The sequence below is a fragment of the Pelophylax lessonae genome (assembly GCF_965119305.1).
Source record: "Pelophylax lessonae genome assembly, chromosome: 10".
NCBI classification, from domain to species: domain Eukaryota; kingdom Metazoa; phylum Chordata; class Amphibia; order Anura; family Ranidae; genus Pelophylax; species Pelophylax lessonae.
The window spans coordinates 158806826-159095183 of record NC_138777.1 but is presented as its reverse complement, the minus strand read 5'-3'; the positions used below and the strand labels follow the sequence as shown (position 1 = coordinate 159095183).

At 44.5% G+C, this 288358-nt stretch overlaps 1 protein-coding gene and 1 pseudogene across 2 annotated transcripts; both read right to left on the bottom strand.

The window, feature by feature from the left end:
* Positions 1-106831: 106831 nt before the first annotated feature.
* Positions 106832-208165, bottom strand: LOC309565780 (transmembrane protein 272-like). The gene is made up of 7 exons (XM_082270771.1): positions 207970-208165; positions 185726-185764; positions 146812-146850; positions 113575-113634; positions 113297-113473; positions 108626-108780; positions 106832-106950 (listed from the first exon to the last, which is right to left on the bottom strand). The coding sequence occupies exons 2-7, from the start codon at positions 185751-185753 to the stop codon at positions 106882-106884; spliced, it is 528 nt and encodes a 175-aa protein (XP_082126897.1). The 5' UTR covers positions 185754-185764; positions 207970-208165; the 3' UTR covers positions 106832-106881.
* Positions 141915-143585, bottom strand: LOC309565536 (annotated as a pseudogene). Its single transcript has one exon. The product of its transcript is annotated as an uncharacterized misc_RNA (transcript).
* Positions 208166-288358: the final 80193 nt, after the last annotated feature.

Here is a 288358-nt window from a genome sequence, read left to right as displayed (position 1 = left end):
GGCCACTCACTGCGGCTCTATGGGGGCGCGAGATCCTCCCTCCCTGTGACACGTACGCCCCTACTGAAAGCTGGAATGTGTGTGTGGAGTGTGGGAGGCGGGCAAGGACCAGGTGAGTGACGGAGGCGGCAGGACTCGCAAACGAGATGACCGGAGCACTATAGACATGTCTCGGTCTTAGATCGGGTTTTTTTTATGCGGAGGGGCGGCATTTTTGCCGCCCCCCCGCAAAGTGCCGCCCTAGGCCTAGTCGGCCTAGGCCAAAATACAGCAGTGCATCCAATGCGTTCAATTGTGTCGCTAGCTGTGATTGGTCAATTTGATCACATGGTACAGACAGGGCTAATTACAGTCCATCTGTACCATGTGATTAGATTTGACCAATCACAGATAAAAAAAAGACTGAATTAATCAGTTTCATTCAGTAAAATGCTTGCTTATAGCAATGTAATGTACTGCTATAGGCGAACATAATGTGTAAAAAAAAAAAAAATAATCCCGATCACTTTCCTAGAGCAGTACAATGTAACTATGGTAACATTATATTGCACTGGTCACAGTGTAATAAAAAACAAAATTGCAAAAAAAATAAAAATAAAAGCAAAAGCATGTTAACATTTTTTTGCGTACTGTCCCCAGGCAGTGTCCCTGATCACTGCCACACCAGTTTTATGATGACGCTGTAATGCACTGGTGAAAGTATGTAAAAAAAATATATATATATAGTGAAAATTTTTTTTTTTTAATTTCTTCATTTTCCAAAAAATTATTACAAAAAATGACAACTTCAAAAAACCTGCCATGCCTCCTACTAAATACCTTGTAGTGTCTACTTTCCAAAAAGGGGCTATTTGGGGGTTTTTTGTACGTCCTGGCATTTTAGGCCTCAAGAGATGAGGCCTAAAATGATAGGCCGCCAGTACATCAGGATTGATCAATTTTCAGATATACTGTATACCATCGTTTCTGGATTCTATAACTTTTATACAGAGTAAATAATATACACTGATTTGGGTTATTTTCAACAAAGAAATGTTGCAGAATACATTTTGGGTTACATTTATGAAGAACACTTATTCATTTGCAAAATTTTATAACAGAAACACATTTTATTTTTCAAAAATTTCAGTCTTTTTATCATTTACTTAGCAAGAAATAAAAAAAAAAAAACAAGTGGTGATTAAATACCACCCAAAGAAAGCTCTATTTTGGTGAACAAAATGATAAAAATGTCAGTGCTGCAGTTGTCATTTAGGCCTTATGTACACTGCTGGACGTTTAGGAGCAGTTGGGCGTTTTTATCAGCAGCCCCTAAACCCTCCTCTATGTTATCTTATCAGTCCATGTACACTGGGCCGTTTACAGTCATTTAGAGGCAGTTGAGTTCAGTGTCTTTTTTTGGAAAGCAATTATTTGCGTTCAGGATGTTCAGAACGTGTGTTTACTGGCGTTTCAAATGCCAAACGCGACCAAACGCGACCAAACGGGTTTAGCGCCTGCGTTTTTACTGTTTAAAAGGGGAATGATTTTTTGACCTCTAAAAATGGATCTGAGCGCAAACGCCTGCTAAATGCTGCTAAACGCGCCATGCAAACGCGACACAACGGACGTTTTAAACGTTGTTTACATAGCTGTTAAATTCCAGCGTTCAAAGGAGTTTTGCAAACGTCCCGTGTACATTTAGCCTTAAAGTGCAACAGCGCTGAAAATTTGCCTGGTCAAGAAGGCCAGTATATGTGCCCAGTAATAAAGTTAGCCCTTTAAATACTACTGACCTATGGCATACATTGCTGGCAATCGGGGTTTTACACACTGTTGGCTTATCTTGACTCCCCCCGATAAGCTGTCGGCTATGAGGTAGACATTATTCAGTACATTGCTCCTCCTCCAGGCAAAAGCATACTATGTTTGCTGGGCTCCACTATCCAACCTATGGGCCCAAGGCTAGGACTGATATGACAGGCGTTTCCAAGTAGAGGGGAGGGAGACAAGTGAATGCCTATTCAAGGATTTTGGCACTTCTGGTTTCTGCTGTCAGTTTTTATTGTGCACACCAGTAGCTTCAGTGGAGAACAGAGGAGACAACAAGGGTCTTGTAGACCCCTGATGTCTCATTAAAGAGACCCTCCTGAGAACTCAAACCCCCCCAAACAGGTTTTGAGTCCATCCTGACCCAACATACAGTACATGCATGTATGTATTTAATCACTTGGCGCCCAGTGCACGCAAATATGTGGCCTCTCAGCAGCTGGGCCCCGGCGCCGAGTGGCCGCATATTTACAGTGCTGTGTGGAGAGCGTGCACCTTTTGTACTCCCAGGACAGTGACCTGCGGCTCAGTGAAAGAAACAGCGATTGGGACTTTTCTGATCACATGACTGCCAAGCATGGCTTGTGTCTATGGGAGTGTTTGACCATTCTTTCAGAAGTTAATTTGCTAGGTCAGACACTGATGTTGGATGAAAAGGCCATGTCTTTATGGACCTTGCTGTGTGCACTGGTCCAAATCATTAGGTGGAGGAGGGATTTATGGTGTGGGGTTGTTATTCAGGGGTTGGGCTTGGCCCCTTTGTTCTAGTGAAGGAACACCTAAGGCCTCAGCATACTAAGACATTTTTGACAATTTCATGCTCTCAACTTTGTGGGAACAGTTTGGGGATGGCCCCTTCCTGTTCCAACATGACTGCGCTCCAGTGCACAAAGCAATGTCCATAAAGATGTGAGTTTGGGATGGAGGAACTTGACTGGCCTGCACAGAGTCCTGATCTCAACCTGATAGAACACCTTTGGGTTGAATTAGAGTGCAGAATGTGAGCCGGGCCTTTTTTCAAACATCAGTGCTTGACCTCATAAATGCGCTGCTGGAAGAATGGTCAAACATTCCCATAGACACACTCCTAAACCTTGTGGACGGCCTTCTCAGACGAGTTGAAGCTGTTATAGCTGCAAAGGGTGGGCCAACTCCATATTGAACCCTACGAACTACAACTGGGATGTCGTTAAAGTTCATGTGCGTGTAAAAGCAGGTGTCACAATACTTTTGGCAATATAGTGTATATATACAGTATCTCACAAAATGAGTACACCCCTCACATTTTTGTAAATATTTTATTATAACTTTTCATGTGACAACACTGAAGAAATTACACTTTGCTACAATGTAAAGTAGTGAGTGTACAGCTTGTATAACAGTGTAAATTTGCTGTCCCCTCAAAATAACTCAACACACAGCCATTAATGTCTAAACCACTGGCAACAAAAGTGAGTACACCCCTAAGTGGAAATGTCCAAATTTGGCCCAAAGTGCTGGCAACAAAAGCAGAGCATGATCCCCTCCCTTCGGAGACGGGGCCGCAAGGCAGTATTCCAACATGATAACGACCTAAAACACACCTCCAAGATGACCACTGCCATGCTAAAGAAGCTGAGGGTAAAGGTGATGGACTGGCCAAGCATGTTACCAGACCTAAACCCTATTGAGCATCTGTGGGGCATCATAAAACAGAAAGTGCAGGAGCGCAAGGTCTCTGACATCCACCAGCTCCGTAATGTCATCATGGAGGAGTGGAAGAGGGCTCCAGTGGCAACCTGTGAAGCTCTGGTGAACTCCATGCCCAAGAGGGTTAAGGCAGTGCTGGAAAATAATGGTGGCCACACAAAATATTGACACTTTGGGCCAAATTTGGACATTTCCACTTAGGGGTGTACTCACTTTTGTTGCCAGTGGTTTAGACATTAATGGCTGTGTGTTGAGTTTTTTTGAGGGGACAACAAAATTACACTGTTATACAAGCTGTACACTCACTACTTTACATTGTAGCAAAGTGTCATTTCCTCAGTGTTGTCACATGAAAAGATGTAATGAAATATTTACAAAAATGTGAGGGATGTACTCACTTTTGTGAGATACTGTGTATATATACATATATACTTATAGAGTACAATATAATTGGATACTAACATTTATAGGTAAAGTTGATCCAGGGAATATCCAAATGTCTTTTCAGGGATCAGGTAGGAGGATCCCCTGCTGGGGCAAGCTGGACCATGCTTTATTGGGGTTTTTTTTGCCTTCCTCTGGATCAACTGTGGGGGATAGGATTGTATATATATATATATATATATATATATATATATATATATATATATACATTTTGTTTCTTCTATTGGTTGAACTAGGTGGATTTTTTTTTTTTCCAGACAGACTCACTAGGTAATTATGGGGTAGATTTACTAGAACTGGTGCAGCTGTGCATGGTAGCCAATCAGCTTCTAACTTCAGCTTGTTTAGTTAATGTTTGGCAATAAGACCTGGAATCTGGTTGGTTTCTGTGAAGAGATGCACCAGATTTTGCACTCTCCAGTTTTAGTAAATAAACCCCTGTGTAACTATGTAAGACATTTTCAGAAATAATGCTACTTTATCTGTATTACATGGCATAGCTATAGCCCGGCTTTAAAAGTTTTGTTAAGAAAAAAACAGGAAAAATTCAAGTCATGCTCTTTAGTATCAGCCCTGGAACAGTATCAATACTGAAAAATGCCACTTTGATTTTGGAGATAAATAATATAGGCTTGCAATGCATGTTTAGCCAAGAGATGATTCAGAAGCTGACTAACTTTGCTTGTAAAATAAAAAGACTTGATGAACAAGTTCACGCACAGTAGGTTGGTTTATTAGTGGTATTAGAAGTCAGAAACTTTATTGGGAACTCCCACAGGAAGAGCTGCTGTACTTGTAAACACCGGTATGATTAGTCAAAGATACTGACATGTGATATCTTAGAGGAACAGAAATAAAAGAGTAAATGTTGAACATGTTCACTATCTGCCATTGTTTAGATTTACAAATAAGGGGGTTTCCATATAGTATGGTAAAGGATATTCATTAAAGGAGAAGTATGAAAACATAAAAGGGGGTCAGTGATAAAGAAAAGAAATGGGCAGCTTGCAAAAGATAAATATACAGTACTCAAACAAAGCAACAAAGAAAATAGTGCAGTGCCTCCAAATATAGAATATTACAAACTTAAAGCATGTGCTATCAACACAGCAGTCATAAGGAGCAAAAAGCATCCACAATATTAAAAAATGATAATAAAAAATAAATCAGCGTGAATAAAGTCCAATGCAAAAGAGGCCAAAATATGTGATAAATATCACCGCAAAGAAAGTGTTTTCAACCAGCTAAAGAAAATCCTCTTCACCATGCACCAGCTCCATTCTCCCAATGGGGAAACCCTGTAGTACCACTTCTCGCCACTGGGGACAGTCAGAAGGTTTGCTTAACCTCCCTGGCGGTATGATTATGTCAGGAATTATGTACCAAAAGCGGTACAATTTTTTGCATGGAAATTTGGCGTTATGTATTATAGGCCTACAATTCTTAGTAATTACTGACTTAAACCTGACCAAAACAAGACTCTAGTAGACATCCCAGAGGTGATAAATTTGAAACACAAACGCATGAATTATAATCTAATCAATAATATAATTTTATTATAATAAAATTATATTATTGATTAGATTATAATTCATGCGTTATATATTATATATATATATATATATATATATATATATATATATATATATATATATATATATATTATATATATGTGTGTGTATATATATATATGTATATATATACAGTGGGTACGGAAAGTATTCAGACCCCCTTAAATTTTTCACTCTTTGTTATATTGCAGCCATTTGCTAAAATCATTTAGGTTCATTCTTCTTCCTCATGAATGTACACATAGCACCCCATACTGACAGAAAAACACAGAATTGTTGACATTGTTGCAGATTTATTAAAAAAGAAAAACTGAAATATCACATGGTCCTAAGTATTCAGACCCTTTGCTCAGTATTTAGTAGAAGCCCCCTTTTGATCTAATACAGCCAGGAGTCTTTTTGGGAAAGATGCAACAAGTCTTTCACACCTGGATTTGGGGATCCTCTGCCATTCCTCCTTGCAGATCCTCTCCAGTTCTGTCAGGTTGGATGGTAAACGTTGGTGGACAGCCATTTTTAGGTCTCTCCAGAGATGCTCAATTGGGTTTAAGTCAGGGCTCTGGCTGGGCCATTCAAGAACAGTCACGGAGTTGTTGTGAAGCCACTCCTTCGTTATTTTAGCTGTGTGCTTAGGGTCATTGTCTTGTTGGAAGGTAAACCTTCGGCCCAGTCTGAGGTCCAGAGCACTCTGGAGAAGGTTTTTGTCCAGGATATCCCTGTACTTGGCCGCATTCATCTTGCCCTCGATTGCAACCAGTCGTCCTGTCCCTGCAGCTGAAAAACACCCCCACAGCATGATGCTGCCACCACCATGCTTCACTGTTGGGACTGTATTGGACTGGTGATGAGCAATGCCTGGTTTTCTCCACACATACCGCTTAGAATTAAGGCCAAAAAGTTCTATTTTGGTCTCATCAGACCAGAGAATCTTATTTCTCACCATCTTGGAGTCCTTCAGGTGTTTTTTAGCAAACTCCATGCGGGCTTTCATGTGTCTTACACTGAGGAGAGGCTTCCGTCGGGCCACTCTGCCATAAAACCCCGAATGGTGGAGGGCTGCAGTGATGGTTGACTTTCTACAATAGGAAAGCCACACACCTGTCTATATAAGACCTTCCAGATCACAATGCATGTCAGAGCAAATGAGAATCATGAGGTCAAAGGAACTGCCTGAAGAGCTCAGAGACAGAATTGTGGCAAGGCACAGATCTGGCCAAGGTTACAAAAAGATTTCTGCTGCACTTAAGGTTCCTAAGAGCACAGTGGCCTCCATAATCCTCAAATGGAAGACGTTTGGGACGACCAGAACCCTTCCTAGAGCTGGCCGTCCGGCCAAACTGAGCTATCGGGGGAGAAGAGCCTTGGTGAGAGAGGTAAAGAAGAACCCAAAGATCACTGTGGCTGAGCTCCAGAGATGCAGTCGGGAGATGGGCAGCCATTTAGAAATTGGATAAAAATGGTTTAGCACTGGGAAAAGAGAAAATTGTATTAAATACTTACCATAATTTTCCTTTCACGATACCAAACCATGGCAGCATACTAGTGATAGAGCTCCGCCATTTGACCACTCCCTCAGGACCAATGAATAGCATTAAAAAAAGTGCAGTTAGCCGCCCACCCATTGTTTGTAACAAGCCACATACCAAATCACACAAGGGGGGGGGGGGGGCATGAGATGCTGCCATGGTTTGGTGTCAGGAAAGAAAAATTACGGTAAGTATTTGAGTACAGTGTTTGATAAAATTTCCTGACGCCAACATGGCAGCATGGTGATAAATAACTAGCTGCCAGGGTGAGTTCTGCTTGTCAAATCAATTTTTTTTAAGGATGAAACAGAAGACTGCATAGTCTTTCCTCTAAAGTCCACTGTTGACAAGGCACCCGGGTCTACTCTGTAATGCTTGAAAAATGATATTGGGACGACCATGATACCTTTCCACAAATGGATTCCATAGATGCTTTCAAACAGGCGGCCCATGAGGCTGCAACTGCTCTGACAAATTGTGCAGCCTTCGCTGACAGAGGCTCACAACCCCTTGCCCTATATGCACAACCATGCCTGCTAGATTACAGGCAATAGCCTCTTATTCTTGATGATTTCTAGCTAAAACGATGAAAGATGTATTATATAATCTGAAAGGAGCAATTGTGGACAGAAACGTCTTTAAAGTTCTGAATGAAAACATCCCATTCATGTGACTTTCCTGTGTGATCATCTGGAAAGTTAGGTAATGCTCAGATGTCTGTTAATTTGAGGGCCGTCGTCGTCTACCTTTGGTACAAAATGACCTACAGGACACAACTCTACTCTTTCTGGAAAGAAAACAATATGTTTTTCTGGAGCTCCAAGATCTTCCATCTCGGACATCCTTCTGCCTGAAGATGCTGCCTCTGATACTGCTTTGTAGGTAATGTCCCAAACTGGACGCTGCTCTGTTGGGGCAAATGGTTGAACTGACAGGAATTCCAGAACACTGATAGGTCTTACTTGGGAAAGACTCTTCTTCTTGGTGGCTGAATCCTCATGACTGCCTTCAAAAATTGTGCAACTAAAGGATCTTGGGCCCCTTTTTTATTGCGATACAACCGACACTTGCTACCTCAATGAGTATGGGTTAAGGCCCATGTCTAAATCAACTTAGAGTCAGGAACAGCTGTCACCAGAGGCACAGTAGGATCAAAGTCTTGCCCTGCTGAGAAAAATGTTGAATTGTTCCCAAGTTTGGCATAGATGTTGTTAGTAGAGTGTCTTCTAGAACACAACAAAGTAGAGACCACTGTAGAGCAGCTCTGGAGCAACCTAGATTCTCCAGCCTCCCCTTTCAGCCAGTATGCTTGAAGCCCAAGTCTGCATATGCCAGTTGGTGCCAGTTAATGCAGTATTAGCCCCTAGTATTGTTGCCAGTTTACGCAGTAATAACCCCTAGTATTGGTGTCAGTTTACGTAGTAATAGCCCCTAGTATTGTTGCCAGTTTACGCAGTAATAACCCTTAGTATTGGTGCCAGTTCACGCAGTAATAGCCCCTAGTATTGGTGCCAGTTTACGCAGTAACAATCCCTAGTATTGGTGCTAGTTTCGCAGTAATAGCCCCTAGTATTGGTGCCAGTTTACACAGTAATATCCCCTAGTATTGGTGCCAGTTTACGCAGTACTAACCCCTATTATTGGTGCCAGTTTACGCAGTAATAGTCCCTAGTATTAGTGCCAGTTGAAGGATTAACAAAGCCTAGTATTGGTGCCATTTTACGCAGTAAAAAAAGCTAAGTATCAGTGCCAGTTTATGCAGTACTAACCCCTATTATTGGTGCCAGTTTACCCAGTAATTTTCTCTAGTATTGGTGCCAGTTTATGCAGTAATAGTCCCTAGTACTGGTGTCAGTTTACGCAGTAATAGCCCCTAGTATTGGTGCCAGGTTATGCAGTAATAGCCCTTAGTATTGGTGCTAGTTTACACAGTAATAGCCCCTAGTATTGGTGCCAGTTTACGCAGTAATAGCTCCTAGTATTGGTGCCAGTTTACGCAGTAATGTCCCCTAGTATTGGTGCCAGTTTACACAGTAATAAAGCCTAGTATTGGTGCCAGTTTACGCAGTAATAAAGCCTAGTATTGGTGCCAGTATATGCAGTAATAAAGCCTAGTATTGGTGCCATGCTCTCAGCATGGAGGAGGTAAGGAAAAATAGTGAGACCTGCCAACCAGTGATGAAAGTGTTAAGGCCAGCCATTACAGTGGCGGCAGTCCTAACACTTTTATCAACTTCGTGGGAGAACTTTATGATTTTATGATTTGATCCTAATGCGCTACAGTACAGCGCAACTCTCCATCCGGGACTCCTTCCCTCCGCCACACCATGGGAAAACTAAAGGGGAAGGTTGCTACAGCTCTCCATCTGGGACTAATGCCCCTACAGCAGGGATGCCCAACCTTTTGAGGAGAGAGGGCCACTTTAGAGACTTGTTAACCAGTCACGGGCCACAATGAGCGGAGCGGGCAGATGATAGGTCCACCACCAAATCACATAACATTTTTACATTATTTATGGAGGAATAAATAGCAGTGTCTTTCAGGTTAAGCTCTTCTAATTCTAATACTGTTCTATGTTACTGTCAAATTCCTTGAGAGATAGTTAAAAGATGAATTAATTTAATCAGTAGACCATCACAACCTTTAGCATTTAGCAGAGAATTCCAAGGCTGACCGTGTTTATGTTCTTTTTTTTTTTTTTCAGGTAAGGGTCTGAAATGTATGAGATTTCATTCATTTACTAGGACCATCTCAAAGGTCCTCAACATGGAATGTGCTAGTTACAGGTCTATAGCTTTCTGTAGAACAGTACTAAATGTTTAATAAAATCCAGGTTAATGCTTATCACAATTACATCCAGCACTGGGATAGTAGTAAGTTGGGGTTTTCAGAAATGCTCAGTGTTTACGGAATGCATTCATAAGATAAATGTGTATAGTACTTCAAAATATAACCAGCATGTCCATAAACTCCTGTCTGTTCAGTAAAGTCCACACTGATTCAAGCAATATTTATACAGTGGTCTTTGCGGAATAAAGCGTTTTATTCTACTATACACTGATCTTTGAAATCACTGCTTAGGACCAATACAGCTTCAAGAGCTGCTTGTGCCATCACTCTGCCAGTCAGCCATCCCTCTTGGAGATGCCGTCCTGGTAATGTAGACTATGCTTGTGTGATATCTGTGGTGCCAAAGATATACTGTTGTGGTACTGGCAGTGGCAATGCTGAGTATCTTGAACATTACCGGCAACGGTTACTTGTTCTGCCGCAGTTACTACAGCCAAAATTACTAGTGCTAGTGATTGCAGATTGCCAAGTACCCTGTTATCTGGTACTGTTCAACTGTGTTCTGAGCTTTGTGTGCTTTCAACATGATCATGGGGAGTATAAGTTTGTAATGGGGGAATGATATTGACATAGCCCCAAATTAACCCCTATGTCTCCAAATTAATATGGTCCAGAAACTGAATAAAGGCAATAAAGCATCTGGACCGGATGGCATACACCCACCAATGTGCCAGCCAATGTGGTGCCTATATTTAAAAAGTAAAAAATATTTAAAATAACAGACAGCATGGATTCATGAAAGACAGAAGTTGTTAAACAAATCTGATTTTTTTATGAGGAGGTAAACAAAATCTTGAACAGAAGGGTGGCTGTGAATGTGGTATACTTGGATTTTGCAAAAATGTTTGACACAGTTTCCCACACACAGCTAATGTGTAAGGTAAAGTCTACGGGCTTGGATCAGTTTGTAAAAAGATAAAAAACTGGCTAAAAGACAATATACAGAGAGTAGTGGTTATTGACTGTTACTTCTTATTGCAGGACACACTAGCATTATGCTTGCCCTCAAAGGGCCGGTTGTATCTGTAAGACTAGCGGCCAGAGCAACCCCCCCCCCCCTTACATCAGAGTCAAGAGCCCCACTACTATCAGAATTTAAGAGTCTCCCACCTTCCCTTTACATCACAGTGCACAGAGAAACTGGGAAACAGAAATTGCAGGGTCTGGAGGAGGACCATAGGAGGGCTGGAGTCAGAGCAGAGGAGGGGAAGATGAGAGGGTGCTGTGGCTGCACAGAGAGGCACAGGATCTGTGGGAGGACTTCTGTTGCCCACTGCTGAGATGGGGGGAGGCAGAGACAAGCCTCTCAGCAGCTGCACAGAGAAGTGCAGGATTTGGCAGAGTTATGTCCTTCTCTGTGCTGCAAACTGGTGAGAAAAGGTGGGGGCAGAGATGACAGCTGCAGAAGAGGTGTGAGGGCCACATCAAATGGCCCACGGGCCCTGTGCTTGACACATGTGGTCTAAAGTTATCAGTGGCGTACCCCAAGGTTCAGTGTTGGGACCCTTACTTTTCATATGTTTATAAATGATATAGAATCTGGGATTAAAAGTACCATTTCAGTCTTTGTAGATGACCCCAAGCTATGCAGGGGAAAAACGTCCTTAAAGGATGTCTCCAACTTTTAAGCTGACCTTAATGCACTTTTTAATTGGGTGACTGTGGCAACGAGGTTTCATTTGAAAACAAAATGTAAAGTTATGTATTTGGGGGCCAGAAATGTGCACGCATCATACATAATAGGTGGAGAACAACTTGGGAATCCATGGTGGAGAAGGATCTGGGTGTTCTGGTAGATTATAGGCTTAATAATAGCATGCAATGCCAAGCTGCAGTTTCCAAAACAAGCAAAATCCTTTCTTGTATTAAGCATCGGTTCACACTACTGCGGATGCGCTGATCGCATGTAATTCGGAGCGCACTGCTCCTTCATTACATGCGATCTCCTGTGCGGATGCAAATTCAGCCATACACTTTGTATGGCTGAAATTCGCACTGCACCCGCACAAAAGACGCACAGGACCCTTTTTTTCAGCCGCATCAGGATCAGATCGCACAGTGGTTCACACTTGTGCGATCCGATCCTGTGCGAACTGTCAGATCGCACTGCGATATGCGATCAAACTGGGGGTGTTGTTAACATTTAATTGACACCCCCTGCGTATCGCATATGGCAGTGTGAACTGCCTCTTGTGCGAATGCGATGCGGGAACAGGCTGCAAATTCGCAGCCTTCCCGCATCGCACAAGTGTGAACCGGCACTAAAAGAGATATGGAGATCAGAGTGAATGGCATTATTTTGCACCTGTACAAATCATTGGTTAACACCTCATCTAAAATATCCATTTCAGTTTTGGGCACCAGTTCACAAAAAGAATATTGGAGAAACTGGAGAAAGCGCAGAGAAGGGCAACCAAACAAATAAGAGGCATGAAAGGAGCTCAGCTACGAGGAAAGATTAGCTGAAATTACTTTGTTTCCTCTTGAGAAGAGGAGATTACGAGGGGACAGTGGCGGCCCGTGCATAGCGGGCGCCAGGGCGCCGCCCCCCTACCCCTGAAAAAAAGAAAAAAAAAAAAGAAAAAAAAAATGACAAATAAAGTTTTACAAAAAAAAAAATTGGGTTCGCTGGCCTTTGTAATGGAAGTGGTGGCTAGGGGGGGGGGGGGTTACGTCCCAGAAGAGGCGCCGATCGGCAGCCTTCTGGGGGCGTAACCCGATCGCAAGTCCTTGCGATTGGACACCCCCACTTTCGGATATCCTGGCTGTGATTGGTCCAGTCTCCAGCCTGGACCAATCATCATCCAGGACATCCGATCCCTGACGTCACAATGGCGTGAGTCAGTCACTCACCGTCACCGCTGCTCGGAGGACAAGGGAGAAGCCGCTCTCCTTCACGCCGCCGCCGCCGCAGAGAGGACGGACTGGATCGAGGAGGGAAGAACCCGCCGCCGCCGCCGCCAGGTAAGTGCATTAAATTGAAGGGAGCACGCACTCTGCACTCTGCATTGATTGGGGGACAATGCTGTGGGCACTCTGCATTTATTGGGGTACATTTCTGTGGCACTCTGCATTTATTGGGGTACAATGCTGTGGGCACTCTGCATTGATTGGGGGACAATGCTGTGGGCACTCTGCATTTATTGGGGGACAATGCTGTGGGCACTCTGCATTGATTGGGGGACAATGCTGTGGGCACTCTGCATTTATTGGGGGACAATGCTGTGGGCACTCTGCATTTATTGGGGGACAATGCTGTGGGCACTCTGCATTTATTGGGGTACAATGCTGTGGGCACTCTGCAATCATTGGGGTACAATTCTGTGGCACTCTGCAATCATTGGGGTACAATGCTGTGGGCACTCTGCATTTATTGGGGTACAATGCTGTGGCGCTCTGCAATCATTGGGGTACAATGCTGTGGGCACTCTGCATTTATTGGGGTACAATGCTGTGGGCACTCTGCAATCATTGGGGTACAATGCTGTGGCGCTCTGCAATCATTGGGGTACAATGCTGTGGCACTCTGCAATCATTGGGGTACAATTCTGTGGCACTCTGCAATCATTGGGGTACAATGCTGTGGGCACTCTGCATTTATTGGGGGACAATGCTGTGGGCACTCTGCATTTATTGGGGTACAATTCTGTGGGCACTCTGCATTTATTGGGGTACAATGCTGTGGCGCTCTGCATTTATTGGGATACAATGCTGTGGCACTCTGCAATCATTGGGGTACAATGCTGTGGGCACTCTGCATTTATTGGGGTACAATGCGGTGGCGCTCTGCAATCATTGGGGTACAATGCTGTGGCACTCTGCAATCATTGGGGTACAATTCTGTGGCACTCTGTAATCATTGGGGTACAATTCTGTGGCACTCTGCAATCATTGGGGTACAATGCTGTGGGCACTCTGCAATCATTGGGGTACAATGCTGTAGGCACTCTGCATTTATTGGGGTACAATGCTGTGGGCACTCTGCAATCATTGGGGTACAATTCTGTGGCACTCTGCAATCATTGGGGTACAATGCTGTGGCACTCTGCAATCATTGGGGGACAATGCTGTGGGCACTCTGCAATCATTGGGGACAATGCTGTGGGCACTCTGCATTTATTGGGGTACAATGCTGTGGCGCTCTGCAATCATTGGGGTACAATGCTGTGGCACTCTGCAATCATTGGGGTACAATTCTGTGGCACTCTGCAATCATTGGGGTACAATTCTGTGGCACTCTGCAATCATTGGGGTACAATTCTGTGGCGCTCTGCATTTATTGGGGTACAATGCTGAGGCGCTCTGTATTTATTGGGGTACAATGCTGTGGCGCTCTGCATTTATTGGGGTACAATGCTGTGGGCACTTTGCATTTATTGGGGTACAATGCTGCGTGCACTCTGCAATCATTGGGGTACAATGCTGTGGGCACTCTGCATTTATTGGGATACAATGCTGTGGGCACTCTGCAATCATTGGGGTACAATGCTGTGGCACTCTGCAATCATTGGGGTACAATTCTGTGGCACTCTGCAATCATTGGGGTACAATGCTGTGGCACTCTGCAATCATTGGGGTACAATTCTGTGGCACTCTGTAATCATTGGGGTACAATTCTGTGGCACTCTGCAATCATTGGGGTACAATGCTGTGGGCACTCTGCAATCATTGGGGTACAATGCTGTGGGCACGCTGCATTTATTGGGGTACAATGCTGTGGGCACTCTGCAATCATTGGGGACAATGCTGTGGCACTCTGCAGTGATTGGGGACAATGCTGTGGCGCTCTGAATTAAAAGGGGCATGCACGCTGAACTCTGCATTGTGGGGGCACAGCACAGTGTTCATTGCATTGAAGGGGGCACAGCACAGTGTTCATTGCATTGAAGGGGGCACAGCACAGTGTTCATTGCATTGAAGGGGGCACAGCACATGCAATCATTGGGGTACAATGCTGTGGCACTCTGCAATCATTGGGGTACAATTCTGTGGCACTCTGCAATCATTGGGGTACAATTCTGTGGCACTCTGCAATCATTGGGGTACAATTCTGTGGCGCTCTGCATTTATTGGGGTACAATGCTGAGGCGCTCTGTATTTATTGGGGTACAATGCTGTGGCGCTCTGCATTTATTGGGGTACAATGCTGTGGGCACTTTGCATTTATTGGGGTACAATGCTGCGTGCACTCTGCAATCATTGGGGTACAATGCTGTGGGCACTCTGCATTTATTGGGATACAATGCTGTGGGCACTCTGCAATCATTGGGGTACAATGCTGTGGCACTCTGCAATCATTGGGGTACAATTCTGTGGCACTCTGCAATCATTGGGGTACAATGCTGTGGCACTCTGCAATCATTGGGGTACAATTCTGTGGCACTCTGTAATCATTGGGGTACAATTCTGTGGCACTCTGCAATCATTGGGGTACAATGCTGTGGGCACTCTGCAATCATTGGGGTACAATGCTGTGGGCACGCTGCATTTATTGGGGTACAATGCTGTGGGCACTCTGCAATCATTGGGGACAATGCTGTGGCACTCTGCAGTGATTGGGGACAATGCTGTGGCGCTCTGAATTAAAAGGGGCATGCACGCTGAACTCTGCATTGTGGGGGCACAGCACAGTGTTCATTGCATTGAAGGGGGCACAGCACAGTGTTCATTGCATTGAAGGGGGCACAGCACAGTGTTCATTGCATTGAAGGGGGCACAGCACAGTGTTCATTGCATTGAAGGGGGCACAGCTTCAAAGTCACGCAATTTTTTTACTGCGTTTTTTGGCGCGAAGCAATACCTATTACATTTTTCTTTTTGCGCCCCCCCAAAAATTTTGAGCACCAGCCGCCACTGCGAGGGGATATGATCAACATGTAAAAATACATAGGTGGTCCATATAGTGAACTTGGTGTTGAGTTATTCACTTTTAAGTCATCACAGAAGACAAGGGGGCACTCTCTACATCTGGAGGAATAAAGATTTAACCTTCAAATATGGAGAAGCTTCTTCACAGAAGGAACTGTGGAAACGTGGAATAGACTCCATCAAGAGCTGGTTCTGGACAGCTCACTAGATTGTTTTAAGGCCTGGGTTTTGGAAGTGCTTCCTCTTTTTCCTCCATGAGCCTATAATAAGGGGAGGTCCTCCAATCCCCTTATTCATTTTGTTGCCTGTTTTAGGACTCTGTCCAGCTCCAGCGCATTCCTTTTGAGGACTGGTGACCCAAACTGGACAGAATACTCCAGATGTGGCCTAAACAGAGTTTTATAAAGTGGCAGCATTTTAGTTTTTATCTCTGGAGTATATCCCCTTTTTTATGCATGCTAATATTCTGCCAGCTTTGGTAGCTGCAGCTTGATACTGCATGCTATTGCTCAGCCTGGCTTCCACTAGGGCCCCCATATCTTTCTCCATCCTTGATTGCCACAGAGGTTCTCCCCCTAGTGAGTAGTTTGCGTTTATGTTTTTGGCATTACAAGAGTACAAGTAGATCTTTGCCTTACCATATTGTACCTACACATTTGACCACAATCAAGTGTTTTTGGCCAGCTTTGTTCTCACTGCAACATTACACTGCTTTGGTCAGCATCATGACAACCAGACCCTTTTTGGTCCAGAGTCGTAGATAGAGTTTATCTGCCGCCTACACTTGGGTGTTTTAAAGACAAGCTGGCGGTAGTGGTGAATCTGTGTAGCATTTGGCAGTTGGTTAAACACTGGCCATACTCTTAAATGCATTTGGCATCTGGGCTACCTTCCTGCAAGCCAGCCATTTGAAGCTGACCCCCACAAGAGATATGAACTGGTGAAATCACTGTGCAGTTTTATTTATTAGATTGGAAGCAAGCTTTTTGTCATATTAGGGTTTATTTACTAAAGCTGGAGAGTGCAAAATTAGTCACACTTATGCAGAGAAACCAATCCGCTTCTAACCTCAGCTTGTTTAATTAACCACTTAAGCCCCGGAGGATTGGTCTGCTCAAAGACCAGAGCCCTTTTTTCAACTTGGCACTGCGTGACTTAAACTGACAATTGGGCAGTCATGCAATGCTGTACCCAAACTAAATTTACGCCCTTTCTTTTGGTGGTATTTGATCACCTCTACGCTTTTTATTTTTTGTGACATTAATAAAAAAAGAGCGAACGTTTTGAGAAAAAAGGACATTTTCAACTTTGTCTTTTAAAAAATATCCAATATACTCAATTTGGCCAAAATGTACTTAGCTACATGTCTTTGACAAAAAAAATCTCAATGAGCGCATTTTTATTGGTTTGCGCAAAAGTTATAGCGTCTATAAACTATGGTGTAAATACTGGAATCTACGCAGCTTTAATTTCTGACTGCCTATCTCATTCCATGAAGTGCTAAAATGGCAGGGTAGTACAAACCCCCCCCCCCCCCCAAATTAACACTTTTTGGAAAGTAGACATCCTAAGGAATGTCCTGAGAGGCATGTTGAGCTCATTGAATATTTCATTTTTTTGTCACAGGTGTTTGAAAAATGACTAAAAAAAAAAAATGTTTTTTTTCACAAAGCTGTCATTGAAATGATATATTGCTCACACATGCTATGGGCATATGTGTGATTACACCCCAAATATATTCTGATGCTCGTGAAAAGTTTCTATTTTGATTTTTATACAAATCCATTTAACAGCATATAGTGAGCGTGAACATACTCTGCGGACACCGGATATGCTTCCTCATTTAATCATTTGCATATGTGATACGTCATTGACGACAGGATACAGGAATTAATGCGGTATGAGTACTTCCGGTGAACTATCTGACCTTTATAATAAGCATTTATTAAATTGCATATTTAACGGGCAATGTGAAGACTTTGACCATATAAGTCCATTGACAAGCGTTAATCGGAGACAACACGGTACCGGAGCGAATACACATAAGATGCTAGTCCGTGGGTCAGTGAACCTAGCTTGCGGGCACCGGAAGTACTTAACCAGTCAGACTTTTAAGGGTGGAAGTGATGACGCGGGCTCCACCTCCTATCTCAGTGGATGCCCAGTCGGGGGAAACGCGTCAGAGGGGAGGCGCCGCGTCATCACTAACAGACCGACACTGCGGTCCGCACTGCAGGCGGCCGCCGCTACCTTGCTTCACCTCTGAGAAAACGAATACTGTCTGCTAATGTGTAAGTGCATCTCCTTTGTTTAACCACTTAACGACCAGCCACGTAGATCTACGTCGGCTGACTTTGAGTGGTTATACCGGGATGATGCCTCTAGCTAGAGGCATCATCCCGGTACCGTTGTTTGAGCCGCTCCCCTCCCGCCCCCCCGGGTAACGATCGAGCGGCTCCCGAGCCGCATCGATCGTTACCGACGGAAAGCCGACCGTCGGCTTTGCTCGGGGCTCCCGTCCCACCGGGAGCCCCGAGCACCCAGCCGGTGCGTCCGCCGGCTGGATGGAGTCCCGATGAATGCCGGAAACGGCATCGATCGGGTTTCCGATGACGTAACCCGGAGGCGGCGTCCATGACGTCACATCCGGGTTACTGTGCTGCAAAAGGCGGCAGATTTGAAAAACGGCTGTATGCAAAAATGCCGTTTTCGGCGTTTTGCATACAGGGAAGTGTAGTGGAGGGGTCTAGGGTCTTTTAGACCCTCGATCCCTCCATAAAGTGTACCTGTCACACATATTGGTGTCACAAGGGATGTTTACATTGCTTGTGACAGCAATAAAAGTGATCAGATTTTTTTTTTTTTTAAAAACTGTAATAAAGTTAAAAAAAAAGAAATAGGAAAAAAAAAAAAAAAAAATTTAGCCGCCCCCGTCACCGTTAGCTCGTGCACAAAAAAAAACGTATACGCAAGTCGAGCCGCAAATGAAATCGCTGTTCAAACCACACATGTGAGGTATCGCCGCGATCGCCAGAGCGTGGGCAATAATTTAAAAAAAAGAGCTACACTCTAACTCTAAACTGGTAACCGTTAAATAAATTTAAAGCGTCGCAGATTGAGATCTCTATTGACCGTATTTTGTCGCCATCCCACGGGGGGGCGCAATTTTAAACCGTAACATGTTTGGTATCTATTTACTCGGCGTGACATCATCTTTCACAATATACAAAAAAATGGGCTAACTTTACTGTTTAGTATTTTTTAAATGCAGTAAAATGTGATTTTTCAAATTTTTTCCAAAAAAATGGCGTTTTAAAGACCGCTGCGCAAATACCGCGTGACAAAAATTTTTGCAATGACCGACATTTTATTCTCCAGAGTCTTTGCTAAAAAAATATATATAATGTTTGGGGGTTCTAAGTAGTTTAGGAAAAAATACTGGTTTTAACTTGTGAACAAAAAGTGTCCGAAATAGGGCTGGGGGTAAAGTGGTTAAATAAATTATTTGTCGATAATGCACCATGGCGGTCCCCTCTGTTTTGTCCCCATATTATTGAGGCCATAAGACATCTGAGGTCGCATCAGCCATCCATTGCACATTGAACCCAAGCAGGATAGGATTTCAGGATTACCTAAGGCTTATATCTGGGTCTCTTCTGGCTATAAGACACCTGAGGTCGCATCAGCCATCCATCTCACAGGGATTTCATGCAGGACAGGATTTCAGGATTGCTCAAGGCTTATCTCAAGGTTCCTGTGGTAAGAGTTTAGATACCCTCTGTGTGCTTAGTGCCAGTCTGAGTGATTTGGAATCTGCATGATCTTTGGAGCAGGGATATCCCTATACGCCCTTACATTTTCACTTTCTGGTAAGGAGTTAAGCTGGTGGTGGGACGCTGTACCTATTTATCACGTGGCTTGCACCGTCTCCAGTTATTGTGTGATTACAGCACGAATTTGGACTTACTTTTATATTGGGAGTGTTTTATCACCTCTTTTTTGGACACTTTTGTTTGATATACACTAGTGTATCACTGGACTCTATCTATTGATTTGCACCTGTTGATTATTATCTTTTGTGACAAATATGTTATGATTTGTTTTCATCATTATCACTGATCATTACTTTTACGTTTTATCATTCACACACTTTTGGGATAGCGCACCTGATTTACACCCCATATTCTGATGCTTCTCTTGAGTACAGGGATACCACATACTGAAGAAAGGAAAACGCTGCTCCAGGTGTGTGGTAATTGCCAGGAGATAGGATATCCAATAGAGTGCTGGCCTCAGCCCGCCTCTGTGGGAACACTTGTAGAAAAAGAAATAGCCGCACATCCAGGGATTCCAATAAGTTTCAAATACCTTTAATTCCAAAATGTTGCAAGTGATGATACCAAAGACACCAACATGAAGTCTCGTAGAGGCGTTTCACACATATATCTTGTGCTTAATCATTACGGTAATGATTAAGCACAAGGGATACCACATATGTAAGACTTTTTGGGAGCCTAGATGTATACGGGACCCCGAAAACCAATCCCCACCATCAGAATTTCAAAGGGCGTACATTTTTCATTGCATTTTCTCACTACCAATAACGGTTTAGGAGGCCCTGAAATGTCAAGATACCACAAACCCCCCCCCCCCCAAATGACCCCATTTTGGAAAGTAGACACCCCAAGCTGTTTGCTGAGAGGCATGTGAGTCCATGGAATAGTTTATATTTTGCCACAAGTTTTGGGAATATTACAGTTTTTTCTTAAATTTTTTTAACACAAAGTTGTCACTAAAAGATACATTTCTCACACATGACATGGGTATATGTGGAATGACACCCCAAAATACATTCTGCTGCTTCTCCTGAGTACAGGGATACCACATGTGTGAGACTTTTTGGGAGCCTAGCTGTGTACAGGACCCTGAAATCCAATCACCAATTTAAGGTTTTCTAATGGCGTAAATTGTGCATTTCCCCTCCGCACAGCCTGTCACAGTTTTGCAGGCCCTAAAATTCCAAGATAGCACAAAACCCCCCCAAATGACCCCATTTTGCAAAGTAGACACCCCAAGCTATTTGCCGAGAGGCATGTCGAGTCCATGGAATATTTTATATTTTGCCACAAGTTCCGGGAAATATATTATTCATTTTTTTGTTTTTTGTTTTTTACACAAAGTTGTCACACCATGCCATGGGTATATGTGTAGACGAGTACAGGACTCCGAAAATAAATCAACACTTTCAGGCTTTTCAAGGGCGTAAATTGTTGATTTCACTCCTGACTACCTTCCACAGTTTCGGAGGCCATGAAATGCCAAGACAGCACAACCCCCCCCCCCCCCCAAATGACCCCTTTTTGGAAAGTAGACACCCTAAGCTATTTGCAGAGAGGCATGTTGAGTGTTTTGCAGATCTTACTTTTTGTCACAAAGTTTTGGAAATTGAAAAAATTGAAAATTTGATTTTCCTGTTTTTCCTTCATTTTCCAAAAAAATGAGAGCTGCAAAATACTCACCATGCCTCTCAGCAAATAGTTTGGAGTGTCTACTTTGCAAAATGGGGTCATTTGGGGGGGGGGGGGTTATTCCATCTTGGCATTCCATGGCCTTCAAAAGTGTGATAGGTAGTAAGGAGTGAAATCAACAATGTACGCCCTTAGAAAGCCTGAAGGTGGGGATTGGCTTTCGGGGTCCTGTATGCGGCTAGACTGCCAAAAAGTCTCACATGGGGTATCCCTGTACTCAGGAGAAGCAGCAGAATGTATTTTGGGGTGTCATTCCACATATACCCATGGCATGTGTGAGCAATATATCATTTAGTGACAACTTTGTGTAAAAAAACAAAAAACAAACAAAAAAATTATTTTCCCGAAACTTTTGGCAAAATATAAACTATTCCATGGACTCACCATGCCTCTCAGCTAATAGCTCGGAGTGTCTACTTTGCAAAATGGGGTAATTTGGGGGGTTTTGTGCTATCTTGAATTTTCAGGGCCTCTGAAACTGTGACGGGTAGTGCGGAGTTAAAATACACAATTTACGCCATTAGAAAACCAGAAGGTGGGGATTGATTTTCGGGGTCCCGTACACAGCTAGGCTCCCAAAAAGTCTCACACATGTTCCCTGTACTCAGGAGAAGCAGCAGAATGTATTTTGGAGTGTCATTTTACATATACCCATGGCATGTGTGAGCAATATATCATTTAGTGACAAGTTTGTGTAAAAAAAACAAAAACAAAAAAAAACTAAGAAATAATAATTTTCCTGAAACTTGTGGCAAAATACAAACTATTCCATGGACTCACCATGCCTCTCAGCTAATAGCTTGGAGTGTCTACTTTGCAAAATGGGGTCATTTGGGGGGGTTTGTGCTATCTTGAAATTTCAGGGTCTCTGAAACTGTGACGGGTAGTGCAGAGTTTAATACACAATTTACGCCATTAGAAAACCTGAAATTGGTGATTGGTTTTCGGGGTCCCGTACACAGCTAGGCTCCCAAAAAGTCTCACACATGTGGTATCCCTGTACTCAGAAGAAGCAGCAGAATGTATTTTGGGGCGTGATTTCACATATACCCATGGCATGCGTGAGCAATATATCATTTAGTGACAACTTTGTGTAAAAAAAAAAAAGATTGTCACCTTCCCGAAACTCAGGGCAAAATATAAAATACTCCATGGACTCAATATGCCTCTGAGCAAAGAGCTTTGGGTGTCTACTTTTCAAAAAGGGGTCATTTGGGGGGTGTTTAAACTGTCCTGGCATTTTATGCTCAATCTTAGCCACACATCACCCACTCTTCTAACGACTTGAAAACCAAGCCTTTTCTGTGACTTTTGGTTTACATGAAAACATTTAGTTTTTTTACTAGAAAGTTACTTTGAACCCCCAAACATTATATATTTCCTTAAAGCAGAGGCCCTATAGAACAAAATGGTGGATGTTGCAAATTTTTTTGTCACACGGTATTTGCGCACAGATTTTCCAAATGCAATTTCTGCGAAAAAAAAATATTTTTTTTTTAATTTAATGCACAAATACACTATATAATTCCAAATTGTTTGGTAAAATTTAAAAGATGTTATGCCGAGTACATAGATACCAAACATGACATGCTTTAAAAATTGCACATGCCTGTGCAGCGGCAACAAACTACGTACATTTTTAAAAAGCCTTTAAAAGTCTTTACAGGTTACCACTTTAGACTTACAGAGGAGGTCTACTGCAAGAATTACTGCCCTAGACCTGGCGTTTGCGGCAATACCTCACATGCATGCTGCAATTGTGGTTTACATATGACAATAGACCAACGCTTGCATGCGCCTTTGCGCGCAAGCACGGGGGGACAGGGGGGGCTTGATTTTTTTTTTATTTATTTATTTTGCTTTTTTATGTAATTTTGACACCTTTCCTTTAATATTTTTTTAATCATTTTTATTGTTATCACAGTAAATTTAAATATCCCCTATGATAGCAATCTGTAGTGACAGGTACTCTTTCTTTTTTTAAAAAATTGGGGTCTTTTAGACTCTAGATCTCTCCTCTGACCTTAACGCCTCTGACCACACCAAAATTGGTGTGGTAAGATGCTTTCCCAATTTCCCAATGGCGCTGTTTATTTCTGGCGAAACAGAAGTCATGAATTGCTCGTAGCTTCCGGTATCTTGGGCCATAGAGATGATTGGAGCCATTCTCATCTCCAATCAGCTCTATGGTTAGATAATTGAACCACCAGCTGCACTCTCGGGTTAACCGGTGGGACAGGAGAGCCTGAGAAAAACCACGGAAGGCGGCAGGAGGGGGGGGGGAGTCCCCTCCCACTGCATGTAAAAGCAGTCTAGCGGCCAATTATCCGCTAGGATTGCTTTTACATGTAAGCCGACCGCTTACATTGTACATTGCTGGTCCTTGTTTGGCATGTAGTGTAGTTTTTTTTTTTAATGCAGCCTGTGGGCTGAACGAAAAAAAAGAGAACCTAACAGAAATCACCACAGAAATATTGTGTAGTATTACACATCATTAACCGCCCAACAGCCAAACCCACTGATTTAATGGTGGGTATACATGACAATATTCCACGTATACCTAAAGGTATTTTAACTGCAGTGGTGAAATCAGCCTACCACAGCTGCTGCCATCAGAGGTATCCATATATGCTGAGCGCAAACGCTGTTTGTGTCAGAATATATAAAATCAGTGTGGAAGCTGACGGGTACCTGCAAGAGAAACAGGTTAACAAAAGAATGAAAAACAAACAAAGTACAGTAAAAGTACAGTAGAAAGAATAGAAGAACATAAAAATAACTGACACGACAACTGTTTTTGTTTTTTTATTTCATTTTTTTTAACACATTTTTTGTGGACTGCAATTTTCCAGCTTGGGTCTCTCAAAATGTTGATAGCCATCGAACATCTTTCAAGACCCTGTGTTTGTGTGTCCTACACTGTGTCGTGCTGTACCCTACACTAATACTCTACTAGTGTGTGGTAGCGCTCAAAACATTCCCCGATGCAGAGACCAGGTTGGTCAGGACATCTGGGACAATAATAGCAGATGTCACACCTTATTCCGCGCCTGCGACAGACACGACATCTTCTTTGGGGGCATCTTTGGGTAGGGGTACTCGGGAGGACATGTGAAAAATGCCTCTCATGCAGCCGGCTCACTGCATCTGGAAGGGGAAGTTGGGCAGGAAGACCTCCTTGCTACAGGTAGGCTTCGATGATCACTTCCTGGAATTCTAGGAAGGATCCGGTTTGTCCTGACGCCCTGTATAGGACAAAGGCCTTCAGCATAGCCAATTGGAATAAATAAACAGACAATTTTTTGTACCAGCGCCTGGCTTTATGGGCAACTAAATAGGGTGCCAAAAGCTGGTCTTTAAGGTCCACCCCTCCCATATTAAGGTTGTAGTCGTGGACAGAGAGGGGTTTCTCCATAACGCCAGTTGCCGTAGGAATTTGGATCGTTGTTTCTGCATGAAGGGAGGACAGAACGAAAACATCCCGTGTATCCCTCCAGTTCACTGCAAGCAATTTGTCCATTTTCAAGCAGGCTCTCTCCCCCCAACTTTACAAGCCGTTGGGTCGTACGGTGCCACATGTGCCAATTTGTAATTCGCGCAGGTGACTAAATAGTGGCTTGCTTGTGTAAAAGTTGTCCACGTACAAGTGGTACCCCTTTCCGAATAAGGGTGACACCAAGTCCCAAACTATCTTGCCCCTGCTCCCTATGTAGTATTGGCAGTTGGGGGGCTCCACACAGCTATCTTTTCCCTCATAGACCCGGAAACTAACTGTATAGCCTGTGGCCCTGTTACACAGCTTGTACAGTTTGACCCGTATCTGGCACGCTTGCTGGGGAGGTACTGTTTCATAGCAAGGCGGCCAATAAATTTAATCAGGGACGCAGACAACTTGTTCGGGGGTAATCAAGGCTGCAAACTGCTGATTGAAGTGGTCTATGAGGGGCCGAATTTTGTGGAGCCGATTATATTCAGGGTCTTCCCGAGGACAACAGATTTCATTGTCGTTGAAATGCATAAATCGCAGAATTTGCTCGTATCTCGCCCTGGACATGGAGGCAGAGTACACGCGCATATGGTGAATTGGGCTAGTGGACCAATATAGCCGCAATTCACTCTTTTTGGTTATGCCCATGTTGAGGGAAAGGCCCAGAAAGATTTTATAATCGGGAACCGTTAAAGGTTTCCAGTCGAATGGTCTGGCAAGGGGCGAATTTGGGTTGGCGGCGATGAATTGTTGTGCATATAAAGTTGATTGATCCACAATAGATCTGAAAAGATCTAGAATAGCTCAAAAAAATTCAGGGGCGTAAAACCAATTGTCTCCACGTGGATTCCAGGTTGGGCAGTGAATGGGGGAAGTAATGGCGCTGTAGAATCAGTGGGTTGCCAATTGGGATATGCCAGCGCATCAGGGAGGGCCCTATGGGCTCTATGGGCCTGTCTTCAAATACGCGGTGGCTGCGGGCCACTACTCGTGTTAGCCCCCGCAACAGCTTCAACTGCACTTATGGGACTCGCCATGTCACCAAGTGATACTGCAGTGCTGGTTGTAGTAGGTCCAGGGTGTACTAGGCTGCTGGCGCTTGCCAGGCCACCAGAAGGATGAGCGGCACTAGTACCGACACTCTGCTCCATACGAGCACCCTGCGATTCCTGCATTTCAACAACTCCAGAATGGGGTCGGGTATGCCTGGGTCTAACAGTGACCCATCTGTCGCCGGAGCTACTTGTCAGGGAGCCGCTGCTGTCATCAGGTTCGTATACTGACCCTGATTCTGCCAGTGAGGCTTCCCCTTCGCTCTCATCTGACATGGTCAGTATACGGCAGGCCTCTTCACTACTGTACCAAAGTTTGGTCATTTTAGTTAACTAAATTTACCGGTACAGTAGTGAGACTCACAGCTAATAAAAGCACCTGGTTGTCAAGGACTATTTCAACCGATACCAAAAAACTGCAGGGATCAGACCTGACTCTGCTAACACACAGCGTTTTTGTGTGTTGTGTTTTTTTGTAAGTGACAGTAATCTATTGATTACTACACTTGCCTGGGTGGGGTGGGCTGGGCGGAGGGGTTAAACGCAGGTGCTGGCAGGAATCATTGCTGATCTTGCAAACACCGCGTTTTGGGAACCCTAAACTATGGGGACGCTAGTATAGTTCTGATCAGATCAGATATTGGTCTGTTCAAACACTATACTAGTAATGGAAGTGTGTGTGTGTGTGTGTGGTAATCAAGGGGTTATTTCTGGCTATGCGCCGGGGATCTGCACTATTTTAGGCTGACGCTAACACTAGCTAATGTTACCTGTGTCACTAATAATAGTGATCAGAAAAAAAACTGTACACTATAAAAGTGACACTGTGACAGGGCAATGAAGGGGTTAACTGGGGGTGATCAGGGGGGGATCAGGGGGTTAAATCTTTATTGGGTTGGGTGGCAGGGACCCTAAACCTCCTTGGGACAGAGACTAACTCGCTAGCGCTAACTCAAGTCACAATCACACTAATAGAAAATACAGTAAAACACTATATTACGTGTGTATTAGTGTGCAAAATGACAGGGGGGAAGGGGTTAACTGGATGTGATCAGGGGGGTATCAGGAGGGATCAGGAGGTTACATTTTTATGGGGGGGTGGCGGGTATCCTAAGAGTAAAAGGAAGGGCCGCAAACTCTACACCTGGTCACAAGTACCACTTATACGGGTATATAGAAAATGCTATATACTGTATACAGTGTGTGTTGTGACAGGGGGTGTAGGGGTGATCAGGGGGGGATAAGGGGATTAAATCTTTATGGGGGGGGGTGGCGGGGACCTTAAACCTACTTGGGACAGAAACTAACTCGCTAGCGCTAACTCAAGTCACAATCACACTAATAGAAAATACAGTAAAACACTATATTACTTGTTTATTAGTGTGCAATGTGACAGGGGGGAAGGGATTAACTGGGGGTGATCGGGGGGGATCAGGAGGGATCAGGGGGTTAAATCTTTATGGGGGGGTGGCAGGTATTTTAAGTGTAAAAGGAAGGGCCGCAAATGCTAAACCTGGTCACAAATCACACTTATACGGGTATATAGGAAAATGCTATATACAGTATACAGTGTGTGTTGTGACAGGGGGTGTAGGGGTTAACTGGGGGGGGTGAAATGTGCCTATCTAAGTGTGTGTATGTGTGCTTGGTGCAGTACTCACATTTAGATGTGCTCTCATTCTCATGCACCATGCCCGCAGCCCCGCATTCTCCTGTACCATGCCCACAGCCCCGCATTCTCCTGTACCATGCCCGCAGCCCCGCATTCTCCTGCACAATGCCCGCAGCCCCGCATTCTCATGCACCATGCCCACAGCCCCGCATTCTCCTGTACCATGCCAGCAGCCCTGCATTCTCCTATACCATGCCCGCAGCCCCGCATTCTCCTGTACCATGCCCACAGCCCCGCATTCTTCTGTACCATGCCCGAAGCCCTGCATTCTCCTGTACCATGCCCGCAGCCCTGCATTCTCCTGTACCATGCCCACAGCCCTGCATTCTCCTGTACCATGCCCACAGCCCCGCATTCTCCTGTACCATGCCCACAGCCCCGCATTCTCCTGTACCATGCCCGCAGCCCCGCATTCTCCTGTACCATGCCCGCAGCCCCGCATTCTCCTGTACCATGCCCACAGCCCTGCATTCTCCTGTACAATGCCTAGAGCCCTGCATTCTTCTGTATTATGCCCGCAGCACTGCATTCTCCTGTACCATGCCCACAGCACTGCATTCTCCTGTAACATGCCTGCAGCCCTGCAGGGCACTGGGGCACTATAGACAGTAGAAAGCCTGGTGCGCTCATCTGCTCAGTGTCTACTGTTCTCTCCTGCTCCTGCTGTCACTCCGTACACACTCACACCCCTCTGACTGCTTTCATAGTCCTATAGAATGTGAGGGCCTCTTGGAGGGCGTGAATTTTTTTTTTTGGGGGGGGGGGGCAGCATTTCATTCTCGGACCCAGGCAGCACAATGTCTTGGGCCAGCCCTGATTGTAACAATTATTTTAATAGATTATCACAGACACATTTTTTCATCCACTTCCTATACATATCCTCCATTATTTTTTTCTGGAACATCGCAGCAGTAGTAAACACTTATACGGGTATATAGGAAAATGCTATATACAGTATACAGTGTGTGTTGTGACAGGGGGTGTAGGGGTTAACTGGGGGGGGGGGTGATCGGGGGTGAAATGTGCCTATCTAAGTGTGTGTATGTGTGCTTGGTGCAGTACTTACAGTTAGATGTGCTCTCATTCTCATGCACCATGCCCACAGCCCCGCATTCTCCTGTACCATGCCCACAGCCCCGCATTCTCCTGTACCATGCCCGCAGCCCCGCAGCCCCGCATTCTCCTGCACAATGCCCGCAGCCCTGCATTCTCATGCACCATGCCACCAGCCCCGCATTCTCCTGTACCATGCCCGAAGCCCCGCATTCTCCTGTACCATGCCCGAAGCCCCGCATTCTCCTGTACCATGCCCGCAGCCCTGCATTGTCATGCACCATGCCACCAGCCCCGCATTCTCCTGTACCATGCCCGAAGCCCCGCATTCTCCTGTACCATGCCCGAAGCCCCGCATTCTCCTGTACCATGCCCGCAGCCCTGCATTCTCCTGTACCATGCCCACAGCCCCGCATTCTCCTGTACCATGCCCACAGCCCCGCATTCTCCTGTACCATGCCCGCAGCCCTGCATTCTCCTGTACCATGCCCGCAGCCCTGCATTCTCCTGTACCATGCCCGCAGCCCTGCATTCTCCTGTACCATGCCTACAGCCCTGCATTCTTCTGTATTATGCCCGCAGCACTGCATTCTCCTGTACCATGCCCGCAGCACTGCATTCTCCTGTACCATGCCCACAGCCCTGCAGGGCACTGTGGCACTATAGACAGTAGAAAGCCTGGTGCGCTCATCTGCCCAGTGTCTACTGTTCTCTCCTGCTCCTGCTGTCACTCCGTACACACTCACACCCCTCTGACTGCTTTCATAGTCCTGTGGGGGCCTCTTGGAGGGCGTGAATTTTTTTTTTTTTTGGGGGGGGGGGGGGAGCAGCATTTCATTCTCGGACCCAGGCAGCACCATGTCTTGGGCCAGCCCTGATTGTAACAATTATTTTAATAGATTATCACAGACACATTTTTTCATCCGCTTCCTATACATATCCTCCATTATTTTTTTCTGGAACATCGCAGCAGTAGTAAAGGAAATTCTTTTAAGAATAATATTATTTGATCCCTCCTTACTATGATTCAGCAAAGAAAACAATAGGTAAACCTTAACATTTTTTTTTGTAAAGCCAAGGGAGAAAATGTATGATTGTTGGTATCGCTTTGTCTCCCTCTGTTGGCAGATTTATAAATTTTTTTTTTAAAGGTGTTCCATGGTCACAGCATCCATATTTATTTTATAACATCAGCATTGTAATAGAAATACAGTAAATAGTTATTTTTGACAATCCAATAAAGGCTTATTAAAAAATATCCAATTCTTGAAACTCACAGTACTTGAAAATCTATATTAGGAAGCTGTGATGGCTCTGTATCTTAGCTTATCTCTAGCTTTCTGCCCTTGTGACTTTCCTGCATGTCGTGTGGGATGGGTAGAAGGGTTGATCATTGCAGTGTTAATTTTGGCAGCAAATTTCAATTTAGTTTTAGTCTTAGTCTTAGGACTAAAATGGCATTTTAGTTTTAGTCCCATTTTAGTCTTCTGCAAGTGTTTTAGTTTTAGTCATATTTAGTCGACTAAAACTCCAGTACATTTTAGTCGACTAAAACGTCCTACATTTTAGTCGACTAAAACGTCCTACATTTTAGTCGACTAAAACTAATTTTAGTCATCTATAATCGAATGGGTTTAGTTCAATTGTAATTTGTAATGCATTATCTAAGAATTTCTCTACAATTTCCAAACTCATTATATACTACTGCTGGTCCTGGAGTGAAAAATCGAATATGTTGTTATTATTTATGGTATTAAGCTTTGAGCATGCAGTCCAGTGGTAATTTTGGCAGCAAATTTCGATTTAGTTTTAGTTATAGTCTTTTGACTAAAATGCCATTTAAGTTTTAGTCCTATTTTAGTCATCTGAATGGTTTTAGTTTTAGTCGTATTTTAGTCGACTAAAATTGTGTTAATTTAGTCGACGAAAACGTTTTAGTCGGTTTTTGTCGACGAAATTAACACTGGATTATTGACAGAGGAGCACATCTTCTTTGCTCTTTTCCTTCACAATCATTATGCTGCTCTGCATGACATGGAGTGTCTCATGGGGCGGCTCTGATAACTGCAAAAAGAAGTTTCGTTTTTTTATGGGTAATCTTCAAATAATAAAAAGAGTAATCTTTTCTTTAGGTTTTTTTTTTTTTTTTTAAAGAATATTATTAACATTAGTGTAGCACCCTACAGGTAGGTGCTAGGTAAATGTATAGTGGGCCTTGTCTGCCTAACAGCAGGGCTGTGATTTATTAGTCAGGGTGTCATGGTTTCCAAGTGTGCCTGCTGAAGGGGTCTCCCCACTGGCTCCTGTGAGAGGCTTCTCATAGGGCGGTGGAGGAAACCCAATCAGGGGACACATCCAGGCTTGTAACTACCCCAGAAGGCAGATTGTGCTGCAAAGGATTCTGGGAGTGGGTATAAGTTTGGGGGTGGCACATGACACAATGCAGAGTCCCAGGAGGGAGAGAACGGCTGTCTCCCCTCCTGTCTGAGGAGGAGGATCTCAGGGTGCTGCCTGAAGATCCAGAGAGTGCTGAGCTAAGCTGAGGGGATTTGGTGTGCCTAGAACCTGCGGAGAGTCGGAGGGGTCAAGTCCCAAGAAAGTCTACACAGGTCGTGAGTACTGAGGATTGTCCCTGGGGGTCCGCCTGAAGTAAGAGGGGACCACTTTGGAAAAGGTTCGGGAATCCAGTGCCAGCTAGTGGGGAAAGGGGTACCTAGGTTGAGGAGCCTGAAGTGACAGAGGGGGTACATAGTCAGTGGACCCTGAAGAGCTTAAAGGGGAGTTCCGGCCTATTTTGCAACTTTAGTGATTCCTGGAGTGCTCGCTTTGCTGATCAACAATTGAGCATTTTCAATTTTTTTCGGGGGTCCCTTACCTTATTTTCAGGGCATTTTTGATTGTACTTCCTCCTTCTCCCCCTCTGTGGCCGCGGCCACCGACATCACTTCCGCATTTGCATTGCATCCTGGGAGCTGTTTGTCATCACTACCAGAAGGCTGGAATCAGGAAGAACTCCCAGAACACTCCCTGGAATCAGGAAGAAGGACACAGCAGATTACACTGCGGCTTCAAATGCCCACATCCAAGATGGCCACGCCCAGACATCGTTTTTAAAAGTAAGATTTTGACAAAAATCCAATACTGTACACCTTGTAAGTATGAGAATAGCGGTTCTGTAAAGGGCGATGGATTAGTATTATAGGGGTATTTTTACTTAAAAAAGGAATTTGAGGCCGGAACTCCGCTTTAAAGTGTAAAGGGGGCGCCTGTGGTTTGGGCCCTGAAGTGATAGTGCACAGTGTGAAGTGTGCTAGTTGAGAGTTGCAGCAGTAAAGGAACTTACAAGGAGTTTTCTCAGTGCAGTGCAGTGCTGGAGGGAGCCATTCAGTGACTCTGAGCTATTGTAGTGTTACAAATCAAGCAGTTCTACAGTCCTGGATCATCTGGACTAAAGTCGAGGATCCAGCACAGTTTCAGTAATCATACAGTGTTCAAGCGTCAGGAAGCGTTGGCTAGCTTCGGCTGGCGCCAAGACAGCGATAACAGGCATTTAGAAAAGTCCCACAATTGTATCTAGTTGAGCCTAAAGGAGTATCCCACTCATTCCCTTCTCCCATCCCCTTAAATACAATAAAACCACAAAACAAAGATGCCGGAGTTGTCAATGTCTCAGTGCTCACACCCAGGGCCGCAGCTCACAAGGGCTGGAGGGGTTACCGGTACCGATGGTAGACCTACATCAGGCCACAGGCCTGGAAAACCTGCTACATTAGGATTATTTTTCTTATACTGTATATGTCACATGCATGCCAGAGCACCAATTGGCTCTGGCCGGACCAAGGCAAAAAGGTTAAAACAGTGCAGTGGTATGTATGATGCGGCACATGCTGGAAATGTGCTCCACTCACAGATTTCTCTCATAGCACGGAAACGCAAACTAAAGATCACATGACCAACCACCTTAACTACTTGCCGACCAGGCCATAGCCAAATGACGGCTACAGAGCGGTTGGCTTATTCTGGGAGGGAGTACAATGACGCCCTCCCAGAATCGCACTTCCCACGTGCCCCCTGCTGCGTGAACATGGAAGTGTCTGTGCTTGCTGGGTCCAAGGGACCCCGGCCCATCACAGATCGTGGTAAAGGGCCAATGACAGCGGCCCTTTACCAGGTGATCGCTCCCTTCAATGACGGAGTGATCAGTTGTCAACAAACCAGTGCATGTGTGGTTCAGTTCTCTCCTCGCACGTTGTACACAGGGATTGGTACAGTGTGCGAGGAGAGGAGGGAGGCTGCAGCACCGCTAATCCCCTGCCTCCTCCATGCTTCAATCATACCTGAGTCATGCATTAATTATACCTCAGTCATGCCTCAATCATGCCCATCTATGCCACAATCATACCTCAGTCATGCCCATCCATGCCTCAATCATGCCAATCTGTGCCTCAATCATGCCCATCCATGCCTCAATCATGCCCATCCGTGCACTGAATCACTGAATTTCAAAAGAGCCAATTTCCCAAAACTGCGCTCTCTGCTAGAAAATATCAAATGGGATAGAACCCTGGGAACAAAGAACACGGAGGAAAAATGGGAGTGCTTCAAGAGCATACTTAACAAAGGGATTGACCAGTGCATTCCAAAGGGAAATAAATTTAAAAGAGCAAAACTAAACCCTGGGTGGCTAAACTCCAACATAAAAATGCATATTAATGCTAAAGGAAAGGCCTTAATACAAGACTGAGGGGTCATTGGAAGCATTCAAGCATTAGAAAGAGCGGAAGAGAGTAAAAAGAACCCCAAAAAATTCTTTAAGTATATAAACAGTAAGAAAGCGAGGCCAGAATACATTGGCCCCATAAAAGACGATAAGGGAGTTTTGGCCACAGAGGACAGGGAAAAGGCGGTAGTGTTAAATAATTTCTTCTCTTCAGTCTTCACAAAATAATTGGGGGGCTACACTAACCCAGCTTGTAAGGCCAAACTAAACAACACACCTCAGGAAATACCGCCATGGCTAACAGAAGATAGACTTAGAACTAAACTAGAGAAACTTAACATAAATAAAACACCGGGACCGGATGGCTTGCACCCGAGGGTTCTTAAGGAGCTCAGCCAGGTGATTGCCAGACTATTATTCTTGATCTTTAAGGATAGTTTACAGACGGGTATGGTGCCAGCTGATTGGAAAAAAGTGAATGTGGTACCAATATTTAAAAAGGGGCCGAGATATATCCTGCCTAACATCAGTAGTCTGCAAGATTTTAGAGGGGATGTTAAGGGACCACATACAAGACTTTAGTAATGAAAATGGTATTTTTAGTAGGGATGATCGAACTTCTGAAAAGTTTGGTTCGACCAGAACAAAGAAGAATTTCCCAAAAGTTCGGTTCGGATTCCCGAACCCCATTGAAATCAATGGGACCCGAACTTCGGTAATTAAAAAAACACAATTTTGAAGCCCTAAAACCTAATAAATGCCCCTAAAAAGTGCCTAGGGTTCTGGGTCATGCCCCAGGGACTATGAATCAGGCAACAAAGTTCTTAAAAATTGTAGTTTTTGATAGAGAGCCAATTATTGAAAAAAATAATTGAAAAAAAAAAAGAGATTTCTTTGGATTTAGTGTCTGGGGGGTCTAAAACGTGTACCTGTGAAGTTTCAGCTCTGTAGCATGTCCAGCACCAGAATTATAGCATGCCAAACCTTCAAAAATTACTTTTTTGCTTAACCGCGCCTTTCTTTTGCTCCTAATAAAGCAGATGTGTATGACGCCTTTTGTAGTGGACTTAAGGCTTACAACAAAACAGGCGTTAACTTGTCACTGAGGCTTTAAGTCCACTGCAAAAGGCTTTGCTACTCTGCGTCACACACATCTGCTTTATTTAGCGACAACTTTGGGTCGCATAGCAGTGTGCGTCTTGCGGTTGATTTTCACATCGCACAGTTGATAAAGCCTCAGTGACAACTATACATAAATTAAAATTCATCACAAAAAAAATTATTATTTTTCTTAGAATTTCAGTAGCGCAGGGATGGTGTTACCCTCCTTTCATAAAGTGCAAATAAATAAAGTGCATAAATTGCATAAATAATCCAAAACATCCAACTAAGCAAGAACAGAGTCCTTCAAAAGTCTTTGTTTATGTAGTGCCAGAGTAATACACAGTGCCTTTAATGCAGGGTCATTGGTGTCAGTTATAGGAACCACCGTACAATGTCACCACCACCAGCTCTGGCAGTACATAAACAAAGACTTTTTTTCTAACTCAAACAGCACAATCGCTGTATTTCTAACTACACTGACAATCTTTCTGTAAGCTGACTGCTCTTCTGCTGATCTGGAGCATTACAAGCAGTTGGCTATGCAGCGACGTTGTTTAACACAGCAGGAGAAACACAAATGCTTCCACTCTCTTCCAAAGCCTCTGTATTACAGTGCTAGAGGTTAGGCGGGGCTATGTTATATACTGGGGGGAGTATTCACTCCTGATTGTCCTCTGGTCCCCGTAGTCACTCCAATCACATTCCTAGCAGACTCCTGCCCCCTCATTGGCTTTTACTGACGTTTCTGGGCCAATCACGGCTTTTAAAGCCCACTTCCTGTCCCATTGCATTATGGGCGGTTCTGGTGACCGAATTCCGAACTTTTACCGCCAAAAATTCGGAATTCGGCCGAATTCGGTTCGATCATCCCTAATTATTAGTAGTAATCAGCATGGATTCCTGAAAAATCGTTCTTGCCAAACCAATCTATTAACCTTCTATGATGAAGTGAGCTGCCACCTAGATAAAGGTAAGCCTGTGGATGTGGTGTATCTGGACTTTGCAAAGGCCTTTGACACCGTTCCCCACAAACGCTTACTGTTCAAACTAAGGAAGGTAGGTATGGACCATAAGGTGAGTACCTGGATAGAGAACTGGCTCCAGGGGAGGTTGCAAAGGGTGGTGATTAATGGGGAGTACTCAGATTGGGCGGGTGTGGAAAGCGGGGTCCCCCAGGGTTCTGTCCTGGGGCCAATCCTGTTTAATTTATTCATAAATAATCTAGAGGAGGGGATATCGAGTAAAATCTCAGTATTTGCGGATGATACTAAACTAAGCATGCCAATATCTTCTGGGCAGGATGTGGAAACCTTACAAGCGGACCTGAACAAAATAATGGGGTGGGCAACTACATGGCAGATGAGGTTTAATGTTGAAAAATGTAAAGTAATGCACTTGGGTGCCAGAAACCAGAAAGCAAGCTACTCATTAGGGGGGGGGGACCTCTGGGTGAGTCTAGGATGGATAAGGACCTGGGGGTACTGGTAGACAACAGGCTTGGCAGTGGCATGCAATACCAAGCCGTTGCAAGCAAAGCTAACAGAATACTGGGATGTATAATAAAGGGGATTCACTCCAGAAATAAAGAGATTATTCTCCCACTCTACAAGACTCTGGTCCGGCCACATCTGGAGTATGCTGTCCAGTTCTGGGCACCGGTCCTCAGGAAGGATGTGCTGGAACTGGAGAAAGTCCAGAGAAGGGCAACAAAAATAATTAGGGGAATGGAGGACATCAGCTATGAGGAAAGACTACAAGCACTGAACCTATTCTCTCTGGAGAAGAGACGATTGAGGGGGGATATAATATCAATGTACAAATACTGTACTGGCAACCCTAGCATATGGAAAAACCTATTCAGAGAAAGGGAATACAATAAGACACGTGGCCACTCACTAAAACTAGAGGAAAGGCGGTTAAACCTTAAAATATGCAGGGGGTTCTTCACTGTAAAAGCAGTAAGGATGTGGAATTCTCTTCCGCAAGCAGTCGTATCAGCAGGGAGCATTGAAAGTTTCAAAAAAATATTAGATGGGCACCTTAACCACTTAAGCCCCGGAGGATTTGGCTGCTAAACGACCAGGGGGTATTTTGCGATTCGGCACTGCGTGACTTTAACGGACAATTGCGCGGTCGTGCGACGCTGTACCTAAACGAATTTGGCATCCTTTTTTTCCCACAAACAGAGCTTTCTTTTGGCGGTATTTGATCACCTGTGCGATTTTTTGATCACGCGCTATAAACAAAAAAAGAGCGTCAATTTTGCAAAAATAGCAATATTTTTCCCTTTTTTTTATATGAAATTCCCCCCAAAAAAATGTAAAAATCAAAATTTTTTAACATTTTCGGCCAATTTGTTTTATGCTACCTATGTTTGGTAAAAAAAATCGCAAAAAGCGTATTTTGATTGGTTTGCGCAAAAGTTATTGCGTTTACTGACTAAGGGAAAGATTTTTGTCATTTTTGTTGTTTTTTTTTTTAACGCGTAATGGCGGCGATCTGCGATTTTTTTTTTGCGGAACTGCGACATTGCGGCGGACAGATCGGACCCTTGACTGACATTTTTGACACTTTTGGGGTTACCAGTGACATTTCTACAGTAATCAGTGCTATATATATGCACTGTTACTGTAAAAATACACTGGTAGTGAAGGGGTTAACTTTATTTGAGAGGGAGGGGCTGTGTGTGTCCCTAGGGGCGTGATTCTTACTGTGATTGGCTGTGGCTTCAGCTGTATGCAGAGTGATCAACGGATCTACATAGTAGATCCATATGATCAGCTCTCATACAGAGGGGAGAATGACAGGCAGCTTGTTTACACAAGCTGCCTGACTTTCTCCCTCTCCCCCGCCGATCGCAGAGTGGCCGGCGGACATCGGGTCCGCCGGTCACACGCGCGGGGGGGTCCGTGACCACGCGGGAGCGGGAGCGCACCTCCGGTGGCGCGCGCTCGCTCCCTAGACCCTCACAAGCTAGTGACGTAGCCCTACGTCACTTTGCCTGTGAGGGGCTGACCGCCGACGTAGATCGGCGTGCGGCGGTCGGCAAGTGGTTAAAGACCACAACATACAGGGGTATACAATGTACGGTTAACTGCAAACACACACACACATCATAGGTTTAACTGGATGGACTGATGTCTTTTTTCAACCTCACTAACTATGTAACTATGTAACTATGTGCAACTTCCATACCTCATTTGTGCCCCCTTATGCCTCCTCTGTGCTCACCCATGCCACCTCAGTGCTCATCCATGGCTCATCCATGCCACATCCATGTTTATCCATGCCACATCAGTGCTCATCCGTTCCACATCCATACCACATCAGTGCTAATCCGTGCCACATCCATGCCACGTCAGAGCTCACCCCTGCAACATCAGTAATCATCCTTGCAAAGAAAGTGATCATCCATGCCACGCCCATGCCACATCAGTGCTCACCTGTGCCACATCCATGTCACATCAGTGCTCATTCGTGCCACAACCATGCCGCGTCAGTTCTCATCCGTGCAACATACATGCCACATTAGTGCTCATTCATGCCACATCCGTGCCAAATCTGTGCCACATCTGTGCTCACCATTGTCACATCAGTGCTCATCTGTGTCACATCCATGCCATGTCAGAGCTCATCCATGCCACATCAGTGATCATCCGTGCAACGTCAGTGCTCATCCATGCCACATCAGTAATTATCCGTGCCATATCTATGTCATATCAGTGCTCATTCGTGCTACATCCATGCCACGTCAGTGCTCATCCGTGCCACATCCATGCCCCATCCGTGCTCATCCGTGCCAAATCCATGCCACATCTGTGCTCATCTGTGCCACATCAGTGCTCATCTGTGCCACATCCATGCACGTCAGAGCTCATCCATGCCATGTTAGTAATCATCCATGCAATGTCAGTGATCATTCGTGCCACATCCATGCCACATCAGTGCTCATCCGTGCCACATCCATGCCACATCAGTGCTCATCCATGCCACATCTATGTCGCATCAGTGCTCATTCATGCCACATCCATGCCACGTCAGTGCTCATCCGTGCCACATTCATGCAACATCAGTGATCATCTGTGCAATGTCAGTGCTCATCCGTGCCACATCCATGCCACATCAGTGCTCATCCGTGCCATATCCATCTCACATCAGTGCTCATTCGTGCCACATCCATGCAACGTCAGTGCTCATCCGTGCCACATCCATGCCACGCCAGAACTAATGCATGCCACATCAGTGATCATCCGTGCCACATCAGTGATCATCCATGTCACACCCATGCCACATCAGTGCTCATCAGTGCCACGTCCATGCCACATAAGTGCTCATCCGTGCCACATCCATGCCACATCAGTGCTCATCCGTGCCACATCTATGTCGCATCATTGCTCATTCATGCCACATCCATGCCACGTCAGTGCTCATCCGTGCCACATTCATGCAACATCAGTGATCATCTGTGCAATGTCAGTGCTTATCCGTGCCACATCCATGCCACATCAGTGCTCATCCGTGCCATATCCATGTCACATCAGTGCTCATTCGTACCACATCCATGCCACGTCAGAGCTAATCCTTTTCCACATCAGTGATCATCCGTGCCACATCAATGATCATTCATGTCACACCCATGCCACATCAGTGCTCATCCGTGCAACATCCATGCCACATTAGTGCTCATCCATGCCACATCCGTGCCAAATCTGTGCAACATCCGTGCTCATCTGTGTCACATCAGTGCTCATCTGTGTCACATCCATGCCATGTCAGAGCTCATCCATGCCACATCAGTGATCATCCGTGCAACGTCAGTGCTCATCCATGCCACATCCATGCCACATCAGTAATCATCCGTGCCACATCCATGCCCCATCCATGCTCATCCGTGCCAAATCCATGCCACATCCATGCTCATCTGTGCCACATCCGTGCTCATCTGTGCCATGTCCATGCCACTTTAGAGCTCATCAATGCCACATCAGTGATCATCCATGCAATGTCAGTGATCATCCGTGCCACATCCATTCCACGTCGGTGCTCATCAGTGCCACATCCATGCCACATCAGTGCTCATCCGTGCCACATCCATGCCACATCAGTGCTCATCCGTACCACATCTATGTCACATCAGTGCTCATCCGTGCCACATCCATGCCACATCTGTGCTCATCCATGCCACATCTGTGCTCATCCATGACAAATCCATGCCACATCTGTGCTCATCTATGCCACATCCATGCCACATCAGTGCTCATTCGTGCCACATCAGTGCTTATCCATGCCACATCCATGCCACATCAGTGCTCATCCGTGCCACATCAGTGCTCATCTGTACCACATCAGTGCTCATCTGTACCACATCAGTGCTCATCTGTGCCACATCAGTGTAAAAGGGGATAACTGCGCTATCAATGTACTAACAAGCTGCAGCTTCAGGTGAGACAGCACCAAACACAGGTAATAAATGGGAAAAAGCCGCGCTAATGAGACCTGATAGGTGTAATACACCGCTCTCAATATTGAATGATGAAGATCTTTTAATGGCAACAGGTGCCAGATGTGCACCCAAAGCGATGATAAATGGACTAATATTTGCTAAATCATAAGCACTGCAGGATGAACTTATACATAAATGAATGTACCGCAATAATATTGAATTAATTCTTGGCCAGAAATCAAAAACATATAAAGTTCATATAAAGTTATCGTAAAGTCCCAGAAGTGAGTTCCAAGATCGGTGGAGTGGAAGAGAAATCCAATAAGGCTAATCACCACGGTGCTGCACACAAGTGACATGCAAATCTCCTTACCAGATAAATATGTAAATGAGCAACTAATAATGATTCCTCGCAGCGCCACTCAAAAGGATCACAGCAGCAACAAGCCTCCAGGATACAGCCAATAGGACGGTGATATCGATACTAGCCACAGGATGGAGCTGTTGTATAACTAGAACCATCCAAATTATTCTCACGCCCCTTTAAGAGCAGGAAAAAAAACTATAATCCAGTTTCCAATCCACATCAGTGCCACTATGGTGCTTATCAGTGCCCTTGAGTGCCTCAAAAAAGTGTAAAGGGTAGTCAGGAAACAAAGTTGCTCCCTGCATGTTGGGCCTCTGTATGCAGCCAGGCTGTGTAAAAGTCTCACACATGTGGTATTGCCATACTCAGGAGGAGTAGCAAAATGTATTTTAGGGTGTCATTTTTGCTATGTACATGCTATTTGTTAGAAATATTTTATAAATGGCCAACTTTGTGTAAAAAAATGCGTTTTCATTTTCTTTCCATATTTTCCAAAAACCTGTGGAAAAAAATGACATGTTCAAAAGACGCATTATGCCCCCTAGATTATGTGTTGGGGTGTTTGTTTTCCAAAATAGGGTCATTTTGTGGGTGTTTCCATTGTCCTGGTGCTCCAGGGCCTTCAAAAGTGTGATAGGTTGTCCGGAAATTATATGTGTAATTTTTGCTCGTAGAACACCTAGAGGTGCTTTTTGGCTTTTGGGCCTCTGTATGTGATCAGGCTGTGGAAAAGTCCCACACATGTGGTATCACCAAACTCAGGATGGGTAATATGGAGTGTGAAGTGCGCTGGATATGATTTAGGTAAAGCTGCAACCTGAAAATATGTGATGTGACAGTAGGGAAAAAAAGGTGCGCTAAACTCTGGTGGGTATTCCCTAGGGCAGGGGTCCTCAAACTACGGCCCTCCAGCTGTTGCGGAACTACACTTCCCATGATGCATTGTAAAACTCTGACATTCACAGCCATGACTAGGCATGATGGGAATTGTAGTTCCTGAACAACTGGAGGGCCATAGTTTGAAGACCCCTGCCCTAGGGGGATAAACCAAAATGTGGTGTGAAAACTGATAAATCAGTGGTGTTAAATCTCCAGTTACTGATTACAATAGTGGTTGACAAATCTCAGTGCAAAGGAAATGGACAACATAATATAAAATCATATAAAGCAGTGAGTCCAAATATCCAATGATTACAACCAATCAAACCCTGTGGTGGTGCAAAGAATAATTAAACGAATATTAAAATATTACAACACAGTGCACTCGTGAACATGAAGCATAAAGTGAAGTAGGTAAAGTCCATGCCAAACAAAAAGTTCATGTGGGATGCAAAAAGGTGAACTCCTTAGTGACAAATCCACAGCAATAAAAGTGCAAGTGATCCCGCCACCATATCCGGATTAGCTCCTTACCAGAAAGCAAAATGTAAGGGCGTATAAGTAACTCAGATCCAGATATAAGAATACCACGGTGGATCGCAGCTAAAGCCACACTCAAGAAGAGGATGTGCCTCTTACCAGATAACAATTGTAATGAGGCTATTCAAATGCTTTCCTGAAACCGAGTCGGTATCCTCTTTAGGGTCCCTAGATCTGGGTATGTCCCCTCTGGTGTGTCCAGTTGCCTCGCAATGTCCCCAAAAGTAAACACAGATCGTACAATAGTGTAGTACCTTCTATAACCGTTTATTGGTAAATTACAGGGTACACTTACTTTATGACGACTTGTACTGGGCACAGCATAAACATAGACAGCACGCCAGTGGACAGGTAGAGCCGTGGCCGCCTGCAGCGCGGTCCGCGGCGAAGAATGATGACGTTGCGGCGCTCCTTTCTGACGCGTTTCCTCCAAAAGCGGACGTCAACGGAGATAGGAGATTTTTGTTTGGATTGGACTTTAACTACTTCACTTTATGCTTCATGTTCACGAGTGCACTGTGTTGTAATATTTTAATATTCGTTTAATTATCTTCTTACAACAGGGATTGATTGGTTGTAATTAGAGTTGAGCGGACACCTGGATGTCCGTGTTCGGCGGGTTCGGCCGAACTTTAAAAAAAAGTCCGGGTCCGTGTCCCGGACTTTTGCCGAACTTTTCCCGGACACCGAACCCCATTTAAGTCAATGGGGACCCGAACTTTCAGGCACTAAAATGGCTGTAAAACACCAAAGGAAAGGGCTAGAGTGCCGCAAATGGCAGCAAAATGTATTTAAGAGCATGGCAAGTGCTCTGCAAACAAATGTGGATAGGGAAATAACTTAAAACAAAAAAAAACAGAAAAATAAAACAATGTTCTTCATCTCTGAAGGACGAGGCCCATATGGAGTAGGAGGGAGGTTGAGGTGGTGGTGGATGTGGCGGTGTCATAGGCGTGCGCACAGGGTGTGCCGGGTGTACCTGGGCACACCCTAATCACCCAGGGCACATTAGCATTATCGCTCTGTTTGCCAGTGAGGAGATGGGAAAGATCTCCCTCGGACCTGCTCTGCTCTATTTCACTTTGCCAGCAGGGAGAGTAATGTATCGGGGCCATGTACATGTAGGCAAACACATGCATGTGTATTTAAACTTTGGGGTGCACACCCTAATGCAATAGGCTGCGCACACCTATGGGCGGTGTAGGTGGAAGCGGCAGTGGAGGAGGACCAAGGCCGGATTAAGAGCATCATGGGCTTGGTGCTGAGGATTTTGAAGGGCCTTAAGGGCCGTGCCTTGGCATGCACCCAGAGGAGGAAGGGTGCAGCCATGCATGCCTAATTCAACATGGGATGGTGTCTCTGAAGCCCATAAACACATCCATGCATCGGCAACTGTCCCTCCTTGTCCGGCCTTCGTGCTGTGTGGGGAGGTTCTGAGGGAGCTGCCTGGGGAAGCGAGCATAGAAGCCAGACTTCTGTGTTTACAAGTGACAGAAGAGCAGTAACAGTGAATATGGCCAACCCGGGGCCTATATAAAAGGTAGGGGCCTGGAGCTGCAGCTCCAATAGCCCCTACGTTAATCTGGCCCTGAGGAGGAGGACGAGGTAGCCAACACTGCTTCTTTTCACAAATTTTAAATGAGGGTACACCCCAAAAGAGTGAGAAAGAGCAAAAATGGAACAATGGGTGGGTAAGGTCGGTATCCATCGCTATTCTGCACAAGATATGGAAAAGTCCCGTGGGATCCATGCCTGGTTCATTTTAATGAACGTGAGCTTGTCCACATTGTCTCTGGACAGGCGGCTGCGCTTGTCTGTTATAACGCCCCCAGCCGTGCTAAATACCCGTTCAGATAATACACTGGCTGCAGGGCACGCCAGCACCTCCAAGGCATAAAGGGCAAGCTCAGGCCATGTGCCCAATTTGGAGACCCAGAAGATGAAGGGGGCAGACCCGTCATTCACTACATGTAGGCGTGTGCACACATACTGCTCCACCATGTTGGTAAAATGCTGCCTCCTGCTAAGACGTTCCATCTGAGCTGCTGGTGCTGCTGTTTGTTGTGGCGTGCTGACAAAGCTTTTCCACATTTCGGCCATGCTAACCCTGCCTTCTGAGATGCTGGCGGTGCCCTGGTTGCGTTGGTGACCTCTTCCTCCTCCTCCTTCTCTGCCTTGTGCTTCCACTGTGGCCCCGCTGTCAGGTGGGAATGCCAGCAGCATCGCGTCTACCAGCGTGCGCTTGTACTCGCGCATCTTGCGATCGCGCTCCAGTGAGTGAATTAAGGACGGTACGTTGTCCTTGTAATGGGGATCAGCGTGGCCACCCAGTAATCAGCACAAGTTAGAATGTGGGCAACTCGGCGGTCGTTGTGGAGACACTGCAGCTTGTATGCCAGGCTGCCCAGAGGCAACGAAAGGCTGTCCTCTGTGGGAGGTGTATCGTCCGTGTCCTCTGTATCCCCCCAGCCACGCACCAGTGATGGCCATGAGCTGGCCTGGGTGCCACCCTGCTGTGAACATGGTTCCATCTCCTCCTCCAGCTCCTCCTCCTCATCCTCCAGAACTGTGCCCCTGCTGGACAATTGTGTCCCTGGCGTTTGCGTGTGCAGGAACCCACCCTCGGAGCCCCTTGCAAATGACTGCCCTGAAAGCCTTGGAAATGTTACCTCTTCATCCTCCTCCTCCTCCTCATCCTGTGCCACATCCTCTTCCATCATCGCCCGAATTGTTTTTTCAAGGAGGCATAGAAGTGGGATAGTTAAGCTGAGAACGGCGTCATCGGCACTGGCCATGTTGGTGGAGTACTCAAAACAGCGCAACAAGGCACACAGGTCTCGCATGGAGGCCCAGTTATTGGTGGTGAAGTGGTGCTGTTCTGCAGAGCGACTCACGCGTGCGTGCTGCAGCTGAAACTCCACTATGGCCTGCTGCTGCTCGCACAGTCTTTGCAGCATGTGCAAGGTGGAGTTCCACCTTGTGGGCACGTCACATATGAGGCGGTGAGCGGGAAGGCCGAAGTTACGCTGCAGCGCTGACAGGCGAGCAGCAGCAGGGTGAGAACGCCGAAAGTGCGCACAGACGGCCCGCACTTTCTGCTGCAGCTCTGACATATCGGGGTAGTTTTTAAGGAACCTCTGCACCACCAAATTCAGCACATGCGCCAGGCAAGGGATGTGCGTCAAACCGGCTAGGCCCAGAGCTGCTATAAGATTTTGCACGTTATCGCACACCACCAGGCCGGGCTTGAGGCTCGCTGGCAGCAACCACTCATTTGTCTGCTGTTCCATGCTCCTCCACAACTCCTGCGCGGTGTGTGGTTTGTCCCCCAAACAGGCAAGTTGTAAAACTGCCTGCTGTCGTTTACCCCTGGCCGTGCTGAAGTTGGTGGTGAAGGTGTTACGCTGTCCGGATGAGGAGGCGGTAGAGGATGAGGAAGCGGAGTAGGAGGAGTTAGGAACAGGAGGCAAACTGAAGCGCCCTGCAATCCTCGGTGGTGGAAGGACATGCGCCAAATTGCTATCCGCCTCAGGCCCATCCGCCACTGCATTTACCCAGTGTGCCGTTAGGGAGATATAACGCCCCTGACCCTGCTTACTGGTCCACGTATCGGTAGTTAGGTGGACCTTGGCACAGATGGCGTTGCGCAGTGCACACCTGATTTTTTCCCCCACTTGGTTGTGCAGGGAAGGGATGGCTTGCCTGGAAAAGTAGTGGCGGCTGGGCACGACGTACTGTGGGACAGCCACCGACATAAGGTTTTTAAAACTGTGCGTCTCCACCAGACGGAATGACAGCATTTCAAAGGCCAATAATTTTGAAATGCTGGCATTCAGGGCCAGGGATCGCGGGTGGGTAGGGGGGTAATTCCTCTTCCTCTCAAGTGTTTGGGAGATGGAAAGCTGAACACTTCCACGGGACATTGTGGAGATGGTTGGTGACCCAGGTGGTGGTGTTGCTGACAGATCCTCTGTTTGCGGGGTGGCAAGTGCCGGTATCACTACAGATGTGGCTGGAGCGGCCGAGACTGCAGCAGAAGAGGAAGCAGGATGAGCCAGAGACATTTCTTGGTTTTGAAGGTGTCTACTCCACTGCAGCTCGTGCTTTGCACTTAGATGCCTGATCATGCAGGTTGTGCTCAGGTTGAGAAGGTTTATGCCTCGCTTCAGGCTCTGATTGCACAGGGTGCAAACCACTCGTGTCCTGTCATCAGCACATTTTCTAAAGAACTTCCACGCTAGAGAACTCCTTTGGGCTGACTTTGGTGCGCTCGTTCCATTGCTGCGTTGGGCAGTAGCAGGCGTAGTGTCTAGGGCACGGCCGCTCCGCTTCTGCACACTGCTCCCTCTTCTGCTGTGCTGGTGGCTCTGTGCGACCACCGCCTCTTCCTCCAAACCACTCAGGTCACCTGCATGACGTTCATTCCATGTGGGGTCGAGGACCTCATCGTCCTCCACATCATCTTCCACCCAGTCTTCACCCCTGCCCTCCTTGTCGGTCTCCACAATGCTGAACGCCGCAGCAGTTGGCACCTGCGTTTCGTCATCATTGGAGACGTGCCGCGATGGTCCTTGCATGTACTCATCTTGAGAAATGAGTGGTTGGGCATCGCTGCACTCAATCTCTTCCACTTCTGGGGCAGGGCTAGGTGGATGGCCCTGGGAAACCCTGCTGACAGAGTCCTCAAAAAGAACAAGAGACTGCTGTATGGCTTGGGGCTCAGACTGCTTGCCTGATTTGCAAGGGGGTGAGGTGAAAGACGGTTGGACATCGGCTGCAGGTGCCAACTCTGACCTTTCTGCAGTAGACTGGGTGGGAGACAATGTGAAGGAACTGGAGGCACTGTCAGCAGCAAACCAATCTAATATCGCCTCTACGTGTTCTGGCCTCATCACTTCTAGAGGCGTATGATGCCCTACCAAATACTGATGCAGGTTCTGTCGCCTACTCACACTTGAGGAAGGTGTTTCACTTGTGCGTGTAGCTGGCACAGATCGACCACGTCCTCTCCTTGCAACAGGAGCTCTACCAGCAGCACCACGACCCAGGCCACGGCCCCTATTTGACGGTCTCCTCATATTTCTGTAATTTAAGATCTTGCCCTAGAAAGGTGTTTATTGAATAGCGGAACAAAACAACAACAGAATCGCACGGGTGTATCTCACAGTCAAATATGCAAACTATGCTGCAATTTAATGTTTTTTACCCCAAAAGGGTGTATATTGAATAGCGGAATAGGATAAAAAACGGTGTATCTCACACGTACAAACACAGACTAGGCCCGATTAAATTTTTTTGTACCCTAAAGGGAGGATGAGGAAGAGGAGTAGGAGGAGTTGGGAACAGGAGGCAAACTGAAGTGCCCTGCAATCCTTGGCGGGGGAAGGAGATGCGCCAAACAAATTTAAAAGGTGTATCTCACACGCACCGATACAGACTATGCCGTAATTTAATTTTTTACACTCCAAAAGGGTGTATATTGAATAGCGGAATAGGAAAAATTTTATAATACGGTGTATCTCACATGTACAAACACAGACTAGGCCCCGATTACAATTTTTTGTACCCTAAAGGCAGGATGAGGAAGAGGAGTAGGAGGAGTTGGGAACAGGAGGCAAACTGAAGCGCCCTGCAATCCTTGGCGGGGGAAGGAGATGCGCCAAACAATTTTAAAAGGTGTATCTCACACGTACCAATACAGACTATGCCGTAATTTAATTTTTTACACTCCAAAAGGGTGTATATTGAATAGCGGAATAGGAAAAATTTTATAATACGGTGTATCTCACACGTACAAACACAGACAAGGCCCCGATTACAATTTTTTGTACCCTAAAGGCAGGATGAGGAAGAGGAGTAGGAGGAGTTGGGAACAGGAGGCAAACTGAAGCGCCCTGCAATCCTCGGCGGTAGAAGGAGATGCACCAAACAAATTTAAAAAGGTGTATCTCACATGTACCGATACAGACTATCCCGCAATTTAATTTTTTACACACAAAGAGGGTGTATATTGAATAGCGGAATAGGACAAATTTTACAAAACGGTGTATCTCACACGTACAAACACAAACTAGGCCCCAATTACAATTTTTTGTACCCTAAAGGCAGGATGAGGAAGAGGAGTAGGAGGAGCAGGCAGGAGGCAGACTGAAGCACCCTCAATTCCTCGGCAGTATGAGATGCGCCCCAAAAATTGGAAAGGTGTATCTCACACGTACCAAAAAAGTGTATGTATATCACACGTACACAACCACACTAGGCCCCAATTACTTTTGTTTGTACCCCTAAAAGGCTGGATGAGGAGTAGGGGGAGTATGGAACAGGCAGCACCCTCAAATCTTCAGAAGTATGAGATGAACCCCAAAAACTTGGAAAGGTGGATCTCACACGTACCAACACAGACTATCCCCCAATTTAACTGATCCCCAAAGGTTTTTGATTAAATAGCGGAATAGAAAATATGATCCAAAAAAGTGTATGTATCTCACACGTACACAACCACACTAGGCCCCAATTACTATTGTTTGTACCTCTAAAAGGTTGAATGAGGAGTAGGAGGAGTATGGAACAGGCAGCACCCTCAAATCTTCAGAAGTATGAGATGAACTCCAAAAACTTGGAAAGGTGGATCTCACACGTACCAACACAGACTATCCCCCAATTTAACTGATCCCCAAAGGTTTTTGATTTAATAGCGGAATAGAAAATATGATCAAAAAAAGTGTATGTATCTCACACGTACACAACCACACTAGGCCCTAATTACTATTGTTTGTACCCCTAAAAGGATGGATGAGGAGTAGGGGGGGTATGGAACAGGCAGCACCCTCAAATCTTCAGAAGTATGAGATGAACCCCAAAAACTTGGAAAGGTGGATCTCACACGTACCAACACAGACTATCCCCCAATTTAACTGATCCCCAAAGGTTTTTGATTAAATAGCAGAATAGAAAATATGATCAAAAAAAGTGTATGTATCTCACACGTACACAACCACACTAGGCCCCAGTTACTATTGTTTGTACCCCTAAAAGAATGGATGAGGAGTAGGGGGAGTATGGAACAGGCAGCACCCTCAAATCTTCAGAAGTATGAGATGAACCCCAAAAACTTGGAAAGGTGGATCTCACACGTACCAACACAGACTATCCCCCAATTTAACTGATCCCCAAAGGTTTTTGATTAAATAGCGGAATAGAAAATATGATCAAAAAAAGTGTATGTATCTCACATGTACACAACCACACTAGGCCCCAATTACTATTGTTTGTACACCTAAAAGGATGGATGAGGAGTAGGAGGAGTATGGAACAGGCAGCACCCTCAAATCTTCAGAAGTATGAGATGAACCCCAAAAACTTGGAAAGGTGGATCTCACACGTACCAACACAGACTATCCCCCAATTTAACTGATCCCCAAAGGTTTTTGATTAAATAGCGGAATAGAAAATATGATCCAAAAAAGTGTATGTATATCACACGTACACAACCACACTAGGCCCCAATTACTTTTGTTTGTACCCCTAAAAGGCTGGATGAGGAGTAGGGGGAGTATGGAACAGGCAGCACCCTCAAATCTTCAGAAGTATGAGATGAACCCCAAAAACTTGGAAAGCTGGATCTCACACGTACCGACACAGACTATCACGCAATATAATTGTTTATACCCAAAGGTTTTGATGAAATAGCAGAATAGAAAATATGATCAAAAAAAAGTGTATGTATATCACACGTACACAACCACACTAGGCCCCAATTACTATTCTTTGTACCCCTAAAGGCAGGATGAGGAGTAGGAGGAGTATGGAACAGGCAGCACCCTCAAATCTTCAGAAGTATGAGATGAACCCCAAAAACTTGGAAAGGTGGATCTCACACGTACCAACACAGACTATCCCGCAATTTAATTGATCCCCAAAGGTTTTTATTGAATAGCGGAATAGGAAATATGATCAAAAAAAGTGTATGTATCTCACACGTACAGAAGCACACTAGGCCCCAATTACTATTGTTTGTACCCCTAAAGGCAGGATGAGGAGTAGGAGGAGTATGGAACAGGCAGCACCCTCAAATCTTCAGAAGTATGAGATGAACCCCAAAAACTTGGAAAGGTGGATCTCACACGTACCAACACAGACTATCCCGCAATTTAATTGATCCCCAAAGGTTTTTATTGAATAGCGGAATAGGAAATATGATCAAAAAAAGTGTATGTATCTCACACGTACAGAAGCACACTAGGCCCCAATTACTATTGTTTGTACCCCTAAAGGCAGGATGAGGAGTAGGAGGAGTATGGAACAGGCAGCACCCTCAAATCTTCAAAAGTATGAGATGAACCCCAAAAACTTGGAAAGGTGGATCTCACACGTACCAACACAGACTATCCCGCAATTTAATTGATCCCCAAAGGTTTTTATTGAATAGCGGAATAGGAAATATGATCAAAAAAAGCGTATGTATCTCACACGTACAGAAGCACACTAGGCCCCAATTACTATTGTTTGTACCTCTAAAAGGATGGATGAGGAGTAGGAGGAGTATGGAACAGGCAGCACCCTCAAATGTTCAGAAGTATGAGATGAACCCCAAAAACTTGGAAAGGTGGATCTCACACGTACCAACACAGACTATCCCCCAATTTAACTGATCCCCAAAGGTTTTTGATTAAATAGCGGAATAGAAAATATGATCCAAAAAAGTGTATGTATCTCACACGTACACAACCACACTAGGCCCCAATTACTATTGTTTGTACCCCTAAAAGGTTGAATGAGGAGTAGGAGGAGTATGGAACAGGCAGCACCCTCAAATCTTCAGAAGTATGAGATGAACTCCAAAAACTTGGAAAGGTGGATCTCACACGTACCAACACAGACTATCCCCCAATTTAACTGATCCCCAAAGGTTTTTGATTTAATAGCGGAATAGAAAATATGATCAAAAAAAGTGTATGTATCTCACACGTACACAACCACACTAGGCCCTAATTACTATTGTTTGTACCCCTAAAAGGATGGATGAGGAGTAGGGGGGGGTATGGAACAGGCAGCACCCTCAAATCTTCAGAAGTATGAGATGAACCCCAAAAACTTGGAAAGGTGGATCTCACACGTACCAACACAGACTATCCCCCAATTTAACTGATCCCCAAAGGTTTTTGATTAAATAGCAGAATAGAAAATATGATCAAAAAAAGTGTATGTATCTCACACGTACACAACCACACTAGGCCCCAGTTACTATTGTTTGTACCCCTAAAAGAATGGATGAGGAGTAGGGGGAGTATGGAACAGGCAGCACCCTCAAATCTTCAGAAGTATGAGATGAACCCCAAAAACTTGGAAAGGTGGATCTCACACGTACCAACACAGACTATCCCCCAATTTAACTGATCCCCAAAGGTTTTTGATTAAATAGCGGAATAGAAAATATGATCAAAAAAAGTGTATGTATCTCACACGTACACAACCACACTAGGCCCCAATTACTATTGTTTGTACCCCTAAAAGGATGGATGAGGAGTAGGAGGAGTATGGAACAGGCAGCACCCTCAAATCTTCAGAAGTATGAGATGAACCCCAAAAACTTGGAAAGGTGGATCTCACACGTACCAACACAGACTATCCCCCAATTTAACTGATCCCCAAAGGTTTTTGATTAAATAGCGGAATAGAAAATATGATCCAAAAAAGTGTATGTATATCACACGTACACAACCACACTAGGCCCCAATTACTTTTGTTTGTACCCCTAAAAGGCTGGATGAGGAGTAGGGGGAGTATGGAACAGGCAGCACCCTCAAATCTTCAGAAGTATGAGATGAACCCCAAAAACTTGGAAAGGTGGATCTCACACGTACCAACACAGACTATCCCGCAATTTAATTGATCCCCAAAGGTTTTTATTGAATAGCGGAATAGGAAATATGATCAAAAAAAGTGTATGTATCTCACACGTACAGAAGCACACTAGGCCCCAATTACTATTGTTTGTACCCCTAAAAGGATGGATGAGGAGTAGGAGGAGTATGGAACAGGCAGCACCCTCAAATGTTCAGAAGTATGAGATGAACCCCAAAAACTTGGAAAGGTGGATCTCACACGTACCAACACAGACTATCCCCCAATTTAACTGATCCCCAAAGGTTTTTGATTAAATAGCGGAATAGAAAATATGATCCAAAAAAGTGTATGTATATCACACGTACACAACCACACTAGGCCCCAATAACTATTGTTTGTACCCCTAAAAGGCTGGATGAGGAGTAGGGGGAGTATGGAACAGGCAGCACCCTCAAATCTTCAGAAGTATGAGATGAACCCCAAAAACTTGGAAAGCTGGATCTCACACGTACCAACACAGACTATCCCGCAGTTTAATTGATCCCCAAAGGTTTTTATTGAATAGCGGAATAGGAAATATGATCAAAAAAAGTGTATGTATCTCACACGTACAGAAGCACACTAGGCCCCAATTACTATTGTTTGTACCCCTAAAAGGATGGATGAGGAGTAGGAGGAGTATGGAACAGGCAGCACCCTTAAATGTTCAGAAGTATGAGATGAACCCCAAAAACTTGGAAAGGTGGATCTCACACGTACCAACACAGACTATCCCCCAATTTAACTGATCCCCAAAGGTTTTTGATTAAATAGCGGAATAGAAAATATGATCCAAAAAAGTGTATGTATCTCACACGTACACAACCACACTAGGCCCCAATTACTATTGTTTGTACCCCTAAAAGGTTGAATGAGGAGTAGGAGGAGTATGGAACAGGCAGCACCCTCAAATCTTCAGAAGTATGAGATGAACTCCAAAAACTTGGAAAGGTGGATCTCACACGTACCAACACAGACTATCCCCCAATTTAACTGATCCCCAAAGGTTTTTGATTTAATAGCGGAATAGAAAATATGATCAAAAAAAGTGTATGTATCTCACACGTACACAACCACACTAGGCCCTAATTACTATTGTTTGTACCCCTAAAAGGATGGATGAGGAGTAGGGGGGGTATGGAACAGGCAGCACCCTCAAATCTTCAGAAGTATGAGATGAACCCCAAAAACTTGGAAAGGTGGATCTCACACGTACCAACACAGACTATCCCCCAATTTAACTGATCCCCAAAGGTTTTTGATTAAATAGCAGAATAGAAAATATGATCAAAAAAAGTGTATGTATCTCACACGTACACAACCACACTAGGCCCCAGTTACTATTGTTTGTACCCCTAAAAGAATGGATGAGGAGTAGGGGGAGTATGGAACAGGCAGCACCCTCAAATCTTCAGAAGTATGAGATGAACCCCAAAAACTTGGAAAGGTGGATCTCACACGTACCAACACAGACTATCCCCCAATTTAACTGATCCCCAAAGGTTTTTGATTAAATAGCAGAATAGAAAATATGATCAAAAAAAGTGTATGTATCTCACACGTACACAACCACACTAGGCCCCAATTACTATTGTTTGTACCCCTAAAAGGATGGATGAGGAGTAGGAGGAGTATGGAACAGGCAGCACCCTCAAATCTTCAGAAGTATGAGATGAACCCCAAAAACTTGGAAAGGTGGATCTCACACGTACCAACACAGACTATCCCCCAATTTAACTGATCCCCAAAGGTTTTTGATTAAATAGCGGAATAGAAAATATGATCCAAAAAAGTGTATGTATATCACACGTACACAACCACACTAGGCCCCAATTACTTTTGTTTGTACCCCTAAAAGGCTGGATGAGGAGTAGGGGGAGTATGGAACAGGCAGCACCCTCAAATCTTCAGAAGTATGAGATGAACCCCAAAAACTTGGAAAGGTGGATCTCACACGTACCAACACAGACTATCCCGCAATTTAATTGATCCCCAAAGGTTTTTATTGAATAGCGGAATAGGAAATATGATCAAAAAAAGTGTATGTATCTCACACGTACAGAAGCACACTAGGCCCCAATTACTATTGTTTGTACCCCTAAAAGGATGGATGAGGAGTAGGAGGAGTATGGAACAGGCAGCACCCTCAAATGTTCAGAAGTATGAGATGAACCCCAAAAACTTGGAAAGGTGGATCTCACACGTACCAACACAGACTATCCCCCAATTTAACTGATCCCCAAAGGTTTTTGATTAAATAGCGGAATAGAAAATATGATCCAAAAAAGTGTATGTATATCACACGTACACAACCACACTAGGCCCCAATAACTATTGTTTGTACCCCTAAAAGGCTGGATGAGGAGTAGGGGGAGTATGGAACAGGCAGCACCCTCAAATCTTCAGAAGTATGAGATGAACCCCAAAAACTTGGAAAGCTGGATCTCACACGTACCAACACAGACTATCCCGCAGTTTAATTGATCCCCAAAGGTTTTTATTGAATAGCGGAATAGGAAATATGATCAAAAAAAGTGTATGTATCTCACACGTACAGAAGCACACTAGGCCCCAATTACTATTGTTTGTACCCCTAAAAGGATGGATGAGGAGTAGGAGGAGTATGGAACAGGCAGCACCCTTAAATGTTCAGAAGTATGAGATGAACCCCAAAAACTTGGAAAGGTGGATCTCACACGTACCAACACAGACTATCCCCCAATTTAACTGATCCCCAAAGGTTTTTGATTAAATAGCGGAATAGAAAATATGATCCAAAAAAGTGTATGTATATCACACGTACACAACCACACTAGGCCCCAATTACTATTGTTTGTACCCCTAAAAGGCTGGATGAGGAGTAGGGGGAGTATGGAACAGGCAGCACCCTCAAATCTTCAGAAGTATGAGATGAACCCCAAAAACTTGGAAAGGTGGATCTCACACGTACCAACACAGACTATCCCCCAATTTAACTGATCCCCAAAGGTTTTTGATTAAATAGCGGAATAGAAAATATGATCAAAAAAAGTGTATGTATATCACACGTACACAACCACACTAGGCCCCAATTACTATTGTTTGTACCCCTAAAAGGATGGATGAGGAGTAGGAGGAGTATGGAACAGGCAGCACCCTCAAATGTTCAGAAGTATGAGATGAACCCCAAAAACTTGGAAAGGTGGATCTCACACGTACCAGCACAGACTATCCCCCAATTTAACTGATCCCCAAAGGTTTTTGATTAAATAGCGGAATAGAAAATATGATCCAAAAAAGTGTATGTATATCACACGTACACAACCACACTAGGCCCCAATTACTATTGTTTGTACCCCTAAAAGGCTGGATGAGGAGTAGGGGGAGTATGGAACAGGCAGCACCCTCAAATCTTCAGAAGTATGAGATGAACCCCAAAAAAAACAAATATCATTCAGCTCTGCTGCAGGCCACAACTTAATTTTTTTTAACCCAAGGCTGTATATTGAATAGTGGAATAGAAAAAAAGTGTATGATTTTTGAAACCACTCAATATTAGCACATGTGAACTGAACACAGCAGTGTATGATCAGTCACTCAGCACAGCACAGCTGAAGGAAAAAGGCTGCACACAGTGCCTGATAGAAAAATACTTTTCTCCCTCCTCCTCAGTGGGCAAAAAAGATTGTGTGCACTGCACCCCAAAAAGATTGTGTTCACTGTTCCCCAAAAAGATTGCATTCACTGCACCCCAAAAAGATTGTGTTCACTGCACCCCAAAAAGATTGTGTTCACTGCAGCCCACACACAGCAAAATGGATGTGGATCACTGACACCTGCCTATCTCCTATCCCACACCACACAGCAATATCGATTGTAGTTTGTAGAACACACTTTCCCTAAAAATCAGCAGACTCTATCCCTAACAGGATTGATAAGATCGTAGATCGGGACTGCAAACCCCACCCCACACAGCAATATCGATTGTAGTTTGTAGAACACACTTTCCCTAAAAATCAGCAGACTCTATCCCTAACAGGATTGATAAGATCGTAGATCGGGACTGCATACCCCACCCCACACAGCAATATCGATTGTAGTTTGTAGAACACACTTTCCCTAAAAATCAGCAGACTCTATCCCTAACAGGATTGATAAGATCGTAGATCGGGACTGCAAACCCCACCCCACACAGCAATATCGATTGTAGTTTGTAGAACACACTTTCCCTAAAAATCAGCAGACTCTATCCCTAACAGGATTGATAAGATCATAGATCGGGTGACTGCAAACCCCACCCCACACAGCAATGTCGATTGTAGTTTGTAGAACACACTTTCCCTAAAAATCAGCAGACTCTATCCCTAACAGGATTGATAAGATCGTAGATCGGGACTGCAAACCCCACCCCACACAGCAATATCGATTGTAGTTTGTAGAACACACTTTCCCTAAAAATCAGCAGACTCTATCCCTAACAGGATTGATAAGATCGTAGATCGGGACTGCAAACCCCACCCCACACAGCAATATCAATTGTAGTTTGTAGAACACACTTTCCCTAAAAATCAGCAGACTCTATCCCTAACAGGATTGATAAGATCGTAGATCGGGACTGCAAACCCCACCCCACACAGCAATATCGATTGTAGTTTGTAGAACACACTTTCCCTAAAAATCAGCAGACTCTATCCCTAACAGGATTGATAAGATCATAGATCGGGTGACTGCAAACCCCACCCCACACAGCAATGTCGATTGTAGTTTGTAGAACACACTTTCCCTAAAAATCAGCAGACTCTCTCCCTAACAGGATTTATAAGATCATAGATCGGGTGACTGCAAACCCCACCCCACACAGCAATGTTGATTGTAGTTTGTAGAACGCACTGTCCCTAAAATCAGCAGACTCTCTCCCTAAAATGCCTACAACTCGCCCTGCCTAACACACTCCGACCTGTCCCTCAATTCTATCCGGACACAAATGTTTTTTTTTTCCTGTCTGTCCCTAATCAGCAGCCAGCACATTGATGTGTGCTCTCTCCCTGATCTAAACAGCAGAATGACGCCGCAGCGGCGCTGCCTCGAACTTATAAAGACTTGGTCACATGCTTCAGACGGCCAATCACAGCTACTGATACATTTGCAGGCATGGCTGGGATGGCTTAGGCACACCAGTTAAACGCTTGTTGATTGGCTGTTAAAAGCCCGCCATGAAAAGCGCGCCAAAGCATGCAAAACCCGGAAATAAAACGACCGAACACGGATTTTTACCCGAATATACAGTAAAGTGTTCGTGTCCGTGTTCGGGTAACAAAAATCCAATTATTCGGTACGAACACGAATAATACAGTCCGTGTTCGCTCAACCCTAGTTGTAATCATTGGATATTTGGACTCACTGCTTTATATGATTTTATATTATGTTGTCCATTTCCTTTGCACTGAGATTTGTCAACCACTATTGTAATCAATAACTGGAGATTTAACACCACTGATTCATCAGTTTTCACACCACATTTTGGTTTATCCCCCTAGGGAATACCCACCAGAGTTTAGCGCACCTTTTTTTCCCTACTGATACTCAGGGTGGGTAGCAGGATGTATTTTGGGGTTTAGTTGCAAGTATGCCTATACAGTGTGTGAGAAATAACTTGGTAACATGACAATTTTGTGAAACAAATAATCTTCATTTTGCAAGGAATTGTGGGGAAAAATTACAAAATCCAAAAACTCACCATGCCTCTTACTAAATACCATGGAATGTGTTCTTTCCAAAAATGGGTCATTTGAGGGGTATTTGTACTTTCCTGGCTTGTTAGTGTCTCAAGAAATAAGATAGGCCATCAGTACATCAGGTGTGATGAATTTTCAATGATTGATACCATAGCTTGTAGACTTTATAACCTTCACAAAGACCAAATACTATATACTTATTTTGGGTTATTTTTACCAAAGATATGTAGCAGTATAACTTTTGGCCATACTTTATGAAGAAAAAATACTAAATTTGCTAAATTTTAAATCTGAAACGAAGAAAAGTGCATTTTTTTACAAAATTGTTGGTATTTTTTCATTTATAGCGCAAAAAAATAAAAATCCTAATAATAATTAAACAAATTACAATGTTATATAGCAGAATGTGAAAAATATTGTTTTTTTTTTTTAGAATTGTCGCTCTTTTTTTGTTTTTAGCGCAAAAAATAAAAAATCGCACAGGTGATCAAATACCACCAACAGAAAGCTCTATTTGTGGAAAAAAAAAGGACATCAATTTTATTTTGGTACAGCATGGCACGGCCTCACAATTGTCTGTTAAAGCAACGCAGTGCCAAATCGCAAAAAATGGCCTGGTCATTAACGAGGAAAATCTTCTGGTCCAGAAGTAGTTAAGCAGTGGATGTGTATGGATAATTCATAAAAAAAAACTAAGGATATGGTTAATGTTATACCATTCCAGTATGGGGCATCTAGTCTCTCCCCCTGTTAATGGATAGCTGTGAATATTTTTCAGCAATGGCACTAATCACGATATTTGGAGCATGTGCTTATGTGGATTTAGCTCAGGGTCAGTGTGTTATTGGACAGAGTTTACTTCTTTAAATGGAATGGAATATTGATATTGCATGCAACATTCCTGATAGGGATGGTGATATATGGTATAGGCATAGGAAAAGCTGAAAGGATGTGTTAGAATAGGTTTGAAGATCCATATACACTAATCAGCCAAAACTTTATGACCACCCAAATAATATTGAGTAGGTCCCCCTTTTGTGGCATGGTCCCTACTAGACCTCTGAAGGTATGCTGTTGTATCTGGCACCAAGCCATCAGTAGCAGATCATTTAACTTCCGTAAGTTGTGAGATGGGGCCTCCATGGATCGGACTTGTTTTTTCAGCACATGCCAAAGATGCTCATTTGGATTGAGATCTGGAGAATTTGGAGGCCAATTCAACACCTCATACTCATAGTTGTGTTCCTCAAACAATTCTTGAACTATTTTTTCTGTGTGGCAGGGCACATTATTCTGCTGAAAGGGGCCCCTGCCATCAGGGAATACCACTTTCATGGAGGGGTGTACTTGGTCGGTAACAATGGTTTTGTAAGCAATAGGTGTCAAAGTTACATCCACATGAATGGAAGGCCCCAAGGTTCCCCAGCAGAACATTGCCCAAAGCATCAAACTGTCTTTGCTGGCTTGCATTTTTCCCCATACTGCATACTTGTGCATTCTCTTCCCCATGTAGTTTCCCATGTACACACTTGTATAAAGTACTCGAAACCCATACTTGAGTAAAAGTAAAAGTGCTAGATCAAAAAGTGACTTGAGTAGAAGTGGTAGTGCTCTATCAAAAAGTGACTTGAGTAGAATTACTAAAGTATTCAACATTTTTTGTACTTAAGTATTGCAAGTAGTTTTTTTTTTAAATTTTGCTACTCAAGTACTGAAAGTAAAAGTACCAGTAGTTTTTTTAAAAAAAATGCTACTCAAGTACTGAAAGTAAAAGTACAAGTACTGTGTTATGTAGTTATTAAAGAAAGAAGTCAAAAGTTTGAACATCATATTGTTTTTTATTATTTCAAATGATTAACCTAAAGGACAATCACAATTCCTTTGGCTGTAACTTTTTTTAAACATTTTTTTAAAGCATCCCTCCTTCTCTTCCCTGCATGTTTTTTTTTTCCCCACCGCTTATTGGTGCGCAAAATCAAATATAAACCAATGTGATATACAACAATATATTCCAATAATGAAAAAAAAGGAAGAGTGTATGAAATCAAAGTCAATAAAAAGTTCATATATATATATATAATGCCATAATGCCATATGTATGTGACAAAACAAGATAAATATATTTTCAAAGGTGCAGGAATCAAACAGGTGCTATTCCAAATAATAGGTGCAGACTCCCACCACCTTGTGGATTTCCCCCTTACCCGGCGGATGAACGTAAGTGCAAAATAATATCCACATAGACCAGTGGCGGCTGGTGAAGTTTTAAGATGGGGGGCGCAAGACCCCGCCCTTCCATTTTGACACCTCCCATTTCTCAGACGCCCCACCCCTTATAGACTCCACCCATTTTGTCCCCTGTATTTTGCTTGCGTGAACCAATTCTCCCAATATATCACATATTAAGGGGTCCATCAGTACTAGAATATCCCATAATAGGGAACAGGGGCCCTATTATGGGATACATGGACTGAGAGTGGCACAAACCCCACAGTACAAACCCCTCAAGCCCAAACAACTCAAGCACAAACCCCACAGTACAGGCCCCCTAGCATAAACCCCACAGTACAGGCCCTCTAGCATAAACCCCACATTACAGGCCCTCTAGCATAAACCCCACAGTACAGGCCCTCTAGCAAAAACCCCACAGTACAGGCCCTCTAGCAAAAACCCCACAGTACAGGCCCTCTAGCATAAACCCCACAGTACAGGCCCCTAGCACAAACCCACAGTACATGCCCCCTTCAATATAGTGACCAGAATAAATGCCCCCTTTCAATGTAGTGACCAGCATACATGTATACTGGTGGTCACTGGAGGCACGCACGCATAGCTCTGCATTGGGGTACATGTATACTGGCTGCACTGGAGGCACGCACGCATAGCTCTGCATTGGGGGACATGTATACTGGCTGCACTAGAGGCACGCACGCATAGCTCTGCATTGGGGGACATGTATACTGGCTGCACTGGAGGCACGCACGCATAGCTCTGCATTGGGGGCATGTATACTGGCTGCACTGGAGGCACGCACGCATCGCTCTGCATTGGGGTACATGTATACTGGCTGCACTGGAGGCACGCACGCATAGCTCTGCATTGGGGGACATGTATACTGGCTGCACTGGAGGCACACACACATAGCTCTGCATTGGGGGATATGTATACTGGTGGCCACTGGAGGCACACACGCATAGCTCTGCATTGGGGTACATGTATACTGGCTGCACTGGAGGCACGCACGCAAAGCTTTACATTGGGGTACATGTATACTGGTGGTCACTGGAGGCACGCATAGCTCTGCATTGGGGTACATGTATACTGGTGGTCACTGGAGGCACGCACGCATAGCTCTGCATTTGGGGTACATGTATACTGGTGGTCACTGGAGGCACGCACGCATAGCTCTGCATTGGGGGACATGTATACTGGCTGCACTGGAGGCACGCACGCATAGCTCTGCATTGGGGTACATGTATACTGGCTGCACTGGAGGCACGCACACATAGCTCTGCATTGGGGGACATGTATACTGGTGGTCACTGGAGGCACGCACGCATAGCTCTGCATTGGGGTACATGTATACTGGCTGAACTGGAGGCACACACTCATAGCTCTGCATTGGGGGACATGTATACTGGCTGCACTGGAGGCACGCACGCATAGCTCTGCATTGGGGTACATGTATACTGGCTGCACTGGAGGCACGCACGCATAGCTCTGTATTGGGGGCATGTATACTGGCTGCACTGGAGGCACGCACGCATAGCTCTGCATTGGGGGACATGTATACTGGCTGCACTGGAGGCACGAACGCATAGCTCTGCATTGGGGGACATGTATACTGGCTGCACTGGAGGCACGCACGCATAGCTCTGCATTGGGGTACATGTATACTGGCTGCACTGGAGGCACGCACGCATAGCTCTGCATTGGGGGCATGTATACTGGCTGCACTGGAGGCACGCACGCATAGCTCTGCATTGGGGGACATGTATACTGGCTGCACTGGAGGCACGCACGCATAGCTCTGCATTGGGGGACATGTATACTGGTGGTCACTGGAGGCACGCACACATAGCTCTGCATTGGGGGACATGTATACTGGTGGTCACTGGAGGCAGGCACACATAGCTCTGCATTGGGGGACATGTATACTGGTGGTCACTGGAGGCACGCACACATAGCTCTGCATTGGGGACATGTATACTGGTGGTCACTGGAGGCACGCACGCATAGCTCTGCATTGGGGGACATGTATACTGGCTGCACTGGAGGCACGCACGCATAGCTCTGCATTGGGGTACATGTATACTGGCTGCACTGGAGGCACGCACGCATAGCTCTGCATTGGGGGACATGTATACTGGTGGTCACTGGAGGCACGCACACATAGCTCTGCATTGGGGGACATGTATACTGGTGGTCACTGGAGGCACGCACGCATAGCTCTGCATTGGGGGACATGTATACTGGTGGTCGCTGGCTGCACTGGGGGCACGCACGCATAGCTCTGCATTGGGGACATGTATACTGGTGGTCACTGGCTGCACTGGAGGCACGCATGCATAGCTCTGCATTGGGGACATGTACGCTGGTGGTCACTGCATTGGAGGCACGCACGCATAGCTCTGCATTGGGGACATGTACACTGGTGGTCACTGCATTGGAGGCACGCACGCATAGCTCTGCATTGGGGACATGTATACTGGTCACTGCATTGGGGACACGTGCGTGCCTCCAGTGCAGCCAGTATACATGTACCCCAATGCAGAGCTATGCCTGCGTGCCTCCAGTGCAGCCAGTATACATGTACCCCAATGCAGAGCTATGCGTGCCTCCAGTGACCACCAGTATACATGTACCCCAATGTAAAGCTTTGCGTGCGTGCCTCCAGTGCAGCCAGTATACATGTACCCCAATGCAGAGCTATGCGTGTGTGCCTCCAGTGACCACCAGTATACATATCCCCCAATGCAGAGCTATGTGTGCGTGCCTCCAGTGCAGCCAGTATACATGTCCCCCAATGCAGAGCTATGCGTGCGTGCCTCCAGTGCAGCCAGTATACATGTACCCCAATGCAGAGCTATGCGTGCGTGCCTCCAGTGCAGCCAGTATACATGTCCCCCAATGCAGAGCTATGCGTGCGTGCCTCCAGTGACCACCAGTATACATGTACCCCAATGCAGAGCTATGCGTGCGTGCCTCCAGTGACCACCAGTATACATGTCCCCCAATGCAGAGCGATGCGTGCGTGCCTCCAGTGCAGCCAGTATACATGCCCCCAATGCAGAGCTAGGCGTGCGTGCCTCCAGTGCAGCCAGTATACATGTACCCCAATGCAGAGCTATGCGTGCGTGCCTCCAGTGCAGCCAGTATACATGTCCCCCAATGCAGAGCTATGCGTGCGTGCCTCCAGTGCAGCCAGTATACATGTACCCCAATGCAGAGCTATGCGTGCGTGCCTCCAGTGACCACCAGTATACATGTCCCCCAATGCAGAGCTATATGTGCGTGCCTCCAGTGCAGCCAGTATACATGTACCCCAATGCAGAGCTATGCGTGCGTGCCTCCAGTGCAGCCAGTATACATGTACCCCAATGCAGAGCTATGCGTGCGTGCCTCCAGTGACCACCAGAATACATGTACCCCAATGCAGAGCTATGCGTTCGTGCCTCCAGTGACCACCAGTATATATGTACCCCAATGCAGAGCTATGCGTGCGTGCCTCCAGTGACCACCAGTATACATGTACACCAATGCAGAGCTATGCGTGCGTGCCTCCAGTGCAGCCAGTATACATGTCCCCCAATGCAGAGCTATGCGTGCGTGCCTCCAGTGCAGCCAGTATACATGTCCCCCAATGCAGAGCTATGCGTGCGTGCCTCCAGTAACCACTAGTATACATGTACCCCAATGCAGAGCTATGCGTGCGTGCCTCCAGTGACCACCAGTATACATGTCCCCCAATGCAGAGCTATGCGTGCGTGCCTCCAGTGACCACCAGTATACATGTCCCCCAATGCAGAGCTATGCGTGCTTGCCTCCAGTGCAGCCAGTATACATGTCCCCCAATGCAGAGCTACGCGTGCGTGCCTCCAGTGGCCACCAGTATACATGTACCCCAATGCAGAGCTATGCGTGCGTGCCTCCAGTGACCACCAGTATACATGTCCCCCAATGCAGAGCTATGCGTGCGTGCCTCCAGTGCAGCCAGTATACATGTCCCCCAATGCAGAGCTATGCGTGCGTGCCTCCAGTGACCATCAGTATACATGTCCCCAATGCAGAGCTATGCGTGCCTCCAGTGGCCACCAGTATACATGTACCCCAATGCAGAGCTATGCGTGCGTGCCTCCAGTGCAGCCAGTATACATGTCCCCCAATGCAGAGCTATGCGTGCGTGCCTCCAGTGCAGCCAGTATACATGTCCCCAATGCAGAGCTATGTGTGCGTGCCTCCAGTGACCACCAGTATACATGTCCCCCAATGCAGAGCTATGTGTGCGTGCCTCCAGTGCAGCCAGTATACATGTCCCCCAATGCAGAGCTATGCGTGCGTGCCTCCAGTGACCACCAGTATACATGTCCCCCAATGCAGAGCTATGTGTGCGTGCCTCCAGTGCAGCCAGAATACATGTACCCCAATGCAAAGCTATGCGTGCGTGCCTCCAGTGCAGCCAGTATACATGTCCCCCAATGCAGAGCTATGCGTGCGTGCCTCCAGTGACCACCAGTATACATGTACCCCAATGCAGAGCTATGCGTGCGTGCCTCCAGTGACCACTAGTATACATGTACCCCAATGCAGAGCTATGTGTGCGTGCCTCCAGTGACCACCAGTATACATGTACCCCAATGCAGAGCTATGCGTGCGTGCCTCCAGTGCAGCCAGTATACATGTCCCCCAATGCAGAGCTATGTGTGCGTGCCTCCAGTGCAGCCAGTATACATGTACCCCAATGCAGAGCTATGCGTGCGTGCCTCCAGTGCAGCCAGTATACATGTCCCCCAATGCAGAGCTATGTGTGCGTGCCTCCAATGCAGCCAGTATACATGTCCCCCAATGCAGAGCTATGTGTGCGTGCCTCCAGTGCAGCCAGTATACATGTCCCCCAATGCAGAGCTATGCGTGCGTGCCTCCAGTGACCACTAGTATACATGTACCCCAATGCAGAGCTATGCGTGCGTGCCTCCAGTGACCACCAGTATACATGTCCCCCAATGCAGAGCTATGCGTGCGTGCCTCCAGTGCAGCCAGTATACATGTACCCCAATGCAGAGCTATGCGTGCGTGCCTCCAGTGCAGCCAGTATACATGTCCCCCAATGCAGAGCTATGCGTGCGTGCCTCCAGTGACCATCAGTATACATGTCCCCAATGCAGAGCTATGTGTGCGTGCCTCCAGTGACCACCAGTATACATGTCCCCCAATGCAGAGCTATGTGTGCGTGCCTCCAGTGACCACCAGTATACATGTCCCCCAATGCAGAGCTATGTGTGCGTGCCTCCAGTGACAACCAGTATACATGTCCCCCAATGCAGAGCTATGCGTGCGTGCCTCCAGTGCAGCCAGTATACATGTCCCCCAATGCAGAGCTATGCGTGCGTGCCTCCAGTGCAGCCAGTATACATGTACCCCAATGCAGAGCTATGCGTGTGTGCCTCCAGTGACCACCAGTATACATATCCCCCAATGCAGAGCTATGTGTGCGTGCCTCCAGTGCAGCCAGTATACATGTCCCCCAATGCAGAGCTATGCGTGCGTGCCTCCAGTGCAGCCAGATTACATGTCCCCCAATGCAGAGCTATGCGTGCGTGCATCCAGTGACCACCAGAATACATGTACCCCAATGCAGAGCTATGCGTTCGTGCCTCCAGTGACCACCAGTATACATGTACCCCAATGCAGAGCTATGCGTGCCTGCCTCCAGTGACCACCAGTATACATGTACCCTAATGCAGAGCTATGCGTGCGTGCCTCCAGTGCAGCCAGTATACATGTCCCCCAATGCAGAGCTATGCGTGCGTGCCTCCAGTGACCACCAGTATACATGTCCCCCAATGCAGAGCTATGCGTGCGTGCCTCCAGTGACCACCAGTATACATGTACCCCAATGCAGAGCTATGCGTGCGTGCCTCCAGTGACCACCAGTATACATGTCCCCCAATGCAGAGCTATGCGTGCGTGCCTCCAGTGACCACCAGTATACATGTACCCCAATGCAGAGCTATGCGTGCGTGCCTCCAATGACCACCAGTATACATGTCCCCCAATGCAGAGCTATGCGTGCGTGCCTAAAGTGCAGCCAGTATACATGCCCCCAATGCAGAGCTATGCGTGCGTGCCTCCAGTGCAGCCAGTATACATGTACCCCAATGCAGAGCTATGCGTGCGTGCCTCCAGTGCAGCCAGTATACATGTCCCCCAATGCAGAGCTATGCGTGCGTGCCTCCAGTGCAGCCAGTATACATGTACCCCAATGCAGAGCTATGCGTGCGTGCCTCCAGTGACCACCAGTATACATGTCCCCCAATGCAGAGCTATATGTGCGTGCCTCCAGTGCAGCCAGTATACATGTACCCCAATGCAGAGCTATGCGTGCGTGCCTCCAGTGACCACCAGAATACATGTACCCCAATGCAGAGCTATGCGTTCGTGCCTCCACTGACCACCAGTATACATGTACCCCAATGCAGAGCTATGCGTGCGTGCCTCCAGTGACCACCAGTATACATGTAAACCAATGCAGAGCTATGCGTGCGTGCCTCCAGTGCAGCCAGTATACATGTCCCCCAATGAAGAGCTATGCGTGCATGCCTCCAGTGCAGCCAGTATACATGTCCCCCAATGCAGAGCTATGCGTGCGTGCCTCCAGTAACCATCAGTATACATGTACCCCAATGCAGAGCTATGCGTGCGTGCCTCCAGTGACCACCAGTATACATGTCCCCCAATGCAGAGCTATGTGTGCGTGCCTCCAGTGCAGCCAGTATACATGTCCCCCAATGCAGAGCTATGCGTGCGTGCCTCCAGTGGCCACCAGTATACATGTACCCCAATGCAGAGCTATGCGTGCGTGCCTCCAGTGACCACCAGTATACATGTCCCCCAATGCAGAGCTATGCGTGCGTGCCTCCAGTGCAGCCAGTATACATGTCCCCCAATGCAGAGCTATGCGTGCATGCCTCCAGTGACCACCAGTATACATGTACCCCTATGCAGAGCTATGCGTGCGTGCCTCCAGTGACCACCAGTATACATGTACCCCAATGCAGAGCTATGCGTGCCTCCAGTGTCCACCAGTATACATGTACCCCAATGCAGAGCTATGCGTGCGTGCCTCCAGTGACCACCAGTATACATGTCCCCCAATGCAGAGCTATGTGTGCGTGCCTCCAGTGCAGCCAGTATACATGTCCCCCAATGCAGAGCTATGCGTGCGTGCCTCCAGTGACCACCAGTATACATGTACCCCAATGCAGAGCTATGCGTGCGTGCCTCCAGTGCAGCTAGTATACATGTCCCCCAATGCAGAGCTATGCGTGCGTGCCTCCAGTGAACACCAGTATACATGTCCCCCAATGCAGAGCTATGTGTGCGTGCCTCCAGTGCAGCCAGTATACATGTACCCCAATGCAGAGCTTTGCGTGCGTGCCTCCAGTGCAGCCAGTATACATGTCCCCCAATGCAGAGCTATGCGTGCATGCCTTCAGTGACCACCAGTATACATGTACCCCAATGCAGAGCTATGCGTGCGTGCCTCCAGTGACCACTAGTATACATGTACCCCAATGCAGAGCTATGCGTGTGTGCCTCCAGTGACCACCAGTATACATGTACCCCAATGCAGAGCTATGCGTGCGTGCCTCCAGTGCAGCCAGTATACATGTCCCCCAATGCAGAGCTATGTGTGCGTGCCTCCAGTGACCACCAGTATACATGTACCCCAATGCAGAGCTATGCGTGCGTGCCTCCAGTGCAGCCAGTATACATGTCCCCCAATGCAGAGCTATGTGTGCGTGCCTCCAGTGCAACCAGTATACATGTCCCCCAATGCAGAGCTATGTGTGCGTGCCTCCAGTGCAGCCAGTATACATGTCCCCCAATGCAGAGCTATGCGTGCGTGCCTCCAGTGCAGCCAGTATACATGTACCCCAATGCAGAGCTATGCGTGCGTGCCTCCAGTGCAGCCAGTATACATGTCCCCCAATGCAAAGCTATGCGTGCGTGCCTCCAGTGACCACCAGTATACATGTACCCCAATGCAGAGCTATGCATGCGTGCCTCCAGTGACCACCAGAATACATGTCCCCCAATGCAGAGCTATGCGTGCGTGCCTCCAGTGACCACCAGTATTCATGTCCCCCAATGCAGAGCTATGTGTGCGTGCCTCCAGTGCAGCCAGTATACATGTACCCCAATGCAGAGCTTTGCGTGCGTGCCTCCAGTGCAGCCAGTATACATGTACCCCAATGCAGAGCTATGCGTGCGTGCCTCCAGTTCAGCCAGTATACATGTCCCCCAATGCAGAGCTATGCGTGCGTGCCTCCAGTGACCACCAGTATACATGTACCCCAATGCAGAGCTATGCGTGCGTGCCTCCAGTGACCACCAGTATACATGTACCCCAATGCAGAGCTATGCGTGCGTGCCTCCAGTGCAGCCAGTATACATGTCCCCCAATGCAGAGCTATGCGTGCGTGCCTCCAGTGCAGCCAGTATACATGTCCCCCAATGCAGAGCTATGCGTGCGTGCCTCCAGTGACCACCAGTATACATGTCCCCCAATGCAGAGCTATGTGTGCGTGCCTCCAGTGCAGCCAGTATACATGTACCCCAATGCAGAGCTATGCGTGCGTGCCTCCAGTGCAGCCAGTATACATGTACCCCGATGCAGAGCTATGCGTGCGTGCCTCCAGTGCAGCCAGTATACATGTACCCCAATGCAGAGCTATGCGTGCGTGCCTCCAGTGCAGCCAGTATACATGTCCCCCAATGCAGAGCTATGCGTGCGTGCCTCCAGTGACCACAAGTATACATGTACCCCAATGCAGAGCTATGCGTGCGTGCCTCCAGTGACCACCAGTATACATGTACCCCAATGCAGAGCTATGCGTGCGTGCCTCCAGTGACCACCAGTATACATGCACCCCAATGCAGAGCTATGCGTGCGTGCCTCCAGTGACCACCAGTATACATGTACCCCAATGCAGAGCTATGCGTGCGAGCCTCCAGTGACCACCAGTATACATGTACCCCAATGCAGAGCTATGCATGCGTGCCTCCAGTGACCACCAGTATAAATGTACCCCAATGCAGAGCTATGCGTGCGTGCCTCCAGTGCAGCCAGTATACATGTACCCCAATGCAGAGCTATGCGTGCGTGCCCGACTGAGAGCAGTGCACTTACCTGTGAGTCACGGCGGCTTCTCCCTCTCTTCTTCTTCGTTCGGCGGCGGGAAGGAGAGGGGCGCTTCTCCCTCTCGGCCTCTTCTGCGGCGGGTGACAGGAGGCGGGAAGGTGACTGGCGCCGGCTTCTTCTCCAGACTGGACTCCTCTTCGGCGGCGGGAAGCTGACCGGGCGGTGACGGTGAGTGACTGATGCACGCACCGGCACCGCCCCCATTGTGACGTCAGCGGCGTCGCAATAGGATGTCCTGGATGATGATTGGTCCAGGCTGGAGACTGGACCAATCACAGCCAGGATATCAGGAAAGTGGGGGTGTCCAAGCGCAATGACTTGCGCCCAGGTTACGCCCCCAGAAGGCAGCCAATCGGCGCCTCTTCTGGGAAGTAAACCCCACCCCCCCATAGCCAACAGTGCCACCGCATAGGCCTGCGAACACAATTTTTTTTTTCACAACTTTATTTGTTCTTTTTGTAATTTTTTTTTCCTTTTTTATAGGGGCAGGGGGGCGGCGCCCTGGCGCCCCCTATGCACGGGCCGCCACTGAAATAGACTCTTCCAGTGAAACAAAACTGCAAAACCTGTGCTCTCAACTTCCAGTGAAAAAAGCAAAATCAGCCTCTTACCATAAAAAAGGTCTATGTATGCTTGTGACTCTCCTTGGTTGGGGAGGTTCTCTTTCCCCTTAACAGCAGATATGTAGACCATTTTATTTATACATTCAGTAGCATTTATTTTCCTATGCGCTGATTTACACATGGCATTATACACATTTTTTTGAACTCCATGAAACCTGCCATCTACTGTTCTGGCAGTGGTAATTTTTATAATTGTAACTAGTAACTATGCAGCCCAAAAAAAATAATAATGGAGTAGAAGTATTGACATCATCGAAAAAATGTAGTGAAGTAAAAGTGGAAGTAGGAAAAAAAAATTCTACTCCAGAAAAGTACAGATACCGCCTTTCGGTACTTAAGTACAGTAGTGAAGTAGTTCTACTTAGTTTCTATACATCTCTGCCCATGTAGTTGAAGCAGATGTACTCAGCCATTCACAAGATGTAAACAAATGATGATTTATTAGACCAGGCCACCTTCTTTCATTGGCACCTTCTTCCATGGTCCAGTTCAGATGCTTGTGTACCCATTGTAGGCCCTTTTGCCTGTGGTCAGCATGGGCACCCTGACCAGTCTGTGGCTATGCATCTCCATACACAACAAACTGTGATGCCAATTTTTTCTTCTTTCAACACATCAACTTCAAGCTACCTGCATCTGCTCACGATTGCCCTCCTCCCATTTAGGACTTCAATGGAACAAGAAGATGTAGGTAGGTAGGTAAAAACCTGCAAGGGAATGACACAGTTTACTATATTAAGGGGAGCTGCGAAAGGGGCAGAGGGGAGTTTTTTCTTTTTGCATTTATGAACTTTTTCCTTTACAGTGAATCTAGCTAATATTTCAATCTTTGGTAAAGAAACAGTTTCATAGTTATGTGTAAGAAAAATGTTAAGAATTTTTAATGTAGACACACTTTTTTATGGGTCCAAATAAAGATCTAAACATGCACACTTTTTTTCTAATACTTTGGATAGTTTTTGTTGTAGAATAAAAAATGTATTATTCATTTTTCCACTAGATAGCGCACATAAACAGCGTTTAACTGGGTTGCATCTATGCTGGGTTCCATCTAGTGGCTATCTTGATTTTTGCAGTTTCATATATAAATAATTTTCATTATTTATTGAATGTGTTACATTTTCATATAATGTAGATCTTTATTGTGTGTTTACCTTCTAAATATTTTTGATAAAGCATTTTTTTATTTACTAAATGCTCATTCACAGATATGCATTTGGATGAAAAATGCATTTAACACAACACATGGTATTTGTATTGTCAGTCATTTTTCCTAGCCCCCCTAAATGCACATAAGCAAAGGCCTATATAGTGCATCACAACATACAGATGTGAATTTTCTGTGAAATATAGTGAGCTACCAAAAATAGCAAACAACTTTTCATTTGCATGAACGCAAAAAAAAAGGGTGTTAGCACACACACAACGTGTGCACATTGTTTTTATACAATGATTTGCAGTCTGTGGAAGTTTGCATGGGATAACATGGTTCAACACATTCTTATAAGAAATGTGAGGTCATTAACATTTACGGGGGGCGTGGCTTGACACACACGAGGAATGGACGCTTAAGAGCGGAGCTCCGGAGTCCACGGGGTGAATCCACAGCCATCCAGCGATCCAGAGGAGAAAAATGGTCAGAATCACAAAAGCTGGGTCACAAGGTAAGCTGCCGAGAACCCCCGAACGCTAACTCGGGGAAATATATCCCAGACCTGTTTAAAAGTAAGTCAGCGGGGAGGAAGGCCTCGCTAGGCCCCAAGATGATGCCGACAGCAGACCATGAGGAGGAAGAGGAGTATGAAGAAATATCCAATGCAGCATCTGAGGAAACGGTAGGAAACTATCCCTTTAGAGACCACACACTTAGCTACTCAGATATGATGGAAATTGCTGCTGATATTAAAGAGGAAGTAAACCCTCCTCTGACACTTGTACCTATAGGTAAGCCTATGATAAATATCTCCTAAACATGCACCGTTTAGGAGATATTTACCTTACATGCAGCCAGTGACATCACTGGCGGATGCACTCTGAAGGGACGGCCGCTAGTGTCGTTTCTTCAGGGCCCCGTGCCGTGACTGTCGGCTCCTGCGCGCGTGCGCGGGAGTGACGTCACCGCGGCTCCGGCCAATCAGATGGCCGGATGCCGCGATCCCAGAAGACGGGCGACTGGACATGCATACTAGCTCATTATGTGTTTCTCTTACAGGTTCCAAAAAAAAATGATATGGATTTACAAACTCTTTAAAAGCTAATTTTCCCCCGCACTTACCGATATTAAGACAGAACTTTCTAGACTCACAGACCAGGTTACTGCTGGGGAAAGGGCTGACGGGCAGAGGGAAAAAGCCATCAAGAAACTCGAGGAGGTTACAAGTACACACGCTAAACATTTAATACTTGTAAATAGGCAGATGGAAGACTTAGACAACAGAGGCAGGCGAAAAAACATCAGGGTCAGAGGAGTACCAGAAACTGTTAATCCGGAGCGAATCAAAACAGCCCTCTTCTCCATCTTTAACAGTCTGCTTGATCGCTCCCTGAATCCCCCATTGAATTTGAGAGGGCACACAGGGCCTTGAGACTCAAGGCTCCTGACCCAGCCCCAGAGAGGGACATAGTCTGCTGTTTAACCAGCTTTAATCTTAAGGAAGAGATTTTACAGAAGGCAAGACAGAATGATCAGATTTTATTCAATGAACACACCATTCAATTGTTTCAAGACCTGTCTCCAATCACACTCAAAAACAGAAGAGCACTCAGACCCCTTCTTGAAAGCCTTAAGCTCAAAGGGATAACTTATCGTTGGGAATACCTGTTTGCTCTCCAAGCAACTTTCAATAGTAAAAACTTTTTTCTTCGGATGCCAGATGATCTCCCTGCCTTTTGTGAGAATCTCCACATTGAGATTATCGACCTCCCTGAATGGTATCAGGAGTTTAAAATTCCACTCTCAATCGCGGTCTCCCCTGACTTACATAAAACAACCCCAGCTAAATCTCTTTAGCAGAAAGGGAAGAAACAGAAACTCATGGAACTGGCTAGTTCCTCTCCTCTTCCACACAAAAGCCCTAGAAGAAGAGATTATGACTAATTACATGTTCAATGTTGTGGTCTCTGGTCCCAAAGACTGATCCCTAACTTAAGACTAAACTGACTATGGAGTCAATTACAGTGCAAATGACGGTTATCATCTGAAACATCTCATGGGCCCTGCACCACATTCTATGTGCCCCTGATCTTTCTAATTTTTCTACCTATTCTTTATTTTTTTACATGTGATATACCACACCTTCCCATTTTTGTCTTTTTTTTTTTTTTACTTTTTCAATTTTTATATTTCTCTCTCCAAACCAGCTGTGATGAAACAAGAAACCGTTATACTTTTTGCCCACTAGATGGCGATAGAACGGTATTTTTTGCTGATGTGCAACAAAGCCTACCTAATCTACATTCAATTCATGATCTCTCAAACGTCCATAGTCCTATATAGGAGACATCTTATAATTCTATTTCCTTCACACAAATATATTTACCAGAAACCACAAAGAAGCAATGATATTACACTTTCAATTATTTGCAGCATCAACTATATTTTTCTGTCTCTTTTGTTTTTTCTGAGAAAAAACAACCAAAAACACCAACTAGGGCAGACAGTCCTAAGGACAGTACTCTTGGAGCATGCTCAAACTGTCTGAGAACCGGAGAAGCTTCTTAGAGATCGCCAAAAATCGCAAGTATGCTCCACAGATAAGCCTACATCCTTATCTCTTCTCATTGAACATTTCAGAAGACCAGAGGTAATTCTGTTTGATGCTGAACTATAAGATGTATAAACTCTACCCCAAAAACCGATACTTAAAGGCATAATATTTTTTCTCATTTGTGAGATCTGCATTCTTCATTGATGTTCTATATACAGACCTGGATGCAATATTGGTCAAGAGAGACTCATATATTCGCTTATACTCCCTTTTTTTTTTTTTTTTATTATTTTAAGGATGGGTTGGAGGGAGGTATGGGAGGGATGACGGGACATGCCGGAGGGAATGCATAAGCCTCCCTCCTGGATCTCCAGCTATGGCTATCCTGATGTTTATGTATGCACTGCCATGGGCCAATGAACATCACCGGCATTGATGGAAACGTTTGACACTATGAGAAACTTAAATGTTTTGAGAATATACAGTGGGTACGGAAAGTATTCAGACCCCCTTAAATTTTTCACTCTTTGTTATATTGCAGCCATTTGCTAAAATCATTTAAGTTCATTCTTCTTCCTCATGAATGTACACATAGCACCCCATACTGACAGAAAAACACAGAATTGTTGACATTGTTGCAGATTTATTAAAAAAGAAAAACTGAAATATCACATGGTCCTAAGTATTCAGACCCTTTGCTGTGACACTCATATATTTAACTCAGGTGCTTTCCATTTCTTCTGATCATCCTTGAGATGGTTCTACACCTTCATTTGAGTCCAGCTGTGTTTGATTATACTGATTGGACTTGATTAGTAAAGCCACACACCTGTCTATATAAGACCTTCCAGATCACAATGCATGTCAGAGCAAATGAGAATCATGAGGTCAAAGGAACTGCCTGAAGAGCTCAGAGACAGAATTGTGGCAAGGCACAGATCTGGCCAAGGTTACAAAAAGATTTCTGCTGCACTTAAGGTTCCTAAGAGCACAGTGGCCTCCATAATCCTCAAATGGAAGACGTTTGGGACGACCAGAACCCTTCCTAGAGCTGGCCGTCCGGCCAAACTGAGCTATCGGGGGAGAAGAGCCTTGGTGAGAGAGGTAAAGAAGAACCCAAAGATCACTGTGGCTGAGCTCCAGAGATGCAGTCAGGAGATGGGAGAAAGTTGTAGAAAGTCAACCATCACTGCAGCCCTCCACCAGTCGGGGCTTTATGGCAGAGTGGCCCGACGGAAGCCTCTCCTCAGTGTAAGACACATGAAAGCCTGCATGGAGTTTGCTAAAAAAACACCTGAAGGACTCCAAGATGGTGAGAAATAAGATTCTCTGGTCTGATGAGACCAAAATAGAACTTTTTGGCCTTAATTCTAAGCGGTATGTGTGGAGAAAACCAGGCACTGCTCATCACATGTCCAATACAGTCCCAACAGTGAAGCATGGTGGTGGCAGCATCATGCTGTGGGGGTGTTTTTCAGCTGCAGGGACAGGACGACTGGTTGCAATCGAGGGAAAGATGAATGCGGCCAAGTACAGGGATATCCTGGACAAAAACCTTCTCCAGAGTGCTCTGGACCTCAGACTGGGCCGAAGGTTTACCTTCCCACAAGACAATGACCCTAAGCACACAGCTAAAATAACGAAGGAGTGTCTTCACAACAACTCCGTGACTGTTCTTGAATGGCCCAGCCAGAGCCCTGACTTAAACCCAATTGAGCATCTCTGGAGAGACCTAAAAATGGCTGTCCACCAACGTTTACCATCCAACCTGACAGAACTGGAGAGGATCTGCAAGGAGGAATGGCAGAGGATCCCCAAATCCAGGTGTGAAAGACTTGTTGCATCTTTCCCAAAAAGACTCCTGGCTGTATTAGATCAAAAGGGGGCTTCTACTAAATACTGAGCAAAGGGTCTGAATACTTAGGACCATGTGATATTTCAGTTTTTCTTTTTTAATAAATCTGCAACAATGTCAACAATTCTGTGTTTTTCTGTCAGTATGGGGTGCTATGTGTACATTCATGAGGAAGAAGAATGAACCTAAATGATTTTAGCAAATGGCTGCAATATAACAAAGAGTGAAAAATTTAAGGGGGTCTGAATACTTTCCGTACCCACTGTACATATGCTTTGGGACCTGGGGCCACGGTTATTTGGTTAGAGTTTGTTCATACAGCACACAGGGGGAAGACCACATTCAGGCCTTGGTACCTTGTGTGGTTTATGGATCATTAATCACCTACTACACAGTAATTTACCCACCCTACCACAAGGAGACATACGTGACCTTGAAGCACATATCAATGAAACTGAAATAAAACAAGCCATTAAAGACATGAATCCAGGCAAAAGCCCTGGACCTGATGGTTTTTCCTCTCAGTACTATAAAATGTTTGAATCAACACTTACCTCCCCTCTCATGAAAGCTCTGAACTATATCACAAAAAAACCCTTCATACCAAAAGACATGCTGATGGCTCACATAGCTGCTATACCTAAACCTGATAAGGATCACTTCCTATGCTCTAATTACCGACCAATATCCCTGCTCAACTTAGATTTAAAACTGCTTGCCAAGGTATTAGCCAATAGACTGAGAACACTCCTACACAAAATTGTGGGACGGGAACAAGTAGGATTTATGCCAAACAGGGAGGCAAGAGACAATATTATTAAAACATTGAACCTCATACAGGTGGTGACTCGGGACTCTGTGGAAGGCCTCCTGCTATCTACGGATGCAGAGAAGGCCTTTGACAGAGTGGCGTGGGATTACTTATTTGCAGCCTGTAGACATGTAGGTATGGGCAAAAAAATGATGGCATGGATTATGTCACTCTATTCACATCCTGGCGCTCAAATAAAAATGAATGGCCTTTTGTCAGATACGGTTGAGATTTGGGACGGTACAAGGCAGGGATGCCTATTGTCCCCACTGCTTTGTATCATTTCACTTGAGCCATTGATCAGAATGATTATTTTATTATTTTACATATCTCAACCCTTATATCTCGATCCCTATTTTGAATAAAAAATTCCAAGCATTCAGATATATTTAACATTTTTAAATTAATCATAGCAAGTCAGAAGCCCTGAACTTGACTCTTTCTAGAGACTTGGAGAATTTGGCTATCACAAATTGCCCATGCAAATGGGAAAGTAGTACATTGAAATGCTTGAGAATACATTTAACTGCCAATCTAAAATACCTTTATGATGCCAATTCTGCACCCACACTCAAAACAATAAGACTAGATTTGACAAAATGGAATTCCAAGCAGTTCTCCTGGTTTGGAAGAGCAGCCATACTTAAGATGACAATATTGCCAAGACTCTTATATCTTTTTTTAGCCCTTCCCATAGAGCTCCTCAGAAGATTTTTTTAATACGCTAATTTCAATACAAAGAGATTTTTATGGGCTAATAGAAAATCTAGAATTAAATTGTCCTATTTAGAACTACCCAAAGCTAAAGGCGGGATGGGTCTTCCCGACTATAAAAAATACTACATTGCGACACATGCTAATAGGGTATTAGATTGGCACTGTCATTAAGACTCGAAGGACTGGGTCAATCTAGAAAGAATAGTACACTTTGACCAGACCCACTTTTTGATTTGGTCCAACGCAAAAATCTTCCTGTGACAATTAAAAAACACCCACTTATATAGATACCACAATTAAACTCTTTCAGTCTGTAGCCGACACCTATGGTTTTTCTACCGATTTTAGTCCATTAACACCTTTATCCAACAACCCAGACTTCCCACCTGGCATGGATACTAAAATCTTACAACTTAAGGAAAATGATAGCTACAAACCACTACTACTATACACTATCATTGTATTGCAGAATCAAAAATCGAAGAGCTTCCCACTTTCTTGAAAGACCAGGCATCATTGAGACTGTCTACTTGGTCCTACCTGCAATTACATGATTTCATATACAGATACAAGCACAGAACCTCCTTCTCTAGAGTACCTACAGATTTTGAAAAACTTTGTCTTGCACAAAAACCTAATAGAAAAAAAACAATGAAAGGTACCGTAGACAAATATAAACAGATCTAGGAAGCTGATGTGGGAAATCAATTCACTGACAATAATTGGGAGAAGGTTTGTGTTTTTTACCACAAGTGCTCTATCAGCTCTAAACTACAGGAAAACTCATACAAAATCAGAACACAGTGGTAAATTACTCCTGTCAAACGGAAGATTTGGTCTAATACATACCCTTATACGTGTTGGAGATGTAATAGAAGCGTAGGTACTTTCCTACATATCTGGTGGGAATGCACAAATTTTGGACTAATGACACTAAATTAATTGGACAAATTACTGATACAAGAATGACTGTAGCTTCAGCCTCTTGCCTTCTACATTTAAATGATCTTTCTTACAAAATATATAAAAAAAAATCTCCAATCAGACATATGCTGAATGCAGCTAAAATTCTGATTGCAACAAACTGGAACTCAACACATGTCCCCTCCATACAAAATTGGCTTAAGAAGGTTAAAAATCTTTATGAAATGGAGGAGACCCTAGCCATCAAAAAAGAAAATGAAATCTCTTTTCATGAAATCTGCTATCCCTGGACTGTATTTTCTCTTTTTCCTGAATATGATACCTTTATGAATTCCTAAATCATTCCCAGACTATTACTATTGATGCTTTGATACTCTCCCCCCCCCCTGCTCTGTGATCCTCATCAGGGGGGGGGGGAGAAACCTGAGACTTAAATAAGTAAATTATATTAATTGAAACTGACCACCGGAAGCTTTAATGTACTTGCGGGTAGTCACCTCCCTATCCTATTTTACCTTTACCCTTCCCCCCCAATTTATTTTTTTGTCTCCTTACCGCCTCCTTTCAACCAACTTACTCTTTTCTTTCTTTCCTTTCTTGACTTTCCTGAAATTCTTTATCACCTTGAAGCTTTTTTTCTAGCAACCAAAGTGGATTTAATCTATAAGAGCAAACCTGCTCTGTGTTACAGTCCTTTGCCTTTTATAGATACCTCAACTAACATACAGGCTATACTTTTGTACGGCTCTCAGTCGTGCTTGTATTTTCATAGAACTCCATTATTTTCATGTTAAAACAGGATGTATACCTAGATTTACTGACCCAAATGGACTAGAAGACAATTTTTTTTTTCTTGTACCTTTAATGATTGACTGTTAGTAAATCTGCACGTATTCATGAATCACCTGTATACTTGATTATGTTTTTTTGCTACTTGCAATACTTTGTATTCATTAATGCTTATATACTATGTTTTGTTAATTTTTTTACATTCTCAATAAACTTTTATTGTGAAAAAAAAAAAAAACATTTAATAATGGGACAGGCAGACAACACAATACACATTATCTCAATACACAAACAATAGAGAGAGCCTGTATGACATTGAAGTACAATACTCATTAGTATCACTTGTAAATACAGACCCCATTTGAAGCAATCCAAACCAACAGTCTTTCACTTCCTGTGAGGGTTAATACCGTCACATATACGCTATATTGTTTTTCTTTTTTTGCTATTTTTTTCGCCACGAAAGTGGAGTTACCCTTTAATGTCAGTAACATGTTAGTTCTGTTCTGTGTCTTTGCTTTTCCATCAGATATGGTGTATTCTCCTGATGAACACTAGGCTTTTCTGTACCTCCAATGCCAAGGATTGTGTGCTGGCAGGGAGGAGCTTTGTTTGAGTATTTGCTACTGTAAGGATCCCGAGTTTGGGTGCACCCTAGGTTTGTCCTGTGGATGAATCTTCAGCTAGCCGGACAATCAATGAAAACCATACACAATAGCTTGGTTCTAATGACTGCGTTTATTTTCAGACATCGTTGAGAATATATAGCTTCAAACCACAAAATTATCCTATACAACCACAAAATTATCTTATCCCGCCCAAGACCTCCCATTAATTTAATATCCTCTGACACCCACCCCACATTTGATTAGCCAATTAACCAGATTATGAAGTCTCCCTGGATACATAAAAAGTCAAATATAGTTCAAAGATTATAAAAAAAAAAAATAGCATGTTAATGTGACATCAGTTCATACCACCTGTTACCACAAAAACTTTCCCTGTTCCTACTTCAGCATTGTCTGTACATTTTGCGGTTACGTAACTTCAGCAAAAACCATCTCAGCTTTTGCAAAACCATCTCTCATACTTAATAACATGTTTAGTAAATTCCTATTCACTTATCAATTGTTAACTATCCCAAAAAGAAACTTATTCAAGCTGTATTAATGCAAATATGTGTTTAAACTATGTATGTTATTGCATGTTATATGAATATATCAACAATCAATATTCTTTCATTATACAAACCATTTCTGATAATTTGGCATATCTTTAATTGCATATATTTCAGCAAATTCTTCTAGCATCCTGTCTTTGATGCTTATCTCTTTACCACAAGCTCATCCGTCTGAGACGAGCATGTGTGATATTGTAAAAAATATCTTAGGGAAGCTAATATCTGAAACTTGCTTTTAGTGCAAAACATACTCTTAAGATATAAAGGAGTACTCTAACATATAGTGACATATATTGAGATGTCATTGTGCTAAGATCAAAATGGCATCTCAAGATACACATTTTCCTCACAATCCCCTCTTTGATCATATGAAATTGTAAATTTCATAAGATCATTCCTGATACCAAGTGTCCTGTCTTAACATGGCCATCTTGAAGGCCTTCTCACCTTCCTTCTTGCCTGGCTTAGACACTTTTTTTGGTGACATTCTTGCCATGGTCTTTCTCACTCCCCAAATAGCAAACTTAATGATACAGTATATCATCATCAGAAACACTATAATCATCAAGATCACTATTCCTGCCTTCTTGAAGAATTCAAATATTCCGGAGAACATTCCTCCAAACCACCCGTCTATTGAATCAAATGGATTCCATGCACTGGGAAGGTTATGCAATTCTCCCTGAAGTCTCTCTCTCTCTCTAGTTGATGGCCATTAATAATGTCATAATAGTCTGGTACTTGAACATCCTTAGTCTCTTTGGTGAAGTTGTGAAAATATATACAACATATCTGTTTGTTTTGTGTTTGATCGCACAGACCTGTTACCGCCATCATAAGTCTTTCCTGTCGCTGCCTAATCACTTCCTTTTCCATCCTGATTTTCCTAATTTCTTCATTAATTAATCCTATATGCTTTGTTGTTGTGTTGATCCAATTTTCCATGATGTCGGCAAATGTATCAATCCTAATAAAACTCACCATTGGCATAAGTATTTGTTCTGGTATTTAGTGGATATCCATTCAGAAAACAAATTAAATTTTTTTGGATGTGTGTATCCCTGAATCAGAAATGGCCTATTGTCTGGTTTTGCCTGTCCAGTAAACACGTATGTCTCATTCATTAACTGCAATAATAACGGCTTTGCTATCATTGGGAATATATTTTCTCCTGAATGCATATGAGAACAAACCCAGCAATCTCCCTTTCCCTGTGATTGTTGTATACCATATTCATGCATCAGCAGAAAATGGTGGGGAATTCTATCCATGTCCTGAAAGCCTCGAGGATGCATATTCCCTAGAATAGATGGTAAGGGGTCTATGAACTCTTGTATTGCTAAGTTCAAATGTCTTGCTACTTGTTCTGTCTCCCTAAAGTTTGGTTTGGGTAGGATATCTTTCTTATTAGACTGAGGAATTAATTGTTTAAGCTCCTGTACCTTCCTTCTGGTAGCTGCATCAGTTGGGTTGGGTGTCAGACACAAGGAGATATTCTGGGGCAAGGCCCTAATGATCAATGATATGGCTGCTATTTTAAATGGCCCTCCTAGTTTCTGCTCATACCGTCCTATGACCTTATTTAACATTGTCTTCCCCAACCTATTTCCAGCTCTTGTACAACAAGCAACCTTTGCATTTCCAAAATTGGGTCTTTCAAAAATAGAAGGGGACCTCTTACGTCTACTAGCACGTGGGAGGTTGCGTGTTGCGTTAGTCAGTGTGCTTTCGGGACTACACAAATTATTACAACACCTATTATAACAAATATAATAACAATGATAATTCCTAGCCGCACTAGGGTATGTTTTCAAGTATTAGACCATCCAAAATGCTGATCCCAAGGGTTGTCAATGCCAGAATTCTTCTTTAGTTCCACAGAATGGCCAGAGTGACCTTCCCTTTGGGGCCAGTATTATCAGGAATGTAAGTACAGCATCCATCTACTTTATCAATATATACACAGGTACCACCTTTTCCTGCATGGATCATTATCCAGAGCCATTCTGTCCTGGAATGTCATCTGGAAAGGGGCTTCTAGTTGTTCTGCTATGCTCTTTAGGGCATTCCTTGTATAGTTAACAAATCTCTGCTAATTTTATTAGATATAATTTATCCAATCTACATTTTTATTTATGGTGTCAAGGGGAGAGGTAAAGGACTCAAAACCGTCTTTAACCTGATCTCTCGCCTTGAACTCATTAGGGACCTCTCTTGGGACCTCGATGGCATCTATATATATATATATATATATGTGGGTCAAAACTTCCTATGGGAGCCTCTCTCTTTTGTTTCCCTGTAGTTACAGTGTTCCCCTTAAGTAGATTTGCACTACCAATCGTCTCCCGTGTTCCAACCCACTGATCCCGAATAGTCACAATTGTCTCCTCAATATTTGTCTGTGACACATATAAATACAGTTCCTAGGCCTAATCTCCTACCATAAGGCACTATAAAAGTAGCTACTTGTGTGTTAGAGGAATTCTACTAGAATTGTGTCATGCCATTTGTTTGTGTGATGGCTATCTGGGAGGGTGTACTATGTAACAGGGCTCTTTTATTCCTTTTCTGAGGTGTCTTTGATACTTTGTCTGGGCTGGTGGCGTTAGGGGTCCCACAAATTCCTCCAAGGGGCCCCAGATCTGCTAGTTGATATATAGTTATAATCCAGGTTGGGATGAACACTAAAAATACTAGTGCCCCCAACAATATCCACAGCTTGCCAAAGTTTCTTGCTATGTGTACAGTCATTTTGCAACTTTTCAGAGACTATAACACCTGCTTCACTCGCTCTTCGAGGATTTTCAACACCTGTTTCACCTCCTTTATCTGTGTCTTTTATCTGTGTCTTGCTTCCACCTTGACCTTTTACTCGACTGGCATGGATCCGGGCTTGTTGGTTTTCCACAAGGACAGCGATTCTGGTCACTGCGACTACCTTTGTCTTTTGGTCCACAACGAAATCCAGCCTTGGTCCTGTGATGTGGCGGCAGCTTGATCACTACTTCATTTCCCTCCCTCAAGGGATGGGTTGTTATCTGTGAAGAGAAAGAGAAAGGTGCGAGCAACCTTTTCGTTCCACTTGATTCAGAGTTTCAATCACTTTTTTTTTCTTTTCTCAACTTCTCTGTACTTGTCCTATTCATCCTTCCCACTATACCTGAACTCTGTGGATGACAGGAAATGTGGAACTTCCAATCTATTTTCAGGATTTTAACTAGTTCCTGGCATCCTTTTTAATATGAAAGCTGGACCATTATTAGAACTAATTCAAAGCAGGCATCCCCATCCAGGAATAATCTCCCGATTGAGAATGTGTGCTACTGAGTGGGCATCTCCCTTTTGTGGTCCTAAAAGCTTCTACTCATCTGCTGAACATGTCCACTATTAACTCTTGTTTCTACCCTGTGTTGGGCTTATGTATGAAATCTATTTGTAGATGCTCATGTTTGGCCTTATGTGTTTGGTTGTATTGTTCCTAATAAAGGTGATGCACCTAGCAACATATGCTTGCACTAAACTGTCAGTAATACTTCATATGTTCTTTCCCACCCCCTGTGTCCTATTCCATAATACTAGGCAATAAACAGTGGGGTGCTAGCTGCGGGGATACAAACAAGAGCTCCCCTCTTTTAGAAAAAGGCTATTCCCATTTTTTTCTAAAACATCACCTAAGTCCTTAAAACCTGTTCTGTAGTATGCATTTGTAGCTCTAATAATGGGTGATCTTTTGGCCTGGAGCAGGAAATTATCTACAAAAACATCTTCTGCTCCTTCTATGGCTGCCTATATATCATGTTGTGGTGTAGCACACTTTTTAATATCAGTAGCCCATTTAAAACTGGGGCCTACCTAGGGCAAATAATGTAGCCATTCCTATTACCATCTCACAAGATGCTATGTGCTATGTTCAGAGTCACTTCAGGCATGCCTTTAGGCCTGGATTGCGACCATCTTTGGACAAAAACTATAGGGTAAAGTCTACCACCACTCCTGGGCAAGTACACCTGTCATGGTCTTACAATTGTCCCTTGCATAAACACAAAACATTTTTCCATGATTTGGGAGGCTCAGTGCAGGCGCTACAACCATAGCATTTTTCAAATACATAAACGTATTTAATATTTCATGTGACATTTCTGGACCTGTGGTTTGTCTCAAAATGTTATTATAGATAGGAGCAGTCCGGATCCATAACAATCAATGATCCTGGTTTGTGGGCGGGCAAGACCCACTGTGGGCTGGCAAGACCCACTTCTCATGTGACTGACTCTACTATCACCCTCTGTGAGAACAAAGCCAAGGTAATCAACACTTTCCTGACACCACTGTCATAATTCTTGTGACACTTTGTGTCCACATACATGTACATTTCTTCAATAAACTCACTCGCTCTGACTGGCCTCCACAGAGTGACTACATATGTCATATACATATTGTACCGGGACTGACCCATGAGCAGGTGTCCATCCCCTCTTGCATGGTCTGGAGAACTATAGAGCGGACAAGCAAACTGCTCACATAGCCCTAAGACATTTCTACACCAGGTCAGTTACCTGTACTGAAAAACAAGAAACAAAGATGGCTGTGTCTCCTCATCCAATATAATGCTTAAAAAAAAACACATTACTTAAACCAATCACTGTAAAGTGGGTAGTATCGGATGGTATGGCTGTCAGTAGAGATGGCATATCAGATACCACTTGCATGCTATGATCAGATAAAGAACTAAAAAACTTTTTTTTTTCTTTTGGCTTCGTGCCACTCTTCACAAAAATCTGACCAGAGGTTCCCCTCCTTTAATAGAGGATACCCCTAAAATATAATTCAAGAACTATAATAAGATAAAAAGTTAATCTGATTTGAAACTTTTGGCTCTGTGCCAACAGGGTCCAATGGTCACACTAATTGCGGTAACCCTTTCTGTCCAAAAATAAATTCCATAACTATAACAGGAATAAAGATATGACATTTGAACGCTTTCTTGGCAAGTAGCCAATTTTCAAAATTTTGCAGGAAGGCTCCCCTTCACATAGGGGACCATTTGCAAAATTCTATAAAAAATAACATCAAAATATCCTGCCGACAACGGCAATTTATGTTTTGCCTAATAAAATAGTGTTTTTATTCACTATTATTACTGTTCACAGAGGTTGCTATGCTTTATACACAATGTATACATGGCAAGACTCCAAAAAACTTCTATAAAAATAATTGTATATGTGTGGGAATGCTGAGACCGTTCATTTGCAGAAGTGACCCCCCCCCCCTCTTTTCCCCTCGTGTAAGGAAATGTACTCGTTTTAAATGTATCTGACACATAAACATTTTCTGCTCGTCTGACATTACGAAGAAAACTACACCTGCCTTTGAGAATGAAACCGTGGGGTGCAGGTGTGGTCAGGGGTATTTCTAAGGTAATATTATTATTATGGGGGGGCCTATGTTGAAAATGTCCTACTCTTTGATTTGCATCTTCTGATAACGCCCTTGGAAATGCGCCCTGACAGGCTGCTTTTCTTTAGACAGATCAAAAGAGCCAGTTGCATCGCTCTCTGTTATGGCTTTTTTAAAACCTTCCATATTTTCAGTAGCCCAGTCAGAAACTTGCTGTTTTACAATTAACATGTACTGTGACTTTAAATTAACGACAAATGTTTGAATTATAAGACTGTGCTACTCAGCAGTGACACTTAACTTCAGCCCAAAACTCCCAAACAGTCTCACCCGTCTTCTGTCTATAGGCAATCGCTGTGGTCTATATCTATGTGTTTAAAGACTTTCACTTTCACTTCTAATAGCTCTACGTAGCTTTTTTCCTATTCTATTGTACTAATACGGGGCATAAATAAACCAATTCTCCCCGCTTTTTCCATGTACTTTATCAGCCCAGTATGAAACCTTAGCATGTACTGGAACTTTAAAATTACTGATAAATGTCTGAATCATGAGGCTGTGCCACTCCTGGGTGACACTTAAGCCGGCCTCATAAGTCCAATCCATACATTTCTAAACCTTGTCCAAAACTCCAGGACAGTTTCACCTGACTTCTGCTTTCAAGCAATTGCTGTGGGTAATGAGTACTTACTCTTAAAAGCCCTAGTTAACTATTTATTATTCCTTTAATGCCTTTTCCCATTTCTTACAACATTGCATCACATACATTTCATCCCAGGCACCTGGGGGGGGGGATAATTGTATTTTGGGTGAAGCCCCACCATTTTTTATCCTCCGCCCAGTCCCCTTCATTGCGAGGACCTATAGCGCTGAGCTGCGTAATTCCTAATTGCGGACCGCGCTCATATATGTTCGCCCAAAATGGATCAGTAACTGTTATCCCACAGGTGCCTGATACAAAGAATAACGGTGTGGGTCTGGTCTCCGGCTCACCATCCGGATCCTTTCCCAAATCGTTACCCATAACTTTTTAAATGAAATCTAAAACAAGCTCTATATATTCTTTCAAACAATAGCACAATGCGGATAAAGAATAGCAGCAGTTATATAATTAGCGTTATGTTAGTGATAAGCTTGAGCAAGCACAATGACATAAATCCTTTGAAATACTCTTACAATACATCTAGAATTTTTTTGACAATGTGGGCACCACAATCTATGGGTTTGATAAGAAGTATTCACAAATACCACTATTTGTACCATTCAACCAATATTGCCCAAATCTGACTGTACAGTTATGTTTCGCAATTGATTCAATCCACAGACAATCCGAGTAAGTTGATAACAAACATATACTTTTCGATATATTAGTTTCACTTACTGTGCGTATATTCCTTTTTCCTTTATATATCTTATACCTTATTTAACCTTTTTCTTGTACTTCCTTGTACTTTACATAGATTCCCTGAGTGATCCTTTAACTCAATAAGCCCTGCCAACGCCAAACTAGACTAACTCTTCGTTTGGAAAATGCCCTACCAACGCCAAACGAGACTAATTCTCTATTTGAAAATACCCTGCCAACGCTCAAATGAGACTAATTCTCTATTTGAAAAATCCCTGCCAACGTATGACGCGTGTTACTATAAAAAACCGTCCCCTGCCAGCCATGCTGCGTGTTCTCCAGGAGTACGCCCCTCCTGAAAACCTACAGAACACAGTATACTATCTTGTGCCTGTCACAGCCATGCAAAAACTAAACTACCCTGCCATCAATAACCTGCCAACAATAACCTGCCAACAACTAATAATAGTACCGGGTTCTACTGTATCCAGGAAAGCAACATCTCAACCAGCATAAAAAAATGGGAGAAATATTACTTACCCGGATAGTCAGCACCCCATGACTTCTGGTACCATTCTGTAAGGATCCCGAGTTTGGGTGCACCCTAGGTTTGTCCTGTGGATGAATCTTCAGCTAGCCGGACAATCAATGAAAACCATACACAATAGGTTGGTTCTAATGACTGCGTTTATTTTCAGACATCGTTGAGAATATATAGCTTCAAACCACAAAATTATCATATACAACCACAAAATTATCTTACCCCGCCCAAGACCTCCCATTAATTTAATATCCTCTGACACCCACCCCACATTTGATTAGCCAATCAATTAACCAGATTATGAAGTCTCCCTGGATACATAAAAAGTCAAATATAGTTCAAAGATTATAAAAAAAAATAGCATTTTATTGTGACATCAGTTCATACCACCTGTTACCACAAAAACTTTCTCTGTTCCTACTTCAGCATTGTCTGTACATTTTGCGGTTACGTAACTTCAGCAAAAACCATCTCAGCTTTTGCAAAACCATCTCTCATACCTAATAATATGTTTAGTAAATTCCTATTCACTTATCAATTGTTAACTATACCAAAAAGAAACTTATTCAAGCTGTATTAATGCAAATATGTGTTTAAACTATGTATGTTATTGCATGTTATATGAATATATCAACAATAAATATTCTTTCATTATACAAACCATTTCTGATAATTTGGCATATCTTTAATTGCATATATTTCCGCAAATTATTCTAGCATCCTGTCTTTGATGCTTATCTCTTTACCACAAGCTCATCCGTCTGAGACGAGCATGTGTGATATTGTAAAAAATATCTTAGCGAAGCTAATATCTGAAACTTGCTTTTAGTGCAAAACATACTCTTAAGATATAAAGGAGTACTCTAACATATAGTGACATATTTATTGAGATGTCATTGTGCTAAGATCAAAATGCATCTCAAGATACACATTTTCCTCACACTTACCACTGGGATTTTTGCCCTATCCTCTTTGCAAAACTGCTCCAGCTCCTTCAAGTTGGATGGTTTGTGCTTGTGAACAGCAATCTTTAAGTCTGACCACAGATTTTCTATTGGATTGAGGTCTGGGCTTTGACTAGGCCATTCCAACACATTTACATGTTTTCCCTTAAACCACTCAAGTGTTGCTTTAGCAGTGTGTTTGGGGTCATTCTCCTGCTGGAATGTGAACCTCCGTCCTAGCCTCAAATCACGCACAGAGTGGTACAGGTTTTGCTCAAGAATATCCCTGTATTTAGCACCATCCATCTTTCCCTCAACTCTGACCAGTTTCCCAGTCCCGGCTGCTGAAAAACATCCCCACAGCATGATGCTGCCACCACAATCTTTCACTGTGGGGATGGTGTTCTTTGGGTGATGTGATGTGATGGGTTTGCGACAGACATAGCATTTTTTTTGATGGCCGAAAAGTTAAATTTTAGTCTCACCAGACCAGAGCACCTTCCTCCATACATTTTGGGAGTCTCCCACATGCCTTTTCGCAAACTCAAAACGTGCCATTTTGATAAAGAGGCCAAGGAAGCTATGGAGAGAGGGGATTTGGCTCAAAAGCTGGGATTCTGCGGAAAAGGATTCCAGATTTAACCCCTCCTGGAAATATTGCCAGGGCTCGGGATCAGAATGCCGCATATGAGAATATGATTCAGCGGGTAATAACCCCATTTTCTCCACCTGGGAGAGGCAACAGGAAGTCTCTTCCCCAGCTGTCCCGTATGCAAAGGTGGATACAGCAAAAGGTGGTGCTAGAATATGGGTATGATTACCCCTATGCTCCAAGAGAGGTAATGCTATTAATTGAAAAGTACAGAGACTTCTGGTGTGATGAGGTCATATGGGACTTTTTATTCATTCAAATCATATAGAGACTCACCAGAAATGGAACTAAAGGAAAGCTTCAATGCTGTTCTATCCATATTGACAGGGTGGAAGTCCGCTGCCCAGATGGATCAGGTCAGGCTTGGTCTGTGAGAGTAAAAGATGAGCAAGGTGCTTATGTCCCGGTTCCTCATCCCGACTACTACATTTAAAGGAAAAAAAAGTGTTGTTTTCAAAAAAAAATTTCAAATTGTGCATTCATGGCCGGCTGGCCATCACAACTGACCAAAAGGACTGTGGAAGAGAAAAAATGTTATGCTGAATCCTACAAGTTTCCTGTTGAGAATGTTTTAAGTTCATTTGCAGACCCCTTGGGCCATCGGGCCAGGGTCTTAAGGAGAATGTTTGCTATGCCAGATCCCTTGGGCCACTGGGCCAGGATCTATGTGTGGATTACAAATACTGTGTGAGAGACTTTCCACAGTTCAAGCAAGGAGAAGAAACAGATGACTAGTATAAGTTCAAGTGTGTATGCAGAAACTTTGGTGGGAGGTGCCCTGTGGGGACCCCTGTTGCTACTTCCCTGACTCTGCAGGCCATCCAGACTTCAGTGACTTGCCCTATTTCCTGACAGAAGTACTCTGAGAAAGCCAGGAGGCGCTGTGTCTTACTTCAAAGAAAGGACTCTGCATAGTTAGCCAGTGTTAGGGCACATACTTCTTACCCGGAAGGAGTGGACCCAGCGAGTCAAGACACTGGTCAGCAGAGGTAGTCAGGGAAGGGAATGAGAAGGTCGCCCTAAGTAGGAGGGTCTTCTCACTCAACCGTACAGTCAGTCTTGCATTTTATTAAATGTATGCAGTTGACTAACTTTTCTTTCCATTTCTATATAGGTGGGCTCATCAGAGATATAGTCATGAAGGGAGTGTAAATTGTGTTTGCTTGAAAACCCTCACCAAGTGAGTTTGTTTGGTGGGGGGGGGGGGGGGGGTGCATCATCTTCATGCACCTAAAACCGTCTGTATACTTTGTACACCAGAGAGTGTATATCTATATTTTTCCACAATAATTTATTTGTACATTCGTTCTTTCCCTTTTCCCCCTTTTCCAGGTTTGTGGGATACTCCTGAGTTTTTGGCTGCAGTTTTTGAGAGGAGGCGGCTGCCTCAGAGTCAATGGGGACATGACTCGGTTTGGTGTGGGGTGGATGTAGCACCCTACAACGTAGGAGCTAGGTAAAGTGTAGTAGGCCTTGTCTGTTTATCAGCAGGGCCATGATTTTTAGCTGGGCTGTCATGGTTCCCAGGTGTGGCTGTTGAGACTGGGGAGTCTCCCCACTGTGCTCAATGAGGGCTCTCATTGGGCAGTGGAGGAAACCCAGCCAATGGCTCACCCAGGCTAGTATCTACCCCAGAAAGGCAGATTCTGCCGCACAGCATTCTGGGAGGGGGTATAACTTTGAGGGGAGCACATGACGCAGTGTCTTTGGCGGGAAGAAGAGTCCCTGGAGGGAGAGTACGGCTGTCTTCCCTCCTGTCAAGAGGAATCGGGTGTCCCAGGCGGCTTGCCTAAGGGGACAAAGGGCTGAGCTGAGCAGCAGAGAGGATCGGGTGTGCTGAGGACCAGCTTAGCTGAGAGGGGTCGAGTTTCAGGAAAGCATTCTCAGCCATGAGTACTGCAAACTGCCCCTGGGGGTCTGCCTAGTGAGAGGGGACCACTCCGGAGAAGGTCAGAGGGATCCGGGAGCTAGCTAGCTGGTGAAGGAGCAAAGTAAAGGGAATGCCAGTGTTGACCCTGAAGAGTAAACGGGGTGCCAGTGAGTGGGCCCTGAAGTATTCAGTGTACAGTGGAAGTGTACAGTGTGCAGTGTACTGTGTTGAGATTTGCAGCAGCAGTAGTGTTAAAAAGCCTAACTCGGGTCAGGAAGGACTGGAGGGAGCAGTGTCAGAGACTTTTGAGCAAACCAGAGTGTCAGAAGTCCGTTTTCAATACAGTGCAGCAAGTCAGTGATTTCAAGCGCCAGCAAGCGTTGGTCGGCCATTCAGTGCTGAAAGGCATTTTTTCTCAAGTGTCCGAATTTGTACGTAGTTCTCTCATGCCCATATAAAATAAAAATAAAAAAACAAAGATGCCGGCCTGTTCTCTGACTCAAATCTCACACTTGGGCATTCAGCTTAAATGTGCTGTTGGTGTTACCGGTGACCATTGCAGACCCATATCAGGCCCGATGCCTGGAAATATTGCTACAAATATAAAAGTTTTCTTATGTTGTTTTTCCACCATTACCATTGCCAGCAGCTTTTTTATGTGTGGCACAGCTTATTGTGGTGTATCATAATTTTTATGCATATTGTCCAATGTCAGGCTGTATAAACTTGAATGCTTATTGGATTTAAAGTGGATGTAAAACTATTATTTAGGCTTGTACCTAGCAGGTAAGCCTATAAGGCTTACCTGTAGGTACTATCAGGGCCATAGATAAGGGGGGGGGGGGGTTTGGGGTGTTCAACCCCTCCCCCCCCAGAGCATCCTGCCAAAACTGAAAAGCGCCTCTGCCCTGCTGCCTCTCATGGTGCCAGCGCCATTACAACAGGCAGCATAGCAGTTGGTATGGTGAGTGGAGTGGATGCAGCAAGTCGGGACTGGTGTAAAATGAAAAGCATCTCTGCCCTGCTGCCTCTCATGGTGCCAGCGCCACTACAACAGGCAGCACAGCAGTCAGTATGGCGAGTGGAGTGGATGGAGCAGGTGGGTTGTAAGGCACACTGGCACAGGCACTCACGTCACTCTGTTACGGCCAGGCTGTGCTGGGTTCCCGGCTGACAGATCATAGGCACAGTAAGAGCGGGTGGCACCTGTAGTCCCACCCACTGGGACCGACTGCCTCTGCACTTTGTATTTCCCGCCTTGGACTTGTCTTCGGAGGAGCATGGAGTGGAGAACATGCACGGTAGCAGTGCTTCTGCTGAGAAGCTGAGCCTCCCTCTTTCCCTTTCAGCTTTCTGCCTGAGAGACTGACATCACATACCACTTACTGCTGCTGTGCTGCCATAGGGGTAAGTGAGACTGTGGCAACTGGCAACGTTTTTTCACTAAACACTGGGATAGTGGGTTACCATTTTCCACTGCTAGTTTGGTACTGACAGTCCAGCCTGGCTCTGTCAGCCATGTTGTGGTGCTGACTGCAGAGCTAGAGGGCTGAGGGTTTACTAGGCACAACTGTTTGCTAGCCTCAATGCCCTGGCCCTTTTTTGATTGTGTTATAAAGGCATTAATAAGCCTCGGTTCACACTAGGATGTGATGCAGAAAATGTGCAACGTGTGTCCTGCACAAGGATGCCTTTAACGCAGGGCAAAAGGGATAGCTGCCCTGGACTCAGCCCCAGTCCTTGTTGTGGTGGCGCAAAGCAGCTGCCCTTTGAGCCTTCACTGCCTGTAAAAAAGATGACAGCCAAATGCTAAGGGGGCAGAGTTGGACTTGAGCTGTCTGGCGGCAGGGCAGGCCTGGAAGGATGCATGCCTGGCTCTCTCTAACCTCATCTTAAATCCCTGGCTTGGTGCTCTGTCATCTCTCCCAAGTCCCAACCAACCACTGCCTTATATGTCCTCCTTATCAGCCTAACAAATGATCACTCCGCTCCCTAACAACCAGAGCTGTGATCAGTGGGAAGGAGAGGGAGGAACAGCTCCTCCCTCTTCTGTACAGCCCATGCTGAAAGTCTGGGACCTGTCCTCATTGTCCGTGTCACACAGTAAGTAAATGACGTGTGGTGTGGGGGCACTGACAACACCTTTTATGGTGATCAGGAAGGATCATTGTGAGTGTTCAGCAGACAATGTACAGGGATAGGAGATCAGACAGTACATGGATAAGTGCAGTCTCTGACCATCTCCTGTAGTATGTCTGCAGTCTCTGACCCTCTCTTTCAGTACGTCTGCAGTCTTTGACCATCTCCTGTAGTATGTCTGCAGTCTCTGACCATCTCCTGTAGTATGTCTGCAGTCTCTGACCATCTCCTGTAGTATGTCTGCAGTCTCTGACCATCTCCTGTAGTATGTCTTCATTCTCTGACCATCTCCTGTAGTATGTCTGCAGTCTTTGACCATCTCCTGTAGTATGTTTGGCACTAAATCAATGTTTTTCAAACTTTTTTCAGTCAAAGACCCCTTTAAAAATTATGGACAGTCTTGAGGCACCCCATTCTAAAATGTAAAAAATATTCTAATTGTTTTACATAATGCAGCAACATCCACACATAGGACACCTAACATTAGAGGTATTTTATTCTTCCAAAGCAAATACACTTTTGCAAATTGGTACGGACTAGTATTCCAGTGTTTCTCTTCTCCCTCAGTTTTTCTCTATCACTCAGCTAATGTTACCCCAATGCTAATGGAGAGTGGCAGGGGAGGGTCAAACAAGGATGCTATGCAGGCAACTGACATCCGCCTTATCAACTGATGATGCCATTGGTCGCTAGGACGCCGGCAGATAGAAGGTTGTAAGTTTGCACAATGAAAACCTGTGGCTTTGTGTAACTAAAAGGCAGGCTTTATCCATACGCCTGCCCCCCCCCCTTTCACCACTTGGTACCTGATGCTGAACCCCCCCCCCCAGGACAAAAAAATTATCTACAGCCCTGGGTACTATAAATATTTCCTAAACCTTCACGGTTTAGGAGATATTCACACTTCATGCAGCCAGTGATGTCACCAGCGCTTGCGCTCTGAAGGGACGGTATAACCGTGCCGTCCTTCAGAGCTCCGTGTGGCAGCCCCTGACTCTCATGCTCATGCGCGGGAGTGACATCATGGTGCAGCAAATCAGACGGCCAGAGGACGTGAACCTGGAAGGAAGACAGGGTGAAGATGGAAGCGTCTGTCAGAGCTTGCAGCGCAGCAGTGTAGGGTTTCATTCTAAGGTAAGTATTTCATAATGTGCTAGGATGCGATGTGCTGGTATTATTAAAATTAGATAGTTGGACCATTTCAGGTTGAAGAAGGATTTAAAATCAACTCCAAAACCTACTGCCAGTTTTTTGAAGACACTTTCTTTAAGCAGTGGTACAGGAAAAGTCTGCTTCTTTCAAGAAGACCATTATATTTATGCAGGACAATGCTCCATCTCCATTGCATGCATCAAATTACTCTGCTGTGTGGCTAGCCAGTAAAGGCCTTAACGATGAAATAAATAACATGGCCCCCTTCCTCTTCAGATCTAAACCTACTGAGAACTTGTGGGCCCTTCTTACAGTACACCTCTCTGAACAGTGTCTGGGAGGCTGTGGTTGCTGCTGCAAAAAAAGTTGATCGTCAACAGATTAAGAAACTGACAGACTCCATGAATGGAAGGCTAATGACTGTTATTGAAAAGAAGAAGGGTGGCTATATGGGTCAGAAATGTTTATTTGCAAATTTCGAGTTGTTGGTTTATTTTTCTCACTTTAATAGATACAAATAAACAAGTGAGATGGGAAAATTTCATTTTTCATTTAGTTGCATAATAATTCTGCACATTAATAGACTAATAGTTGCCCAATAATTTTGCACACATAGATATTCTCCTAGGAAAGCCATAACCTCACTTTCACTTTCTTAAATATTCAGGTTTGAGGTTTATTAACATTTTGAATTGATTGAGAGCACTGTAGTTCAATAAGGAACTTAATCTTTAAAAATACAACTTGACTAAAAATTGTGCACACAGTGTATAGGTGCTTAATGTGACAGGACTCGCCATCACTGGGAGTGAAAGACAGGTATTTAATGGACACTGAGAATATGGTTTGGATTGCTTCAAGTGGGACAGTAATGTTTGTCAGCCATGTATCTCGAGAAATATGTGAAAACTATTCCTGGTCTGTTTGATTCTGAACATGTTCATTGAAAGAGCTAATCACATTGGCCTCTGTTCCATGTTCTTCGGTGTCAGAGATGGACAGTCTGTCCACTGGCAGGCTCTTCCCATTGTCTGTGTATTGAGGTGTGATGTGGATTCCGTTAAGCCTGTCTGTCCCATTGTTAATGAACTCACATATTGTTTCTGTCCAGATGGATAGATAATAATTTCAGATTAATTCTATTTCTGTATACAATTTCATCTGCATATGATAATGTAATCAAGCAACCCCTGACATGCGTGTGGTAACCTGTTCAGGAGGGGGGATGTCCATGCTGTATATAAACTGTGTGAGTTGTTCAATAAAGGAGAAGGTTCCAGAACAAGCTAAGTTGTCAGCTAGCTTTGTATGGGGGTGGCTGGATTATCTGATATCTATGTTCAAGACTGAAGGAAGCTATATACTGACAGAAGTCCACAAGCACAGCGTCAGGGAAGAACTTTGGGCAGAACTGGCGGATACGCCAATGCCCAAGATGGCCGCACGAACACGCGCATGCGCCTGAGCAAAAGAAACGCGATGGCGCATTGGTGCACGCAATGGCACATTGGCATTTGCCGCGGTGCATCCTAATTAGCAGTATTCACTGGCCTATATAAACTCAGTTATAGCTATCACTCATTGCTGGATTATCTTCAGCCAGTACCTGATTTCCTTGTGCCTTGAACTTCAGCTTGATAACCCGTTACCGACCCGGCTATCCTTGACCTGCTCTGGCTTATCTCCTGGCTCTGAACCTGGCTTGCTTTATGGACTTTCTCCTGCCTGCTCCGGATTGACTTCTCGTGTTTGACCCTGGCTTGATCCCGACTACTCTACCTGCCTCTGTTCTTCATTAACCTCCCGTGTTTGACCCTCGGCCTGGCTACTGACCTTGATTGCATTAACCTGCCTGCACTTCTTGTGATACAGTGACTGTGACCATCTTATCCACTACGGATCAGATTCCTGAAGCAGCTACACCTACAGGCAACCCGTGCAGCTTTAGGCACAGTACCCTAGGTCACCATCTCCAGGGGTGCACTCAGCTGCAAGGGGAGCCCTCTCATCACCTCAGCCTCCAACCTGGTTCCTGACACACAGTGTGGGTCGCAGTTCCGTTACACTTAAGATTTACATTTTGTATCTGAAGATGTGTGTACACAACTCGCTTACAATGTTGGCAATTTATATCACCTGTCCTTAAAGTGATACTAAAGTCCCTTTTTTGTTTGTTTAAAAATAACAAACATGTTATACTTACCTGCTCTGTGCAGTGGTTTAGCACAGGGCAGCCCCTATCCTCCTTTTTTCTGGTCCCTCGCCGGGCTCCGGGCCCCCTCGCTCCTGCCGAGTGCTCCCACAGCAAGCAGCTTAGACACAGAGGTGTGGCTCGGCCCTGCCCCCTTTCTCTCATCATTGGCTCACTGACATTGATTGACAGGAGTGGCCAATGGCGGCCACTGCTGTGTCCCAGCCAATCAGGAGGGATATTCCTGGACTGCCATGTCTCTCGTGCAACACTGCTGGATTAAATGGGGCTAAGGTAAGCGTTAGGGGGGCTGAGGGGGGGGGGCTGGTGAACACTCAGCAATGGAAAACAGACCAATGTATTTACGGCTACCAAGCAAAGTCTAGGTTTTTCTGGGTTGCAGATAGTTCACACAGGAGAACGGTAATAAAATTTAGTATAAAGACACAATAGGATATCACAATAGCTTAACTTTGTTTTTAATAAACATAAAAGAACAATTCAATACAAATGGTTACACAGATTAATGTTTTTATTAAAACAATAAAAACATGCAAAGATTGCCTTGCTTTACAGTTTAGTCCTCTCACACCTGAACTCCAGGCAGATACAAAAACCGGCATTTTATCAAACGAAATATTCATATTAAAAAAACACATTAAATGCAATTAACATAGAGCAAATTGCTCCTTCATCATCTGTGACAGGTTAAGGTGGGTACTGGATCAATCAATGTTGCTTAAACTAGATGTCAACACAGCTATCAAAATCTGATATAAATCGAACATGTTAACAATTGAGCCTTCACCCGATCTAAAACAGCCTGGAGTTCTGGGACATTTGTAGTCTACTGCAACGTTATTTATACATCATTTCCTTCAAGACAGATAGGGCTATCATTTTATAGCAGATTTGGATACATGTATTTATATTTCCTAGATTTTAATTAGGAAAAAATGCATTTTTGTATTTTTCCAAATGTATCTTTTATGTAATGTTCAAAGCCCCAGATATTTACCCCAAAACGTAGCGGACAAAGTCTTCTGATTAAATAATAAGACAAATGTGATTTTTAGGTAACTCAGGATAATGGTAAAGCTAAAGCAAATATTTTCATCTTACTGGTAAGCTTTTTTCCCCCCCTTTTGATGTTACAATATAATGCATGCGTGCAAAAAAAAAAAAAATGAAAAGAGGTTTGTCGAATTGTTGATATAATATAAAGGATTAAATTGAGCTGGGTTTGTATTGACTCAAAAATAGTACAACAACAACGTTTTCCCATTTATGCAAATTGTTAAAATCCCAAATTACCTTTATGTTTGCTTTTGTGAGCATCTGACACTCAGAGTAAACATAAATGTTGTTCAGGTAATCCTAATGCATTTTACATGTAAAAAATGTACAAAAACTTTGAGCACAGCTCAAAGCATTACAAAGCTCCCCCTTACAGTCCAAAGCCAATATCGAGTATTGGCGTTCATACAAGCTAGCAGAAGCAAATCAGAAAACAGTAGATAGAAGCGCCATACACCAGAACACAGCTATTATAAAGAAAGGCGAAGATACAACTTCCGCCTAAGCTCCTGCCACCTACACCCCTATGACATGTCTTGTTCCACCCATGGGACTTAAATCATAGGGATCACTATGTAAAGAAATTCTTTATAGTGGTTGGGTTCCAGTGTGCAGGGCTTCCACCTGTATGTACAAAAATGTGTGTTTATCTTTTTTTCTTCAGTTGGATCAATTTAGGGAAGACCTGATTCAGCCCCACCCCCTGCAGCAACTGATAATTTCTTATAGTGATCTATAAGAAATTACAGATGCTTATCTATATATTAATGAGCTGATGCTCATTGCAGAAGCCTGCCCCATGCAATGACATGCAATGGCTCTTGAGCACACACATGCAGTAGTACAAGAATGTGGCTGTAAAGGTGATACAGGATATCATACAAAAGAAAAACCTGGCGCTGAAAACTAATTACCAAAGAAGAAAAAGTTAACATATGGCAAAAAATGTGTTAAAAACATAGTGAAAAAATAGAGTCGGGTGCAGCTGTCTCATAATCAATCCCAAATGATAGAAGCACTGAACAAAGAAGGAGTTTTAGCGCTCACCAACACAGAAAAATACACCAAGGCTAACATGTTGGAATACAATGTCACAGTTTAATGTGATAAAATGATCAAAAACCTGTCCACAGAAGCTCCGATGGGAAGATGGCAAAAAGAAATAACCCCATCCGCAGGTCACCATAAGAAACATGGACAATGGAATAATACCTGCAGGGGTGGCTGATGCTGATGTATCCAGGAAAGCAGATGGTGAGGGGCTGTCCGTGGTGTAGGTAAAGGATCATACCAGGGAGTGCATCACAGAGGAGAGGAGGAGGGTGCAGTCCACTGTGTCTGCTCGAGCTGGATGTGTTGACACCTCTGTGCGCACAAGAGGATCAGCCACACACACAGGGCTCGCCGGCTCCTCCAGCACTCCTGTGTCCTGAGCCGCGCCGACTGATGATGTCACCAGACCGGGGACACAGCAACAGATTGCAGATGGTATAAACAGAAAGGGTCCACACACGGAGTATCAGTGAGATAATGGGGGAAAGATTATTAACGCCAAACTTGAGATGACATGTTTCGAGGACTCGCCCCTTCCTCAGATCCAAAAATGGCATGCAGTAAGGGAAAATTTATAGGAATAGGGGGGTAAAAGGGGGAGGGGGAAACATCAATAACGCCGTAGACTGCACTCTCCTCTGTGATGCACTCCCTGGTGTGATCCTTCACCTACACCAAAGACAGTCCCTTACCATCGGCTTTCCTGGATACATCAGCAGTAGCATCAGCCACCCCTGCAGGTATTGTTCCATTGTCCATGTTTCTTATGGTGACCTGCGGATGGGGTTATTTCTTTTTGCCATCTTCCCATCTGAGCTTCTGTGGACAAGTTTTTAATCATTTTATCACATTAAACTGTGACATTGTATTCCAACATGTTTAGCCTTGGTGTATTTTTCTGTGTTGGGGAGCTCCTTCTTTGTTCGATACAGGATATCAGCAGTGTTGCAATGCAAAGAGGATGAAAAAAGTGAAAACAGCATTTCTTTTAGAAAATAAAACATGACAGAATACAGTACTTGAGCATACTAGCAAAAACTGAAGCCTTCTGGGTAAAATGTGCTTGAGTACACTAAGGGGTTGATTTACTAAAATTGGAGAGTGCAAAATCTGGTGCGTCTGTGCATGGTAGCCAATCAGCTTCTAACTTCAGCTTATTCAGTTAAGCTCTGACAATGAAACCTGGAAGCTGACGGAAGGTTTCTATGCAAAACTGCACCGGAATTTGCACTCTCCAGTTTTAGTAAATCAATCCCTAAATGTCACCCAGTGGCTGTAGAATGTGGCTGTAAAGGTGATACAGGATATCATACAAAAGAAAAACCTGGCGCTGAAAACTAATTACCAAAGAAGAAAAAGTTAACATATGGCAAAAAATGTGTTAAAAACATAGTGAAAAAATAGAGTCGGGTGCAGCTGTCTCATAATCAATCCCAAATGATAGAAGCACTGAACAAAGAAGGAGTTTTAGCGCTCACCAACACAGAAAATAAAACATGACAGAATACAGTACTTGAGCATACTAGCAAAAACTGAAGCCCTCTGGGTAAAATGTGCTTGAGTACACTAAGGGGTTGATTTACTAAAATTGGAGAGTGCAAAATCTGGTGCGTCTGTGCATGGTAGCCAATCAGCTTCTAACTTCAGCTTATTCAGTTAAGCTCTGACAATGAAACCTGGAAGCTGACGGAAGGTTTCTATGCAAAACTGCACCGGAATTTGCACTCTCCAGTTTTAGTAAATCAATCCCTAAATGTCACCCAGTTTATATATATAGTTTTACTTCATTGTAGTCTGAAGAGAGATCAAATACCCAACTGTGCTGCTGGGGGCACAACACTGGCCACACAAATTATAACTATTTTGCATAGTAAGAAAGTTTACACATATATATATCCATTTCAGCTGTGTATTTAGCTGTCTGCCTGGAATTCAGCTTGAGATAATGATTTATACAAAAAAATGAAAATAAAATGGGTAGTAACAATGTAATTTTCTAACAGTTACTAAAAATCATAGAACAGTTTGAAATAACCTGATGGTAAACATTCATAAGAGTTGTAGAAGGTTGTTGTGAATGCCATAATTCAGCATATTTAAAATAATTCCCTTGTCAATAAGATGTATGGATTACTCTTGGAAATAATGTAACACAATGTGCAAGTAATAATATGTCTCTAAAGCTGGCACGTGTAATGTCAGCTGGAGACCTCATTGTATCTGACCAAGGACAACAGTAGCTTTTGTGGTTTGTTAAGGCATGACCACCTGGTTCAACATATACCTTAGCCTCAATTTTGTCCAGGAAGGTAAAGGCAGAGATGAAGGTATATTGCAAGCCCAGACTGGTGCACGTGAACACCAGAAGAACAAAAGAATGAGCAAAAACCATCTACCTTAACACTTGAAGGTGTTTCTTTGGCCTGACAGAGACTATGCAGGGGACCATCTGTTCTAGAAAACCAAACTTATGCCCCCAGATACGGGGACACCACGGCAAGTACAGTACCCCCTAGTTGGGGGAAAAGACCACATATTCACTTGAAGAGACTGACGGATAAGGTCAGGGACTACTTGGTTCAAAAAGGCCATCTGGGTGCCTAAACCGGAGTCCAGGACCCCAGGAATAAGAGGCTGAAAAAGACAGAGTTAATGAAAGAAGGGAAGACTAAGTTAAGAGCGTATATCCTTAGCACGCTACAAACCCCCCCGATGGGGAAGAGGGAAATCCCTGACAGTTAAGGAAGAGTAGACTGACACAAAGGATGTAGATTTTTTTTATTGAGGATTTAGGCTGAGTAGCCTTGTGCACTGATGATCAAAAGCTATTATTGATAGATCACGACCCGGTCAAAGGCTGCAAGCATTAGGCCCGCTAAAGGGCTTTGACTACAAGGTTCCAAAACACTGACCCTCTTCAGAAAAGGTCTTCTGAGCATTCTACAATGGAGATGAAAAGGCACTAGGGTAGCCACAGGGTACATTGCACAGAGAATTAACTGATTAGCTGATCCCTCCAAAGGACACTAGGCACCTAGGTCTGTGTTCGGGTAGGAAAAATCAGAAAACATCACTTTATAGAAGAGGGATGCTGAGGGGTACCAGGTATCATGAGGGATTTAACAGTACCCACAAATGTACGCTTCTCCTGGAAAGGGGAGTGGGAAACTAGATGGAGTACTGCTTAAGTAGCTGACAATGACAAAGGATCCAAGAGCACTAGAAGCTTAGGAATATATGAGAAGTTGCACAGCTTAGCGCAGCAGCATTAGAAAGACAATAAGGGGCAAATAACAAAAGGCGGCAGAGGTATGCTCAGCACTCAAATGTTTAAGAAATAAACTACCAAATGACTAGCCTTGGTGTGCAAACAGCCCCCCACTTGTGGAAGCTGGCACATACCTTCATGCTGAATAATTGTTAGCTGATCCTTGGCTTTGAGCCCTGCAGGCTAAGTGAGAGTTAGGATTTGAAAACCTACAAGTTCCTGCTGCCAAGGCAGATGAAAAAGCAGATTGGAAGGGCAGACCTTCTGCATTGAGGCAGGATCACACTCTGGCCACCTGTGGTATTGTTAGTCTTGGAGTCAGGTAATCCATGGATACAGCATTATTGGGCAGGCAGATGCCTCTTCTTGGTATACAGAGAAATCTACCCCAGAATCAATAGAGAAGTATGGGCTGAGGTCACCTGTGGCAGTGGGACTGTGTTTTCTATGTCTTAGAGAAGGCATTTGTGCCTGCATGGCGGTATGCAACTAGACCCAAAGTGAGGGAAAGCCTCAGGCACTCACAATTGATGCTGATGAAGATTCTTTGGCAAGCAATGGTGACCAGGTAACTGTAGGTTGGAAGGGTAATAGATTGGAGATTGCCATGATACTTCAGGAACAGGAATAAAATGGTGCTTCCTTCAGGCTGAAAGGCAAAAAAGAGCATGGAGCACAAAAACACATTGCTCTGCCCAGAAGATGTGAGCACTAAACACTTACCACTATAAAACTGGAGGTGGCACAAACCTTAAAAAGGTGTCCAGCAGTGCAACAGTGAGGCAGCTCTCAGTCCCTTTGCCTGAAAGGCATTAGTCACAAAATGAGTCTTCACATACACTTTAGGCTGTGCCATTTGTATTGGAACTGGTAAGTATTAGACCTGGAAAGAGCACCTCGGCTAACTAACACAGAACTTTCTGGTCCTGTAAAGTTTCACAATGCATAGATAATTGCTTGAAGGTCACATTCCAGGCTAGCCTTGCACATCTAGAACAGGGGGGTCAGAAAATGCTGATCAAGATAGCAGATATATAGAGACCAGCTCAACAAATGGTGCCAGTGAGGAATCTTGGTTGAAGTAACTGAGAAAAGAATTCCACAACTAAAAAAATCTAGTAAAAAAACAGGCTCTCTTTCAGCAGAGCTGAACAAAAAGGCTATCGGCCTCCTAGGACACTAGCTGAGGCATGCTGGGTAGAGAAGGGGTTATACGGGGATGGCTTATAGTTTTAAAATTTGTCCCAGCTTCTTTCAGTGTAACCCAACTGTTTTGAATTCTCATGTCCGTCAATGGACAAGAAATAAATATATATTTTTAGCTAATTTAATGTGTTTATGTAATTGTTTAAAGCGTAACTCCACTTTTGTTGAGAAAAAAAAAACTTTCCCCTCTGGGTGATCTATGTACATTAAAAGACTTAAAACAATCTTTGTTACAGATTCCTACCTTTTGTTATTCTGAAGAAATCCCAGTTTGTTCCTTTGTGCCTCTGTGCTGAGTGGTCTAATGGGAGTGGTTTCGTAATTATCAATCTGCTGTGCAGCTGCAGAGCACTAATGAGGAAAGCTGCTGGGTCTGCATCCTTTTAGACCTGTTCCTATTGGGAGAATCCCACAAAAAGTTACATTTTCGTTCCAGGAGATGCCTGAAATCTGACTTATATCTTAGGCAGACTTCTGGGAAAATTGGTGAGCCAATCACACAAGCAGGAAATAATGTTTCTAGGAAGTGTTCAGTACCCATTCTGTGTACAGAACATCTCCAGGTAGCCGTATTGCATTGCATTTTCAGAAAATTACAGTGGCTGCAGATTGAAAAGGAACGGTCATTTTTAATAACAATCAATTACAATATGACATGTCACAACTGTACACGCTATATTAAGTTTTCTTTATTTGCTATTTTTTTCCCCACAAAAGTGGAGTTACCCTCTAACTTTTTCCAGGGGGAACTGCCTTTCCCTGCCTATAGGTAACGTTAAAGCACATTTTGTACAAGATATATTTTTTGTGTACACAGGCAGAGTATTATAGTAATCCATCAGACAATGCTTTCCTTGATTATTCTGAGACATCTACTATCTTAGTCAAGGCATTTAGGTTTCACGTTTCTCATGAGCAACTGTCACAGAAGAACTGCTGGCTGTATCTAGTAGTTTTGAAAATAATTGGGGTGAATAGACATGATAGCAGTATACTGAAAATCCAGTGTGGAATAGAAACAAAAATCTGAACACATAGACACAAATGGGAGCAAGACAGTAGCAAACAAAATGGTAGTACAAAGCACACAGTAACACACAGATATGACCAAGAACAACAGAAGGCATGTACATATAAACATCAAAAGAAGCCAAAGCCAATAGCCAGAAGCCAAAGAAGGATAAACAACCAGGCAGATCAGATGCCAAAGCCAATACAGGTTAGCCCAGGATATACAAGACAGAAGGGCCTATGGAAATCATTACAACAGAGGAGAAGGATATGGTTTCTGTATTGTACTCCAAGAAACAGATTTTACTGACAAGTCAAAAATCCTAATTTTTCGTTGTACAAGATAATGAATCTTTAGTCTTTAACCAAGGGATGTGTTAAGCATGGGTTCAAGCAGTCCAGCTAAATAGAAGGGGGGGGGGGGGGGAAGAGCAACACAGCAACCAATGCTGGTAGGCCCACATGACAAAGGGTCAAGAAGGACTTGACAGAACTAACAGCAGCCTGTAGCACCTTACACCGGAAACTGGAATCAGAAGATGCCTGAACATCTACCTGGCAAAATCTAATGTGACAGCCTTGCAATTCTGAGAAACCGATGCCTGATGCTGAAAAAGCCCATTAAGCAAAAACAGGTTTGGTAGAGTGCGCCTCACAAGGAAAGTGAGCAGCTCTATCCTTTAGACCAGTGGTCCTCAACTCCAGTCCTCAGGGCCCACTAACAGGCCAGATTTTAAGTTTTACCTTGGGGAGAAGCAGACTAGAGTACTGCAATCACTGAGCAGCAAATGATATCACCTGTGATTTATTTCAGTTATCTTGCAAACCTGGCCTGTTAGTGGGCCCTGAGGACCACTGCTTTAGACTATAGGCTTAAATGATGACTTGTCTAATTCACCTAGCAATGGTCGAACAATAATTAGGGGGCCCTCTGCGGGAACCTTCTGAAACAACACAGAGGGGAAATGAAAAGGAGCTTATAGCCAAGAGGCAGACTCCCAAAGCACATACTTTGTCAAGACAGTGGACAGAAATTTCTTTGGGATGTTTCAAAGCAGGACATAAGAAGTAGCATTTGTAGCCGTAAAGTGTTAAAAGTATTTTTTTTTTTAATTTAAATATCAAACATTTACCTGCTCTGTGCAATGGTTTTGGGCCACAATCCTCCTCTTCTTGGTTGGCCCCCATAGGAAGACACTCGCTACCTGCGTTATTAGACACAGACAGCACGGCTCAGCCCTGCCCCCCCCCCCCCCCCACTCCCTCATCACAGGACTTGTGTCCCGCTGCTGTCTAAGTCCCTGTGAGAAGAAGAGAGGGGAGAGAAGAATGTAGCCGGGACAGTGCTGGATCGCTGAAAGGCTCAGGTAAATGTTTAGAGAGAGATTTAGTTAGTGGGGTGTTTTTTGCCTTAATGCAGGGAATGCACTAAGGTAAAAGAGACACCCTAGCCTTCATAACCACTTTAAACTTGAGATCCCAGCTGATCCAATGAGAGAGAGAGAGAGAGAGAGAGAGAGAGAGAGAGAGAGAGAGAGAGAGAGAGAGAGAGATAGATAGATAGATAGATAGATAGATAGATAGATAGATAGATAGATAGATAGATAGATAGATAGATAGATAGATAGATAGATAGATAGATAGATAGATAGATAGATAGATAGATAGATAGATAGATAGAGAGAGCTAAAGAGATAGAGAGAGAATCTTTCTAATTTACTTCCTCCTAAGGCAGCATATTTGCAGCAAAAGCAAAGCCAGAAACCAACTCAGGTAGGATGACTGGACTGAAGGGGTTCACTTGTGACTCCTGCTATCTACAGCCTCTGAAAAGGACAGAGATTCTGCCCATGAAATCAGAAAGGCTATGTGGCCGAAGGGCCAGCAGAGTGCCCAAAGGATGGCAGGTAGTCAAACTTTGGGCATCTGTCTGAAAAGTGGGTACTGGGCCCTTAGTTAGAGACAATCACCCCTATCTGAAGCCATGTACTGAGTTAACCTAGCAAGGTCATCTGACCCCTTGCTCCTGCGCTTTTGATCAGCTATGTGCCATGCAAACTGTCCCCAGAGGGATGGTCATTAACTTTGCTACTATGGAGATGGAAGGATAAAGCCTTCTGTGCCAGATATTATAGGCTGCTGAACTCAGGAAATGTCCAAAGATGACTGTGCTGTACTGTGGTAGCCAGGGGTGTATGGTGTCAGCAGAGAGATACATACTAAGGGAAAGAAACTGGCCTGTGCTTCTGCAGTAAAGCCACTGAAGAGGAGGCCGCACAGACGCAGTAATGGTTCCCTCAACAAGACTTGTGCCAGACCACAGGAAAAATGGTGCTGTATTTACATGGATGGTGATTCAGCTCCATGTTACACTCAGTCTTGGCTGACTGAATAGCTAATAAAACTAGCACTTTTTAAGTTATAATAAATAACTAAGGTGTTCATCCAGCTGTCTTTTGTAGCCCACCATTATAAACTATCATAACCATTTAGGTATAGAAACTATAAAATCAACATACCCAGTTACATGTTTCAACAAGTGATATGCAAAAAGCCAACATGTCCATGTGGAGTTTTTTTCAGTTTAATAGTTTTTAAACATAATCTTCGAAAACTTGTAATACATATACATAGATATATTTTCAATGGATATATAGTACATATATTTAAAGAAAAAAAAAGCCATGTGTCCTTATTACATCTCTACTCTCAGTTACGTATATCAGATTTCTTTCATCTTTTGCTTTGAGTCAAAGAAATAAAAAAATATCTCCTAGATTAGTAGCTTCAAAGCCTTTATCATTTTAATATAATTCTTTTTATGTGCTCTCAAATCTTTATACACTATATACAATACAGTAAGTCAAGCTCTGTGGCACAGATTCATACATGTCTACTTTACACCAGTATACTGACTGTTCTGTTTTATAAGAGGATTTCCAGTAAGGAAAATTTCACATCAATTTTGTGTATATATATATATATATATATATTGATGGCTTTAAATCTGGCTTTAAATCCAGCTGACCAGTACATTTAGCTCTATGCTGTTGGCTATAGGTTAAATCCAAAGCCTGGGAAGTGCAAGTGGGAGAGACCCTCCCAATACATAGAATGACTCAAAGTGCAAAGCATTCACTAGGATTTTTTTTTGCATGAATAAATGGAGATCATGATCTGATCATGGGGGGAGAAGGAGGGCCCGACTGGAAGGATTCTAAAGAAGTGTTGCACCAAGCAGGCAACACAGAGAAGATCTCAGCACAGTGGGAACAAGTAACTATGTGGTTACATATTGTAATTGAAGGAAAGTTGCAGAGTTGCATTGGTTTACGTCAGCCCCTTCCTCCAGGTCCATAGGACTGTCGTTTCTTCTGTAAATCAATCCAAACACACGTCAGCATGGTGGCAATGAGCATGGATTACATAGGTTTTCCAGTGAAATCTCATTTGTTTACTGGCTTTCAGGGAGAGGGCAATAGCAATGGATACGTAGCAATTTAACTTTAGAAATGTATTGCTATATTTGACATGAGGGCAGTCAATGGACTCTTTATGTAGCAGAAGTACAACATGGTGAAAAAAATAATTTACTCTTTATTTATGATTTCTGTATTTACCTTCAATACAATGTCAGATTCTCAAAGAAACCTATTTCTTAACACTCTTTTTGACCCGGTGGATGAATATGCCACTGGCTTTTTAAAATAATTTCACTATTTAAAATTAATGTGTATAACTTAAAATGAAGGAAAAAAAAAAAAAAAAAACAATGTTCTTGTTGGTAACCTCCCTGCTTGTTTTACTTTAGAGCTTCTTCATCTTCTGGAGACTGGTTCCTGCCAGGAGTTTCTGTATCTGCACCTCCCACCTGAAAAGAGAGACTAGTTTAAATCTATACATTCATGCGGGAATATACTATATTACCAAAAGTATTGGGATGCCTGCCTTTACACGCACATGAACTTTAATGGCATCCTAGTCTTAGTCCGTACGGTTCAGTATTCAGTTGGTCCACCCTTTGCAACTATAACATCTTCAACTCTTCTGGGAAGGCTGTCCACAAGGTTTAGGAGTGTGTCTATTGGAATGTTTGACCATTCTTCCAGAAGAACATTTGTGAGTTCAGGCACTGATGTGGACAAGAAGGCCTGTCTCCACTCTAATTCATTCCAAAGGATTTCTATTGGGTTGAGGTCAGGACTCTGCGCAAGCCAGCCATGTTCCTCCATCCCAAAAATTACAAACATGTTATACTTACCTGCTCTGTTGCAGTGGATTTGCACAGAGCAGGCCGGATCCTCCTCTTCTCGGGTCCCTCTTCTGTGCTCCTGGCCCCTCCCCCCTGTTCAGTGCCCCCACAGCAAGCAGCTTGGTATGGGGGCACCCGAGCTGAGTCACAGCTCCCTGTGTCCATTCAGACATGGACCGTCAACATACCGCCCCTAATGGCTATATAATAAGCTGCACAGACCGGCATAATCGCCGGAGACGTCGTCGGAGGAGGACCGGAGGAAGAAGAAGAGCCGACAGCAAAAGAGCAGAAGACCGGAGAGGAGAAGACAAGACAAGAAGAGCGGACAGCAAAAGAGCAGAAGACCGGAGAGGAGAAGACAAGAAGCAAAAGAGCAGAAGACCGGAGAGGGAGAAGACAGGATGAAGATTTTTAATAAACTTTCCAAAACGTCTCCTGTCGTTATTTACACACACTGTCTTTTATGGGGTGAATGGGTAGGGGTACAGTGTACCCCATACCCATTCACATAGGGAGGGGGTCCGGGATCTGGGGGGGCCCCCTTGTTAAAGGGGGCTTTCAGATTCCGATGAGCCCCCTGCCCGCAGACCCCCACAACCACCGGCCAGGGTTGTGGGGATGAGGCCCTTGTCCTCATCAACATGGGGGCAAGGTGCTTTGAGGTGGGGGGTGCAGAGCCCCCCCTGCCCCAAAGCACTCACACCCCCCTATGTTGAGGGTGTGTGGCCTGGTATGATCCAGGGGGGGGTGGGGCCGCTCGCTCGCCCCCTCCCCTTTCCTGGCATGCCGGGCTGCATGTTCGGATAAGGGTTTGGTATGAATTTTGGGGGGGACCCCACGCCGTTTTTTCGGCGTGGGGCTACCCTCAAATTCCATACCAGACCCGAAGGGCCTGGTATGGAACCTGGGGGGGAACCCCACGCCGTTTTTTTCCCCATTTTGGCGTGGAGTTCCCCCTCAAGATTCTCACAGTGCAGGTCGCGCCGCAAGTCGGATCACCCTGATCCGACCTGCGGTGCGACTTCCATTCAAATCAATAGGCTCCCATAGGGAACCATTGATTTTGAATGGAGGCAGAAAAAACGCTACTAACAGCTACTGTGGCCAAACGTGCAATAACGCTAGTGGAAAAAGCTACTGAAAGCACGTTTTTACAGCTGCTGTTTCCCGGCGTCAAGTAAACAGCTTTGAAACACGTTTTTATGACGCCCTGTGTGCATGGAGCCTTATATTGGGCAGGTGCTGGGCATATGGTGATATATACAGTATGTTCACATAATAGCTTACTCACCAGGAGACCTGCACAACATGTACAGAGACAAATCACAGCAACAAGGAATGCCAAAAAGATATACTCAAAGATCAGGATTCCAAACGCAAATTTATATGCTAAATCATTGCAGCGTCTTGGATTGTCTTGATAGATTCGAAAAACCCAGACACTACCTAAAAGAAAAAAAAAGGGTGAAAAGATGCCAGTTTTCAAATCGAGAAATATAAGTGTGAAATATAATTCTTCAAATGCAGTAAGGCTCAGAAATGATGCACAGTCCACAAAACACTCCTAAGGCTCTTAAGATGTCTATAGGTGAAGATTGATTTGTGGCCAGATTGGGACACAGTCTATTATGTATGGTATCTGCTGACGTGGCTTTTCTCCTAATAAGCTAGCACCAGTGGCATTAGTAATGTTCCCCCAGTCCCTTCTCAACATAGACTAAACATAAATGTTTGCAAGATGTCTCTTACTGTCGTAATATGTCTAATTTAATACAAATTGACCTCTCAGGCAAAGGAAATCACAGTGGTGGAGGTACTGGCAGTAGATTACCCTCTGATAATAAAGGATCTTTATTTTAGCCAGGTGACTGTCATTTTCAAATCACAATCTTCTTACGTAATATAAATGGATACTAACATTTATAGGTAAAGTTAATCCAGGGAATATCCGACTGCTTTTTGGGGATCAGGAAGGATTTTTTTCCTCTGCTGGAGCAAATTGGATCATGCTTTGCTGGGTTTGGGATTGTATATAATTGCATAATTATTTATTTTTTTCTATGTTGGTTGAACTTGATAGACTTGTGTCTTTTTTCACCATACTAACTTTGTAACCATGTAAATGAACTCAACTGAAAATGACCCACATTTTTAAAATACAAATTTGTCATGGATTCGGGGGGAAAGGAAGGTACAGGAAAAATAGACATTGCATATGGTACTGCCATTCATTGGGCACCCTCAGAAATCAACCAGCATGCTAGTGAATTATCGCAAGGACCCCAAGTTTTCCAAACCAGACAAAGGTAGCAACTTGTGTACTTGGTCAGTACACTCTGTGCTAAAGCAGACTGGCAAACAGGCTTTTACCACACACTGCTCGCACTAGCTTCTAAAGGTTAGCTAAATCAGGCAATACCACTTATAGAGTTTTGTGCAAACATACACACTCACAATTTCTTACTACCAGCCAACACTAGAGGGAAACAGTACCAAAATCTACATTGCTAGCCACACACAGACAGATAAAAATCTAGCATATAATCTCTAATGGTTGTGAAGCAGCTAGGGGATTCCCAGATGCTACCTAAGCTATCCTGTGAGCTGGAATCTTTATGCAATCACTTTCTGCAGACATACACAGATTCCTGCTTGTCAATGAGACCTGTCCTTGTTTGTGGTATGTGAATGGACAAGGGTGCTTTGGGAGCCACCCCCTGAACAATGGCCATTAGCAGCAAATGAACAGTCAGAGGTCTCTTAAAAAGAAAAACTAACGCTGCAACTTGACCCTTTAGGGTAATAAGGCGAAGTGCTGATGCAGCCCAGAATGGAGAAAGGAGAGGATGTGTCCCAGGGATTATTTCTAGGGTGAAACTTCCATGCCTTGCGCCATGGGAAATAAGCCTTCCAACTGTGATGATAATAAACCTTCCAAGAGGGTGAGAATGTAGGTTGTGTGAAGGGGAACACACAGAGGAAGGAGTACCAGGGGAGAACCCAGCAGGTGAGGACTCCCCACTTTGCCCACTATGGGTGGGCATACCTCCTCCTGCATGGAGAAGGTCTTCAGGGATTGAGTGACACCACTGCAGATCTTGGACATATAGAGCACCTTGAGGTTAACTGCACCTCATTGCACTGTTTCAAGGTTGAGCAGCAACTGTCAGTTTGTGCCGAAGGCAACATTACACGCCTGCCCAGGATCTATAGAAAGTTGGAGCACAGACCTCTCTGTGTGAAGAACAGTGCACAGTCTTCCCAATCTTGCAGCTAGAAATCAGCGTTCTAAACCAGAGAGAAACCTTCTCCAAGTAGAAAGAGGCTGTCCGTCACCTAAGGACACGAACAAAAAACTGAGGATTGCTGCAAGTGGGAGAAGTTATAGGGGTTATCCTGGCAGTTTTTATTTGCCAGGTTCCTAACCGAAAGGTGATACAATATATCTTATGGTCTTGATTAATGGAAGCCCGTGTCCAGTATTGTATGCTTAAGGAATGTAATTGTTACAGCATATACAGTGCCTTGCGAAAGTATTCGGCCCCCTTGAACTTTGCGACCTTTTGCCACATTTCAGGCTTCAAACATAAAGATATAAAACTGTAATTTTTTGTGAAGAATCAACAACAAGTGGGACACAATCATGAAGTGGAAAGAAATTTATTGGATATTTCAAACTTTGTTAACAAATAAAAAAATGAAAAACTGGGCATGCAAAATTATTCAGCACCTTTACTTTCAGTGCAGCAAACTCTCTCCAGAAGTTCAGTGAGGATCTCTGAATGATCCAATGTTGACCTAAATGACTAATGATTATAAATAGAATCCACCTGTGTGTAATCAAGTCTCCGTATAAATGCACCTGCACTGTGATAGTCTCAGAGGTCCGTTTAAAGCGCAGAGAGCATCATGAAGAACAAGGAACACACCAGGCAGGTCCGAGATACTGTTGTGGAGAAGTTTAAAGCTGGATACAAAAATATTTCCCAAGCTTTAAACATCCCAAGGATCACTGTGCAAGCGATAATATTGAAATGGAAGGAGTATCAGACCACTGCAAATCTACAAAGACCTGGCCGTCCCTCTAAACTTTCAGCTCATACAAGGAGAAGACTGATCAGAGATGCAGCCAAGAGGCCCATGATCACTCTGGATGAACTGCAGAGATCTACAGCTGAGGTGGGAGACTCTGTCCATAGGACAACAATCAGTAGTATACTGCACAAATCTGGCCTTTATGGAAGAGTGGCAAGAAGAAAGCCATTTCTTAAAGATATCCATATAAAGTGTCATTTAAAGTTTGCCACAAGCCAACTGGGAGACACACCAATCATGTGGAAGAAGGTGCTCTGGTCAGATGAAACCAAAATCGAACTTTTTGGCAACAATGCAAAATGTTATGGTGTAAAAGCAACACAGCTCCTCACCCTGAACACACCATCCCCACTGTCAAATATGGTGGTGGCATCATGGTTTGGGCCTGCTTTTCTTCAGCAAGGACAGGGAAGAGGGTTAAAATTGATGGGAAGATGGATGGAGCCAAATACAGGACCATTCTGGAAGAAAACCTGATGGAGTCTGCAAAAGACCTGAGACTGGGACGGAGATTTGTCTTCCAACAAGACAATGATCCAAAACATAAAGCAAAATCTACAATGGAATGGTTCACAAATAAACATATCCAGGTGTTAGAATGGCCAAATCAAAGTCCAGACCTGAATCCAATTGAGAATCTGTGGAAAGAACTGAAAACTGCTGTTCACAAACTCTCTCCATCCAACCTCACTGAGCTTGAGCTGTTTTGCAAGGAGGAATTGACAAAAATTTCAGTCTCTCCATGCGCAAAACTGATAGAGACATACCCCAAGCGACTGACAGCTGTAATCGCAGCAAAAGGTGGCGCTACAATGTATTAACTTAAGGGGGCTGAATAATTTTGCACTCCCAATTTTTCAGTTTTTTATTTGTTAACAAAGTTTGAAATATCCAATTAATTTCGTTCCACTTCATGATTGTGTCCCACTTGTTGTTGATTCTTGACAAAAAATTACAGTTTTATATCTCTATGTTTGAAGCCTGAAATGTGGCAAAAAGTCGCAAAGTTCAAGTGGGCCGAATACTTTCGCAAGGCACTGTATATACAAAAAAATAACTACTAAAAGCCTATATTTCTCAAGAATTTATATTTTATCTTCACTTCAAATAGCCTGACTAAATCTTTTTGAGCTGACCCAACGGCAACTAATCAGAACTATCTTTCCTGAAGTCAGAGTACAACAAAAAAAGTTATTTTTGTTTGCTGCGGGTATTGTAGGTCCTTTCATCATTTCATTAAATATGTTTGTATTTAGGTACATAATATGTAAAGTATAAATAACTAACCTCATAAAAATTAGTTTGAGTGTTAAAAGAGAAGTTCGAGATCAAACATTTATACTCCTCTAGGTGGATGAAGCATTGATCAGATGCTGCATCTGTCCCTTGCCACCTTTACATCGAGAACTGAGCGATCAAAGACAGCTGATCGCTCAGTTTCCAGTCTTCAATGAGCTGGACAGTGCAGGGGGCCGGAGCGTCTGGCTCAGGCTCTCAGCATCTTGCTGAGAGGTCGAACCAGCTTGTAGTCCACGGCATCTGGGTGGATCCTGATATTAAATCTGGGATCTTTCCAGAGTCTGGAGTAGCTGAGTGATGTCAGCCGACAGTAGACTTTAGCTGAATACGGGTCACAGGAGTGCAGAATGAAGTACACTCCTATGATCCCCAGGAGCAATGGGGCCAAAAGAGCTTTGGCCCTATCTCTCCTTTACAAATGCCTCTAGTATCTGCATTTGCAGCTCCCATCCGCAGCTAGTATTTTGTAGTTACATCATGGATTATGTGTTTTTCCCTCTTTATGTTAAAGTTATTTCCTATTAAAATTATAGTGAGGATACATTTAATAAAATGCAACTACATGTACCTGCAATAAACCAGGCAAAAGAAAAGAGGCCCAGCACACTCTCTATAGTATACGCCACTTTTTCAGCAACCAACTTCAGCGGAATTAGGGCAAATGCTAGCAGATGAAAGATGCCAGCTACTATCAAGTAGATTGGGATTTTGGGTTCAACTGGACAGTTGTAAACATGCATGGACCCTGCAGATAAATGGAAACAACAATGTCAATTATTGCAATAATGGTAAAATGAAATTGACAAAGAATGTAATATATTTGAAATAGGTTTCTCTGTTTATTACCTATGATAATCATGGCAAGGCTGAGTGCTGTCCAGAGAAATAAAGTGAAGAGTTGTGAGGCTGAAAAAGATGATAAAATGCAAATGTTACTAAACAATAATAAAAAAAAAAAAAAAAAAATGTATAACAAATGAAAGAGAATATGAAGCAGAAGGTGAATAAAATATTAAATGTTCATGTATTTTATATATAGATAATGCGAGCACATATTTTGTGTTATTATACAAATGCTTACTTTAGAAGATGGTTTGCACTATAACACACACGTTTTTGTGCTCCCTCGTCTTCCTGTTTTGACAGCCTATTAATTTCAGTGGGTTGCCAAATGCATAAAAAGTAGTGCAGGAGCTACTTTTCAAATTGTGCCACACTAAATTGCATTGTATCATGTGGTATGGTGGCTGCAAATGCGCTGCATTTGCGAGATGTGTTTTGGGTGCCATTAAAAATTTCCAATGTGATGCCAGTTGGCTGTAGCCATTGATCAACAAACATTTTCCAGTGTGACCATTGGACAGAAATTGATCTAATGGTCAACTTGTGTCAAACAGGGAGGACCACACACATTGATTGAAATTCATCCAGTGCCTGCTGAACTGGACATATTTCAATCTGCCTATGGCCATGTTTCAGGCTCAAGTACACTGATGACAGTGGGTGGCTGCTCTCCCCCTCATAAATTTGGCTTACAGTAGTGTGCTAGATGAACGAAACTAAGAATTTTAACCAATGCAACAGCATCTACACATGGCCCATCGTTAGAGCCTATATATATATATATATATATATATCTCTATATATCTATATATATCTATATATATATATATATATATATATATAAATAAACATACACACTGGATTTTTGTCCTACCGTAAAATCCTTTTCTCTGAAGTTCATTGACAGATGCAGCCCCATATAATTCTTGACCATTGGGTTATGTTAGAACACTAGGCAGGAAAAAGCTTTACCGCGCCTACGGGGCAGTCCCTGCAGGCATGCACCCACACACTCTGCTATAGGCTTCAGTTTCGTAGGCAAGCAGTGTTTAGAGGAGAAACCAAAACCCGCTCAAGATAGAGGGGTGGGTGCTGCTTCTGTCAATGAACTTCAGAGAAAAGGATTTTACGGTAAGACAAAAACCCAGTTTTCTCTATCGTTCATTGACAGACGCAGCTTCTAATTCTGGACCATTGGGACGTCCCAAAGCAGTATTTGCATGAGGGGTGGGAAAGGAATGCAGATAAAGATTGTAATTCCCAACAAGGCTAAAACTTTAGCCACCCCGAGAATATAGAGCTCAACCAGGAACAATAGGAGCTCCCCTGGACAAACACCCTCAAAGAGACTAATGGCCTAATTCACTGTACCTCCGGCATTGATTTTGTTCTATTTTAACTCCATGGCGAATAGGCGAAGGTGCCAATGCAATTCACTTTACCTCCATCAGAAACATTATGAGCAATGTGAAATTCACTAAGATCAAATAACATTAGGGCGAGAGTTAAAAACAGTCCAGCTAAAAGCAGGACTGTTTTGATCAAAATTACAATATATGCCAGGAAAAAAATGAAAAATGCTTGGGAAAGATGTGTTCTATGATATTAAGATAAACTGCTTTTAAACTGTGTGAAAAAGTTAAGTATAAAAAAAGATTTTAAGAAAAGTGTAAAACTCAAAAATATCTCCCGGAGTCTATTGCTGCCAGATAGCCCATGTGCGCATGCTCCATACCAAAATATAGGCAAAAAATAATGTTTTTTGAAAATGTTAGCGGACGGTATAGTGAATAGCGTTCACGCGAATGCCTAATAGCGCGGTAAATTAGTGTTAATCAGGCGATAATGAGAGTAATGCACATATCTATGTATGTCTATACACACACACACACACACACATATATATATATATATTATTGGTGTGTGTGTGTGTGTGTGTGTGTGTGTGTGTGTGTGTGTGTGTGTGTGTGTGTGTGTGTGTGTATGTGTATGTATATATATATATATATATATATATATATATATATATATATATATATATATATATATATATATATATATATATATTGTGACAGGAAGTCAGGTAAATCTGTGAATGTAGTCACAGACAGGAGCTACACTTCCACCTGGGTTAGCTAAATCACCAATTACTATAGGGTGTCGGCTGCAGAGTTAGCCAGAACTGTCTAAGGAAGTTGAAAGGCCTTCAGCTGTTCGAAATGAGGAAGTTAAGGCCTCTATAATTTGTCCAAAGGAAGTCTATGGATTGCTGCTTCCTGTCGCCATGTGGGCTGGGAGAGGAGGACAGACAGACGTGTGCCTTCCGACGCCGTGTGGGCATGGGAGAAGGACTGCTGCCTCCTGTCGCCGTGTGGGCTGGGAGAGGAGGACAGACAGATGAGTGCCTCCCGACAAGCTGGTGAGCATGGGAGAAGACCCCCTGAAGTGATGTGCGCTAAGGAGGGTAAACAAGTGTGAAGACTACTCGAAGTAAGGTCTTGGATCGTCTCAAGGTGAGAAGAGAAACTATTTCTATGTGGAAAGAAATAAATGCACTGCTTGCTATGTGGAGAGACAAGCAAATGAACTGTGTTCAATGTGAAGAGTGTGAAGAGACAAAGGGACATGTTCCATATGAAGAGGAAAAGGGACATGTTAAATGAACCGTTTGCTGTGTGAAGAGATAAAACATGGACTATTGAGAGTCTGCTGTATGACCAGCCAAGTCTGCCCAACAGTAGGTTGGGGACAGACTTCATTAGATAGGTTCCAGTGTGTGAGAAGGTAGCCGCCCACAGTGGCAAGGATTTATTTTGTTTTATTTTATTTTGGCTGTTTTGAGTCTTGCAATTGTGTGAAGTAAATTGCATGAATAAAACAAAGTGTTGTTTGCAACCACTGCTCGGCTATCTCTCTGTGAAAACGCACCCCCAAAGGGGTCATCCACGCCTACCACCGAGCTAATCCCTCACATATGGTGGAGGTATGCATTGGGCAGAAGCAGAGATCCCTGCAAAGAAGTGCATATGTTTGATGAACTTTGTCTGGTGCATGAGATTGCACAATCTATGTGTGCAGGAGAGAAGATCCTGAAAGAGAAAAATGTGTTTTAAAGAGACAGTGGTCTCAAAAATTTTGATGAACTTTGTTGTGTCTGGTGCAAGGGACTGCACAAACTGTGTGCGCAGGAAAAGAGATCTTGCAAGAGAGAGAGAAAAACTACATGTGTTAAAGAGACAGTGGTCTGAAAATTTTTTGCTGGACTGTGAAAAATTTGTTTGTGCAGTTATTGAAGATGGGGCGATCAAAACGCCTGAAAAATGCAAAGATGGATGAAATGAGAGACCGGATTCTATGGATGGAGGGGATGCTACCGTCTGAACCAGCCCCATCCATGCCTGAAGAGAATCTGCTAAAGAGAAAGGTTGTTGTCCCTAGCAACACTGGGGCAAATGAAACTGCTATGGAGACGCAGTGTTCTCAGATGAAAAGTAAACCAAAAATGGGGGAGATGCTGAAACAGCGGAGCTTTGCAGCTCAACAAAAGGCTCACCAAGAGAGCATGGCAGGCTGGAAGCAGAGACGCTAGCAGCCAATGGAGGTCATCGGTTTGGAGGAAACCGAGTATGTGTGCAGGGCTGAGTTGGATGCCTTGCAACGGAAAATGGAAGAAAAGGAACGAGCCCTGGAGTTGCTTAGGATGGAGCATAGAAACGTGCAGGCTCAGGTGTTCCAGTGGGAAGAATCCACTGCTCTTCTTTTTTCCGAGTTGCACAAACGCAGAGAGACTATAATGGAGAAAGATACCATCCTTATGAAAAAGGAAATTGAAATTCAGACTTTGCAGAAGCAAAGTATGTGTGAAAGGTTGGAGTTGCGTAATCAGCTGGAAAAAAGTCTTCAGTGTTTGGAAGCTACAAAAATAGACCTGCAGGGGGCGCAGGAACAGAATGTCGCTCTGAAAACGACATTGTCTCTCAGCGACAACGAGAAAAGTGAAAGAGAGGCTAAATTACTGAGTACTGTGTATGAGCTCACTACTTTGAGCAATGTGGTAGATGAATTGCGTGCGGACTGTGAAAGTTGGAAAGGGGAAGCCCAACGTGTCCAGCAGCAGTTAAAGGAGAAAGAAGCCTGTGTGGCAGAATTACATTGTTATTCCCAGATGCTAGCCAGTGAGGTGAAAGCTCTTATACAGGGAAAAGGAGATTCTGAACACAAGAGAAAAAAAGTAGAGGCACAGCTGCAGGAATCGCAAGTCAAGGTGTCAGAAGGTGACCGATTGTGTGCTAAGCTGTCAGAGAAGGCAAACCGACTGCAGGTTGAGCTGGACAATGTTACAAATCAGCTTTCTCAAGTAGACAGCAAATCTAGAAAAATTGCCAAGGATTTTTCTATCTTGGAATCGCAGCTGCAAGACACGCAGGAACTCTTACAGGAAAAGAGGTGTCAAAGGCTGAGTTTTAGCACAAAGCTCGAACAAATGGAAGATGAGAAAAATGGCTTCCTGGAACAATTTAAAGAGGAGGAGGAAGCAAAGAAAAACCTATCAGAGCAAGTCGCAACATTGCAAGCTCAGATAGCGGTTATGAAAAAACGCATGGAAGAAAGCATTTGTTCATTAGAGAGTGTTGAAGTTGTGAAAAAGAAACTGCAGAAAGACCTTGAAGTTGCTAATCAACGCTATGAGAAAAAAACAGCTGCTTAGGACAAGCTTGAGAAGACCAAGACAAGACTTAAGCAGGAATTGGATGAACTGAGTGTGAATCTGGATCACCAGAATCAGATTGTGTCCAACCTGGAGAAGAAGCAAAAGAAGTTTGATCAGATGCTTGGTGAGGAGAAGACTGTGTCTGCACAATATGCAGTAGAACACGACCGTGCAAAAACGGAGGCGCGTGATAACGAGAGCAAAGCCCTGTTCTTGGCTCGCTCCTTGGAGGAAGCTCTAGAGTGTAAGGTTGAACTAGAAAGAGTTAACCAACAGCTGTGTACAGAAATGGAAGATTTGGTCAGCTCCAAGGATGATGTTGTGAAAATCGTTCAGGAGCTAGAAAAGTCTAAGCGAGCCTTAGAACAGCAAGTAGAAGAGATGAAGATTCTGTTGCAGGAACTGGAAGAGGAATTACAGGCAACAGAGGATCTGTCCCAAAGAGGGGATAGTGTGCCTGATGCAGTTTTTAAAAGGATCAGTGTTTTGGGGTCTGTCCTGAGTGAGCATCAGAAATGTGATGACATGTGGCTTGAATCACCCCTTTGGAATAAACCGTTCCTTCAAAAACTTCAAGCATTGGAAAATGTATCATTAGAACTTCAGCAAACAAAGGAGCTGGGTAAGAAATGTGATGATTTCTCAGTTCAGGCTGAAAACCTAGTGGAGAAAACTAAAGCGGAGAAAACTAAAGCAAGTGATATAAATCTGGGAGAAAAAAGCCAACGCCACCTAGTGGAGAAAACTAAGGCTGTTGGTGAAAACGTGAAGCTAATGAATAAGTGCCTTTCAGAGAATATTTCCAAAATGGAACTGGTGAAAGACAGGTGGCAGAAGTTTGATCGTGATCTTGAGATGCATTCCATGTGGAGTTCAGATAAAGAAAAGGAACTAGGTGACCTTGAGCGGTCAAATAGTTCAGCAGAAAGTGCATTGAAGAAACCTGTAAAAGAATGTGTTGCAGTTCCATGCTTCTTCACTGATGCAGAGAGGAGGTCTATAATGGATACCACCCAGATTGCTGGGTTCAACTGTGTTGTTGCCTTTGACCCATATGTTGGTGGAAGGAAAGTTGATGATGTCGCTGGAAAAATGAACAGGGGTCACTTTGAGGAAATGTGTGACAGCCTGTTGTGGCAAATGGAAGGCCCTCTGCACAGCATCTTAGAGCAAGCTAAGCTCAAGAAACAAAGAGTCAATGATTGTGTACAGCTGTATGGAGAGGCAACTCAAGTCACAGAGGGATGTCAAGAGTCCCTACTTGGAACAAAGCCAAGTGAAGCAGAGGTTCTCAAAGTGTTGTGGAAATCATTTGTTGATTGCAGAGAGAGGCGTCTTAAGAATGTTGAAGACTTTAAGACTAGCAAAATTGAGTTGCCTATGGATCACGGACCTCCATGGCGGATAGGACAAACTTGTATGCAAGAGAAACTTTAAAAGGAGCAAAATGATGCCAAAAATGCAGTTGAAGAATGTGTATATGAGATGAGAGACAAACTGTGTGACATTTATGAGAAATCTGTCAATGAAGATGACAGAAACAGTTTCATCCGTCAGCGTGAGGATAATAGAAGGCTTATCAGTGAGAGTCAGCAGTGCTTGACACATGCGTGCCTGGAAATCTGTGTCCCAACCCTAGGGTTGAAACAAGAGGGGGGGGGGGGTATGTGACAGGAAGTCAGGTAAATCTGTGAATGTAGTCACAGACAGGAGCTACACTTCCACCTGGGTTAGACAAATCACCAATTACTATAGGGTGTCGGCTGCAGAGGTAGCCAGAACTGTCTAAGGAAGTTGAAAGGCCTTCAGCTGTTCAGAATGAGGAAGTTAAGGCCTCAATAATTTGTCCAAAGGAAGTCTATGGATTGCTGCCTCCTGTCGCCATGTGGGCTGGGAGAGGAGGACAGACAGACGTGTGCCTCCCGACGCCGTGTGCGCATGGGAGAAGGACTGCTGCCTCCTGTCGCCGTGTGGGCTGGGAGAGGAGGCTGTTGGCTGTTTTGAGTCTTGCAATTGTGTGAAGTAAATTGCATGAATAAAACAAAGTGTTGTTTGCAACCACTGCTCGGCTATCTCTCTGTGAAAACGCACCCCCAAAGGAGTCAGCCACGCCTACCACCGAGCTAATCCCTCACAATATATATATATATATATATATATATATATATATATATATATATATGCAAAAAACAATATATTATTGTTACTTCCTATATCTAACCAGCCCAAAAATATATTAATTTCACACATATACAATGTTTTATTTTTGGGGGAGGAGTCATATTATTGTTGCTTGTCATATAGAACAACAGAGACAGTTGTAGGTAGTTCAGGGATTTAAACCCAAAAAAACACTGTTGCACGGCAGATTTGCTAACCATTATCCACCTGGTGCTTATGACATTTTTTAAAGCATTTGTGATGGGGTTAGACTTGGGTAGACTTCTTTCTTAAACAAACCAAAAATACTTAAAAATCAATATATAGTTGTTCAAGAAAGAGTTCTGGGTTCATCTGCCCATGCTCAAACAGTTTGCAAGTTTTCACATTTTTCTGTGTTTCGATATAGGAATATTTGTTGGTTGAGTGGGGAGACAGATTAGTGTTGTTTCCTATATTGAACCACATTAAACTCTTAAAAACTGCAAACTGTTTTAGCGTAGCTGAACCCAGAACTCTTTCTTGAAAAACTATATATATATATGTGTGTGTGTGTTTTATTTTTTTTGGCGTATATATATATATATATATATATATATATATATATATATACACACACACACAATATATAATAACAAAAAAATGGATTTTTGTAAGATCTTACCGTAAAATCCTTTTCTCTTAAGCTCATTGACAGACGTAGTCCTCGTTGATTCAACACACTCGGGTTATGCTGCCCTCTACAGGAGTAGGACTAGACAGGAAAGAAAACACTCTGGCCACACCTTAGGGGCAGTCCCAGAGGGTATATCCTCTCTCTCTCTGCTACAGCAAATCAGTTATGTCACAAAGCAGTGTTTAGAGAATTTAACCCAACCCAACTCAAAAACAGAGGGGCGGGTACTACGCCTGTCAATGAGCTTAAGAGAAAAGGATTTTCGGTAAGATCTTACAAAAATCCATTTTTCTCTGTCGCTCATTGACAGACGTAGTCCTCGTTGATTCAACACACTCGGGACGTCCCAAAGCAGTACCACAAATGAGGGGTGAGAAAATGGAAATTAAATCCAATCTAGAAGGCCCAACCGGTGCCAACTAGAAGTCTTCTATGCTCATCAATCAAAGATGAGACTCAACAGAAAATTCCAACAGAAAAAAACCCTTGAGGTAGACCACCGGTCTCCTCAAATTGCGGCCTGCAAAACCTTGCGGCCAAATGAGGCATCCGCCGATGCCATCACATCAATCTTATAAAATTTTGTAAAGGTATGTACCGACGACCAGGTGGCCGCCTTACATACCTGGACCACTGACGCCTGATGGTGGAAAGCCCAGGAAGTACTGAGCGCTCGAGTGGAGTGCGCCCTAACAGGGAACGGAGGACTCCGACCCTTAATAGAATAAGCCTGTACCACCGTCTGTCTAATCCATTTGGAGATAGTCGCGGCAGATGCAGGCAACCCCTTTCTGGGGCCATCCGTGATCACAAAAAGTGAATCCGTCTTACGGAACGATTCCGTAGCTTTCAGGTATACCCTGATTGCCCGAACCACATCCAAGGAATGCAACGCATGTTCCCGATGATGATTGGGCTGAGGACACAAGGAAGGTAGTATAATGTCTTCATTCAGATGAAAGTCTGAAACCACCTTTGGAAGAAAGGATGGCTTAGGATGAAGAACTACCTTATCCCTATGAATCACTAAGTATGGGGACTGGCATAACAATGCAGCCAGTTCTGACACCCTGCGTGCAGAAGTGATAGCCACTAAGAAGGCTACCTTCTGGGATAAAGTCAGCAAGGGAATCTCCCTGATGTTTTCAAAGGGAGGTTACTGCAGAACCGACAAAACCAAATTAAGATCCCAAGGCGGTAAGGGCGCGCGGACTAGTGGAGCCAGGTGCCGCACCCCCTGGATGAAATTCCGCACCAAGGATTTTGTAGCCAAAGGCTTCTGAAAGAAGATTGCTAATGCTGAAACCTGACCCTTGATGGTGCTCAAGGCTAGTTTCTGCTCAACCCCCTTTTGCAGAAAGGCCAATATTCGGGTCACCGAATAGGTACGTGGAGGAATTCCTAACGATTCGCACCACGCGATATAAGTCTTCCATGTGCGATAATAGACCTTGCTGGAAGTCGCTTTCCTTGCCTTAATTAGAGTAGGAATAACTGAAGCTGACAAACCTCTGTCCTTCAGTACCTGGGTCTCAATGGCCAGGCCATTAAAACCAGCGACTGTAAAGCACGATGGAAGATCGGTCCTTGAGACCGCAGACACTCTCTGAGAAGAAGTTCCCAAGGAACGTCCGCGACTAGCATGTCCAAGTCGGCCAGACCGGCTTGAAGAGGCCATCCTAGAATTTCCAGGACAACTGGCGCTGACTGAATCCGAACCAGGCTGCCCTAGAGCTATCTGGCCCCGGCCATCCGACAAAGTCTGATCGTTCTCTGTTCCCACACATTTATCAGACACCTGATTCCTATCAGGAGTGGTGATTTCTCCTGGTTGAACATTAGAGACCGAAGTCACCCGGCTAGAGGCTCCTTGGTCTATCTGTTCAACCGGATCCGATTCTTGTGGGGAACTGAGGCTAATCTTTGGAAAAGGTAAAGACAATGATCTGTTCAGGGAACGGTAACTACCGCTCCCTGTAGTACTTAGATGTTTGAAAGGAAGAATCGCACCGGTAGCAGTGGTCGATGCTCGATCTAATGCCCTGAATACCGGTGAAGACGTCCCCCCACCCTCAAGCCGGGTGGGGGCGCACCTTCAGGCTGTGTAATCCTTTGCTTCAGGTTTGGCTGAGTCGGTCTTTTGTCTGTCCGACCAGCCCTTCTTGAACCCTCCTGGAGGAGTCTTGCCCTTCCCGCTCGCTCCAGCTGAGCGAACGAACCCTTTATGGGCGGTAAAGAAAGGTCCCCCGCTTGTTACGAGGTCCTTTAGCTTTAGCAGCCTGTGGCAAAAAAGTGATTTTGCCCTCAGTGGCATCCTTAATGATCTCATCTAGGGTGGCCCCAAATAGGCGATTCCCCTGAAAGGGGAGATTCGTCAAGGTCTTTTTGGAACCTAGGTCCGCTGACCAGCATTTTAACCACAGCACACGTCTGAGGATTACCGCTGACATAGATGCATGCCCTAATAGGGGGGTAGCATCCAAGGCTGCAGATAAACTGTAGTCCTTGTATAATCTGTTCCATCAAATCAGATGTTGCCTGGGGGATATCTTTCCCCTTCAGGTCCTGGCGCACCAATCTCGCCCATTCCGTTAATGTCTGAGACACTAAACCAATGACAATAACTGGTCTAAAGGCTGACCCTATCAGGGAAAAGATAGTGCGGGACTCCGCTTCTACTTTCCGATCCACCGGATCCTTAAAGGAAGAAGCGTCCTCCACCGGAATAACCGTGGCTTTATTCAGTCTGGAAATAGGTGGATCCACCACTGGTGGTACCGTCCATTTCTTAATGAGGGATTCCTCAAACGGATAGTGTCTAGCAATGCGCTTGGAAATAGTAAAGGTACGCTTAGAATGCTCCCATTCTTCTTTAATTTTATTACCAAAACACTTGGGTACAGGAAAAACCTTCACCGTTTTGGTGGGTTTGTTAGTACCAAAGGGAATCTCTGTTTCAGTTGCCTCTGCCGGTAAAACCTCAAGTCTTAAGGTTTTCCCGAACCGCCACAACTAGTGCGTCCACCAATGCTTCTTCCTGAATTATGGCGGAAGCATGAACGTCCTCCTCACTGTCTGAGGGAACTTTACCTGAGACAACAGCCCCTGCAGAGGGACCTGCAGCTGCAATGACCATCTCAGAATCTGAATCTGAAGTATCAGATGATATAGGGGTAGGAGGGGGTCTCTTTCTTGACCCCCGTTCCTGACAGGCCGTCTCCACCCGAGCCACCAAAGACTCCAAAACTGCTGTAAATGCATCCATACTCTGTGCACCGGCGGGTCCCGCGGCCCCCTCGAGGGAAACAGGTGGGGGTACTTGTGTGGCAGGGTCCATGATAATTCCAGATGCTACCCGGAAAAAATCAATTTGCCAAAAAAAATAAAACCACTTTTTTCTTTTTTTTTTTTTTCAGACCCCCAGCGCCACAAAGCCCCTCAGTGTACCTGCTTAGGGACCCCTATAGAGCGAGAGAGAGAGATAGACCCCAGGGCTCACCACTTGATGCTCAGAGTTTCAACTGCAACTTGTTTCAGCACTGTCTAGAGCAGACAGGAAGTCTCTTGGCTGGCTTCCCGGATAGAAAGGAGGCGGCTCCGCCCCTCTGCACGCCTTCCGGCGCCTCCCCTAGCTCCACGAGGTGTTTGAGTCACCTCAAACATGGCCGCCCCCATGCTGGAGACACGAGGCTACGCCAAAATGGCGGCCTCGTGTGATCTACCAGACAATGGCGGCGGCCTGCACAGAATAGCGGCATGTCTGCAGAAGGATCTCGGCCTCACAACCCTTCACCCTCATGGTGGTCAGCGTGGTCGGCGGTACCGGACCCTGGCGGGCCGTATGCGGTCCGTGGCCGTCGGGAGGCATCTGTTTAGCTGGAGGAATGATCTGGAATGCAGTATACATATATAGACATCGCCCTGTGGCTTCTGACAGGTAGGATACTTTATACTATCACAGTAAAGTTCTAGTACTGCCACTGACTTCATCATTTTAACATCTTTGCAATTAGATTGTCAGCTCCCAAACCAAGCCTCCTGGCTTTTTGTTCACAAAAATCACACTCAAACAGGGGGATCTGTGACATGTTATAGGATAGAGGGAAGACCCATCCTTACCATTACAGCGAGGGGCCCGCGTTCACCACAAGACCCGTCACCATACCGGAACCAGGCGGGCGCCAACTCCTGACAGTACCCCTCTCCACCGAGGTGGGAGGGCTGTCGACCAGTACGGACGCCGTGACTCATGGTCTTAGGCGTTTCGGCGAGACGTTTAACTCGCAGGGTCAGTCCCCGTCCAGTGGGACTATGTCGCGGCCGACCCAGGGCGGAGCTATGGCCTGCACGCGCTCGTAGGCTGAACTGGGGTGACCACTGGATCTCAACATCCAGCCCGTCGCCCAGTTCAGCTTTCTTGCTTGAAGATCTCACAGGAACACTGGAGAAAAAAAGCTGTCTAAAAAATCTTTTCTAAGAAAAAAATCCTGCCAGGACCGAAGATCCCAGCAAGGTATCTAGGTCCTTACTCCTAACTAGACAGAAAAAAAAAACTGATTTTCTGTAGCAGAGAGAGAGAGGATATACCCTCTGGGACTGCCCCTAAGGTGTGGCCAGAGTGTTTTCTTTCCTGTCTAGTCCTACTCCTGTAGAGGGCAGCATAACCCGAGTGTGTTGAATCAACGAGGACTACGTCTGTCAATGAGCGACAGAGAAATAAAAAATTATAAAAAAAGAGATACCGTATATACTCGAGTATAAGCCGACTTTTTCAGCACATTTTTTGTGCTGAAAAAGCACCCCCTCGGCTTATACTCGAGTGAGCAAAAAAATGAAAGTGGAGAAATGCCAGGAACCTTTAGTAATGACCGGGAATAACTGTATCTGACCCCGACCCTCCCGCCCCGCATCCGCCGCCGTTAATATGATAATACTGTATGCTGGAATGACATGACCCGCCGCTTGACTCCTCTGTAGCAGAGGAGCGGAGGAGAAAGTCAACGGAGAGTCAGTGGATGAGCTGCGCCCGCACGTCACACCGTGGGAGGAGCCAGTGCTGGCAGCCGCTCTGCTTAAGAAGAAGTGAAGAAGCTGCCCGGGCCGGGAGCGGGAGGCACTGAAGGAACAGTTACCCACACCTGCCCCCATCTGCAGATCAGCAGCATCCAGCACCCCAAGGTTCCTCAATAATTATATTTAATAGTTTATTTTGCAGTATATATTTTTATTTATTTATTACCGATACTTATGGTTGACCTGGGTTGAGGGGGGAAAGGGGGGAGGCCTAATGTGCTGTAATGTACTTTGTAATGTGCTGTAATGTACTTTGTAATGTGCCAGTAGCTGCTGTATTTCCCACCCTAGGCTTATACTCGAGTCAATCATTTTTCCCATTTTTTTGTGGTAAAATTAGGGGCCTCGGCTTATATTCGGGTCGGCTTATACTCGAGTATATACGGTATATATATATATATATATATATATATATATATATATATATATATATATTATATATATATATATATACACACAGATATATATATGTATATATATATATATATATATATATATATATATATATATATGTGAGTATATATATCTTTTTTTTTTTAAGAAAGAAGTCTACCCAAATCACAGATGCTTAAAAGAAAAAAGTGGTTATCAAATCTGCCGTGCAACAGTGTATTTGGGTGTTCCAATCCCTGAACTACCTATAACTGTCTCTGTTGTTCTATATGACAAGCAACAATAATATTGCCCCCCCCCCCAAAAAAAATAACAAATTGTATATGTGTGAAAATAAAATATTTGTTGGTTGAGTGGGGAGACATATTAGTGTTGCTTCCTATATAGAACCACATTAAACTCTGAAAAATAGCAAAGTGTTTGAGCTGCAAAATCAGAGAATTTGGAAATTGATTGAGCATATGCAGTGGAACCCCAGAACTCAAAATTAAACAACCCCAAACAACCCCAAAAATAAATATATATATATATATATATATATATATATATATATATATATATACCGAAAATATAATTTTTATATATACAGTATATATATATAATATATATATATTTTTTTAAGAGTTCTGGTTTCAGCTGCTCATGCTCAAACCATTTGCTATTTTGCACAGTTTTCTGTTCCAAAAATACTACATCAACTCTACCCACATAAGAAATGCTTTCAATATGAGCACAAAGTGGCTTGGTGCTTTTGCATTAGGAACCAACAGACACAATTAATTACTTTTCTGGGCGTTTCCTTTACTGGGTGGGTGTAGTTTAACCAATGTTATATAAAGGCATGGTCTAGAGCAGATCATTTGCCCTCTGAAAGGGCCACATGTCTTTCTGTCCGAATTGGCTTTTGATTTTGGGGGTGGGGGGTTTGCTAGCATGCTAACAAGGACCCATATTGCAGTAAGTGTATTTTGTTGGATGAATACTTTTCACGCTCTAAAGGTTTTGTATAGTTTTTGCAAAGTGTGTTCTGCACTCTATACATGTGTTTTCTTTTCATGCCTCTGTGTAGCTGTATGTTCTAGTGATTTGATAGTGGCTTAAATGGAAAGGTAGGTTACTGCAAACACTAACCCTAAAAGTATGTTGGGTATGTTTCATGCTTAATACTAAGGTGCCTACAACTTATTTTGCTTGACTGTTGGATATTGTAAGCTCTATATCTATATGTTGTATCTTTGCACTGTAATTTGAATAAAGAATACTTGATTTGGGGATTTGGGGGTTTGGGGTGGGGGGGATTTCACCTGCCTGCTTGAGTGATTACTGATGTTTTATACATGTTCAATAAAGCTTATTCATTTGTACACAGCTCCTGTTTTTTTGGTTTCTTTTCTTCATATTTGTCTGGATATAATTCAGATATATTTTGTGTCTTTTGAATGTAATCCATTTCTTGTATTTTTGGCGTGTGTGCTATGCCAGTACAGTATGAACATGTGTATGGCTCCCTCCCTATACTCCTCCAGTGAAGTGTGTATGGTTCCCTCCCTATACTCCAGTGAAGTGTGTATGGGGGTGTTGTGGGGGTGTGTGTGTGTGGGGGTGTGTGTGTGTGTGTGATCAGTGCGTGAACCAATTTGTCCTGAATCAAGGAAGTCCATGGTTCCGGAAAGAAGCAAAGACGTCCCCCCCCCACCCCAGAAACGGGTGAGGGCGTCCCTTCATGCAAACAAGGATTTGTCTGCAGATCCGGATCAGCTTGTTCTCGGCTGAACTGACCATGTCTTCTTGGAACCCCCAGAAGACCTGAATGGCTTAGCTCCTTTCTCCTGTGACCCAGAGGTATGAAAAGGGCCGCCTATGAGCAGTAAATGAAGGCCCCCGTCTATTACGCGGTGCCTTGCCCTTGGTGGATTGGGGAAGAAGAGTACTCTTTCCACCCATAAGGTCTTTGATCAACTCATCCAGGGAGGATCCAAACAACCCGTCCCAAGTAAAGGGAAAGTCAGAAAGAACCTTTTTAGAAGCCTGGTCTGCAGACCAGCTCTTTAGCCACACCATGCGTCTAATAGCAACCCCCACTGCAGACACTCTGGCTACCAGTGGAGCCGCATCACATATATACAGAATGGCGTGGACCATTTGGTCCGTTAGCTCTATCAGGTCTGATGAGAGCTGCTTGTTTCCAAGCCACCTTTCAGCAACTTCGCCCATTCCGTTATGGTCTATGACTGGTTTCAGTATTGAGCCAGCTATCACATGCAATTGCGGGACAGAGACTCAAAACGTCTATCCACGGGGTCTATAAATACCAGGGACTCCTCCACCAGAACCACAGTAGACTTGTTTAGTCTGGAAACCGGATGATCCACCTTTGGTGATACAGTTCATCTAGCAGATACCACGTCCGCGAAGGGGTAGCGCATTTTAAAACGCTTAGGCATCACTAAAATTTGTTTGATACGCCCCCACTGTTCATTGACAATGTGGTCAAAAAGTTCCAGACAAGGAAAAACCTTGCCCGACTTCTTCAACTTCAGTCACAGACAGTGGATGAAGAGCTCCCTCACCTGAGGATGGAGGCTCAAGCATCGACACCTTTCATCTATGATGTATCTGCTAGGTGCTCAACTTTAAATTTCCCCAAATTTTCAGAGGCATGGCACGTTGGGAATTAGAGTGTGGGCAGGTAGACACAGAGGGGTAGGGGCAGGAGGAAGAGGAGTGGACGGTGCCCTCTCTCCTCTCTTGTTCATGCAAGGGGTCTTTGCTAGATTTGGGCAGTGTCAGAGAGAGTGTAACCGACACTTGGCTTAGACAACTACAGCCAGCCCTCTAGATGGTGATTAGGGTGTGTGCAAGCAGTTGTGGTACTCCGATACTTGGGGAGCCATAGTCTGGTCTGAATAATGTGTCCAGCAAAGGTGTGTGTGCAGCCTATTGCTTCCAAAAAACTCAAAAACACACACACATATACATATATACACACACACACACACACACACACACACACACACACACACACACATACACACACACATACACACACATACACACACATACAGTAGCTCACAAAAGTGAGTACACCCCACACATTTTTAAATATTTTATTATATCTTTTCAAATGACAACACTGAAGAAATTACACTTGGCTACAATTTAAAGTAGTAAGTGTACAGCTTGTATAACAGTGTACATTTGCTGTCCCCTCAAATTAACTCAACACACAGCAATTATTGTCTAAACTGCTGGCAACAAAAGTGAGTACACCCCTAAGGTAAAATGTCCAAATGGGGCCCAAAGTGTCAATATTTTGTGTGGCCACCATTATTTTCCAGCACTACCTTAACACTCTTGGGCATGGAGTTCACCAGAGCTTCACGGGTTGCCACTGGAGTCCTCTTCCGCTCCTCCATGACATCACAGAGCTGGTGGATGTTAGAGACCTTGCGCTCCTCCACCTTTCTTTTGAGGATGCCCCAATAGGATAGGGTTTTGAGGATAGGGTTTAGGTCTGGAAACCTGCTTAGCCAGTCCACCACCTTTACCCTCAGCTTCTTTAGCAAGGCAGTGGATGTCTTGGAGGTGTGTTTGGGGTCGTTATGTTAGAATACTGCCCTGCGGCCCAGTTACCGAAGGGAGGGGACCATGCTCTGCTTCATTATGTCACAGTAAATGTTGGTATTCATGGTTCACTCAATGAACTGTAGCTCCCTAGTGCCGACAGCACTCATGCAGCCCCAGACCATGACACTCCGACCAACATTATTGACTGTAGGTAAGACACACTTGTCTTTGTACTTTTTACCTGGTTGCTGCGACACACACGCTTGACACCATCTGAACCAAATAAGTTTATCTTGGTCTAATCAGACCACAGGATATGGTTCCAGTAATCCATGTCCTTAGTCTGCTTGTCTTCAGCAAACTGTTTGCGGCTTTCTTGTGCATCATCTTTAGAAGAGGCTTTCTTCTGGGACGACAGCCATGCAGACCAATTTGATGCAGTGTGCAGCGTATGGTCTAAACACTGACAGGCTGACCCCCCACCCCATCAACCTCTGCAGCAATGCTGGCAGCACGCATACATCTATTTCCCAAAGACAACCTCTGGATATGACGCTGAGCACGTGCACTCAACTTCTTTGGTCAACCATGGCGAGGCCTGTTCTGAGTGGAACCTGTCCTGTTAAACCGCTGTATGGTCTTGGCCACCATGCTGCAGCTCAGTTTCAGGGTCTTGACAATCTTCTTATAGCCTGTGCTATCGTTATGTACAGCAACAATTCTTTTTTTAGATCCTAAGAGAGTTCTTTGCCATGAGGTGCCATGTTGAACTTCCAGTGATCAGTATGAGAGAGTGAGAACGATAACACCAAATTTAACACACCTGCTCCCCCATTCACACCTGAGACTTTGTAACACTAACAAGTCACATGACACCGGGGGGGGGGGGGGGGGTTATGGCTAATTGGGCCCAATTTGGACATTTTCACTTAGGGATGTACTCACTTTTGTTGCCACCGGTTTAGACATTAATGGCTGTGTGTTGAGGCATTTTAAGGGGACAGAAAATTTACACTGGTATGCAAGCTGTGCACCCACTACTTTACATTGTAGCAAAGTGTCATCTCTTCAGTGTTGTCACATAAAGAGATATAATAAAATATATTCAAAAATTTGAGGGGTGTACTCATTTTTGTGAGATTCTGTACATTAAATATTAAAAGCCAAGAACAAACATCCTCATTTAAAACCCTAACCTTCCCCTGTGAATAAGTACCGGAGATAATTAAAAGTAGAATCATTAGTATCAATATGTAATCTTAAATGTACTGTTGCAGATAGCCACTTGAAGGAAAAAGAAGGGTACCCCCTGAAATAATAGCTGCACAGTGCTCCATAAAAAATTTAGTCAACAGTCACAAACTTCACACAGTGCAGAACCACACATATCAATGCTGTAGGAGATCTGATTAAATGCATAATAATGTATAAATGTTTAATACATCGTAAGAAGGTAATTATTTGCTGTTATGCTATTTAAAGGTTTACAACTTCTTATAAATCATGTGCCCACATTAGATATATGACAGAAGGATTGTGCCCCCAAAGTTCATACTGTATGTACAAGTTTAGTAGGTATACCCCCTTAAGTGTATTATGCAATGCTTGTGGTCAGCCGAGGCATTTAAAGGAGAAGTAGGGCCAAAGTTCTGCATGCCTGTGACCCAGACTGAACCGACAGCACACTAAAGTCTGCTCTCAGCTGACGTCACTCAGCTGGTCCAGACTCTGGGAGGATCTTGACTTTAATGTCAGGATCCACCCAGATGCCTGACCAGCAGCTGACTGAGAGCATGAGTCATTTGCTTCTGCCCCCCTCCACAGCCGGGCACTCCAGTAAGCATTGGAGGGGCGGAGTAGAGAGGCGGTGACTGGCAGTCACCAGCTCTCTGCTCACTGAAGACCAAGAATTGAGTGATTAGCAATCATGCAATCACTCAGTTCTCAGTCTTAGAGGCGTGGGGGACAAATGCAGCCTCTGATTGATGCTGCATCCACGTAGGTGAGTATGTAGGTTTGTATTTTTCAAACCCCTTAATTCTCTTTTAAAGCGGTAATAAAACCAAAATGCAATATATTGCAACTTACCAACCATTAGATGTGGTGTCTAAATCAGTTTTCTTTTTTTAGGCTTTTTCCCCCTCTGTTTTTGGTGTTTTAGCCAGTAACACATCTCTTGTTTTAGCAAGACACAATGCTGGATGAAGCAGCACAGAGGGCAACTTTGGACAGCAGCATTGACAGTCTGGGGGTAGGGGAGTGTTAGATGCACTAGCAGGTTTAGATACAGTAACAAATTAAAGCCAAACTCCTGCTAATACTTTAAAAGCAATTACAGCAAAAGTAAAAGCTGATCATTGTAAGCACCCCTGTGGTAAATGGGTTATCTTAACCCTCTAACTGCTACATCTGCAAGACAGTTTATTCTTTTGAAAAACAACAGACTTACTGGCTGGATCACCAAATGAAAATAACAGAAAGAAAACCAATGCAGCCATTACATCCAAGAATTGGTAAGTTGCAATATAATATATGTTTGCTTTTGGGTATCTTACAATTTTAATGTCCAACATGACCTATTCCTAAACGAGTATTGATCTACTAGAATAGCAGCCATATTCCAGTAAAGCCGGATATCTGCCAAGTGTGCCTTAATAATGTGCACATCCTAATGCTGACACAAGAATGTAGTAATCTAGTCTAGACAGGAATAAGCTTCACAGCATTATTAAATGTGCAAAAGCTCATTCTGTATTCTACTCTAAAGTCATGAGCAATTCCGCTTATAAATGTTGTATACAGAGTCTATGTATATTTATCACTTAGTCCATCTAGTAATCTTAGAAGCATCAATGTATGTCAGGTATAAATGTATCTGTAGCAGGCTCCTACATCATCCAAATCTGAGGCCATTGTGATAGGCAAAACTTCTTCACTTGCTAAAGCTTGCCTGCCCTTTCCTGCCTTCTGTGAACTTCCTACTAGACAGTGAGGGGAGCCATCATGGGCCTGCTGAAATTGTAGGGGGCAGGGCCTAAAGTGGTTATAAACGCAAAATGTTTTTTTACCTTAACCTCTTCACGATGGCTATACACATATATGTGGCCTCTCCACGTATGGGCCTTAACGCAGAGAGGTCGCATATATGCGTACCAAAATGTAAACCATGCTTGAGCGCGCACCCGGCACTAAGGGGTTAATGCAGTCTCTGCATTCCAATACCTGCCCCCCTCCTCCGCTTTAAAACGTACCTGAATCCTTGCTCAATCCAACGCTGTGCTCATCCTCAGTGGCGCTGCTCTCTCTTCCTGGTCTCACAGGGGACTCTTGAGAACCGCCGGCTCCCAGGATTGTCAAACAAATCCTGTGAGGGAGGAATAGGGGGTGTGGGCAAGCAGTGCTGTGTGTGTCTATGGACACATTCAGCCTGGCTCAGGAGCTCGGTAATGTACCCACATGGGTGCCCATTTAGCACATAGCTTGCTGAGGGGACACCCAGAGGAAGAAGGAGAGGTGAGCATTGGCAGGGAATTCCAGAAGAGAAGGAAAAGGGCTGCTCTATGCAATATGGCCGCAAAAAGTAAATAACATCTTTTTTTTTGTGTATGCACTTCATGCCTACAGCATTTTGCCCCTCCACCCCAAAATTAAAGTGTCTCTTTAACAAATGTTGACTTCACCTGTATACATGTATAATTACAAAGTATACATAAAATGAAGCTTTTAAACATTAAGCGCCCATTCAGACTGGCGCGACACAACTTGCTGGGGCGACCTGTGCACCGCGACCTCGGCGCGACTTGCAGGGACTTCATATAATTTAGGTCAATGCAAGTCGCCTCCAGGTCGCCCCAAAGTAGTACAGGGCCCTTTTTCTAAGTCGGAGCGACTTGTGTCGCTCCTATTAGAACGGGTCCTGTACTATTCAATGGCGAGCGACCGACCGCGACTTGTCAGGCGACCAAGTCGCCTGACAAGTCGCGCTAGTGTGAATGGACCCTAACACATAATAGTACAATTATTTACCTCAAAGTACAAAAGAAAAACAAACTCAGAACAGACTATACGGTCCCCTCGTATGCTTCCCTACACTCCCCACCACTGTTTGACTGCCAGGGGCAAGCAGAAATACCTGGTACTTCCAGGTATGGAGAAGGATGTGACTACCTCGCCTTCCTCCCATGTGACAGTCCTGAGCTCTTCCTCTCTGCAGTCCCAATGATAAAACAAAGTAGCAGGGTAGTGAAAGGGGTAGTGAAAGTGGGGCCACCATTAAAGTAAATCTATTGCTCAGCCCACATGGGCAAAGCACAAGTTCCTTTTCAACAAGATGCTAACCAATTTTTTGTAGAGTTTTTTTTTTTTTTATAGAGTGGTAAAGATTGACAGCCATTTATAACTCCGACATACAGAAAGGCTTCTTAACAGAAAGAGCTGTGAAAATGTTGACTAGACTCCTTTAACAACTAGTTCTGGCCAGCTCAGTAGACAGATCTGGATGCATTCCTAAATACACAAAACTAAAGTGGATATTGACATTTATGGGTAATAACACCAGGGGTAATTGATCCAGGGAATATCCAACTGCCTCTTGGGGTATGAGGAAGGAATTTTTCCCCTCATGGAGCAAATTGGATCATGTTTTTTGGGGCTTTTTTCCTTCCTTTGGAACAACTATGGATAGTGTATATAGAGGGTTTTCTAAGTGTTTCTTTTTCATAAGACCTCATCTTGAACACGCAGTTCACTTTTGTACATCAGTTCAGAAAAAGGATATTAGAGGGAGGACCAGAGAAAGTGAAGAGAAGGGCAACCAAACTGATGAAAGGCAATGAAAAGCTGAACTGAATTTATCCTCTCTTGAGAAGAGGAAAGTAACGGGGGATATGATCACCATATATAAATATATAAGTGGTTTAGATAGTGAACTTGGTGTTGAGTTATTTACTTTCAGGCCAATACATAGGACAAGGGGCACTCTTGTCTGTATACAAACAGGAGAGGTCAGTGCTCTAAGCATGGGCTTGATGTCAGTTGATCATGCTGGTGCATGTGCAAGGGTTTAAACGACGGTTCCTTTAGTCCTGGTCGCTGCTTCCCTCTCCAGGTATTTGTTCTGGACTTGTCCTTGTGTGTTTCTGATATTTCTTCTAGTCTTTTTTATTCAGCATTCATTTATTGCTTTGCCATCTTCCTCTACGGAGCAGGCACATCAGTGAAAAGTATAAGTAAGACCCCAAAGGATTTGTGGCCAACTATAGCGCTTGCTTGGAATAAAACAGGACTGGATAATGACTAGTCAATACCCAGGGTTGGAATATTGGTGGGCTTTAAATAAAGTGCTGGGTAGGGTGCTATCAAATAATCCAATAATGATAAACCATTAATTTCTAAAATTTAAGGTAAATATCACAAAAATGGACGACGGATAAGCAGTAATAATATTAATGGTGAGGAAGGTGCTAAAAGTGAGTGCAAAACCAATCAAATAAATAAATAAATAATATCACTCAAGCCGATATTCACCGCTCTCCACTCACGGGCACCATTTTGGCTGGCGAAATTTTGTTTTTTTGTACTGTATACCTACTTACCCTATTAAAAACAATTTTTAATGGTATTACATTATCTGGAGCTTTTTTTACCCTGCATACCCTGACCAGATCCTGCGGATCAAGGCTATCCAGGAGGGGGATTCTGGATCATCGCGGTACTACAAAGCCCAGCAGTGTCCTCTCTGGCCCTGGTGGCCATAAAGTGATTATAGGTCTTAATACCGTATGGTATATAGGACCCACAGCATCTGGTGAGTGTATTCTCCTATTATCCCCCACGGTGACACCACAAGTACCAGCATTTGGATCATTGGAGGATTCGACACAGAGCACCTGCACTTTTCCTTTATTAGCACTCAAGATATACTTGCATTTTCACCTATGAACTTATATATGGACTTTTTTTACCTGCACATTTGCACTTGAGGCACCCTTTTGATGTAATTTATTGAATATATTATGTACTGTGATATTATTTATTTATTTGACATATTTATTTGATTGGTTTTGCACTCCCTTTTCGCACCTTCCTCACCATTAATATTATTACTGCTTATCCGTCATCCATTTTTGTGATATTTACCTTAAATTTTAGAAATTAATGGTTTATCATTATTGGATTATTTGATAGCACCCAGCACTTTATTTAAAGCCCACCAATATTCCAACCCTGGGTATTGACTAGTCATTATCCAGTCCTGTTTTATTCCAAGCAAGCGCTATAGTTGGCCGCAAATCTTTTGGGGTCTTACTTATACTACATTCTATTCCCTGTAGAAGCTGCACTTTACGTATATTTATTTAATTTAAAACCCACTTGTTGGGACACCCCTAGGCGCGAGGGATATACACGCAATTTTTTGTAGTATATAATCTTCCACATCAGTGAAAAGATGAGCTTTTGCAAAGATGGAAAACAGCAACAAATTGGTAAGCTTTTCTTCTCTCAGCATGGTCCTCTTGTCTCAGTTTTCTCCAAGTGACATACCTTCCATATCTGACCGTTAAAAACCAAGATCATCTTGTCATCTAGACTAAAATCTCTGTTTCATCATAATAGTGCAGATTCCAGACTAGGTTTCTATTATCCCTTTTACAGAAGACCTGTATAAGGTGGTTTCTATATCTGTCACTAGGAAACTCAGATTTTCGGTGGCAAACTGGAAAAGCTGAGGAACCTGCAAGATTGCTTTTTTTAATGTAGCATTTTTACATGGGGGAGGGTGTCTACAGGGTGACAGCACTGTAGGGATTTCAGTGCAGAACAAACAGCAGTTCAGGAAAAAATAGACCATCATAGTGTATTCCTGTTTCCCACCGATATTTATTTAAATAACACTGCACAACAGTAAAAGGGCTAATTCCCTCTTAAGAAAACAACTCCTTGTTCACTTACAAGATGGCAGCTCGCATACTTATGGTTCTGTGGCTTAAAGTCATCGCTCTGGCCATATGCGTTAGGTCACCACTCAGCCACATTTTATTCACTGCATTGTTTACATTGTCCTAGCAATGATTGTATGCAATTGTGGTCGCCATTTTCTTGTAGCCTGAGACATTACTAGTGCCAGGGCTGGTTTATTGAGGCCATTTTAATATTTCGGACTTTAGAACTTTACCAGCACATCATGTGAGCTACCTATATTGATGCACAGCAGTATTAACCCTTCAATTTCATCCTAATAGAGATATTGATTATACTAAATATGTGTTATTAAATTATTCAATACCCTCCCATCTTAACATACCTTATGCTTCTCCCCTACATAATAAAAATAAACATATACATGATTCTTTAATACCTATAAAATCTAAATTAAAGACATTAAAAATAACAAAAATTGTATAAAAATATGATCAATAAGTAATAACAAAAATACTGTAAGTGACACCTATGGGTCAAAGTTTCGCAAAATAAGACAACCTAAAAATCAACTCTTTAAAAATCTTCAACAATTAATATTAAAATCAATGTTTAACCATTTAGGTACCAGAGTCTGCAGGTGATAAATCCATTCCTTCTGACTAAGGGGCATGACTTTATTATTCCCCCGCCAATGTTTATTTTTTTAATTCCCCAACATTTTAATCCTGCTGGGTCCTTATGATAGAATGCAAAATGCTTATAAAAAAAATTGTTTCCTAAAACCCATAGAAATGTGGTACACGTGTTCCTGTACCCTCTTGGCTAGAGCTCTTTTAGTGGGGCCAACATATTGCAACTTGCACAGACATTCCATCCAGTACACTACCCCTTCCATTCAGGAAGTGGGGGAATCAGCCTTTTTACTGCAGTGCACATTTTAATCTGAGTATGATTCTATTATTTTAAAAAATATTTGTGGGAAACAGTAATACACTACGATGGTCTATTTTTTATGAACTTTGGAGCAATACGGGGCACGAGGAAGGATATGGGTTGACTTCTGGTGGAGAACCTGTGCTGGAGAGTAATCGTGGCTATACCAACCCTGGTTAAAAGGGGAAAAGTGCATTCGGACATAAAATACTTTTGAGTTAAATACAAGAGGTGAGAGTATATATGCATGTCAGTGAAGGGGATTGCACAGTATTAGGTGGAATATGCACATGAGTGTATAAGAGGATCATACAACAAATCGATTGGTTAATTAATGAACAATCATAAATGAGGACATTAACACTGAAAATTGCACAGAAGCTTTAAGGACTCACTGTATTCGTATCATTTTTTTCACATTATGGTTGAGTCATTTTAATATTTTGTCACACTGATGTCAGTTGCTATTGGAGGAATCTTGTACAGGAAACAATACTGTGCTGCAATAGTATAATATTACATCTTGTTATTTATACGTGGGAACACAAATGACGCTAGCAGGAGAGTGTTTTAAAATATTAGGTTGGCACATAATTCCTCTGGAGTTTTCCTATTTTAGGCCCACACATGAATGCCATTGCCATTTTAAGGATCTCTGGCCAGACTCAGTAGAGCAGGGGTGTAGCGGAGAAGTAGTTCAATCTACAGGGTCTCCGCTGGTAGACAGGAAAACAGGTAATATTCCAAATAGGCAGGTACAGCATGCAACAATCCAGGTAGCGTTATACCATTCTTCCCTCCCAAGGACTAGACGACACATAGGCTGGGAGTCAACAACTAGAATGAATGTTTATTGAAAACACAAGGGATCTACACTCTGCCAAAACCCCTCCCTCTTCGAGCCATTCCACATAAACACACATCCCATAATATGCTTACAAGGCCGACAGGAACAATGTGACAATGAAATGCAGGTATTCACAATAACAAACCCCACCCCACACATCTCCTGAGGGACACTGCTCAGAACTATGATAGTCCCAAGTGAAAGAGTTCTCACTATCTCCACACAAACCACACTACAAACACTTGGTTCTTAAAAGGTATACACATGCAATAAACAATGCATACACGAAGGACAATATACAGTGGCTGTGTTTGCCACAATGCTCCCCCAGAAGCAAGCCGGCATACACAGTCTGATCCTAACGGATCGGCTTGGGGATATCCGGAGGAGTACTCACAGATCATTTTTTCCAGTTCAGTTTGTCGCGATAACCCGTCAGCATTGCCATTCTGTTTTCTGGGGCGGTAGTGAATAGTAAAGTCATATGGTTGTAACGCCAAACTCCAGCGCAACAACCGGGCATTGTCCCCTGCCACTCGGTTTAGCCATAGGAACGGGTTGTGATCCGTGAGTAGGGTGAACTGTTGTCCATACAAGTAGGGCTGAAGCTTCTTTAGGGCCCACACCACAGCCAGGCATTCTTTTTCTATGGCGGCGTAGCTCACTTCCCTGGGGAGAAGCTTCCTGCTCAAGTAAGCTACAGGGTGTTCTCCGCCATCTTCTCCGACCTGGCTCAATACCGCGCCCAATCCAAACATTGAAGCATCTGTGTGAACCAGGAATCGTTTAGATGGATTGGGAGCCGCTAGTACAGGACTATTAAGAAGGGCCTGTTTGAGCTGTTGGAATGCCTGTTTACACTCTGGGGCCCATACTACTTGGCGGGGTAGGTGCTTTCTAGTCAGGTCAGTGAGGGGTTTTGCCAGGGTGCTGTAGTTCGGGACGAATTTGCGGTAGTAGCCAGCCGTCCCTAGGAATGCTAAAACCTGGGATTTTGTACGGGGGTTGGCCACTTGGCCACTGCCTCAACTTTGGCGGGTTCAGGCTTTTGTTTCCCCACATCCAACCCGGTATCCCAAGTACTGCACTTCCGCCATCCCAATATGACATTTGCTTGGTTTGAGGGTTAGAACGGCCTCTCTGATCCGGTCTATCACCGCTCCTATGTGTCTCAGATGCTCCTCCCAAGTCTCACTAAAAATCGCTATGTCATTCAAGTATGCACATGCATAATCTTGGAAGCCATCAAGCAGCTGATCCACCATCCGTTGGAACGTGGCTGGGGCATTTTTCATCCCGATTGGCATGACCTTGAATTGGTACAACCCAAAGGTGGTGACAAAGGCCGACTTGGGAATGGCATCTGGGGGCTAGGGGGATTTGCCAATATCCCTTACATAGATCGATGGTCGTGAGGTATCGACCTCTGGCTATTTGATCTAAGAGCTCGTCTATCCTGGGCATGGGGTAAGCATCTGATACTGTTTTGTCATTGAGTCTCCGGTAGTCTACACAGAAGCGGCTAGTTCCATTCTTCTTCGGTACCAAGACCACCGGAGAAGCCCAAGGACTATCTGAGGGTTCTATGTTTCCGAGACGGAGCATCTCTTGTATCTCCCGTCTCATGTGTTCCTTGACAGCCTCAGGTATTCTGTAGGGAGTCTGTCTGAGGGGTGGCTGTCCTGAAATGTCTACTCGGTGCATCACCAGGGGAGTGTATCCAGGTACGTTTGAGAATGTTGCTCCCTTCGTGGTTATCAATTGCCGTGCCTGGATGCACTCTTGGGGGTTTAACCTTACCCCCAGCTGAACCTCATCTAAGGTGCCGATCATATCATCCTCCCCCAGAAGGTCTGGTAAGGGAAGATTCTCAAACTCGTCGAAGGCGGGCGCACAGATTGCTGCCACATCCTCCGTTCTCTCATAGTAGGGTTTGAGCATGTTCACGTGGAGCATGCGTTTGGCTCTTACGCCTGCGACTGGACCAATCACATAGGTGGTGTCACATATTTGTTCTACCACTTTGTATGGGCCCTGCCAGGAGGCCTGCAGCTTGTCTTTGTGGACCGGTCGTAAAATTAATACTTTTTGCCCAACTTGAAAGCTGCGGCCCCTGGCTCCCCTATCGTACCATCGGCTCTGTCGTTGTTGGGCCGCCTGGAGGTTGACGCGTACAGTCTGAGTCAGGGCCTCCAGGCATTCCCTAAACTCCAGCACATATGGTACGATAGGTGTACCATTAATGGTCCCTTCTCCTTCCCAATGTTCCCGGATTAAACCTAGGGGGCCCCTCACTCTCCTTCCGAACAGAAGTTCGAAAGGGGAGAATCCGGTGGATTCTTGGGGTACCTCCCTATATGCAAACATTAAGTGGGGAAGGAACCTTTCCCAGTCTTTCTGGGTATCCATGAACGTACGGATCATCTGTTTGAGGGTGCCGTTAAAAACCTTCACAGAGCCCAATGGACTGGGGGTGATATGCGGAGTTCAAGATCTGCTGTACCCCACATATCTTCCAGAGCTGGTGCGTTACTTCGGCGGTGAACTGAGTGCCCCTATCCGAAATAATCTCCTGGGGAAATCCAATGCGGGAGAATATTCGCATCAGGGCATCTGCTACCGTTTCTGCGTGCACATTTGTCAAGGCCACTGCCTTAGGGTATCTGGTAGCGTAGTCTACCACAGTTAGGACGTACTTCTTGCCGGATGGGCTAGGTTTAGTTTAGGGGCCTATTATATATACTGCGACCCGGCTAAAGGGTTCCTCAATTATGGGAAGAGATCGTAGCCGGGCCTTGTATCGGTCACCCCTCTTCCCTACCCTTTGGCAGGTATCACAGGTCTGGCAATATCGCTGTACATCCTGTGAGATACCTGGCCAAAAGAAATTCTGGGTTAGCCTGTTTTTAGTATGACTGATCCCTAAGTGTCCGGACAGGGGTATGTCGTGCACTATGCACTAGTTCCAATCTATATTTCCGGGGAACAATTAATTGCTTAATGGGTATGGGGATCGATCCGGCTATTACCTTCTCGGCTTGGCGGTATAGGAGTCCCTTTTCTCATGTGCATCTTTCCCCTTCTAACCTTGCCTGATTTTTATCTACACGGTCTTTATACAACTGTAAGGAAGGGTCTAGGGCCACCTCCGACCCAAATTCTAGGGGGGACGTGCAGGGAGTGACATTAGGCATGGGGGGCACATTGCTTACCTGAGCCTCAGAGTGGTTAGGTGGTGCTGGGGTGTGAGCCTGCTGCCAGGTCACAACCGGATAAGCTTCGTGGATTGTAGATTGGGGGACAAAAGCTGAAGTCAGCTCCCCCAGGTCGTTGCCCAAAATAACATCTGCTGGTAAATCCTGCATCATGCCCACCTCCACATTCCCATTCCCCGCTCCCCAATTCAGGTGTACCTTGGCAGTGGGGATCTTGTAGATCGCTCCCCCTGCTACACGTACTGCCACACACTCCCCTGTGAGGTTGCCCTTGGGTACTAGGTGGTGGCGGACCAGCGTTATAGTAGCTCCAGAGTCTCGCAACCCCTGTACCTTTCTCCCCTACATCTGTACCTCTTGTCGGTGCCCTTGGTGGTTGTCAGAGGCTGCTTGGATAGGGTTGACTTCATGTAGCGTACCCAGAGGTTCCTCAATGGAAGCTGGGACCTCGGGTACTCTGTAGGGTTCTGCTTGGGCACAATGAACCGCTGCCCGGTTGTTGGGTGCCGGGGTATTCCAGCTGGGCCGTGGTCGGTTGCGGGGGCAGTCCCGCTGCATATGTCCCTGCTGGTTGCAGGTGTGGCATCGTATCTGGGGGCGAGCCTGATACCTAGGGGTGTAGGTGTTATTGCTTACCCCCGGGCGTGCTGGGACAGCTGCGGTTACGGCTGGTACTGGTGCTGTAGATCCATAGGCTGCTCTGGATTGAGTGTGCTGTTCCCTCCTGGTATCTTGGAACTCATCCGCTAACTTGGCTGCGTCTTGTAGAGTGCGTGGTTTCCGATCTCGCACCCAATTCTGCAGATGAGCGGGTATCCCGTTAAAGAACTGCTCCATTACCATTAGCTGGAACAGGTCTTCTAGGGTGTTGACTTGGGTGGCTTCCAACCATCCTTTTGCCGCTCGTTGTAGACGGTGCGCCCATTCTGTTTGAGTGTCTCTGGTGAGCTTTTTAATATCTCGGAACTTTAGGCGGTAGGTCTCTGAGGTAATCCCATACCTAGCTAGAATGGCCTGCTTCACCTTGGAATAGTCTGTACTGTCCTCGTCGGGTACGGCACGGTATACCTCTGCTGCGCGACCAGATAGTCTCCCTGCCAGTAGGGGTACTCGATCCTCCGCACGGATATTGTGCAGGTGGCATAACCTTTAGCAATCTTGTAGGTAATCATCTACCTCGCCGTCGGTTTCGGTATAGCTTTTAAATGCCTGGTACGGAATCTTGGGCTTCCCCTGGGTAATGTGGACAGGCGTTGAAGCTCTCTCCACGGCTCGTTGACTTGCTTGGTGTTTGACCACCAGGTATTCTTGTACGTCCGCCATCAGCTGGTCCAGTATTTCTCTTGAGTGGGGCTCTGGGTAGTAGGCCAGTCTGCTCTGTAGCTCCTTGTCAAATTTGCTGCGTTTTGCCTCCTGTGGGCCCGCTGCAGGGGTTGCTCTGTCTCCCTCCATGAGCTCTGCTACAAGGTTTGCTTTTGTTTCGTGGCTGGCGTTTCCCCCTCTAGCTTGCAATAATTCCTTCAATGGACTTAATGGACACAGCATATGTTTTGGATTACTTCAAATGGGACAGTAATAATTAACAATATATGTCAAGAACCATGAAGATTTATTCCCACTTTACACTGTGAGACCTATGGACTGTTGTAGACTGTTGCCATGAAGTCTGTAACTCCTAAATAATCAAAGCAATGCTTTGATGTGTATTCAATGTACTTCAATGTAGGAGACGGACAGACTGATACTGGGGCCTCTTGCCATTGTCTGTAAAATAAGGTGTCCTGTGTTTATATTTAGGATAATGTGTAATTTTGTATTAGCTTTGTTGCCGGCAGTCTTGTCATCCCAGCTGGTTTAAGTGCATTGAGTTAATTAGCATGTGAATGATAACCTTGTCTAGATCGGATTAGCCATGAGTCAGATGTACCTCGTAATCTAACCATTGTGTGATGTTTTGGGTGAATATTTGGGTCATTGTTCATGTAGTGACTGACATACTTCTCAAGTGTATAAAAAGTATGTTTCTTGTTCAATAAAGAGTTAGTTGTTTTCAGACACATACAAGCTAAGTTGTCAAGCTAGTTTTAGACTGGAGGAAGCCGTATACTGACGGAAGCCCACAAACAGTGTGGGTCAGCGGTTCCGTTACAGGTGATCTAACTCAACTCCTACGGGAACAGTTCAATACAATAGTGATCAATAAGGCAAATATAAAATAAAAAAGGGAAATAATTAGTTTTCCCTACCTCTCTCCATTAGTCCCAGGGTCCCAACATAAACATCAAATTTGCATCTTTTCCTACACTGCATGGGTGCTATTAATTCAATTTTGCACCCCCACACATCTATCAAACCCTGGCGATTTTGGGGCCGCCAAAACATATGGTACTACAGTACCATGCGGTTTGTTGGGGCGCAATGTTAAAAAGTCTGCTTGCACTATTTTTGTTTGTTTCATGTGCAAAGGGCAGTCCATTAAAATAATGGGCTGTCCTAAAAGCAGCTTACAGGAAAGCACAAAAAATTAACAAGATCTGATGCACCTTATGGTGTGAATGAGACATAAATCTGAGTAGCAGTTGGTGCAGATATATTTCCCTAATGTGGAACATCATAGCATTTCTCCCTGTCTCTCCTCCCTCCCTCTTTCTCTTTCCATGTATAACAATTATCCTTCAGCAGTGCTCACATTCTGCACAAAGGGGTGGGTGGGAAAACAGGTGTATAGGCACTAAAACCTTCCCACATAACAGGATGACATCCAAAAAATGGTATTGCTTTATTAAAAAAACATGTTCAACGTTGTTAAAACAGTCTACGCATTTCAGAAGGACATGGCCATAACTAAGGACTAACGTCCGAAATGCGTAGGCTGCTTTTACAGCTTTGTACCTGTCTTTTAATAAAGGAATACAATTTTTTGGATGTCATCCTGAGTGCTAACCATCCTTTTCCTTACAGGGGTGGGTGGGTTTTCATGCAGTCAGGAGCATTAACCACTTCCGGACCGCCCACCATGTATTTACGTCACTACTTTGGTGTTAAATACCAGGGTTATGGCAGCAGATAGCTGCCATAACCCCGTTTTGTTTTTTAAACGGCAGACGGTCCACCTTACCATAAAAGTGGTCCCAGCGTCAGATTCGCCACGGGATCACTTTTATGGGCAGCAGGAGAGGTGCCCAACCCCCTCCCGACGATTCCCAGTCGCTTTCCCAGCTTACTGAAGCCGTCAGTAGCGGGGCAAAAGATCCAATCCCCTCGGATGGCCCCCACTCGACTCGATGCCCTTGGAGGACAGGAGTGACGTCAAACATCACTTCCACCCAACGGATTAATAGGGCCAATTTATTTTATTTTTTTATTGCTTTTAAGTGTAAATATGAGATCTGAGCTCTTTTTGACCCCAAGAGGCCCTGCCCTGCTTATTTCTATTACAAGGGATGTTTATATTCCTTGTAATAGGAATAAAAGTGATCAAAAAAGTTTTTTTTAAAAGGATTGTGTAAAAAATAAAAAGTAAAATAAATAATAATAAAAAAAAAGTAAAGTGCTCGTGCCTCCGAGCTCACGCACAGGAGCGAACGCATACACAAGTCGCTCCCACATATGTAAACTGTGTTCAAATCCCACATGTGAGGTATCGCCGCGATCGTTAGAGTGAGAGCAACAATTCTAGCCCTAGACCTTCTCTGTAACTGTAAACTGGTAACCCCTGTAGAAATTTTTAAAGGGCCACCTATGGAGATTTTTAAGTACCAAATTTGTCGCCATTCCATGAGAGTGAGTAATTTTAAAGCTTGACATGTTAGGTATCAATTTACTCAGCGTAACATTATCTTTCACATTATAGAAAAAAATTGAGCTAACTTTACTGTTTTCTTATTTTTTAATTTGAAAAAAAATTTAAGACCGCACCTGAAAAACGGTGTGACAAAGTATTGCAACAATTTCCACTTTTCTCTAGGGTCTCTGCTAAAAAAAAAAATTATATATATAATGTTTGGGGGTTCCAAGTTATTTTCTAGCAAAAAATACTGATTTTAACTAGTAAACAAGTGTCAGAAATAGGCCAGGTCCTTAAGTGGTTAAGTAAAATACATCAGCACTGGAGCATTTGGTGGATACTGTAGAGGTGGGCAGGAGCTACCTCTTGGAGCAGTGGGCAAGTTTTCTGGAGCAAGAGAGCTTTCGGAGGGAGAGGGCTATGTTTGTATACAGGGAACATCCTCACTTTACTAACTGCTCCTGCCGGACGGATACCAGGAAGTCATGGAGGAGTTTTCTTTAAAAGGTTGAGGTGATGCCTGCCCTAGAACACAGGAAAAGCTTTTTCATTTCGGAAAGGCAAGTATAATATTCATATATTGGTACATAAGCAAGCTGTACTTTATTAAAAAAAAAAAAAAAGCCTCACCACCGTCTTTAACCCTCCTGATGGGTTACTGTTAATGTTACTCTTCATTCTTTTTATTGATAAATTAACTTAACGACTAAAAATGGGAGACAATAGTTTGCAAGTGGAATACCTAGAACACTGGAAACCATAAAACCTATGACCTATATATATATATATATATATATATATATATATACATACATACATACAAATACTGTATATACAGTATATTAGGCAGCCCTTCCACTGGTAAATTTTCTTATAAATGGCAAACATACACAAAAACACCTTTACTGTCAAGAGACAATGTACCATTATTGCATGCTAAACACATTATTAACGTACCTTTACATTTTTCTTTGAGAGAGAAACGAGTTTCACTTCCTAATGAAAAATGAAAAGACAGAGAATTAGCTATATAGGACAAAATAAGCATATTATCAGGGCCATCTTACCGAATAGGCAAGCTGGGCAGTTCCCCGGGGGTTCCCACTTGCCCGGGGGGCCCTACCTGCCCAGCGACCCAGCCCCAGCCAAGCATTAGTCTCGATTTCTGTGTGCATCCCGCCGCCGAACTTAGCAGGTGGCAAGCGCTTGTCGGCCCTGCGCTGCAGTCAGGCCACTTGGGCCGTGAAGGGGGCATCCACAACTGCAGGAATGCCTGTCCACCTCCAAGAGAACAGACACACACAGGACAGCTGAGTCTGACTCCCGTCCGTGTGTGTGTGTGTGTGTGTGTTCACTGGACCCAGCCGCCGAACTTGGAAGCTGGCATTAGCCTTGCAATGCTGTACCAATAAATATTGCGTTATCGATAATTTGCATTTTTATTCTTGTGGGCAATTGTGTAGGCAGGACCCCAGTGCACTGCATTGCTCGGGGCCCTTTACTGCTCTTAAGATGGCACTGCATATTATTATGTTTAAAAAGCATTACTGCTTGCATTAGGTTAATAAAAAATGAAAAAGTCAAAGAGTAACACGAGCTATAAAGCGGAATCAATGATCTGCCAATGCAATCTAGAAAACACATTCAATATGGTAAGCATTGTTAGCATTTTTTTTTATCAGCTTTCATTTTGGAAATGGTACTTTGATGTCGCCTTGCCACCCTGAATTCTACACCGAGCCAGAGAGCAAGAAGGATAGATGACTAAGAATAGTGATTTATAAAATCTGTCAGTAAAAAAGGAAAAATGGAGCTGTTCCTCTTAGTAATCTAATTTCCTTTTTTCCTTTTACCAAACTAAACATGAAAGGTTGCAATGAGCTATAACTCCAATTTCACTTGATATCATTATCATTAGTAAAAGAAAAAAAAAAAAAAAAACACGCGGACTCTTTGTTTGCCACCTACTTCCTGTGATTATTTTATTGAATGATACCTTTCCAAACATTGTACCCGCTGAGCCAGCTGCTCTGGACATGCTCTGGAGGCAGAGGTTTAGGGTTGGGTGGGCATTATATTCTGACAACCGACCCCTAAATTATTAAAGAAGTTGTAAAGTCAGTAAGGTTTTTTTTATCTCAATGCATTTAATGTATTAACCACTTCTGGACCGGAAGGATTTGCCCCCTTAATGACAAGGCCATTTTTGTGATTCGGCACAGCGTTATTTTAACGGAAAATTGCGTGGTTGTGTGACGCTGTACCTAAATACAATTGATGTCCTTCTTTTCCCACAAATAGAGCTTTCTTTTGGTGGTATTTGATCACCTCTGCTGTTTTTAGATTTTGCGCTATAAACAAAAAAAGAGCGACAATTTTGAAAAAAATGCCATATTTCTAACTTTCTGCTATAAAACATTCCCAATAAAAAAATGTAAAAAAATTAAATTTTTTTTTTATCAGTTTAGGCCAATTTGTTTTCTGCTACATATTTTTGGTTAAAAAAAATCCCAAAAAGCGTATTTTAATTGGTTTGTGCAAAAGTTATAGCGTTTACAAACTACGGGATAGATTTTTGGACTTTTTATTTATTTTTTTCTTTTTATTAGTAATGGCAGCTATCTCTATTTTTAGCGGGACTGCGACATTGCGGCGGACAGATCGCGCCCCTAACTGACATTTGACACTTTTTGGGGACCAGTGACACTAATACAGTAGTCAGTGCTAAATAATATGCACTGTTACTGTATAAATGACACTGGCAGGGAAGGGGTTTATACTGAGGGTGATCAAAGGGGTTAAATGTATGCCTGTAAGCTTACTGACTGTGTGTGTGTGTGTGTGGGGGGGGGGGGGGGGTTCCGTGACAGGCACAGACAGATGGCAGTTTCAGCTTAGCTGAAACTGCGGATCTGTCCCTGCCTGTCTGAAAGAAGATCCGCCTCCTTGGTTTACATAAGCAGGCAGGTCTTCTCTCGGTTTCCTGGACAATCACAGGAGGGCCGCGGCAATCGCCACCGCTCCTCCTGCGGCCCGCCTCCCGCTGTGTCTAAACAGCGCGCGCGCGGCCGAAACCACGTGCACTCCTGTCATGTAGTACTACGTGACTGGGCGCAGCCAAGCTGCCCTGCCGAAGTAAAAAGGCGGCAGGCATTCGGCAAGTGGTTAAGATAAAAAGCCTTATGTGTGTAGCAGCCCCCCGGCACCCCTAATACTTACCTGTGCTCCCTCTGTCCAGCGATGTCCTAGGACTCCTAGGAGATACAGCCGCTGCGCCATTAGCTCCCACGGATGTCAATCAAAGTCAGTGAGCCAATCAGGAGAGAGAGGGGGCGGGGCTGAATGGCAGCTCCGTGTCTGAATGCTTGCTGTGGGGGCACTTGATAGGAGGGAGGCGCAAGGAGCAGTGAAGAGGGACCCGAGAAGAGGAGGATCCGGGCTACTATGTGCAAAACCAACTGCATAGAGGAGGTAAGTAAAACATGTTTATTTTAAAAAAATAAAAAAATGAGACTTTACAATCACTTTAAGGCGAAGTTCACACATGTCCAGTGTGAATTTCCCCTCATTTTTCACTACGAATTTCCAAAGCAGCTGTGCAGTGGTTCAGCTGGGATTTAGATGCGGTTCAAATGCAAATTTCTGGGGCCGGTGGCCACCGGCATCTTTAACATTAGTTGGATGTTAAGGAGCAGGCTGGGAAAATGGCCATCTCGTCCTTAATAACAGATGACTCATCAGCTGTCAACGGGGTTTGCCACTGACAAATAAATGTAAAAATCCCATTGCCGACAATAAAAAATAGCAAAAAGAAAAAAACAAACAAACGCATGGGAGATTTTCCAGATCTGGTACGGATTTTAAAGGGAACCCCACACCTTAATTAAACTCTTTAAATCGCAGCAAATTCACACTGCCGCTGCACTACATATATGTGAACTGGCTCCAAAGAAAAGGCTGCCAGTTCAAATGTCATGTGATTCGGATGCAGTTCAAAATGCATCTAATTCACATATATGTAAATGGAGCCTAAAGTGGTTCTAAATCTTTTTTTTTTTATCTTAATGCATTCTCTGCATTAAAGCGAAATTAATGGCTTTTTTTTTTTTTTGGGTAAAATAAACAATTATGTGTTACTTACCTGCTCTGTGATATTACCTCCCTTACCTACCTCCCCTTTGGCAGTCTCCTGTTCAGCGCTGTCTGCTCCTCCCTCATTTGGGTGCCTTCTCAACGTGCCAGGGGCTAAGTGCCCGTGCAAGTGGATCTGAGCCGAGCTGTGTGTGTATATAGGCACACACAACGCCGCTAAGCCACATCGCCACTGCCTCTTCACTTGACTGACAGCAGAAGCCTATGGCTCTCACTGCTCCTATTGCCTCCTGTGAGAGCAGGAAGAAAGGGGAGCGGTACTGCAGCTGAGACTGCGCTGGAGCGGTGAAAGGAGTCAGGTAAGTTTAGGGATTAGAGTGGGTAGGACAAGTAGTGGGATGTTTTTATATCTTAAAGTGGAGTTCCACCCTAATTTTATACTTACCTCCATCTTCTCGCTCCGGGTCACCTGAAAAACAAATGGATAATCGCAATTATTTATTTATTTTTTTTACTTACCTTGTAGAGAAAATATACTTACCTTACTTCCTTCTTCCTCCCCTCGGCGGCCGCGGCCCGTCGTCACTTCCTGGCTTTTGCAATGATTCCTGGGAGCTGAACGTCATCGCTCCCAGGAATCATTGCGCCTGCACCGGCCCCGACGTCAGTTTCGGCGCGCGCGCATCATTCCCTTCTAAACAGCTTCTGGGCATGCCCAGAAGCTGTGGAGGGATGACGCGCGCGCACCGGAAGTGACGTCGGGGCCGGTGCAGTGCATCGTGGGACCGAAGAAGAAGGGAGAGGACGCCAAAGAGGATCGCGCTGGCTTCAAGCTGCCCACACCTGAGATGGCAGCGCTGGAGAATACTTTTTCAAGGTAAGTATTTCTCCTAAAAGGTAAGTGCGACCCGGGACAGATCAGAGGCTAGCCATTGTGGAATGTACTAGCCCTGACTGTCCCGGGGGTATTTTTATTAAAAAAAATGTGCACTGGGTGGAACTCCGCTTTAATGCAGAGAAAGCATTATGGTAAACTAAATAGACTTTATAATCACTTTAAGGTTAAAAAAAAAAAAAAGGCTATAAATTATGATTGTTAGATTTGCAAATTGATTAACCACTTTCTGTCCTTAGGACATCATATGATATCCTTAGGTTGAAGTGGTGATATCTGAATTGTGCCTGCAGCTCATTATCTTTGTTTTCAGCCGGAAATTCCTTCTAATGTAAAAAAATATCCTAGCTGCTATGCAAGCCACTGGATTGCTTTTACAGGCAGCGGTGGGGGGGGGGGACGTCTCTGGCCGACAGGCAGTTTACCTGTCCCCCGCAGCCCCTTTTTATAGCCCCCATAAGAGTTTCTAGAACGTTTCAACTGCCAAAATTAGGTTTCCAGCCTCCTCTTTTTTTGACTGTTACAAGGCATAGGTTCTAGCATTTTCTAACTGCTACCATTTTCAAACTCCCCATTTCAGTTACAAGACAACCCCCCCACCCCCCCCCCCGTACCTGTTTGTGTGTTGGGGACTTGAAACTGTCCTTGCTGCTGCATTCCCATATGAAAAGGTGCCTTTCCGGGCCCTCCTGTGCGATCGGGAAGAAGGACTATCGATTTTACCATACAGCTGACTGTGGACTGTATGGTCCCCGGCCATCTCGACGACCCTGGGAGGCCGCAAGCGACATACTTCTGGCTCTGGCAGATGTAAGCACTGCCAGTTTGTTTTTTTCCTGGAAATCCGAGATCGATTTTTTTTTTCTCATGCTTTTCAGGGTAGAGGAGATATCTGGGGTCTTATTGACCCCGCATGTCTCCATAAAGAGGACCTCATGCGTTATTCCTATTATATGGGATGTTTTCACTCCACGTAATAGGAATTAAAGTGATAAAAATAAAAATAAGGATTAAAAGGGACAGTGTAAAAAATTTTTTATTAAAGTGCCCCTGTCCCCTTGTGCTCGCACGTAAAAGTGAACACGTATGTTCCGCCTGCATATGTGAACAGCGTTCGCACTACACATGTGAGGTATCACTGCAATTGTTAGAGCAAGAGCAATAATTCCAGCACAAGACCACCTCTGTAGCTCTAAACTGGTAACCTGTAAAAAGTGTAGCCTATAGAGATTTTTAAGTATCAAAGTTTGGCGCCATTGCACGAGTGTCAGCACTTTTAAAGTGTCATATATTAGATATCTATACTCATCATCTTTCACATTACACAAAAAATTGGGGTAAATTTTGTGTTTTGTTGTTGTTGAATTCATTAAAGTGTATTTTTTCCACCAAAAAAATTGCTGCGCAAATACAGTGTGACATAACAAATTGCAATGATCACCATTTTATTCTCTAGGATCTCTGATAAAAAAATAAAAAAAATATACACACAGGATCTCACAAAAGTGAGTACACCCCTCACATTTTTGTAAATATTTTATTATATCTTTTCATGTGACAACACTGAAGAAATGTCACTTTGCTGTTAAGTAAAGTAGTGAGTGTACAGCTTGTATAACAGTGTATATTTGCTGTCCCCTCAAAATAACTCAACATACAGCCAATAATGTCTAAACCACTGGCAACAAAAGTGAGTACACCCCAACCTATTGTTAGTTGGAATGCCTGTGCAGCCTCTATAGACACTGACCCTAGCCAAATGCAAAACTAGTAAAAAACAGTCAGAAAGGTAGGGGGAAAATGTATTTGGCCTCCACCTGGAGGTTTTGGAGGTTGTTTCATTGCTGCCCATCTAGTGCAGCTGCTGTTAATTTCATTAATTGATATTTAATTGACTTGATGCTATACTCTGATTAAAAAGTGTTTCTTTAATTTTTCTGAGCAGTGTATATAGAGTATTTCACAAAAGTGAGTACACCCCTCACATTTTGTAAATATTTTATTAAACCTTTTTATGTGAAAACACTGAAGAAATGACACTTTGCTACAATGTAAAGTAGTGAGTGTAAAGCTTGTATAACAGTGTAAATTTGCTGTCCCCTCAAAATAACTCAAGGCACAGCTAGTAAAGTCTAAACCGCTGGCAACAAAAGTGAGTACAAATGTCAAAATTGGGCTCAATTAGCCATTTTCCCTCCCTGGTATCATGCGACTCGTTAGTGTTAAAAGGACTCAGGTGTGAATGGGGAGCAGGTTTGTTAAATTTGGTGTTATTGCTCTCACTATCTCATACTGGTCACTGGAAGTTCAACATGGCACCTCATGGCAAAGAACTCTCTGGGGATCTGAAAAAAAGAATTGTTGCCCTACATAAAGATGGCATAGGCTATAAGAAGATTGCCAAGACTCTGAAACTGAGCTGCAGCATGGTGGCCAAGACCATAAAGCGGTTTAGCAGGACAGGTTCCACTCAGAAAAGGCCTCACCATGGTCAACCAAAGAAGTTAAGTGCATGTGCTCAGCATCATATCCAGAGGTGGTCTTTGGGAAATAGATGTATGAGTGCTGCCAGCATGGCTGCAGAGGTTGAAGGGGTGGGGGGTCAGCCTGTCAGTGCTCAGACCATATGCCGCACACTGCATGAAATTGGTCTGCATGGCTGTCGTCCCAGAAGGAAGCCTCTGCTAAAGATGATGCACCAGAAAGCCTGCAAACAGTTTGCTGAAGACAAGCAGACTAAGGACATGAATTACTGGAACCATTTCCTGTGATCTGATGAGACCAAGCTAAACGTATTTGGTTCAGATTGTGTCAAGCGTGTGTGGTGGCAACCAGGTGAGGAGTACAAAGACAAGTGTGTCTTGCCTACAGTCAAGCATGGTGGTGGGAGTGTCAGGGTCTGGGGGGGTCTGCATGAGTGCTGCCAGCATTGGGGAGCTACAGTTCATTAGAAAACCATGAATGCCAACATGTACTGTGACAAACTGAAGCAGAGCATGATCCCCTCCCTTCGGAGACTGGGCCACAGGGCAGTATTCCAACATGATTATGACCTCAAACACACCTCCAAGACGACCACTGCCTTGCTAAAGAAGCTGAGGGTAAAGGTGATGGACTGGCTGAGCATGGTCCCAGACCTAAACCCTATTGAGCATCTGTGGGGCATCCTCAAACAGAAAGTGGAGGAGCGCAAGGTCTCTAGCATCCACCAGCTCTGTGTTATCATGGAGAAGCGGAAGAGGACTCCAGTGACAACCTGTGAAGCTCTGGTGAACTCCATGCCCAAGAGGATTAAGAGGGTGCTGGAAACTAATGGTGGCCACACAAAATATTGACACTTTGGGCCCAATTTGGACATTTTCATTTAGGGGTGTACTTACTTTTGTTGCCAGTGGTTTAGACATTAATGGCTGTGTGTTGAGGTTTTTTGATGTGACAGCAAATTCACCCTGTATACAGGCTGTACACTCACATTGTAGCAAAGTGTAATTTCTTCAGTGTCGTCACATGAAAAGATATAATAAAATATTTACAAAAATGTGAGGGGTGTACTCACTTTTGTGATATATATATATAGATATAGATATAGATATACATCACAAAAGTGAGTACACCCCTCACATTTTTGTAAGTATTTTATTATTTACACATTATTGGCTTTGTGTTGAGTTATTTTGAGGGGACAGCAAATTTACACTGTTATACAAGATGTACACTCACTACTTTACATTGTAACAATGTGTAATTTCTTCAGTGTTGTCACATGAAAAGTTATATTAAAATATTTACAAAAATGTGAGGGGTGTACTCACTTATGTGAGATACTGTGTGTGTATGTGTATGTGTATATATATATATATAAACACACACACAGTGCCTTGCAAAAGTATTCGGCCCCCTTGAACTTTGCGACTTTTTGCCACATTTCAGGCTTCAAACAAAGATATAAAACTGTAATTTTTTGTGAAGAATCAACAACAAGTGGGACACAATCATGAAGTGGAACGGAATTTATTGGATATTTCAAACTTTGTTAACAAATAAAAAACTGAAAAATTGGGCGTTCAAAATTATTCAGCCCCTTTACTTTCAGTGCAGCAAACTCTCTCCAGAAGTTCAGTGAGGATCTCTGAATGATCAAATGTTGACCTAAATGACTAATGATGATAAATAAAATCCACCTGTGTGTAATCAAGTCTCCGTATAAATGCACCTGCACTGTGATAGTCTCAGAGGTCCGTTTAAAGCGCAGAGAGCATCATGAAGAACAAGGAACACACCAGGCAGGTTCGAGATACTGTTGTGGAGAAGTTTAAAGCTGGATTTGGATACAAAAAGATTTCCCAAGCTTTAAACATCCCAAGGAGCACTGTGCAAGCGATAGTATTGAAATGGAAGGAGTATCAGACCACTGCAAATCTACAAAGACCTGGCTGTCCCTCTAAACGTTCAGCTCATACAAGGAGAAGACTGATCAGAGATGCAGCCAAGAGGCCCATGAACACTCTGGATGAACTGCAGAGATCTACAGCTGAGGTGGGAGACTCTGTCCATAGGACAACAATCAGTCGTATACTGCACAAATCTGGCCTTTATGGAAGAGAAGAAAGCCACTTAAAGATATCCATAAAAAGTGTCATTTAAAGTTTGCCACAAGCCACCTGGGAGACACACCAAACATGTGGAAGAAGGTGCTCTGGTCAGATGAAACCAAAATCGAACTTTTTGGCAATAATGCAAAACGTTATGTTTGGCGTAAAAGCAACACAGCTCATCACCCTGAACACACCATCCCCACTGTCAAACATGGTGGTGGCAGCATCATGGTTTGGGCCTGCTTTTCTTCAGCAGGGACAGGGAAGATGTTTAAAATTGATGGGAAGATGGATGGAGCCAAATACAGGACCATTCTGGAAGAAGACCTGATGGAGTCTGCAAAAGACCTGAGACTGGGACGGAGATTTGTCTTCCAACAAGACAATGATCCAAAACAAAGCAAAATCTACAATGGAATGGTTCACAAATAAACATATCCAGGTGTTAGAATGGCCAAGTCAAAGTCCAGACCTGAATCCAATCGAGAATCTGTGGAAAGAACTGAAAACTGCAGTTCACAAACGCTCTCCATCCAACCTCACTGAGCTCGAGCTGTTTTGCAAGGAGGAATGGGCAAAAATGTCAGTCTCTTGATGTGCAAAACTGATAGAGACATACCCCAAGCGACTTACAGCTGTAATCGCAGCAAAAGGTGGCGCTACAAAGTATTAACTTAAGGGGGCTGAATAATTTTGCACGCCTGATTTTTCAGTTTTTTATTTGGTAAAAAAGTTTGAAATATCCAATACATTTTGTTCCACTTCATGATTGTGTCCCACTTGTTGTTGATTCTTAACATAAAATTACAGTTTTATATCTTTATGTTTGAAGCCTGAAATGTGGCAAAAGGTTGCAAAGTTCAAGGGGGCCGAATACTTTCGCAAGGCACTGTATATAAAAAAATATGTTTGGGGGTTCCAAGTAATTTTCTAGCAAAAAATATTGATTTTAACTTTTAAGCAAAAAATGCCAGAAAAAAGGCCTGGTCTGCAAGTGGTTACCCTGTCGCATTTAGTCGGGCAGTACCGCCACAAATGAAACCCATTAAAGTTAATGGGGCAGTGCTGCAACTGCCCTGCAACCCATATAGTTGCAGCATGGTGGTTCGGCCCATTTTGAGTTAAAACATTTTGCCCCACACCTGCATCTCAACTGCCCTCTGAAATAGGATCCATTGCGGATTGCTTCTCAGAAGGGCGACAAGGACTGCCACACACATAAGGCTTCTTTCACACGGAGCGGACCGTATTGTGATCCGCTCCGATACTTTTTTTTTTTAACAGACATGGATGACACTTGTGTCATCCGCTACGTATGTCCGCATATCATCCCATCTGTTTGCGGATGATATACGGACATAATGTAAGTCTATGGGGATTGCGGATGTCAGCGGATGACACCGCTGACATCCGATTTTGCATCCTTTCCTTTTTTAAAACGGAAGAAAAATAGGGGTTAAAAATAAAAAACGGAACAGAACTGAAAGGACGCAAATTGGATGTCAGCGCATGGTCATCCGCTGACATCCGCAATCCCATTGACATGCATTATGTCCGTATATCATCCGCAAACGGATGGGGTGATATATGGACATACGGAGCTCCCGTGTGAAAGGGGCCTAAAAATGAGCCCTTACAATTACAGCACTGAAAAAAGAAACACTGTATTATTTTAGACATGACACATACAGTATAAGCCAGATGCAGTGAGACGTTTACATTTGGGTGGTGAGATGGGAGGGAATACGTATTATAGGAAATCTGCACTGTCTACAAACGAATTACTGCTGTCATGTTTACAAGGAAGATCTATTAATTTGTTGACAATGATGGAATATAATTGGTGGGCTGCAGATAAACATGGAAACACATTTTTCTGCCTGTAACATTACAAACCGGCTTGTGTGACAATTAGGTGTCACTTTTAAGTAGCTGGAGTTTTCCTTTAGGGCGTCATTCATGCTGGCATTTGGAGGGTGGTAAAACCCCCAGGTTGAACAGCATTTTTACCACCACCCCCCTCTTTAGATGTGGGGGTAGAGGCCAGTCGTGTACAGATGGCATTGCCATGATACTTTGCTTAGCATCTAGAATTATTCCCCCTGTTGCTTTTGTATTAAACTGAATAGCGCTACACTGCAAGCTGCTAGTTATAGGGGTTAAAGCAGCATTGTATCACCTCCTCATGCCTTTCGAACACTCTCTGAAGAGTGATACAAATGCTAATTTCTTTTCAGAGACCAAAGAGTGTGAACGAGCCCTTAGAATGATACTAAAGTCTTAAATAAATAAAGGTAATACTTACCTTCGCTGTGCAATGATATTGCACAGGCAGGTCAGTTTCCTCCTCTTCTGGCAATTCCCTGCCAGAACAGTCACCTTATCCCTCTCTCGGGTGCCTCTTGTAGCAAGCCGGGTGCAAAGCAGGCACATGTACGGGCTGTGCAAGTCCATACACACACACACCGCCGGTAGGCCACACCCCTGTTCCTATATCACAAGAGTTTAAATGACAGCAGCAGGAGCCCATGGCCCCGCTGCCCTCAGTTTATCCTATGAAAACAGGAAGTGAAGGGAGTGGTGGTGAAGACAGAGAGCGCAGGAGCGGTGAAGTGGAGCCAGGTAAATGTTTAGGGACAGAAGTGTAGGATAGGTAGGTGGGCATTTTTTAACCCTAATGCAGAAAATTAATTAATTAAAAACAATATGACTTTAGAAACACTGTAAACTCTAGGAAAATGTTTAAATAACAAGATGAAATGTACAGACCTGATTGAACAATACATTTACCCTGGTGGGTGTAGAAAGACTTGTGTATGTTAACACACACCTACTTACCTATCCAATCAGGTCTGTTAAAAAAAAAAAAAAAAAAAGGGGGATCCGTTCTCCTCCATCTATGGGGATCAGATCGCAGTCGGGTGTAAGCGGCCAGTGGAGTCTGTTTACATCTGGCCACCTATAGAGCAGAGCGCGCTCTGTCCATGTAATCTCTGCAGAAACTGAACAGCAGATAAATCCCTAGCTGATAAAAACATAATTCGCCCTGTGTGAAAGGGGCCTTAGGGTCCTTTCACACAGGCTTTCCGCTCGGCAGACTCAGTTTTGCTCAGCGGGGGTTCAATCCGCCGATCCCCCGAGTGCCGGTCCATCTCCGCTCACTGTGCAGAGATGAACCTGTCAGAGCCCTGCACTCCTCTATGTGAGTTCGGATGAAAAATAGGCTGCCTGTCCATTTTGATCCGATCCTATCCGATCCTCCAAACGGGTGGAAACTAGGGTTTCCACGGACAGGATCGGATAGCAGCGGGTGTCAGCGAACATGTCTACGCTGACATCCACCGCTTCATAGGGGTGCATGGAGAATCTGATCCGGTCCACCTGAAAAACTGACAGGCGGACCTGATCGGAAAGCCCATGTGAAAGGGGCCTTAGACAGCTTGCTCTGTCTGTACATATGCATACAGCACATACTTTGCCTGTCCCTCACTGGGGTTGATTTACTGAAATCAAACAGGCTGATCACTTTGCAAGGGTATTTCCCATGGAGTCTGCTGATTTTCATCATTCAATAGGTGCAGGCAAAAATGCTATTTATTTTTTTAATTTTCCCTGCATGTGATTGACACTATTTTGCAAAGTGAAAATTCTCTGTATTCACTAGGTTTTGTGGAAAATTCCCCTGCAAAGAGCACAGTCTTTTATTTAAGTAACCTCATGGGTGACTTCCCAGGCCGAGTGATGCTGTACATAGGAATGCAAGAGGCTGATGCAAAGTTATATTCAGGTACTTACACTAGTTGCATTAAACATAGATTTAATCATTTATTAATGCATAGCTGCATTATTTTGTGTCTTTATTTTCTGCCCAGAGTCCAGCTTTAGGTAACAGGAATTACAGAGAGAGCTTTACTAAGGCTTTTGATATAACTAGTGCAAGTTTGCCTGCACAGTTTATATATAACATAACATCTTTTGATTTTTTGGGCGTCAACTTACAAGACACAAGCAAAGTACTAATTAAAATGCACTAATTACAAGTTTATTTTGCAAAGCAAATACTCTTAACATCTTTTGTGATGCTAGCTACTACATAGGGGAATCACAATGTTATACCAAAAACATCTCAGCTGGAATGTATTCAAAGCAACCAACATATGTGTTAAGGGTAATTAGGGTCCTTTTATTTGCATTTTGTAAAGGCTTTAAAAATCACATCAATGTGTCAATGGTTTTTTGTATGTGTTTTTTATATATACACATAAGGCAACCAGATTTACACATTACATACTATGCAGCAGAGGCGTAACTAGAACCTTCAGGGCCCCCGATGCAAGAAACCATGAAGAGCCCCCCGGACCCCTGGCCGGGGCCCTTCCCTTCAAGCCTGGGGCTCTTCTCACTGATCCTGGAGCCCTTTACTCTTATTGCTGGGCCCTTTATTATGGTCCCACAGTAGGACCCTTTTACAAGTTCTGCAGTGGGCCCCCTTCCTGCCATCGTGAGGCCTCCCCATGGTGGTGGAATGCCAGAGCCCAGTCGCAAGTTTTTGGCATTTTAATTGTATTATTGTTTTTATAATTTTATTTTATTTTTTTACAATGTCACTGACTATGACTCTGTCCATTCAGAAAAGGAAGGAGCTGGTAAATTACATATTTACTGACCCCTTCCTGGTTCTCTATTGTGACACATCCCCTGCCGCAGCCGGCAGGAGAGGGAACGAAGCAAGCACAGTAGGGTGTGGGGGGGGGGGGGGAGAACACCGGGGCCCAGAGACAGCAGAACACAAGTGAACTGCATAGGGAGGAGTGGCGGATGCAGCATACCGAGGAACCAATCTCTTCCATTTTCCTCCTGCAGCTACAGGAGGTAAAAGGAGGACAGTGATTTCTCTACATGCTGCCCCCTCCGCCCCTCCAATCCAGGTGTACAGGGGAGCCGCACAGGCCCCTTGGAGTATGGGGCCCGGTTGCAACTGCAACCCCTGTAACCCGTGTAGTTACACCCCAGCTATGCAGGCATGATTATTGTTTGATAGTGCTGAATAAATACATTTTTTTTTTTCACTGAGCTATATTTTAATTAATATTAATTGTAATGTGCCTATGCACACCGGTGAGTAAATAAGCACTGTGCATTCTTCAGTAACAAAAAAAAAAAAAAAACAAAATAGAAGAATCTGCTTTTTTGGTCAGTAATTTACACCTCCAATATGCACAAATGTGCGCAAATGCCTATTTACATATTGTGCAGTACAAGAACGCGAATGCACATAAACGAAAATGCACGTAAATACATACAAAAAAAAAAAAAAAAAAAGTCTGAAAATTTTGATTCTCAAACATCATCATGTGCAAGAGGCCTTACAATTAGTGCAAGTCTGTGGGTCAGATGTAAAAGAGCGAAAACTCTTAAAGTGTGTCTGAAGTTGTTTATCAAGGAGGCTGACTAATGTCCTCTAGAGGAAGAACGTTCTGTACACATTTTTATGGGAATACAAATAAGGTACAGCGGACATAGAAATATAAAAGGCACATCAAAAATTATTTTAAGGTAAACGTTACAATAATAACTCAAAAAGTTGTACTTGCTGAAGACAGGCTATTGTTTTCCCCTAACAATAGAGCTTTTTCATTACATGATTTACAAACTTTATTCTTGCACGTAATTTTTTATATCGTTTATAAGGTTAACCACTTAAGCCCCGGAGGATTTGGCTGCTAAACGACCAGGGGGTATTTTGCGATTCGGCACTGCGTGACTTTAACGGACAATTGCGCGGTTGTGCGACGCTGTACCTAAACTAATTTGACGTTCTTTTTTTCCCACAAACAGAGCTTTCTTTTGGTGGTATTTGATCACCTGTGCGATTTTTTGATCACGCGCTATAAACAAAAAAAAAAGCGTCAATTTTGCAAAAATAACAATATTTTTCACATTTTTTTATATGAAATTCCCCAAAAAAAAAATGTAAAAATCAAAATTTTTTAACATTTTCGGCCAATTTGTTTTATGCTACCTATGTTTGGTAAAAAAAAAAAAAAAAAAAAAATCGCAAAAAGCGTATTTTTATTGGTTTGCGCAAAAATTATTGTGTTTACTAACAAAGGGAAAGATTTGTCATTTTTGTTGGTTTTTTTTTAACGCGTAATGGCGGCGATCTGCGATTTATTTTGCGGTACTGCGACATTGCGGCGGACAGATCGGACCCTTGACTGACATTTTTGACACTTTTGGGGTTACCAGTGACATTTCTACAGTAATCAGTGCTATACATATGCACTGTTACTGTAAAAATACACTGGGAGTAAAGGGGTTAACTTTATTTGAGAGGGAGGGGCTGTGTGTGTCCCTAGGGGCGTGATTCTTACTGTGATTGGCTGTGGCTTGAGCTGTAGGGACACTGATCAACGGTTCTACATTGTAGAACCGTGTGATCAGTGTTTTTACACCGAGGAGAATGACAGGTGGCTTGTTTACACAAGCCGCCTGACTTTCTCCCTCTCCCCCGACGATCGCCGAGTGACCGGGGGGTCCGTGACCGCGCGGGAGCGCGCCTCCGCGGGCGCGCTCGCTCCCCAGAGCCTCACAGGCTAGCGACGTAGACCTACGTCGCTATGCCTGTGAGGGGCTGACTGCCGCAGTAAATATACTGTGAGCAGTCGGCAAGCGGTTAAAAAAAGACACAGGTCCATCCAGTTCAATCTCTGTATGGGTGTCATTTTTATTCTCTAACAATTGCCTTAGGCCTCTATATTCTGTTTGCTGAGGACCACATGTAAAGGTTTTCTGGTGTTTTTAACGCTCTCAGCTAATACCACCTCCTGAGGGAGGAAGTTCAACATGTTTTACTGCTCTAACAGTAAAGAACCTTTTCTTCAATCCAAGTTAAACTCTCTTTTCTTCTAACTTCAAATCGTGGCTACATGTCCTATTCAGGGACTTTAGAGTAAATAGTTTATAACCGATACTGAAGTCACCTTTCATATATTCGTACAATTTAATCATAAACCCCTCATAGCTGAGGTCCTCTATCCCCCTTTTTTAAATTTGGGGGCCTTCACTGAACTCATTCTAATTCAACAACGTCTTTCCTGATGACTGGTGACCAAAACTGAACTGTGTATTCAAGATGAGGCCAAACCAGTGTTTTGTAAAAGATTAGAAATCTTGATTTATATCTGGAATGTGTGCCATTGTTATTGCATGACATTGCACGACTGAAAGTCTGTGATCTACACAAGGCCCTCCAGATCCTTTTCCATCACTGATTCTCCCCAGGTTCTTTACAGTTCTCAATATTGAACCTCATCTGTCAGGTAGCTTCCTATTTTATTGAAGCAGTATTAAACCCAAAAGCAAACCTTTGTTATATTGCAGCTAACCTATTCTTGGTTGTAACGGCTGTATTCGTTTCCTTTTTTCAGGTTCTCTTTCTTCAAATTTTTTTTTTATCTTGTGATCCTGCCAGTAAGTCTGTTTTTCAACAGAAAAGCTATCTTTCAGTTACAGGGATGAAGCAGACCATTTAACACTGGCAGGGGTGCTTAAAGTGATCAGCTTATATTTATGTAAAACCCTTATCCCAAAAGGCAACAACTGTTTGCTGTAACTGTTTATAAAGTATTGGCTGTAGTTCAGCTTCAGTTTGTTAGTGTATGATAATGCTGCTGCCAAAATCTGCCCCCTGTGCTCATTCATCAAGAGTGGTGTCTGTATAATACATGAGGTGTAATACTGGCCAGATCACCAAGGAAAAATGCATTAAAAAAAAAAAAAAAAAAAAAACACGAATACAGCCATCACATCTTATAATTGATAAGCTGCAATTTATTACATTTATGGTTTTGGGTTTAATACTGCTTCAAGGTCTTCCTGTAATGATGCTACATCCTGTGCCAAAGTTTTTTTTCACAGCATAACTTACTATTAGAGCTGCACGATTCTGGCCAAAATGAGAATCACGATTTTTTTGCTTGGAATAAAGATCACGATTCTCTGTGTAACATCTTTTACATTATAAAAAAAAATTGGGATAACTTTACGGTTTTGTTTTATTTTTTTTATTGTTTTATTCATTAAAGTGTATTAATTGCGTTTGAAAGACTGCTGCGCAAATACAGTGTGACATAAAAATTTACAACAACAAACACCATTTTATTCTGCAGGGTCTCTGCTAAAAAAAAAATATATAAATGTTTGGGGGTTCTAACTACTTTTCTAGGAAAAATAAACTGATTTAGGCCCCATTCACACTAGTGCGACTTGTCCCGCGATTTTGGACCGCAAAATCGCATGACAAGTCGTTTTCCATTATTTTCAATGAGCCCCATTCATATCAGTGCGTTTTGAAGTCGCACCGACTTCAAAGTAGTTCCTGCACTACTTTGCCACGATTTTAATGCATTTTGAGGCATATAGCCTTGCCCATGCTTTCAAAATCGCGGCAAAAATCGCGCCGCGAAATCGCGGCAAAATTGCGTTGCAATAGTGTGAAAGGGGCCAACTTACAAGCAACAAGTGTAGGAAAAAGGTTTAGTCTTTAAGAGGTTAAACTTCCTTCCTCCGGCAGAGGGAAAGAAAAGATACAATGTAATCATTTGTGTTTACAGTTCAGTGGGAGACTAATGCTGATAGGCTTTTGCGGGAGGCTTTTTTTTTTTTTTTTTTTGACAGCTGCTCCCTCATAGCATGTAAAGAATCGAGCAAGTGTCATGTCAAGATCGTCAGGGGGAGTGAATCGCGATCTCGATTCTGTTACGATTAATCGTGCAGCTCTACTTACTATCATCTGAAAACACTGAAATCAAGCTTTTTATTGCAACCTCCAAATGATTAATAAACAAATTTAACAGCATTGACCCCAAGACATGACCCTGGGGCACAACACTCACAGGCCATACCTCCCAATCATCTTGGATTCTGCGGGACCGTCCTGAGATTGTAAGTAAGTCCCGGGGTCCTGCAGATCTGTGCTGGAGTCCCGGAATAATTTCTGGCACTAGGCTGCAGTCAGTGAAATTTTTCACAACGAGTGCAATGTGTGCTCTCACACACTGCACCCAGGGATGATTTCGGTCAGCAGGGGCACCAACTGCTTCTTTCCTGTGCCTTAATCTTTTTGGCAGCCATATGTTGCTAGGACCCCTGGCGTCCTAGCAACTGACGTTCTGCAGGCAGGTAAAATTTCACCTCCAAGCTCCGCCCACCCACTTCCGGCGCCTACTTCCTAGCTCCCAGTGGCTCCTGGCAGGTAAGGTAATGGCACACAAGGTCGGGCCAAGGTGGAGTGGGGGGGGGGGGGGAGTGCAGTCAAAGTGTTTTTATGGGAGGAGTTCGGTCTGCCTTGGTCAGTCACACCACCAGGTTGATATCTCAACCTGTGGAGCTGCGCCTGTCTCTGCTTTCTGCCTAGCTCCCGTTACAGGACCTGACTTACAGATCCTCTCAAAGTCTGGGAGCTGCAGGTATCTGTCTAGGGGTGGATTGTGGGGGCAGGGCGATGAGGTCATCTAAACCACCAGTTTAGATGGAAAGTGGAAATATCCCATGCTGCTGAGTTCTGTGAATTTAGTGAGGACGGAGGGGGGAGTTCTGTACACTGTGACAGACGGGGGGGGGGGGGGACTGATTGTGCCATGTAATGTGATCTGTGCCTTCCATGTAGTGTGCAACGCGATTTGTGCCTTCAATGTAATGTGCAATGTGATCTGTGCTTTCCAAGTAATGTGCAATGCGATCTGTGCCTTTCATTGAACGGGCATTGCTGCCTGTTCCTTTCATGGAACGGGCATTGCTGCCCGTTCCTTCCATGTAGAGCGCATTGCGGTCTGTTACTTCCATGTAACGTGCATTGCGGTCTATTCCTTCCATGTAACGCGCATCGATGTCTGTTCCTTCCATGTAACGCACATCGCTGTCTGTTCCTTCCATGGAACGGGCATTGCTGTCTGTTCCTTCCATGTAGCGCGCATTGCGGTCTGTTACTTCCATGTAACGTGCATTGCGGTCTATTCCTTCCATGTAACGCGCATCGATGTCTGTTCCTTCCATGTAACGCACATTGCTGTCTGTTCCTTTCATGTAACGCGCATTGCTGTCTGTTCCTTCCATGTAACGCGCATTGCTGTCTGTTCCTTCCATGTAACGCGCATTGCTGTCTGTTCCTTCCATGTAACGCGCATTGCTGTCTGTTCCTTTCATGTAACGCGCATTGCTGTCTGTTCCTTCCATGTAACGCGCATTGCTGTCTGTTCCTTCCATGTAACGCGCATTGCTGTCTGTTCCTTCCATGTAACGCGCATTGCTGTCTGTTCCTTCCATGTAATGCGCATTGCTGTCTTTTCCTTCCATGTAACGCGCATTGCTGTCTGTTCCTTCCATGTAACGCGCATTGCTGTCTGTTCCTTCCATGTAACGCGCATTGCTGTTTGTTCCTTTCATGTAACGCGCATTGCTGTCTGTTCCTTCCATGTAACGCGCATTGCTGTCTGTTCCTTCCATGTAACGCGCATTGCTGTCTGTTCCTTCCATGTAACGCGCATTGCTGTCTGTTCCTTCCATGTAACGCGCATTGCTGTCTGTTCCTTCCATGTAACGCGCATTGCTGTCTGTTCCTTCCATGTAACGCGCATTGCTGTCTGTTCCTTCCATGTAACGCGCATTGCTGTCTGTTCCTTCCATGTAACGCGCATTGCTGTCTGTTCCTTCCATGTAAAGCGCATTGCTGTCTGTTCCTTCCATGTAAAGCGCATTGCTGTCTGTTCCTTCCATGTAAAGCGCATTGCTGTCTGTTCCTTCCATGTAAAGCGCATTGCTGTCTGTTCCTTCCATGTAAAGCGCATTGCTGTCTGTTCCTTCCATGTAACGCGCATTGCTGTCTGTTCCTTCCATGTAACGCGCATTGCTGTCTGTTCCTTCCATGTAATGTGCATTGCTGTCTGTTCCTACCATCTAACGTACATTGCTGTCCGTTCCTTCCATGTAATGTGCATTTCTGTCTGTTCCTTCCATGTAATGTACATTGCTGTCTGTTCCTACCATCTAACGTACATTGCTGTCTGTTCCTTCCATGTAATGTGCCATGCTGTGACACGCTGCATCTGGTGGCAGGCAATGGTGGCAAGTGACATCCTCAGGGCTCCCACTGATTCTGCATTATGGTGAGTTTAATTATGTAATTGTATTCATTTTATTAATAGAAATAATGCGCTTCAATCATCCTGACACCATATGAACTATGGTGTCATGATAATTAAAGCGCTAAACCAGCCATTGCCCCGACAAATCACTCGCGGCCAACATCCCCCAGGAAACCGGTCACCGGTGTCAAAAAGGTTGATGTACAATATATTCTACATTACAAACTTCTGACCCTAGTATTCATTGTCTTAACAGTAGCTGGTTTGGCCACGCCTGCTTTTTTGCAGAGGCTTACGTAGCGCGACGCAGGTCTTTACTTCCGTCAAGTGTCCCTCATTCTCAAGTTCAAAAATTGGGAGGTATGCTCACACCATACAGAGAATGAGCCATTTATAACTACTCTATGATGTGACCAGTTTTCTATCCATTTATATATAATTTCATCAACTCCAACAGACATTTTATAGATTAAAGGTTAAGTTCACCTTTGGCAAAAAAATAATAAATGCACCTATTTTTGCAGAAAAAAAATGCATTTATTGTTTTTTCCCCAGGAACCTACAAAGCATGGCACCCAGGATCAGCAATGTTAGGCCCCTGCAGACTCTTCCTCCAGTTTTCATGCCAGTATCTCTGCATAGGCTTTCTGTTAGAAAACTGAAGGAATTGTCAATTAACTACAAAAGCAGTCATCAGCACCCTTGTAGTTCACTGAGAACTACAAGCTGTCTGCAGCGGTGGCAGACTGGACTTGTAGATCATGCATTCACAGATTGCTGTGAATGAATGATTCGGCTGTTAGAGTGGAGCCCAGCAAACTTGTGCCGATTTTGAAATGTGACAGTAGGTGTGGGGGAGAGAAACCTCCACCCGCTATCCCGGGGGTGGGGGCAGGGGGGTTGGTTTCCTGTGGAGTTGGAGGAGGTGGTGAAGCGTGATAAATGTTACACCCTAAATACAGGTATAACGTTTAATATGCTCCAATGACACAGCATCGCCCAGGTGAGGGAACCCTTACCTTAATAGAATCCCATCCTCGCTAACCCAGCACTCTGCAGAATCTTGCTAGTTAGCAACAAGCAAACGACATCCCGCTGGTCAAGCGTGCGCAGGAGGGCTCAATAGTAAAAGGTAAGTGTGTTATTAGCAAACAAATCATTGTCAATAGTTACATTTAGAGTGGAACTGCAATGAAAAGTCAAAAATCGCCATTACTTAGTATGTGTAATAAAAAAAAAAAACGTTTTTATTATGCATTATCTTATTTGCTGTTTAATCTAGACCAGTGGTTCTTAACCTTGTTGGAGGTACTGAACCCCACCAGTTTCATATGCGCATTCACCGAACCCTTCTTAATTGGAAAAATAAAATATGATTTTTTCAAATTCAAAACATAGGTATATATTTAGGTATATATTTATACATAGGAGCACAAAATGAACAAAACCATTAAAGAACAAAACCATTAAGAACAAAACCATTAAAACATGGGGTGTCAGGAGGGCACACACTGGGGTGGGGGGGTTGGGAGGGCATACCATGGGGTGTCAGGAGGGCACACACTGGGGGGGAGGTGTTGGGAGGGCATACCATGGGGTATCAGGAGGGCACACACTGGGGGGGTTGGGAGGACGTACCATGGGGTGTCAGGAGGGAACACACTGGCGGGAGGTGTTGGGAGGGCATACCATGGGGTATCAGGAGGGCACACACTGGGGGGGTTGGGAGGACGTACCATGGGGTGTCAGGAGGGAACACACTGGCGGGAGGTGTTGGGAGGGCATACCATGGGGTGTCAGGAGGGCACACACTGGGGGGGGGTTGGGAGGGCATACCATGGGGTGTCAGGAGGGCACACACTGAGGGGGAGGTGTTGGGAGGGCATACCATGGGGTATCAGGAGGGCACAAACCAGGGGGCATTCACAACGCTTTATTGAGCTAAATGAAAAGGACATGCATTTCCATTTGTCAGCTAACAGCACCTCTATGCTAAGCTGCAGTAACTCAGCAGACTTAGCATAGAGGTGCTTGTAAACTAATCCACCATGTACAGCTAGCTGAGCCTACCTCCAGGAACATTCACTCGGCTCCCTCTGCTCAGCTGCTCACACTTTCCTCTTCCAGGCGGGGGCGCGATCTCCGTGGTCAGGTACATCCCCATCCCGCCCACTCAAGCAGCAAGCAGCCTGCAGGAGATAGGCTGGAAACCTGCTGGGGGAGGTACAGGGGGCGGAGCGTCAAGTGTCTATGTGTAATGGCTGTGAGTTGTCCCGACCGCAGCTCAGATTTCCCGGGGTGCGCTCGGCCTCACAATCAGTAATATTTTCTCGGGGGGAGCAATTGCCCCGTTGCCCCCCTGCCGAACCCGCGAGACTGACTCACCGAACCCCTGGGGTTCGATCGAACCCAGGTTAAGAACCACTGATCTAGACAATCAACAATTTCCTGAGCCTAACTGACAATGGTGTGGCTGCTCACTGGGACTTCTTTAAACTGCTGCTGATGTCTGGGTATAATCATTACAGCACAGCCCGATTAGCGCCGCCCTTGTCCCACCTGTCCCTGCCTCCATCCTGCGTGGCCCCCCCTCTGTTCTACCACTATCTGTGATGTCTTCCAAAAATGAAGGCGCTAGCCCTCAATGTTTACGCCCGCAGGCTAGGCATGTCATTGATGGCATTAGGACACATTAGACACACCCAGCAGCCGCCCTTCTTCCATAAATTTTGAAGCTTTGAGGTCACGTGACTGGAGAAGTTAAATTGGAAATAAGGTAGAAAAAAAACAACTTTTTTTAAACTTTTAAAAAGAATGCTGTATTATTGTTGGGGTTAGGGCTCATGTTAGTGGGGCATAATAAATGCCCAGCGTTATGGGAATGTGGCTGCTTTAAATGCTTCAAACATATACAGTAAAACCTTGGTTTGAGAGTAACTTGGTTTAAGAGCGCTTTGCAAGACAAGCAAAATTTTCAAATAAATTTTGACTTGATATACAAGCGATGTCTTGATATACAAGTAGCCTCAAGTCACAGCTGAGTATAAAAGAGAAGAGGCGCCGGTAAGTGTAGCAATATGGTTAAATCTAATGAAGGTACAACATTTAGAAATTCACATGGTTGATTGGAACAGGCACATCTAAGGATGCAGGCATCAGGGGTAAAGCTGTCCACATAGACCATCCTCTGCACCGTCATCTACGTCATCCTTTCCATTCTGCCCCTCGCTTTCAGATCGATTTACTGCAGGGTGGTCTTCCCGGTCAGGATTACAGACTAGCAGCCGGCAGTGCAGAAGATGGTCTATGTGGATAGCTTTAACCCGGATGCCTGCATACTTAGATGTGCCTGTTTTATTCATGTGAGTTGCTAAATGTTGTACCTTCATTAAATGGAACCATATTGCTACCCTGTAGCTCCTGCTGGATTTTGCTTCCAATCCCCTTGTGGAAGCGGCTATTTGTGGACGGACATTTTATGGTTACACAACCTATCGCAATGCTATAATCTTTTTATATGGACTATAAATTGAAGGATTTATGAATAAATGGTTGTGGAACGAATCATCTGAGTTTCCATTATTTCTTATGGGGAAATTCGCTTTGATATAAGAGTGCTTTGGATTACAAGCATGCTTCCGGAACGAATTATGCTCGCAATCCAAGGTTTTACTGTAGTTTAATTTCGCTATTATATTGTTAACCGGCCGCTGGTTCTTTAAGCGGCGGTATTTTGAATAGTAAGTTTAGGCGGGAACTGTATGAGGCGTTTGAGCGGGTAGTTTTCATACAGATTCAGGCGGGAAAGTCACGCAGCAGCCGGACGGGAAACATGTGAGGCTACGTCACGGGCATAGGCCTATATAAAGAGCTGCGCAGCTTCAGTCTCCTTAGTGTCTCGGAGCGGCTTGGCGAGCTCAGAGCTATAATACTAAGAGCTATAATACAGACCTCGCCAGCCGCGGAAGAGACATGGAGACCCTCGTGAGAAGAATGCTGGAGAAGGCAGCGGCCGAAGGCGGAGAAGATTGGCTGAAGAGGTGCCTTCAGATGTCTGGGGAAGAAGAGCAGGAGCCGACGTGGGAGGTCCAGCTGCCGCCGGAGGTCCGGTTGCAGTGTCAAGCCATCACTGGTCGGGTGGAAATGGAAGCCGCAGGTGCGCGGCCAACACCCGGAGTCCCCGCGCGGAGGGTCCAGCGGAGTCGGCCGATTGAGCGCGGCATGACGAGGACGGCGGCAAGGCCCGAAGCAGTAGGTCTGGTGTTCTTCCCCCCACAGATGCGGACATCTGGGCCACGCCCTCAGCATCGGCATCAGCACGGGGGTCCAGGCCATCCAGGCTTGCCATTGGGAGCACGCCCCCTCATCCGAGATTCAGGGAAAGAAGTCCAGTGGCAGAAGATTTAGGCAGTTACCACAGGCTTTAGCGCTGGGTAGGCAGGCAGGTGAGTTGGCCACAGGTAATATTTTGGAACAAATTATGCAATCTTTATCTAGCGTCTCTGAATCACTCAATCAAGGCATTTCCTCTCCTGTGTCGGCATGGTCCGATAATAGGTCTGGTACAGTTCCTAGTGTAACTTTGAGTCAGATACAGCCCCCCCCCCCCCCCTGCCTATTTCTTCTTTTTCTGAGGCCTGTTACAAAGAGGTCTTGCCCTGCGAAATCTCCCCACTTGGCTTTCACCTACCATATACCATTAAAGAAAAGATTTGGAGGGGTGAATATTTTGATTTACTTTCCCTGCTTCCTAACAACAGTAAGGATTTTTTAGATAAAAGAGGAGAAAAAAACAGATGACTCCGATGGAAGACACCCTGTAACCAGATCATTTTTTAATTGGTTACAGGCATTTTGTATCTTTTCATCCGTAATGGGTGAAAAATATCCTGTGTTCAGGTTTATTCCAGCACTTGGAAAATATACTGGAGGCTTATAGGAACGTTGGCGGTTTAGATTGGTTTCACTATGATGAATCTTTCCGCCAAAAAATTGCGGTATACCCTAATTTGAAATGGGGTATGAAAGATGTGGGTCTATGGCTGAACCTTATTGCCCCCTCTAGACCTATGTTCTCTAAGCAAACTGCCAGCTCTCCTACCCCCAACCCAGTGTATAAAAAAGGGGTGTGCTTTGCATATAATGAATCGCAGTGTAAATGGCTCAATACCGGTAGATATTGCCACAAATGCTCCTTTTGCGCCGGGTCTCACCCGAATGCAAAGTGTTTTAAAAGAGTCACTGGTATATGGTCAGGGAGGGAGTTTCCCAAAAGCACGCACTCCAGTGAGACTGGGAAACATGCTGCATTGGCTAACCCAGTATCCAGACTAGGAGAAAGCTCAAATGTTAATTAAAGGTTTTTCTTATGTTTTGAGCTACCTGTATTTTCTGCTTCTGGTTCTGTGCCATGGTTAACAATTTAACATCAGTACTTCAGTTTCCTGAGGTTGTGAGGTAAAAAATCTTAAAGGAAATTTCTGCTGGCAGGGTTGCTGGCCCTTTCACTGCTCCTCGTTTCAAAGACTTTAGGATTTCACCATTAGGTTTGGTACCAAAAAAGGAATCTAATTCTTTCAGACTTATCCACCATTTGTCATTTCCAACTAGGAGCTCTCTGAATGATGACATCAATCTCTCTTTAGCATCGCTTCAGTATGCCACTCTAGATAATGCCATTAGGCTTATGAGACGTTTTGGGCAAGGGGACATTCAGTCGGCCTTCAGATTGCTTCCCATATCACCAAAATCTGGTCTACGTCACCATCGTAGACCACGCCACAGTGACGGCATTACGCCTCCTGCTTGCCATTGGAGGACGCCTTCTCCCTCCCCAGGAAGCCGGGTCGGTGCTGGACGGAACCCACAGGAACGCCACGGCGATGCTCTACAGCTGTTTGTTTGACTCTGAATGCCTGATGATCATCTCCCAAATGTGAGTGTAATGAGCTATATGTTTTAAAAAAACTGTCAACTTTTAATGCACTATTGGAGCATCTTCTTTCCTTTGTATAGGACTGCTACTCTCTCCATGGAGTGTTACCAGGAATATCTGAGGAATGGTTATTGGTGCTGTTAACCACTTGCCGACTGCCTAACGCCGATCTACGTCGGCAGTCAGCCCCTCACAGGCAAAGTGACGTAGGGCTACGTCACTAGCTTGTGAGGGTCTAGGGAGCGAGCGCGCGCCCCCGGAGGCGCGCTCCCGCTCCCGCGTGGTCACGGACCCCCCCGCGCGTGTGACCAGCGGACCCGATGTCCGCCGGTCACTCGGCGATCGGCGGGGGAGAGGGAGAATGTCAGGCAGCTTGTGTAAACAAGCTGCCTGTCATTCTCCTCGCTGTAAAGACACTGATAAAACGGATCTAGTATGTAGATCCGTTGATCGGTGTCCTTACAGCTCAAGCCACAGCCAATCACAGTAGAAAGCACGCCCCTAGGGATACACACAGCCCCTCCCTTCCAAATAAAGTTAACCCCTTCACAACCAGTGTATTTTTACAGTAACAGTGCATATGTATAGCACTGATTACTGTAGAAATGTCACTGGTAACCCCAAAAGTGTCACAAATGTCAGTCAAGGGTCCGATCTGTCCTCCGCAATGTCGCAGTACCGCAAAAAAAAAAAATCGCAGATCGCCGCCATTACGCGTTTAAAAAAAAACAACAAAAATGACAAAAATCTTTCCCTTTGTTAGTAAACGCGATAACTTTTGCGCAAACCAATCAAAATAAGCTTTTTGCGATTTTTTTTACCAAACATATGTAGCATAAAACAAATTGGCCGAAAATTTTAAAAAATTTTGATTTTTACTTTTTTTTTGGGGGGAATTTCATATAAAAAAATGTGAAAAATATTGTTATTTTTGCAAAATTGACGCTCTTTTTTTGTTTATAGCGCGTGATCAAAAAATCGCACAGGTGATCAAATACCACCAAAAGAAAGCTCTGTTTGTGGGAAAAAAAGGACGTCAAATTCGTTTAGGTACAGCGTCGCACGACCGCGCAATTGTCCGTTAAAGTCACGCAGTGCCGAATCGCAAAATACCCCCTGGTCAGGAAGGGGGTAAAATCTTCCGGGGCTTAAGTGGTTAATACCGTGGATCCCATGCAGCTTCTCCTGTCTTTATGATTAGATGCCTGCTTTGACCACCTATCATTTAGCCCCGGTTCACACTTCTGCGAGTGCCGGGTTCGCATGTAATGTCGGAGCGCACTGCTCCGACATTACATGCGATCAGCTGTGCGGTGCGAGTTTAGCCATACAGTTTGTATGGCTAAATTCGCATCGCACCCGGAGCAAACACGCACAGGAGGCATTTTTGCAGCCGCATCAGGATCGGATCGCACAGCGGTTCACACTTGTGCGATCCGCTCCTGTGCGAACTGCACGATCGCACTGCGATATGCGATCAAACTGGGGGTGTCGTTAAGATTACATTGACACCCCCAGCGTATCGCATATGGCAGTGTGAACTGCCGGGGGTGCGTGTGCGATGCGGGAACAGGCTGCGAATTCGCAGCCTTCCCGCATCGCATAAATGTGAACCGAGCCTTAGTGGTCATAGTTTTCTGGTAAGGAGATCCCTATTGCACCTGGGGTGTGAAGTGTGCTGATTTCTTCCTTTAAGTCACCCCTTCCTCTTTGCATGGTCTTATGGCTTCTTATCTTCCGGAGTGTTTTTTACTTTCTGGAGTGCTGTTATTTGGGACTACGGTAATATTTATTTATTACTTGCATGGTTTTATATGCGCTGCACTATTCGCATTATTTATTTATACTATTTATTTAATTTAAGTGAAGAATTTTAAAATCTTCAGGTTTATTTAAATAGTAAATAATGCAGTCTACAGTCCCATGTACATCGCAGCTCAAAGAAACGCCTCCTACAGGCTTTTGAGCTCTAATTTTTCTGCCTGGAAACTCCCCTCCATGATAGCCAACGTGTCCATGCACACTATGGCTTTTTTATGATTTTACAGGCATATGCTCTTACGGGAGCTTTCGAGAGGAAAAGACGCCTAAGTGCCAAAAAACACACGAAAAGGTGTGAAAAAGCTCAAAAAAGCTTGAAAATGCACAGAAAAAAATAAAAAAAAAGATAGGAGAGGGTTTGTGAAAAAAATGCTTATGCTCAAAAAAAGCTTGATGAAGCTCAATAAAAACACACAAAATGAGCACAAAAAAAAAAAAAAGCACAAGCTTCTTCAAGCTTTTTGGCAGAGAATAAAAGCTCAAATGACTGTAAAAGCAGCTTTTTTTTGAGCTGCAGTGTATATGAGCCTTTATGGTCGAAGGAAGGTTGCTAAATTATTATTATTATTATTATTAAGCATTTCTATAGCGCCAGCAGTTTACGCAGCGCTTTACAATATTAGAGGGAGACAGTACATATACAATAAAATACAAAAAGGATTAAGAGGGCCCTGCTCAGAAGAGCCTACAATCTAATGCAATCCTTTCCTTCCACTTTAAAGTTAGTTTTAGAAAAAAGAAAAGCAAATGGCATATACAGTAACATGCTGGTTAGTTCTACATAAGATGTGATGTACCGGTCACATCAGAAGTCGTGCAAAGCTTCAGACACTGGCAATATAATGGAGCTTAGTAAAGGAATGAAACAGCCAATGGATTTCTGGGGGATGGACTCCCCCTTTCTCAGGCCTGTTCCATAGACTGTAGCTGATAATGTTGCAAATTGTGAGAAAAATTCTGGTAAACAAAGTTTGTTGTGTAAAATGGCTGTGCTATATAAAAATCTGTAAAAAAATAAAAGGAAAATAAATAAAATATCTGAGGAATAAAGCAAGGCTAACATTACTGCTATTATTACCAGGCAATAGAGTGAAGTAACTAGAGACAGCGTTCCATACACTTGGATATTGGCAATATTACATGGGCACAGCTGCTCACTGATGACACAGAAGTGGCAAAGCATGGTTTGGATTTGGGAACACGTTTTTATGCTGAGCACTAATTTTTTATTACTAGCTGGGAATGTTAGGGCCACAAATATTATGACGTGTCCCCATGAGGCCACAAACCCCTGCACCTTTCATCAGCCCCTTGCCAACCGCCTAACATACATGTGCGGCAGCAAAGCGGCCTCCCTTCACGGGAGTGAAAGTGATTTGCAAGGGGACGAACGCACGCATGCCGGCCGTGTTGTGATTTGACACAGCACAAGCCAATCAGCCAATGATTGACCACCAGCACCCGCTGATCGGCTCACAGAACAGAGCTCTGTGATTATAAAACAATACAGAGCTCTATTCACTGACAGGGGGATCTTGCTGGGGTTTTTTCCCTGATGAGCAAGGAAAACAAACATCAAGATCCTTAGAAAAAGCAGCACATATCACACACAGTACACATAGTTAGGCACACATTTAACCCTTTGATCGTCCTATATGGTAACCCCTGTCTACCCAGTGTCAATAGTACAGTGACCCTGCATTTTATTAGCACTGATCACTGTAATAATATCACTGGTGATGTCAGTGGCAATTAGTCAGTCCCCCCCGTGTCCGTTAGTGAGCTATCGCAGTTCCGTTATAAGTCACTGATCACCACCATTAGTAGTATAATAAATAAACAAATAAAAACTCCAGTATATATATCCCATAGTTTGTAGACGCTATAACCATCAGACAAACCAATCAATATACACTTGGGATTTTTTTTTTTTATAATCAAAGATATGTAGCCGAATAAATTTTGGCCAAAATTTATAAGGAAACTTTATTTTTTTTTTTGGATATGTTTTATAGCTGAAAGTAAAAAGTCGGTTGCCGGTCTTTAATTGGTAATATCACAAAAAAAAAAATCCCAGTTTTGATCAACTACCGCCAAAAGAAAACTTAATTTGTGTGAAAAAGGATATAAATGTTGTTTGAGTACAGTGTTTCATGACTGCACAATTGTCAGTTAATGCAGTGCAGTGCCGTATAGCGAAAAATGGCCTGGTTGTGAAAAGGGTAAAATCTTAGAGGGCAACTGGTTAATAAGAAGCAGGTTTAATAGATTGTTATAGAATGCTTTGTTGTTAGGCAGTTTTTGGCTCCCCATATTTTCTCCTCCTTCAGGTAGTTACTAAGCAGGAATGGTGTATTCAGTTGTTACTGGGAAGTTATGTCAGCAACTGTCAGAGAAGATTGGTCTAAGTAATGTTGGCGGGAAGTCTGTTAGGCAATTATAAGGCCCGTACACACGTACCGATTGTCGGCCGAAAATATTCGGCCGCCAAACGATCGGCCGATTTTCAGCTTGTTAGTATGATGCTTCCGACAGCGCACTTTCGGCCGAAAAGAATCTGTAGTGCAAGCATTAAAATTTTTGTTGGCCAACACCAGAACGGCCGATTGTTCGACAGTCAGTACAGATTTCGGCCGACAGACAGCAGATTTGCAAGACTGGGCATGCTCAGAAAAGAAAAAAGACAAGGAAAGTTAACCATCACATGATATCACTTCTGCAGTCGGCTGTTGTTGGCCAACAAAATTCGTGTGCAGTCTTTTGCAGTTTTCAACAGACAAGACAGCCCTCGGACAAAAGACGGCCGATCGTTCGGCCGACGATCGGTACGTGTGTACGGGGCTTTAGTCTACTCATTGTGGTTCCTGGTATTCCTGTCAGCAGCTGGATCTTCAATCAAGAGCAACTGCCTGACCTCTCACTCTTTGTTGTTACTATCCTTTGTTGGGAGTATGCTTTGTTAGAGGTCCATCCGTAAGCACAAATAGAGAGTTTGACTTCCTAAAAGACTCCGTAGCTGCCAGGTACACCCGATTAGCCCAAACTACATTCAGGGAATACAAAACAAACAAAAAACAGATTAATTTATGTCCTTCAGAGCCCGCGTGCATGCGTGGGAGTGACGTCATCGCGGCTCCGGCCAATCCGATGGCTGGAGGACGCAAACCCAGAAGGAAGAGGGGTGAACATGTCAGCGGTGAGTAGGCAGCGCTGCGGGGGGCTTCGTTCTAAGGTAAGTGTTTCATAATGAGCTAGCATGCGATTAATGCTAGCTCATTATGCCTTTGTCTTTCAGGTTTTTATTTAATTTTATTTTTTGGAGGTTCACAACTGCTTTAATAATTTGGACACTTTGTAACAATTTTTTGTGTATGTTTTGATTCATAATTGTTTCATATATGATAAATAGATGCACCTTTCTTTTCATTTATGTGGCTATCGCGCACATTTCTTTGATGTTAATTTGTCTATTTTAACCGGTTGCCGACCACACGCCGCCTATATACTGCGGCAGTGTGGCTCTCCCAGGCAAACTGACGTAGGGCTATGTCGGTCACGTGCCTGCAGCTAGGGGGCGAACGCATGCTCACGCCCCCGCTCGTCAGCGGGGAAGCCGATGCACGGGGCAGGCGGCTCCGATTGCCCCCTGACACCCGCGATCGTTCCCCCGATGAGAGAAAAGAATGGTCAGCTATTGTAAACACAGCTGGAATGATCCTTCTATATAGGAGCCCCTGTGATCCTTCTATATAGGATCACAGGTCTCTATGGTCATTACACAAGCCATGTCCCCCACTGTTAGAAACACACCCCTAGGTACACATTTAACCCCTTGATCACCCAAACTGTTAACCCCTTCCCTGCCAGTGTCATTATAACAGTAATAGTGCATATTTTAAGCACTGATTACTGTAGTAATGTCACTGGTCCCCCCAAAAGTGTCAAAAATGTCAGTCAGGGGTCCGATCTGTCCGCCGCAATGTCGCAGTCCCGCAAAAAGAAACAAAAAAAAAAGCGCAGATCGCCGCCATTACTAGTAAAAAACAATCAAAATGACATAAAATCTTTCCCGTAGTTAGTAGACACAATAACTTGGCAAACGAATCAAAATAAGATTATTGCGATTTTTTTTAACCAAAAATATGTAGCAGAAAACAATTTGACCTAAAATGTTAAATTTTGATTTTTAATTTGTTTTGGGAATGTGAAGAATATTGGTTTTTATTTCAAATGTTGCTGTTTTTTTGTTTATAGCGCAAAAAAGAAAAATCGCACAGGTGATCAAATACCCCCAAAAGAAAGCTCTATTTGTAGGAAAAAAAAGACATAAATTTTATTTAGGTACAGTGTCGCACAACCGTGCAATTGAAAAGTAACACAGTGCCAAATCGCAAAATATGGCCTGGTCGTTCGGGGGGAAAATCTTCCGGTCCAGAAGTGGTAAAGTAATAATTTTTTGGGTTGAATTATTACTGTGGTGTAAGTATACATATTTTATCATCCAATAGCGCACTATTATATCATACAGTATATCTTAAGACTGCACGTTACTTAAATTGATTTGCTGCAGTCAAAGTCATTTTGTATGTTGACTTGTAATTCATTTTCTGATACAGACATACCAGGATGTCCATAATTGAAATGATTGTTGTATTGTATATTTGATTCATGTATACAGGCAGCTTTTCAGAACTAAATCCTTTTAAAGCCTTTAGCTCAGTAAATATTAAAGCATTGTCAAATAGTTGTTAGGAACCTATTGTGAATAGAATTTTACAGGCACATATTTTTTACTTATGGTCGTGGAAACAGTTCAGTGAGCACACCCTAAGTAAACAACCAAAATGAAGCCAATATCAACACTCAACAGCAGTGGAACCTACATGTCTATGTCTGCCAAAGTTCTCATTATTGGCAAAATGGTCTCTTTTTTCAACATAATGTAGTAGAAAAAACATCCACTTCCCTGCAGTTCTCTCCAGATCAGGAAATTCTCAGAAAAACTGTACATAAAACTGAGAGTGCACTGGTATAGTGTAAGGCCAGCCAGCAAATTTCTTTCCTGCAAGCAAGGTCCATAAAGATATGGATGAGCGAGTTTGGGGTTGAGGAACGTGACTGGCCTGCACAGTCCTGACCTCATCCTGATAGAACAACTTTGGGATGAATTAGAGTGGAGACTGCGAGCCAAGCCTTCTCACATCAGTGCCTGACCTCACAAATGCGCTTCTGGAAGAATGGTCAAACATTCCCATAGACACACTCCTAAACCTTGTAGACAGCTTTTCCGGGAGAGTTGAAGCTCTAATAACTACAAAGGGTGGGCCAACTTAATATTGAACCCTATGAACTAAGAATGGGCTCCCAGCACTGATGATCGGGCTCGTCAGTCAAACACATCACTGCTGTGAGAATCTGCCCCAGTACTGTTTCTCATCTGTGAAGAGGAAAGATATAGGGTCGTTTCACACAGGCGTTTTGCTCAGTGGGGATCGATCCGCCGATCCCCGCTGAGCAGGCAGATGACAGGTCCGTCTCCGCTTACTTTCCGGAGACAGAGCTGTCAGATCCCAGCTCTTCTCTATGGGGAGATCAGATGAAAACTGACCGCCTGTCCGTTTTAATCCGATCCGACCCTCCAGACTGGATTTCACGGACAGGATGGGGTCGGATAGCAGCGGGTGTCAGCGGACATGTCACCCCTGACATCTGCTGCTTCATAGGGGTGCATGGAGCATCCAATCTGGTCGGACCGCATCGGAAAGCCCGTGTGAAAAGGACCATATTATATCTTTTTCTCCTCATTAGTAGGAATTTGTATATAAATAAAAAAAGGCTGCTAAAATAGATAAAAAAATAAATAAATAGATTAGGACTTGATCTAGTTTAGGCAACGTCAGTGTTAGTATCAGCATTGGGATCAGGGTGTTCTAGGTACAAAGAAAAAAAAGGTTTACAGTATATTTAGTGGTTTTATTTTATAATTCTGGATCATTTATTTGCCAGTGCTTAGCCCATTTATGTCTTCTAATGCTATCAATGATACTGATCCAGCAAGTATAAACCTACTGTAAATGCTTTCTTCTCTAGTTAATAATTCATTCTGCATCTAAACAATTTTATATATATCTTCCATGGCCTCATTTAAGTGGTTCTATAGGCTGAAGGCATTCTCTGCATTAAGGTAAAAACCTCCAGTGTGCTGTTCCTCCCCAGCCCCCTCTAAGACTTACCTGAGCCCGATCTCGATCTAGCAATGTGCACAAGAGCTGAGGCTCATTTGGCTGTCTCCCTCCATTGGCTCCCACTGCTGTCAATCACAGTAAGTGAGGAGGGAGCAGGGGGCAGGGCCAAGCCATGCTTTGTGTTTTATGGACACACAGAGCTGGCTTAGAGTGGGCATGCACAAGTTCCCCCATAGTGAGCAGCTTGCTATGGGGTACTTGGTGGGGTGGAGAAGCCAGGAGTGCCAGCAGGGGATACGAAAAGTTAAGGATCAGGGAAGCTCTATGAAATAGTGCAGGTGAGTATACCATGATTTTTTTTAATCTGAACGTTTACAATCACCTTAATGAAAAACTATAGTCCAAGAGATAAGCACGATTCAAAAATAATTCAAATCCTATCACAATATGTGTTACAGTTGAATTCTGGAAATCCTATGCCACTACCTTCACAAAATAAATGTTTCATAAAAATAACTGAATAATCTTATGTTAGCCTCAAGTTCTTGGCCACATTTCCCTCTACTATTTTAAGCACAGCATTGTAAGGAGGGGGGCGTGAGGACACAGCTACATCTTGTGTTTGTGACACCAGGTCCCACTTCAGGACTAGAGTACATTCCCAGTATGCAGTCATTTGACACATATGAATTTATCATCCAATTATAAGCACTCAAGGAAGGATTTTTGACTTGTCAGTAAAATCAGTTTCCTAGTGTACAGTATAGGACACTGGCTTTTTAATAATTATGAGTGCTTTACATACAGTTACCTTCAGATGACTGAACACTGATAAAAAAAACTAAGGCTCCATGATAAAAAACTAAGGTTCCGTAATAGAAGAGTCCAGTGGTAAAGGAACTTCCAAATTGCTGCAAGTTTCAGAATGTTGATCGGAAAGTCCCCTGCATTGGCAGGATGTAATAGATGTAATAAACTCTGTTTAGAGCACTTTGTTAATTCCAGATCCTGTTCTATGCCTATTAGCATATATAAATCCCAACAATCTGGAACATGGTAGTGGCCATTATAAGATCACTTTTTATGGCCCATAAGTTGATAGCCTCTTGTTGGGTCTCGCCCAACCCTCCTACCCTGGGGTACTACAAAAAATAAATGCTCTTTAGACCAAAATGCCCACAATCATCTTGAGAACATTCCACTTAGGGGAAGCGCATACATTAGCTTCAAACTAGATATGGCTTGAGAGCCAAATTGGCACTAAAATTTCAAATTTACCCCCGCTATTCTGGTACCTACTGCGAACATAGGAAGGGTAGACAGTGGTTCCAATCTGGACAAAGGCATCCTGGGCTTATGTTTAAAGGGCTTCCACCATGTACTCAGCACGTCAGTAGAAAGATAAACAGGTAAGTAACCCATTCCTGGCTTCCCTCTCTACAATGAGCATAGCCCTACAGGGGTCGTCAGAGACAGGGCTCTGCACCAGGCAGACCATGTCCTTTAACCTGTAAAGCACCCTGTGGCTTATTCCATGCACTGCACTCTGAGTCAAGGTAGGCTCCCACAACAGACTCCAGTGCAAGGCAACAGTACAGGACAGCCCTGCATCTTCCACTAGGAGTTGCCCTTAAATGGTCTCCAAGGTTTTCTTGAGGATTCCACTGATTCAGAAGCTGCATAAAACGGGTCCATCACCTAAAGCTCACTAGCACAAACATAGGGCTAGCTTAGAGTCAGAAGGGTTAAAAATGTGTTTGCTGGTTATAAAGGGAGGGAATGTTCCTGCAGATAACTTGATTTGACTCTCAAATGCCTGCTTAGTTCCTTGACCCTTGTTGCATTGTTTACCTATCTTTTTACATCTTCATCTCAAACCAGGCAATCAAAGTACCAAGACAATGAGAATGTGGGCACGGTGAGTGGCCATAAAAACATACAGCAAAATATAGTCCACAATAAGAATTACTCAATTGGGGAAGGGGTGCAGGGAGTTGGTCATGGAGATTGTTGCTGACTAAGTAGTGAAGGATGGGGGTAGAATCTAGTAAGGCTGTGAGGAAGAAGGGGATGGGTTGCTGTACTGGTCATAGCATTGGTCAGTGATGGCGAACCTTGGCACCCCAGATGTTTTGGAACTATAATTCCCATGATGCTCATGCACTCTGCAGTGTAGTTGAGCATCATGGAAAATGTAGTTCCAAAACATCTGGGGTGCCAAGGTTCGCCATCACTGGTATAGGTGAAGGTGCTGGCAAAAAGGTGGGGAGTGATTTGATAAAGTAGTGAAAAGAGCATGGAGGCTGTGGTAGGGGTGCGGAGCGGTAAAATGGCTCTGGTGGGGTGGTGATAGGGCAGCCCTGGAGGAGAGGTGAGGGTGGTAGAAGATGCTGGAAGTGGTTAGAGCAGGAGAGATCTCTGGCAAAGTGTTGAGATCAGTATCCCAAGTAGCCATCAGTGAGGGACACTCACTTTCAGAAACTCTCTGCTCTCATCCCGAACTTCGTTTCTATAAAAGAGAAAAGAAACTTCAAATTCTACTGGAAGAAGATGAGCCACTGGTAAAAATAGCTGCACAATAGGTGACAACATGTCACAGACATGAAAAACCGAGGACTTAAAAATCCTTTACATGAACTTACCCTCTATCTCCCTTATTTACCCCTTAGCCCTCCAAAGGCTGCTCTAGAGCTACCCCTCTCCCCCCTTCCCATATAAACTCAACTGCTTTGGCAATGCTAAAATGTATTTAGCCCTGTCAATAAGGCTTATTTGAGTTAAATGTTTATTTATTTGAGTTGAATTTGAGTTATTGCACATGCCTCTGCTATCACTACCATTTTGGGTTATCCCAAAGACACTTTTTTATGGGACCCGCAGATGCTGAACATAGGTGTGCAGCCAAATCCATTAGGGTATGCACCCCAATGCTCAAACATGCATGCCTTTCTCTGCAGCCTCAGCTGCACAGGACAGTGAATAGATGGAATAGTGCTCTGTGCTGAGCGGCTTCTTTTTCATTCACAAACTGAAGTATACTAAACACAGTCTACTATGCTTTAGGTATGAAAGAATGCAGTGAGTGAGTGTGTTCACTGTGTTCATTTAGAAAAGGAAGGGACGGTAAATATTTACTAGCCCCTTCCACCACTCTCTATTCTGAAACATCCCCAGCAGGAGCCGGGTGGAGAAGGGAGGAGGGAAGCCAGCAGCACAAACAGAGGGAAGCCTAGGTAATAGAGGGAACCAGCACCGCGCGCAGCGATTAGGTTGTGCCCAGGCACACCCCCTGCGCACACCTATGATGCTGAACATGCAGACATGGAATCGGAACATTGGTATGGGAACCTACATAAGCTAGGGAGCAGAGGAAGCATTGTAAGAGGCATTGGTGCACAGTTTTGATGTTCTTGTCCCAGGCACATTGGCCGATATTGCTACAAAACCTAAACACCATCTTGACAGAGCCCAGCTAAAGGGGAACCTAAAATTCAATTTACTTCCTATATTTGTCTTTTACAATAACTATAGGATTTCACTTAATGTGATAATGAAAAAAGGAACTCCATCAAGAGTTCTTCTCTATGCCACCCAGGAGGGGAATGGCTTTTCTACTCAAGTCATTGCTACTTTCCAAAGAATTTTAAAGCCTCAAGCCCATAATCATGTTTATGGGAGACAAGCTCTTGCAAAACAGTCAGCTTTTAACTGTGCAAGTGAAATGTGGTGGTCTTACACAGAGGTTTACTGGACCTTAGTAAGATGCATTCATGTATTTATTATTTGTTAGTGCATTTACTTTATAGTAATAAAGTGTCTTGATGTTATTACAGTATGGGAGTAATTTTGTTTTATGACCTATTTGCTGGATTTGCGGAGGAGAGAGGAGTCAAGACTCAATGAGAGGGAGAGTCTGCCGAAGTGAGTAACCATTTCTCAAGCTTAACATTCTGATCTTTAATTAATGAGGCATGGTTTTTGGTGAGTGTCTGTTTGAAGGGTGGGGAAGGCACTGTCTTGCTTGAAGAGTGTTTTTGCACATATCAAATCATAGTATTTATATTTTTCGATGGATGATTACATTGTTTCCCTTGATGTTTATAATTCATTGAGAATGATACACCATTTATATTATGTCTATTGATGTTATTTTATATGGTTTTGCAAATTGATCCTTTTAATTATAGCGTTGCCCTGGGGATTCTGGATTCGTTTGATAATTTTTCTATTTTTTTTTGTAATATTTAAAGCATTTGTTACCCTAAAAAAAAAAAGCGGTACTGTTCCCTTAAAGCGTGTTATACAGCAGAGTGCTTGTGCTGTGTCATTTGGCCCCCTGTAAAACCTAAAAACCCTGGCTGATCCTGCCAGGTTCTACCCTCCCTCCTGTTAACCGACCATGGTATATCATGGCTGCTGAGCCCTTACACCGTGGTCAGTTTACGTGCCTCCGTCATCTGCAGCCCTGCACTGTTCTCTCCCCCTTCCCCTCCCTGCCTGTCTGCTCGCGTCGGTGCCCGCCACGCCACTCCTGCTGCTCTCATATTTATTATAAAATAATCCCATCCACTCTATAATATAACACCATGCCTGTGTTATAGAAAAAATATGCCTGTAACTAAATCAGAGCAGCTCCCAATGATCACATGACCATTCGGATCTCTCTCTCTCCTCTCTTCCCCGCCCACTGGAGCTGTCAGCCGGGCAGAGAAGAGAGAGGAGGGGTCAGCTAAACGCCAGGAGCCGCTCTGATTTAGGTACAGATTGGCATATTTTTTCTATAAGACAGGCACAGGATCATTTAGTGTTATATTATAGAGTGGATTAGATGATTTTATAGTAGTTGCTTAACAATCAGTTTAAGGGAAGTTGAATGCAGCAGCAGTGTGATACTGTATAGTATTTAACGCTATCGCTTTTTCACGTCTCTTTGGGGTTTATATTCAGCATGGAGTAGGAATTTATAATTACGTTTAAATACGGTTTTAGTTTGGAAATGGGAATTTCTGTTATATTTGAGGCTGTTGATAAAAAACTGCCTTCCGTCAGAGAATGTTTGTCAAAAAGAATATTTGTGGCAGATTGGCAACCCTACTCCACTTTTACAAAACTATAAATGAAAAAATGTGTAGTAATGGACATTAACCCTGTAGGAATGTAGAATGAGCTTTTATGTACATTAGACAGACAAGCAGGCGACTCACCTGATGATGTGGTTGACATTTCACCCATTGTTGCTAATCCTGAAAGAAAACGAAAATAACTGCCACTGAAAAAGAAAAAAGAAAATAACATTTTTTCATAAACATTTGAAATATTGTATTATCCATACTACATGTTGTTCCATTTATTAATGCCAACAAAATTTGTAATAAAGATGAGAACAAGTCCTTTTTCCCTTCTGGGGTACTGGAAGATTCTGTTACACAACTAACACAATTCAGCATTACATCTTCAAGGATTAGCACCACTTTCCTAAATGTTCCTCCTTTCTCAGGGTCCATTCACACTTCACGATTTGGAATCATTCCAAATCGCATGGCATGCATTTCCATTATCCCTTAATGACACCCCAAATGCAAAACTATTCTGCCCTGATTGTTGCTCGACAGCAAACCGCGCCTTTAAAAATCATATGAAACTTGTTACCCAAAAAGCAGCAGGAGTTTTTTGGGAGGCGATAAACACATATAAGGCAGCCCATTCAAGTGATTGGGCTGCCCTATGTGACACGCAGAATCGCATCAAAATCACGCTGTCAAAATTGCATAGTGGAAGTGTTTTTTCCTGATACGCAGTAATGTGAATGGGGACTCAGTTTTTTGTGTACTGAGCAGAGTAGACCAATTGTCTCTTTCAACCTCTCTGCCCCTTGGCTTGGCATGCCCTGCATGACTAAGACATTTGATCCTATCAGTGCAATACTAAGGGTAGTAGTTGGAGCATAAATTAATAATTAGTATAATCACCACACTATTCAATTTTTTTTTCTTTCAGCCAACAGATTCCTCCATGCACACAAACAAAAAGGATCGCCCGGCAACCGCCCCCAGCAGAAGCTAATTTAGGAAAATTGTTCACATGTACATTTGACAAGTCGATCACAGGATTGACTTCTGTCAAGAACAGGCGGCCACACAGTAGAGCTGCACGATTCTGGATAAAATGACAATCACAATTTTTTTGCTTAGAATAAAGATCACAATTCTCTCACGATTCTCGGCGTAACATCTTTTACAAAAAAAAAAATTGGGCTAACTTTACTGTTTGTTTGATTTTTAATTTATTAACCACTTTACCCCCAGCCCTATTTCGGACACTTTTTGTTCACAAGTTAAAACCAGTATTTTTTCCTAGAAAACTACTTAGAACCCCCAAACATTATATATATATATTTTTTAGCAAAGACTCTGGAGAATAAAATGTCGGTCATTGCAAAATTTTTTGTCACGCGGTATTTGCGCAGCGGTCTTTAAAACGCCATTTTTTTGGAAAAAATTTGAAAAATCACATTTCACTAATTTTAAAAAATACTAAACAGTAAAGTTACTGTTTAATGTATAAAGTTATACATTTTTTTTGTATATTGTGAAAGAACATGTCACGCCGAGTAAACATGTTACGGTTTAAAATTGCGCCCCCCCGTGGGATGGCGACAAACTACGGTCAATAGAGATCTCAATCTGCGACGCTTTAAATTTATTTAACGGTTACCAGTTTTGAGTTAGAGTGTAGCTCTTTTTTTTAAATTATTGCCCACGCTCTGGCGATCGCGGCGATACCTCACATGTGTGGTTTGAACAGCGATTTCATTTGCGGCTCGACTTGCGTATAAGTTTTTTTTTGTGCGCGCGCTAACGGTGATGGGGGCGGCTAAATTTTTTTTTTTTTTCTATTTATTTTTTCTTTTTTTTTAACTTTATTACAGGTTTTTAAAAAAAAAAAAAAAAAAATCTGATCACTTTTATTGCTGTCACAAGCAATGTAAACATCCCTTGTGACAGCAATATGTGTGACAGGTACACTTTATGGAGGGATCGAGGGTCTAAAAGACCCTAGACCACTCCACTACACTTCCATGTATGCAAAACGCCAAAAACGGCATTTTTGCATACAGCCGTTTTTTAAATCTGCCGCCTTTTGCGGCACAGTAACCCGGATGTGACGTCATGGACGCCGCCTCCGGGTTACGTCATCGGAGACCCGATCGATGCCGTTTCCGGCATTCATCGGGACTCCATCCAGCCGGAGGACGTGCCGGCTGGGTGCTCGGGGCTCCCGGTGGGACGGGAGCCCCGAGCAAAGCTGCGGAAGGCAGCGGGAGGGGGGGGGGGACGTCCCCTCCCGCCCCCCCGGGTAACGATCGAGCGGCTCCCGAGCATCGATCGTTACCGACGGAAAGCCGACCGCCGGCTTCAAACAACGGTAGCTAGAGGCATCATCCCGGTATAACCACTCAAAGTCAGCCGACGTAGATCTACGTGGCTGGTCGTTAAGTGGTTAAAGTGTATTCTTTCCCAAAAAACTGTGTTTGAAAGACTTCTGTGTAAATACAGTGTGACATAAAAGATTGCAACGATCACCATTTTATTCTCTAGGGCAGGGGTGTCAAACTCAATTTTGTTGCAGGCCACATCAGCATTATGGTTGCCCGCAAAGGGCCGGTTATATCTGTAAGATTAGATGTGCAGAGCACCCTACGCCCCCTTACACGAGATGTCAAGAGCCCCCCCCCCCCTATCAGAAATCAAGAGAGTCACCCATCCTTCCATACATCACAATGACCCCCCTTACCTTGAGCTGCTGCCAGGAAGAAGATGCGGGTGGATCTGGGAAGAGTCTGGAGGAGGACCAGGGGAGGGCTGGAGTCAGCTTCCAGAGTCTGCTGAATGCTGAGACCAGGGGAGGCAGAGACAAGGTGGTGTTGCGGCTGCACAGAGATGTGCAGGATCTGTAGGAGGAGTTCTGGATCTAGAAAAGGAGTTCTGTCCTCTCTGCTGACAACTACTGAGACAAGGTGGGGGCAGAGACAAGGGGGGTGCTGCAGCTGCAGGAGAGGTGCGAGAGCCACATGAAATTGCCTGGGGGGCCACATTCGGCCCACGGGCCTTGTGTTTGACACCTGTGCTCTAGGGTCTCTGCTAAAGAAAAAAAAAATATATACATACAGCAGGGCTCAAAATTTAAAGTCCTGAGCTACTAGCCAGGCCTTAAGGGTTACTCGCCACCAGTTGCCCCACCCAACTCCTACCCTGCCCCGCCCCTAAGTCCGCCCCTAAACACGCCCTCATAAAATTACACTGTTAAATGTTTTTGCATTAATGCAGAAGTTACAAAAATAAATATTAATAACAAAATTTTCAGTGCCCATCAGTGCAGCCTAATCAGTGCCCATCAAGGGTCTGGAACCCCCAAATCACCCTCCTAGTACCCCTCCCCCCCCCCCAAATTTCACCTCCTAGAACAAATCCTACCTGTCAAATCCTCCCCCCATCAAAATTTTCCCCCTAGCACAAAAAACCCCCATTATTCCTACTGGCACAACCCCCCCCCAAAATACCCCTTTTTAACAGCCCCAAGACTTCCTGTTCTGGCACAAATCCATCCCCCCACCCCATTCCAATAATCTCTATAAGGACGATCCCCAAATCCCCACTCCTGGCACAAATCCTCACCCCCCCAGCACGAATCACTCCTCCTAGCACCCTCCCCCTCAATTCCCCTGCTAGAAGAAATCTTATATTGTCACCTCTCAAATTCCCCATCCCAGCACAACCCACCTCCCCCCCCATATCGATCCCAGTTAGAAGTAATCATCTTCTCCCCACCCCTCCTAGTACAAATACTTTGTGGGGGATTGTCCCGGGGGGGTTGGAATAAGAGAATTTGTAGCATGAGGGTGGGGAGAAGATGATTACTTCTAGGTGGGATCAATATGGGAGGGGGGGTTGTGCTAAGAGGGGGGGGGACTGTGCTGAGATGGGAGGGTTGTGCTAGGAGGGGGGGGACTGTGCTGAGATGGGGGGATTGTGCTGAGATGGGGGGTTGTGCTAGGAGGGGGGGGGGGCTGTGCTGAGATGGGGGGGTTGTGCTAGGAGGGGGGGGGGCTGTGCTGAGATGGGGGGGATTGTGCTGAGATGGGGGGGTTGTGCTAGGAGGGGAAGGGACTGTGCTGAGATGGGGGGGTTGTGCTAGGAGGGGGGGATTGTGCTGAGATGGGGGGGTTGTGCTAGGAGGGGGGGGCTGTGCTGAGATGGGGGGGGGGTTGTGCTAGGAAGGGGGATTGTGCTGAGATGGGGGGGTTGTGCTAGGAGGGGGAGGGACTGTGCTGAGATGGAGGGGGGGTTGTGCTAGGAGGGGGGGATTGTGCTAGGAGGGGGGATTGTGCTGAGATGGGGGGGTTGTGCTAGTAGGGGGGGACTGTGCTGAGATGGGGGGTTGTGCTAGGAGGGGGGGATTGTGCTGAGATGGGGGGGTTGTGCTAGGAGGGAGGGGGGAATTGTGCTGAGATGGGAATTTGGGAGGTGACAGGATAAGATTTGTACCCCAGTGTAGTTCTCCCTTTCCTCCAGCATGCAGACCTCAGATACAGCGCGGCACATCGCTCTGTGATCCTCCTCTTCATATATCAGAGTGGAGGAGGAGAATAAGAGAAGCCTATTCCTATTGCTTTGCACGGACAGCTGGCGGGAGAGATACGGCTGCAGAAGCAGAAGGGGGAGAAGATTGCAGCTCAGGAATGACACTGGATGTCAGATGGGACTATACAGAGTTTGTTACCCTCCCCCTTTCCACATTGCTTGCTTTGACTCGGAGGACAGGGGATAACAAACTCTGTATAGTCCGGATCTGACATGCAGTGTCCTTCCTGAGCCGCAATCTTCTTCACCTTCTGCAGCCGCATCTCTCCCGCCAGCTGTCCATGCAAAGGTTTAGAAATTAATTGTCTTCTCCTCCGCTCCACCTCCACTCTGACTGTTTAAGGGGAGAAGAAGTCCCAATCTGATGTCTGCTATACTGACAGCAGTGTGCAGCCCGGCGAGAAGACAGAGAGAGAGCACATCCCGCTCTCTCCTGTCACAGAAACACTCCTGGCAGCGCCCCTCCACCTCCCATGACACAGACGCCCAGGGCAGCCATCCATCCATCCATCCCACCCTCCCTTGTACCGGCTCTGGGTGAGATGATCGGCTTACCCCCTCCATCAGTCCTGCTGGCCGGATAATGTCGGAGCGGCGGATCATCCCGCTCAGCTTTAATTGTAATTGGCGGGCGCTCGCCGGCAAACACAGTCCCGCCTCCTAGCCCGGCTTCTTTGATAGACGTCACACGTCCTGGTTGGCCAGGTGTTCTGTCTATCAAAGAAGCCGGGCTAAGAGACGGGACTGTGTATGCCGGCGAGCGCCCACCAATTACAATTAAAGCTGTTACAGCGGGGTGATCCGCCGCTGACATTATCCAATCCTTCGGCGGCTTTCCTCTCCTCTCTTCCCCTGACAGTAGCTCGCCTGACATAATTTTCCACTCGCAAAATGCGAGTAGGCGAGTGGAAAATTTGAGGGCTGCATACAGTATATTCAGGGTTCATACACATTTTCACCAATGAAATTCCATGACTTTTCCATGACTTTTCCATGACTTCACGTAAATATTCATGACCTAATGTTTCATGAAATGTCTATGTATACGTGTTAAATAAGAAGAAAATCTATGTCACACCCAGCATGTGTCACACCCAGCACACCCAAAATGCAGCACAGTAATCTTTTAAGGCCCAAGCGACAGTCATGAGGTGCAGGCAGACTGGTATGGATGGCACAGATCTGATGGTGCACAAATGCGGCACTTACTTTTGGGAGAAAGAACAGTGGTGCTCCTGCTTGCCCAAATAAAGCTGTTCAGGTGGCAGTGAGTCATGAGCGCAAACCTTTAGACTGAGCGGGGGGGACGTCAATGCAGGGTGACCAGCGTGCCCCCAATCAATTGCAGAGTGCCACAGCAATGCCCCCAATAAATTGCAGAGTGCCACAGCAATGCCCCCAATAAATTGCAGAGTGCCACAGCAATGCCCCCAATAAATTGCAGAGTGCCACAGCAATGCCCCCAATAAATTGCAGAGTGCCCACAGCAATGCCCCCAATAAATTGCAGAGTGCCCACAGCAATGCCCCCAATAAATTGCAGAGTGGCACAGCAATGCCCCCAATAAATTGCAGAGTGCCACAGCAATGCCCCCAATACATTGCAGAGTGCCCACAGCAATGCCCCCAATAAATTGCAGAGTGCCACAGCAATGCCCCCAATAAATTGTAGAGTGCACAGCAATGCCCCCAATAAATTGCAGAGTGCACAGCAATGCCCCCAATCAATTGCAGAGTGCCACAGCAATGCCCCCAATCAATTGCAGAGTGGCACAGCAATGCCCCCAATAAATTGCAGAGTGGCACAGCAATGCCCCCAATAAATTGCAGAGTGCCCACAGCAATGCCCCCAATAAATTGCAGAGTGCCCACAGCAATGCCCCCAATAAATTGCAGAGTGCCCACAGCAATGCCCCCAATCAATTGCAGAGTGCCCACAGCAATGCCCCCAATAAATTGCAGAGTGGCACAGCAATGCCCCCAATAAATTGCAGAGTGCCCACAGCATTGCACCCAAAAAATGCAGAGTGCCCACAGCAATGCCCCCAATCAATGCAGAGATGCCAGCTTCTCTCCTGCGTTAACATGCTGGTGGAGCAGGAAGTCGGCATTGCGGCCCGGGTAAGGGATGTGCTGCATTACGAGCAAGTGAACAGCTTCCGACCTCCTGAGTGGATCTTCTGGTGTTTGACCAGCCGTGACATGCCCCCCCCCCCCGCGACCCCGTGCACTTACCTCACGGACAGTCACAGTCACTCTTCAGTCCCCGGCTTCCCGCGTCTCCGTCCTCCCGAGTCCCGGCGCCTCCTCCTCGGCCAATGGCATGAAGTTGGCCTTTCGGCCAATCAGGAAGCGGGAGGACCCGCTCCCTGATTGGCCAGGAGGAGGATCCGCATGACAATAGCGAATTTTCATTCGCTATTGTCACACAATGGGCGTGCTCTCGGGGTGCACGCTCTGCTCCCTTGCCGCCCCGTCTGCGGCTGCGCCGTCTAACTAGGTGCTTGCGCGGGACGTAATTTACACTGCGCGTCCGCGCACGCGCGCACCTTAAAGGGAACACTGCCAATGACAGGCAGCAGGGAGGGCCGGGCCGCGGTTTGCCTGTATGTGACTGGCCAGCAGCAGCAAACCAATCACAGGCAGCGGCCCGCCCTCCAGTGACGCTTCCGCCGCCTGTGATTGGTTTGCTGCTGCTGGCCAGTCACATACAGGCAAACCGCGGCCCGGCCCTCCCCGCTGCCAGCGATTGGTGCTTGGTGTATGATCTACTCCTCGGCTGCTGCGGACCCGGAAATGTGCACAAGCATAAAATAAAATAATTATACATTAATTCGCAATAAAATAGTTTTAAGCATCCGCTCCCCCCGCCGCTGCCCGCCGCTCCCCCCCCCCCCCCCCCGCTCCTCCCCAGATTTCCATGACTTTTCCAAAACATTTGTAAAATCGTACTTTTCCATGACCTTTCCAGGCCTGGAAAGTGTCATCTCAGAATTCCATAACTTTTCCAGGTTTTTAATGACCGTACGAACCCTGTATATTATATATATAATGTTTGGAGGTTCGAAATAATTTGCTAGCAAAAAATACTGATTTTAACTTGTAAGCAACAAGTGTCAGAAAAAGGCTTAGTCTTACGAGGTTAAACTGCCCTCACTTACAGACAGAAGTTCATTCCTTTGATCTAAAAGTACAAAATGATACATTGTAAAACATTGTGTTTATAGTTATCTTGCAGCTTTAACAATGTTGATAGACATTTTTTTTTTTTTTAACAGCTGTGAGTGAGCAGGGAACAGCTCTGTATGAATCGAGGACATGCCGTTTTAAGATGGAGGTGGGGGGGTTGTGAATCAAGATCGCAATTTTTAAACGATTAATTGTGCAGCTCTACCACACATCGGTCGAAATTCAGCAGGTCCCTGCTGAACCAGCCACATTTTGATTAATGTTTGGCCTACTTAGTGGAACTTCACCCAAAAGGTAAAGTCTTAGGGTTCTTTTTAATCATCTCTTTTTAAGCCACTCCCACCGCTCAACTTGACCATGACCACCTTCTGCCAAGCGTGCTGAAGAACCTGTCTGTCTTTCTCTTCCATTCTGAGGCTCTCCAGGTCTTTCATAATCCTTTGCATGCTTACATTTTATTGTGCTATTTTGACCTAACCACTTACAGACCACCCCATGTAGATATACTGCGGCAGGGCTGCCCTCCTGCGCGAAACCATGTACATGTACATGATTTTGTGCACAGGGTCTGGGGCACACTCGCCGCTGTAATTGGACACAGCGGGGGCCAATCAGCGGGACCTGCTGTTCATTTACAAGAGAGGCAGAAGGCAGAACGGCAGTCTGTCTATGTAAACAAGGCAGATCGCCATTCTGTCAGAGAGGAAATTGGAGATCTTGTGTTTCTGCTAAGCAGGAACATGGATTTCTGTCTTCCTCCAGTTAAGCCATCCCTCACACAGTTAGAAAGCACTCCCTAGGATCACACTTAACCCTTTGATCACCCTTGATGTTAATCCCTTCCCTGCCAGTGACATTAGTACAGTGAGAGTGCATTTTTTTTAGCACTGATTACTGTAGTGTCATTGGTCCCCAAAAAAGTGTCAGTTAGGTGTCCAATTTGTCTGCCGCAAGGTCGAAGTCCCGCTAGTCTAGCTAGAGGCATCATCCCGGTACCGTTGTTTGAAGCCGACGGTCGGCTTTCCGTCGGTAACGATCGATGCGGCTCGGGAGCCGCTCGATCGTTACCCGGGGGGGCGGGAGGGGACGTCCCCCCCCCTCCCGCCACCTTCCGCGGCTTTGCTCGGGGCTCCCGTCCCACCGGGAGCCCCGAGCACCCAGCCGGTGCGTCCGCCGGCTGGATGGAGTCCCGATGAATGCCGGAAACGGCATCGATCGGGTCTCCGATGACGTAACCCGAGGGCGGCGTCCATGACGTCACATCCGGGTTACTCTGCTGCAAAAGGCGGCAGATTTGAAAAACGGCTGTATGCAAAAATGCCGTTTTCGGCGTTTTGCATACAGGGAAATGTAGTGGAGGGGTCTAGGGTCTTTTAGACCCTCGATCCCTCCATAAAGTGTACCTGTCACTACATATTGGTGTCACAAGGGATGTTTACATTGCTTGTGACAGCAATAAAAGTGATCAGATTTTTTTTTTTTAAAAAAAACCTGTAATAAATTAAAAAAAAAAGAAAAAATAAATAGGAAAAAAAAAAATTTAGCAGCCCCCGTCACCGTTAGCTCGCGCATAAAAAAAAACGTATACGCAAGTCGAGCCGCAAATGAAATCGCTGTTCAAACCACACATGTGAGGTATCGCCGCGATCGCCAGAGCGTGGGCAATAATTTAAAAAAAAGAGCTACACTCTAACTCTAAACTGGTAACCGTTAAATAAATTTAAAGCGTCGCAGATTGAGATCTCTATTGACCGTAGTTTGTCACCATCCCACGGGGGGGCGCAATTTTAAACCATAACATGTTTGGTATCTATTTACTCGGCGTGACATCATCTTTCACAATATACAAAAAAAATGGGCTAACTTTACTGTTTAGTATTTTTTAAATGCAGTGAAATGTGATTTTTCTATTTTTTCCCCAAAAAATGGCGTTTTAAAGACCGCTGCGCAAATACCGCGTGACAAAAAAATTTGCAATGACCGACATTTTATTCTCCAGAGTCTTTGCTAAAAAAATATATATAATGTTTGGGGGTTCTAAGTAGTTTTCTAGGAAAAAATACTGGTTTTAACTTGTGAACAAAAAGTGTCCGAAATAGGGCTGGGGGTAAAGTGGTTAAAAAATATCTGTAGCGTCTTTTTAGGCGTTGTGTTCAAATAGTTCATTAGCGCCAGGCTACCTTTTGTAACATATACATTCTTTAAAACAGTAACCAAACTTACAAATGGATAATCACTTTCAAGAATATATATATATATATATATATATATATATATATATATATATATATATATCTCATAACACACAATCCCTAGCAAACTATATTAAATAACTTAACTAACTTAAATAACTAATAGTGTTGAGCGAACACGGATTAATCGGGTCCGTACCGGATAATTGGATTTTTGCTACCTGGACACGGACCCGAAAACTTTACTGTATGTTCGGGTTTAAAATCCGTGTTCGGTAATTTTATTTCCTGTTTTGTATATAATGGCACGCTTTTAATGGCGGGCTTTCAACAGCCAATCAACAAGCGTTTAACTGGTGTGCCAAAGAAGCCATCACAGCCATGCCTACTAATGGCATGGCTGTGATTGGCCAGCTGAAGCATGTGACCCAGGTCTTTATAAGCTCGAGACACAGCGCGCAGTGCGTCAGTCTGCTGTAGTGTAGGGAGAGAGCACACATAACGGTGCTGGCTGCTGCTGATTAAGGACAGACAGGGTAAAACAACATTGTGCCCGAAAAGAATGCAGGGACAGGTCGGAGTGTAGGCAGGGAAAGATATTTGAGCATTTTAGGGACAGGCTGGAGAGATTAGGCAGGGAGAGATTAGGAGACACAGGACAGAACAATCGTCCGTTAGCGATCTACATCGATTTTGCTGTGTGGGGGGTGGTGCAGTGAACAATCTTTTTGCCCTCACTTGAGCCCACTGAGGAGGAGGGAGAAAAAAATATATTTTTATCAGTCTGTTGTGTGCAGCGTTCAGCTATATTTTACTACAGATTGCTGTTCTAATCTGCTATTTAAAAATTACAAAGTTAAAAGGGGAATTTTTTTTTTCCCCTTCATAGCCTGCTGCTGACCATGACATAAAACATAAGGCACTGCTGTGTTCACATATGCTATTGAAAAATCACCAATTTTATATACTTTTTTCTATTCCACTATTCAATATACACCCTTTTGGGGTAAAAAAAAATTAAATTGCGGCATAGTCTGTATCGGTACGTGTGAGATAGACCTTTTTATATTTTTTTCTTTTCTTCTATTCAATATACACCCTTTTGGGGTAAAAAAAATTAAATTGCGGCATAGTCTGTATCGGGACGTGTGAGATACACCTTTTAAATTTGTTTGGCGCATCTCCTTCCACCGCCGAGGATTGCAGGGCGCTTCAGTTTGCCTCCTGTTCCGAACTCCTCCTACTCCTCTTCCTCATCCTCCCTTTAGGGTACAAAAAATTGTAATCGGGGCCTAGTCTGTGTTTGTACGTGTGAGATACACCATTTTATGATTTTTTTTCTATTCCGCTATTCAATATACACCCTTTTGGGGTGAAAAAAATTTAATTGTGGCATACTTTGCATATTTGACTGAGATACACCCGTTGTATTTGTATACTGTTTTTCTATTCCGCTATTTAATAAATACCCTTTTGGGGTAAAAAAAAATTAAATTGCGACATAGTTTGCATATTTGACTGTGAGATACACCTGTGCGATACTGTTTTGTTCCGCTATTCAATAAAAACACCTTTCTAGGTCAAGATCATATATTACAGAAATATGAGGAGAACGTCAAATAGGGGGCGTGGCCTGGGTCGTGGTGCTGCTGGTATAGCTCCTGTTGCAAGGAGAGGACGTGGTCGATCTGTGCCAGCTACACGCACAAGTGAAACACCTTCCTCAAGTGTGAGTAGGTGACAGAACCTGCAGCAGTATTTGGTAGGGCATCATGCGCCTCTACAAGTGTTGAGGCAAGAACAAGTACAGGCGATAGTAGATTGGGTTGCTGACAGTGCCTCCAGTTCCTTCACATTGTCTCCCACCCAGTCCAAACGTCTTTCACCTCGCAAATCAGGCAAGCAGTCTGAGCCCCAAGTCATGCAGCAGTCTCTTCTTCTTTTTGATGACTCTGTCAGCAGGGTTTCCCAGGGCCATCCACCTAGCCCTGCCCCAGAAGTGGAAGAGATTGAGTGCAGCGATGCCCAACCACTTATTTCTCAAGATGAGTACATGGAAGGACCATCGCAGCACGTCTCCGATGATGACGAAACGCAGGTGCCAACTGCTGCGGCACTCAGAATTGTGGAGACCGACAAGGAGGGCAGGGGTGAAGACTGGGTGGAAGATGATGTGGAGGATGATGAGGTCCTCGACCCCACATGGAATGAAGGTCGTGCAGGTGACCTGAGTAGTTTGGAGGAAGAGGCGGTGGTCGCACAGAGCCACCAGCACAGCAGAAGAGGGAGCAGGGTGCAGAAGCGGAGCGGCCGTGCCCTAGACACTACGCCTGCTACTGCCCAACGCAGCAAGGGACCGAGCGCACCAAAGCCAGCTCAAAGGAGTTCTCTAGCGTGGAAGTTCTTCAGACAATGTGCTGATGACAGGACACGAGTGGTTTGCACCCTGTGCAATCAGAGCCTGAAGCGAGGCATAAACCTTCTCAACCTGAGCACAACCTGCATGATCAGGCATCTAAGTGCAAAGCACGAGCTGCAGTGGAGTAGACACCTTCAAAACCAAGAAAGGTCTCTGGCTCCTCCTGCTTCCTCTTCTGCTGCAGTCTAGGCCTCTTCATCCACCTCTGTAGTGATACCGGCACCTGCCACCCCGCAAACAGACGATCTGTCAGCAACACCACTACCTGGGTCACCAACCATCTCCACAATGTCCCGTGGAAGCGTTCAGCTTTCCATCTCCCAAACACTTCAGAGGAAGAGGAAGTACCCCCCTACCCACCCGCGATCCCTGGCCCTGAATGCCAGCATTTCAAAATTCTTGGCCTTTGAAATGCTGTCATTCCGTCTGGTGGAGACGCACAGTTTTAAAAGCCTTATGTCGGTGGCTGTCCCACAGTACGTCGTGCCCAGCCGCCACTACTTTTCCAGGCAAGCCATCCCTTCCCTGCACAACCAAGTGGGGGAAAAAATCAGGTGCACTGCGCAACGCCATCTGTGGCAAGGTCCACCTAACTACCGATACGTGGACCAGTAAGCACGGTCAGGGGCGTTATATCTCCCTAACGGCACACTGGGTAAATGCAGTGGCGGCTGGGCCTGAGGCGGATGGCAAATTGGCGCATGTCCTTCCACCACCGAGGATTGCAGGGCACTTCAGTTTGCCTCCTGTTCCTAACTCCTCCTACTCCGCTTCCTCATCCTCTACCGCCTCCTCATCCGGTCAGTGTAACACCTTCACCACCAACTTCAGCACAGCCAGGGGTAAACGACAGCAGGCAGTTTTAAAACTTGCCTGTTTGGGGGAAAACAACCACACACCGCGCAGGAGTTGTGGAGGAGCATGGAACAGCAGACAAATGAGTGGTTGCTGCCAGCAAGCCTCAAGCCCGGCCTGGTGGTGTGCGATAACGGGCGAAATCTCATAGCAGCTCTGGGCCTAGCCGGTTTGACGCACATCCCTTGCCTGGCGCATGTGCTGAATTTGGTGGTGCAGAGGTTCCTTAAAAATTACCCCGATATGTCAGAGCTGCTGCAGAAAGTGCGGGCCGTCTGTGCGCACTTTCGGCGTTCTCACCCTGCTGCTGCTCGCCTGTCAGCGCTGCAGCATAACTTCGGCCTTCCCGCTCACCGCCTCATATGTGACGTGCCCACAAGGTGGAACTCCACCTTGCACAGGCTGGAAAGACTGTGAGAGCAGAGCAGGCCATATTGGAGTTTCAGCTGCAGCACGCACGCGTGAGTCACTCTGCGGAACAGCACCACTTCACCACCAATAACTGGGCCTCCATGCGAGACCTGTGTGCCTTGTTGCGCTGTTTTGAGTACTCCACCAACATGGCCAGTGCCGATGACGCCGTTGTCAGCTTAACTATCCCACTTCTATGCCTCCTTCAAAAAACGATTCAGGCGATGATGGAAGAGGATGTGGCACAGGAGGAGAAGGAAGAGGGTCAATTTCCAAGGCTTTCAGGGCAGTCATTCACAAGTGGCTCCGAGGGTGGCTTCCTGCACCCACAAACGCCAGGTACACAATTGTCCAGCAGGGGCACAGTTCTGGAGGATGAGGAGGAGGAGATGGAGGAGGAGATGGAACCATGTTCACAGCAGGGTGGCACCCAGGCCAGCTCATGGCCATCACTGGTGCGTGGCTGGGGGGATACAGAGGACACAGACGATACACCTCCCACAGAGGACAGCCTTTCGTTGCCTCTGGGCAGCCTGGCACACATGAGCGATTACATGCTGCAGTGTCTCCACAACGACCGCCGAGTTGCCCACATTGTAACTTGTGCTGATTACTGGGTGGCCACGCTGCTGGATCCCCGTTACAAGGACAACGTACCGTCCTTAATTCACTCACTGGAGCGTGATCGCAAGATGCTCGAGTACAAGCGCACGCTGGTAGACGCGATGCTGCTGGCATTCCCACCTGACAGTGGGGCCACAGTGGAAGCACAAGGCCAAGGCAGAGGAGGAGGATGAAGAGGTCGCCAACGCAACCAGGGCACCGCCAGCACCTCAGAAGGCAGGGTTAGCATGGCCGAAATGTGGAAAAGCTTTGTCAGCACGCCACAACAAACAGCAGCACCAGCAGCTCATATGGAACGTCTTAGCAGGAGGCAGCATTTCACCAACATGGTGGAGCAGTATGTGTGCACACGCCTACATGTAGTGAATGACGGGTCTGCCCCCTTCAACTTCTGGGTCTCCAAATTGGGCACATGGCCTGAGCTTGCCCTTTACGCCTTGGAGGTGCTGGCGTGCCCTGCAGCCAGTGTATTATCTGAACGTGTATTTAGCACGGCTGGGGGCGTTATCACAGACAAGCGCAGCCGCCTGTCCAGAGACAATGTGGACAAGCTCACATTCATTCAAAAATGAACCAGGCATGGATCCCACGGGACTTTTCTGTACCTTGTGCAGAATAGAGATGGATACCGACATTACCCAGCCATTGTTATATTTTTGATCTTTCTCACTCTTTTGGGGTGTACCCTAATTTAAAAAATGACTAAAAAAAAAAAAAGCAGTGTTGGATACCTCGTCCCCCTCCACTGCCGCTTCCACCTACACTGCCACATCCACCGCCACCTCAACCTCCCTCCTACTCCATATGGGCCTCGTCCTTCACAGATGAAGAAAATTGTTTTATTTTTCTGTTTTTTTTTGTTGTTTTAAGTTATTTCCCTATCCACATTTGTTTGCAGAGCACTTGCCATGCTCTTAGCTACATTTTTCTGCCATTTGCAGCACTCTAGCCCTTTCCATTGTTTTGTTAGAGCCATTTTAGTGCCTGAAAGTTCGGGTCCCCATTGACTTCAATGGGGTTCGGTGTCTGGGTAAAGTTCGGAAAAAGTCCGGGTCACGGACCCGGACTTTTTTTTCAAGTTCGGCCCGCCGAACACAGACATCCAGGTGTCCGCTCAACTCCAATAACTAACTTTATTATAGATAACCCACTATTCTCTTCATAAAAGATATATTCATGTGTCCAGTTAAGTAGGTCTCAAATATCTCTGAAGTTAGATTTGATAAGTTAGCCACTGACCTGGTGACCTCTTAAGCAATGAACTCTGGACAAGAGAACAAATGGAAGACAACTGGACAAGATGACATTCATACTTCTATATTAGGATTTGACCTTATGCCAGGTTCCCAATAACATGTTTTAAAGAGAGCCTGTGAAAGTTAGCATAATTGTAAAATCCATGATAAAGCCGGATCAATAAAATAATTCTACAGCTAAAATGTGTGAGTTAAAATGTGAAGAAGCCCCCTCATAGAAGAGCAAGAAAATGTAATAAAATGTAAAAAACAGGATTAACGTATAACTAAAACTAAAGGCAAAACTTTATTTTCCAGTTTTGGAAAGAGTGGAGAGGAATTAGAACACCTCTTAGATTTTTACTGCTGTTCATGTCCTATTTGTCCTGTTTATCACTGAAAGTGAAAGAAAATCCCAAATACAGTATTGCGTTGTCACCAGAACAGGAATAGAGAATTTATTTCTGTGGGTGGGCTGCCCTACACATGAGAATTGCACAAAAAAAATTCAGGCATCTTTTTTTTTAAATCACTTCGCAGAACAACACAAGACAATAAGTTACCATGCATTATGGTGTGACTTAGTGCACACATTGGCTAATGCATTTGAGGTGGCATTAAGAATGAATGGCACCGTAGCGCACCTCTCAGAACATATCGCGTTTTCATGCGCTACAGGAATGTGTAAAATATTGCACGTTCTCGTGTTAAGTGCAGATGGGCAAATTTGGATATCAAAAATGTGTTGCCCCCAAAAGACATCAGTAAAGTAAAGGGCACTTCTAACTAGCTTGGGGCCCCAAAAACAGATTGAGGACCCCAGCTTGCTTCTCAGCCTAAAGGTTACATAGCAAGCCAATACAGTATGAGCTATGGTCCCCTGGGCCAGAAGTCATAAAGGCAGCACATGTGGGCATCTCCTCTCCTCATGTCCTCCTCTCTATACAGGACAATGTTGGCTGGATGCAAGCTGTTTACTTTATTTGAGAGACCAGAAAAGCAAAGCCAGCCAGGTGCCCAAGAGACGAATGGCGCCTGCCCATTGTGAATAAAAAAAAAACCTGCCAGGGACGTGTATTTGCTCGGGACAAATCTCTCAAAACAGGGATAAATGGTAAACTAAATAGTGACTATAGCCTGAAATAGGAACACACCAAGCTGCACAATAAAATAAATAAAGTGAATAAAAAAAATGAAATTAAGTATGGCAATAATTCAGTGAATATGCTTGGATACTCCCAAGAATGTTCCATACGAAAAATCAAGAACAATGAAAGTTCATAAAAAAAGTCCCACAGTGCTGGAAAAGTGAAACAGTTCCAAAAACAAGTGTTTATTAAAGTGGACCATTCAGATATGTGAATCCCGTGAGTTGAATTACTCGAACCACCTTGATATCCACCACCACCAGTGTGACAACCACTCCCATCAGTTGGCAACTCACCAAAGGTTGTTGCACCCCATTCTCATGGTGTGGGCTAGTGCGCTGCAGGGAATAAATCACGCCAGTAATCCTTAGCTTCCTTCTCCAAACCAACTCCCACGAAGTCGTATATAGAAAAGAAAATCTCCACTAGGGATACCGTTTTACTTCATTTATTGAAAACACAAATCCCTAATCCATTGCACTTACATAAATACAAGAGATAAAAGCACATTACTAATTGAACGGGGGATACGGAACGTTGCACCGGTCCTCACCACCTCCACGCTGGTACAAGGAACCCTAGGAGCCATCCTCTGTTCCTCCGAATGATAGTCGGGACGGGTTTGCCATGTAGCCATGCCATGACTACCGTGGCTACACGGCAAACCGGACTATCATTCGGAGGAACGGAGGACAGCTCCTAGGGTTCCTTGTACCAGCGTGGAAGTTGTGAGGACCGGGGCAATGTTGCATGCGTGGGAGTGACATCATTGCAACTCCGGCCAGTCAGAGCTGGGAACCCGGAAGCAAGATGGGTGAAGATGGAGGCGCCTGCAGTGCTGACTTCGACGCAGGAGGGCTTAATTTTCAGGTAAGTTTAACATAATGTGCTAGTATGCGATGCAAACTAGGACATTATGGCTTTACTCCACAGGTCACCCCCCCCCCCCAAAAAAAAAACTCTAGCGGTTTACAATCGCTTTAATGCATTTTCCACAATTCTCTGGGTTTATGGACACACCAGGGGAGTATAAATCCTTCAGCTTTCCTCCCTCGGTAGCTCAGAGAGGCCACACCGGATGAGGCAGAGACAGGTGGGCAAGTGATCTGCAGCCAGGTAAGAGGCCCTCCACTGTCAGAACTGGCATGCAGGCAGCCGGGCCGGGCCCTAATTGCAGGCAGCTTCTCTGAAGAGCCAGCTACTTTGGAAGAGCCGCTCCAGTTCCATTGGTGTGGCCCTTGTATCTGTTCAGCTGTTATGTTACCACAGCTACCCTGGACATCACTGTGGGAGACACAGATTATGAGGTTAATCGCAAGTAACTGTTTGTGCTCTGAACTGTTTCACTTAAAGTGGTTGCAAAGCGTTATTTTTTTTTTTTTGCCAAAAACAATAAACATAATATACTTACCTACATTGTGCAATGGTATTGCACAGAGTGGTCCCTTTTGTCTCTTTCTGGGGTCCCCTGCCAGCAATCTCGGCTCCTCCTCCCTTTCGAGTGCCCCATAGCAAGTTATTTACTATAGGGGCACTCGTGCAGGCTCGATCCCTAGCTGGGTCTTGTGCATCTATAAACACACACAGCGTGGTTTGGCCCCGCCCCAGCTCCTTCCCCATAGGATTTAATTGACAGCAGCAGGAGCCAATGTCTCCCCCTGCTGCCTCTGAGTCCTGTGGGAAGAGGGAGAGCAGATCTGCTGTTCTTGGGCACAGCTCTGGATTGAGATAAGCACTTAGGGGGTGCTGGGGGGAGCTGATCAATGAATGTTTTTTTCACTTTAAAGCCTAGTAGACACGATCAGAAAATCGGACAAAAAATAACGCTTTGCAAGTATTAGTACATGGCTTTTGACTGTTCATGTGAATTTCCGTGAAGGGACAAACACAAAAGTTTTATCATACGATTTTCATGTTTTCAGTACAGCATTTGTCTGAAAAAAATCAGAAGACCAAGGCCATGCATGCTCAGAAACGAAAGAATACATTACATTACAATACAACACTTTACATCACTTCCAAAGTTGTATTCTGTCGTACGAGAATTTTCATAACTAAGTAACCTCTTCATTTTCGATATGAGACTAGCATGCAAAACAAACGAAAAATCATTTGTCTGATATTCTCATGATTGAGCCCCTAGCGCTCAAGCGGGGCTCCATGGGACAATGCAAAGTGCGCTGGTTCTCTTCCCCTCCCCTTTTTATGTTACAAGTTGCCCTGGGAGATGGCAGAAGACCGGAGTGCATAGCAACATCTCCTTATTGGCCAATTCGGGTTAGCATGCACAGGGGCTATAAGAGCGTCCGTTTTCCCGCTCTGGCAGCCACCTGAGCAGAGCGGCTGCTCACACTGACTTGCAATAGAAGAGCTTCTTCATCGTCTAATACAATAATCAGAGGGCTGGGGAGGTGCAGAGTGGCAAAGGGGGTACTTAGAAGAGGAGGCTGCTCCCGTCCACCCTCCCTTCTTTCAAAAATTTGTCATAGCTTTTGTTAGTGGGGTTTGTCATGCAGTGCAGTTCTGGATGGACTATATGAAACGATTAGTAAATAAACTGATATATGGTCCTTATGTAACTTAAAAGTTAAAATTTATTGATGAAGTTTTATAGATTATAATTTAATTTGGATTACCCCTTAATAAACGCCGTATCCATTATAGTCCATAAATTAAAACAAAAGTTGTGTTTGTCTCTTCATTTCAGGTTTTATCTTTTAGTCCTTTGTACTGCCCCATGTACGAGGCATAATGCAGAGAATGCATTAAAGTAAAAACATTTTGCTTTTACTTTAAGTAAGTTATAGTAAATACAGTTTATACAATACACTTTTAGAGTCTTACAAGGACTACTGTATCAGGGGAGGACTGGTCCAGGGGGCAGGGGGGCAATTGCCCCCTGGGCCGCTTTGATGCCTCGTAAAAAGGCTGCACCGCTTCTGCCACAGACATGCCTAAAGGATTCCAGGTGAAGAGAGGTAAAAAGTCCCTGCTGCTGACCTACTGAGTGCGGGTTGAAGACAAGGACAAAGAGCAGGCCTCCCCCGCTCAGCATGGATGGTGTAAACTGTGTCTGAGCAGAGGCCGGTTCCATGCCCCACTGGAGACTTTTCTGCCCCAGCCACCCCCAACCGAGCTGTTCCAGCTCTCCCCAACCTCCCCCTGCTGGCCATCTGGATCTGGAGCAGGGCTTCAGCTTGGGATGGGGGTCAGGAGGAGGATTGGGAGAGTGGGTGAGAGAAAGTGGGAGGGGGGCTGAGTCGCTGCACCATGGGCCTCTGGTTTGTACTTGCCCCCTAGGCCAAAAGTTACCATTCTGCCCCTGTACTGTATACAGCTACAAGTTACCCTGACTGAGACACTACTGTGAATAGTCTGTTAGTAATAGGACTCTGCAATGTATGCATTTTTTTTGCCCTCTCGATCCTCTTTTACATTACTGCTTCTAACTGCACCCCCCAAAACCATTCGCTCTGTACACAGCGCACCCTCAAAAACCCTTCGCTCTGTACACAGTGCACCCTCAAAAACCCTTCGCTCTGTACACAGCGCATCCTCAAAAACCCTTCGCTCTGTACATAGCGCATCCCCCAAAACCCTTCGCTCTGTACACAGCGCACCCCAAAACCCTTTGCTCTGTACACAGCACACTCCCACGTTCTGCGCTTTGTACACAGCCCACCCCCAAACCCTTCGCTCTGTACACAGCACACCCCCAAAACCCTTTGCTCTGTACACAGTGCACCCCATATACAACCAGCCCTTTGAGGGCAGCCATAACGTTGATGCGGCCTGCGATGAAAGTGAGTTTGAAACCCCTGCTCTAGATTTTCACATTACATAAACAATCGAATGAAGGCTCCTTGACTGCTGGAAGCTTGGCAGCTACGTGAGCGTTAACCTAAAACAGGGAGGTTAAGTGGCTGTGATGCGATTTGCCACTAAGGTACGCGGTGACTGTGTGGAGCCTGAACTCTAGAGAAGGCTACGCAAGGGTACATCCCACTACTTTAAGGAGATTCTGATGTCACAAGAGTTGTCCACCCACGCGCCTGTTGTAAGTTTCGTCACAGCTTCATTGGCGGTTTTACCTCGTCAGTGATGGATTTCGCTTTTTGAGCTATACCCTCAAATTTAATTCTGGGATGAGTTTAATGCCTGTCTCGCACTGATGGAAGAGACAGGCCTCCTAGATTATTTGTGTTTTGTTATGGATGCTCACGGTAGAACTGTGACTGGCAGTTATGTAGTATTTTAAGTATTGTTACAGTTGGTAAGTTAAAGTTAAGCCCCGTACACACGTGCAGATTGTCGGCCGAAAAGATTCGGCCGACGACCGATCGGCCGATTTTCGGCTTGTTGGTATGATGCTTCCGACAGCCGACAGCGCACTTTCGGCTGAACAGAATCTGTCGTACAAGCATTAAAATTTTTGTATGCTGACACCAGAACGGCCGATTGTTCGCCAGTCAGTACAGATTTTGGCCGACAGACAGCAGATTTGCAAGACTGGGCATGCTCAGAAAAGAAAAAACACAGGGAAAGTTAACCATCACATGACATCACTTCTGCAGTCGGCTGTTGTTGGCGGACAAAATTCGTGTGCAGTCCTTTGCACTTTTCAGCGGACACGACAGCCCGGGGACAAAAGACGGCCGATCGTTCGGCCGACGATCGGTACGTGTGTACGGGGCTTAAAGCTGTGGCCTTACCCTAATTCCAACTTAAATCAGTCTGTGCGTCTTTTTGGGGGGCAAGGTGTTGGTTTGTTAATAGCTGGATAAAATGCGCCTATGCTTCTCAGCAGTAAAGTATTTCTTGAAAACAGACAAGCACATTCCAAAACGAAGGTGACCAGATTTTTAATTTTTATTGTTAAATGGCACAGGACTGCATAATACACAGAGCGCTGGTCACAGGACTACATAATACACAGAGCGCTGGCACAGGACTGCATAATACACAGAGCGCTGGCACAGGACTGCATAATACACAGAGCGCTGGCACAGGACTGCATAATACACAGAGCGCTGGCACAGGACTGCATAATACACAGAGCACTGGGCACAGGACTGCATAATACACAGAGCGCTGGGCACAGGACTGCATAATACACAGAGCACTGGGCACAGGACTGCATAATACACAGAGCGCTGGGCACAGGACTGCATAATACACAGAGCGCATTCATTCTAAAACATTTTGTATCTGCCGCTAACACTCATTAAAATAAACACAATCCAGGTGAACATCTTATACTAAGGTTTAGCAGACCCCTTTAAATCTGAAGCCAGAAGTCTGACATAAGACTGCGCCTTTCCTGTAGCAGAGACCTGCACTGCATCAATGCCAATACAATCCCACTGTTTGCCATCAACCACTCCCTGCTCTATGTATCAGAACTGGATGAACTTAGGGAAGTCAGCTGTCCCTAGATCACCCAAATATTTCTGTGCACTGTATAGGAATCCTGATAGCAAGGCTTTCCAAAGATCTACTACAAATAATAAATACCATGCAGTGATCTCTGACAGCACATGGTGCATAGCCTTCCTCCTAAGGATGGGAAAATGTTCCAGAAACTAATAACTCCGCAGTTCTATTCCTGGCAGAGATCCATGGCTGTGCTATGCAGGTTGCTGAAGGTTACTGAAGTTGATCAGTTTATTAATTCAGTATATGTCTCATCTGCTTCTTCTAGCTGCATGTTTAAAGCATAAAAGTAGCGATCTCACCTGATTAGAGAGTAGAGTGATAAGCAGTGGCCCGATCCCTGTCTTGTGCTGTCTCTGTCCTCTCTAGTCCGGACATAGTGATGATGACAGCACGAACAGCTGCAGGCCCTTCCCAGGGACGTCCTCACTGCAGTGGGAAGGGCTGGCTGGAGCCTGGGTCTGTCTGCTGCACTCCATCTACACAGCTAATACTAGTAAGGGGATAGTGGATGAAGGGGGCACTTCACATCAAAACATATTGGAGGCGATGGGTTTAGCTGGAGCCAGCAATTTTACAAGGATGCAGTTTAATATAAACCTGCAAACTTAACCCATTATTGCCATCAGAGCTCCTATAGTTAACCAAATAACTAAATAAATAAAATTGCACTTTTAGACCAGATAATGAAACTTCAAAGCCATACAGATTGCTCTAATATATATATATATATATATATATATATATATATATATATATATATATTATATATTGACAGCGCTATATAAGTACCTGAAATAAAAAATAAATATACACAGGGCTGCAGTTAGAAATCACAGGGCCCCGTACAGCCTACCTGGCAGCCCCCCAATATTTAAAGACAATATTTTCACAAAAAATACACTAAAATCATTATTAGCAGGCACAAACATAACATGGAACTTGCCCCTTTTTAATTGTTTTTTACATTTAAAAAAATATATATATTTTTAAAATGTTGAAAATGTTTACATTTTATTTTAGGATGTTTTATATAGAAAAAAAGAGGAAAAGTTTCCACTGGTCCTAGAACCCAATGAATGAAGGGAAAAAATGGGGATATAGGACTATAATGGATCTGCTATCTATAGTATAGAGGTAAGCAACAACATGGTAAAAAAAAAAAAAAAAAAACAAAGTTTATTCTTTAGTAAAATCATCAATACAAAAGACATACAACATAATCAATAGCAGCATACAAATATTCTGGTAGCTGTGATAGATAGGGTGATTGCTCGTTCAATGCATTTCGCAGGATAAGTCCTTGCTTCATCAGGAACTTTAACAGCTTTTATTCACCCAATATAAGGCCGTGATTTCATAAGAGCCAAACTTCACAAACATATTCATTTTCCAAATTTTTTTTGATTTGACCACGCATACCATCTCCCGCCAACATCCCACATATCTCCAAGCCAGATGACCCCGTAAGGGCCTTACGGTCCCCCATGGGGTGGTTTATATGCGCAAGCTGGACCAGTTTCACATGGACCCCACCATAACAGGCAATCAGTGGATACCAATTTTTTTACACTGTCCGGGTATGCCACGAGTCGAGGATGTTTTATAAATTTTTTTTACAATGTTTTATTATTATTTTTTTTTTTTCTCCAAGCCAGATGACCCCGTAAGGGCCTTACGGTCCCCCAAGGGGTGGCTTATATGCGCAAGCTGGACCGGTTTCACATGGACCCCAATATAACAGGTAATCAGTGGATACCAATTTTTTTACACTGTCCGGGTATGCCACGAGTCGAGGATGTTTTATAATTATTTTTTACAATGTTTTATTATTATTATTTTTTTTTTACAATTTGTTATTTTTTTGCAGGGTAGCATGCAACGCTGTGGGTGGGGCGGGGGGCACAATGAAAGGGGGCACACAGGGAGGGGGGATCAGAAGCAGGCAGAACAGGGAGGGGGATCTTCGTCAGAGAAGCAATTACAGGAATGATTGTCTGTGTCTCTCCCCGCAGTAGCTGAAAGCTGGCAGGAGGGGGGAAGAAATGGTCTTTCAGCTTCTGCAGAGAGTCACACAGGGTTTCCTTCTGCACTTGCCCCCCTGCCCGACCGCACCGATTCACCGTGCTGTTGGGGCCCCCTGTGTGCTCGGGCCCCCTACAGGAGGACTGGTGGTCTCCCACTATCAGCGGCCCTGTACACACACCGATCAGCCATAACATTATGACCACTGACTACATGTAAAGCGAAATACCATTGATTATTTTAGTACAACGGCATCCAAAATTGGGTAAGATTTATTAGGCTGCAACTGAACATGTTGTCCCTGAAGTTGATGTGTTAAAAGCAGAAAAAATGGGCAAGCATAAGGATTTGAGGGACTTTGATAAGGGTCAGATTGTAATGGCTAGATGACTGGGGGTTGTAGAATGTTCACCACTGGTGTAGTGTGGGTTGTCAGGGCAAGGCAAGTCATTTGTGCCCCCTAACCTGTGGACTTTTAGCAGTCCCTTCCACTAGTACAGTATTAAACCCCTTATAGTACATATTAGGATTATTCATACATACAGTATCTCAAAAAATTTAGTACACCCCTCCAGTGGCGGCTAGTGCTCAAAATTTGTGTGGGGGGGGGGGGGCACAAACAGAGAAATGTAATAGGCATTGCTTTGTGGCAAAGAACGCTGTAAAAAATTGCGTGACTTTGAGGTCGCAAAAGTGTGAAAGGGGCCTTCAGTAATTAAGGTATAGTGTGCCCCCTTTCAATGCAGAGAGACCAGCGTGCCCCCTTTTAATGCAGTGACCAGCGTACATGCCCCCTTTCAATGCAGTGACCAGCATACATTCCCCCTTTCTTTTTTTGTATAATCTTTATTTAAGTTTCAAAATGCAAACATTAAACAAACAGAAAGGCAAAGGAATTAGGTCAACAACATACATAAGGAAGCGTACCCCGCAAGGGTACTGGACATTGCATCATTAAGGTTAGGAGGCCATTGTAACCAAGAAACAAAAGAACCTTGTACAAAGCAACTAAGGAGAATGAGTAAGGGCGATGGCCCTTTCAGGCAACGTTTGAACACATCTGTCATCATTGTAAGTGCTACACACGTCAAGGGTAGGTCAGGTATAGACTGGAAGCCAAGGCCAGAAATCGAAGAAGGGGGGAAGGACGAGGAGGGGGGGGGGGGAGGACGAAGAAAGGGGCAGAGAGGTGCTGGGCAGAAATACAGCTGGGCAGAGAGGAGCTGGGCAGCATCGTCTCAATACTGTCTGAGTCAACATGTGTCCATGGCTAGAGTCCATCACACAGCAGGGTCAGCCACCGGCACGGGCGCAGAGCCGCCCGCGCCCGAGGCTGTATAGTCTATCCACACTGCCCATTTCATGTAAAATTTGTCATAACGGTCCTTACACCGGGCCATCCACTCCTCAGCCGCCATAATATTGTTTAACAGTGTGATCCAAGCCGCCCTATCAGGCACCCTTGTCTGCTTCCAGAACACTGGGACCAGGCGACGAGTGGCATTTAACAAGTGCGGCAGAACACATTTCCTATATCTGCTAAGAGGGATGTATGGCACGTGCAGAAGAAAGTGTCGTGGCTCATCAGGGACATCCACGTCCAGGATCGCCGAGATCTGTGCCCGAATGTCCACCCAGAACGGCCGCAGGAGCGGGCACCCCCACCAAATGTGGAGGAAGGTGCCCCTGTCCCCGCAGCCCCGCCAGCAGCAGTCTGAGGCACCGGGGAAGATCCGCGCGAGCCAGGAGGGCACCCTGTACCACCTCGTCAGTAATTTATAACTGTTTTCCTGCATCTTAGTATCCACCGTGCTAGAGTGGGTCACTTGGTACATATGGGTCAGCTGTTGTTCAGAAAAGGTGCACTGCAAGTCCCTCTCCCACTCCCTCACAAATAAGGGCTTGGACTCCTGGTCCGAGGGGCAAATAAGTTGGTACAGCAGCGTAATGGAATGCTGGATCGGGTCCTTGGAGATGCATAGCTTCTCATAGGGGGACATCTGCGTCGGAGAACGAATCACCTCCATCTTAGGAAGAAGGAAGTGAGTCAACTGGCGATAATGCCACAGGTCCATCGGGTATCTCCCGTATGCTCCCTGAGCTCCGAGAGTGGCAGCATCCTCCCCTCCTGTACAAAGCGTCCGCAGCGCATCTTCCCGCCGTACGCCCACACCCCAAAGAAGGAAACATCCTCCCCTGGGAGGAACCACGGGAAACCCCCGAGTGGCGCTAGCGGGGAGATCGCCGCCGACAGCTGTGATTTGGCATTGACGTCATCCCAAATCTGCAAGGTATGGGTTGTGGATGGGGAGACCCGTGCGGAGAGGCCTCTGTGTTCCCTGGGGAGCCAAGGAGCATGGGCCAGGTTCCTGCCTGCCATATATTTTTCCATAGGAACCCAAAGCTTGTCCCGGACGTGGTGGTGCCAGTCCAGGATTCGCTGCAAAGCAATCGCTTCGTAGTATCTCCGAATCACGGGGATCCCCAGGCCACCGGTCCGCTTGGAACGCTGCATGAGAGGAAAAGCCAGGCGGGGATGCTTACCATTCCATACAAAATGGATAAACAGGCTGTTGAGGCTCAAGAAGAAAGACCTGGGTAAACGCACAGGCAGCATCTGTAAGTAGAATAAAATCCGCGGCAGGATGTTCATTTTGAGCACATTCACCCTCCCAATCCATGTCAGCGTCAATTTGGTCCAGTCCGTCAGATCCCTGCGGATCACGTTCAGCAGGGGCACATAATTGAGTCCGAACACGTCCGTGGAACAGTCAGTCAGGAGGGTAAACCCCCAGGTACTTACCGTAAGTTTGGAGTGGCACCAGGTGAACGGTAGGGAGGACTGCAAGGCCATGGCCATGTCCGGAGGGACGGAGAGGGGTAGGATCTCCGACTTGTCAAAATTAATTTTGAAGTTGGAAAGTGTATGAAAGGACCGGAGCTCGGACATGAGCACAGGAAGCGACGTCTGAGGTCTGGTGATGTAAAAAAGGACATCGTCCGCGTAGGCAGATAATTTGTGTTCTGCTGGGCCTACCGTGACCCCCCCAATGTCCGGGTTCGCCCTGACTCTCGCCAGAAATGGCTCCAGGGTCAGGGCGAAAAGCCAAGGCGAAAGGGGGCAGCCCTGGCACGTACCGTTGTGGATCGGGAAGGGCAGGGAAAGATACCCCCCTGCCTTCACCCTGGCTTCAGGTGAGGCGTAAAGCGCCGCTACCCAGCCAGTCATCCGGGGACCTAGACCCAGGTGTTCCAAGAAAGAACATGCCATGTTTCCCTTTCACTTTCTTCCTTCCACCTGTTCTGAGAGGTTGGGGCCTCTCAGCTGTTTCAAATAGATCTGCATGACTCGGTCTGAGTCTCCTTATTCTGTGTCCTGCTGAACAACAAGTAAAGTCAGGCTAAAGCACAGAAGTGGACAAGGAGCTGTATGCTTCCCGACACAGAATCTGGGTTATCGGGCCCTGGGGGGGTCTGTAACTTGGGGATGCGAGTCGAGGCCCGCTGCTTACGTAGGGCTCTGGCCAGCAAGCGCCCGCACTTGTTACCGTACTCATAGAATTTGTGGGAGATATACCTAAGCCTGCTACGTATCTGAGCCTCCAGGAGAGCGGACAGCTCCTCCTGCAGGCCCTGCAGTTTTTGGAGGAACCCCGACGCCCGTGAACGCTTGTGTGATAGTCTCGCGAATTTGCGTGAGAAGCCGGTTAAGGTCCGCCAAGCGGTCCTTCCTCAGTCGTGCCCCCTGCAAAATCAGCTCGCCACGGACGACCGCCTTGTGCCCCTCCCAAATCGCCGACGGGGCAACGTCCTCACTATCGTTCTCGCGGAAATAGTTAGAAATCGTGTCAGTCACAGTATTAGTCACCACTGCGTCATCAAGAAGGTTTTCGTTCAGTCTCCATGTCCATTCCCTGTCCCCACGGTGGGGGAAGTCCATCTGCACCGTCACCGGAGCATGGTCCGAGAGAGTGCAGACTGAGATGTCCGCACCCGCCAGAGAGTCTAGTCGGGACTGGTCAATTAAGAGCATGTCAATGCGCGAATAGGAGTCATGAGTCGCCGAGTAGTAGCTGTAGTCCCGCAGCGAGGGATGGAGGAGTCGCCAGCAATCCACCAGGCCGTGTGTCTGCAACAGCCGGAGGAGTTGGTGGTGTGCCGCGAACTAGTGCGCCGAGCGCCCGGATGACGTGTCAGTGCGAGGGCCCAAACAGAAATTAAAATCCCCCCCAAGGATCAACTGGCCCTCTCGGAACGTGGCCAGAGTGTCCAAGGTCGACTCAAGGAAGGTCAGCTGACCCGAATTCGGGGCATAAAGGGAGGCCAAAGTCAATGGACGGCCATACAGCGTCCCCTTCAGGAAGACATATCTGCCCTGTGCGTCAGAGAGGGTGTCAGTCGGAACAAACGGGAAGTCCCTGTGAAGAGCAATAGCGACTCCCCCAGACTTTGGTCGCGGGGAGTGGCTGTGAAACCACTGACTGTATAAGTGAGTGGGCAACCTGGGCATGGATTGGGGGGCGAAATGCGTCTCCTGCAAGAAAACCACCTGTGCACCTAGTCTACGCAACTCAAGCCACAACTTACCTCTTTTAAATTGGGAGCTCAGGCCTTGAATGTTATATGTCAGGATCTTCAAAGGAGCCATTCATAAGATGTCAGATCCTAGGACCCACATGCCCAGGACAGGAGTGAGAGAGAGACCCAGCAACACCATCGACTGCCCGACAGCACACCCTGCAAAGTAGAAATCAACAACACGTGACTCATAGACTCAAAAATGAAAATGGGGGAGGGGAGGAGAGAAAACAGGAACAGGAACAAGACAACAAAGTAAACCAAGTGCTGGAGGAGGGGAGCCCCCGCAAACCGAGGGGGCCACCCACCCCGCCAGATGAGCGTCTCGGCCGACCGGGGCGAGCCCCAAACGCCCCACCCGATACGGGTGCGGAGGGTGGGGCCCCGTCCCCGTCCACCAATGGCTAAGGCCCCGGAAAAATGGGGCCAAACACGCACTCCCTCGAGTGCCAAAACACAATAAAAACATGTGTATAGAAGGGGGGAAAATTGTAGGGCAGGAGGAGCGGAGGCACTCCGCCAGATTCTTGCAGGTATATCGGAACCCGGTCCATTAGTCCCAACAGGAGCCTAGCAAAAAATAAAAATAAAAATGACTAGAAAAAGGAGGGAAAAATCCGGCAGCAAGCAGCAGTCCGCAGGTGGAGAGGGGTACCCCCACCGTCTCAGTCCCGAGAGGCCGAGCGACATGATCCCCATGCCACGGGCTCGCAGGAAACGCTACTCCAACAGGGTCAGGATCAACGTAGGGGTCCCGCTGTCAGGGCAACTTGCAAGATTCCAGGAATGTCTTATAGAACACGGGACCTCCAGGTCGTCAAGTCCTCAGGGATCTGAGCGGCAGGGCCGGTTGCGGGATCGGTTGCGGTTGCGACCACGCCGGCGTGCCGAGCGCCATGATGGCGTGCGGGCTGGCAAGGGCAGTTCAGGAGTGGTACGCAAATCCGGAATGTCCACAGGGGGAAGATCCAGTTGGGGTAGAAAATGCGGCAGGTCGTCCCGGTTCCTCAGGACATGTTGTTTACCATGCTTGGTAACTGAGAGGCTGAAGGGAAAACCCCAGCGGTAGGTCAGGTCGACTTCTCTAATAGTTTCCAACAGGGGTTTCAAGGCCCTGCGTTGCATCAGAGTGCGGCGGGAAATGTCCGGGTACAAGGACAGCTGCGCCCCATCAAAGTCGATGGCAGAGACCCCACGCATGTGGTACATTATGCGGGCTTTCACTGTGTACTTGTGGAGCTTACAGATAATGTCCCGAGGTTTATCAGGGTCGTCGGGGGGGGGGGGGGGGCAGCGCCCTGTGTGCTCTGCCGATTTCAATGTGATCCGGCCTGTCCCTTCCCAGGATCTGCTTGAAAACTCCCTGAAGAGTGGGGACAATGTCCCTCGCCGCAGTAGCCTCAGGCAGGCCCCTGATACGAATGTTCACCCTGCGGCTTCGGTTCTCCATATCGTCCAGCTGATCTAATAAAGTGTCAATGCGCCTATCCTGCAGCGGTCAGAAAGCGCCTGAACCACAGGCAGTATGTCTTCCACCTTTGTCTCCACCGACTCCACCCTGTGGCCCAGGTGAACAGTGTCAGCCTTCACTGCCTCTATCTCCTGGCGGAGGGCCCTCTCAACCCTGTCGGCCAGTCTATCCAAGTCCACGGCCGTGGGGAGAGACAGGATGTGGGCCAGGGCCGCCGCAGCAGCGGGATCCATCCGGCCCGAGGTAGAGCTTGTGGATGCCGGGGACGGTGGAGCCGTGGAGTCCAGGCGCGGGGATGGAATGGGAGAGAGCGCACTCACTGCGGGCATCTGGAGGGCGGCCGTCATCTTGGGAGCAGTAGGAGTAGTAGGCACGGACCGGCGGCTGCCGGAAAAGAAGTCTCTGATGGAGTGGGATCAGACCCGGAGCGTCCGCTGTGACTGCTGGGACTGTCGCAGCTTCGGGGGCATCCCGTTAGGATCAGAATGGGGTAGTCTCCGGAGTCGGTATTAAGGTTAGTTGCGGGCAAAGTGCCGGGAGCTCTCCTTCAGAGAGTCCTTATGCCGCCATGCCGAGACCACGCCCCCTACATTCCCCCTTTCAATGCAGTGACCAGCGTACATGCCCCTTTCAATGCAGTGACCAGCATTCATGGCCCCTTTCAATGCAGTGACCAGCGTACATGCCCCTTTCAATGCAGTGACCAGCATACATGCCCCCTTCAATGTAGTGACCAGCGTACATGCCCCCTTAGAATGTAGTGACCAGCATACATGCCCCCTTAGAATGTAGTGACCAGCATTCATGCCCCCTTAGAATGCAGTGACCAGCGTACATGCCCCCTTAGAATGTAGTGACCAGCATACATGCCCCCTTAGAATGCAGTGACCAGCGTACATGCCCCCTTAGAATGTAGTGACCAGCATACATGCCCCCTTAGAATGCAGTGACCAGCGTACATTCCCCCTTAGAATATAGTGACCAGCATACATGTCCCCTTAGAATGTAGGGACCAGCACACATGTCCCCTTAGAATGTAGTGACCAGCACACATGTCCCCTTAGAATGCAATGACCAGCATACATGTCCCCTTAGAATGTAGTGACCAGCACACATGTCCCCTTAGAATGTAGTGACCAGCACACATGTCCCCTTAGAATGCAGTGACCAGCACACATGTCCCCTTAGAATGTACTGACCAGGGTACATGTCCTATTTCAATGCAGAGACCAGCGTGCATGCGTGCCCCCTTCAATGCCCCCCCCCCCCAGCACACATGTCCCCTTAGAATGTAGTGACCAGCACACATGTCCCCTTAGAATGCAGTGACCAGCATATATGTCCCCTTAGAATGTAGTGACCAGCACACATGTCCCCTTAGAATGTAGTGACCAGTGTACATGTCCCCTTTCAATGCAGAGACCAGCGTGCATGCATGCCCCCTTCAATGCCCCCCCCCCCAGCACACATGTCCCCTTAGAATGTAGTGACCAGCACACATGTCCCCTTAGAATGCAGTGACCAGCATACATGTCCCCTTAGAATGTAGTGACCAGCACACATGTCCCCTTAGAATGTAGTGACCAGCGTACATGTCCCCTTTCAATGCAGAGACCAGCGTTCGTGCATGCCCCCTTCAATGCCCCCCCCAGCACACATGTCCCCTTGGAATGTAGTGACCAGCACACATGTCCCCTTAGAATGTAGTGACCAGCACACATGTCCCCTTAGAATGCAGTGACCAGCATACATGTCCCCTTAGAATGTAGTGCCAAGCAAACATGTCCCCTTAGAATGTAGTGACCAGCGTACATGTCCCCTTTCAATGCAGAGACCAGCGTGCGAACGTGCCCCCTTCAATGCCCCCCCCCCCCCCGAGACCAGTGCACTTACCTGGAGCCCTGGAGCAGCTGCGGCGGCACCTTTTCCCTTCAGTGTCCCGGCGGTGGCGGCTTCAATCCCGATTCCCCCGGCGTCTGCACGAGTCCTCCCGCTCCCGCCTCCTCCTCGGCCAATGGCATTTGGTTTGCCTTGCTGCCAATCAGGAAGCGCGTATCGCACACGCTCCCTGATTGGGCAGGAGGAGGATCCATGTGACAATAGCTAATTTTTATTCGGTATTGTCACACAATGTGTGGGCTCGGGACGCACTACTCTGCATCGCCTTTGCATCGCCCTATTAGAGCCTCTGGCTCTAATCAGGTGATGGAAAAAAAAACCCATTGAGCTCCATGCGTCCGGCGCCCCTGCATGCAGGGGCGCCGGACGCATGGACAGGGGGGCGGCGCCCCTGCTCCCTGAACGCACCGGCCGCCACTGCACCCCCCACATTTTTGTAAATATTTTATTATATCTTTTCATTTGACAACACTGAATAAATTAAACTTTGCTACAATGTAAAGTAGTGAGTGTACAGCTTGTATAACAGTGTAAATTTGCTGTCCCCTCAAAATAACTCAACACAGCCATTAACCACTTTACCACCGGAGGATTTTCCTGCTTTACGTCCAGGCCACTTTTTGCAACTTGCCACTGTGCGACTTTAACTGACAATTGCGCAGGTCATGCAACGCCGTACCCAAACTAAATTTACATTCTTTTTTCCCACAAATAGAGCTTTCTTTCGGTGGCATTTGATCACCTCTGCGCTTTTCATTTTTCGCGATATTAATAAAAAAAGAGCGACAATTTTGAAAAAAATAACAATATTTTTCTACTTTGACAGTTAAAAAATATCCAATATATTAAATTTTTGTCGTATATTTAGGCCAAAATGTATTTAGCTACATGTCTTTGACAAAACAATTCTCAATGAGCATATTTTTAACCGCTTTAAGACCGGAAGATTTTACCCTATTCCTTTTACTTTTTGAGCTATAAACAATATTTTTCACATTTTTTTTATGAAATTCCCCAAAAAAAAATGTAAAAATCAAAATTTTTTAACATTTTAGGCCAATTTGTTTTCTGCTACATATGTTTGGTAAAAAAAAATCGCAATAAGCGTATTTTGATTGGTTTGCGTAAAAGTTACATAGTTACATAGTTACATAGTAGGTGAGGTTGAATAAAGACAATAGTCCATCCAGTTCAACCTGTGTAGGTGTGTGTGGCTGTAATCATCTCGCATACCCCTGAATGTTCTGATCCTTGAGATGTACGTCTAGTAGTCTTTTGAAAGCCACCATACTACCTGCAGAAACCACCTCTTGTGGTAGAGAATTCCACAATCTTGTAGCCCTAACAGTAAAGAACCCCCCACGTTGTTATCGCAGCTTCTAACTACGGGAAAGATTTATGTCATTGTTTTATTTTTTTTTTAACTAGTAATGGCGGCGATCTGCAATTTTTTTTGAGGGACTACAACATTGCGGGGGACAGATCGGACCCCTAACTGACATTTTTGACACTTTTGGGGGCACCAGTGACATTACTACAGTAATCAGTGCTATACATATGCACTGTTACTGTAATAATGACACTGGCAGGGAAGGGGTTAACTTTATTGGTGATCAAGGGGTTAAATGTATGCCTGATGCTTACTGACGTGTGTGGGGGGAGGGGATTGTGTGACACAGGCACAGATCGCAGGTTCAGCTATGCTGAATCCTATAATCTGTCCCTGCCTGTCACATAGGAGATCCGCCCGCTTTGTTTACACAAGCGGGCGGATTTCCTCACTCGATCCCCGATGATCGGGGAAGAGCAGCGGTGATCACCGCCTCTCCTCCCCTGGCCCGACTCCCGCTGTGTCTGAATACAGCGGGAGCGAGCCTCCGGCGGTGCGCACGTGCCGCCCAGAAGGGGAGGAGTCCAGCGACGTAGGTCTACGTCGCTGGACGGAATTGAGCCACTTTGCCGCAGTACCCTCAATGTGAGCGGTCGGCAAGTGGTTAAGCTCCATTCACACCTGAGCGTATCGTTTTCAGGCATTTTTTTGGGCTTTTTTCAGGCGTTTCTTTTTTCAGTTGTTTTTGGCAGGTGTTTGGAGGCAGGCATTGACATCTAACAATAACGCTTGTAATCTGCCAAAAAAGAAGCTCATGTTCTTTTTGGAGCTTCAGGCATTTTGCCTCAGGTAACAAAACGCTCATATGTGAACAAAGGCCATTGAAATTAATGAGATTTTGCTTGTTGAGCGTTTTGAGACTTTAGAGAGGAGCGTTTTACCAGGGTTTAGGTCTGGAGAAATGCTTAGCCAGTCCATCACCTTTACTATCAGCTTCTTTAGCAAGGCAGTGGTCATCTTGGAGGTGTGTTTGGGGGTTCGCATGTTGGAATACTGCCCTGCGGCCCAGTCTCCAAAGGGAGGGGGTCATGCTCAGCTTCAGTATGTCACATGTACACGTTGGCATTCATGGTTCCCTCAAAGAACTGTAGCTCCCCAGTGTCAGCAGCATTCATGCAGCTGCAGACCATGACACTCCCACCACCATGCTTGACTGTAGGCAAGACACGCTTGTCTTTGTACTCCTCACCTGCTTGCCGCCACAAGCGCTAAACCAAATACGTTTATCTTGGTTTTATCAGACTACAGGACATGGTTCCAGTAATCCATGTCCTTAGTCTGCTTGTCTTAGGCCACCTGTTTGCGGGCTTTCTTGTGCATTATCTTTAGTAAAGGCTTCCTTCTGGGAGGATAGCCATGCTGACCAATTTGATGCAGTGTGCAGCTTATGGTCTGAGCACTGACAGGCTGACCCTCCCCCCCCCCCCCCCTTTCAAAGCTGGCAGCACTCATACGTCTATTTCCCAAAGACAACCTTGGATATGACGCTGAGCATGTGCACTCAGTTTCTTTGGTCGACCATGGTGAGACCTTTTCTGAGTGGAACCTGTCCTGTTAAACTTCTGTATGGTCTTGGCCACCGTGCTGCAGCTCACTTTCAGGGTCTAGGCAATCTTCTTATAACCTAGTCCTAGGCCATCTTTATGTAGGGTAACAATTCTTTTTTTCAGACCCTCAGAGAATTCTTTGCCTCGAGGTGCCATGTTGACCTTCCAGGGACCAGTAGGAGAGAGTGAGAGCGATAACACCAAATTTAACACACCTGCTCCCATTCACACCTGAGACCTTGTAATACTAACGGGCCACATGACACAGGGGAGGGAAAATGGCCCAATTTGGACATTCTCACTTAGGGTGTACTCACTTTTGTTGCCAGCAGTTTAGACATTAACCATAGCCCCGGAAGATTTTACCCCCCTTCCTGACCAGGCCCTATTTTGCGATTCGGCACTATGTGACTTTAACGGACAATTGCGCGGTCGCAAATGAAATTGACGTCCTTTTTTTCCCACAAACAGAGCTTTCTATTGACGGCATTTGATAACCTGTGCGATTTTTACTTTTTGCGCTATAAACAAAAAAAGAGCGACAATTTTGAGAAAATAACAATATTTTTCAAATTTTTTTTATATGAAATTCCCCCAAAAAAATGTAAAAATTAAAATTTTTTTACATTTTTGGCCAATTTGTTTTCTGCTACATATGTTTGGTGAAAAAAAATCGCAATAAGCATATTTTGATTGGTTTGCGCAAAAGTTATTGCATTTACTAACTAAGGGAAAGATTTCTGTCATTTTTGGTGTTTTTTTTTTAACGAGTTATGGAAGCGATCTGCAAATTTTTTTTTGCGGGACTGCGACATTGCGGCGGACAGATCGGACCCTTGACTGAGATTTTTGACACTTTTGGGGGTACCAGTGACATTACTACAGTAATCAGTGCTATACATATGCACTGTTACTGTAAAAATGACACTGGCAGGGAAGGGGTTAACTTTATTGGAGAGGCAGGGGTTTAAATGTGTCCCTAGGGGCGTGGCTTTTCGTGTAACCACAGAGATATACAATCCTACATAGCAGGACCGTATGATCTCTGCAGTTACACAAGGGAGAATGACAGCTTTGTTTACATTAGCCGCCTGCCTTTCTCCCTCTGCACCGGACGATCGCTCGCCCTCTAGAGGCTCACAGGCTAGTGACGTAGTCCTACGTCATTTTGCCTGTACGAGGCTGACCGCCGCAGTAAATAGTCGGTCGGCAAGCGGTTAATGGCTGTGTGTTGAGTTATTTTGAGGGGACAGCAAATTTACACTGTTATACAAGCTGTACACTCACTACTTTACATTGTAGAAAAGTGTAATTTCTTCAGTGTTGTCAAATGAAAAGATATAATAAAATATTTATAAAAATGTGAGGGGTGTACTCACTTTTGTGAGATACTGTATAAGTTGTCTTTGTAGTTTATTTAATAAATATACTATATATTTATTATTATTTAATAAATATACTAAGGGAAGCATATATATGGTGCCTGAACACCGTAACCCCTCACAGTTACTCTTGCTGGTTGCAGGAATGGAACCTGCTGTTAAGAATTCCACACAAATTTGAAATCACATGAACTTGTCATAGAGGTGCATAAAAATTGTGCCTTTGGTGTTGGTGGAGCCTGAACCCCGCAACTCCTCGCAGTTACACTTGCTGGGCGCAGGAAAGGGCCCTGCTGGTAAAAATTCCATACAACTAATTTGAAATTGTCACAGATCAAGTGTTGTATGTGTTCTTTTCAGTGATCTAGTGGGGGCGCTGTGCTGTCATCTGACCTGGCCAAGGTTGGGTGGCGGCTATGCAAACTGGCTGGAGTGATGGGGACCTGGAAACTGAAATTGGGCCTTGGTTGTTGGTGGTGCCTGAACACCACAACCCCTCGCAGTTACTCTTGCTGGGCGCAGGAATGGGACCTGCTGGTTAGAATTCCATACAGATTTGAAATCACATGTACTTGTCATACAGGTGCCAAAAATTGGGCCTTTGCTGTTGGTGGTGCCTGAACACCATAACCAAGCCCTCGCAGTTACTCTTGCTGAGTGCAGTAACGGGACCTGCTGGTAAGAATTCCATACAACTGTGAAATTGCATGTGCTATACAGGTGCCAAAAATTGGGCCTTTGCTGTTGGTGGTGCCTGAACACCGTAACCAAACCCTCGCAGATACTCTTGCTGGGTGCAGGAACGGGACCTGCTGGTAAGAATTCCATTCAAATGTGAAATTGCATGTGCTATACAGGGGCCAAAAATTGGGTCTTTGTTGTTGGTGGAGCCTGAACACCATAACCAAGCCCTCGCAGATACTCTTGCTGGGTGCAGGAACAGGACCTACTGGTAAGAGTTCCATACAAATTCGAAATTGCATGTGCTTGTCATACAGGTGCAAAAATATTGGGCGTTTGGTGTTGTTGGTGCCTGAACACCGTAACCCCTCACAGTTAGCAGGGCACAGGGACAGGGCCTGCTGTTAAAAATGACATACGACATTTAAATTGAATGTACCTGTCATACAAGTGCAGAATAATTAGGCCTTGGGGGTTGGTAGTAGGGATCGACCGATTATCGGCAAAGCCGATATATCAAGGGCCGATATGCACTTTCCCCGATATATAGAAATCGGCCCTGGCAGTTACCGTTATTGCCGATATTGTCGTGACGCCATTGTGTAGGTTGCTCCATGCGCCTCCGCGCACTGGGACAGCCTCTCCCTTCTTAGGCCGCCTCCCTCAGCCTCGTCTGAAGTCGGGACAGTGAGTGTATGACTGTACGTACACTACAGTCACAGTGTGTTTAATACAGCCGCCGCGGACAAATACTAGAGTGGGGACAGTGAATAATTCTCATACAGTACAGTCACAGTGCACAGTATGTTTAACACAGCCGCCGAGGCCACATGCATACACCCACCCACAGCTGCCCGGTGCCAGACAGCCAGCCACCCACATACCCACAGGCCTGTACCAGCCAGACAGCCACAGGCCCTGCCTTTACCAGGTAGCCAGCCACAGGCCCTGGGCCTGTACCAGCCAGCCACCCACCACAGGGTGCCAGCCACCCACCCACCAAAGGGTGCCAGCCAGCCAGCCACCCACCAAAGGGTGCCAGCCAGCCACCCACCAATGGGTGCCAGCCAGCCACCACAGGGTGCGTGCCAGTCATCCACCCACCACAGGGTGCCAGCCAGCCACCAAAGGGTGCCAGCCAGCCACCCACCGCACCACAGGGTATCAGCCACCCACCACAGGGTGCCAGCCAGCCACTTACCAAAGGGTGCCAGCCAGGTACCAAAGGGTGCCAGCCAGCCACCCACCACACCACAGTGTGCCAGCCACCCACCCACCACAGGGTGCCACCCAGCAAGGAACCCACCACATGTTCAGTAACAGATTTGTGTCGAAAATTGTGTTTATTTTGCAAAACTTTGAATGTTAAAAATATCTGCCCATATCGACCGATATGCAATGGCCAAAATATCGGTATCGGCAACGAAAAACCGATATTGGTCATTCACTAGTTGGTAGTGACCTAAACCAAAAACATTATTGAAAACTAGCAGAATCAAGCTAGAGAAATGGAATAGGCAGCATATGCAGTCTTCAAGGGATGGCATACCCATAGCAAATTCAATCAGTTACATCAGCATCAGGGGCTTGATAGCTCTTGTTGATCCAGGTGTTATACCTGAAGAGTCAGCTGGTCAACAGAGTCTGTGCACAGACGCACTCTTTTGTCTGTCTCAAAACCTCCAGCAGCACTGAACATCCATTTGAAATGCACGCTGGAAGCAGGGCAGGCTAGTAGCTCCATTGCGTATTGAGCAAGTTCTGACCAGTGGTCCACCCTCAAGACTTAGTAACCCAGTGGATTCTCAGCTGGAAAGGTCTCCAAGTCTGCTCTTGCGCCTAGATAATCATGCACCATATGATGGAGACGCTGCCGATGGTTGCTTACATCTAACAGCCCTGGGTGCTGCTAAGGACTAAAGAACTGTTTAACGGCATCGGTCAGCCGGCCGCCTTCTCCACCGTTCCTCCTTTGGCTGAACAATGCCTCAGAAACACATCTAGAGAATGTTGACCTCCTAGTGTCTGGAAAGGTGGTACACACATTTCTTTTCAAGGCCTCCTCAAGATGTTTCATCCTCTGCTCCCTCTGCGAAGGCAGGATGAGTTCTGCAACTTTACCCTTGTAACGTGGATCAAGAAGGGTTGCCAACTATCTCCTTGATAGCCCAAATCCTCAGGTCCTTTCGCAGGCTTTGCAGAATCAGGGAGCCCATGCAACGTAAGTTGGCGGAGGCATGAGCTTTTGAGTCCTCTGGGTCACTAAGGATGACATTGTCAGCAGGAGCAACCTCTCCCCAACCATGTACAACTCCTGGGGTTTCTGGGGAATCAAAGCCATCCCTTGAAGACTGGTAAATGCTATCCTCTACATCCATGCTACCGAAATCCTCTTCCTCCTGTGTGTTTTGTGGCCCTGCAGGAATGATATCTGCATTAAGGGGGCCTTGTGAGGCAAGGAAGTCCTCCTCTTCCTGAAGCTGTTCTGCCTCAAGTGCCCTGCCCATGATTCCACGCAGCAGGTAGACTAGCGAAATAGTGTCACTGATGCATGCATCGTCCCGGCTCACCACCCTTGTGGCCTCCTCAAATAGTGACAGGACAATGCATGCATCCTTAATTAAAAGGCACTGGCGTGGCGAAAAAAAGCCAAGTTCCCCTGACCCTGTCCTTGTGCCATACTCTCACCGGTACTGATTGATGGCCCTCTGCTGCATGTGCAGCCGCTGCAGCATTGCCAACGTTGAGTTCCACCTGGTGGGCATGTCACAAATGAGGCGCTTGTTGGGCAGGTTGAATTCCCCTTGAATGTCAGATAAGCGAGCACTGGCATTGAACGAACGGCGGGAATGGCCACAGACTTTTCTGGCCTGCCTCAGGAGATCTTGGAAGCCCAGGTATCTGCTCAAGAAATGCTGCACCACCAGATTCAGAACATGTGCCAAGCATGGAACATGTGTCAAGTGTCCCTGTCGGTGGGCAGAGAGAAAGTTGATGCCATTGTCGCATACAACCATTCCTGGCTCAAGCTGTCGTGGCGTCAACCATCTCTGAGCCTGCCCCTGCAGAGCTGACAGAATCTGTGTACTGGTGTGGCATCTTTTAGCCTGACTGCTTGTGTAGCCACTTGAACACTTAGAGAGCACTGCTGCTTCAGAGGAGAATTGAGCAGAAGAGGACACGGAGGCGGAGGAGGAGTAGCCAGATGTGGCAGAACCAGCACCAGCTTTTTGGAGGCATAGTGGCAAAACAAGCTGCAACACCAAACCCTGTCCTGCATCCTTCCCAGCTGCCAGCAGAGTTACCCAGTGCTCCGTGAAAGAAATGTAATGTCCCTGTCCATGCCTGCTGGACCAAGAGTCAGCAGTAATGTGCACCTTCCTGCTGACCGCTTTGTCCAACGAGGCCAAAACACTACCTTTCACATGACGGTAGAGAGCCAGAATGGCCTTACTCAAAAATAAATGCAATTTTGGGACCTGCCACTGTGGTGCAGAACATTCCACAAATTTGTGAAAGGGAGCCAAGTCTACCAGATCAAAAGGCAGCAACTGTAATGCTAGCAATTTGGCCAAGCTAGCATTAAGACGATGAGCATGTGGATGGCCGGGACAGTATTTATTTTTACGGTTCAAAAACTGGGGTAGTGAAATTTGCCTGCTACTCAAATCAAGCGGTGGTGTACTAGTAGCAGATTAGGTGCAAGTCTCTGTGGCACTCATTGCTATACCATCATCCCTCTCAATGCTGGTATTTGAGAAGGCATGAGGTATAGTAGAGTTAGAGATCACAGATGAGGAGCAAGGTGATGTATGCTCGTTTTGATCTGGTGTCTCTTCCAAGCGGCTGGTGTTCTGGCCACGCTTGATCTGCTTTAGACAGATGTTGCAATCAGAAACGTTGCGGTCTGCTGCACATGTGCTGAAAAAAGCCCACACTAATTAACTTTTGTGAGTCCGCTGGGAGTTTGCAGCACCCTGCACCTGTGGAGCTCTGTGCTGTGACGTAATAGGTTGGCTACTGCTATGGCGGCCCCTGGAGGACATCCTGCCTCATTGGAGTTATACATCCTCCTCATCCTCCCCCTCCTCCTCCTCTTTCTCCTCTATCGTGTCAGGCACCCAAGTACAGTCAGGGACCTCATCATCCCCTCCCTCCTCATCACTGGAGCAAACTTGGCAATATGCTTCAGCTGGGGCAACAGGACTGCTGGTTTCTTGTCCGTCATTGTCACCCCCTCTCTCTAGGCTCACGTTATTCCCTTCATCAAACTTCAAACCAACAACACAGCTTTCAAATTGCTGCACATCTTCCAGCAGCCTGTCACTGACACTATGATCGAATAGTTCAGGTGACTCCTCCGTGCATGATGGTGGGGCGACAGAAGGAGTAGCTGTGGAGAAGGAGCCTGTGGAACGGGCCACTTTGGCAGCTGCGGTGGAAGGCAAACTACTGTGAGTGTGGGTGTCAATGAGGACAGCCTATTGACCCACTCCACCAACTCTTCCACATGTTGTGGCTGAATTTGAGTTGCCACCTCATCCCTTTAAAACAGAACACAAATTAATTACACAGGTTCTGAGGCTAATTTAATGCAAAGAAGGCTCCAAGTGAGTTTAATTACCACCTTAATCAGCCACAGAACCTGTGTAATTAATATGTGTTCTGTTTTAAAGGGATGAGGTGGCAACCCTAGGCTGAATAGCACAGGCAGCACTGGAAATAAAGGATGGGCCTGCCCCACCTGCAGAGGATGCACTATATCGACTATGACCACCACTTTTCACAATGGACACAGAGGCTGCTTGCCCTCTTTTCGTGGCCTGTGAGAGTTGGCCTCTCCTTGTCGGCCTTTCGGACATGATGTTGATACAGATCAATATAGGGTATACGCAACTGACCATTAGACACTCAATGACCTGATATGATGTAATCAATAGCCCTATAGATGAGCTGTGCTGCTTTTAGATGTATGCAAGTGACCGATTAACAATACTCTCACTGATGTGATGTAATCAATAGCCCTATAGATGAGCTGTGGTGGTTATAGATGTACACAAGTGACCGATTAACAATACTCTCACTGATGTGATGTAATCGATAGCCCTATAGATGACGAGCTGTGGTGATTATAGATGTACGCAAGTTACAGATTAACAAAACTCTCACTGATGTGATGTAATCGATAGCCCTATAGATGACGAGCTGTGGTGGTTATAGATGTACGCAAGTGACAGATTAACAATACTCTCACTGATGTGATGTAATCGATAGCCCTATAGATGACAAGCTGTGGTGGTTATAGATGTACACAAGTGACCGATTAACAATACTCTCACTGATGTGATTTAATCGATAGCCCTATAGATGACGAGCTGTGGTGGTTATGGAATGTACGCAAGTGACTGATTAACAATACTCTCACTGATGTGATGTAATCGATAGCCCTATAGATGACGAGCTGTGGTGGTTATTGTTGTACGCAAGTGGCCGATTAACAATACTCTCACTGACGTGATGTAATCAATAGCCCTATAGATGACGAGCTGTGGTGGTTATAGATGTACGCAAGTGACCGATTAACAATACTCTCACTGATGTGATGTAATCGATAGCCCTATAGATGACGAGCTGAGGTGGTTATAGATGTACGCAAGTTATCGATTAACAATACTCTCACTGATATGATGTGATCGATAGCCCTATAGATGACGGGCTGTGGTGGTTATAGTTTTCGCAAGTGACCGATTAACAATACTCTCACTGATGTGATGTGATCGATAGCCCTATAGATGACGAGCTGTGGTGGTTATAGATGTACGCAAGTGACGGATTAACAATACTCTCACTGATGTGATGTAATCGATAGCCCTATAGATGACGAGCTGTGGTGGTTATAGATGTACACAAGTGACCGATTAACAATACTCTCACTGATGTGATGTAATCGATAGCCCTATAGATGACGAGCTGTGGTGGTTATAGTTGTACGCAAGTGACCGATTAACAATACTCTCACTGACGTGATGTAATCGATAGCCCTATAGATGACGAGCTGTGGTGGTTACAGATGTACGCAAGTGACCGATTAACAATACTCTCACTGATGTGATGTAATCGATAGCCCTATAGATGACGAGCTGTGGTGGTTATAGATGTACGCAAGTTATCGATTAACAATACTCTCACTGATATGATGTGATCGATAGCCCTATAGATGACGGGCTGTGGTGGTTATAGTTTACGCAAGTGACCGATTAACAATACTTTCACTGATGTGATATAATCGATAGCCCTATAAATGACGAGCTGTGGTGGTTATAGATGTACGCAAGTGACCGATTAACAATACTCTCACTGATGTGATGTAATCGATAGCCCTATAGATGACGAGCTGTGGTGGTTATAGATGTACGCAAGTTATCGATTAACAATACTCTCACTGATATGATGTGATCGATAGCCCTATAGATGACGGGCTGTGGTGGTTATAGTTTACGCAAGTGACCGATTAACAATACTTTCACTGATGTGATATAATCGATAGCCCTATAAATGACGAGCTGTGGTGGTTATAGATGTACGCAAGTGACCGATTAACAATACTCTCACTGATGTGATGTAATCGATAGCCCTATAGATGACGAGCTGTGGTGGTTATAGATGTACGCAAGTTATCGATTAACAATACTCTCACTGATATGATGTGATCGATAGCCCTATAGATGACGGGCTGTGGTGGTTATAGTTTACGCAAGTGACCGATTAACAATACTTTCACTGATGTGATATAATCGATAGCCCTATAAATGACGAGCTGTGGTGGTTATAGATGTACGCAAGTGACCGATTAACAATACTCTCACTGATGTGATTTAATCGATAGCCCTATAGATTGCGAGCTGTGGTGGTTATAGATGCACGCAAGTGACCGATTAACAATACTCTCACTGATGTGATGTAATCGATAGCCCTATAGATGACGAGCTGTGGTGGTTATAGATGTACGCAGGTGACCGATTAACAATACTCTCATAGCTGTGATGTAATCAATAGCCCTATAGATGACGAGCTGTGGTGGTTATAGATGCACGCAAGTGACCGATTAACAATACTCTCACTGATGTGATGTAATCAATAGCCCTGTAGATGAGAAATCTCTCTCCCTCCCTGCTAGGAATGAATCACTGGCACTGCACTTTCTGACAAACTGCAAAGAAACGATTCTCTGCCTGGCTGAAACACGTTCCTGGTCCTCCCTACACTGCTAGGAATGAATCACTGGCACTGGTTGACAAGCTGTAAAGAAACAATTCTCTCCCTGGCTGAAACACGTTCCTGGCCCTCCCTACACTGCTAGGAATGAATCACTGGCGCTGCACTGTCTGATAAACTGCAAAGAAACAAATCTCTCCCTGCCTCAAACACATTCCTGGCCCTCCCTACAATGCTAGGAATGTCTCTCTGCACTGTCTGACAAACTCCAAAAAAAGCTTCTCTCGCCCTGCCTCACACACATCCCTCTCCTTGTCTCCTCACCCGCACAATCACACTACATGCTGTGCGGGCAGCCTTTATGTAGTGTGGGGCAAGTACTTGGCCCCTGAGCCATGATTGGCTAAAGGCAGCCTGCCTTTAGTCCAATCATGGCAGAGATCATTTGATTGGCCAAAGCATGAGGTAAGGGTTCATTCTTTGGCCAATCACATGACGTGCTGCACGTGCGGCATGCGTGCAGTGCATTATGGGAATCTATAATTTCCCGCAAAGAAGTACATTTGTTCGTCATTCGATGAACAATTGAACGACCAATGTTGCAGTCTCGAACTCGAAGCTCATCCCTACCTACAGCTAGTGAAAACCCCAAATTCTGTATCTCAGAAAATTAGAATACTGTATTACATAAGACCAATAAAAAAAGGGTCTATATAAAATATATGAATTTCACTTTTTGAATTGAATTACTGAAAAAAAAAACTTTTGATGGTATTCTAATTTTATGGGATTCACTTTCTCTTTGTTATGTATTTTGCAGGGTCTCCTTCCATTATTTGCGAAATAAAAGAAGCCTACAGGGAAATCCATGGCATTTTAAACTGCTTTTTTTTCCTTTGTAAATTATACTTTTGCTATACTACTTTGTTCACATGGTAGACAGGCTCTACTTCACAGGAAGGTTTAGGGAAGCCCTAAGCAGGTTTTTAGAAAGACTAGTGCATTTTTAATGTTGCAATTTTTAGCACTATTAAATTCACTGCTCCTTGCAAAATTTTTTTTTTTTTTGGCATTGGTACGTGTGCTTCGGAGCAGTGCCCAGTCCCCCATGCACTTTTTTCTTTTCAATTCTTTGGCTATTAGTCTTAAAAATGGAAAAAAAAAATCTATTTGAAAAATTTGGCTCCCACTGGCTTTATTAGGGTTTAGATTTTGCATCCAAATTTTTCATATGTTCGGCTGAACCTCCATGAAACCAGGTGTGTTCGCTCATTTTGGAATGAACTCTGGGGTTTCTAGATATTATGATTCCTTCTAAATGTTAATACATTTTCAGGTTTGAAGTTGAAATAATTTGCAAAAAAAAAATTAGGGTAAATTATTGAACAAGAAGGTCTCTGCCTCAAGCTTCTGCCCACTGCCACTCGAACCCTGAGTATTGGAGGCAAGATGCTTTCCATGTTTTCAGACTTAAAGCGGAGTTCCGGCCTTGGAAACATTTTTTAGATAAAAATACCCCCGGGACAGTCAGGGCTAGTGCATTTCATAATGGACAGCCTCTGAACTGTCCCAGGTTGCACTTACCTTTTAGAAGAAATACTTATCTTGAAAATGTCTTGTCCAGCGCTGACATCTCAGGTGTGGGCAGCTGAAACCGGAGCGTCCTCTTCCGTGTCCTCTTCGGTCCCAGAATGCCCTGCACCGGCCCCGCTCTTCACTGCCGGGGCAGGCGCGTCATCCCTGCACAGCTTCTGGGCATGCCCAGAAGCTGTTTAGCAGGGAATGATGCGCCTGCACCGGAACTGACGAGCGGGGCCGGTGCAGGCGCATTGATTCCTGGGAGCAATGACGTTCAGCTCCCAGGAGTCAATGCAAGCAGGCGGAGACGGCGCGGGCCACGGCCGCAGAGGGTGGAAGTGGAAGAAAGGCAAGTATATTTTCTTCAATAACAAGGTAAGTAAACGAAAAAAAAAATCTGGACTATCCATTTCTTTTTCAGTTGACCTAGAACAAGCAGGTGGCCAAAGTGTTTTTTAAGGCCAGAACTCCACTTTAAAGTAAAACTAAAGGCAAATGTATATTTTTTTTTTAGCTTTGGTTAGACTGCAGAAGGATTAGAACACTTGTCAGTTTGTATTGCTGTCTGTACCCCCATTACAGAGATTCACCCTCTCTATTTGTCCTGTTTACCATTATCATTGAAAGTAAAAGTCTCTTGGACATGCATCTGAAAGAACTCAATATACAGGGATATTATTATTATTATACAGGATTTATATAGCACCAACAGTTTGCGCAGCGCTTTACAATGTGAGGGAAGACAATACAGTTACAATACATTTCAAAACAGGAGGAACTAGAGGGCCCAGCTCGTTAGAGCTTACAATCTAGAAGGGAGGGTCAAGTGAAACAAAAGGCAATAACCGTGGGGGATGGGTTAATGGAGAAAATGGAGGTGCATTTGTTAGGGGTTGGTAGGATAGGCTTCTCTGAAAAGGAGGGTTTTCAGAGATTGCCTAAAAGCTAAAAGAGTAGACAGATAAGGGTTAGGAGTTCCATAGGATTGGAGAGGCTCTGGAAAAGTCCTGGAGGCGAGCATGGGAGGAGGTGACGAGGGGGCTAGAGAGCAGGAGGTTTTGAGAGGAACGAAGAGAGCGATTAGGTTGGTATTTTGAGACGAGGCTGGTGATGTAGCTAGGGGCTAAGTTGTGGATTGCTTTGTAAGATGTTGTAAGTATTTTGAATTTAATTCGTTGGGTGATTGGAAGCCAGTGTAGGGCTTGACAGAGAGGAGCAGTGGACACTGAGCGATTGGTGAGGTGTATGAGTCTGGCGGCAGCATTTATGATGGATTGAAGGGGGGATATCCTGTGTAGAGGTAAGCCAATGAGAAGGGAATTGCAGTAGTCGAGGCGTGAGATGACCAGGGAGTGAACTAGGAGCTTTGTTGTGTCTTTGGTTAGAAAGGGGCGTATTTTGGAGATGTTGTGGAGGCTGAGGCGGCAAGATTTGGACAGTGATTGGATGTGGGGTTTGAAGGAGAGTTCAGAGTCCAGGACAACACCTAAGACCTTGGCATGCGGGGATGGACTGATAGTAATGCCATTGATATTGACGGAGAAATCAGGGGAAGGGGAAGGGGCACGTGGTGGAGGAAAAATTATAAGCTCGGTTTTGGATGGATTGAGTTTGAGGAAGTGGTGAGACATCCAGACCGATATATCTGATAGTAAATTAGTGATACGTGAGGAGACTGAGGAAGAGAGCTGAGGGGTGGATAGATAGGTTTGGGTATCGTCAGTGTAGAGATGGTATTGGAAACTGACCCAGAGAGGAGGTGTAGATTGAGAATAGGAGGGGTCCAAGAACAGAGCCTTGGGGGACCCCAACAGAGAAGGGAAGAGGAGAGGAGGAAGTAGAATTGTACGTAACGCTAAAGGTGCGGTTGGATAAGTAGGAAGATAACCGTAGAAAAGGGGAATATTTCAAAGTGCCGAGCAGGTAAATTTGTCCCCAATTCAGGCCTCTTCAATTGAGGATAACTGAATCATATATACCACAGAATATTTATGTACTTTATCCTCGTTTACATAGGATATTATTTCCCGCTGAACCCCAGCTATAGCTGCACTGCAGTAGCTTTCCTGGTATCCATTTCTATACTTGTGATGTGAGTTTCTTTACAGAGACACCCAATAAGGTATAGAATACTTTTATCTAAGCATTTGAAATATTCCCCTTTTCTACGGTGATGGTGGATACCGGTTTCACTCCATTTCCATTACTTTCACTCCACTATTTGAATACCCTCTTTTCCAACCTCCCGCCTTGACTATCCCTCCACATTCGCTGGGGAGACGTTTTTTCTGGGGGCACTTCTACCTAGTCTCGGCGTTGGTGAGCTTGTTCACGGTGGATGTTTTGGATGCACATGGGTGTTCCACACTTACATGTATTATGCTTATATATATATGTATGTATATGTATTAATGATTGTTATTGTTATATTGTACAGGCTAATCAAGGCATTCTATATTTAATGTGTTTCTATCCCCCTGAAGAAGCGGACCTTCAACGCCTGCAAAACATGTCGGGATTGGTTTGATGTTCCTCATTGGACCGAAATAGTTGTACATTTTTGCCTTATGCCTACATACTGCTTTACACATCCAGTTTGTTCATATGTCAGATGAATAATGAATACATTTATCTGTATTGTCTATCTTGCTTTTAATATGTATTATCAATAAATATTTCATGGTTTTAATGTAATTTTCATCTCCAATTTTTCTATTTGGTACCTTCAAAGTCCCACTAGCCCTCTCATAACCTTTCTGACCATTCTGGTTTTTCACCTCTCTTTCTGTCCCCTTTCTCTGCTTTCTTTTTCTATTCCCTTCCCCTATCTTCCCTCCCTCTTTTTCTCCCTCCTTCCCTTCCCCCTGTTCCATCCTTCCCAGCCTTCTTCCTGTCCCCCTTCTCTTTTTTCCTTTTTCACCCCCCTTCCCTTTCCCTCCCTCCCCACTCTTTCCTTCCCCACACTTGTTTCTTTCCCCTCTTTTTCTCCCTTCTTTTCTTCTTCCTTTTTCTCACACTCCTTCTTTCCACCCTGGCTCATGCCTTTGCACCTTAGGCTCCAGGCGTGGGTGCACTTTGGGAATTTTTCCCATAATTTACAGTATACATTTTAGGGATGTGGTACCCCTTTATCTAAACCTAGTACAAACATAACCTCTTTTTTCAGCGTAGAATATGGGAAATAATTATCAACACTGACACACGTACACCTACACAGGTTGAACTGAATGGACTATTGTCTTTATTCAACCTTACCTGCTATGTAACTATGTAAAATCCGAAATGTTAGGTTGTCCCAGCAAAAGTAACAGAGGGGAAATATTCCAATGGGGACACAGGATTTCCTGTTTGGCTATGGGACTGGATGTTAAGGGAAATCTCCTCAATGAGACACCGCAATGAGACCCTCCCTTGTCCTATCCAAAATGAGTATGAGACATCCACAAGCATGGCAGTGACGGTCCCTGCCGTAGGATTGCCCCCCTCCCAACACATTTTACCTAAAAAGGGCTTAGCTGTAGACCGTGCAGTGCATAGTCTGCTACACCTGTGAATGAGCCCTTAAAGGAGACCCATTCACTTTGCAGAAGAGCTAGGCGATGTGCCTTTGCAACTCCTCTAATAAAGATTATTATAATAATCTTAATAAAATAAATAATAAATATAAAAATAATAAATATAATAATAAATATAAAAATAATAAATAAATAATAAAAATAAAAGCACCTTTTATCCTAAACCTTTTATCAATATTGTTTTCATAAACATATGTTTTTATATGATATAATCATATGCATATATAAAAATTTTAGGCATGACTATTTTGATTCCACTAGCTGGCTCTCCTAGGCTGCATGACTACTCCTGCAGCTGATTCTGAAGATATATGTTTAGATAAAACGGCAGCTTCCATTGTGAAAATCGCATTTTCTTTATCATGTGCTAAGTTTAAATTGTCCAGGATTTTGACATTTTTTATTTTGCAGCATCTCTGTCACGAAGCACAAAACTTAACTCTGGAAACTGTGCCCAAAAAAGGAGACAGAGTACAATGGACTAGCCATCATTATTACCTGTGGATTTTCCTCTAGCTGATATTTCCCCAATAATGACATACCACACATTGTTTTAAACAGTGTTTCTGTCTTGAGGACAGCTTTAAAGAGACAGACTTTGCTTTCCAATGTCAGAGGTTCCAGCAAACAGAACAGTGAAAACAGTAGTGAAGTCAAAAAGTCTTACTCCAAATCTTTCTCATGAGACAAGCAGTCAGGGGCAGCAGTACCTGTAAATATACAGCTATAAGTCTGTAGGTATAGGAGTGCTTAGGCATACTCACATACTAAGAAATGCAAGGCCAGTTATTTACACTGAGAACTGAGCGATGATTTCTTAGTTTCTGGTCTTCATTGTGCAAAGAGCCAGTGACTGTCAACGCTGGGTTGTGTAGGGGGCGGGAGTGGCTGGCTCAGGCTCTCAGAGGCAGCAGCTGAGCCAGCTGCAGGCTAGGCACCTGGGTGAATCAAGACATTAAAGTCTGCTCTGTATCCCTCCAGAGTCTGGACCGGAGCCTGGAGTGGCGTCAGGCGACAGCGGGTTTTAGCTACATTCTGAACTCCTGTGACGTACAGAAGAAGTAGAGCCAAAAGAGCTTTTATTTCTCCTTTAAAACTTCTAGAGGTTCCCTATGACATAGTAGATCTTCACTTTTTGTTTTACTTTAACAAACTTACAGGAAATCTATAGTCATGGCATAAACTTTAATTTTATATCATCAATATTTTAATACAACACAAACAATAGTTATATTTGACAATCCAAAATAATATTTCTTGGAAATTTCCTTTCACATCGTGAGTGCCTGTCTGCTGGCCATCTCTTTCCACAACATCCTGGATTCCCTGCATGCTTTGCAGCTTCTGCTCTGCTGTTTACTTTCAATTTCTAAGGACTGCATATCCCATGGCACCTTGCTGCCTGCAAGCAGTGATTTCTGTACTGACTCCTCATCCTGAAACTCCTCCTTAGCAGCTCTGTAGTTTAAAAGGCCGGATCTGTGAAATGTGTGACACAGCAGTGCCTACTTACAGGGTATAGCAAATATGCATCAAAGAATTCAAAGAAGTAAATGTATAAGATTCTTCAAAAAGTAAGCAAAATTTGCAAGATCGGTGCATATCTCACCAAACTGGACATGCCTGAGTGGAGCTCTGCTCTGCAGGATGGCCCAAGCACCTGGAACTCACCCTCCCAGCTTCTGAACTCCACAGCCCTCAGATCAGGTCCAACAACCTGCAGAATGGTAATTATCGGTGCTTGCGCTAAACCCAAATCAAAAACGACTAAAGACCCTATGGCTCAGGCCACTGCTAAGATGGCGGTGTGATGGACTGTCTGGCACCCTGCCTTGGCAGCTCTGCCAAGGTACAGCTCCCTCCACTCTGGAACCAGGTATTATAGCTGAGAATTGCACCCAAGAACTAGACAACATTAGCTTAGGTGCAAACTTGAACTCTCCTTATTGAAAATTTATTTAAAATACACACAAAATTTATACCACACAAAATTAGATCTTGATCACATAATCCTAAACAATGCAAACTTTAAACAGTAATATCATCAGTACATCTAAAGAGCAGCTAACAGTGATCTAATTAACAGTAAGCTAATTAACACCCAGGCGCTCAGACAAGCCTTGATTAATCAGGAAGCCCATAGCAGACAGTCCGGCACCAGTGCCCCAGTATTCCGGAAGACCCAGGGCTGTCAAAATCTCCTTAACCAGCTTTCTTTTCACATCTATATTCTCACTGAGTTATAAGTTGGCAGAGAACATCATGGCTTTCTTGACTGTTATATGTCGTAGTTGTCATGGCAATGTCATTTTGCATTATACAGTATACAGTATAACTGCACATTTCTTGAATGCTTGTAGCTTCCTCAAATGCCAGGGCCTATAGTCAGTAGGCGAGAGGTGACCCTGTAGTCCCCTCCAAAAGTCCCTGTCCCAGATGAGTCTGTCACAGGCGGTTTCTGCTGAGGTATTAAAATTCCAAACAAATTACTTGTCAGCTGCCTCAGTCCCCTAATTGGATCAACGGTCCACAAAAAATGATGTTGGATTTATACCCCTCCATCAAGCAAGAGACAAAATCTGTAAGAAGACTCTGCTAATCAATGCATCAGGGGGGCATGAGCCTATGTGCATGTGCCCTGGGGGCCACTTTGAAAGGAGTGCTGCTGAAATGAGTAGCCCCCCCCCCCCACACACACACACACATAGTCTGGTAGACTCCTGAGGGAAGTTCTGCCGCTGCTGATTTGCCTCCACCCCTGACCCTCGCTTCCCCCTTCCCCTGCAGCTTTCCCACAAACTTTGTTCCTTTTTGTCCTGCAGTGGTTCAGAAGTACCGTGGTAGTGGCGGTGGCTCCTCTGGCCCTGGAGAGCTGGGGTGCAGCCAGCCTGAGTGAGTGGACACTGAACCAGTCCGGCCAGACAGGTGTGACCCATTAATAAACGCTGAATGAACACACATCCCCCCTGAATCGAGGTGGTCTGGGTTTGCCTATTTTTACAAAATACTGCTATGCAGCCCTTTTATTGCAAATACCGAAATATCACTCTGTTCTTGAAGTCCTGCTGACTAGTGATGGACGAACATTGGATGGGGCGGTTCGCGAATGAAAGCCGCAAATTTTCTCAAAAGTCCGCGAACCGCGAGTTTGCGGTGGGCCCCATTGACTTTAATGGGAGGCGAACTTTAAAAACCTTTAGGTCATATTTGCAGCCACAAAAGACGTACTAGCTATGCACAAATAGTCCCAGCACATGGACAATTTCATAACAGAAGTATTGCAATTGAAAAATTTGCCCTACATTTTTATTTTTTTTTACAGCAAAAAATATATATATTTTTTTCATAAATCAGCCAGAACTGACAGCAGCCAGTAAATACATTGTCTAATACTTATAGGGTCCATTAACACATCTGTAAAATGGGTCTGCATCCATTCCACAATTTGGTGGAACCTTTACAGACCCATTGTTTTTCATTTCCAGTCTGAAAAATTTGGCATTGACAGGATAAAGAAGTAAGTGTCGGCCATTCCAGGCCCCAAAAATTAGCCCACATGCATTTACCTGACAGCTAAGAACGTAGTATTCTGTGGCTGAAGGTAGGCATTCACATGATACAGAAGTAAGTGTCGGCCATAAAAGGCCCCAAAAATTAGCCCACATGGGTTTAACTGACAGCAAAGAACTTCGTTTTTGATGGCTAGAGGTACAGGAGGCGTTCACAGGATACATAAGTAAGCGTCGGCCTGTATAGGTTCCAAAAATTAGCTCACATGGTTTGAACTGACAGCAAAGAACTTCGTTTTTGATGGCTAGAGGTACAGTAGGCATTCACAGGATACATAAGTGGGTGTCGGCCTGTATAGGCTCCAAAAATTAGCCCACATGGGTTTACCTGACAGCTAAGTACGTAGTATTCTGTGGCTGAAGGTACATTAGGCATTCACATAGTATACAGAAGTAAGTGTCGGCCTGTATAGGCCACAAAAATTAGCCCACATGGGTTTAACTGACAGCAAAGAACGTAGTGTATTTGATGGCTGTAGGTACAGTAGGAATTCACAATATACAGAAGTAAGTGGCGGCCTGTATAGGCTCCAAAAATTAGCTCACATGGTTTGAACTGACAGCAAAGAACTTTGTTTTTGATGGCTAGAGGTACAGTAGGCATTCACAGGATACATAAGTAAGTGTCGGCCTGTATAGGCTCCAAAAATTAGCCCACATGGGTTTACCTGACAGCTAAGTACGTAGTATTCTGTGGCTGAAGGTACATTAGGCATTCACATAGTATACAGAAGTAAGTGTCGGCCTGTATAGGCCCCAAAAATTAGCCCACATGGGTTTAACTGACAGCAAAGAACGTAGTGTATTTGATGGCTGGAGGTACAGTAGGAATTCACAATATACAGAAGTAAGTGGCGGCCTGTATAGGCTCCAAAAATTAGCTCACATGGTTTGAACTGACAGCAAAGAACTTCGTTTTTGATGGCTAGAGGTACAGTAGGCATTCACAGTATACAGAAGTAGGTGTTGGCCTGTATAGGCTCCAAAAATTAGCTCACATGGTTTAAACTGACAGCAAAGAACTTCGTTTTTGATGGCTAGAGGTACAGTAGGCATTCACAGGATACATAAGTAAGTGTCGGCCTGTATAGGCTCCAAAAATTTGCTTACATGGTTTGAACTGACAGCAAAGAACTTTGTTTTTGATGGCTAGAGGTACATTAGGCATTCACACGGTATACAGAAGTAAGTGTCGGCCTGTATAGGCTCCAAAAATTAGCCCACATGGGTTTACCTGACAGCTAAGTACGTAGTATTCTGTGGCTGAAGGTACATTAGGCATTCACACAGTATACAGAAGTAAGTGTCGGCCTGTATAGGTCCAAAAAATTAGCCCACATGGGTTTAACTGACAGCAAAGAACGTAGTGTATTTGATGGCTGGAGGTACAGTAGGCATTCACAGTATACAGAAGTAAGTGGCGGCCTGTATAGGCTGCAAAAATTAGCTCACATGGGTTGAACTGACAGCAAAGAACATAGTATTTGATCGCTAGAGGTACAGTAGGCGTTCACAGTATACAGAAATGTCGGCCTGTATAGGCTCCAAAAATTAGCTTACATGGTTTGAACTGACAGCAAAGAACTTCGTTTTTAAAGGCTAGAGGTACAGTAGGCGTTCACAGGATACATAAGTAAGTGTCGGCCTGTATAGGCTCCAAAAATTAGCTCACATGGTTTGAACTGACAGCAAAGAACTTAGTTTTTGATGGCTAGGGGTACAGTAGGCGTTCACAGGATACATAAGTAGGTGTCGGCCTGTATAGGCTCCAAAAATTAGCTCACATGGTTTAAACTGACATCAAAGAACTTAGTTTTGGATGGCTAGAGGTACAGTAGGCGTTCACAGGATACATAAGTAAGTGTCGGCCTGTATAGGCTCCAAAAATTAGCTCACATGGGTTTAACTGACAGCAAAGAACTTAGTATTTGGTGGCTGGAAGGACATTAGGCATTCACAGAAAAAATAATTGTCAGCCCTGAAAGGCCCCAAAAATTTGCCATTCAATGGAAATGAAATGCCTTTTATGCCACTGTATGTAGAGAAGCCAAGGACCAGGAATTGTTGTTGGTGGATGGCGGTCTTTCGGATATTTGTGGCCTGGCATGAGGAATTTTGATGAAACCTGGTCTACTGGTCACATGTGTTGAATTCCTCAGAGATCCATGCCTCATTCATTTTTATAAATGTGAGGTAGTCTACACTGTCATGAGCTAGGCGAGTGCGCTTATCGGTCACAATCCCCCCTGCTGCGTGCGCTGAATGTCCTTTCGGACAGGACACTGGACGGGGGGGGGGGGGGGGGGGGCAAGCCAACATTTCCATTGCAAATTGTGCAAGCTCTGGCCAGAGGTCAAGCCTGCCCACCCAGTAGTCCAGGGGTTCATCACTTCTCAGAGCGTCCACATCGGCCGTTAACCTGATGTAGTCGGACACCTGTCGGTCTAGGCGTTCCCTCATACTGGATCGGGAGTACAGCTGTCGATGGTTGGGCTGAAAAAAGGATCTCATATCTGAAGTGACCAAGACATCTTCCAACCACCCTCTTCTTGCAGGCGCTGTTGGATTGCTACCCGCAACTGTCTCTCTGTGACCGGAAATTCCTCTGCCAGCGCACGGAAAAGCAGAATGCAGCATTTCCCGCAACAAGGCCTGGAAGTGCTGCATTCTGACCGCCCTCTGTGATTGTGGTAACATTTCTGGCATTTTGTGTTTGTACCAGGGGTCTAAGTACGTTGCCACCCAGTACTGGTCCTTGGCCTTTATGCGTTTTATACGGGGGTCCCCCTTAAAACACTGCAGCGTGTAGGCCCCCATTCCCACTAAACTGGAAGCTGTATAGTGGCCTGCTTCCAGCTCATCATCCAGGATAATGTCGTCCTAGTTCTCCTCCCCCCATCCACGGAGGAAAAAGGAATGCATTTGTTAATTTCTTTATAACTTTTTTTTATTTGTTTACATTCTCTACTATGTCCATTTGGAAATTCGCATACATCTGAATCTCCGCAAATCAAATTTCTTTCCAAAAAACAAATCATACCAAAACACACATGTCTAGCTTGCACATGATCGTATGATAGAAATCAGCAGAGCTTTACCACATTCACTATTTTCTGGGGAAAGTTAGTGCAACTGTATTTGTAAAGTGCACAGTCTATTTGTCTTTATTATATCCACCCCACTGTGTGTTAACAGCTGCAGTGGTCAGACTTGTACTATGTACAAATCAATAGCTGGCACCAGCCACACCGTGCTATTCACATGTTTTGTATCTGCTCATCTGAGTGGTTACTTAGTCAGTGATCCATTAGCAAGATAGTTCAAGCAAAGACTCTAATTCATATATAATGTGAACATGCACCCCTCACATCAAGTTTTGATGTAAACCTCCTGATTTTGCATGTTCTAATCACATACCTCCCAACTTTTAAGCTTCAGAATGGGGGACACTTAAGGGAGGAAGGGACCTGCAGCACACGTTGCGTGGCAAAATGGATGTTGCCAAATGCTTAAGAGTGGGAGGGGCTGAAGAGGCGTGGATAAAAGAAAACACGCTTCCTTGTACTTGTACTTTGATTGCTGTGCCACAAGCTGTAGTCTCAAGGACACAAACCCCAGTGCAATCATTAAAAAAAAAAAAGAATAAACAAACCATTACAAATGGTTTTGCACAAACTGTGGAAGAGTGGGTTACGCTAAGTATGGAAGCATTCAAGAGTGAGTTTTGTACATAGTGCAAGTTTAGGAGTGCATTTTGTACAGAGTGCAAGGTTCAGGGGTGCATTTTTTTCAGAGTGCAAGATTCAGGAATGCGTTATGTACAAGGTGCTAGGTTCAGAAATGCATTTTTTGATAGAGTGCAAAGTTCAGGAATGCATTCCATACAGAGTGCAGTGTTCAGAAATGCAATACATACAGAATGCAAGGTTCAGGAATGCAATACATACAAAGTGCAAGGTTCAGTAATGCGTTATGTACAGAGTGCCAGGTTCAGGAGTGTACTGTATGGAGTGCAGGGTTCAGGAATGCATTGTACAGAGTGCAAGGTTCAGAAATGCATTATGTACAGAGTGCAAGGTTCAGAAATGCATTATGTACAGAGTGCAAGGTTCAGGAATGCATTTTGTACAGAGTGCAAGGTTCAGGAATGCGTTATGTACAGAGTGCAAGGTTCAGGAGTGCGTTACTTACAGAGTGCAAGGTTCAGGAGTGCGTTACTTACAGAGTGCAAGGTTCAGGAGTGCGTTTTACAGAGTGCAAGGTTCAGGAGTGAGTTATGGACAAATGGTTTTGCACAAACTTTGGGAGAGTGCATTATGCTAAGTGTGGAAGCATTCAGGAGTGCGTTTCATACATAGTGCAAGTTCATGAGTGCATTTTGTACACAGTACAAGGTTCAGGGGTGCATTTCATAAAGAGTGCAAGATTCAGGAATGCGTTACATACAAGGTGCAAGGTTCAGAAATGTGTGTTTGATACAGAGTGCAAGGTTCAGGAATGCATTTCATACATAGTGCAAGGTTCAGGAGTTTGTTTTGTAGAGAGTGCAAGGTTCAGGGGTGCGTTATGAATAGAGTGCAAGGTTCAGGAGTGCGTTACATACAGAGTGCAAGGTTCAGAAGTGTGCTTTACGGAGTGCAAGTTTCAGGAATGCATTGTACAGAGTGCAAGGATCAGGAATGCATTGCACAGAGTGCAAGGATCAGGAATGCATTGCACAGAGTGCAAGGTTCAGGAATGCATTATGTACAGAGTGCAAGGTTTTAGGAATGCATTATGTACAGAGTGCAAGGTTCAGGAGTGCCTTATGTACAGAGTGAAAGGTTCAGGAGTGTGTTATGTACAAATAGTTTTGCACAAACTGTGGAAGAGTGTGTTACGCCAAGTGTGGAATCATTCAGGAGTGCGTTTTGTACATAGTGCAAGTTCAGGAATGCGTTTCATACAGAGTGCAAGGTTCAGGAATGCGTTACGTACAAGGTGCAAGGTTCAGAAATGTGTTTTAGATACAGAGTGCAAGGTTCAGGAATGCATTTCATACAGAGTGCAAGGTTCAGAAACGCAATACATACAGAGTGCAAGGTTCAGGAGTACGTTTTACAGAGTGCAAGGTTAAGAAATGCAAAACATACAGAGTGCAAGGTTCAGGAGGGCGTTTTACAGAGTGCAAGGTTCAGGAGTGCGTTAGGTACGGAGTGCGTTGTACAGAGTGCAAGGTTCAGGGTTCCATTTCATAGAGAGTGCAAGGTTCAGGAGTGCGTTACATACAAGGTGCAAGGTTCAGGAGTGCATTTTTAAGACAGAGTTCAAGGTTTAGGAATATGGTATAGACAGAGTGCAAGGTTCAGGAGTGCATTGTACAGAGTGCAAGGTTTAGGAATGCGTTATGTACAGAGTTCAAGGTTCAGCAGTGCGTTCTGTACAGAATGCAAGATCTAGGAGTGCGTTGTACAGAGTGCAAGGTTTAGGAATGCGTTACGTACAGAGTGCAAGGTTCAGGAGGGTGTTGTACAGAGTCCAAGGTTCAGGAATGCGTTACGTACAGAGTGCTAAGTTCAGGAGTTAGTTAAACTGTAAAGACACCAATTATTAAACATAGCACACTTATCTTCTAAAATCTTGATTACCAGTATACAGGAGCAGAGGCAAGAATGCAGGCATCGGATGAATAACAAATGAGTGCAGCCTAGCAGGACATGTACCAGTGTGAACATCCATCCAGCAAAGCCAGGGATTGGTGGGCATGCTGGCGGGCGTATGGCCGCAGTCAGAGTGAGAGTTAGAGGAGCTGTTAAGTCTAACCTCTGATGTCGGTAATGGGCAGGGCCATTATGCGGGGCCCCACCCCCTTTTCAGGGAACCCATGCATAGGCAACCTATGCATAGACAGTCAGCCGGCTTTTATACTTTGCTGGCCGGGAAAGAAGGTGGTAGGGAGCAGGAACAATTGTAACTACTGCATGTGGACCCACAGCGGTGTATAATAAACCTGAATTATACACAGCTGTGGGTCCACATGCAGTAGGTACAGTTGTTCCTGCCCCCTACTAGTGATGGATGAAAATCGGCCGGGACAGTTCGCGGCGAACTTTATCAAATGTCAACGAACCACAAGTTAGCGGCGGGCCCCTATTGACTTTAATGGGAGGTGAACTTTAAAAACCTTTAGGTCATATTTGCAGCCACAAAAGACTTACTAGCTGTGCACAAATAGTCCCACCACATGGACAATGTCATAACAGAAGTATTGCAATTGGAAAAGTTGCCCTGTTTTTTTTTTTTCCTAAATCAGCCAGAACTGACAGTAGCCGGTAAATACATGTCAAATACATATAGGGTCTATTCACACCTCTGTAAAATGGGTCCGCATCCATTCCACAATTTGTGCAACGTACAGACCCATTGATTTTCAATTCCAGTCTGAAAAATAAGGCATTCACAGGATAAAGAAGTAAGTGTCGGCCATTCCAGGCCCCAAAAATTAGCCCACATGGGTTTACCTGACAGCTAAGAACGTTGTATTCTGTGGCTGAAGGTACATTAGGCATTGACAGGATACAGAAGTAAGTGTCGGCCAGTATAGGCCCCAAAAATTAGCCCACATGGGTTTACCTGACAACTAAGAACGTTGTATTCTGTGGCTGAAGGTACATTAGGCATTCACAGGATAAATAAGTAAGTGTCGGCCATAAAAGGCCCCACAAATTAGCCCACATGGGTTTACCTGACAGCTAAGAACGTTGTATTATGTGGCTGAAGGTACATTAGGCATTGACAGGATAAATAAGTAAGTGTCGGCCATGAAAGGCCCCAAAAATTAGCCCACATGGGTTTATCTGACAGCTAAGAACGTTGTATTTTGTGGCTGAGGGTACATTAGGCATTGACAGGATAAATAAGTAAGTGTCGGCCATGAAACGCCCCAAAAATTAGCCCACATGGGTTTACCTGACAGCTAAGAACGTTGTATTCTGTGGCTGAAGGTACATTAGGCATTCACAAGATAAATAAGTAAGTGTCGGCCATGAAAGGCACAAAAACGTTATCGGCTATCAGTTCCGACAAACAAGCAGTCAAACGTTGGGCAAGAGGGTTATCCGGCATCATCATTTTTTTACGCTCCAACGTTTGGGCCATGGAAGCCTGCCTTTTTCCAGAACAATGTGAGGAAGGCATGATGGAAGGTGGAGTGGAGGACAATTGTGAGGAGAGAGGAGAAGGAGAAGAGGCTGGACGGTGAGAGCCTGGAGTGTGTCTTTGTGGGTTCTGACGGCGTTGCTCCCACTGGGCTCGGTGATGGGAGTTCAAGTGCCTTCTTAAGGTGGTCCTCCCTAGGTGAGTGTTGGGCTTACCGCGACTTATGCGTTGTCTGCATAGGCTGCAGATGGCAACACTGTTGTCAGTAGCGGACACATTAAAAAAAGCCCACACTGCGGAGCCATGTGTCGGTGTCCTGGGAGCGCCAGATGTGACTGTACATGGTTGATGGCTCTCTCCTGATACATTTGCAGTCTGCTTTGTCCCTCCTGTGCAATGCAAGTTCCGCCTGCTTCTCCTCCCTATCTGCTGGTCTGTCTCTCCCTCTGAACTCCCCTCCTCTTCCTTTCTTGTGGCCACCCACGTGACGTCCATAGACATGTCATCATCCATGTCACCTTCCCCACCACTAACATTCGAGATCTCGGAGTAGGCAGCAACAGCGGGGACCAACCTCCTTGGGCTAATCTGGGTACTGTCGTCAGACTGCTGAGTGGCGGCTGTTGTTACCTCCTCTTCCTGATCTGATGCCAACAATAGCTGTGCATTGCAAATATGTTGTGATGGATCGGAAAATAATTCCAGTGACTCAAGCGGAGGGTATATGGTGGTGGTGTCTTTGGGGGTGCACACAGCATAGAGTGAAGAGGGTGCACATAGAGAGGATGAGGGGGTACAGAAGAGGAAGGCTGAGTGAGCCACTCAACCAAGTCTGGTGCGTCCTTTAAGGTAATCAAACGCACCTTCTGAAACTTCACACTTTGGCTCCGGCCTACTGCTCCTGCCCTACCTCCTGTTATATTCTCCGTGTTGTGAGAGACACAGGACTCTAACCTGGAACAACGGATGTTTATTCAGGACTCACTGTACACTCCAGCATGCATTACAGGACAGCTCTGTATATCAATGCATCTCTTACATTTCTCTAAGATGGCCACTCTGCCCCTTGACCCTTGTCATCACTCCTGGGTGGAGCCAGCCTTAAAGTAACAGTACATGTGAAACCCTTCAGGTATAACACCTTCCATCCATCCCTAAAAAAAAACAACAAAAAAAAAAAAACCACAAAACGAGAACAGGCATAAAACAGTAACTAATAATTGTCCAATACAGTCCTCCAACTCAGGAGATTTACATGGCTTCTTCCGCGTCCGGATGTGAGAACAACTTCCAGGGGCGCTACGGGGAGAACATGGCAGCGGATCACTTTAGGTGGGCCCGTCGAAAGTCTCGTAACAGCTCTTGCAGCTGAAACCGGTCAGGAGGGCGACAGCGTCGTTGAGGACGGGCACCCAGCGACTCGGAGCCGGAGGAAGCAGGGCTGGCCGGAATGGACACCGGCAGGGCCAAGAGGGGATCCCCTAGCTCAGAGGGTGAACAGACCTCTGGACCAGGGCTGGAGGGCTCTGTTGGAGCTGAGTTCAAAAGTTCAGAGTCCCCCCAAGCATCAGTCTCAATGCGTCCTGATCCGGTAGGAGCAGATCCTTGTGACACTGGAGATGCAGCCGATGTCAGGGATTCGGGCAGCTGAGAACGAGGATGCAATTGGTCCGCATGCCGTCTGCAGACCCTATACATTTTGGGTCCCAAAGTCTCTGCGACGATAGCAGGAAGCCAACGAGTGTTGGAAGCGCCATAAGATCGAGCCCATACCTTTTGCTGGGCTGTTACATAGTTACATAGTTAGTGAGGTTGAAAAAAGACATCATTCCATCCAGTTCAACCTATGATGTGTGTGTGTTTGCTTTTAACCGTACATTGTATACCCCTGTATGTTGTGGTCTTTAAGGTGCCCATCTAATAGTTTTTTGAAACTATCAATGCTCCCTGCTGATACGACTGCTTGTGGAAGAGAATTCCACATCCTTACCGCCCTTACAGTGAAGAACCCCTTACGCATTTTAAGGTTAAACCGCCTTTCCTCTAGTTTTAGTGAGTGGCCACGTGTCTTGTTGTATTTCCTTACTCTAAATAGTTTGTTCCTTATGCTAGGGTCGCCAGTACAGTATTTGTACATTGATATCATATCCCCCCTCAAACGTCTCTTCTCTAGAGAGAATAGGTTCAGTGCTTGTAGTCTTTCCTCATAGCTGATGTCCTCCATTCCCCTAATTATTTTTGTTGCCCTTCTCTGGACTCTTTCCAATTCCAGCACATCCTTCCTGAGGACCGGTGCCCAGAACTGGACAGCATACTCCAGATGTGGCCGGACCAGAGTCTTGTAGAGCGGGAGAATAATCTCTTTATTTCTGGAGTGAATCCCCTTTTTTATACATCCCAATATTCTGTTGGCTTTGCTTGCAGCTGCTTGGCATTGCATGCCACTGCCAAGCCTGTTGTCTACCAGTACCCCCAAGTCTTTTTCCATCCTAGACTCCCCCAGAGGTTCCCCCCCTAGTGAGTAGCTTGCTTTCTGGCCCCCAAGTACATTACTTTACATTTATCAACATTAAACCTCATCTGCCATGTAGTTGCCCACCCCGTTATTTTGTTTAGGTCCGCTTGTAAGGTTTCCACATCCTGTATAGAAGATATTGGCATGCTTAGTTTAGTATCGTCCGCAAATACTGAGATTGTACTCGATATCCCCTCCTCTAGATCATTTATGAATAAATTAAACAGGATTGGCCCCAGGACAGAACCCTGGGGGACCCCACTTTCTACCCCCACCCAATCCGAGTACTCCCCATTAATCACCACCCTCTGGACTCTCCCCTGGAGCCAGTTCTCTATCCAGGTACTCACCTTATGGTCCATACCTACCTTCCTTAGTTTGTACAGTAAGCGTTTGTGGGGAACGGTGTCAAAGGCCTTTGCAAAGTCCAGATACACCACATCCACTGGCTTACCTTTATCTAGATGGCAGCTCACTTCATCGTAGAAGGTTAATAGATTGGTTTGGCCAGAACGATTTTTCATAAATCCATGCTGATTACTACTAATTATATTGTTTTCATTACTAAAGTCTTGTATGCGGTCCCTTAGCATCCCCTCCAAAATCTTGCAGACTACAGATGTTAGGCTGACAGGTCTATAGTTACCCGGGATACACCTCGGCCCCTTTTTAAATATTGGTACTACGTTGGCCTTTTTCCAATCTGCTGGCACCATACCCGTCTGTAAACTATCCTTAAAGATCAAGAATAATGGTCTGGCAATCACCTGGCTGAGCTCTTTAAGAACCCTCGGGTGCAAGCCATCCGGTCCCGGTGATTTATTTATGTTAAGTTTCTCAAGTTTAGTTCTAAGTCTGTCTTCTGTTAACCATGGCGGCACTTCCTGAGGTGTGTTGTTTAGATTGGCCTTACAAGCTGGGTTTGTGTAGCCCCCCGATTCTTTTGTGAAGACTGAAGAGAAGAAATTATTTAACACTTCCGCCTTTTTCCTGTCCTCAGTGGCCATATTTCCTTTGTCATCTTTTATGGGGCCAATGTGTTCTGGCCTCGCTTTCTTACTGTTTATATACTTAAAGAACTTCTTGGGGTTCTTTTTACTCTCTTCCGCTATATGTCTCTCGTGTTCTATTTTAGCCGCCCTGATTTCATCTTTACATTTCTTATTACACTCTTTGTAATGCTTAAATGCTGCCAATGACCCCTCAGACTTGTATTTTTTGAAAGCCTTTCCTTTAGCACTAATATGCATTTTTATGTTGGAGTTTAGCCACCCAGGGTTTAATTTTGCTCTTTTAAATTTATTTCCCTTTGGAATGCACTGGTCAATCCCCTTGTTAAGTATGCTCTTGAAGCACTCCCATTTTTCCTCCGTGTTCTTTGTTCCCAGGGTTCTATCCCATTTGATATTTTCTAGCAGCGAGCGAAGTTTTGGGAAATTGGCTCTTTTGAAATTCAGCGTCCTTAAATTATCCCTCTGCTTCCTATTACTATAATTAATACTGAAACTTCTCGACCTATGGTCACTGTTTCCTAAGTTCTCCCGTATTTCTGTAAACCGGGGAATCTCGTCGTGTTCGACCCTCTTGTCTTGGGACTGCCGTACATGTTCCTGGACCGTTTGAGGGTGGAGCATGTCCAAAACAGTCCATGGCTTCCGACCCAAAAGAAGTTCAGCTGGAGTTTTCCCAGTGGTTGCATGTGGTGTGTTTCTGTAAGCAAAGGAAGGAGTCCAGCTGCTGGGGTGACAGGGACTGTTGTTTACTTGTAGCCACAGTAGCTTTGAAATAGCGTTTGAAGGTCTGTACAAACCTTTCTGCTTGAGTATTTGTAGCCGGGTGGTAAGGTGCGGTCAACTTGTGTTTGATGTTGTGGGCAGTCAGGAAACTCTGAAACTCCTGGCTTGTGAATTGTGCACCGTTGTCTGTGACAATTTATCTGGGGTATCCAAACATAGCAGCGAGATGTAACAGTATGGAAATCGTCGCCTTAGTCGTCGGCTGGGTAACAGGAATGACCTCGGGCCACTTTGAATGGGCATCAATAATGATCAAAAAGGTGTGTCCTCTAATAGGGCCTGCAAAGTCCACGTGTAGGCGAAACCAGGGAACCGTGGGCCAAGTCCAGGGCTGGACGCACCCTCGAGGAGGGTCTCTTGCAGTTTGTGCACATCCAGCACACGCATTCACATATGTCGTGATATCTGAGTCTAGGTTCGGCCACCACACATAGCCTAAGGCCTTTTGTTTCATACGTGTGCCCCCGGGATGACCAGTATGTAGCAAGTCCAGAATGTGTCTCCGGAGGGTCTGTGGAACGATCACTCGGTCTCCCCATAAAACACAGTTGCCAGCCACAGTTAATTCCAGACGCCTACGGAAGTAAGGTTCATAATACTGTGTGACAGTTGCAGGCCAACCGTACCGTACCCAGGAGAGTATTGTCTTAAGGAAGGTATCCTTGGCTGTATGGGCTGCTACCTCCCCAGAAGACAGAAAGGACAGGCTGGTGTAACGACAACTCTTGACTGGTGGAGAAGAGTCTGTTAATGTCCTTGTCAGACGGGACATGGCGTCCGCATTAGCATTGGCATCATGGCCGATACTGGATTTTGTAGCTATATGCTCCCAAAAATAGGGCATAGCGTTGAAGACGGGCCACAGTCATCTGGGAGATGCCTTTGTCAGGGCTAAAGATCTGAAGGAGTGGTTTATGATCAGTCAGTATGGTGAATTCCCTACCATACAGGTAAAGATGAAACTTCTTAATTGCCCATATGAGCGCTAGAGCCTCTTTGTCAATGTGAGAGTAATTGTTTTCTGCTTTTGTCAAGGACCTGGAGGCGAATGCCACTGGTTTCTCTGACCCATCTGGTAAAACGTGAGATAGCACAGCCCCTAGACCATAGGGTGAGGCATCACAAGCCAAGGTGAGAGGCCTTTGGAGGTCATAGTGCACGAGCATGCGTGACGCCAACAGCTTTCGCTTAGAAACTTCAAAAGCACGTTGGCATGCAGCCGACCAGTTCCATCTGGAGTGTTTCTCCAAAAGCTTTTTCAGCGGAAACAAAGTGTGTGCTAGATCTGGCAGGAATTTGTGGTAATAGTTCAGCAAGCCCAGGTATGATCGCAGCTGCTGGACGTTGGTTGGGGCTGGAGCTTTTACTAAAGCATCAACTTTGGCTTCCGTGGTGTGTATACCCTCTGCATCCACAAGGTTGCCACAAAACTCCAATTTAGGTACCATGAATTGGCATTTTGCCAAGTTCACTTTTAGACCCTGCTCTTGGAGTCTCGCCAACACAAGCTCCACGTTACACTTGTGTTCCTGGTCCGTCAGGCCCGTGATGAGCATGTCATCTAACAGGCACTGTGTGAAAGGAATGTCCGCCAAAATCTCATCCATTTTGCATTGCCAAATGGCGGGGGCGGAGGCTACACCAAACACCATCCGATTGTATTCATACAGTCCCTTGTGAGTGTTGAGGGTTAGAAACTTGCGGGACGAAGGGTGGACCTCAAACTGTAAATAAGCTTGCCTGAGATCAAGCTTGGTGAACTTTTGACCTCCTGCAAGAGAGGCAAAAATGTAATCTACTCTGGGTAGGGGATACTGGTCTATCTCCAGTTGAGAATTTAGTGCCATGCGGAAATCGCCACAAATGCGTAAGTCCCCATTCGCTTTCTTTACTGGTACAACTGGTGATGCCCACTCGCTGTGCTCTACATTTGAGATGACACCTTGTTCCTCCAACCGGCTTAGTTCAGCTTCCACACCTGCTCGGAGTGCGAAAGGTACCGTCCGAGCTTTGAAGAACCTAGGCTGGGCGTTGGGTTTCAGCCTGAGTCTCACACAGTCATGCTTTATTTTCCCCAAATGGTTATCAAAGACTTGTGGGAATCGCTGTTTCAGGGATTCCACCCATCCCTCTTTATCTCCTGATGGGATGGTTACGGTGTTGCAGGGGTTTATGGCGATGTCTGGCATGCCAAAGTAAGCAATCCAGTCTCTCCAAAAGAGAGGGGGTCCCCCATGTTCTAGGATATATAATGGCATTCTCTTCATCTGACCCTTGTAGGATACCTGTACTTTCACGTACCCCAGTATCTGCTTTGAGTATGTCTGCAGTTTAATTGGTGTTGGACGGACAGTTGTTCGGATCAGAAGTTTTCTCCATTGTTTCTGCGTGATAACTGAAACTGCTGCTCTTGTGTCTACATCCATCTTGAGTTTCTTTCCTTCCACGGTTACCTCTACAGTCATTGCAGAGGGTGCTGAATGCATATGATGTATGTCTAATCTGTGGAGCACTTCCTCATCCTCTGATTCAGATGACGATGTATATCTTCCCACCATATATGCCTTTGTCCTGGGGTTCAGAGGTTGTTTATTTCGCACCATCTTACTACGGCAGACTCGTTTCAGATGGCCTGCCTTACCACAATTATGACAGAGCTGATCCTTAAACCGGCAGACTTTGTGATCATGGTCTGTATTCCCACAACGGTAGCAAGTTGACTCCCGGCTTGGTGAGGGTCTATAGTTTGCTGCTGTTGGCTTGACTGCTGTTCTGAAAACTTCCTCTTTAACTCTTCCCTTCTGCTCTGGGGGTTCAATGCCTCTGTATCTTTCACAGCCATTTCCATCACTGAAGCTATCTCAATAGCCTTTGTAAGGGTAAGATCTTTCTCTGTTAACAGTCTCTTTTGGCTAGACTCACTATTTAGTCCCATGACAAACTTATCCCTCAGTGCAGTCGGTAAGTACTCCCCAAAAGAACGGGTTGAGGCTAGTCTGCGAAGGGCGAGCACATAAGCCTTAATATCTTCACCCGGCTGCTGCTGCCGCTGATAGAACCGGAATCTTTCTGCAATCTCTAGTGGTTTAGGCTGGAAGTGATTCCCTAACAGTGTCAGGAGCTCTGCCAAAGTCTTAGTTGCTGGTTTTTCAGGGAAAAGGAGATCCCTAAGAGTGTCATATGTCCTAGCACCAACCACTGTCAGAAATACTGCTACTTGCCTGTCGCCTGGGATGGCATTTGCACAAAAATACTGTTCCAGTCTCTCAATCCAGGAACTCCGGGTTGTCTGTTCTCCATCAAATTCACTTAATGTCCCGATCAATGACATTTTCCTGCTGGGCTCTGTGGGTGCTTGTATCCAGCTGACAATCCAGAGTTTTTTTTCTTCTTTTCTTTTCTCACACGGATAGTAACCTTGTAAATCCCATCCTCGTCGCCACTGTTATATTCTCCGTGTTGTGAGAGACACAGGACTCTGACCTGAAACAACGGATGTTTATTCAGGACTCACTGTACACTCCAGCATGCATTACAGGACAGCTCTGTATATCAATGCATCTCTTACATGTCTCTAAGATGGCCACTCTGCCCCTTGACCCTTGTCATCACTCCTGGGTGGAGCCAGCCTTAAAGTAACAGTACATGTGAAACCCTTCAGGTATAACACCCCCTACCATCCCTGCATAAGGGCCTGCCTCTTCCTCTGCCTGACATTTTTTAATTTACCCTGTGACAAAAGACTCTAGAGCAGGAGTTCCCAAACTGTGGGTCGGGACCCACTGGTGGGTCGCGAGCTGCATTTGAGTGGGTCACACTGAGCCGGAAATCACTGAGAGCAGCCCACATAAATTGTGCTGTGTGAGCCCACGCAAATTAGAGAGCCAGAGCAGTCAAATCGTGATGGATTCAGGACCCCGCCCACGCAGTTTACTGAGGCTGGTCTGCATTTCCAGCGAGGAGGATACTTGCATCAGTGAGTATGTATCTAGGCTGTTATGTAGGATATGTTCATGGGGTGCAGAGCCAGCTCCTCGGTCCTGCTGGTGGCAGCGGTGGTGGCTAGACTGGCGGCGACCCAAAAAAGTTTGGAAAGTCCTGCTCTAGAGTATATATGGAACAAGCTATAAAACACCCCGCTTCAATCTGTGGTATTGGGGGGCCACAGGTTTATCACACCAGTTCTACAAATAATTGGCCAGTAACTGTTGTCACTGTGTGTAGCACAGTTAACACAGCAAAAGAGGCCAAATTTTTGCAGGTCTAAAATACACTCTTAGAAAAGTGTACTGTTAAATAACACCCCACTTCAATATGTGGTATTGGGGGGCCACTGGTCTATCACACCAGTTGTACAAAAAATTGGCCAGTGAGTTTGGCACTGTGTGTAGCAGAGTTAACACAGCAAAAGAGGCAATATTGTTGCAGGACACAAATACACTTATAAAAGTATACTCAAATAATACTCCACTTCAATATGTGGTATTGGGGAGCCACAGGTTTATCACACCAGTTGTACAAAAAAATGTCCAGTGAGTTTGGCACTGTGTGTAGCAGAGTAAACGCAGCAAAAGAGGCAATATTGTTGCAGGACACAAATACACTTATAAAAGTATACTCAGATAACACCCCACTTCAATATGTGGTATTGGGGGGCCACTGGTTTATCACACCAGTTGTAGAAAAAAATGGCCAGTCAGTTTGGCACTGTGTGTAGCAGAATTAACGCAGCAAAAGAGGCAATATTGTTGCAGGACACAAATACACTTATAAAAGTATACTCAGATAATACTCCACTTCAATATGTGGTATTGGGGGGCCACAGGTTTATCACACCAGTTGTACAAAAAATTGTCCAGTGAGTTTGGCACTGTGTGTAGCAGAGTAAACGTAGCAAAAGAGGCAATATTGTTGCAGGACACAAAAACACTTATAAAAGTATACTCAGATAATACTCCACTTCAATATGTGGTATTGGGGGGCCACTGGTCTATCACACCAGTTGTACAAAAAATTAGCCAGAGAGTTTGGCACTGTGTGTAGCAGAGTTAACACAGCAAAAGAGGCAATATTGTTGCAGGACACAAATACACTTATAAAAGTATACTCAGATAATACTCCACTTCAATATGTGGTATTGGGGGGCCACTGGTCTATCACACCAGTTGTACAAAAAATTAGCCAGAGAGTTTGGCACTGTGTGTAGCAGAGTAAACGCAGCAAAAGAGGCAATATTGTTGCAGGACACAAATACACTTATAAAAGTATACTCAGATATCACCCCACTTCAATCTGTGGTATTGGGAGGCTACAGGTTTATCACACCAGTTCTACAAATAATTGGCAAGTAACTGTTGTCACTGTGTGTAGCACAGTTAACACATCAAAAGAGGCCAAATTTTTGCAGGTCTAAAATACACTCTTAGAAAAGTACACTGTTAAATAACACCCCACTTCAATATGTGGTATTGGGGGGCTACTGGTCTATCACACCAGTTGTACAAAAAAATGGCCAGTGAGTTTGGCACTGTGTGTAGCAGAGTAAAGGCAGCAAAAGAGGCAATATTGTTGCAGGACACAAATACACTTATAAAAGTATACTCAGATAATACTCCACTTCAATATGTGGTATAGGGGGGGCACAGGTTTATCACACCAGTTGTACAAAAAATTGGCCAGTGAGTTTGGCACTGTGTGTAGCAGAGTAAACGCAGCAAAATCGGCAATATTGTTGCAGGACACAAATACACTTATAAAAGTATTCTCAGATAACACCCCACTTCAATATGTGGTATTGGGGGGCCACTGGTTTATCACACCAGTTGTAGAAAAAAATGGCCAGTCAGTTTGGCACTGTGTGTAGCAGAATTAACGCAGCAAAAGAGGCAATATTGTTGCAGGACACAAATACACTTATAAAAGTATACTCAGATAACACCCCACTTCAATATGTGGTATTGGGAGGGGGGCACTGGTCTATCACACCAGTTGTATAAAAATTGGCCAGTAAGTTTGGCACTGTGTGTAGCAGAGTCAACGCAGAAAAAGAGGCAATATTGTTGCAGGACACAAATACACTTATAAAAGTATACTCAGCTAACACCCCACTTCAATATGTGGTATTGGGGGGCCACTGGTTTATCACACCAGTTGTAGAAAAAAATGGCCAGTCAGTTTGGCACTGTGTGTAGCAGAGTTAATGCAGCAAAAGAGGCAATATTGTTGCAGGACACAAATACACTTATAAAAGTATACTCAGATAACACCCCACTTCAATATGTGGTTTTGGGGGGCCACTGGTCTATCACACCAGTTGTATAAAAATTGGCCAGTAAGTTTGGCACTGTGTGTAGCAGAGTTAATGCAGCAAAAGAGGCAATATTGTTGCAGAACACAAATACACTTATAAAAGTATACTCAGATAACACCCAACTTCAATATGTGGTATTGGGGGGCCACTGGTCTATCACACCAGTTATAATACTTTTTTTAAAAGTGCTTTTGTCACTTTTTGTAGTATTGCTGCAGAAACACTCAACACACCTGTCACAATGCTGCACAGTGCACAATACATATCCACTATAATATGCTTTCTATATTAGAAAGTATATTATAAGTGTATTACACCCCTATATAGTGCACTGCACACCAAAGAATAGTACACCTATACCAAATACCAGCCCTTGAAAGGACTTTTATGGACCTTAATAGAGCGATTTGTGTCACTGACGATCTGTCTCTGGTGCACACAGCCCACCTCTCCCTACACTGACAAAAAGCAGAATGTGAAATGGCCGCCAGGAAAGCTCCTGAAAAGAATGAGGTGCAACCTGGCGGCTTCGGATGGACCGAAATGTAATGTTCCAGAGCTGTTCTATTGGATTTAGGTTAGGTGAGCGTGAGGGTTATTCAATGGTGTTAATTTCTTCATCCTCGAGGAACTGGCTGAATCCTCTTGCCACATAAGGCCGGGCATTGACGTGCACCAGGAGGAACCCAGGACCCACTGCTCCAGTGTAGGGTCTGACAATGGGTCCAAGGACTTCATCCCGATACCTAATGACAGTCAGGGTGCCATTGCCTAGCCTGTAGAGGTCTGTGTGTCCCTCCATGGATATGCCCCGCCAGACCATCACTGGCCCACCACCAAACTGGTCATGCTGAGTGATGTTACAGACATCATAACGTTCTCCGTGGCTTCTGCAGACCCTTTCACGTCAGTCACATGTGCTCAGGATGAACCTGCTCTTATATGTGAAATGTGTTAGGTAGGGTGTCATGGCTTCCAGATGTGCCTCCTGAGGGGAGAAATATCCCCACTAGCTCCTGTGAGAGGCTTCTCATAGGGCAGTGTGGGAAGCCCAATCAGGGGACACATCCCAGCTTGAACTGCCCCAGAAGGCAGATTAGGCTGCAAAGGATTCTGGGAGTGGGTATAGGTTTGGGGGGAAGTGCTTGACAGATTGTCTTTGGCGGGAGCAGGGTCCCAGGAAGGAGAGTGCGACTGTCTCTCCTCCTGTCTGAGGAAGGTGGATGTCTCGGGTGTCGCCTGAGTATCCAGAGAGTGCTGAGTTGAGCTGAGGGGATCCGGTGTGCCAAGAGCCTGAGGAGAGAGAGGCATCCAGTCCCAGGAAAGCCTACACAGGTCGTGAGTACTGAGGATTGTCCCTGAGGTTTGCATGAAGTGTTAGAGAGGACCACTCCGGAAGAGGTTCTGGGATCCAGTGTCAGCTAGCAGTAAAGGTGCCTAGGTAGAGGACCCTGAAGCAGCAAAGGGGGTACCGGCAGTGTGGGCCCTGAATTGTACAGAGAGTGTCAGTGAAGCAACAGTTACACAAAGTTCTACAAGATACTACCTCAAGCTGTACCTAGCGTGGGGACAGTATTCAGTGACTTCCACAGCACAGCAGTGTCAGGAGTTCTACTGCTCAGTCTTGGATCTACAGGGCTATAAGTTAGGGATTCAACACTTTTCAGCTACACAGAGAGTTCTCAGAGTCAGTGAGCATTGACTGGCGCCGGCTGGTGTCAATGAAGCGCCAATGGGCATTTTTCAGCAACAAAGTCCCATGTGTAATTAGTTTGAGCCACAAGCAGTATCCCACTCATTCCCTTCTCCCATTCCTTTTTAAATCAAATAAAAACCACAAACAAAGATGCCGGAGTTGTCGCTGCTTCAGTTATCTAACCCAGGGCCCAGCTCACATGGGCTGGAAAGAGTACCGTTTCTAATGACAGACCCAGTTTAGGCCACAGGCCTGGAAACCTTGCTACATATGTAATAAGTACACTCACATATTAAGTGGTTTATGAGAAATTTTTGGTGTGTGTGTGCACTTTAAATGGAAAGAGCGTGTCCCCTTTAATAATTTGTAGATGTGTATGGGTTAGAACATGCTATGGTTTGGCATCCGTTGTTGTGCAAATATGATCAGTCACCCAGACCAGGCACACTAAATATGTGCATAGCATATATTTGTATGTTCTAATGTCATTTGTGGATGAGGGGCGGATGCCCTCTATAAAGATGGTATGGTGATGGCTGACGTCCTTCAAACCCCTGAGAAGACGTCGCATGATGAAATGCGTAGGACAGGTCAAGGTCGCTGTCGTACTCACATACGTTGGTATCATACTCCGGAACACCAGCTGGAGTCGATAGGCACACAAATAAATGGTGTCACCCTAGTGTCGGGAATGAGATTTTGAAAATGTGAGTTTTCTGGATTTTATTTTTAAAATAAAGCCTGGTTTTTAGACTTACTAACACTATGGAAGCCTCCTTTCTTCTATCCTCCTTTCATTCATGATCGCATTACGTACAAGAGTTTTCTGTGAGGAATCGTGTCCTAAGCAGGGGATGTGGAGCCATTATTTGAGGAGATCAGCCTTTTGCACATTAGCTGGTTTATAATTTGACCAGCCATTGTCTCTGGTGAGTCATTTTAGTGTGATCTGTGGTGGATGCAAAATTGGGTGTGATACACACAGTGGCAGAAGGAATATGTTTTTGAGAAGTTTACATGTCACAGGATTGAACTGGTTCTGGGACTCTTTCTTGATCAATATTGTTGATATTTTTCATATTATATTTTTTTATTAGTGGATATTGCAATTTTTGCACGTTATGTTAATTGCATGTTGACACTATTCTTGATACACATTTTTCACATCTTGTATGTACGTTAGCATTTTTTATATGCAGCTCTTTATACATGCATCCTGTTTGACATAGAGTATGTGTTTTGTTTTATATGTGATGAAATAATTTGATCGTTTAGCACTAGCAGTTTGGATAATTGGTCAGTTTATAGTTTAAGAGATAAAGGCAGACCAGCGATATCCATTTTGTTTATTTAACAATATTGCTAGACAAATACGTAAAAAAAAAACCACACACACACAAAAACTCAATGGACCACGTGTTCTTTTTCTGCTGTCACTCTCCTATGTTTCTATACCAGCCTTTTTAAACCGTTAACATGGAGGAACCTGTGAAATAAGTTTTAGGTCTCAAGGAACCACTGTCTACAATTACTATATTTACAGTTAACAGTACATTAGCATTGTGGTCAGTGAGAAGTATGCTTCTTACCCCGGTAATTAGTAGGAAGAATATACAGGAAGATAAATAGATCATTAATGTCACAGGTTTCATATCTGAGATTCAGAAATTGCTCAAGAAATTCCTAGCAACCTCTGGAGGAACGTTAGGGTTCCACGGAACTCTGGTTGAGAAAGGCTGATCTATACAATAAAGGTATGTTTCACATGCAAAATGATATCTCTTGCTCAATCCTCAATCTATTAGACAAGACAAAACAAATAAATAGATTAATAATTAGCACACAAAAATGAACAATCTAAAAGTTTGTGTTAACATCCTTTATTATACAACACTATGCACAAGCTTTAGGTAGATGTAAAATATATATTTTAGTTGTTTATTTTTATAAATTTACAAAAGGCAAAGTAGGCAAACTGAAGGAAAATCTAAATCAACTCAACATTTGGTGTGACTATCCTTTGGCTTCAAACCAGCATAGTTTCTTACATTTCCACAATTTGTACACTTGCACAAAGTCTGTGATTTTGTAGTATTAGAATCAGGTATACAGTAGGATTATTGTTAACATATAATAACCATATAGTGATAAAAAACCACACAACAGTGATTATACACAACAAAAAGTGCAAAAAAACTCAAAATAGAAAGGCACTCCCCAAAAGGAATGCATAAACGTGATTAAACACAAAAAAGTCTTTGTAAAGAAGAAGTAAAGTGTCTTCCAATCTTGCCGGTATGAAGTAACAAATCTGTGACACACAAATTAGTGAAATGGCCCCTTACCAAATGGCAATAGGAGCCAAGTGTAACAAAATGCAACTTCCACTCGTGCACAAAACTTGTCTGGTGTCACCCAAGTGGTATTGGTGGCTTCTTACCAGAAATATAAAGAGGGTAAATCTGGAACCTCAGTAGGTGTATAGATGTGTATAGACAGTATCCAAGATCAGCTCCCGACCGTCAGGAATAAGAGGGTGTATCAATTTCCCATGTGAAACCGTGGCTGGAGTGGGCTGTCTCTAGTTAAGCTTCCCCAAGGTGGAAAAGAAAATTGCCAATAATGCATTACCCTTAATAAAACACTTTATTAAATACAATAGAACACTTACATGGCATCAGATGAATACAGACAACGGGTTCCTGTAGGAAAACGTGGCCGCCTGCAGTGCTCCGGTCCCAGCTGATGCCTAATAAGGAGAAACGCATCTGGGGGAGCTGCCACGCCATCACGCCACGTGGACTGCACAGCAGGCGGTCACGTTTTGCTAACTAGAGACAGCCCACTCCAGCCTTGGTTTCATATGGGAAATTGATACGCCCCTGAGAAGGGAACGACATCTTATTCCTGACGGCCGGGAGCTGATCTTGGATACTGTCCATACACATCCATACACCTACTGAGGTTCCAGGTTTACCCTCTTTATATTTCTGGTAAGAAGCCACAAATACCACTTGGGTGACACCAGACAAGTTTTGTGCACAAGTGGAGGTTGAATTTTGTTACACTTGGCTCCTATTGCCATTTGGTAAGGGGCCATTTCACTCATTTGTGTGTCACAGATTTGTTACTTCACACCGGAATGATTGGAAGACACTTCACTTTTTCCTTACAAAGACTTTTTTGTGTTTAATCACGTTTATGCATTCCTTTGGGGGATTGCCTTTCTATTTGGACTTTTGTTGCACTTTTTGTTGTGTATAATCACTGTTGTGTGGTTAATTATCACTATATGGTTTATATATGTTAACATTGATTTGTATATACACTCTTCATGCAAAATATGATTTGCAAGCGCACTATTTCACTTTTTCCACTATTCTCTTTATTTTTTCAGTGCTGCTGCATAATATTTAGGTTAGCACACCCTTTTCATCTTTTCATACAGTAGGATTAACCAATTATACCAAGCAGGTGCCAATGATCATCAATTTTGTTTATCGGTTGAAAACAGTCATTAAAGCAGTAATAAACCGCAGTTAAAGAAAAAAAAATCCCCTGCAAGGCAATGTCATAATGTGCTAGTATGCATCGCATCCAGCACATTATGAGATACTTACCTTAAAACTAATCCCTACAGCATCACACTGTCACTGCCTAGAGGGCTTCCATCTTCACCCAGTCTTCCTTTTGGGTTCACAGCCTCCCGCTACATAAGTGGCCAGGGACGCAGCGGGAGCCGCTGTCTACGGCACGGCTCTGAAGGTCCAGCACCATATGCTGAACCTTCAGAGCGCACGCGCTGGTGACGTCACCGGCTGCATGCACTCCTATTATATCCTAAACAGTGAAAGTTTAGGAGATATTCACAGTACCTACAGGTAAGCTTTATTATTGGCTTACCTGTAGGTAAAAGTTGTAAAAATGAGTTTACTGCCACTTTAACTGAAACAGAAACAACTGTGTAGGAGGCTTAAAACTGAGTGGAAAACAGCCAAATTCTGCTACTAATGTTTAATGCCACAGGTCATACATCATGGAAAGACTGAGCACAGCAACAAGACCCACGGTAGTTGCATACTGCATCAGCAAGGTCTCTTCCAGGCAAAGATTTCAAAGCAGACTGGGGTTTCAATATGTGCTGTTCAAGCTCTTTTGAAGAAGCACAAAGAAACTTGAAACAATGGGGACCGTAGACTCTGTGGTCAACCAAGAAAACTTAATGTAGCAGATAAAAGACACATCATGCTAACTTCCCTTGTAAATTTGGGGTTGCATTTGTGCAAATGGAGTTGGAGATTTGGTCAGGATTATTGAGGTCCTTAATGCTGAGAAATACAGGCAGATACTTATCTGTAGCACCCTCCTAGGTAGGTGCTAGGAAAAGCATATATGTGGCACTGTCTGTTTATCAGGGAGGCCTGATCAGTCAGTTAGGCTGTCATGTGTTCCCAGGTGTGGTCTGCTGAGTCTGGAGAGTCTCCCCACTGTATCCAATGAGGGCTCTTGTTGGACAGTGGAGGAAACCTGGCCAATAGCACACCAGGGCTTATATCTGTTATATCTGGGCGGAGTTTGCTGCAATGCACCCTGGGATGGGGTATAAACCTGAGGGGAGCATGTGACAGCGCATCTTTTGCGGGAAGCAGATTCCCAGGAGGAGGCTGACAGCTGTCTCTCCTCCTGTCAGAGCAAGTGAGGGTGTCCTGGGTGGTCAGCCTAGAAGACTGGAGGCTGAGCTGGGCTACAGGAAGGATCCAGAGTGCTGTGGACCGAGTGGAGCTGCTGGGCAAAAGTTTCCTGGAAAAACAGTGTTGTGAGTACTCAAAACTGCCCAGGGGTCTGCCTGAGAGAGGGGACCATTCCAGAAGGTCAAAGGGATCCGGGAGCCAGCTAGCCAGTGGTGGTGGCGTAGAAAGGGGGTGCCAGTATCTAAACCCTGAAGATTAGAGAGAGAAAGGGGGCACCGGTGCAGGCCCTGAAGTGTTCAGCAGTGTATTCAAGTAGCTACCTAAGCAGGAGTGCTTAGGGTAGCTTGAAGATGACTCTTTTAGTCAGAAAGCAGTCCCAAGTCAATTCAGCGTAACAGGCATCCAGCCAGCATTACCCAGCGTCAAGTCAGCATTGATAGGCATTCAGCCAGCTTCAAGTCAGTGCCAAACAGCAATATTCAGGTGTCCCTGCTAAATTGTGCATAGTTCAGTTCAAGGAGTATCCCACTCATCCCTTCTCCTATCCAAGTTACAAAATAAATACAAAAACCCAAAGATACTGGACTGGTCATTGTCTCAGTGCTCACACTTGGAGAAACATGCTCAGAGGTACTTTTGTTGCACCGGTGACCCACAGCCAGCAAAACGGCTGGGAATTGTGCTACATATCTATCATGCCATACCATCAGGGAGGCGTGTGATTGGCCCCAAATTTATTCTGTAGCAGAACAATGACTGCAAACATACAGCCAATGTTATTAAGAACTATCTTCAGCATAAAAAATAGAACAATTAAAGAGAAAGAAGGATTTGAGGCAGTCTACATCGACAGAGGATCTGTTGTAAGTTCTCCAAGATGTTTGGAACAATCTACCTGCCGAGTTCCTTCAAACACTGTGTGCAAGTATACCTAGAAGAACTGATGCTGTTTTGAAGGCAAAGGGTGATCACACCATATATTGATTTGATTTGGATTTTCCTTTTATTTAATTTACTTTCCATTTTGTTAATTGATTAAAAAAAAAAAAAAACTATTAACCCTTGCTGGGAGTGAAAGACAGACACTATGTGACAGATACCTAATGGACACTGATAATATGGTTTGGATAACTTCAAATAGGAGAATCAGGAAGGGAAGGTTCCAAAACTTATGCAAGCTAAGTTGTCAGCTAGCTTTGCATGAGGGCGTCTAGGAAAATCTGATATCTATGTTCACGACTGGGAGGAAGCCGTATACTGACAGAAGTCCACAAGTACAGTGTGGGATGAGGTTCCGTTACACACTTCTATTTCTGAAAGCATTCCTAATTTACAGCATTTTTTCACATCTGCCTAAAACTTTTGCACTGTAGTGTAACCAGTGCTTTAAGTGGGCCAGTATGCACTGGTACTCAGTACCGCCACTTCCAAATATGGCTCTTGAGCATACCGCCACCTCTCTGTGCGCCTTAGCGTACCAGTATGCTCATTTTGGACATCTGCGCCCTCAATTGCCCCCCCCCCAAGAATATTTCCCACTCCAGAGCCAGACCAGTCACCACCAGTGAGTCCCCCCTGCTCCGGAGTCCCAGCCCAGGCCAGGGGGGGTGCTCTGTGGGGTGGGGGGGGGGAAAAATTTATAGGCTATAATAGAGTACTGGCACCTCTTTTGGGCCACTTAAAGCGGAGTTCCGGGCACAAAAAATATTTTTTTTTTTTGTGCCCCTCCGCTAGGTATGCCGCACCTGAAAAGGAATTGGATAGTTATTTTTTTTTTTTTTGTTTACTCACCTTTTTATTGACGATCGTAAATACTCACCTATGACAGCTTCCTCCTCCAGCGCCGCGGCTCACCCCGTCACTTCCTGCCTCGCGATGATTCCTGGGAGCTAAACGTCATAGCTCCCAGGAATCAATGCGCCGCACCGGCCCCGCTCGTCATTTCCGGGCGACGCCGCATTCCCCTGCTAAACAGCTTCTGGGCATGCCCAGAAGCTGTTTAGGAATGCGGCGCCGCACCGGAAGTGACGAGAGGGGCCGGTGCAGCGCATTCTGGGACACGAAGACGCGGAAGAAGACGGAGAAGAGGACCGCGCCGGCTTCAGCTGCCCACAACCGAGATGGAAACGCTGTGGAAGAAAACTTCTAAGTAAGTATTTCTTCTAAAAGGTAAGTGCGAACCGGGACAGATCAGAGGCTAGCCATTGTGGAATGTGCTAGCCCTGACTGTCCCGGGGGTATGTTCAAAAAAAAAACGATTCTCTGCCCGGAACTCCGCTTTAAAGCACTGAGTGTAACTGACATACTGTATGTATTTGTATGCTGCTTTCAGTCAAATCATGTGAGCGGGGACATGCTTGAGCCACACTGTGTGTGTGTCTTTATGGAAAGTTACACAAGAACACGAAAAAAAGTCTCTCCCCCAATTGTCCCGCAATCCCCCAGAGATATCAACTCTCACAAATGGCTCCAACACACTTGTGGGGTGGGGCTTACTCACCCCATGCACATTGGAGGTTGGGTATCTCTCCTCTTGTGTACATACTCATCAATGACCGTACCGTGTTCATGTGAAAGTCAACAATAGGGCGGAACCCCAACTTAGAGATGAACCATACACTGTGTGCAGTTGTGTAACATACAGAGATCCTCTGTGAAGCGTTAAGTCCCATGTCACTACACACTCTTGCTCAATTATTGTTGCATTTAGGAGGGACACCGGTGAGCCTATGCCCTCTCCACCAGTCCAGCATATCTCTGCCACTTCACTAGCAGCGACAGAAATGGATCCTATAGTGCACCAAGTGGGGACCTCATGCATGCACTTACTTAGCTTCTTCACTCTCCCGCAGAGGCGGACTGACTACACTCAGGGCCCCCTAACCAAATAAAGCAAGGGTCCCCTGTCAGGCCCCACCCATGACCCAACTCTGGACCCGCCCCTACATTTTCCACAAAGTACAACTTCTGCCTTTTAAAAAAAAAAAAAACACACTGTTTAACCACTTTACCACCAGAGGATTTTGCTGTCTTACGTCCAGGCCACTTTTTGCGATTCGGCGCTGTTCGAATTTAACTGACAATTGCGCAGTCATGCGATGCTGTACCCAAACAAAATTTACGTCCTTTTTTTCCCCACAAACAGAGCTTTCTTTTGGTGGTATTTGATCACCTGTGCGATTTTTACTTTTTGCCCTATAAACAAAAAAAGAGCGTTTATTTTGAAAAAATAACAATATTTTTAACATTTTTGTATATGAAATTATAGACACATCATGCTAACTTCCCTTGTAAATTTGGGGTTGCATTTGTGCAAATGGAGTTGGAGATTTGGTCAGGATTATTGAGGTCCTTAATGCTGAGAAATACAGGCAGATACTTATCTGTAGCACCCTCCTAGGTAGGTGCTAGGAAAAGCATATATGTGGCACTGTCTGTTTATCAGGGAGGCCTGATCAGTCAGTTAGGCTGTCATGTGTTCCCAGGTGTGGTCTGCTGAGTCTGGAGAGTCTCCCCACTGTATCCAATGAGGGCTCTTGTTGGACAGTGGAGGAAACCTGGCCAATAGCACACCAGGGCTTATATCTGTTATATCTGGGCGGAGTTTGCTGCAATGCACCCTGGGATGGGGTATAAACCTGAGGGGAGCATGTGACAGCGCATCTTTTGCGGGAAGCAGATTCCCAGGAGGAGGCTGACAGCTGTCTCTCCTCCTGTCAGAGCAAGTGAGGGTGTCCTGGGTGGTCGGCCTAGAAGACTGGAGGCTGAGCTGGGCTACAGGAAGGATCCAGAGTGCTGTGGACCGAGTGGAGCTGCTGGGCAAAAGTTTCCTGGAAAAACAGTGTTGTGAGTACTCAAAACTGCCCAGGGGTCTGCCTGAGAGAGGGGACCATTCCAGAAGGTCAAAGGGATCCGGGAGCCAGCTAGCCAGTGGTGGTGGCGTAGAAAGGGGGTGCCAGTATCTAAACCCTGAAGATTAGAGAGAGAAAGGGGGCACCGGTGCAGGCCCTGAAGTGTTCAGCAGTGTATTCAAGTAGCTACCTAAGCAGGAGTGCTTAGGGTAGCTTGAAGATGACTCTTTTAGTCAGAAAGCAGTCCCAAGTCAATTCAGCGTAACAGGCATCCAGCCAGCATTACCCAGCGTCAAGTCAGCATTGATAGGCATTCAGCCAGCTTCAAGTCAGTGCCAAACAGCAATATTCAGGTGTCCCTGCTAAATTGTGCATAGTTCAGTTCAAGGAGTATCCCACTCATCCCTTCTCCTATCCAAGTTACAAAATAAATACAAAAACCCAAAGATACTGGACTGGTCATTGTCTCAGTGCTCACACTTGGAGAAACATGCTCAGAGGTACTTTTGTTGCACCCGGTGACCCACAGCCAGCAAAACGGCTGGGAATTGTGCTACATATCTATCATGCCATACCATCAGGGAGGCGTGTGATTGGCCCCAAATTTATTCTGTAGCAGAACAATGACTGCAAACATACAGCCAATGTTATTAAGAACTATCTTCAGCATAAAAAATAGAACAATTAAAGAGAAAGAAGGATTTGAGGCAGTCTACATCGACAGAGGATCTGTTGTAAGTTCTCCAAGATGTTTGGAACAATCTACCTGCCGAGTTCCTTCAAACACTGTGTGCAAGTATACCTAGAAGAACTGATGCTGTTTTGAAGGCAAAGGGTGATCACACCATATATTGATTTGATTTGGATTTTCCTTTTATTTCATTTACTTTCCATTTTGTTAATTGATTAAAAAAAAAAAAAAAAAAAAACTATTAACCCTTGCTGGGAGTGAAAGACAGACACTATGTGACAGATACCTAATGGACACTGATAATATGGTTTGGATAACTTCAAATAGGAGAATCAGGAAGGGAAGGTTCCAAAACTTATGCAAGCTAAGTTGTCAGCTAGCTTTGCATGAGGGCGTCTGGGAAAATCTGATATCTATGTTCACGACTGGGAGGAAGCCGTATACTGACAGAAGTCCACAAGTACAGTGTGGGATGAGGTTCCGTTACACACTTCTATTTCTGAAAGCATTCCTAATTTACAGCATTTTTTCACATCTGCCTAAAACTTTTGCACTGTAGTGTAACCAGTGCTTTAAGTGGGCCAGTATGCACTGGTACTCAGTACCGCCACTTCCAAATATGGCTCTTGAGCATACCGCCACCTCTCTGTGCGCCTTAGCGTACCAGTATGCTCATTTTGGACATCTGCGCCCTCAATTGCCCCCCCCCCCCAAGAATATTTCCCACTCCAGAGCCAGACCAGTCACCACCAGTGAGTCCCCCCTGCTCCGGAGTCCCAGCCCAGGCCAGGGGGGGTGCTCTGTGGGGTGGGGGGGGGGGGGGGAAATTTATAGGCTATAATAGAGTACTGGCACCTCTTTTGGGCCACTTAAAGCACTGAGTGTAACTGACATACTGTATGTATTTGTATGCTGCTTTCAGTCAAATCATGTGAGCGGGGACATGCTTGAGCCACACTGTGTGTGTGTCTTTATGGAAAGTTACACAAGAACACGAAAAAAAGTCTCTCCCCCAATTGTCCCGCAATCCCCCAGAGATATCAACTCTCACAAATGGCTCCAACACACTTGTGGGGTGGGGCTTACTCACCCCATGCACATTGGAGGTTGGGTATCTCTCCTCTTGTGTACATACTCATCAATGACCGTACCGTGTTCATGTGAAAGTCAACAATAGGGCGGAACCCCAACTTAGAGATGAACCATACACTGTGTGCAGTTGTGTAACATACAGAGATCCTCTGTGAAGCGTTAAGTCCCATGTCACTACACACTCTTGCTCAATTATTGTTGCATTTAGGAGGGACACCGGTGAGCCTATGCCCTCTCCACCAGTCCAGCATATCTCTGCCACTTCACTAGCAGCGACAGAAATGGATCCTATAGTGCACCAAGTGGGGACCTCATGCATGCACTTACTTAGCTTCTTCACTCTCCCGCAGAGGCGGACTGACTACACTCAGGGCCCCCTAACCAAATAAAGCAAGGGTCCCCTGTCAGGCCCCACCCATGACCCAACTCTGGACCCGCCCCTACATTTTCCACAAAGTACAACTTCTGCCTTTTAAAAAAAAAAAAAACACACTGTTTAACCACTTTACCACCAGAGGATTTTGCTGTCTTACGTCCAGGCCACTTTTTGCGATTCGGCGCTGTTCGAATTTAACTGACAATTGCGCAGTCATGCGATGCTGTACCCAAACAAAATTTACGTCCTTTTTTTCCCCACAAACAGAGCTTTCTTTTGGTGGTATTTGATCACCTGTGCGATTTTTACTTTTTGCCCTATAAACAAAAAAAGAGCGTTTATTTTGAAAAAATAACAATATTTTTAACATTTTTGTATATGAAATTCCCCCCCCCCCCCCAAAAAAATGTAAAAGTCAAATTTTTTTTAAATTTTTGGCCAATTTGTTTTCTGCTAGGTTTGGTAAAAAAAATCACAATAAGCGTATTTTGATTGGTTTGCGCAAAAGTTATTGCGTTTACTATCTAAGGGAAAGATTTCTGTCATTTTTGGTGTTTTTTTTTTAACGCGTAATGGCGGCGATCTGCAATTTTTTTTGCGGGACTGCGACATTGCGGCGGACAGATCGGACCCTTGACTGACATTTTTGACACTTTTGGGGGTACCAGTGACATTACTACAGTAATCAGTGCTATAAATATGCACTGTTACTGTAAAAATGACACTGGCAGGGAAGGGGTTAATTTTATTGGAGAGGGAGGGGGTTAATGTATGCCTGGTGCTTACTAACGTGTGTGTGGGGGGGGGGGGTGATGACTGAGTGGCACAAGGACAGATCGCATGTTCAGCTATGCTGAACACTGCAATCTGTCACTCCTTGTCACTTAGGAGATCCGCCCGCTCTGTTTACACAAGCGGGCGGATCTCCAAACTCGATTCCCCGACGAACGGGGAAGAGCAGCGGCAATCGCCGCCGCTCCTCCCCTGGCCCGACTCCCGCTGTGACTGAAAACAGCGGGAGCATGCCTCCGGCGGCGCGTGAGCGCCGCCTACAGGGGGAGGAGTCCAGCGACGTAGGTCTACGTCGCTGCACGGAATCGAGCCACTTTGCCGCAGTACGGTCAACGTGACTGGTCGGCAAGTGGTTAATAACATAATCTTTCAACACATGACACTATAGAGGAGTATAATGGGACCTGGAGGGGGGTCCCTCTCAAACAGAGGCCCTCTCTGTGTCCATTAGAGAGTCTGTTAGAAAGCATCCCCTTCAGGCCCCATTCGAGACTACAACAGAGTCTAATGGGATCTGCAGGGGAGTCTCTCTCTAACAGTGTCTATTAGACAGTCTGTTAGAAAATGTCTCCTCCAGGCCCCATTAGAGACTACAACACAGTATAATGGGACCTGGAGGGCGGTCTCTCTCTAACAGAGAGGGGGGAGGTGGAGCAAAATCTCTGAAAAAAAGAGGATTTTAACGGCCTAAAAGTTTTAATAACAAGTAATGAGAACAAAAAATCATATATACAGTATGTATAAAAAAAATACTAAAATCCCTTTTGTATTGATATGATACAATAAAAAAAACTCTTAGACATGAAATACAAAATATGACATACAAACAAAAGGTTTTGAGACGGAGGACCAAAAATGCAGTGATGATAGTAAAACACTGTAAGGCAAGGAAGAAGCCCTAATATGACTATCCAACATTTTTCAGAGTTCCCTCTTTCTTCAGGGGTACATGGTAATAGGGATGGCCTTGCGGTTGGCCGGAGGTCGGTTCGCGGCAAATTTTGCTTGTTCGCTACCTGCCAAATTTGCGAACACATGGCGTTGTTCGCGGCGGCCATATTAGTTTACATTGGGGTGAACTTTGACCCATGACACAGCCGTCAGGTGGAACGGGACAGCCAATTAAAACATTTCAGCACATGGACATGCCCCCTACCCTATAAATAGACCTGAACTGTGGGCCATTTCACATTCCGCTTTTTGCCAGTGTAGGGAGAGGTCTGCTGTGATCATGAGGGAGAGATTGCCAGACACAAATAGCTCTGTGAAGATCCACAAAAGTCTTTTTCAGGGCTGGTATTTCAGTATAGGTCAACTATTGTCTTCTTAGGTTAGGGGCAGGTATCCAGTCTGTACTTTAGGGGCAGTTAGAAATCGGCATCTGCAGTGACACAAAATCGCTCTGTTAATGTCCACAAAAGTAATTTAACCACTTTACCACTAGAGGATTTTGCTGTCTTACGTCTGGGCCACTTTTTGCGATTCGGCGCTGTGCGACTTTAACTGACAATTGCACGCCATACCCAAACGAAATTTACGTCCTTTTTTTTCCACAAACAGAGCTTTCTTTTGGTGGTATTTGATCACCTGTGTGATTTTTACTTTTTGCGCTATAAACAAAAAAAGAGCATAAATTTTGAAAAAACAATATTTTTCACATTTTTTTATATGAAATTCCCCCCAAAAAATGTAAAAATCAAATTTTTTTAAATTTTTTGGCCAATTTGTTTTCTGCTACCTATGTTTGGTAAAAAAATTCACAATAAGCGTATTTTGATTGGTTTGCGCAAAAGTTATTGCGTTTACTAACTAAGGGAAAGATTTCTGTCATTTTTGGTGGGTTTTTTTTAACGAGTAATGGCGGCGATCTGCGATTTTTTTTGCGGGACTATGACATTGCGGCGGACAGATCGGACCCTTGACTGACATTTTTGACACTTTTGAGGTTACCAGTGACATTACTGCAGTAATCAGTGCTATATATATGCACTGTTACTGTAAAAATGACACTGGCAGGGAAGGGGTTAATTTTATTGGAGAGGGAGGGGTTAATGTATGCCTGGTGCTTACTGACGTGTGTGGGGGGATCGCCGCTGCTCCTCCCCTGGCCCGACTCCCGCTGTGACTGAATACAGCGGGAGCGAGCCTCCGGCGGGGCGCGCGCGCTTCCGAGAAAGGGGAGTGTCTGATGACATAGATCTACGTCGTCAGACGATAACGAGCCACTTTGCCGCAGTACTATTACCGTACTTAGACGGCAAGTGGTTAAAGGGCTGCAATGTCAGTATAGATCTATTACAGTCTCTTCAGTATAGGGTCAGGTATCCAGTCTGTGCTTTAGGGGCAGTTAGAGATTGGCATCTGCAGTGACACAAATCGCTCTATTAATGTCCACAAAAGTCATTTAAAGGCTGCAATGTCGTTATAGGTCTATTACAGTCTCTTCAGGATAGGGTCAGGTATCCAGTCTGTGCTTTAGGGGCAGTAAGAGATCGGCATCTGCAGTGACACAAATCGCTCTGTTAATGTCCAAAAAAGTCATTTAAAGGGCTGCAAATTTTTTGGTATTTCTGTGCAGTGCACTAAAAAGGGGGGTGGGGGAGGGGGTAATCCACAGTATAATATACTTTGTAGAAAGCATATTATAGTGGATTAGCAGTATTATTGTGCACTGTGCAGCATTGCCACAGGTGTGGTGACTGAGCGTTGCTGCAGCAATACTACAAAAAGAGACTCAAGCACTTTTAAAAAAGTATTATAACTGGTGTGATAGACCAATGCCCCCCCCCCCCCCAATACCACAGATTGCAGCGGGGTGTTATCTGAGTATACTTATACAAGTGTATTTGTGTCCTGCAACAATATTGCCTCTTTTGTTGTGTACACACAGTGCCAAGCTTACTGGCCAATTTTTTGAACAACTGGTGTGATAGACCAGTGGCCCCCCAATACCACAGATTGAAGTGGGGTGTTATTTAACAGTATAATTTTCTAAGATTGTATTTTAGTCCTGCAAAAATGTGGCCTCTTTTGCTGTGTTAACTGTGCTACACACAGTGACAACAGTTACATAGTTACATAGTTAGTGAGGTTGAAAAAAGACACCAGTCCATCCAGTTCAACCTATGATGTGTGTGTGTGTTTGCTGTTAACCGTACATTGTATACCCCTGTATGTTGTGGTTTTTAAGGTGCCCATCTAATAGTTTTTTGAAACTATCGATGCTCCCTGCTGATACAACATGTTTGCTGGCCAATTATTTGTAGAACTGGTGTGATAAACCTGTGGCCCCCCCAAAACCAGATTGAAGTGAGGTGTTATTTAACAGTATACATTTCTAAGATTGTATTTTAGTCCTGCAAAAATGTGGCCTCTTTCCTGTGTTAACTGTGCTACACACAGTGACAACAGTTACTGGCCAATTATTTGTAGAACTGGAGAACTGACGGACCGGCAGATAGGGAGGAGAGGCAGGCAGAACTTACATTGCACAAGAGGTACAAAGCAGACTGCAAACGTATCAGGAGCGAGCCATCAACCATGTACAGTCACATCTGGCGCTTCCAGGACGCCGTCACATGGCTCCGCAATGTGGGCTTTTTTTAATGTGTCCATTGCTGACAACAGTGTTGCCATCTGCAGCCTTTGCAGTCAACGCATAAGACGCGGTAAGCCCAACACTCACCTAGGGACAAACCTCCTTAAGAAGGCAACTAAACTCCCATCACCGAGCCCAGTGGGAGCAACACCGTCAGAATCCACAAAGCCACACTCCAGGCTCTCACCTTCCACCCTCTTCTCCTCCTGTTTCCTCACAGTTGTCCAACACTCCACCTTCCATGATGCCGTCATCACTTTGTTCTGGAAAAAGGCAGGCTTCTGTGGCTCAAATGTTGGAGCGTAAAAAAAGGTGTACGACAGGTGTCCGACTACATCGGGTTAACGGCCGATGTGGACGCTCTGAGGAGTGATGAACCCCTGGACAACTGGGTGGGCAGGCTTGAACTCTGGACAGAGCTTGCACAATTTGCAATGGAACTGTTGGCTTGCCCCCCGTCCAGTGCCCTGTCCGAAAGGACGTTCAGCGCAGCAGGGGGGGATCGTGACCGATAAGCGCACTCACCTAGCTCATGACAGTGTAGACTACCTCACATTTAAAAAAATGAATAAGGCATGGATCTCTGAGGAATTCAACACGTGACCAGTAGACCATGTTTCATTGAAATTCCTCATGACAGGCCACAAATTTCTGCCAGACCGGCATCCACTCACAACAATTCCTGGTCCTTAGAGAAAAAGGAACTCCATGATACAAAACAAGTTTTGCTCAGGGAGATAAAGATTTGGTGGACTTTAAAGGCACATATTAAGTAGGCAAAAGACTACCATAGATATAAAAAACATATATTCTTTTATTTAACCAAAGTTTTTTAAAAAGAACAAAAGTTCAAAAACACAGAATTATACAATGACATACGTATTTTTTGAAATAAGAACATTTATCCTATCTATAGGTCAAAATATTAGATATACAGATATTGTAGTAGTTACACTTTGTGAGTATTAGGATAGTGGTCTGAAGAGGTCGACGCGTTTCGCCTTAGCTTCTTCTGGACCTCAGACGCAAATATACAATTTATCTCTTTTAGTAAAAAACAGAAACATACAATTAGTACAAAACATTTTATATTACATTATTATTTCATATCTTGTATTAGATTGTTAATCAAAAACAACACACCTCTCAAAATGCAGAAAACCATGTGATCCGTGGTCATCAGTATCAGTATATCATATTGATCATAGAGTAATAAAAATGGGAAGTGAAGAGGGAGAGAGCCAAGGCCCAAAAAACTGGTGGAGTAGGCCACCTATATATATGGGGCAAAGGAAAAACATATGAATCTCAAAAGGGTATCTCAGTATTCTCTAATATTAATAATGGTTTGTGTTATATTTACCTCAATTCCCACACTGGAATCTATCGAGGATTCAGGTCGGGATCAGAGCAATGATATGGAGGCTGCTATTGGTTGTATCATATGAAGGTCTAATAAAAGAAGTAGTGTATATATCTATGTTAGTATTCCCATATCTCATCCATTCAATGGAAATGGAGAGACAAAAACACAAATATATAAAACCACAGGGTTCTATACTTATAAGTACATCTCCAAATTAATTCATTATTACCTTTGTATCCTTCTGTTTGAACTTAGACCATATTGGGACCCAGTCCCCTTATAACAGTAGATATAGGTGTCTTGTAACGTTGGATGGAAAAATTCCCCCCCAGACTTGTAGTATATCCACTAGGATGTAATCAGATAATAGTAAATTATATTCACAGAAAGAGGGTATATATCTCGATTTAAATCCTTTATATTAATGTATACATATCGTATATATATATATATACCCATAGATATTTATTACTTACATAGTAGAGTATATTCCAGTGTAAAGCAATGATATTCTAGAATTTACAGCTGAAATAACTTGTGAATATAATTCCCAGAGATAGAGAAGGTATAGTCATCTGGTTCAAAAGGGGGCGACCTAAGACGTTTTCAATAGAAAAGCATGTTTAAATTAGTTTGAATATATTGCCAAGATTTGGGGTAAGTAGTTTTAAAAAGCTCAAAAAACGTACTGCGCCAAGAGCCTCCATCATCGTGCTCGTATCCCGCCATGTCCTGAGTGTGTGTGCATGCCGCATATATACCTAATCATTACCCAATGAATTGTGATCTGGTGTTTGTTTGTTGCTCTCCGCGCACCGGATGTGCGTCACTTTCCCGCCTTCATATTTTACCTTAGGACGCAACCGGAAGTGCGTCCTTTGTTTACATCCGGTCATGACGCTCGGCGGAAAGAAAACCCGCCGGAAGCGTCAATGAAGCCAGAAATGACCCGCGGAAGTGACGAGCGCTCACCAACAACCTCGTAAAGAGGGTGGGTCATCGCCGCCCTGTCACTGAACGCAGATAGGTCCTTAATGGCTCAGAATGCAAAAAAATGAGATCACTGTGACCAGTATAACAACGGCTTCTGCATAGAAGAGAGGGGTCAAATTTTCATTCTGTTATTTGCATTTTTATTGCATATTATAATCTATATATCCACTCTATTGAGGGAACATTTCATATTTGTTTATTCTGAGGCATATATAATACTTTTAGTTATAACTGCATATACATCAATATCAACATTTGATTTAATATTCTTTAAAGGATATTTTTACATTATGAATGTGGCTTGTATCTAGGACTCTTTACAGGAAGTCAAGAAAAAGGTTATTGCTATAAATACATCATATAATAGAACAATGGGAGGAAAGAAGAGAACAAGGAAACAAGAGAAATCTGATAGCATCATAATTAATATGTCTCTTATTACCCCAAAAGTCATTTTAGGAAAAGTGGTTTTATTTAAATCCTTATTTTATTCTATCTGTGAAGGAGGATTATTCTACATATGAGGGGGGGTTTTTTAAGATTTCTCAGGGGGGTCCTTCTGAAGAGGTCCCTCAAAGAAAAGGTTTGAAACTTAATGCCTCATTTAGTCCTGGACTTGTTGTAGCTTTTAGCAAATAAATCCAACGTGCTTCACGCTGTAATATAATTTTATCGAATTCCCCCCCTCTCGGGTTTTCCAATATACGTTCTAAAGCTGCGAATTTTACTACTTTTGTATTATTTTTGTGATACACCCCCAGATGTCTTCCGATGGGTGTAGACAAAAGATTATTTTTTCCATATCCTATGTGGTCCTTGATACGGCGCCAGAAATTTCGTTTTGTTTTTCCTATATAGTATGCGCCACAATCGCAGAACATAATATACACTATGCCTATTGTTTGACAGTCAACATAGTGTTTTATAGAATGAAGTTGTCCATTAGGTAAGTATAATGATTGGTTTTCGTAGATCCATTCGCAAAATTTGCAATTCCCACAACGCCATGTACCTGGTGTATCCTCGACTAGTTTTTCTCTTTTATCATCAAAATGACTTCTGATGACTCTATCCCTGATTGACTTAACTTTTTTAAAAGTAATTTCTGGGTAATCGTTCACGTATTTGCTTAAAATGCTGTCATTTTTGAGCAGGTACCAATGTTGCTGTAGGATATTGCGAACTACGTGATGTTGACGATGGTATGGAGTGATAATACGTACCCTTCCCTCTTGATTTTTATCTTTTTTATAAAAGAGAGTTTCCTCTCTCGTTTTTTGAAATGCCCTGTTGTAGGCCTTTCGTAATGTTGTGGTTGTATATCCCCTTGCTCGCAACCTGTTTCTAAGTTTGTTTGCTTCCAGACGAAACTGCTCATCATTTGAGCATATTCGTCGCAATCGCAGGTATTGCGAGTACGGTATACTTTGTACCAGAGATTTTGGGTGGAAACTATGTGCATGAAGCACAGTGTTTCCAGCTGTTGGTTTACGATACAGAGTTGTCTCTACTTTTCCTGTTTCTGTGATGGATATTGTGATGTCAAGAAAGGGAATAGATTTGTGGCTCCATTGATTAGTAAATTTCAAATTGAATTGGTTATTGTTTAAGGATTTGAGGAATTTCCGCAGGTCCTCCTCCGGCCCCGACCACAACATGAACACGTCATCTATGTAGCGGAGCCAGAGGAGGACATGCGGAAAAAATTGGGCTAGGCCTTCGTCTGAGAAAAGGGTTCGCTCCCACCCCCCCAGGTACAGGTTGGCATACGATGGGGCACAAGAGGTCCCCATCGCCACCCCCTGCACCTGGAGGTAGTGGGAGCGATCAAAGACGAAGGCGTTCCCTGTCAAAATAAAGGCCAAAGCCTCCAGAATAAAATCAATATAGCCCCTCTGTTTGAGGGGACGTTCATACAGAAATTCCCCTATCACAGACAGACCCCTAGTATGCGGTATGCTACTATATAAGGCCTCGATATCAACGGCCACCAAAAACGTGTCCGGTGGTACCACTAGGCCTTCTAAACGTTTGAGAAGGTCTGGAGTATCTTTTATGTATGATGGCAGAGAAGTAACATGTTCTCTGAGAATTAAATCTATGTACTGACTAGTTGGCTCTGTGTATGATCCTATTCCTGATATTATCGGTCTGCCCGGGGGTGATCTTAAATTTTTGTGCGTTTTCGGTAACGCATAAAACGTTGGAACTTTAGGATTTTTAACATATATCGCCTGATATGTGTCTTTATCTATGAGACCTCCAAATTGTGCTCTAAAAAGTAGCTGAGCAAAATCTTTTTGTAATGTATTTACCATTTCTGGTTCTATCAGCCTGTACCATTCCTTATTATTTAGAATATTCAAGCACATGTCTCTGTACTGTTCTACATCCATTACGACAATATTACCGCCTTTGTCGGCCGGTTTCACCACAATTTTGTCGTTGGTACTCAGAGACGACAAGGCTTGTTTTTGCTGTTGGGTAAGGTTGTCTTTACTATTTTTTGGTATCTGAATAGCCTCAATTTGTTTTGTCACCTGTGTTATGAATGCTGCAATATTGGGATTCGTCTGTAGAGAGGGGAATTTTTCTGATTTCTTTTTCACTTTATGAATTTGCAAATCTTTTCCTCTTGGGGTAGATGTCTCTATTGTGTTGTCATTAGATGTTCTTATATTTAGGGGTTCTATTCCACTTGCTTGTGATGACAATTCAGCGGTCTCATTTTCCTCAAGGAGATCCATGAGGTCTTTGAGAGCCCTGAAGTCCCTTACTTTAAAATCCTTCCACTGTTCCTTTAATATGTGGTCCTGTTTCCTCTTTTTTCTTTCCTCATCAAATAAATACTTGTAAGTTAATTTTCTTCCAAAAAGGTTTAGATCTTTAACAATTTCAAAGAGATTCATCTCCTGAATTGGACAGAAAGTAAGACCTAAGGAAAGGACTTCCTTTTCATTTTTCGTAAGAACATAAGATGATATATTTATTATATCTAGGCCTGTATTTGGTTCAATTTGATTGTGAATCTGTCTATCGTGCTTTGATTTAGTGTGAGATCTGTCTGTGGTTTGGATAGATCCAATTGGCTGTTCATTAGGTCTAAAAAACCATCATCCTCTAGTGGTTCGGCTGTGTGATTGTGTACATTAGGTGTAGTGGACATCGTTTTGGGGCGTACTGACCCGTCCCCGTGAAATACGTGCATTGAGGTAGATGGAGTTTGTGCATTTTGTGAAATAAGTGTAGCTTTTTTATTTGCGTGTTCTATAGTGCGTTTTTTACCGCCGCCTTGTGTATTACCGTCACCCGATTTTGAACGTTTACGTGTCTGTCGGTATTTCCAGTGGTTACCGTGCGAAAAATGTGAGTTGTAAGACATATTAGACGTGTTTGAGGAGTCAGATTCATGACCTCCTTTTTCAAAATCTCTATTTCTTATGTTTTGTTTAAACGTCCTAGGCCGTCTAAAACCCCCTACTGGCCACCTGTATGCTATATTGTTGTTAAAGGCTAGTTTGTCCCGGAGATACTTTTGTTCCTTCCTATCTACAATCTCTCCATTGTATTTCTCCAAGAAAGTCTGGAGCGCATTGTTGCGCACCGAATATTCTGGGAGTAACCGAATATCCTGGTTTTTGGAATAGATCGTTTTAATTTCATCATTTAACTCTAGCATTTCAGCCCTATATTGTTCCAATAGATGAGTAATCATCTGTTTTGAGCATAGTTTGAGGGTATTTTCCCAGTTTTGTCTAAATTCAGGTGATATTGTTCTAAGGTTTGGAAAGATCTGCACTCTTAAACCTATGGGGTTTAATCCCTCCTCGTTATAGCGCTCAAAATATTTGATGTGCCAGTGGAGGTTTGATTTTTTAATCAAGTATTTTTTTAATTTGAAAAAGAAGTCATTGATGTCTATATTGCTTAGGCTTTCCTCCTTAGTACCTTTTTGTGCCTTTTGCATCAGTCCTTCCCAAGATGTACCTAGATAGTCCGCCATTATATATGTGTGTGTATGTAGTTTACACACGCATATATAAAATATATATATATATAAATATTTTTTTGAAATTTCTTCACAATATATCTTTTTTACATAAAAGTCTTCTCCGCTCCTAAAGGAAGGAAACAGAGTTGAAATAAGTGGGAAAGCTCTTGAAAAATGGGTGGGTAACACGCTATGTCTACTATAGAAAAGAGGGGGGTTTTTTGGTTGAGCTGACCCTTATGTGCCATAATCCTATTAATTAGAGAAAAAGGAACTCCATGATACAAAACAAGTTTTGCTCAGGGAGATAAAGATTTGGTGGACTTTAAAGGCACATATTAAGTAGGCAAAAGACTACCATAGATATAAAAAACATATATTCTTTTATTTAACCAAAAGTTTTTTAAAAAGAACAAAAGTTCAAAAACACAGAATTATACAATGACATACGTATTTTTTGAAATAAGAACATTTATCCTATCTATAGGTCAAAATATTAGATATACAGATATTGTAGTAGTTACACTTTGTGAGTATTAGGATAGTGGTCTGAAGAGGTCGACGCGTTTCGCCTTAGCTTCTTCTGGACCTCAGACGCAAATATACAATTTATCTCTTTTAGTAAAAAACAGAAACATACAATTAGTACAAAACATTTTATATTACATTATTATTTCATATCTTGTATTAGATTGTTAATCAAAAACAACACACCTCTCAAAATGCAGAAAACCATGTGATCCGTGGTCATCAGTATCAGTATATCATATTGATCATAGAGTAATAAAAATGGGAAGTGAAGAGGGAGAGAGCCAAGGCCCAAAAAACTGGTGGAGTAGGCCACCTATATATATGGGGCAAAGGAAAAACATATGAATCTCAAAAGGGTATCTCAGTATTCTCTAATATTAATAATGGTTTGTGTTATATTTACCTCAATTCCCACACTGGAATCTATCGAGGATTCAGGTCGGGATCAGAGCAATGATATGGAGGCTGCTATTGGTTGTATCATATGAAGGTCTAATAAAAGAAGTAGTGTATATATCTATGTTAGTATTCCCATATCTCATCCATTCAATGGAAATGGAGAGACAAAAACACAAATATATAAAACCACAGGGTTCTATACTTATAAGTACATCTCCAAATTAATTCATTATTACCTTTGTATCCTTCTGTTTGAACTTAGACCATATTGGGACCCAGTCCCCTTATAACAGTAGATATAGGTGTCTTGTAACGTTGGATGGAAAAATTCCCCCCAGACTTGTAGTATATCCACTAGGATGTAATCAGATAATAGTAAATTATATTCACAGAAAGAGGGTATACATCTCGATTTAAATCCTTTATATTAATGTATACATATCGTATATATATATATATACCCATAGATATTTATTACTTACATAGTAGAGTATATTCCAGTGTAAAGCAATGATATTCTAGAATTTACAGCTGAAATAACTTGTGAATATAATTCCCAGAGATAGAGAAGGTATAGTCATCTGGTTCAAAAGGGGGCGACCTAAGACGTTTTCAATAGAAAAGCATGTCTAAATTAGTTTGAATATATTGCCAAGATTTGGGGTAAGTAGTTTTAAAAAGCTCAAAAAACTTACTGCGCCAAGAGCCTCCATCATCGTGCTCGTATCCCGCCATGTCCTGAGTGTGTGTGCATGCCGCATGTATACCTAATCATTACCCAATGAATTGTGATCTGGTGTTTGTTTGTTGCTCTCCGCGCACCGGATGTGCGTCACTTTCCCGCCTTCATATTTTACCTTAGGACGCAACCGGAAGTGCGTCCTTTGTTTACATCCGGTCATGACGCTCGGCGGAAAGAAAACCCGCCGGAAGCGTCAATGAAGCCAGAAATGACCCGCAGAAGTGACGAGCGCTCACCAACAACCTCGTAAAGAGGGTGGGTCATCGCCGCCCTGTCACTGAACGCAGATAGGTCCTTAATGGCTCAGAATGCAAAAAAATGAGATCACTGTGACCAGTATAACAACGGCTTCTGCATAGAAGAGAGGGGTCAAATTTTCATTCTGTTATTTGCATTTTTATTGCATATTATAATCTATATATCCACTCTATTGAGGGAACATTTCATATTTGTTTATTCTGAGGCATATATAATACTTTTAGTTATAACTGCATATACATCAATGTCAACATTTGTTTTAATATTCTTTAAAGGATATTTTTACATTATGAATGTGGCTTGTATCTAGGACTCTTTACAGGAAGTCAAGAAAAAGGTTATTGCTATAAATACATCATATAATAGAACAATGGGAGGAAAGAAGAGAACAAGGAAACAAGAGAAATCTGATAGCATCATAATTAATATGTCTCTTATTACCCCAAAAGTCATTTTAGGAAAAGTGGTTTTATTTAAATCCTTATTTTATTCTATCTGTGAAGGAGGATTATTCTACATATGAGGGGGGGTTTTTTAAGATTTCTCAGGGGGGTCCTTCTGAAGAGGTCCCTCAAAGAAAAGGTTTGAAACTTAATGCCTCATTTAGTCCTGGACTTGTTGTAGCTTTTAGCAAATAAATCCAACGTGCTTCACGCTGTAATATAAATTTATCGAATTCCCCCCCTCTCGGGTTTTCCAATATATACGTTCTAAAGCTGCGAATTTTACTACTTTTGTATTATTTTTGTGATACACCCCCAGATGTCTTCCGATGGGTGTAGACAAAAGATTATTTTTTCCATATCCTATGTGGTCCTTGATACGGCGCCAGAAATTTCGTTTTGTTTTTCCTATATAGTATGCGCCACAATCGCAGAACATAATATATACTATGCCTATTGTTTGACAGTCAACATAGTGTTTTATAGAATGAAGTTGTCCATTAGGTAAGTATAATGATTGGTTTTCGTAGATCCATTCGCAAAATTTGCAATTCCCACAACGCCATGTACCTGGTGTATCCTCGACTAGTTTTTCTCTTTTATCATCAAAATGACTTCTGATGACTCTATCCCTGATTGACTTAACTTTTTTAAAAGTAATTTCTGGGTAATCGTTCACGTATTTGCTTAAAATGCTGTCATTTTTGAGCAGGTACCAATGTTGCTGTAGGATATTGCGAACTACGTGATGTTGACGATGGTATGGAGTGATAATACGTACCCTTCCCTCTTGATTTTTATCTTTTTTATAAAAGAGAGTTTCCTCTCTCGTTTTTTGAAATGCCCTGTTGTAGGCCTTTCGTAATGTTGTGGTTGTATATCCCCTTGCTCGCAACCTGTTTCTAAGTTTGTTTGCTTCCAGACGAAACTGCTCATCATTTGAGCATATTCGTCGCAATCGCAGGTATTGCGAGTACGGTATACTTTGTACCAGAGATTTTGGGTGGAAACTATGTGCATGAAGCACAGTGTTTCCAGCTGTTGGTTTACGATACAGAGTTGTCTCTACTTTTCCTGTTTCTGTGATGGATATTGTGATGTCAAGAAAGGGAATAGATTTGTGGCTCCATTGATTAGTAAATTTCAAATTGAATTGGTTATTGTTTAAGGATTTGAGGAATTTCCGCAGGTCCTCCTCCGGCCCCGACCACAACATGAACACGTCATCTATGTAGCGGAGCCAGAGGAGGACATGCGGAAAAAATTGGGCTAGGCCTTCGTCTGAGAAAAGGGTTCGCTCCCACCCCCCCAGGTACAGGTTGGCATACGATGGGGCACAAGAGGTCCCCATCGCCACCCCCTGCACCTGGAGGTAGTGGGAGCGATCAAAGACGAAGGCGTTCCCTGTCAAAATAAAGGCCAAAGCCTCCAGAATAAAATCAATATAGCCCCTCTGTTTGAGGGGACGTTCATACAGAAATTCCCCTATCACAGACAGACCCCTAGTATGCGGTATGCTACTATATAAGGCCTCGATATCAACGGCCACCAAAAACGTGTCCGGTGGTACCACTAGGCCTTCTAAACGTTTGAGAAGGTCTGGAGTATCTTTTATGTATGATGGCAGAGAAGTAACATGTTCTCTGAGAATTAAATCTATGTACTGACTAGTTGGCTCTGTGTATGATCCTATTCCTGATATTATCGGTCTGCCCGGGGGTGATCTTAAATTTTTGTGCGTTTTCGGTAACGCATAAAACGTTGGAACTTTAGGATTTTTAACATATATCGCCTGATATGTGTCTTTATCTATGAGACCTCCAAATTGTGCTCTAAAAAGTAGCTGAGCAAAATCTTTTTGTAATGTATTTACCATTTCTGGTTCTATCAGCCTGTACCATTCCTTATTATTTAGAATATTCAAGCACATGTCTCTGTACTGTTCTACATCCATTACGACAATATTACCGCCTTTGTCGGCCGGTTTCACCACAATTTTGTCGTTGGTACTCAGAGACGACAAGGCTTGTTTTTGCTGTTGGGTAAGGTTGTCTTTACTATTTTTTGGTATCTGAATAGCCTCAATTTGTTTTGTCACCTGTGTTATAAATGCTGCAATATTGGGATTCGTCTGTAGAGAGGGGAATTTTTCTGATTTCTTTTTCACTTTATGAATTTGCAAATCTTTTCCTCTTGGGGTAGATGTCTCTATTGTGTTGTCATTAGATGTTCTTATATTTAGGGGTTCTATTCCACTTGCTTGTGATGACAATTCAGCGGTCTCATTTTCCTCAAGGAGATCCATGAGGTCTTTGAGAGCCCTGAAGTCCCTTACTTTAAAATCCTTCCACTGTTCCTTTAATATGTGGTCCTGTTTCCTCTTTTTTCTTTCCTCATCAAATAAATACTTGTAAGTTAATTTTCTTCCAAAAAGGTTTAGATCTTTAACAATTTCAAAGAGATTCATCTCCTGAATTGGACAGAAAGTAAGACCTAAGGAAAGGACTTCCTTTTCATTTTTCGTAAGAACATAAGATGATATATTTATTATATCTAGGCCTGTATTTGGTTCAATTTGATTGTGAATCTGTCTATCGTGCTTTGATTTAGTGTGAGATCTGTCTGTGGTTTGGATAGATCCAATTGGCTGTTCATTAGGTCTAAAAAACCATCATCCTCTAGTGGTTCAGCTGTGTGATTGTGTACATTAGGTGTAGTGGACATCGTTTTGGGGCGTACTGACCCGTCCCCGTGAAATACGTGCATTGAGGTAGATGGAGTTTGTGCATTTTGTGAAATAAGTGTAGCTTTTTTATTTGCGTGTTCTATAGTGCGTTTTTTACCGCCGCCTTGTGTATTACCGTCACCCGATTTTCCTTTTTCTCTAATTAATAGGATTATGGCACATAAGGGTCAGCTCAACCAAAAAACCCCCCTCTTTTCTATAGTAGACATAGGGTGTTACCCACCCATTTTTCAAGAGCTTTCCCACTTATTTCAACTCTGTTTCCTTCCTTTAGGAGCGGAGAAGACTTTTATGTAAAAAAGATATATTGTGAAGAAATTTCAAAAAAATATTTATATATATATATTTTATATATGCGTGTGTAAACTACATACACACACATATATAATGGCGGACTATCTAGGTACATCTTGGGAAGGACTGATGCAAAAGGCACAAAAAGGTACTAAGGAGGAAAGCCTAAGCAATATAGACATCAATGACTTCTTTTTCAAATTAAAAAAATACTTGATTAAAAAATCAAACCTCCACTGGCACATCAAATATTTTGAGCGCTATAACGAGGAGGGATTAAACCCCATAGGTTTAAGAGTGCAGATCTTTCCAAACCTTAGAACAATATCACCTGAATTTAGACAAAACTGGGAAAATACCCTCAAACTATGCTCAAAACAGATGATTACTCATCTATTGGAACAATATAGGGCTGAAATGCTAGAGTTAAATGATGAAATTAAAACGATCTATTCCAAAAACCAGGATATTCGGTTACTCCCAGAATATTCGGTGCGCAACAATGCGCTCCAGACTTTCTTGGAGAAATACAATGGAGAGATTGTAGATAGGAAGGAACAAAAGTATCTCCGGGACAAACTAGCCTTTAACAACAATATAGCATACAGGTGGCCAGTAGGGGGTTTTAGACGGCCTAGGACGTTTAAACAAAACATAAGAAATAGAGATTTTGAAAAAGGAGGTCATGAATCTGACTCCTCAAACACGTCTAATATGTCTTACAACTCACATTTTTCGCACGGTAACCACTGGAAATACCGACAGACACGTAAACGTTCAAAATCGGGTGACGGTAATACACAAGGCGGCGGTAAAAAACGCACTATAGAACACGCAAATAAAAAAGCTACACTTATTTCACAAAATGCACAAACTCCATCTACCTCAATGCACGTATTTCACGGGGACGGGTCAGTACGCCCCAAAACGATGTCCACTACACCTAATGTACACAATCACACAGCCGAACCACTAGAGGATGATGGTTTTTTAGACCTAATGAACAGCCAATTGGATCTATCCAAACCACAGACAGATCTCACACTAAATCAAAGCACGATAGACAGATTCACAATCAAATTGAACCAAATACAGGCCTAGATATAATAAATATATCATCTTATGTTCTTACGAAAAATGAAAAGGAAGTCCTTTCCTTAGGTCTTACTTTCTGTCCAATTCAGGAGATGAATCTCTTTGAAATTGTTAAAGATCTAAACCTTTTTGGAAGAAAATTAACTTACAAGTATTTATTTGATGAGGAAAGAAAAAAGAGGAAACAGGACCACATATTAAAGGAACAGTGGAAGGATTTTAAAGTAAGGGACTTCAGGGCTCTCAAAGACCTCATGGATCTCCTTGAGGAAAATGAGACCGCTGAATTGTCATCACAAGCAAGTGGAATAGAACCCCTAAATATAAGAACATCTAATGACAACACAATAGAGACATCTACCCCAAGAGGAAAAGATTTGCAAATTCATAAAGTGAAAAAGAAATCAGAAAAATTCCCCTCTCTACAGACGAATCCCAATATTGCAGCATTCATAACACAGGTGACAAAACAAATTGAGGCTATTCAGATACCAAAAAATAGTAAAGACAACCTTACCCAACAGCAAAAACAAGCCTTGTCGTCTCTGAGTACCAACGACAAAATTGTGGTGAAACCGGCCGACAAAGGCGGTAATATTGTCGTAATGGATGTAGAACAGTACAGAGACATGTGCTTGAATATTCTAAATAATAAGGAATGGTACAGGCTGATAGAACCAGAAATGGTAAATACATTACAAAAAGATTTTGCTCAGCTACTTTTTAGAGCACAATTTGGAGGTCTCATAGATAAAGACACATATCAGGCGATATATGTTAAAAATCCTAAAGTTCCAACGTTTTATGCGTTACCGAAATCGCACAAAAATTTAAGATCACCCCCGGGCAGACCGATAATATCAGGAATAGGATCATACACAGAGCCAACTAGTCAGTACATAGATTTAATTCTCAGAGAACATGTTACTTCTCTGCCATCATACATAAAAGATACTCCAGACCTTCTCAAACGTTTAGAAGGCCTAGTGGTACCACCGGACACGTTTTTGGTGGCCGTTGATATCGAGGCCTTATATAGTAGCATACCGCATACTAGGGGTCTGTCTGTGATAGGGGAATTTCTGTATGAACGTCCCCTCAAACAGAGGGGCTATATTGATTTTATTCTGGAGGCTTTGGCCTTTATTTTGACAGGGAACGCCTTCGTCTTTGATCGCTCCCACTACCTCCAGGTGCAGGGGGTGGCGATGGGGACCTCTTGTGCCCCATCGTATGCCAACCTGTACCTGGGGGGGTGGGAGCGAACCCTTTTCTCAGACGAAGGCCTAGCCCAATTTTTTCCGCATGTCCTCCTCTGGCTCCGCTACATAGATGACGTGTTCATGTTGTGGTCGGGGCCGGAGGAGGACCTGCGGAAATTCCTCAAATCCTTAAACAATAACCAATTCAATTTGAAATTTACTAATCAATGGAGCCACAAATCTATTCCCTTTCTTGACATCACAATATCCATCACAGAAACAGGAAAAGTAGAGACAACTCTGTATCGTAAACCAACAGCTGGAAACACTGTGCTTCATGCACATAGTTTCCACCCAAAATCTCTGGTACAAAGTATACCGTACTCGCAATACCTGCGATTGCGACGAATATGCTCAAATGATGAGCAGTTTCGTCTGGAAGCAAACAAACTTAGAAACAGGTTGCGAGCAAGGGGATATACAACCACAACATTACGAAAGGCCTACAACAGGGCATTTCAAAAAACGAGAGAGGAAACTCTCTTTTATAAAAAAGATAAAAATCAAGAGGGAAGGGTACGTATTATCACTCCATACCATCGTCAACATCACGTAGTTCGCAATATCCTACAGCAACATTGGTACCTGCTCAAAAATGACAGCATTTTAAGCAAATACGTGAACGATTACCCAGAAATTACTTTTAAAAAAGTTAAGTCAATCAGGGATAGAGTCATCAGAAGTCATTTTGATGATAAAAGAGAAAAACTAGTCGAGGATACACCAGGTACATGGCGTTGTGGGAATTGCAAATTTTGCGAATGGATCTACGAAAACCAATCATTATACTTACCTAATGGACAACTTCATTCTATAAAACACTATGTTGACTGTCAAACAATAGGCATAGTGTATATTATGTTCTGCAATTGTGGCGCATACTATATAGGAAAAACAAAACGAAATTTCTGGCGCCGTATCAAGGACCACATAGGATATGGAAAAAATAATCTTTTGTCTACACCCATCGGAAGACATCTGGGGGTGTATCACAAAAATAATACAAAAGTAGTAAAATTCGCAGCTTTAGAACGTATATTGGAAAACCCGAGAGGGGGGGAATTCGATAAAATTATATTACAGCGTGAAGCACGTTGGATTTATTTGCTAAAAGCT

Bases quoted from the DNA above. Each gene is read 5' to 3' on its own strand.
- LOC309565780 (XM_082270771.1), bottom strand. From the start codon at position 185,753: ATGGGTGAAATGTCAACCACATCATCAG. The intron at 108,781-113,296 runs GTACATGTAGTT...TTTTTCTTTTAG, and splicing joins TTTTGCCTGGTTTATTGCAG to GTAGTGTCTGGGTTTTTCGA. The intron at 106,951-108,625 runs GTGAGTAAGCTA...CTCTCTTTTCAG, and splicing joins CATGTTGTGCAGGTCTCCTG to GTGGGAGGTGCAGATACAGA.